Source organism: Prionailurus bengalensis, chromosome D4 (genome assembly GCF_016509475.1).
Source record: "Prionailurus bengalensis isolate Pbe53 chromosome D4, Fcat_Pben_1.1_paternal_pri, whole genome shotgun sequence".
Taxonomy (NCBI): domain Eukaryota; kingdom Metazoa; phylum Chordata; class Mammalia; order Carnivora; family Felidae; genus Prionailurus; species Prionailurus bengalensis.
In genome coordinates this window covers 63,610,487-63,898,844 of record NC_057359.1, presented here as the reverse complement: position 1 = coordinate 63,898,844, position 288,358 = coordinate 63,610,487, and the positions used below count along the sequence as shown (strand labels likewise).

The 288,358-nt window shown below is 40.2% G+C and overlaps 3 protein-coding genes and 1 pseudogene across 3 annotated transcripts; 2 read left to right on the top strand and 2 right to left on the bottom strand.

The window, feature by feature from the left end:
- Positions 1 to 77,304: 77,304 nt before the first annotated feature.
- GRIN3A (glutamate ionotropic receptor NMDA type subunit 3A) lies at positions 77,305 to 248,526 on the top strand. Its single transcript, XM_043566532.1, has 9 exons — positions 77,305 to 78,758; positions 131,660 to 132,264; positions 148,399 to 149,446; positions 191,028 to 191,173; positions 196,713 to 196,828; positions 204,811 to 204,962; positions 237,964 to 238,128; positions 239,665 to 239,741; positions 244,410 to 248,526. Exons 1-9 carry the CDS (start codon positions 78,060 to 78,062, stop codon positions 244,750 to 244,752), a joined length of 3,351 nt encoding a protein of 1,116 aa, XP_043422467.1. The 5' UTR covers positions 77,305 to 78,059; the 3' UTR covers positions 244,753 to 248,526.
- On the top strand, positions 220,633 to 221,717 carry PPP3R2 (protein phosphatase 3 regulatory subunit B, beta). The gene is made up of 2 exons (XM_043566534.1): positions 220,633 to 221,293; positions 221,325 to 221,717. Exon 1 carries the CDS (start codon positions 220,718 to 220,720, stop codon positions 221,228 to 221,230), a length of 513 nt encoding a protein of 170 aa, XP_043422469.1. The 5' UTR covers positions 220,633 to 220,717; the 3' UTR covers positions 221,231 to 221,293; positions 221,325 to 221,717.
- A 3,997-nt stretch (positions 248,527 to 252,523) lies between the features above and the next one.
- Positions 252,524 to 280,214, bottom strand: RNF20 (ring finger protein 20). Its single transcript, XM_043566533.1, has 20 exons — positions 280,025 to 280,214; positions 278,800 to 278,954; positions 273,610 to 273,777; positions 273,343 to 273,490; positions 273,010 to 273,192; positions 268,784 to 268,902; positions 265,786 to 265,932; positions 265,310 to 265,387; positions 264,997 to 265,116; positions 263,731 to 263,910; positions 262,678 to 262,813; positions 262,233 to 262,354; positions 261,744 to 262,114; positions 260,457 to 260,574; positions 259,742 to 259,891; positions 256,127 to 256,339; positions 255,172 to 255,297; positions 254,875 to 255,015; positions 254,102 to 254,203; positions 252,524 to 253,628 (listed from the first exon to the last, which is right to left on the bottom strand). Exons 2-20 carry the CDS (start codon positions 278,926 to 278,928, stop codon positions 253,452 to 253,454), a joined length of 2,928 nt encoding a protein of 975 aa, XP_043422468.1. The 5' UTR covers positions 278,929 to 278,954; positions 280,025 to 280,214; the 3' UTR covers positions 252,524 to 253,451.
- Positions 280,215 to 281,083: 869 nt separating this feature from the next.
- LOC122475008 lies at positions 281,084 to 286,902 on the bottom strand (annotated as a pseudogene).
- Positions 286,903 to 288,358: the final 1,456 nt, after the last annotated feature.

Sequence of the window (288,358 nt, the reverse complement as noted above, 5' to 3'; positions counted from 1 at the left end):
AACTGTAAGACAGAATGCCGAGTATGACAGAGCATCAGAAAAAAAGAGGAGGAACTGAGATTCCTAAAGACTCTCAAGCCACCGTACCAGCCCTGAACTTTTCAACCAGTCTATGTCAGTATAGCCATGCTAAGCATGCAGTTATGAAATTCTTTTATATGGGTTACGTGGATAAACTCCACCTAAAAATGTTGTTCAGCAACAGCAGAGGCAGGAAATTGAACCTGTGAATCTTGCTAGTACCAACATGGGCAACACCTGGTGGATGTTGAGTAGACAAAGCTGGTTGAAGCAACAGTGCAGTGTCATGTTCTTAGGCCCACCTGCTGTCTGGAGGGAGCCCAACATTTGCAGAAGCAAGTTGGCAGAGCAGCTGGTAGCACTTGTGGCAACATTATCCCGACTGGTTGAAATTCAGGCTCTCCTCACATATAGGGAGGGCAGCCAGCTGCCTTCAAAATGCTAAAAGTACAAGTACCAGGAATGTATTCACTATCCGTTTAATGAAGAAGTCACTGAAATAGCGTATGTGCTTCCCAAAATCAAATCATGACTCAGCCAGGAGAAACATTTAGTCTGTGACATGACAGATAAAAGATCATGCTCTCAAATTTCTAAACAAATCAACAACTGATTTGAAAAGTATTAAATTGGATGAATGATTTATGTCAGTAGGTAAATAGTTATATGGTTTTAGACATATACGTGGATATTTAACTTAGAGGATAAAAGGAGCGTGGCAGTTGTTTCATATTTTGAATATCATCCCTGATCATTCTCAGATAGGAACAAGTCTTATTAAGTTAGAATTTTGTAAGAAGAGCTGCTTTTCTACTTTTCATACTCTAGACATCAAATTACTGATGCCATTCAAGACCTACCCACTGATAACTTGCCCATTTATAAAAATAGCTGAGTGATAGTTTACTTTGGGACTTCATTTTTTTAGAAAAAAAGCAATTATGATGAAATGACATCATTAAGTGAGAACAATAAAACACCTGCAATGAGAAAAGAACTATAAAGATGTCACAATAAACATAAACTACAAAACACTGTGAACTAACATTAACTCACAATCCATCTCTAGTCGCAACTGGTGAAACCATCGGCCAGGTGTTGATAAGGGAAATGTGTCTCTTCTACTTTACTTTATCTTCTATTTTTATTTCACCATAATGATTCACCGATCCTCTTTTACCATGTTTCAAACTCTAAAATTTTGGAGGTTGTTCAACTTCTTGTGTCAAGAACTTGCATAATAATTGCAGAGAATTCTATCTCCTCTCAATTGCTCTTTTCTCAGACTTAATTAAAATATAGAGTCTTTATCAACTATGTCTTTTAAGATTTTTCTTTTTCTCAGTTATGATCTTCATAATTGTTATCCCCAGTTACCAAAAGCAGTGGTTCTCGAATACTAATGTTTTGGCCCTGTGCATCAGAATCAATTGGAGAATTTGTTAAATATTCGTATTTCCATAAAATATTCTAGGTGAACCTACAAAACTGTACTTTAGCAAGATCTCCAGCCCTGAAGTCAAAAGCACAGCCATATTTGAGAAATTACTAGTCAGAGAAAGACTGTCCTCGCTACCCAGTGAGGCTAAAGCACTGCTCTGACTTTTTGCCACTCCTACCAAGTTCTTTAGGGTCTTCCCCTTACTACATCCATTGGGTGAGGAATAGGAAAGGGTCTGAATTGTGTTAAATAGTGTACTTCCCAGATTCAAACACGGTATGGACTCAACATGGAGAAAAGTTCAATCTCTAAGAGGCAGAAATTTTTATTATGTTTTTATTGCTCATAAACATCATCCCAGACCTCCTGTTGTTGCAGTCACCTTGGATTTTACTGTATATTGAACATTCATCCTCAGGTAACCAACTTAGATAACTTTGGAATAGAGCAATGAAGAATTATTAGGAAAACTGTAGAATAACCAAATGAAAGCGTGAAGTCAGGCCCAAGCATTGAAGAGGGTAGCAATCATCAGACAGAAGCAAAATGAGAAGTTTTGAATTCTAACCAGAGTTGAACAAATATGAATCTGAAGTCAGGAGAGGCGGCCAGCCAGGAATCCAAGATGTCCTGCAAACTGGGACTCATAAAACAGAAATCTGAAGTCAGCAGAGAGCAAGAAGGGGTAAAGTCCACAGTTTGAGGAAAGACTGGAGATATCAATAGAATCTTGAAGGTCACAGCAGGTTCAGAATCCCAACAGCTTCAAGAATCTGAAGCAGTAGCATTCATGAGTAGAAACAGTAAAGAGGCTCTGGGCCCAAGGCAGTGAGTGGTATTCTCTGCTCATGTTGTTCTCTCCCTCCTGTTGGATATGTGTGGCCCCCAAGACCACAAATGTGTAATCACTGACAGGATGATTAGAGACTAAAAGGAACCCTGTGTACCTGACTGAAGTAAGGGCAGAAGTGTGACAATTACTGGAAGCTCTTCAATATTAAAAGTGTCCAGCAGACAATTCATTCCTCCTTGTTTATTAATCCCTTCCCTGTACCTCACAATGTACAAAGGCAAGTCCTGGTCCCTGCCTGCTATATGTTTATAATATATGAAAGACCTGGGAAGATCTTTCATCTCGAGGCTCTCAGGCAGCTTAATTCTTCATTAGCTTTCATAAAGGCCAATTCAGTAGGTCAAACTCTGTTCTGTTGTAGAAATTAAAATATTCTAGCCAATGAAAGTTTTCAGCATCCACTTGAATAAGAAAATGGAAGTTCTTAGTGGGAAGTATGGGGTGCTCAGCCTTCACCGTAATGTATGTTCAAAAAATAAATAAACTGTGATCTTTAACAAGTCATTTAATGTCTCTAGGCATCAGTGTCCTCCATTGTAAAATCTAAAGGATAGCATTTGCCCAGAATGTTTCATGAGACTGTGATGAAGTCAAAATAACTTCACATATAACAAAACACTTGAGAAGAAAATCACTATTAATATCATCATTAATTATATTCATTATATTTCTTTGGCCAGTATTTTATTTTACTTGGATATATCTACATGAATATGTTATTGCCAATTATCACATTTCAATAACACAAAGAGAGCAAAACGTTCACAAAATGGACAAAAAAGCCAATAGCTATGTAATAAGAAAATACAAAAGAAGAAAATAAGAAAATCCCATACCAGAGAAGGAGAAAATATAATCAAAATTTAACAGTGTTTCTTATTGTAATATGTGTTTTCTTCTTCCTTTTGATTGCACAAAAACATCAAACAAAATTATAAGTAGTGTTTAATGAGATGCCAATTGATATCTACAACTAGGTAGATGGTTGGTTCTGCTTTTGACAAGAAAATTCCCATGGAATATATGGACATAGAGGCAGGAGGCACTCTATTGTGTTTTGAGGCCATTTCCAGAGGGGAAAAATTATTATTTTATTACATTTCACTGCTTGACCACCTGCTGCCTACAGTGACTCAGCCATGTAGATCCTGGACTTTGTAAACAGTGACACCAAGATATAGTTGCTAGATGGAAGATTGCTACATCATGTCCAGTAGTCTCCCACGGAAGAAGAACTTAGCATTAGTTATACCTGTCAGGTGGACAGGCTATCACTTTAATTAGAAAGTAAATAACATATTTTGAAAAATGTATGCTCCATGCCAGTTTCTATCAGAATTGTCATGAATTCTAAACTGAGAATCTACAAATTTATTAAGTTGTATAATAATGCTAATTTTCTGTACATACCATACAAAGAGAAATAATGTTGAGGGAGAAAATATGAGGAGAAGCAACATACATTTCTTTGAATTAATAAATTGAGGCATTTCGTTCCAACTTTTTTTGGCATGGTTGTTCATATGTCCTGACTCCTAGAGCCACCACAAAGGTCTGGTGCAGGTTTTCCAAGCTTTCTTTCTTGTCCTCTCCATCCAAACAGAGGATTTGCATCCAACTTGATTCTTGCCTTTGATAGGACAAAAGCCAATTTAATTCAGCAAGGCCCACCTTTAAGCAGCTTCCAGAAGCAGAATATGTACTCCATAAGGAGTCATGGACATCACTAAAGCCTCTTCAATGGCAAGAGCAATGGAAAAAAAGAGCATCCAGATGGCTATGCTGGAAGTCTTTTCTCTCTTCTGGATCTACCCAGGGATGGATTCTGATCAGATGAATGCTACTGGACTCCTTTCAAGGCATTAAATGTAATTAGCTGTTAATTGTTATCGTTAAAGGACTCTGCTGAGTGGCTATCAGGGCACCATCTGGACAACTCATCACATTCACTGGGGAAACCCTGAAATCTCTATCCAAAAATGTGTGTGTCACTTGAAGACATTTACAATACCTGTCAAAAACCTTTGTATCCAGTGAGAAACTTGTTTGCAAATGGTTGATATTTAGAACAGAAATGCTCTTTTGTGGGTCAAAATTTCACTTTATTTGCTCTTTAAAGCAATCCGTTTTGAGTGAGGATAAAGAGTGATATGTTTTCTTACAATTTTAGCAACACCATCTATATCACCTGGGCATTTGGTTGCAAACAAAACAAAATGACACATATAGTCTGAAGCAAAAAGAATTTATTGGAATGATATCAAAAGACTGGAGGACCAGGCTTGTAAACTTGACAGGTACCAAGTGAGTTCTAGAGAACTATGCGGAAGAAAACCAGGGAAGGTCACACAACTCTAACAGTCTCACTGAATTGTGCCATCACTGTCTCAAGATTGGAAGTCCTACCAGATAACACCTGTTGGCCAAGTGCATGTCATAGCTTTACTGTCTGATTTTACTGGGATAAAAAGAGAAAGGGGACATATCTCCTTCAGTTCATACAGTAGAAGGTAACCACTGCCTTCAAGGAAGGGTCTCTGAATTAATATAAGAGTACAACTACGAAGCATGCTGGAAGCCAAACATCCCCCAAATGGCAAAAATTTTCTTTATTTTACCATAAATCAAACCCCTATATGACAGCCAGAAAAAAACTGTCTTCCAGTTGTATTTGGAAAATCATTCCTGACCCAATCATGACCTAAATTCATATTTTGTTAAGAAGGTATTATAGGGAAACCCTGGGAATTGTAGATTTATTCCTTACTTTTTGAGATCAACCTCATAAAAAGGAAAAAACATGGTGTTCTCCAAGATAGACTACTGATCTCAGTGACCCATTTTCATGACACGTAATGTTATTTTAGAGGTTTCATTTATTCTTTTTCATTTATTTATGCCATATGTATCTGTTAAGTTTTTATGTGTACTTTTGTAAGGTGGTGGTGGATGGACACAAAATAGCATTTAACACTGTCTCAACTTAGTCTAATCGGGAAAATAAGATACATCTACCTCCAAACAATTAGTGGGTACTATAATACAAATCATATGCTTTGATTAAAGTCAATTAAAATTCTGAATATCCTGATGCTTTCTTAGTATTCAGTTCCCAACAAGTCTTTCTGGGCTAGGAAAATAGATATGGCAGGAAAGCTCATTTTATTTTCTACTTTCCCGTCTGCTAGGTAATAATATGCCAAAATGTTCCCATTTTCTCCTTTTACCCAGATATTTAGGTACATCTTATCTAGTTCCAGGAACCTATCTGCTCCTCCCTTCTCATCCTGTTAACTCCAGTTCATCCTTCAAGATTCATTTCAGATGTGCCTTCTGTAGGAAGAATTTCTTGATACATACTCTATGGATTAGGTATCCTTAATCTATGTTCTGGACATCCTGATTCATGTCTTCTTTTTTTTTTTTCTAATGTTAATGTGTGTGTGTGTGTGTGTGTGTGTGAAAGAGAGAGCCCACAAGCAGGGGAGGGACAGAGAGAAAGGGAGACACAGAATCTGAAGCAGGCTCCAGGCTCTGAGCTGTCAGCAAAGAGCCCAATGTGGGGCTTGAAGTCACAAACTATGATATCATGACCTGAGCCGAAGTCGGATGCTTAACTGACTGAGCCACCCAGGCGCCCCCCTGATTCATGTCTTCTTAATGGCACCATACTCTAATCCCCCAGAAAATTCATCCTCACCCCTGCTCCTGACTTCACTTCACCCATCCCTTAAAAAGAAGAAAGAGTACCAATCAGCGTACCAATCAAGGACAAAATGGAATTCTCAGGGACATATGCGTAAAGCAGAACACCATGGGATAACGTTTACAGTTGGGGGTGGGGGTGGGGGATGAAAGGATTATAAAGAGAATTTGAGGAGAGAAAATGCTTGCCCATGGAGATTTGGCAGGGCCCAGAAGTTCTAAACAAGTTAAATAATGACCTCTCTGCAGAATCCAACATGTTTCCCTTTTTTAGCATGCTTAGCTGATTGTCAGCTGTGCTATGGCAAGACCTGTGGATCGACATTATTATTGTATCTCTGTGTGGAATAGATAGAGGGTTTCAGACTATGCACTCCCATGGTGAAATCAAAGTAGCACTGGGGCTACTGTAAATAGTCCTGCAAAGTACATGTATCAGTCACGGTCACATTTATCAGTGACTTTAATAGATACTTAATATAAAGAATTAATGAAAGACAAAAAAAATAGTGAGGTATTACAGAAATGGTAAATGCAACAAGCAAGTACGGCCCTAGGGAGCTAAGAACTTAGAAGTGTGGAAGAAAGGTCCTAAAGAACTTGGCACTCATCTCTAAGAAAGAGGTACCAGTGCTAGCACTGGTACCTCAGGAGTTCAGAAGAGGACCTGTGCAGAGCTGAGACTCAGACTTACAGGGAGGGACACAGCTGGTGAGTGTTAGTGATCTGGAAAGATTCAATGAGGCTGGTGCAGGAAATAGAAAAAAGAAAACCTGGAGCCACCTGCTACTACTGGTAGGGCCATTAGGGGGACCCTGATGGGATCAGGAGACAAAAAAGTAGGAGCAGTCTCCTTTTCCATCCTCAGCCTTCCCAATTCTCTCTAGTTCCCCATCTTAATAGTGTCCACTAGGAGCCAGCTGACAAAAAGGAACTGTAGCCTGCCACATCCCGACCACTGTATTACCAAGCCAAAGCTGGGAGATATGCACTTCATAGTTGGCAGGGAAGGCCAGTAGACAGGGAAGGAATCTCTACTGTTAAAGTTAGGTGTCAATTCCTCTCCTTTTTAGATTTTCGACTCTCTTAAGGTTAAGTTTTCTAGACTTCTAATGGAGGCCATCCCAAAGACACTACCACAGCCTCGCAATTACACTTTTTATCAGACTTCTGACATGAACCAACTTGTCCATACATTAAAGGCTGCCTCTAAGTTGCCTCTAAAGTGCCAACTTGTCCATTCTTTAAGTTGCATTGCTGATTTTTTTTTAAGTTTCCAGGGGGCGCCTGGGTGGCTCAGTCAGTTAAGCATTCGACTCTTGATTTCAGCTCAAGTCATGATCTCACGGTTCATGAGATCAAGCCCCACATTGGGCTCTGTGCTGACAGCACAGAGCCTGCTTGGGATTCTCTGTCTCCCTGTGTATCTCTCTCTCAAAAAAAGTTCCTAGAAAGTGACTAATTCCTTGCTTCTTCTTTCATCACTGTAATTACTGATCCAATTAGAAAAACTTAAAAATGCAAATTTCCCTTTAAGTTCCTGGGAACAGGACTTTCTTTATCTTGTCTGCAAATGTAGGGACCCATTTCTACTCTGAAAACTTCTGACCTTCTAGATACAGAAAGAATTACTACACTGTACAGAGAATAATGAGTCAGTCTGTTCTCTAGGCAGCAATGAGCTGTCAATCACATTTTGTTTTCATCACATTTATCAACTTTTGTTCTTAAAAAGTGTTTGTAATCTCTGCATGCCCTTCTCTAAACACTATTAACCAATACAGACAAAAATGAAAAGTAAGTTCTCCATGAGCCTCATAAGACTGTTGAGCACTGAGCACAATTTTATCAGTAAATTAATGATGAATGTTTTTTTTCATACCTAAACATAACATTGAGTTAAAATCGACACTACATGAGTCTCTTTTAAAACTCTTCTGGGGGCGCCTGGGTGGCGCAGTCGGTTAAGCGTCCGACTTCAGCCAGGTCACGATCTCACGGTCCGTGAGTTCGAGCCCCGCGTCAGGCTCTGGGCTGATGGCTCAGAGCCTGGAGCCTGTTTCCGATTCTGTGTCTCCCTCTCTCTCTGCCCCTGCCCCGTTCATGCTCTGTCTCTCTCTGTCCCAAAAATAAATAAACGTTGAAAAAAAAAAAAAAATTTAAAAAAAACTCTTCTGAAAGTTCTACCCTGGAGCTTGGCCTTAAGCCTGTCTTGTCTTTATGGGCTCTCAGATTTGTTCAGGAATCTCCAACAAGCAGCAGCCCTCAGTACCTGCAGCTTAGAGGTTCATGATGGAGGAAACATTCTTTCCTGGCTTTGAATCTACTAAAGCAATTTCTCCCCCACTGATTTTATAGCTGGTGTCCAGTTGGTCAGTCAAGCATATCTGCAATGAAAGGAAAATAGCTCTGGGTAGTAACATGAACTGCTTAGAGTAAAACAATCAACATAGGAAAGGTCCTACATAGTTTATTCTCTCTCAACTTTTAGAAAACATCTTTCACACTTCCCCTCAGAAATTAAGCAATGTAAAATCATTGTTCAATTCGACAAATTAACTTTTACAATGACAGCCTTAGAACTATTAGAAATAGTAAACCAGTGTCTTAAAATTCAAAGATTTTTTACAGTCTAGTATGAATAACATATTTTTTTCACTAAACACTTAAAAAAATTTTAATGTTTATTTATTTTTGAGAGAGAGAGACAGAGTGTGAGTAGGGCAGAGACCAAGAGAGACAGAGACAGAGAATCCAAAGCAGGCTCCAAGGCTCTGAGCTGTCAGCACAGGGCCCTACGCAGGGCTCAAACTCACAAACGGTGAGATCATGACCTGAGCCAAAGTTGGTCACTTAACCAACTCAGCCACCCAGGTACCCCTTTCATTCAACATTTTAATTTAACCATGGATAATGGGGATCTATGACCCTTCCTGTGTGCACTCTGTGATTGTTTTAATGAACAGAATACTGCAGAATGCACCTGTTTCTCAGCCCAAGACTTATGAAACTGACAGAACATTCACTCTTTTTGTAAAAATATAATTTACAGGGGCCCTTGGGTGGCTCAGTTGGTTAAGCGTCTGACTTCAGCTCAGGTCATGATCTCACAGTTTGTGAGTTCAAGCCCTGTGTCAGGCTCTGTTCTGATGGCTCAGAGCTAGGAGCTACTTTGTATTCTGTGTCTTCATCTCTCTCTGCCCCTCACCCACTTGCACTCTGTCTCTCTCTCTCTCTGTCTCTTTCTCTCTCTGTCTCTCTGTCTCTCTCTCTCATAAATAATAAAGCATTAAATTTTTTAAATATATATATGTATACATATATACATATATATACATATATGTGTGTGTATATATATATATATATATATATAATATTTACATATACCAAGGCATAAGTTTAAAGCGTACAACATATTGATTTGATACATGGCTATATTGCAATATGATTACCACCATAGCATTAGCTAACATCTCTATCACATCCCTTAATGATTATTTCTTCTTTGCAATGAGAACGTTTAATAGTCAACAGGCACCCACTATCCAGGGTTCTGTCGCCTCACAGGAGATAACCTTCTTAAGACATTTTGAGATTTTTAGTCTAGCACACTAGTAATCCCCTTTATTTTCACCCCCAGCATACACATATTTCCCACCTTAGAGAAATGTATACTCTGAAAGAGGGAAAAAATGTTGACATACAAATATATGATAAGATAGAAAATTCTAAGTTCCATGTCCTGTGATTTACCTTGATGTGAGCAGCATCTCAGGAAAGAGGATTAGTGGCCTTTGCCTCTTATTTCCCTCTCATCTTTCTTCCACTTCTCCCTCAGCCATTGTGTCCTCCTCACTCATTCCCATCTCATCTCTATTTTTTTATCTCAACAAATCCAGAATGAAAACTCTGGCCACAGAGAATAGAACAGGAAAAGAGGTGTCAAACCACCCAAAATAATCCTCCATCAGCCACAAAGCATGGTTTTTGGTTTGGAGTTTGGTTTTGTTTTGGTTTTCTTTTCTTTGTCTGTGTTCACAACTCCTGGTACATTTCTTCAACCACTGCAATGAAAACCACCTATTAAAATTGCAGCCGTACCAATGCACTCCATGTCCCTCTTCCTGATTTGTTTTTCTCCATAGAACTTACTGCCAGATGCTATACTATATATTTAGTTATGTGTCTTTTTGTCCCCCCTAATATAATGTAAGTTCCAAGAAAAGAGGAATATTTGCCTGTTTTATGCACTAATATATCTCTATCCCCTAGAATAGAGCCAGCCCCATGGAAGATTCCCAATGAATATTTGCTAAATAATTACTATTAAATGGGGTAGGTTACCCTCAGAACATATCATTGTTGATATTAGAAAAATGTGCTCCAAAATCCAAAGGGCCTATTTTTGAATACTATCTTTAAAGCAGTCTACTCAGAAATAGAGAGTTCATTTTTTTAGTTATCTTTATAGCATCTAATTTTTTAAAAAATTCAGCAGTGTAAAAATATTCCATGAGTTAGTGTTAAATAATATCAAATGCATAATTTTCTTCTTGGATTTTTCTCAGCCTTGACCTTGATCAAGCCAAACTATTAATAACTTCCTAAGGAAGAAAATCTTTCCTGCTCACTAATGAAAATTTTCAATACTTAAACCATTTCAGTGAACACAATCTGGTCACCTTCTTCCCTATCTAGTTTTTAGCATTGGATTTATCTCTACTGTTTCTTTTTTTAAAATAATGATTTATAAATGTTAAGAACTTCTAAGCCATCTGTACAGATAAATAGGTGACCACAATAAATATATATCATTTTGAACAATAAAAAAATTGACATAATAACTTGAATCCTTGGGTAAATGCTAGAAATAAGTAAAATCTGTGTCTTGTCACTCTTCTGTGTCTTCATCTCCAATAACCCACATCTTAAGGATTTTTAACTCATATTTGTATATTACTTCACACTTTGCAAAACTCATTCATGCACTGTCTTATCTAATTCCCACAGTAACAATGAAGTATTTTTATCAGTTAGCTACTGCTGTGTAACAAACCATCACAAAAGCTGAGTTGCATAAATCATTTATCTTTGCTCATGAGTTGGTGGCATTTGCTGCACAGTTCAGCTGAGTTCAAAGAGGGCTCATGTATGCATCTGAAATTAGTTGCAGGTCACGTTGACAGTTTTGATGACCTTAGCTCGGTTCTCCCACATGCCTCGGGCCCTAGCTGGTCAAAGTGGGCTGTCTTGACTGGTTCACATTTCCTCATCCCCTAGTTTTGTCATGTTCTCATGATAAAGACAGCAGAGCAAGAGAAAAAGCAATTCTTTTTCAAGCCTCAGATGGCATTATTTACTACTGAATCATTGGCCAAAGGAAGTCACATGCCTGACCCCAGAGTTACAGTGTAAGGGAAAAGATGTTGCTACAGAAATGCCATTAATTGTGGTCATGAATGAAATCAACCTACCACAAGTATGTACTGTTATTTTCATTATTTGATATGTAAGGAGACCAAGACTTGAGAAGTTTAGATAATTGCCCAAAGGGAATCAGCCATGTGAATGAGCCAGAAGCTCAGGTCTTCTGACTCCAAATATGTTCTTTCCAGTAACATGTCTGGCCTATTCATTCATAGTCATAGAAGCTGAATTTTTTTTTCCTCTGGAAATACAGAACGATTTCGAATTACTATGATACTTCAGGTATTCCAAAAACAAAAGTTAGGATGTCGATCAGATTACTTACTCCTTTGTTTAGCTAGATAAATGCAAATCCTAAATTCTTCACACTGAGATTAGTTCACATTAATCTCCATTGTTTTTAATTATTGAATTATTATTGAACTTCTGATGTATATTGTTTGTCCCTCCAGCTATATCATCCAGATGGAAACTCCTTATTCTACATGTTCTATGCCTTTGTATTTCTCCTAGTGCCTGACACAGTGCTCATGCAGATAGTAGTGTACTCCTTGATTAACAAAGCTTAAAGAACATGCGGTCAGCTTAACAAAGTTCTCTGTTAAAGAAATTAAGATGAAAAGGGGAAATAAAAATTGATCTGGGATTGAATGAAAGGTAAGAGATAATTTCCAACTATGCTTTCTTAAGAAAAGAAAAAAAAGAAATACATTTATTTTTTATTTTCAAACTCTTCACTCCAGCTAATATATATGAATATTTTCCTTATATTTATTTGCTCTGCCCTCAGAGTTGAAAATCAACTAGAGTGAACTGCCAACAGCTAATTGGTGAACTAATTCCTTCATTCAGTGTAATAGCCAACACAAATGTTGGGTTCAATGAGGTAATCACTTTTCCATCAACAAATACAGATTTTCTTCACTATACTCAGAGATAACTGGGTTGATGTCATCTCTCTGTCCTCTATAGCTTTTTAATTCAAAAACTATATCAGACCTAGGAAGGGTAACTGTTCTAAGGAATGTAAGGTTTTGTAAACATTTTTGTTTATGACTAAGTCAGGTTGCCCCCTTTCCCATGTCTGGGTCACCCTCCAGAAATGGAAGAAGGGAAGAAAAAAGTAAAGTAATAATTTCCTGTGAAAACTCCAAACATGCCATTCTCTTTTAGCAGTGTTTGAGTTTTAGAAGGAAGCACCAGATGATCCATGTTGTTAAGTTCCCATTGACAACACTCTCTATAGAGAAAGGTAATGGAAAAACTCTACAGTGCTAAAATATATGGTCATCAACTTCCACATTTCAGTAAAAACTGAAATTCTTTCTTTAATATTGAGTTTTCGATCTTCAGTTGGGAGCAACTCAAAGCCACATCAAAGTATACTGGCACCTCAGAATCCTTGAAAGGGGGAACTTATCTTCCTCGTAAATAAGCCTCTCAAAAGGATCCAGTTTATAGTCAAGGCTAACTTCACTATTAAAGCAACAATTAAGTAGCTATAAATGTGAAGAATGCTTCGCATCACCTTTAAACAGGTCTATACTTTTTGAAACACATTGCAGTAATGCCTGAGGATAATGCTGTTTCCTTCTGACTTAGAATGACATTGGTTGAATTGTTACAGATATGGAAACATTGATTGATAGTGACAGGCAAACCAAACTGCTATACAAAATGTGAGATAAGGGTGGATTCAATGGTAGATTATTTTTCAACAATAGGACAACATAGACACTAGAATTTTGAGTTCAGAGTTAAACTCAAGCCATGTCAGTTTCTGAAAATAAAAAACGTAACCACTATGATGGTTGATTTTACGTGTCAACTTGAGTGGGCTAAGAGATGCCCAGATACTGGTAAAACACTGTCCCTGGGTGTGTCTGTGAAGGTATTTCTGGAAAGATTAGCATTTGAATCAGTAGATTGAGTAAGTAGATCTGCTCTCACCATTGTGGGCTGGCATCATCCAATCTACTGAGAAACCAAATAAAACAAAAAAGTGTAGGAAAGGCAAATTTTGTTTTCTTAAACTGGGATGTCCATCTTCTCCTGCTCTTGGACATCAGAGCTCCTGGCTCTTGGCTTTAAGATTCCAGTACTGAATTATACCACTGGCTTTCCTAGTTCTCTAGCTTGCAGATGTCAGATCATGGGACTTTTTGGCTCCCATAGCCATGTGAACCAATTCCCACATTAAATCTCCTCTTTAATATCTATATGTATACTCTCGGTTCTGTTTCTCTGGAGAACCCTGACTAATACAACCACTAAGAAGAATCTTTTCCTATGTGCAAAATGGCAATAGACAATTCATCCCTCTCTCCAATAATAGCATTCGCATAAAATGAGCCAGCAGGAGCAGCTACACTGTAGAATAACATGGGCAACAGCATGACCCTAAGATGTTTTCCATCAAGACTCTTCATTAATTGTAATAACAAGCATTCACGTATATTAAAATCAGACAAGGCCTAAAGGAAACAAGATTTCCTCTAAGAATTTTTATAATGTAGAATAATGAAGTATATTTTTTAAGAGACAGCAGTTCATTATCACCAGATACATTTCATGGTAATAATGATGAGGTTGAAAAAGATGCCAAAAATTTAGTGGAATAATGATTACAACCAGCATGATTACAACAGTTAATAAGCTATCTTAAGACTGATGTTAGAAGGGGCACCTGGGTGGCTCAGTAGGTTAAGCAGCCGACTTCAGCTCAGGTCATAATCTTGTAGTCTGTGGGTTCCAGCCCCATGACAGGCTCTGTGCTGACAGCTCAGAGCCTGGGAGCCTGCTTCTAATTCTGTGTCTCCTTCTCTCTCTGCTCCTCCCCTTCTTGCTCTCTCTCTCTCTCTCTCTCTCAAAAATAATAAACATTAAAAAAATTTTTTTAAAGACTGGAGGTTAGAAGAAATGGGTGCTGCAAGCTTATGTGCCACCAACAAGCCTTAGGAAGGTCATTTAAACTCTCCTTATGGTTTTCTCTCCAACGCAGTAGGAGATCGGATTATGTGATTCCTTCTACCATTGTGACTCACTGACCTTTCTCTCTCTGGATTTTGGGAAGCCATACAGTGAACCTCATTATTACCTTTTCTAATTTTCATTATGTTTTAATTTATTCTCTATGATAATTTTTATAAGTTATTTAATACAAGGGAATAATACCTCTTGTTTGATTCACAATGATGATGTAGTTGTTAAGTGTCTAGCATTTATTTTAATTTCTTGGAAGAGAGAAATAGAAAAAGAACATTTTATACTTTAAATACCATTCTATAATGATTGTAATTTTTTATAAAGTCACAATTCTTATGAAGAAAAATTACCCTTATTAATAATGAAATATTAAAAATTTTTCAAATGATATTTTATGGCTGAAGATTATCTAACAAAAGTTGTACTTTCATAAAGTGTTAGTGAATGATGTAGATTAGTACAAGGCTAGTAGAATGAAATTTAATGGCCTGATCAAGAGTGAGGAAAATGTCAGTATTTTATTTCAGTGTTGGCTATAGAATTCAAGTAATTCAGTGCTACAGAAATAAGCAACTTAGAGCTCAAATCTGATTACTATATATTTTTAAAATGTATTGAGGGGCACCCAGGTGGCTCAGTTGGTTAAGCGTCCAACTTCGGCTCAGGTCATAATCTTGCTTTCCATGAGTTCAAGCCTCACATCAGGCTCTGTGCTGACAGCTTAGAGCCTGGAGCCTGCTTCTGATTCTGTGTCTCCCTCTCCCTCTGCCCCTCCCCTGCTCCTGCTCTGTCTCTCTCTCTCTCAAAAATAAATAAACCTTAAAAAAAATTTAATGTATTGAGAAGACAAAATGGGATCAAGCAGGAAATACCAAAATCAGAACTTTAGCTCATGGATCTTAAAAGATGTTTCCAGAGGGGCGCCTGGGTGGCGCAGTCGGTTAAGCGTCCGACTTCAGCCAGGTCACGATCTCGCGGTCCGTGAGTTCGAGCCCCGCATCAGGCTCTGGGCTGATGGCTCAGAGCCTGGAGCCTGTTTCCGATTCTGTGTCTCCCTCTCTCTCTGACCCTCCCCCGTTCATGCTCTGTCTCTCTCTGTCCCAAAAATAAATAAACGTTGAAAAAAAAAAAATTTAAAAAAAAAAAAAGATGTTTCCAGAGATTTCAAATCCAGAAGCTCAGATTGTTTCAACTGTTCTATTCAAAACAAAAGTGACTACTCCTGAAGCCCAGCTCCAGAAGTAGGAAGAAAAGGAAGAAACAGGAACAAATCAATACATGGAAAAGCATGTCTATTATTGCCTAAGTCTAAAGAGGTTAAGATACCAATTTATTCACAGTAAAACTCATTTGATTACATCAACAAATAATGGCTTCTATCCTTATATTTTTGTCATCATCATCATCATTGTTGTTGATGTCCAAGGGAGAGTTTGCCAAAAAATGATCGTAGCCAGTGGCAGGAAGGCAAGCTGCTGCGAGTAGCTCAGTGCTTGAGAATAAGATAGCAGGTGCTCATCTAGTCCACCAGGTGCCATCTCTGAATGAAGAAGTAGGCCTGTAGGTACTTTTTAAGACTGCAAAAAATGTGTATTTTCTTCACATGTGTTACTCTTTTATTTTCCCTTTTCCTGTATAATCAGCAGCTAAGACATTAAAACCAGCCATTTTGAGTTGTCATCCTGGTATGTGACAGGAAAGGAAGTTGAATGGATAGGACTACTAGGAAGCCTAGGGAGACAGTTCCACTTCACAGCCATATCCTGGGAGAGCATATAACCAAGGTGTGGAGTGGAGGATAACCCAAATTTCAAAGAAAAGAAAGGAGATACAGTCCAGATCTGAAAAACAGGAAGATTCAGTTGGAGAAAAGTTGGGAGAAAGGGATGTGTAGGGGAGTACAGGCAGCCCAAGAGTGACCATAGCAATTTTAGAAATTAATTTGAGATAAGTCCAGAAAATCAGTTTTCTAGAAAAGTGAAGCAGTTGCTTTTCTGCCAAGGTTTACAACTCTATTATTTTCATGCATCTATATTAAAATCCTTACATTACCATGTTCCCTCCAGGGACTCCCCATTGTATCATACCTCTAGCACACGCTGGATTTCACCTCAAATGAAAGTGTTCACAGTTTGAATTTATAAAGCACTGATACTAATTGCCTATAAGGCACCAACCACCTATTGAGAGGTAAGAAACTTCATATTGTTTAAATTTCTGAAGTCCATATAGCAAATATGGCATATATACATTCATATGCATTTATATACGTGCTTATACTATATACATATACATACGTGCGCATATATATTCATGCATAAATATACAAAATATATACAGATACACATGCTGGAAAATGTTAAGGAAGTGACCGAATCAAGAAGTTTGCTGTATTTTCCTAGGACACTTATCCTATTTCCTAGGACACTTATCCTATTTCTTGGTACCAAGAATTTCTTGGTAGAATTTCTTGGCACTCCATCCTACAGGGAACTGAAAACTAGAGGAAAATAGTCTGGAAGCTCCATTTTAGGTAGTTTTCAAGGCAAAACAATTTAATTATGACCTAAACATTGCACTAGCCACAAATATTGGAAAAGCAATACTGTCTATGTATACTGCTACACAGTCAGGCATTGCTCACTTCGTTTAACAGCCTCTTGGATGTGGTTGACAAGCATATTCCGAGTTGAGAGAGAGAGAGAGAGGAAACCACAGTTATGAAAATAGAGCCTACTAGAGCATGAAATGCTGTAAGATGGTATTCCCTGAGTAGACCCTCCTGGTATGATTCACTTGGGAGAGGGACTCACTAGATTAACACAACATAAACTAGAAAGCCGACACTAATCTAATCTATGTGTAATATTGAAAACCCATATCTCTTCCTTTTTTTTTTTTTTTTTTTTTTTTTTACCGGCAACTCAGAAGAATTTCTTGCTACCAGATTAAATAACTTAGCGAAAGGCACCAAAAAAGTGCATATTCTTAAAAACATCCAGTTTCCCTTAATTATATCATTTTTTGATATTTTGTTAAATGTCATCTGTTCTTTTACCACTGTGTAACTTGTGTCCTGTGTCAATGCCCTTGGCCAAGAGTGTGAAAACAGAACAATCCAGTTCTGGTTCTCTTGAAGTCATGCACCCTGGGGAGGGGTTCCCTCTGCAAGAAGGAGAGGGCAGTACTTTTTGCCTAATTCACTTACAGGCGTCCTGGCACTAACATCTTGTCTGCTCCGGTCTCCTACAATGACACCTAAACCTCCATTCTCTCCCTTCTTTCTTTTCTGTTTTTCTATCTGCTTCCAAAATCCTCTTCTTTTCTAAGGCAATCCCTTTTGGTTGTCACCTATTTTCGTGACCCCTTGTGACCCATTTTCTCAGGGTCTGACTTTACCCAGAAGTTCCTTATTTTGGTGTTGGCCGTTGTCACAATATATTTTAACCCCATTATTTTTGCTTCTGCTTCTGTGACACCGTGGCTTATTAGCCACAGCTCCTGCAGCAATGGGGCACAGAGCTGCCTGCAGTGAAGGCTGATACATGCAGCGAGCAGAAGATTGCTTTCTCAGGGCAGGAAGTAGTGCCAGAGACATCAGGCAGGGGTAACTGTAGGATCCACATTGATGGGCATCCCCAGAAGTGCAACACTTCCTTCATGGGCATCAGCATCCTTAGGAGTGCAACACCCTCCAGGGACTTCCAGAAATAGTGGCAAGAGACTTAAAATGCAGTGCAAGAAAACCTTAAAATATAGATATGACCGTATTTGAGAACCTAGTTTGATCTGGAAAACATAATTTGTTTTTGTAGCAAGTTTATATCTTTATATCTGAAATATCTCAAAAGCTTAAGTTCAGAATATTTACTTAGGCATTAATTTGTGTGACCAGTGTAGAAATGAGACTGTATAACTATATCTAGTGCTAGAATATGGAACATCAAGGCTTAAAACATACAATATGGAAAATAGAAGGTAGACATAATAGCCTACAGAAAGAGAGGGACTAGTTATAAAGTACAGTGATTGCATATTCAAGGGATGGAGACTATAGGCCAGTAGATTCAATAGGTATCTATCCTCTAAAGGGTAAAACTATCTTTATAGTCTTCATTTAGTCTCTCCTTAATTTAAGAGAGGCACTCCCTAAAATTAAACAAATCTATTTTCATCAAATGAGACTTCTGATTAAATGTTGTAGCCTTTGTCTGTTGCCTACAGGGAAAGAAAATGCTGATCTGCTAACAAGAGTAATTCAATCCTAGCTACAGTTATATTTTTCATTACAAGTGAGTAAATTGATATTCTAGTTTATACATCTCTCTCTCTTTATTGAAATGAAGCAATTTCCTAGGGTCTAATTGTCTCAGAGTTCTGACAAGATCAAATTTCTGGCCTTGCAAGGCTGAAGACTAGACCCTGGAACGTGATAAGTCAACCACTGGACCGAATCTCTAAATGGGTCTCCTAAGCTGCACCCACAATCCCTGGTGGATGTTGCACTGCCATGAACCTGGGAAATCAACACACCTTGCTCACTGAATTGCATATGAATTTCATTTGTTTGCTTTCTTAATACTTTCATTTGGTATATTTACTAAAAGATGCTCACCACATTAGCAGTTAGGGGATATATGTAGTTTATACATAGTGAGTAATGTAAATTTAATAATTTAAGAAAGAAGTCATTTTTTACAAGTGCATAATTTAAGTTAAATGCCAATATTTCTAAATTTTTCTTTAACGATTTGTTTTTTGAGAGACAGACAGAGCACAAGTAGGGGAGGGGCAGAGGGAGAGGGAGACACAGAATCAGAAGCAGGATCCAGGCTCTGAGCTGTCAGCACAGGGCCCAACGCAGGGCTTGAACCCACAAACACTAGATCATGACCTAAGCCGAAGTCAGCTCAACCGGCTGAGCCACACAGGCACCCCTAAATGCCAGTGTTTCTAAGGCTGGAGGTGATATTTAATAACATAAAATAGGAAGGAATATGAAGCCAATATCTTTTGCATCATATGCAAAACATTCTCCATTACTCAACCTAGAAGCCATTGTCATTCAATCAAAAGCTATCATGGCCTGTAAAGTCCTGTTAAACCACAACAGAAGAGACAGAAACCATTCTGGACCAAAGATAGCTTCAACAAGAATGTTTCAAAGCTTGTATCACAGGAAAATTAAACTCCTCAACTTCTAATTAAAAGAGATAAGGGGTTAAATAAAGAATTGATGAGGAGTGCACTTAAAATTTTATAGTTGGAAATTACATCTAAAGACTGGGAATTCTCTGCAATTCGTACAATATTAAAGATCTAATAGTCCACCCCACTCCTGTGCCGCAAATAAAAGCCTATTGCAATACTGTGATTTATAAGAGAAATATGTATTTGGTCTTCATCCCCGTGTCTGGTGCAAAACTCTGAAAGCCTTGGAATTTCCTAAGTGATTAGAGGGATAAAAATGTCTTTTGTTGTGTTACTGAGGTGACTTTTGGAAAGTACCTAAGGCTGGAGGCCAGTTGCCAGGGGACCAAACCAAATGGATCAATCACCAATGGCTAGGGATTAATCAATCACACCTATGTAAGAAGCCTCCATAAAAATGCAAAAGGACTGAGTTCAGATGTATTCTAAGTTGGTGAACACATGGAGATTTGGAGAAATGGTTCTCTTCGAGAGGACATGAAAGCCACAAATCATTTCCCCATACCTTGCCCTATACATCTCTTCATTCTGGCTATTCCTGGATTATATCCTTTTATAATAAACTGGTGATCCAGTAAGTAAAATATATCTCTGAGTTGAGCCTCTCTATTAAATTAATCAAACCCATGGAAGGAGTCATGAAACCTCTAATTTATAACAAACGGGTTAGAAATTCAGGTAAGAACCTAGTTGCTGCTGGCATCTGAAGTGGATGTGAGAGGAGGGACTGGTCTTGTGGAACTGAACCATTTATCTGATGCTCTCAGCTGGGTACATAGTGTCACAATTGAGATAAATTGTAGGACACCCATCTGGTGTCTGAGAATTGTTTGTTGGCATAAAAAAGCCCCCACTGCCCACTCCTAATACACACACACACACACACACACACACACACACACACAAACACACACATTGGTATTGGGTTCAGGAACCCAAAGACCTATGCTCAGGTAGGTCAGCAAATCTTGTGTAGAGGTTCTAAATAAGTGGGTGTGCCACATGTTTACACACTTACAATTTTCACATAGACCATTAGACAAAATGCCTAATATTCCTTTCTAACGACAAGGAATTCATCTCTCTATCTAAAATAATTAAACTGTAAAAGCTTTTAGACAAGTTTGCAGAATTATCTTTAGGTATATGTACATAGCATATTATAGAAGAAGGGATGAATAAAAGGCTACCACTGACTTCTGGCTTTGTTTCAGTAAAGAGATCATATAATGTCCCTGTGTTCCCATATGTGAAATGAAAATAATCAAACCAAATGATCTTTCCTTCCATTTCTGACTGTCCAAGATTCTCTAAGACACCAAAAGTGGGAGGTTTTGAGGAACAGTTGAAGAATAACCATAGTGCCCTGCAAAACAACAACATATTGAAAAGGTATTAGCCAGTTATGGCCAGTAAGATTCTCAACTGATGGTTCTTCACCAATTTTGACACAGTGTTTTCACTAAACATCTTCAAATTACCATCACTATGTCTCATAGCTTTATTTTTTTATTGATTTGTTTATTTTGAGAGAGAGAGAAAGAGAGTGTGTGTGTGTGTGTGCATGCACACGCGTGTGTGCATGCACATGTGCATGCAAGTGGGAGGCAGAGAGAGAAGGAGAGAGAGTGGGAGAGAGAGAGAGAGAGAGCAAGAAACCCAAGCAGGCTCTGTGCTGTTAGCCTGGAGCCCATCACAGGGTTTGAACTCTCAAACCATGAGATCATGATCTGAGCTGAAGTCAAGAGTCAGATAATTAATTGACTGAGCCACCCAGGTGCCATTCTCATAAGTTTATTTTTAAACTCAAAGGTTTTATTTGAAAGACACATGCCTTTTTTGTTTGGTACGATTTCCTGGCTTTCTATGTATATAAGTAATATGTTTATATTTTACTAAATTTAGAAAATATAGCAAAATAAAAATTATATGCAATTTCTCCGATGACTCTTACAAAGATCAAAGATATTCACTAATAATATCTTTCAGTCTTTTTTTCCATAAAAGGAATAGAAAGTTGTTATTTAAAATTGGGCATCTTTAATTTTATAACTAACATTTTCCATGTAACAATGTATCTTAAGAACTTAAATATGTTATTAAATATCATTAAACGTGACTTTGATAATTGTACAATATTTCATTCAACTCTTTATGGGAAGACATTGAGTCTGTTTTGAATATTTCAATATTATAAATCATGCCTCAACAAAGATTCCTGTATATAAATCCTTTGGTGGATCTCTTTAGATGTTCTAAGAATATATTTCTAGAGGACAAATTACCCAGTCATAAAGTGCAAGCATGGGGGGCACCTGGGTGGCTCAGTCAATTAAGCATCCAACTCTTGATTCTGGCTCAGGTAATGATCTTGTGGTTCGTGAGTTCGAGCCCCACTTCAGGCTCTGTGCTGACAGCATGGAGCCTGTTTGGGATTCTCTCTCTCCCTCCTCACTGTCTCTCTCTGCCCCTCCCTTGCTCATTCTCTCTCTCTCTCTCTCTCTCTCTCTCTCTCTCTCTCTCTCTGTCTCTCAAAAATAAATAAATAATGACACATTTTTTAAGTGCAAAGCTCCTCTCTGGCATACTGCGACATTTCCCTCCAGGGTAGTCATAATTGCACCCTAGCCCAAACTAGGCATTACCATTTTTCAAAGCATGCAAATTTCAAAATGTAAAACTGGTAACATGTTTCTACTTATTTTACTTTGGTTATTCTTGGAATAGAATATTTTTTCCATATTTTATTGGCTAGCTTCCTTCTTGTGAATTATTTGCTCATGTTTTTGACCTGTTTCTCTATTGGGGTATTTGTAGTTCTTGTATTGATTTCTATCACTGTTTTTTATATGAAAGATATTAAACTCTCTTTCACAAACTGTCCAAGAGACTTAACACCAGTTTGCCATGTGAACTTTAGTAGGCATATATATTTATTGTTCAGATATTTTTAGTAAAATCCATTATAATGCTTTTTTCTTTGATTTTATGTTTGGAGAATACTTTCCTACCCTAAAATTAGAAGCATATTCAACATTATTTTCTTCCATATTTCTATAGTTTCATTTTTTCTCTTTATTCATACTGAGTTTATTCTGATATGGAATCTGAAACAGAGAACTTACTTCATCTTATTTCCAAAGTCTTTATCAATTGTTAAAATAGTATTTGTTTAATAATCCTACTTATTTGAAAAGCTAGCAATTCATCCATTCAACAGATGTTATTGGATGACTATTATGTTTACTTTTCTGTCATACAACACATTTTTTACATATTCTGTGATCTGTACCTAGGCTTCATTTGGATCCATTGACCTATCTGATTATCCTCAGGCCAATACCATACTTTTTAAATTATTATAGCTTTGTATGTTACTTAAATAATTTCTCTACAACTGTTCTTATTATAAGTTGTCTTTAGCCATCACTTGATTTTAATTCTGGCCCAATGCTTATTGAGAATGTCTTTTTTTTTTCATTTCCCACATAGATAGGTTTGGATTTGTATAGAGGATATATGAACTTTCATTAATTTCAAATTTTACACATTTCGATCAAGGCATATGGCCTTACTTTTCCTAGTTTGGAAGATTAATTCACGCTTTTTGTAGCTTAATTTAAGAATATTTTTGCACAGGGGCATCTGGGTGGCTCAGTTGGTTCAGGATCTGACTTCGGCTCAGATTATGCTCTCACGGTTTGTGGGTTTGAGCCCCGCATCAGGCTTTGCTCTGACAGCATAGAGCCTGCTTCACATTCTGTCTCCTCACTCTCTGTCCCTCCCCTACTCACACTTTCTTTCTCAAAAGTAAACATTAAAAAAAAATTTTTTAAGACTATTTTTGTACATGTTGTATGGAATTTTAAAAAGAAAGTATATTCTCTGTGGCACACAAAGTTTGCTAGCTGTCTATTAGGAATGTTTTTTCTTTAATAATTTTCAAATAGCTAGTTTTTCTAAGTTATTCCTTTTTCTTCAACAAATGATTATTGAATTCTGAAAGGCACTGGGTAAAAATGTGAGCAGAAAGCTCCATGGTTCTTACCTTCAAATATGAAACTTAGGTATGTTGATGTTTATCTGAATGACTTACATATTCTAGTTTGAACTTTGTTTCCTCTCCTCTCCTCTCATGGCATTGGTTCTCATTGTTGTTACTTTTTCTTCATGTCTGCCTTGGATAGAGTGTCTCTGTTTTATCCAGCCATCACTGATGTGATTTTTTTCATATTGTTTTTCTTGGTTTTCCTGTCAATAACTAATTTTAGTTTGTTTTTTTATTTTTTAGGTTTTTTTTTTAATGCTTATTTGTTTTTTGAGAGAGAGACAGAGTGGGAGTGGGAGGGGCAGAGAGAGAGACACATACAGAATCCGAAGCAGGCTTCAGCCCCCGCACTATCAGCCCAGAGCCCCACGCAGGGCTCGAACCCACAAACTGTGAAACCATGACCTGAGCCAAAGTCAGACGCTTAACCGACTAAGTCATCCAGGCACTCCTGCCTTTTTTTTAATAATGCATTTTAGTTTTAAATCCAAGATAAACATTTCTTATTTCCTCAATCTCCATTTTTATCTAAACTTGTTTTCCAATTATGACTTCCTTTTTTTCTCGACCATGTATTCTTGCATCATATTGAAAACACCAAACAATCATCTGTGTCCCACAGAATGAATTTTCAGGAGTATACCTTTTGACTGAGTCTTCAGAATGTTGTTCCCTTTCTATTGTTCTGCTTTATTTATTCAATAGGTTTATATTTTTCTCTTTAGTCATCTTCAAACAAGGTAAAATTAGTTCAGTTCAATTCTTGTCATTAGAGAGGGTTTGCATTTTGCTTTCAGCTTTCATCACTTTATTATTTGCATGGCAGTTGAGTTCTATTCTCAAAATCTACAGCTAGAAGGCAGACTAGCAATTTTCAACCCAATTTCCTAGAAGGTATATATTTATAATAAATATATATACACACACATATATAGATAATTATAATATATATATTATATATAATATATATATTATAATTATATATCTGATTTTTTTGTTTTTGTGTTATAAGAGTTCTTGGTGTGTTTGGATATTAACTCCTTATCAGATATATATGTAAATATTTTCTCCCACTCTGTAGGTTGCTTTTTCACTCTGTTGATGAGTCCTGTGATGCACAAAAGTTTTTAAGATTGATGTAGTCCCAGTTGTCAACTTTCGCTTTTGCTGCCAGTGGTGACATTTTTAATAGTATCCCCAGACACTTGGTCAACAACACACCTTATAATCTCCAAATGACCAGATTAATTTGTTTAAAAAGTATATTAGTAGAGCTACAAATCCTAAAGGGTCATTGTGAACAGTTGTTATCTAAGCATTCCGTGTGAAGTTTCCAAATTTTCTCAATTCACAACACCCTTAGTGTCTTGTGAAATAATGGCACCCCGCCCCCCCAAGTCAAAAGAAACATCTAAGAGTTCTGGTTATTAAGTAGTTTGGTACTAATAGGGCCTAGAGCAAGTCTGCTAACAAGATGGTGTCTTATATACTGTAACAATCAGAGGCATGATATCCCATTACCTTTGTCGTATTTGTTAGTGAGAGGCAAGTTACAGATCCACCCACATTCAAGGGGCAGGAATCACACAAGGACCCCCAAATCACACAAACACAAGGACCCCCAAAAGTTGGGGGTCATGGAGGCTTCCTTGAAGTCTGTCCACCACAATTGTTAATATGAAAGTAAGTATACACTTCATTAGTATTAATATTTTATATTCAGTGATATAAGTGTGCTAAAAAAAAAAAAAAAAAACTTGGAAAATCCAAATCATGTCTACTATCTTAATGAGCATTAGTTGCTATTGCATTTATTTCAATGTCAGTTTTGACAAAAACATAACAGCAACTCACAGTCAATTTCAGAATACTGAAAGTGTTGTTAGCAATAATTTGGTCCTACATCAGCACTTAGCAGTGATGATCATGACTCTTTTCTTGGAGGCATCATCTTATCTTCAGTTAATGACATGTCATAAGTATATTACCTATTAGAAGGTGTTAAGCTATAAATGGGAAAATCATACCAAACAAGGTATACAGCTAGATAGATTTATGAAAGAGTACTATGGTATGGTTTCTAAGAGTTCTCCTGTTTATTTATTCAGCAAATATTTATTGTTCATTTACTACATGCCAGTTACTGTGCTAGTTATTAAAGATACAACAAAAATAGGTAGTTACAATAGATCTGTCTTCATATTAATTCCTACATATTTCCTTAGGAACTTATCTGATTTGCTTAAGGTCCAGATTTCTTACAAATTGCATTTTTATTAATGGTTTGGCAACATCTTCATTACTCTCTAATCAGCCACATTTATTTTCTTTCCTTTTCGTATTGATGAGCAATGGACTCATTATTGCCTTCATTTCAGAGTCATTAATTTTACACTCTTCATTTCTTAGAGTAATAGAATAGAGTGACAGAAAGGAACTTCAAATGTCATTGTCATGTAAAACTCCATCTGATCCTTGAATCCTGTGTACAACATCTTGGCCTGCAGTATTTCCAGTTCATATTGAATACCTTCCATCATGGGTAACTCCCTCCCTCCAAAGGCAACCTATTCAGTGCATTTGCCCAGCAAATCAGTACAATACCTACCATCAGTATTATATTAGACGCTGGGTATAAAATGGGGGAGTAAAACACACATGGCCCTTGCCCCCACAAGAGAACACAGACAATAAGCAAGAGTGAAATAAGTGATTGCATAATGGGAAGTAGTTATGGGTGTTCAAAAAGGAGTGAGACTGCTGCTGTGACAGAGAATGGCAGAGGATTGTCAGAAAGGGACTCTCTTAGGAAGTTAACAGTTAAGATCTAATTTGGGATGATGAAAATACAACCTGAAACTTCTTGGTGGTCTTCAGAAACTGAAAGGGAACCAGTGTGGCTCTGGCATGGCAGACAGAGAGGGAGAGTGGCATGAGACAAGGCTAGAGAAGAAAGTTCTCATTTTAAACTGAAATCAGTCTCCCTTTCATTCCTACTCATTAGCCCCTATTTTTCTCCCTCTGGACCATTCAGAGCAGATGGACCTGCTCTGCCTCTGAGAGCATTTACTTGAAGCATCTCTCTTGGACATCTGTGGCTTCCCTGTACCCAGTGAAGCCTCTCCATCCCTCCACTCCTTCCTATGACTAACAGGCCTCACTTTCAGAGTCTGGTCTGGGTTTCAAAGGATGTTCTTAGTGGTAAAACACAATCATTACAAATTGCCTTCTAACCAAGTAGGAAATACTTCCTGCTTAATCCCTGGTTTTGAGTCTTTTAAAATATCCTCTTTAGACCTGGGGATTTCCCAATGCTCTCCCTGCTAGACTTCCCCACATTGTCCTAACTTCTGTAAGGAGTACCACCTTATCCCTGGCTTCCAAAACTCTCCTGATTTTGTATTCTCTCACACCCTTCTCTGCACCACTTCAAATCACCTCTGGTCTGTGACTCTCTGCTGCCCTCTTTTGGCCATAATGAGTGTGAGCTGATGACAAACCCTCTGCACCACACATCCCCCTAGATACTGAAGACAGAAAAACTCCACCCTAAAGTAGGGCACCTCCCCTGAGCACAGGTACATCAGTTCCTCAGACAAAAGGTACAAAACCCACAGAATATACCAGCCGTGAATAGGTAAATATTTCACTCGCTAAGCCAAGTTTCTGGAGATACATCAGGAGGTCAGAAATTCCTTGTCCTTTAAAGAGTATGGCCTAATGGGGGATATAGCTATATAAATTGCCAATAATATATTTTGGCCAGTGCTATGATCAGGAAATTATCTAATGCTATAGGAGCATTTAAAAGGAGGAATAGAACTATGATTTGGGGACAAAAGAGACTTCAGGTCTCAAATTATGATCGGAAAATGGGGGTTAAGAGTATTTCATATAGAACAAAGCTTAGTTAGCACATAGAACCCAATATGCTTGGCCACTCTACAGAAAATTCGGTCACTCAAATAACACATGCCATCAAACCAGACCTTGGCTAGCTTATTCTGCCTCAAGATCTACTCATCCATCAGAAGCTAGAGTCATCTTTTGGCCAATGATGACTTCCAAGACCTGACAGTTAAACCCACCTACCTCAAATCTCTGCTATCTCTATAAACACCTAAAGAAGTCCTTCTGTTTGCTATCTTTAACCATATCACCAGCCCATAATACCCTATGCTCCCCTTAATACAGCAGCCACCATTGCTCCCCTCAGTCCCAAACCTTTCCACTGTGTCCTCTGGAATCCTGAGTTATAAAATCCCTCTCTCTCTGCAGCCTTTTCACTATTGCCTTCATTCCTCTTATGCCATAAGTTAAACTTTTTGTTTCAGCCATTTCAGGCTGCTATAACAGATTCCTATAGACTGGATGGCTTGTAAACAATAGAAATCTATTTCTCACCATTTTGGAGGCTAAGTCCAAGATCAAAGTGTCGACAATTCTCCTGCAAGGACTGCTTCCTGATTCATAGATGGTGTCTGTCAGTATGTTCACATGAAAGAAGTGAGGGAGCCCTCTGGTGTGTCCTTAATAAGGGCCCTAATTGCATTCATGACACTCCACCCTCATGACCTAATCACCACCCAAAGGGCCCACCTCCTAATACTGTCACATTGGGGATTAAGTTTCAGCATTTGAATTCTGGGGAACCCAAACATTCAGTCTGTAAGCATTCCCCTCAAAACCTTGAGGAGGAGAGGAACCTTTCCTTTGAGGAACCTTCCTTCTATCCGCAACTCTGTTCCTAACCCCCATGAAGGATATGCCATCCTGTCATCCAGTCACACTCTCCCCTCCTAGTCACCATCAGTTACATCATCTACTCTCACCTGATCCTTCTCCCTCATGAAAGACCTTGGCAGTAACTGTCTTCATCTCCACTCCTCTCTTGTTCTGGGAAACTTCAGGATCCACAAAGATAATAGAAGCTATAATGGGTCCATCACTTTTGGATGTGGTTTTCTTCTTACTCTCTGGCAACTCCATCTCCGTGTCATTTCCAGGATCGTATTCTTTGCATATCCCTGTAGTAGTAAGCCACAGTATTGTCTCTCTTTTCTTCTCATTCCACACTTTCCCCCTGGTAAATAAGTGCTAATAAATACTAAAGCTTTACTTCCATCCAAGTATTTCTCTTGAGCTCCAGAGACACATACCTAACTATTAAAACAGGTAATATTTTTTGATGGCCCACAGGTAGTGAAATTCAGTATATCCACAGATGAATTCATTATCTTTTTCCCAAATGAGCTGCTTGTCCTCAGAATGACATGTAAGTGCTCAAACCAGAAATATGGGTTTCATCTTTTGTTGTTCCCTCTCCAGTTCCCCTGCCTACCCCACCTCGAGACTATTTCCATTGCCATTTTTCTCATCCCAGGTCACCACCCTCCCTCAAGTAGATTGTCCTGGATCTCATCCTGCCATACTGCCAGTCCTTTCTTTACGCTGCATCCATAGTGATTCTCCACATATGCAAATGTGATTATACCATTCTCCTCATTTTAAATAAATAGATAGATAGATAGATAGATAGATAAATGCAAGCACTTCAACAGAGCCCTTCTGCCCTCAGGATAAAGTTCAGACTCCTCAGTGTAGAATCTCTTCTGATCTGGCTCCCCGTTACCTCCCCAGCCTCATCTTCCATTCTGCTAGTACCACCCACCCCCACATGCCCCAACCATGCTGAACTACTAAACCTAAAACCCTTCTCAGAACAATCACAACTCTGTTTACATCTAAGACTAGAAGACTTCCTTATTAATCGTCTGAGGGTGTAAGACAGGTTTCTAATGAGCCCATGTCAATGAATCCCCTGATTTGTGAATAAATACAGCTGGTTACACATAGATTTGGTTTCTACAGAGAATTCTGGTAAGTCCTGAGGAGGCCATTAGAGAAGGGGGGGGGGGGAACACCATTAGCAAGAAAATTTTAGCTCCACCGGGCTCCTTAAATTATGACAATGCTTACACATGATTGGCCCAGAATTCAGGCTGCAGTGAACCATCCCTAATGACTCAGTTCCAAGGCTAATAGACCCAAGCAACTCCTGGAAGATCCTCTGTGTCCTCTCATTTTTAAGTCTCCAGATGCTAGTACATAATCAGTCCTTCACTATGTGTTGAAGATCCCTTTTAGAGATTGTAGCCATGTAACCTAGATCCTGCAGCCCAATTATAAGCTCAAATATTCCTCTCTGTAAACCATGGAAATGTTACATAAATTACAGCTTTTATGAAAATAATCATGGAGAGGATCAAGTAAGTAAGCACTGCAATAAAACTATACATGCTTAAAGATGAAGAATGGAAAAGTTTTGAGAGATCAGAAGCCAGGGAAGTACTGTGATATATCATGACAATAATGCATACTAACCCATGTCACACATGTCTTGGTATATAATGCTAAATGTGTACACAAATAGATCACATAAAAATAAACCACATTAAGGCAACATTCTGCAAGGATGTAATTTTCCTAGTTGGCACAATTTGAGTATCAGAATTGAAATGAAGAGCAAGAAGGCTTATTGCCTTCTTTTCTTTTTTTCCTTTAACAATTCTTGGGACTTCATAAAGAAATTATATTTTTATTTTATTTTTTATTTAAAAAATCTATCTCTTGTGGTTTGTTTCCCTCTCTTCTATTCCCACCCCCCTTCCCATATGTTCATCTGTTTTGTTTCTTAAATTCCACATATGAGTCAAATAATATGGTATTCATCTTTTCTGATTGACTTATTTCACTTACCATAATACATTCTAGCACCATCCATGTGGTTGCAAATGGCAAGATTTTATTCTTTTTGATGGCTGAGTAATATTCCATTGTGTATATATACCACATGTTCTTTATTTATTCATCAGTCGATAGACATTTGGGCTCTCTCCATACTTTGGCTATAATTGATAAGGCTGCTATGAACATTGAGGTGCATGTACCCCTTCAAATCTGTATTTTTGTATCCTTTGGGTATATACCTAATAGTGCAATTGCTTGATTGTAGGGCAGTTCTATTTTTAGTTTTTTGAGGAACCTTATACTGTTCTCCAGAGTGGCTGCACCAGTTTGCATTCCCACCATCAGTGCAAGAGCATCAGTGCAAGAGGGTTTCCCTTTCTTGATGAAGTCCCAATAGTTCATGCTTGCTTTTGTTTAAAACCCTTGCCTTCAGCAATATGTCTAATAAGGAGTTGCTCTGACTGAGGTCAAAGATGCCGATGCCTGCTTTCTCCTCTAGGATTGTGATTGCTTCCTGTCTCACATTTAGGTCTTTCAGCCATTTTGAATTTATTTTTGTGTATGGTGTAGGAAAGTGGTCCAGTTTCATTCTTCTACAGGTAGCTGTCCAGTCTTCCCAACACCATTTGCTGAAGAGACTGTCTTTTTTCCATTGGATATTCTTTCCCACTTTATCAAAGATTAGTTGACCATATGGTTGTGGGTCCATTTCTGGGTTTTCTATTCTGTTCTCTTGATCTATGTATCTGTTTTTGTGCCATTACAATACTTTCTTGATGGCTACAGCTTTGTAATGTAGTTTGAAATCCAGAATTGTGATATTTCCAGTTTTGCTTTTCTTTTTTAGGATTGCTTTGGCTATTATGAGTCTTTTGTGGTTCCACGCAAATTTTAGGATTGTTCTAGCTCTGTGAAGAATGAAGAAATTACTTGAGAAAACAGAAAAATCTGAGTCAATTATATAAAAACAATATACATTTTACAATGGAGTTAGGTCCATTATAACAATTTATAATCACTTTGACCACAGTTTTGAGAGACTCTCATAGCCTCATTTATTCACTCACTTAATACCAATCATCTGCTATGTGTCAGGTACTGTTCTAGCTACTCAGGATATGACCCCAATGAGTAAAACAAAGAGGTGCCTGCCTTCAAGAGGCTTACATCTTAGCAGTAGAGAGACAGTATCAATAAGTGTGTAAATTAGTATGTTAAGAGATGATAAACTCTATGGAAAAAAAAAGTGTAGGACACAGGGATTGGGAGCACCAGTGATGGGTGTGGGGTGGCGGCTGTAATATTAACAGGGTGATCGAGAAGGGCTTCATTTGGAAGACAAGATTTGAGCAACCACTTGAAAAGGGTGAAAGAGGGAAACGTGTTCCTGGGCAGAGGGGACTGCAGAACTGGAAGCCCCATAATGGGAGGACTTTTCACAGTTGTGATTTTACATTTATATTTGGATTATTTTCTTTTTTTTCTTTTATTTATTTATTTTGAGAGGGGCAGGGGTAGAGAGAGGAGAAGAGAGAGAATCCCAAGCAGGCTCCATGCTGTCAACACACAGCCCAACACTGGACTCAATCTCATAAACTGCGAGATCATGACCTGAGCCAAAATCAAGAGTCAGACCCTCAACAGACTGAATCACCCAGACACCCTATTTTGATTATTTTCACAATCTTCCTTCTTCGTTTTCCTATAATCTACAAAAAGGCAAGGCCCATATCTACTTTGTTCAATTTCTCTCCAGCATGTAGTCCAGGGGCTGGCACAGAGTAGGTGCTCAGAAAATATTTGGTGAGTGATTAAATAAATGAAGCTGATTGCCTTGTACATTTTACCTAATGAACTGGGGAGACTCTTAACCTGTTTGACTAAGACTACATTGTCTAATCTTTCCTACTCTGGATTTTGCTCCTTCACTCATTTTTGGCTGGTTCTGGTCTTACCCCATTACTGACCCAACCTAGTCTGTAATGGGATGATTGTTTCCTTGTATCCAATACCTATTACTAATTGCAGAAAATCGTCAGCCTCATTGTCTATCTGATAACTTTAAGTATGAGAATTCTTATGAACCTTCCAATACCTTCTAATAAATGTCTGCAACCAATTACTTTTCTTCAGAGGAATTATTTCTGCTTTCACTTGCATAGCTGAACAGATCTTTTCTCTGTTTCTTCATTTTCTGGCTAGCTTCCTATGTTCTGCAGAATCAGTATTCTGCTCTACTATGTGATGGACAGGGGGCTATCCCACTTCTTTTTGGCAGGAAGAAGATCTTCAAATTTGGCTCTGAGTTGAAGATGGGTAACACATTAAGAAATAAGGTCACCACTATTCTTCCTGTATAACTCATTATTCAACATTTTATTTGCATGAATTAGCTCCAGAATTTTGCTGTTTAACTATTTGGGCCTCAATACCATAAAAGATATAAAGATGCATTAGACTGACTGAGCTGCATGAATTCCACAGCACAGTTGGAAATCTGTGCAACTGTGGCTGAGAGAAAAACAAAATGACGTTCTTGTAGTTCAAATTTGTATGAAATATGTTTGGAAATACTTCACTGTTTATTTTATCATTCAAATAAAAACAAAGCAAATCAAACAAAACACACAAGGGAAGTGTCCAGATGAAAGGATAAAGAAATTGTGAGATATAGATAGATAGATATAGATATAGATATGTATATATTGATATATATGATACATATGTGATATATACATATATAATGTGTATATAATATACAATAGAATATCATTCAGCCTTGAAAAAAGAAGGAGATCCTGCCACTTGCATCAACATGGATGAACATGAAGGATATATGCTAAGTGAAATAAGCCAGGCACAAAAATACAATAATTGAATAATCTCTTATATGTGAAATATAAAAAAGTGAAGTACATAAAAGCAGAGAATAGAATGGTGGTAAGGAGAGGTGGAGAAGTAGGAGAAATAGGAAGTTAGTCAAAGGGTACAAAGTTGTAGTTATATAGGATGAATACAATCTACTGTAACCTAGAGATCTAATATAGAACATGTTTACTACAGTTGATAATACTATATTGAATACTGGAAATTTTCTAAGAGAATAGATTTCAGATGGCCTTATCACCAAAAAATAAATTGAAAAGGTACAGAACCTTGGTGAGAAGATATGTCAATTAGCTTGACTACAGTAATCGTTTCAATGTGTATATGTCTCAAATAATCATGTTGTACGCATCAAGCGTATTTAATTTTTATTAATGAAATTAAATACACAAGAGAAATCTTTCAGTACAATATTTAAAAAGGAATACTTCTCCTAAATGGACCATTTACTCATAATATTTGGTGTTATAATGGAAATAACGTTTATAGAACACCTACTATGTTTTAAGATTAAATAATATACATGTAAAATGTGTCTGCTCATAATAGACACATAATGAATGTAATATATTTTCTCAGCATGAGTTCACCTTTACGCTGCATTCATCCATGGGTTAAGTACAGAATAATCCTTAAATAAGCTTTATGTGTAGAAGAATCTAATCTCACTTAACAAATTTAATCTAAGAAATACCAGTCATCCCTCAAATGTGTAATATACAGAGATTCAACAAAAATGTCAAATAGAGTTTGTATCAAAGGAGGAGATAATTCTATATTGTAATGTTTACAATTATGAGTTTAGCATATTGATTGAGTATACTTTCTAGAGGCAGCCTCCCTGAGTTGAATATGTTCTGCTATTTATTAGCCTTGTGTCTAGGAGCAAGTTATCTAATCTTAAATCCATAGCTTTTTTCATCAATAAAGTGAGGCTAAATTCCACTTTATTTCATATTGTATTGTCTTTCTTTGTCCAATTTATTTCACTTAGCACAATACCCTCTAGGTCCATCCATGTTGCCACAAAGGCAAGGTCTTATTCTTTTTTATGGTTGATTAATATTCCATTCTATATATATGCCACATCTTCTTTATCCATTTATCCATCAATGGATGCTTGTATTGCATAGGGAATATAGATTGTATATTACAATAAGATTGTAATAATATTTGGTGACAGATGGTAAACATGATGAGCACTGTGTAATGTATAGAATTGTTGAATCAATTGTTGTATACCTGAAAGTAGTATAACACTGTCTGTTAATTATACTTCAATAAAAAAAAATTAGGGGGGCACCTGGATGAGCACTGGACTCTTGGTTTGAGCTCAGGTCATGATCTAATGGTTTTGTGAGTTCAAGCCCCACGTCAGGCTCTGTGCTGCCAGCTCGCTCCCCTGCCCCCTCTCTTCCCCCTCCCCCACTCACACTGTCTCTGTCTCTCTCAAAATAAATAAATAAACTTGAAAAAATAAGATAAATTAGGCTAAAAATATTATCCACCTGTGATGGTTAATTTTATGTGTAAACTTAGCTACACTGTGGTACCTACTTATTTGTTCATATATCAGTCTAGATTTCACTGTGAAGTATTTTTAAGAAATGATTAACACAAACTTTGAGTCAAGCAGATTACCCTTCATAATATGGGTGGGCCTTATACAGTCAGTTGTAAGCCTTAAAATAAACAATAGATCTCCTAAGAAGAAAGGAATTCAGCCTCCTATTTTCAGACTCAAGACTACAACACCAATTTTCCCTTCAGTCTCCAGCTTGCCAGCCTATCTACAGATTTTGGAATTGCCAGCCCTCACAATTATATCAGCAATTCATAAGAAGAAATCTCTTTTAGATGATAGATAGATAGATAGATAGATAGATTTATTTTACATCTTATTGTTTCTGTTCCTCTGGAGAACCCTACTACACTACCCTCCCTCATAGTAGTGTTGTAAAAATATTTGTTCTGAAATTTACTTTGACTTGACATTAATGTAGTCACTTCACCTTCCTTGTGGTTATTGTCTGCTTGTTTCTCATTTTCTATCTTTTTACTTTTAATCCATTTGTACATTTAATATAGGTAACATATAGTTGGGTTTTGCTTTTTTATCCTGATAATTTCCGCCCTTAACTGGGGTGTTTAAAATATTCCTTTGTTTAGCTTCACACTTACATTTGGTATAGTAGAATAGTCTTTTTTCTTTGAAAGATATTTATACTGGGTATAGAATTCTAGGTTGGCAAGTTTTTTTTTTTTTTCCTGTCAGACCATTGAGGATGTTACTCCACTGTCTTCTCACTTGCATCACTTCCAGTGTGAAATCTGCTGCCATCCTTATCTGTGTTTCTCAATACATAATGTGTCTTGTTTTCTGGCAGCTCTTAAGATTTTCTCTTTGTCATTGGTTTTGGGAAATGTATTTGTGACATATTTTTGTATAATTCTCTTCACATTTCTTGTGCTTGAGATTCACTGAGCTTCTTACATTTGTGGGATCATCCAATTGGAAACTTTTCAGCCTTTATTTCTTCAAATATTTGCCTGCCTCTCTCATCTTAGGAACTCTGATTACACACATAGTAGGTCATTTACAGTAGTCACACAGTTCACTAATGCATTCTTAATTTATCATCATCATCATCATCATCATTACTTATTCCTTTTTCCCCTTTGTGCTTCATTTTGGATATTTTCTACCTCTATGTCTTGAAATTCACTAGTGTTTTTTACCCGCAGTGTCTACTCTATCATTAATTCCATCCAGTGGACTTTCATCTCAGGCATTGTAGTTTCTATCTATAGAATTTCAATCTGGATCTTTAAAAATATATTTCACATCTCTACTTAACACGTTCAATCTTTCATTTAGTTTCTGAACATATAAAATGCAGTAACAATAACTGTTTAAACATCAATGTCTGCTAATTCTAACATCTGAGGGCAGTTCCTAGCCAGTTTTTCTGGCTTTTTTGATTTTTCTCCTTATTATGAATTGTACTTTCATGCTATGTTCCTGATAGTGTTTTTTTGGATGTCAGAGTTTGTGAATTTTATCTCATCTGGTGTTGGATTTCTTTATGTCAATAAATACTCTTGAACTTTGTTCCAGAATGCACTTAAAAGCAGTTTAATCCTTTTGGACATTGCTTTTAACATTTGTCAGGCAGAACCAGAGCAGAATTTAGTCTAGGGTTAATGACTCTCCATTACTGGGGAAAGACCCTTCTGAACACTCTAATGCTCGTGAATTATGAGGCTTCAAGCCTGGATAACAGGAACAGGCACTATTTCTGGCCCTGTGTGAGTGCTAGGTACTGTTCCCTCCAATCCATTCGGATTTTTCTTTCCCCCATGCCTCAGTGGTTTCTTCATATGCATATGCTGATCGCTACTCTGCTGAATACCTGGGGTGAGGTTGGGGGGGGGGTACTCTGCAGATCTCAAGTTCTCTGTAACTCCCCCTCCTGTCTAATACTCTGTCCCATGAATTCCAGCTACCTTGATCTCTTCAGACTTTCATCTTTGTCTTCAAGAAGTCCCCTGGGGTAGATCTGGATTTCCCCTTCCCTATACCATGGCATGGAAATACTCTCAAGTCAGTAAACTAGGAAAACTGTAGAGCTCACCTCTATTGTTTCCCATCTCTCAGGGATATCTCTCCTCCATTGCTTCATGTACAGTGTCTTGAAAACTGTTCATATACTGTGTGATATTTTTTAGTTATTTCAGACAGAAGAGAAAATCATGTTCTTGCTAGCCCATTTTAGCCAGAAGAAGTCTGATGTTATAGAAAATTTAATAAGATAATGAAAGAAAAGTGCTTGGAAAGAGTTCAGTGAATGTTAGCTATTTTATTATTATTATTATTATTATTATTGTCATCATCATCATCATTGGCATCAGAATTTTAAGCCATTTAGATTATACTTTTAGGCAAATCTCATTGTATGAATTAAGTTTTCATAAATATGGGGAAAGTGTGGAACAATGAAAATATTAATAGCAATAATAATCGAGCACTAAGTGCTTTAAATTAATTGTCCATTTAATTTCAGTTCAACACTATAAAGTAAGGTAATATTATCAGCATTTTATAGATGAAGAATCTCAGGTTCAGAAAGGTTAAATAAATTGTTCAAGGTTAAATGGCCCTCAAGTGGTAAGTAGAGAACAGAGCCAACGTGTGTCTAATCCCAAAGCCCGATCTCTTAACCTTCATACATCACAGCCAGATCACTTCTAAGCAACTGTGGAAAAATTCTTGTTTCATAGACCCAAAGACTTTGGAAAAGAATTGATAAAACTGTGTCTTAATGTTACCATGGGCTTTTCCTACTGTGAATATCAGGAAGCCATTTCCATAGATATAAAGTATCTTATAAAAGCATGGGTTCCAGTGTGACATTCTTGAGCTTGAAGTCCTGCCACACGGGCCAAATAACAAATTTAATGATGATGTTTACTCATCTCGGAGCAAAGCAAATTTGCTGATAAGATGGCTAGCACATCAATGGATAACATGAACTCCAGCTTCAGTAGTGCAAAACATAAAGGTAATAAGAATAATTTAATGAAGCTGTCAGTTAACTGAAAATGAACAAGATTAAGACTAAGGGGCAGGGGCCAGGTGTGCAATCACTGTGCCAAATAACTCATCAAATGTTTCTCTAGTTGATATGGTAGTTTTTATAAAATACTCTATTGTTTCCATAGATACACCATACAAAGAATTAAACTTAAGACGTTCTATGGATTCATCCAAGTAAAGTTCAGACAGGTTTTTTTCACATGCAAATGTAAGATTTTTAAAGCCTGTGCTTAATCCTAGAACAATATCAATATTTAATAGTTATTTTAATACAGAAAATTTTAAAGAAAAAACATCCCCATAAAAAAAATATATGTGGGCAAAAAATTCAAGCAATAAAGAAATGTTTAAAAAATTAAGCATTTCTGGGGCACCTGGGTGGCTCAGTTGGTTGAGTGTCTGACTTGAGCTCAGGTCATGATCTCATGGTTCGTGGGTTCAAGCCCCACGATGGGCTCTGTGCTGACAGCTCAGAGCCTGCAGCCTGCTTCAGATTCTGCCTTGGGCTCTCTCTGCCCCTCCCCCACTTGTGCTCTGTCTTTCTGTCTCTAAAATAAATTAAAATTAATTTTTTTTAATTAAGCATTTCTCCTCTGTTCCTCTCATCCAAAACCACCCTTCCCCTTTAGTTCTTCTCCTCAAAGGTAATTATGATTAATTTTTGTTATGTTCACTTTTTGAAAAAAATTGAGAAAGATGTGTAGATATGTAGAAATTTTCCTTTTTAAAAACCTATTGAAATTACTTTCATTATTTTTAAGATATTTTTAAGAGATTATACCACCACATATACTCTAGTTTCTATCACTAATTGAATCTATTTTAATTATTTCCCATGGTATTATTTTCAAAATGTCCAGGCAGAGTGTATCAAAACAAATACAAATACCTGAGCTTACACTGAAATTTAGACTGCCAGTAAAAGTGAGAAAATTGAGGATGCCCAGTTCAATGGTAATCACTACAGTTGGACCAAGTCAAGGAGGTGCAGATTGGATTGGTGCAAACTGATTGGATTGTCCAGATCATTGAAAAGAAATACTGCACCATCTTATCAGTTTTCCTGATTGTAGTTAATAGAAGAGGAGAGAGAGAATCTATGAAAACCTGGCATATTTTCTCTTTTCTCTTCATTTTATTTTTTTATCTGCTTGCTTCTTTGCAGTTTCTGGCAAGTTGTTCTCATTTGGGGTTTGTTTGGGGATTTTTGTGAGACTTTTTAGATGTCTTGCTTTTTGTTTGTGATATCCAATTAATAAACTCTAATCATAGTGGGATATGATTATCAGTTTGAGAGTTACTCTCTCTTTACACAATATCTTGATTTATTCTTAAGACTTAGATTAATTGGATCAATGATCTGAACTTAGTCTCCCACCTGCTAAGTCTGCCTTTTGCAAAAATTAAGAAAAAGTGTGACTTTGATTGGGCATGAATTCTGTTCTTAACTGCTGTGATTTCATACTTATTCTCTCCTTTGAAAACCAACAAGAAATTTTGTGGAAAGGAGAAATGGGGGGAAATTGGGAAGTTCTCACCCTTCTCAAGAAAAAAACTTTATAAGAATGTGGATCTGGGGGATTTCCACTAAACAAACCAAAAAATAAGTAAAAAAAAAAGAAAAAAGAAAAAGAAAAGAAAAGAAAAAAGAAAAAGACTATGAAAAACTTAATATCTGTTAATATCTAAAGTCAATAACTGATAAATGGATGTAATTTTGAAATGTCTTTAATTCCCATATTTATTTCCATTTTTCTCTGCATAGGATCCTGTGGTGATCAGCAGTACAACATCCAAACAAAAAGTATCCACATACCTGTTTAAAGGGGACTTAGGGATACAACCTAATAGGCAAATAGTTTTCTAACACAGTTTTCTCACTCTGGTGTTTGCTTGGGTTCAAATTCTGACTCTGTAATTTAGCACTTGTCCTCACAAAGGTTATTTAATTCCCCTAAGGCTTGGTTTCCTCGAGTGTAAAATAAAGTAATAATACTTAACTCACACAACTGTTGCAAGTATTAAATGAGAAAAATGTACCTAGAACGGTCAGTACTTAATAAAAAGGAAAAAGAGAGGAATCTAATTCCTCTAATATCAGAGGAATCTGATATTGTATGTCAACTCTTGCCAGACATTTATGCAATGTATTGCATGGTTTCTAATTCTCACACATAGCAGCCATGATGTTTGATCTAAAAATAAGGTATCACAGGCTCAAAATGAGTAAACAACCCAAGAGCAAACATTTAGCAATTGATGCACTTGGGATTCAAATCTAGTTCTAACTTAAAAGATTTCCTTCCCATTATACCACAGTGTCTTCCAAGCAGAACATACTGGTTTAAATATGGACATAGTTCTTAGCAGGAGATGGTATTATTCTCCATGGAATTACTTGTGAATGTTTTAAAAAGATAAAATATACTAAGGGTTTGGGCCAGTAGATGGCACTTACTCTTCATCATTATGATGATGTTCCATTTTGCTTCCTAAAACCCTTGTGGGGTGTGGGATTTTGTCTTCCATCCCCATATTGATCAGTCTCTGCTGTACTTTCTTTTTGAAGTATATCAGAATTGATCCATTGATTCATGGGTTAGATAACTAGAAATTCTTGTTCTGTATTAATACCGCACATATATATAACACTATAAATAAAATAGAATGCTTGATGTTAAATTTAATATTAATTTTTCCCAAATATACATACCCCGACCTACCCTGTTGCTTCAAATGATCAAAGCCTGGGGTGCCTGAGTGGCTCAGTCAGTTAAGCGTCCTACTTCAGCTCAAGTCATGATCTCACAGTTCCTGGGATCAAGCCCTGAATTAGGCTCTCTGCTGTCAGTGCAGAGCCTGCTTGAAATCCTCTGTCTCTCCCATTCTCTGCCCCTCTCTCACTCTCTGCACCTCCCTTGCATGCTCTCTCTCTCAAAAAAATAAACATTTAAAAATTTAAAAAGAAAACAAATAAGTCAAGTCTAGGGATATCTTCAAGTCAAGGAGCCATCTTTGTGGGTACAAATTAATATAAAAATATGAAGAGAAAGTTCAGGCCCCCTACTATCCATAGTATTCAATGTATCTGAATTTTAAAAAAATTTTCCAGCTTTGTTGAGGTGCAATTGACATATAAAATTGTGTAAATTCAAGATGTACAATGTGATGATTTGATACACATATATATAGCAAAATGATTGCCAATATAAGGTTAGTTAATACTCTATCACTTCACATAATTGCCACCTGTGTGTGTTAAGAACATTTACGATCTAATCTCTGCAAGTTTCAAGTATTTAATATAGTATTATTAACTATAGTCACTATGCTGTACATCAGATCCCCAGAAAGTATTCATCTTATAGCTAGAAGTTTGTACCCTTTGACCATTATCTCTACATTTCCCCCTACCCTCCAGCGACTGGAAACCACTATTTTACTCTCTGTTCCTGTATGTTTGGCTTTTTTAGATATCACATATAAGTGATACTATATGGTCTTTGTGTTTCTCTAACTTATTTCACTTAGTATAATGCCCTCAAAGTTCATCCATGTTGTTTTGCAAATGGCAGGATTTTTTTCTTTCTCATGACTGAATAATACTCCACTGCATATATACCACATTTCCTTTACCCATTCATCCACTGATGAATATTTAGGTTGTTTCTGTGTCTTGGCTATTGTGAATAATGCTGCAATGAATATGGGAGTGCAATATCTCTTCTAGACACGGATTTCATTTCCTTATTGCTGGATCATATGGTAGTTCCTTTTTCTTTTTTTTTCTTTTTTTTTTTTTTTTTTTTTTTTTGGAAACTCCATGCTGTTTTCCATGGTGCCTGCACCAATTTTCAATGGAACTGGATTTATTGAAATATTTTATTTAAGGTATCACATCTTCCATAAAGGAATTGCAAGGCAGGTCAGAGCACCTATCTCATTATTCCTGGTTTCCTTTGATCTACATCAGTGGTTCTCAAGTGGAGGCAATTTTGCCCCCGCCCCCAAGGGGAATTTGCTGATGCTTGGACAGATTTTCAGTTGCCACAACTTGATGCGCAAAAGAGTGTTACAGGCATCTAATGATTACAGGCGAGGGATGCTGTTGAACACCCTAAGATGCACAGGACAGCCCCTACTGCCCCCACAGCAAAGAATTACCAGCCGAAAATGAATAGTACTGAGATTGAATTAGATAAATTACCTAGGGAGCTTTTTTAAATGACGATATTGCCTGGGCCTCCCCCCAACCAAAAATGTGGACCTAAGTGTCCTGGGGTAGACACTGGTTATATATGTATGCCAGTTCCACAAGTGATGTGCAGGTTGCCATTCAATCAGAATTATGAACCACTCGTCTAGATGTGGCTAACTAGTTTGCATAAAGAAATGGAAAAGACAGTTACAACGTGAGAAAATTCTTATTGGGATTTTGCCAGATGGATTCCTGCCCCCCCTTCTCCCTCTCCGGTTGTGCCAGGAGAGTCCTAACTTTTTGCCAGAGATCTCATTAGAATTTGCTCTTTATTACAGCATTTCCCCAAATAGTGTGTTCATTAGTGGGAATAAATCTCATTTAAATTAGACAGACTCAAAAAACTCAAAATATTCACCACAGCCAACACCATATATGTGGCTTTTACCTAAACTTCCTGTGAACATCTATGTGGTTATTTTTTTTCTTTGTCCCCAAAATACCTTTGTTTACCTCTCTTAACTTGAATCTGCAGTGTTGCTATCCTTCCTGCAAATTCATCCTGTCCTTGGCTCCTCCTTCATATGCTCTCTTTGCTCCACTGCTTAATTACTTCTAACTCATCCCCGAAACAAACCTCTTCCAGCCAGATTTTCTCATGTGATCCTAAGTCAAAGTGCAGAAGAATGTGGAGTCCCCATTAAACATCAGTGATTCAGAATCCCTCCAGGGTCTCTTCTCTGTACCAGAGTAGCTTATTAAATTACTGCTGTTATTGTTTAATGGGAAGTCAAAATAAGTGGGGAAAAAAGAGGTTACTTAATTTCTCTAATTTAAGTTTCCCCACACAGATTGACTTAGAAAGCTCACTAGGCTGAGTGAAAGATTTTAAAATATACTATGGAAAATGATTTTGGGCACATTTGCAACAGGGCTGATGATTGTGAATGTTACACAATAAATGTACAGATCATTCCCTCCTCCAGATAACAGTTTTACCATCAGCTGCTGGAAGTCCAATTTCTGCCAAAGGAGCAAGGTTATTTTAAGTTATTTGACAAAATGGTTTTAACTCCCAGAAATAAAGCAAGTTGCTCTAATGCATATCAGCTATAGACTTTATTTCCTCCTCATGTGACATGCTTCTGCAGAGTAAATGGAGAAATACAGAATATGGAACTTGGACATATTCTGCCTTTAAAAAATGACAAATGAAAATGAGAGAAGCAACATAGTTAGAAATTTCTGAGCTCTGATGGTTGCCATATGGCAAAGGTAATCCAGTAACATATACCAAGAAGGGCAGAGCATTAAAAATAATGTGATTTGTATCATGGAAATATTGATCATCAGTGCCAAAGAGAATCTGAGGTGTGTTTGAACAAGAAATAATGGTGGGGCCATAAAAAAGGATGAGATCTTGCCATTTGCAACAACAAAGGTGGACCAAGAGGGTATTATGCTAAGTGAAACAAGTCAGACAGAGAAAGACAAATACTGTATGATTTCACTCATATGTGGAATTAAAAAAGAAAGAAAACCAAAGAATAAGCAAACAAAAAGCAAAACCAGACCTATAAATCCAGAGAACAAATTGATGATTACCAGCAGAAAGAGGGGGTAGAAAGGATGGGCAAAATGGGTAAAGGAGAGTGGGAGATACAGGCTTCCAGTTATGGAATGAATAACTCACAGTACTAAAAGGCACAGCATTGGGAATATGCTCAATGATATTGGAATAGCACTGCATGGTGACAGATGGTAACTGTACTTATGGTGAGCATAGTAAACATATAGAGAAGTTAAATCACTATGTTGTACACCTGAAACCAATGTAACAATGCATGTCAACTATACTCAAATTTAAAAATTATTTTAAAAAAGAAGTAACTTGGGAAAAATAAACACGTATGCTCATGAATTACAAAGGAACTATTATTCCTTCCTTAGCAATTTTACTCCTTAGCTCCCTGTATTGAGTAAACCCAAAAGGTGTTGCTTTACAGCTGCGGTCTATAATTTTTTTTTTTCACAAAAGACCAAATAGTAAATATTTTAGGCTGTGGGGGCCATACTGTACCTGTCTCAATAACTCAATTGTGCCACTGTGGTGTTAAAGCAGCTATAGACAACCCAAAAACAAATGGGCTTGGATGTATTCCAAAAAAACTTCACTTACGGATGCCGAAATTTGAATTTCATGAAATTTTCACATCACAAAATAATATTCTGCCTTTTTTTATGCTTGTAAAGTATTAAAATTATTCTTAGCTCATAGGCCATTTGAAAGAGGCAGTGTACTCGATTTGGCCCATGACCCCTAGCTTGTAGAGAACCCTGCCTTACAGTATTAGTATTTCTCTTCTATTGTTGAAATTCAAGGAACTGAGAGGCCAAGAATGTTGGATGGATTTTCTATGTTGATACTGAAATCAGTAACATTTAGGATGGGAATTGTTAGAGTGACAGTGAACCAAGAGTTAAACTTTCTAAAAATGAAGGATAATGATCTAGAGGATGTTAGATGACTGCCTCATAGAGATAGTGGATGTTAGGTGGGGCGCCTGAGTGGCTCAGTCAGTTTAGCTTCTGACTCTTGATTTCAGCTCAGGTCATGATCTCACAGTTCTCATGAGTTCAAGCCCCATGTCGAGCTCCACGCTGAGAGTGTGGATCCTGCTTGGGATTCTCCTTCTCTCCCTGTCTCTCTGCTTCTCCCCACTCACATTCTCTCTATCTTTCAAAATAAATAAACTTTGTTTTTTTTTTAATTTTTTTTTCAACGTTTATTTATTTTTGGGACAGAGAGAGACAGAGCATGAACGGGGGAGGGGCAGAGAGAGAGGGAGACACAGAATCGGAAACAGGCTCCAGGCTCTGAGCCATCAGCCCAGAGCCTGACGCGGGGCTCGAACTCACAGACCGCGAGATTGTGACCTGGCTGAAGTCGGACGCTTAACCGACTGCGCCACCCAGGCGCCCCCAAAATAAATAAACTTTAAAAAAATGTTTAAAAAAGAGATGAGGGTGTTAGAGATAGATAGCAATAGTTCCAAAGCCAAGTTTTAGTGAGGAAGGGTGGAGAATAGTCTGGATGCATTGGTGAAGGCTGTCCTGTATATTGTAAAATGTTAGAAGAACTCTTGTCCTCTATCACCCAGTTGCCAGTAGTACCCGTGGCCCCATTTCTGGCAATTAAAAATATCTCCAGACATTACCAAATTTCCCCTCAGGAGAATTGCCCCAATTGATAACCATTGCTCTACCGCAAAACTTCACACCAAATTCTCCATTCTATTCAATTCCTTTCCTCCTGTTTTTTCATGGCTTTCCTGTCTGGCGTTCACCTCCACCACCCCACTAAAGGGGCTTTTATTAAGATCACTAGTAACTTCCCCATTACTAAATTCAGTGTTCAATGTTTGGTCTCCCTTATGTTCCTCTTCACATTTGACAGAGTTGATCTCTCCCTCCTCCTTCAAACATTTTCTTCATTTGGGTAATAGGACACCTCACTCACCTGATTTTCATATTCTCTTATGAGCTGCTCCTTCTCACTTTCTTTCCAATCTCTGATCTTGGTGAAGTGGCCTAAGATTCGGTTTTTGAGCCTCTTTTCTCTCCCCATTTTTTCTATTGGCACTCATCCAATCCTACAGATGTAAATACCATCTGTGTATTCATGACTCTTAGTCTCGTGTCTCCATCCAAGTCATCTTCATTGCACTGAGACTTACGTAGCCAGTTACTGTATGACATATTCACTTCCATATCTAATTGGCATCTGAAATTATATCAAAAATGGATAATCCAATATTTCCTGTAAACCTGTCCTGCCCACAGCCTTTCTCATTTTGGTTGATGGCAACTTCTTTCCTCAGTGACTGTGGTCAAACATTTTGAGTAATCTTTACTCCTATTTCTCCCATGTCACCTCCAGTCCATTGGAATATCCTGTTGTCTTTACAACTTCAAAACGTCCAGAATATAATCACTTTCCATTCCTTTGGTCCTACTCAAATCCAAAACATCAGCTTCTGGCATCTGAATTATTTTAGTAATAATAGGAGGACATGGTTTTCCAGCTAGTCCCCCTCTTCCCACCCCTGCCCCCTACAGTCCATTCTAAAGGCACCATCCAAACCAATCCTTTTAAAAGCTAATTTGGATCATGTCACTTCTTGGCTCAAAACCCTCCTATGGCTTCCCATCTCCCTCAGAGTAAAAGCCAAATATGTCACAGAGACCTGCATTATTTTGTTCCTTGTCATTTCCTATATTGGGTTGTATAGTATTCCCCCAAAATTCATTGTCTACCTGGAACCTCAGAATCTGACCTTATTTGGAAATAAAGTCTTTGCAGACATAGTTAGGAGAAGGTCATACTGGATTAGGGTGAGCCCTAATCAATGACTGATGTCCTCAGGAAGAGAAACAGAGATAGAGACACAAAAGGGGTAGGAAGAGAAGAGAGAAAGGCATGGGAGGCAGAGACTGGAGTGGTACATCTACAAACCAAGAAATGTCAAGAATTGCTGGCAACCACCAGAAGTTAGGAAAGAGGCATAAAACAGAAGCTCCAGAAGGAATCAACCTGCCAGCCCTTATATTTCAGACTTCTAGTCTCCAGAACCATGAGAGAATACATTTATGTTGTTTTAAGCCACCCTTAAAACAACTTGGTGGTACTTTGGTATGGCAGCCCTGGGAAATGAATACACTTCTTTCATCCCCTTCTGCTCTTTCCCTTCCCCTTCTCCTCCAGCTACAACCGACTTGCTATCCTCAAAATTATCCAATCCTTCTTTTTCTTTATTCTGTCTTTTTCAGAACAAAGTTCAAAGTTCCTAACACCGCATACTTCCCTAATTATCCAGTGTCTATCTACCTCTCAGCTTTATTTTCTGAAACTCCTACTATCTTTCAACTTTACGAAAATACCCATTTCTTCATTCTTTACTTAGCCATTCACTAAGCATTTGTGTAGCACCTACCCACGTGTGAAAATTCTGTCTTAACAAGAAATTTAATGAAGCCAGATCATTGTCCCTATTCTCATGGTGCTTATTATATTTCTTTATTGAGATAGTAAGTGGCAAAATTAATATACTCAAAGAGAGATAAATGCTATGAATAAGATAAATCAGAAACTGTTACAGAGTAACTAGATTGGAAAGGTGGGCAGGAAAGGCCTGAATAATAAGAAGTCAACTTTTGAGCATTTGGAGAGAATTTTCTAGGAGAGGGAACAAAGACAAAGACTGAGGGGAAAGGAGGTCAGCAGGTTCAAGAAACAGAAAGAAGGCTGGTGTCTTTGAAGAGCCTCGGGCAGGGATAGAGTCTACTGGGACAAATAAGAGATTTGGCATTGTAAAGCCAAAAGAGGGTACCAAGCAAGGGAGTGATATAACAGATTTTTGTTTTAAAAGGGGCACTTTGGGTGCTGGGTAAGGAGTGAATTATAGGGAACAAAGGGAGGAGCAGAATTTGTAGGTTCCTGAGCATACCACGCTTGCCCACACATCTCTATTTTACAACTTCAGCAAACTTTTCTCATCCTTTAGATCTCAGCTAAAATATTGGCACCTCTGTGAAACCTCTTGTCATTTACCCAGGAAGATCTGAGTACTTTTTCCTCCAGAAATCCCATTGCATCCGAGGGAATCAGAGCACATTGTTAAGGCCCACAGTCCTTTGGAAGGATCAGAGAATAATGTATGTTTCTGGTGTCTGTGTTATTTTTCTTTATATACTAGAGAAAATGTTGCTACTGTCACTCTGTCTCAATTTACTCCAGCTTCCCATGTTGAAGCTGGATGAAAGAATCAGTTGCACTTTTAAAGAGGTCATAGTCATTTCTATATAAAGCCAACATGCTAGAGCAAATTTATCCTAAAATTCAGTACATACAAGTTAAAAGGAGAGCTTTAAAATATCAAGTGCTAAAAGAAAGGGCTATATATAATAAATGTTTTTATGTTTGGTTTTTGTTTGTTGCCTCCAATGCTGATCTCAATGCTATGTAATAGACACTACCCTGGACAGCTACCGATGTCTTCTTAAACTTAACCAATAGTCTTGAGAGAGAAGTCTCCCCACTATAATCATTACCCTGTGGATTTCTTTCAAGTACATCACTATCTTGCATATTTATAAAGTTCATGCTGCTCAACTTTCAAATTCAGTCTTCATTTCAGCAAGAAGTGAAGTATACGTTTGACGGTTTCTGGTAGAAGAAATATATTTTTCTCTGACTTACCTAACAAGTTTTTGATTTCTCTCTTTTGTCCTCAGAATACTCCCTTGGGGGTTTCTCATCCTCAAGCTACTGTCAAACTCTAATACTTCTTACAGGCACCGATATCTAGATACTGAACCCACAGATGACAAGCAATTTCCTCCTGAAGTTCCCTGATGAGAGTCACAGTGGACTCGCAAGAAGCCACATTGGGAAATATTATGGAAACTTAGAAGGAATTACACCCTTTCCTCTAAGCCTTCAGGCTGTCTGAAAACAAATCAACACATGCTGAGTGCCCAAGTACCCTTCTGCCAGCTAGTTTAGGTGAGGTTAAACCTCTGCAACCCTCTCCTATAAAAAACAAGTGAAAAGCTGCACTGAAGCTCTAAAAGTCTGTTTAAACATGCACTGCAGTGGAAGCACAGGTTTCTTGATTAACATGATCCTCCCCCTTCACCTTTCTCCTAATGAATGGGCCATCCGTTGCCTCGTTGTCCAATCATGCAACTTTGAGTTGCCACAAATGAGAAGGCCTTTGCATGAACATAGTTCCCTACATGGAAAAAGCAGCCCCAGCTCACTAAGTTGTTCAGGGCCAGCTGTCAAATCAGAGATGAAAGGACTGATTTTTTAGGAGTTCACAGAGCAGATGAGGAAAACACTTTTAAAGTGCTGTCAAGGTGCGGCTGTCCTTGAAGAAATGGCTTCCTGACAGCTGCTGGTACATTCCTTCCTGCCAATGTTTAATTTCTCTCAGATAGGCAAGGCTTTAATTAGGTTCCTAGGGCAGCTAGCTCTGTATCTTTGACCTTATCAAGGATGCAGGATTTCAAAGCACAAGCTTAGCTAGGTCTTCCTTCATTACTGATCAAAAGTCTCCCCAGGAACACTCCTGGGCTCAGACTTCAGTTCCTCAAAAACCAAAGCTGCCTTTTCATGCTTCCTTCTAATGGGTAGTCTCATACTAGCATCCCTGTCATTGCCAGGTTCTTCAAGGGAGCAGGGAGTGTTCAGGAGACAGAAATTAGATGCAATTCGTATAAGAAAAATTTCACGTCTGAAGCTACTTACATACTTCGCTACAAAGGCCTTCTAATATTTGGGAGAAGTTTGCATCTGGTTTATTGACTTGATTTTCAAATGTATAACATTCTGAGTGGAAAAAAAATTCCTGTAATTGAATACTAGGGCTTAGTTTCAACCTGGTTGAGAGTGAGTAACTCCTCTAAAAAGACAGATGTTGAATTTTAATAATAGAATTTTTTTGGCATGTAAAATTAAGCATAGAGCATCTGCTTTTTACAATGCCAACATCTGTTTCTTTGACATCCCTGTCTTCCCTTCTGCTAGATCCAACTGTGAATTTGCTACAGAATCTGATATGAAAAACAGATAAAATTGTTCTTGACATGCTGAATTCTACAGGGCCAGCATAAACTAGACTATCAGAATTAAACGCACATTCTAAAAGAAGAAAAACTTCTGAGTCACTCCTGCTCATGATACTCAGTCTCCAACTGAAATCAGGAAATGTAGAATTTTTCAAGGAAAGGGTGACATTATTTACAAATGACATTGTATGTTATAGGAAGCTTTTTGGAAAAATTATTTAAAACACAACTTTTAAGTCTGTCATTAATAGAATCATGCAGTAGATGTCAGTCACCAAGAAAATTCACCCAAGAAAAGACATTACTTTGATTAGGAGCTTTAAAAAAGGTATTCAGAGAGACTAAAATCACTAAAAATGCAATACAGTTTTGTAGTAAGAATAAAATTTTCATTAGGTGACCATAATGATCTTGTATTGAACGAAAGTAAATAAGTAGTTCAATAATGGACTGTTCAGCTATTCCTATATCACTTTAATTCCCACATATTTATTTATTCATTCATCAGATATTATTAAAGATTAATTCTGTGCCAGTAGGGTTAGGTGTTAAGGATACATACATTACTATGGCAAACATAGTCCCTACCTTTGTGAAATGTAACGTCTAGAAGGAAAACATACATTTAACATATAAACATGCAAATAAAGATTACAAATTTTGTTAAGGGCTCTAAGATAAAGTAGAGATGTGGTGTATTGGGGAATTATTAGTAAAGGAAGGCATTCAGAGGAAGGAAATATTAACTCAGTACCTAAAAAATGAGTAGACACTAGTAATGAGGAGAAAATAAGATCTTTGGGGGGAAAATTGGGCAAAACTTGCTGAAAAAGGCCAATATGGCTAGAAAGTATAATGAGTCAGGGCAGAGGATGAAGTGAGACAGGAGAGATAACAACTGGATCCATGTCAATTCCTGCAACCATCTCAGTATTGCCCTAGGTTCAGAAGCCACTATTGTTCCTGGCTTGGAAGAAAAAGGATGCCCCAGAACAGAGACTCACTGGTCCACTGACAGGTAGTATGATCTCACTGCTGGCATACCCATGGTCACAAGTTCAACCCTATATCTCCATTTGAGTAATGAGTCACCTGCCATTTTATTCTTTGCCTGAGTCCTATACTGAGGACTTCCATCAGTGTTTCTGGTTCTGCTGGGCCTGAGGTCAGCCTGGCACTGGCAGTGCCTCTGAGCTGACCATCAAACCTCTGCACCATGCTTAAGCACTGTATTGTACTACACTCTAGGGTTATAAAGAACAGCAATTCATCCAAGTTCCTGCAGGCAATAGGAGTGGCTTTTAAAATGTGGACATCTAGGTCTCAGGAACCAAAGAAACTAGAGACTTGTGTTCAGTTCATGGCAGCTCTAGGAACATTATGCCTCTCCCCTCAAAAGCTCATCCATTTATATAACATGGCTACTCTCTCCATGCTTTTATCTCCCAGCTTCTTTACCAGCTGTGCCATTGTGTCTAATACCCATAGCTTCTCCCTTGTAAATTTTGTTCTGTGTGATTCTGCCATGTTTTCTCAGTATTCTCTAGAGATAGAATCTGATAGGCTCAATTTGTCTTTTTGCATCAGACCAGCTTATTGATTACTTGAACTTGGATGAGTATCATCCTTTAATCCCATCAGCTATGTCCAGAAAGCATGGAATCTGATGTCAAAAATATTGCTGCCCTTCGTGATTTCAAACTATACTACAAAGCTATGGTAATTAAAACAGTATGGTACTGGCATAAAAATAGACACAGGCTAATGGAACCAAATCAGGAGCCCAGAAATAAACCTTCCGATGTAAAATCAAATAATATTTAACAAGGAAGCCAAGAATACTCCATGGAAAAAGGATAGTTTCTTTAATAACTAACATTGGGGAAACTGGATAATCACATGCAGAAGATTGAAATTGTACCCCTATCATACTTCACTCCCAAAAGTGAACTCAAAATGGAATAAGGACTTAAACATAGGTCCTGAAACCATAAAACTCCTAGAAGAAAACATAGAGAAAAAAACTGCTTGGCAATGGTGTTGGCAATGATTTTTAAAATATGGCACCCAAAGTGCAAGCAATAAAAGCAAAAACTAAATATGTTAGAGTGCATCAAACTAAGAAGCTTCTACACAGCAAAGGAAACAATCAACAAAATGAAAAGGCAACCTATGGATTGGGAATAAATATGTGCAAATTATATATCTGATAAGGGTTAAAGGATATCACCTCACAACTGTTAGAATGGCTATCATCAAAAATACAGGAGATTACAAACATTGGCAAGGATGTGAAGAAAAAGGACTATTGGTGGGAATGTTAATTGGTATAACCATGTTCCTCAAAAAATTAAAAATGGAGCTACCATATCATTCAGCTATCCCAATTTTCTGCATATATCCAAAGGAAATGAAATCAGAATCTCAAAGAGATATGCACACTTCATGTTCCACTTCTTGTTCCATTGAAGCATTATTCACAATAGCCAAGAGAGACAAATGACTTAAGTGTCTATCTACAGATGAATGGATAAAGGAAATGTGATAGATAGATAGATAGATAGATAGATACACAACTGTGTATATACACACACACAATAGAATACTATTCAGTCATGAGAAGAAAAAAATCCTTCCATTTAGGACAACATGGATAGACATTGAGGGCATTAAGCTAAGTGAAATCAGTCAGACAGAGAAAAACAAATGTTGTATGATCTTGCTTATATGTGGAATGTAAAAAAGCCAAGCTGAGACAGAAAAGAATGGTAACTATGAGGGGTTGGGGAGTGCAGGGAAGATGTTGGTCAAAAGGTATAAACTTCCAGTTAAGATGAATAAGTTCTGGAAATATAATGTGCTGCATGGAAACGATAATTAACAATACTGTGTTATATACTCAAAAGTACCTGACAGAGTAGATCTTAAACTTTCTCACCACAAAAAAAAAAGAAATGGTAATTATGTGAGGTGGAAAGGAATTACCTCTTCCTACTGTAGTAATAATTTCACAATATATAAGTCTATTAAATCAACATGTTGTACATCTTAAACTTACATAATGTTATAGATGTCAAGTGTATTAAATAAAGCTTGGAAAAAAATAAAATAAAAATGAAAGAACATTGCTCCCTCAATTTCCTCATTTACAAATGAGGGCAAGGCCCCCTTTACTTCCTTCCGAAAAATTATGATTATAATATGAGACGTGGGTTCTGAAATCACGTAAAAAAGTTAAAAGTCACATATTATGATTCGGGTATTATTATACCCTAAATACTATTACCATCATCAAATTTAAGATATAACAACAGAATTCCACCATATTGCTATCATATTTCAGAGAGAAGGATAATACTGTGGTCTTCAAACATCATCTTTCAGCATCATCTCTCCTTCTTGTTCCTGTACCATTTATTATTATGTTTATATCTCTATTTCTTCCACTAGACCATCAATTCAATAAATATTTTTTGAGCCAAGCACTATGCTAGGAATCTGATATGCAACACTGGGCAACATAGAATGGTCTCTGAACTCAAGAAGTTTATTGTCTAACAAGAAAGACAGACAACTAAAAATCTATGCCTATAAGCTGTGATAAGCATGCGATAGCTTTCTATGTCCTACTTAATATGCAGCATCTAAGTAAGTATTCACAAGGCAGTGACCATGTGTAATTGTTATCGTCATGCCTCCCAGTAGATAACCGGAGTGTTTGCTGGAGGATCTGGGACCCATCCAGGAAAAAGATATAATTTAGTCTGAAACTGAGAGGAAGAATTCTCAGGAAGAGAGTCTTTGTCAAGTTAGAGAGGCCAGTACCAAAAAGTCAGTTGCTATGTGTATGTGTATATATATAATTATTATATTATATTATATTATATTATATATGTATATATACATACATATTCCATCAGTGAAAGTAATAAGCATATAGTAAGCACTCAATAAATGTTAGCTGCCATTATTTCTTTAATTTTAATTGTCTCTGGGCTAAAAATATGCCACTATAATGAAGAACCAAGCCAAGCATTTAGAGGCTTTTCACGTTGTGTTTTAAAAGCTGCAACAGAAATTATGTACAAAGAGCAAATTATTTGACTCACATTATAATTGAATCAGGGCTAAAATTAGGTGTCTCCTAGTGGGGGCTTCAAAATCATTTTTATTCCCTTGATTGTCTTTGAAAATGATCCTGTTAATATATGATAGGAACAATAACATAGAGGAAATGATCAAACAAGGTATAGTTTGGGGAGAACAATGAGTGTTGTGTTTAAATTTCTAGGAACGTGATGCACTTCATAACTGTTGTTCACTCTCATTGCATTCCATTAAATCTGGAAGATTATTGGTTGGTTATGCTGAGTGCTTCTTTTCATTATCCTTAGAGCACAAATAATAAGTTGATTTTCAAGCTGCAAATGCTTTCTTTTTAATCAAGCTTTTGCCAGAGTGGAACTTAAGTTCAAGAGTTGTTATTACTTTAAAAATCTGTATTAACAACACAAATCACCATGGTTTCTAAGCACTCTATTGCCTCCAAATCGTGTTAACACGTGCACCCAGAGACTTGGGTGTTGGGCCAAATCTTATCAATCTAAATGAGAAAGAAAACAAAGTTCAATGACTATAGATAGGAAAACAAATACTGTAAATGCCCTGGGTTTGAACACATTGGGTTATTTTAAAGCTTATACAGAAAAAAAATGTGAATACATTGTCTACGTATTTGTTGTCAAATTACTGCTTCTGAAAAGTACAAAGAATGTCTTTATTGGGTACCTGCATGTATACCAATTTAAAGAAAAAAATCTTTACAACAACAGGATCTTCACAATTGGGAAGATGTGCTATGAATAAACAACTCTACTGAATTTATTCAGGAGCATTTAGGGTAATAGTCCAGTCAATTAAATAATAAGCCCAGGGGCCACTACCTAAATTAATGGTAGAATATCTATTGTATTGCTTTTTCCAAAAATTCAAAATATACTACACTGTATTTCGTAACTCCATATAATGTTTGACTAATACTGAGAATTTGATCATTCTAAATCCTGGGATTGCAGGGTTTCTTGTAGTACCACCCCACTATCATTTAAGTCCACCTGCCTTGAAAGTGATGTACAAACACCAGGAAGCCTTTGTCGTTAATCTGCCTTGATGGTAGAATAGCCTCTTCTGAGAATATAGAAAAAGATCAAAGAATAGCCCTCATCTGTAGCCATCATTTAAAAAGCAAATAAAACAGGGAAGGATAGCATGAAAGACACAAATTCGCTCTACAAAGACATACTATACATTTATTTTATTTTTAAAATTTACACACACACAAAGCCATGAATGTTTTTGTGTATGTAGGTATAAAAACTTCAAAGAATAGTGTCTCCACTTTCCAGATGCTTTCTCCAAGACAGCTGCTACTCTATTTGGTTTCAAAGCATATGGCACACGTGTTCATGTAGAGATATGTAATTTTACATTTCCTTTTTAGGTTAACTGGTGACTTTATTTATTTTTCTAAAAGTTTCTTTTTGGCCTAATAATATATCCTAGAGCTTTTCAAATGTCAGTACATATATATCTACCTGATTCTTCAGAATTGCCACAGACATGGTGTTCTATGAATGTGAGCACCACCACATATTCAACTAATTACCAATTGATGGATTTTGTTCTTACCAATAATGCTGTGGTAAACATACTTCTATTTACCAAACCCACATCTGAATAGTTGTCTAAGGTACATACCTAAAAGTGGGATTGCTACCTTGAAGATTACACATATTTAAATCTTTATGAGATGCTGCCAAACTACCATCCAAAAAGGCTATATACCAATTTATATACCCAGCAGCACAGCAGAAATGGAACTTCCCAGTCCCTTATACCCCGTGATTATCATGATTAAAATTTGCCAACGTGTGGGGTGAAAATATCTTATTATTTGTATCTGTATTTTCCTGATTCCTAGTGAGGCTGAGTATCCTTTCATGTGTTTATGGGGCATTTGCACGTCTTCGAAATCCCATTACTTGTTACTATACGTCTTCTATTAGGACTGTTTTCTCCTGATAAGACAATTCAAAGAGCTGAGCTTTGAGGGAAAGGTACTTTAATAGGGAAATGAGAAACCCTGGACAAACATATCTCATATTATTACTGAATGTTTTAACCCAGAACCACTTGTGGATAAACAGAATTAATGACTATTAATTGAGTGGATTTAATGTACTAACATAAAATAACATAAATTCTAAAATTCAGAATCCTGTGTAAGTTTTACTTAATGGTATTTCAGTAACCTTTGACAAATTACTTAACTTCTCTACAGCTTAGTTATCTCATCTGTAAAATGGAGAAATCTTACCTACCTGATAGATTGGTTTTTTTAAATTTTTTAATGTTTATTTATTTAATGTTTAATTAATTTAATGTTTATTTATTTATTTTTTAATGTTTATTTATTGAGACAGAGAGAGACAGAGCATGAACAGGGGAGGGGCAGAGAGAGAGGGAGACACAGAATCTGAAACGGGCTCCAGGCTCTGAGCTGTCAGCACAGAGCCCGACGCGGGGCTCGAACTCACGGACCATGAGATCATGACCTGAGCCGAAGTCAGATGCTTAACCGACTGAGCCACCCAGGCGCCCCCCCGGATAGATTGTTTTGAGGATTATGTGAATTTGATGTATATAAAGTGCTTGGAATAGTGCCTGGTCTATAGTAATTGCTCCAAGAAGAAGATTGTGCAAATAACTCATTGCACATGTACAGTTGAATAGAATGTGTGTGGAAAATGGTGATTTGAAGAGCAATTCAAGAGTTACATTATACATATATATTTACATATGCATAATGAGAATTTCTCATTATGTGAGTGGGGAATCGGGTGGTAAGCAATAATTATGAAATCTTCCAAGAGAGGAAGAGGCATCTGAGAAGGCTACCTGATGCTGCCATCTGGCTATTTTGGTTATAATTCTCTTCCTGAAGTGCAGGTAGGTGCATGTGTCAGGAGCAAAAAGCCAACTAGGACAGGGTGTCCTATTGGAGGACATTCAAAGCAGGGAGCACTAGTAAAACATCCAAGTCGAAATCTTTAAGAATGACATGAAAGTTAGGAGCTCCTCAGACACAATGTGAAGAGTGGAAAGGACTCAGCCCAGTCCCAGAAACTGGACAGGAATTGAGTCGGAATGAGAGCAGGGAGGAATTAAAGAGGAAATGAGACAATTACTTCACTCTTGCTTGAACTATATGCCTCACTTTTATGAGTCAGTGGATGTTAGACAGGCTCACACACATAGGACAAAAAGATTCAGCACTGAAACCAGATGAACAATTACCATGATCTAGGTTAACTAGACTAAAACCACCATGATCTTGAGTGTGTATATTGTTGTTTTGTGCCATAGACGTGATATGCAGCAAGCATATCACACTGAGGATCTGCTCATCAAACTGCAGTCAAAGACATAAATCAGTTTTATATAGTATCTAACCAACATACATCCAACATTAACTCCACTCCCCATTGATAATCTTAAAATTAAAATGGATTTTAAAAATGTAAAGAGGCTTCTATAACTAGCAAAAAAAATGACATTAATGAGAGAGCAAGAGATTATATTTGCTTTCCTAAACCATGAAGTTGAAATCATGGAGAATTCTTCCTAAACTAAGACAACTGCAATGAAGGGTTTGCTTCCATGCTCTTCTCCTGCAGATTTTAGTCTATGCTTTGTATTTGCAGAAAGGTATCTTTCATTTTCTTCTTAAAATTCTGTCTGAATATTTAAGTTTGACATATCCTCTGAGTTATTTCTGGAGACTCATTCTTGTATGGTGACCATTCACAGTTTGACATATATGTATGTTATTGAAACCTTGCAGAGATTTCCATGAGTGATTTTAGTGATAGTATTAATTTTGAGCATCAGGTGTGTGCTATTATAAAATTATATCAACAGCATACATTGTAACAGCATCTTGCCCATATTTTGTTGGGGAGGGGAGAGTGAGGTGTGAGGGGGGCAAGGGGAGTGGGAGGAGGGAAGCAGGTTGTGGAAAAGGCCCTGTAACTGGAGTCAAAACTCTGTGACTGAGACAAGTATCACCACTTCCCACCTAGGCAAATCATTAAACTTCCTTTCTTACATTTGTACAATAAATAACTGTGGGGATTAAAAAGCTAATATGTGTAAAAATTTTCCGTAATAATAACAGCTAACACTTTGGAGTGCATACTATGTGCCAAGAACTCAGCTAAGTGCATTATATGGATCATTTCATTTAATCCTTCCAACAACCCTGCGAGTTGGGAATTATTAGTTGCATCATTTTACAGATGAACAGCTTGGAGAAATCAAATAACTTGCCCAAAGCTACAATGCTTGTAAGTGTAGTAAGTGGGGTTTCAAGCTCAGCACTAACTCCAAAATTAAACTTAATCACTGCTTTATACACTACTTTCTTCCATGTTTCATTGGCTCCTGCTAAACATATCAGCACAAAATAACTTTCCGCTGTTGTGCCAACTCTGCCTCTCAAGAACTCTCTCTTTGACAAGGATTTTTCTTAATAGACCACTATTGCTCAATAAAACATTGTGCTGTTTCAGATGTTTTCACTTACTCCTCATAACAATCCTATATTATAGAGTTATCCCCATTTTACAGAGGAGGAAAATGAAACAGAGAAGTTAATTGAATTCCCCAATATCACACAGTTAGGTATGTGGAAACCATCCTTGGAATTCAAATTCACCAGCCTCCAGAGTCCATTTGCTTAAAGACAGTGCTATACAGAGTCACATCTTATTCAGGGATTAAGTTCTAACGTCAGCCTATAAGGCAAAAATTGCATATAATCAAAGCTACCACTAAAAGTTCCTTTAATCACAGATCAAGTACCATATATGGACATAGTCTATACTACTATGGGGACCCATAAATGCAACACCAGAAATTTTTCCTCCAGGACTGGAACAGATTGCTGTTTCTTCATTTGAGCACAGATGAAATAGTTAGTTTATGTTTAGAGGCCATGTTTTTGAAAAGTAAGTGTCTTTAACATAAGAATCATGCCCAGCTCAATAAAGTGTTCATATTATAAGAAGTAAATGGAAACTGAAGCCAACTGACTGAATAGCAAAGTAATGCTTCCCATTTCATGCTCTCTCCAGGCATATAGCCATTGAATGCAATGGCTCACCTGTGCTACTAAATTTTTACATTTTTTTTCTTTTGAACACATGTAATGTGCTTCTACTACATGACGTGAGGCTACATCAAGGGTTGGGGGAAATAGCATAGTCATTAATGATTCATGTAGGGTATAATGATATGGGTAGCAGTTTTTGCCATAACTGTACTAAGTACTTAAATATTAACTAAATCTGAAGCTTTCTCTCTCATATCCACAGTTTATATTTATGTTTTATAATATTTAACACACTTATTTGACTGTAAGTCCCCAAGGGCAGGGACAATGACTGTCCTACTAATGACTTTACCCGAGAATCCAGCAGAATAGCTGAAACAATGGCCCAGCTCAAAACAATATTGTTGAATAATGAGTGAATAAACAAATAAATGATTATGTTCTCTTTAAAGTTAGAATCTTTCTGCAATGTCTGGAGAACCCATATTATTTTGTGAAGTTAACCTTCACTTGGTTTGACCCTCTCATCCAGAAGGCATGGAGAACATAATCTATTAGATTTCCTGGACCTCTACCTGTCAAGTATGCTTAGTAGTTCATTACACAAAATGTTCAATAAAGGTAGGAGAATGGATGCAGTAGTCAAGTTGCCTGAGCTCATGTGCCTGGGCATTTACTCTCCAAGCCTCAGCTTCTTCATCTGTAAAATGGATAAGACAATAGTTCTAAGTAACCTTTCTTCAGTATAAATTATATGACAGGCACTGTTCTAAATGCTTTATACAGTTAAGTTCACTTAACATTCCCAGACACCCTGTGAGATAGCATCTACGAACTTAAGGATCTTGCTCTGGTCTGTGCAGCTGGGAAGCAGCTTTGCAAATACTGCAAAGCCTGTATTTGTAACCAGTGCTGTATATTGCCTCACAGCATGGTCATGCTTAAAGTGGCCAGCTTCATGAAGCATTAAGCACAGTGTCCAATACATAAAGACGTCTCAATAAATGCTAGGTCTAATCAATAATAACATAACAATTGCATGCTGTGCATTCAACAGAGCATGGTAACCACAGGGAATGCTGTGGTTAGGCTGCCTAATCCCCCTTCAGAACAAAGACCTCATGAACCCAGCTACGAGGAATGTCGATGGCTGATAACTCATGACCCAGTCTAAAGAAACCTCACCGAGATTCACACCCTTTCAGAGCAGTTCTCTTTCAATGTCTGGTTGATAAGGGAAGGGAGGGGGAGAGGGAACAAAGGCTCTGTCCCCTTGCCTCAATTTGGGACAAACCTGAAAGACTAGCCATGCTCCAGAGCTTCCTGTGGCATCTCCTGAGACTTCTGTCACAACTGCATCACCTCCCTCTGCACAATCTTGCTTCCCTCATCCCCTTTGGGGCAGTTCCTGAGCACATACTCCAATATTTCTTGCAGATCTTTCAGATCAGTATTTCAGATCTCCATGTGAGAGTCTGTTTCCAGAAAACCTAGCCTAAAACAATAAAAGACTCCCAGTACCTCACAGCTTCCTGAAGCCATGGGATGCTCCATGAGTGCTTGGTTTCACACAGAGAATTGTATCCCAGATCTCTTATAGACCCAGGAGAGTGGAACTCTCCCGTGATGGACCCACTCTTTCTGGAATCATCTTTGTTACATTCCTACCCAAACACTTTTCCTGATACATACTTTTCTCTACCCACCTGTTTCCATATTGAATTTGTCATAAACTCTTGTTGACAAGCTGATGATAAAGGTATATAAAATTACTTAACAAGTACGGAGTCAATTTATCCATTATAATAAAAACATTAAAACATGCCAAAACTAGTTTTCAAGGAAGTGTAAACTTGAATCCAATTTAAAATGTCCTTACATTCATCTCTTAATTTTGGTGCCTAAATAGGAGCATCATCCTCAAAGTAATCTCAATTTAGGTTATGCACAAGGAAATATTAATTCTTATGTTTGTAGCTTAAAAAACTCAAGTTATTAATACAAAGTTTATAATAATCTTGCAATTTCCCTCAATCATACTGTAAAAACAGAGTCTCCATCTCACTTTACCCCTTGCTGGAGCCCAAGTGAGGCTACAATTTTATATGCTCTGGATTGGCTGAGTTGAGATTTTCTCTTTCTTTCTTTCTTTCTTTCTTAATATAATTTATTGTCACATTGGCTTACATACAACATCCAGTGCTCATCCCAACAAGTAAGCGCCCTGTGAGTTGAGCTTTTCTGACCTGGGCCAAACAGTCTCCAACCTCGACAAGTTATGCAAAGAGTTATGTATAGGTTAATGGAATTAACCAAGGGAAAAAATGGGAAAAAGAAATGCTCATGATTCTTCAATGCCTGAGCATAAGGATACAAACATTCACTCCTAGTTCTTGCAACAGAATTATGTGGTTCACTTGCCATGCTCCAGGAAGTGGTATTATTTCACCTAACAATTGATCAAGTCTGACTGGAATATCAACTTTTGAGTGAGCTTGGATTGACGTTATTTTGAAAATAAAAAGCCTGTATGTGTATGTGTATCTTATCTATATCCAAACACTTGCTCATATGACAATAAGGCAATTTTACACTAATTGGCTAACTGAACATGTGATGTGCTGAAGTGATACTAACAAAGCGCAAACATAAGAGAAAGAAAAGAGCAAACACAAGCTGTCATTCCAAGACTACAGTCCTCGGAGGAAATGCGGCAGACATTTGCCCATGAAGAAATTGATGCCCATGGTCCTCCATATGTGGGTATCGCTCAGGCTATTTTTGGTACTGGTATACATTTAAATGGAGAAACAGAAGGACCGTTTTGCAGAGGGTTTGCTAAGGTTGAATGTTTGTGTATCCTCACCCCCCAGATTTATATGTTGAAATCCTCACCCCCAAAGGTGATGTTATTAGTAGGAGGAACTTTTGGGAGGTGATTCGGTCATGAGGGTGGAGGTCTCATGAATGGGATGGGTGCCCTTATAAAAGAGACCTCACAGGGCTCCTTAGACTCTTCCACCATGTAAAGATACAAGGGGAAATCTGCCACCCAGAAGAGGGTCCTCACCTAACCACCAGGCTGTTCTTGAACTTCCAGCCTCCAGAACCATGAGAAATAAATCTCTGTTGTACACAAACTATCCAGTCTGTGGTATCTTGTCACAGCAGCACATTGGACTAAGACAGTTTCTCACATCTAAAGATAACTTCTCTAAGTATCCACAGACACTCTCCCCCACAGAAGGAGTACTTTCAGTTTACCCAAAATAAATAAGTGAAACCTTTTTCCCTTTCCTTATCAGGGAAAGGGAATGTCACAACCATCTACACATGACCTTTAGAAGGAAGTGTTTCCACAAAACAGTGCCTGGGAAGAGGCTCACTGAATCCAGAAAGTGGATGATTCCAAGGGCAGGATTCTACCCCAGCAAACTACAGAAGCTTCTTCTCTCAGTATGGTCCAGCAACCCCAGCTGTGATGACTGCCCATTCCTACACAGAACCAGCCAGAACTAGCAGTTTTATTTTCATTGGCAGCTCCTTTTATGATTCAGATGTTCCCAATTCCTCAGTTAATTTGTCCAGAGCTGCTAAACAATCTTTCCATATTATCTTCAAGTTGACAGGGTGTTAGGGAGGTGGGATGTAGTTAACTGACTGTATTCTCTACAGCTTCCGTTATTCTTTACAGCTAAGGGTATACAGGCCCCTGCGTTTGGGATTAACTATTTACCAAGTTTCTAAATTTTTAAAATATACTACATTTTAAGCTCAGGACAAAATGTAAATAATGATAAAATAAATTGCTTTACCTTTTCTTTTTCCAGATCTTAGAAAAGTTTACAAAGACACAAATTAGACACTGTTTTTAAATAGCAGATAACTCTTACCTACAGCATTCAGATGCATAGAAGTAATTTAGAAACAGGTGGTTGGAATGAACCTTAGGATATTTTTATAAATATATAAATTATGAGAAAAATAAAAAGGGATCAAGATACTTTCTCTTTTAGTTAAAAGTATCCAATGTGCTGCAATGTGCATTATCGGTATTGAGCATTTCGCCTTAATTTAAATGAGTGTATTTTTAAAATGTTTGGTTATCACAGAGTTTTTACATGGAAGAATTATACACTAAGCATTAAAAAATCTTCAGAAACAAACCAAGAAACAGATTATTAACTATAGAGAAGAAACTGATGGTGACCAGAGGGGTGGGGGGAGGGGATGGGTTAAACAGGTGATGGGGATTAAGGAGTGCACTTGCGACGAGTACTGGGTGATGTGTGGGATTATTGAATCACTATGTTGTACACCTGAAACTAACACAACACTGCGTGTTAATTATAATGGACTTAAAAATAAAAACATAATAAAAATAAATAAATAAAAACACTATTAAAAATCTTTAGAATATATGGCCTCAACAAGAATGCAAAAGCTGAGAGTGAAATTATAAAGAGATGACCTCTGAAGTGCTCTCATTTATAAGAGTCTAACATCTAGAAGTTCTTTGTTTGCATTCGGGTTGAGTGTTTCCCTTATCAAATGTAATAAATTTAGATAAATGCATAATGTGTCATTTGCACCCTTCTCTCTAAATTCAAACAGAATACAGAGAACATGTTGGGATTGATTCATTGATTCATTGATTGGATGATTGAATTTTTATCTATTTTTTCACACAAAGGATTTGAGACAACTGGCAAGCAAAAACCATGAAATGCAACTGTGGGATATAAATGGATGTCAAACGCAAAATCATGAAATTAAAACAAAAAAGGCGGGGTCCCTGGGTGGCTCGGTTGGTTATGGGTCGGACTTTGATTCAGGTCACCATCTCCCAGTTCCAGCCACACATTGGGCTCTGTGCTGACAGCGTAGAGCCTGGAGCCTGCTTAGGATTCTGTGTCTCCCTGTCTCTCTGCCCCTACCCTGCTCACACTCTGTCTCTCTGTCTCTCTCTGTCTCTGTCTCTCTGTCTCTCTCTCTCAAAATAAACATTTTTCTGAAAAGGCAAAAAAAAATAATAATAATGTCAGTATGCTTGCTTTACCTGAATCTCTAAATCAGTACTGAGCCTTCTGGTAAAGACAGTGAAAGGGGTAATTAGAACCAATTAATTTTCTTATTTCTAGAAAGGGGGAAATAATGACAGTTCTTAAAGGGAAACCAAGATTTTTCTATAAATTATTTCTAAAAGAGTTACTCACAGGTAATTTTATATAAGCACAACTAAATTAGATAGTAGAGAAAATCTTCAACCTTATTTCCAGCAAATGCTTTAGCAAATTTTGTTGTAACAAGAAAAGACAAGTGCATAATATTAAATATAATTTATTATATGCAATTCTTAAAGGGAAACAGCCAACGCAATCCAAATGTATAGATATGTGGTGATTGAATCTAATTGAGAATAAAGTGATCTGTGCCTCCCTATTGCACTCAATTGCAATGCAGAGATGCTTTCAAAGACTTTTGAGTTAAGTAACAACCGTTTGCATATATACTGAAGCCCTACACTTTTCAGAGTTTTGGTGGTGGTGAGTTTTTATGGTATACAATGCAGAAGTTCAGAAAGGTTACTCCACTCAAAATTTGAGACTTCTTTCCTACTCAGATGTTAGGTCCTGGGGCTGATGATTGACCAATTCACATCACTCTGTGCACCACTAGGGTTAACTTTCTCTTTATGAATTTTCCAAAATCACCAGAAACACTTCTCATCACCTCCCATTTGTGTTAAGATGGACACTTATGTCATCTTAACACAAAGAAATATGTACTAGAACATTTCAACCTAAGATTAGTTCCCGGCTGTGGCTGAGTCTATTTGGCCACAGACATAAGCTCATATGTGTATAAGGATTGGCATTTTCTTTCTTTCTTTCTTTCTTTCTTAGGATTGGCATTTTATTTAAAAAATTTTTTTTTAACGTTTATTTATTTTTGAGACACAGAGAGACAAAACATGAATGGGGGAGGGTCAGAAAAAGGGAGACACAGAATCTGAAACAGGCTCCAGGCTCTGAGCTGTCAGCACAGAGCCTGACGCGGGGCTTGAACTCACGGACCGCGAGATCATGACCTGAGCCGAAGTCGGCCGCTTAACCGACTGAGCCACCCAGGCGCCCCAGGATTGGCATTTTAGAGAGATTGTCTACGTTTGTAGGTCCTGCTTCCAGCAGCTTCTAGCAGGTGCTTCTTTGTCTTGTTTGTTTGTGGGTGAGGATTTTTGTTTTGCTGTCATTCTACTGTTTTGTTTTTGTTATGAATCACTTTTATCCTCTTGCAGACCAGGGGTGGAGGGTGTGAAGAACCAAAGCTGAAAACCTCTAGTAACCCCTACCAATTTTTTATGCATCAGTCCATGTATGTGATACATCTATACTTGCTAGAAAGCAAGTAAAATGTGGGAAATACAGCTAGTACCTGGTGTACTAGAGGTAGGAAAGTCTGCCACCTGTTATTGCACATTTATTTGGTATCATAAGCAAGTTGGGGGAGAGACCAAAGAGTTAAGTTCGTATATATCATCCAAGGAAGTGTGGATTCCATTACCTTTTTGTACAATCAAACCTATTTTCCTGGGTGCAAAGTTTCACTTACTAAAACAAAGGCATGCCAAAAATGCAATGCAATGCATTTAAGAATATAAATGCCAGTGCTATGTGGGGTGTGTGTGTGTGTGTGTGTTGAAAAATTACCAGCACCAAAACTGTTTCCCCGACCAGTCCTTTTATGGGTTCAAATGAATCTAGAAAATATCAATTCATTTGGCCAAAGGACTTCAGAAAATATTAAGTACCTCATAAAGCCAAAAGACAACATGAGAAAGGATAACATGATGCCTCAAGCTCACTTCAAAGGAGTATCATTTGAATCAGGTTTCCATAGATCACGGAAGTCTTTGCTTATGGTGGAAGCTTTTAATGTCCATTTATTCAGGACCTTGCCTTCTTTCTCCAACCCATGAAATAAAGCAGCACCAAGTAGAATTCTACATATTTCCATTCATTAAGATGTTCTGGAATGAAAATTGGCACCTGTATATGAAAAAGCTCAGTGTTCCTAATTTTTTTAATTCCATGATTAGAATGAATACCATGAAGGCCAAGAGAGGTGTGAAGATTCAGAAGCACGGGCATGTTCTAAAAGAAGAGAAACCAACATCTGTACAATTGTATGACCCTTGAAGATATTTCACCTTAAAATAATGCCAAATCCCAAAATGGATACACAGTAATCTGTCTATTCAGTTAATTCCGTACTGTGTCCTAACTTTACATGCTTACTGTGGGCATTTAAAATTTTCCATACCACTAGCTGGACACTCTACCAAGCACTTCACCTGGCTCTTCTCACTTAATCATCATAAAAACCTTATAAATGCTTTCCCCATTTTACAAATGAAGACGCTGAAGCTTAAAATTGTCACAAAGCAGATAAATCAGGAGACTTACTTCAATCTGAGTGATGAGGACGCTGCTATGCTGACATTCCAAGGTGGCAGATGATCAGATGTCACTTCACACAATTGCAGGACAGAGGATGCAGTGAAGGAAAGAGATATAGGAATTTCAGTTTAGGACACCTGAGCTTAAGTCATGTGCTCATGGACAGACACGTGCTCGTCTATAAGATGGACACAATGAAAAAATAGTATCTCAAAGTTTTTGTATAGATCAAATGAACTGCATGTGAATGCATTTTATCAATAGCATGAAATACTGTGTGGCTCTTATTATTATCATTAATTTCCTGAGATTTGTTCCCTGGCTTCTGATTATCTCTTCAAATCTGCACTGGTATAGGAATCAGGCTCATTAGAATGCTTTCAGGAAAAGTTGGAAGTGTTTCTCTATAAATAAAATGTGTGAACTTCAAGAGCATCCGCGCTCCAATATTTTTTGGTTTTTGTTTTTTGGCTCCTTAGAAATGTACTTGCCTATTTTCTGGTTCCCAAATATGTTTCAAATATGAGAGGTTACTGGGTAATTACTTGCTAAATTAGTTATAACTTTAATTTGCATATCACTTTACATTAAAGTGTGTAAATGAGGTGCTGCTAATTTTTAAAAAATGATAACCATTATTTTCTATTAATAATTCTTTCCAATGTGGAAATGGAGGTTCTATATACAAAATTATAATTCAAGTGTGTATAATCCTTACTTGATTTTTTTTCATATTTGTAGGTAATTTACCAAATGCTAAAATTTTATGTTCATCATTTTTACTGACTAAATGAAATAACATAGAATTAACATGCCTTAAAAAACATATTCAGGGGTGCCTGGGTGGCTCAGTTGGTTAAGTGTCCGACTTCGGCTCAGGTCATGATCTCGCAGTCCGTGAGTTTGAGCCCCACGTCAGGCTCTGTGCTGACAGCTCAGAGCCTGGAGCCTGCTTCAGATTCTGTGTCTCCCTCTCTCTCTGACCCTCCCCTGTTCATGCTCGGTCTCTCTCTGTCTCAAAAATAAATAAACGTTAAAAAATTAAAAAAAAAACATATTCATTCCCCTATTGTTAAATATTTATGTTGCTTTCCAGGTTTCCACAATGTTTCAGTTGTGCTGCAAAATACCTTTCTACTTATACTTCTGGTTTTTCTTCCTTTTTTCCTTCCTTCTGTGTTTTTTCTCTTGTTTGTTTTTTTTTGGTCTTAATTTCCATAAAGCAGATCGTCTTATCAAAAAGAATGAAAAGTTGTGTGATTCCCCCATATGTGTTGACAACCTGATGTTGCAACCAGCATAAAAGTATTCCTGTTTCTTCAAAGCATCAACAACATGGCCTTAAGTACTTTGATCTATATATTTTAATTTTCCCATGTGATTATACTTAGCTCTTTAACTGACGTACATCAGGTAAAGAGTGAGTTTTCTCAACGTTAATATGCAAGGTTCCAAGAAGCAGTCGCTTAATAATAGCATTGCCCACAGTTTTTTACACCTATGGAAAAGAATTATATTTTGATATATTTTTTCTTCTTGATAATTAATTTTCCTTAAATTGGCCAATTTAAGTTTTTCACCATCAGTAGAAATGTAACTTTGAAAGTTAAATTAAATTTTATTTATACAGAAGTAAAGTGACATTTTTACAACCCAAGATGCCACCTCTTTGGAAACGATAAAATTTGGAAACGCCTATAGTTAGTATGACAAATACAAAATATAGATTTATATGTGTGTATACATCAGTTAGCCTAATATTTAGGCTTTATTATATCCTATTAGTTTGGCCTCATGATTTCTGGCATATATTATATTTTCTTTTATCTGTCATTCTTCTGTTGATTCCTTATGTTTGATGTCCTTACAAAGAACCCAACTGCAACTCAAGAAATATCTTCCATTTCAAGCTTTATTCCTCAAATGGTTTTAACTCTTTGTTGGAATGACAAAATTTTCCAACACTACTGAGATCCCAAAGCAGGGACCTTTTCATTTGTTTCTGCATTCTATAGTATCATGTCCCTAGCACAGAGAGAGCCATGACATGTGATGTGTCAACAGTTATTAAACTATGAGCATTAGGCTTTAACTAACTCTGGCTACTGAGTAAGATTCTGGTTTGAACTCTTCAGTCACCTGACAACTGGATTAGGCCTGGTTCTTTTGGGGTTTGTTATGCAGAATGAGGAAGAAAGCTAGAGGCGGAGAAACATGCTAGCACTGAGGAAATCTTCAAATAAAGAAAGGCTGGCAGATTTTAGGGACAATTTAGGATGAAAGAAATGTGGAAGCACTTACAGTGAAGAAAGGAAATGAATGAGAAAGATGAAGAAAAATGTAAAACATTACGCAGTATATGTATATCTTCATGCTATTTGAAAAAAATGCAAATAAAATATTTGTTATTTTAAGATGATTTTGTGACTGGATGTGTTCATTTTAACCTCGATGCCACTTATACTAGGCACTATATGAATACGTGGAATGTTTTTTTATAAGGACATGCTGAGTATGTTCAATTTCATGATGGCTTAAGACCTTTGTTGTGTTGGATCATGCAAAAAGGTGAATTTTCACCACGTGAGAATGTAGAAATAAATATAAGTGCTTAGACTGAATGTGAACTATCCTCAGAATCTACTCTGGAGACACTTGAGGGTTTTTTTCTTCTTAACCCATAAATCTCTGCTTTACCTTGGGATATTTCTCTTAAAAGCAAACAAGATGCATCTAATTAAAGTGTTTCCCACAGATTTATACATACGTGTCAGTCACTTTGCTGCAAAACAGATACCAAGAAAATCTCAGCAATGCAGAACATAGCATGTATTTGTCACTCACCAGACTCTTGTCCACTGGGGTTCAGCTGACCTAGGCTGAGGTCAGTTGGACTTGGCTTCCACCTGCAGCTGGGCCTGGGTCTGTTTTACAAACCTCTCATGGTCTTTGGAACAGCAGCCATCCAAAGAATGTTCTTCTATGGGCTAAAGGTAGGAGCCCAAGAAAACAAGTTCAGCTGGGCAAGCACATTTCAAGCCTTTGTTTGCATCCTGTCCACTAAACTTCCACTGATCCATTGATCAAAGCAATGAGTTATCCAAGCCCTAAGTCAAAGCCTAGGTAAATGTACTCCTCCCTAGAATGAGGCCATACTACTACTATAGGGAAAGACAGAATTGAGACTAATGACTTAACTTGTACATCTTGCTAAATTATATTTTTATTATACATATGTTACATTTTACATTATATTATATGTGAATGCATTGCTAAAGCCTTTCCTGCTGTACTCATAGGATTCAGTGTAATCTCACTATCATCATATTTTCTGATCTTGTGATAAATATAGTCAAAGATTTTATCAGCTAGTTTCATTTCCTTAAGCCATATCCCTTGACCATGTAGGCAAAGACTTGCTGGCATTAGCAGAAGCAGAATGAAATAATGCATGGCAACCTATAGACATTGTAGTCAACTGAAAACTGGATGCCAAAGGGAACAAGCTATAGGCAACCTCCGCTAGCCATCCCATACACATACAGAGGCCAGCAGCACTAACCGTGGATGCTGCCAGGAAGAGGTTTCTGGCCACCCACTTCTGGAATGAGGATGATGTATTTTGGCACTGGGGAAGATACCAGTAAAAAAAAAAAAAAAAAAATCTGTAATAGCAAATTTAAACCCCATGATGGAGAGGCTGATAAACCAGGAAACTCACTGCTTGATTTAGAAAGCAGCAGGGAGCTAGTAGGGAGACTTAAAGAGGAAGATTGAATAGCTGGTACAATAGAAAAGAAGATTGCTTTTGCTGAAAACCATTTCGAAACTCCACAGAAACATGACTGTGCCACCAGCCAGATGAAGGACTTTAGGAAGAAGCCATACTAAGGTGGGAGGAAACTGCAAATCTCCCAGTTAAACATGAATGAAGATTAAGGCAGATATGGCCATTATAAACAAATGGGCTGCAAGTGCTTTCATTATCAGAAAAGCTGAGCCCTCACCTTAATGGCATCAAACGTCAGAACCGAGCAGAGGTCTTTCTGCCCAGGAGCAGATTAGAGGACAAACACCAGCTTACACAGCACCAGCTCCACCATCTGTGGTCATAGTAGTATATGCTGCCTCCGCATTTTGATTACTGCAAAAGAAATGGGGTTTTAGTTCTATGTCTGCCTTAAGCTGTGGAACCTTGGGCTATCATTTATTGACTCTCCGCCTCAGGCATCAGCTATTCATAATTGATTTAAAACTATATAAATATATTAATATGTCTACTCTCTTCTACTTGAGAGAGAATTAAAAGAAAAATTCTGCAAGAAAGCATTAAGCTCTTCAAACAAAGAGGTGTCATCCCATTCCAGAGTACAGTAGTTATTATTTTTATCCTGCCTCATCCTAATCAGTGTCATTGTACCAGCATTCTTAATGAATGTAATGTTTTCCCATTGAGTTCTTGGTAGGGTTCCATGTGATCACGAGCTAATCATTGCTGCTATTGTCTCAGTCTTGCTCAGTCTGCTTTCCATAGTGTACCCTGCAGCGATAGTACTGTTGGGGGTAGGGGCCAACTGACTTTCTTTTGGAACACCAAAAGAAAAGGTACAGTGTATACTGAGGGGATTTCAAATTCTGGAAGAGAATAACAATTTCTAGATGATTAGCCCTCATTTCAAAGAGAGGTTCAGTTCTCATAAGGTTCTCCTTCAGCATAATCATGAGATTTTTTTTCGGTCTGCATCAATTCTAACACCTAGAAATGGCATGGAGAACCGTTCTGTTTAGCAAAAGGTCACACGTCACAATATTAAGTATATTCAAACTCATTTTTGAGTGATCTGCCTTATACCATGCAAAGTCTTCAATCCTTTGAGCAAGATAGAAGTCTTGCCAATTACAGTATGTGAAGAGGATGCTCCCATCTGCCTTAGAGAGAATAAAGGTTCCCTGTGAATTGAACTTCTCCCAATGAGGACATTCCAGAAGCGCCATCTCACATCACATAGATTTTCATATATTAACATATTCCTTGAGATCCTGAGTGTAGGCTGCTAAAAAGAGATCCTAAGGAAGATGATTAATTATAAGATAATATTTTCAATGACATTTAAAACTGTAGCCAAGGTAAAAGTCATTTCACATATGAAATAGACAAAAACAAAACAAAACAAAACAAAGCATCTGCTGGAAAGTTTGTGGCCAATAAGAAAATGGAAAATCATAATGATTCATGCCTGTTTATGTGTAGTATTAAACAGTAAGGAAACCATTTCCTAAGATCTCCTTAAGGATTAAGACTTCTAGAGTTTGCACTAATATACTCAGACAGTGAGAGTCAAGTAACTTTATGATTATGTTCATCCTTGTACATTAGCTAGATAGTGATCCCAGAGTCAGCCAGGCCTGATCATTATGCTTCCATTCACACTTGGAAATGGCAATGAAGAGTATGGACTTCGGAGTCAGAAGATCAAATCTGATTTTGCTTCCCAGTTCTTAGCAAATGACTCAACTTCACCAAGTACAAGTTTCATCATCTATAAAATAAGGATAATACCATCTATTTACATATTTAGGAGATCATGTAATCAACGTGTCCGGCATGTAGAAGTCACTCAAGATAATAAGCTCTAGGATGATAAAGATTTCATAATTCTTATCTTCTTGTGAAAAGCCTTCCTGAAAGCCTCTTTCTAAAGAAACAAAAACTGTTTTTTCTTAAACAAAATGCTTTTACAGACACAAAGCATAAGAAGTATGAAGGAAGTAGCCTTTACAAAAGTTCCTAATTCTTTGGCTACAGCTGTAAAATTTGTGTAGCAATGGGGCACCAAAAAAGGCCCTTAAAAATGTTGCAGTCGGTGATGGGCCAAGTTTTATTCCAAAACTCATTTGGATAAACACTAACTTGGGATGATTATTACAAAAAGAGAGAGAGAGAGTGACCGAGAGAGAGAGAGAGAGAGAGAGAGACTGAGAGAGCTTGCCATATTGGCCTTTCCAAGTCCTCTTTGAGTTTCCTGTAGTGTGTCCTTTAGGAGAAGAATCAGAAAATCCAAACACTCAGCTAATAATCCTGGTGGATGTTGAAAAGGCCACACACTTGTCACAACTGATAACTTACTCCCCTGACAATAACTAGACTCAAGACACCACAGTGTTCTTTTTCATAGCTGAAAGCCAAACAACTATTGGAAGTACATAATTTACAGATAGGTAATAGTCCTGGCCTGAATTTGGTTTCCTGGGTGTAGGTGATCATGTGGTACAAGAGAGGAGACATTCCCCTTTATATTTTCCAGTGTCATGGCAATGCCTGAGCACTGCTTGAAAGAGATAAGACAAACTAATTTTTTGCTTCCTTTTCTTCACCCCATTTTCCTAGCTCCTGATGCTTTTTTTCCCTCTTATTCCAGTTCCTTGGGTTGCCTAAAAATCCTACCTGGTCCTTTCTTATGTCCCCAAATCCCCTTATAATGTGAAATGAACTCCTCCTCCCTCATCAAAAAAAAAAATTCCCAACAGGATATTCATTTTGCAACAATCAGGGTAAAATAATTTATCCTAATAATCCCATAATGATGAGGGGATCCCATACTTACATTTTTTGAAGAGGATGACTATTGCCAAAATTAATGCCTAGTTAGTAGAATAGAGAACAGTGTTACAAGGTACCAAGTGAATATAGCCTTTTTTTAAATTGGGGGAACATAAAAAAAAGAATAATTAGGCTTTAAGTAGATGAGCCGTTAAGATCTGCCTCTTCTAAAAATTGGAACTTGATCCAATTTTTTCATGATTCATTCCCTCCTCAAATTCTGTTACCATCACTTCTCTACCAACTCCACACATATCTTTTAAATTTTTATTATTAAGTATAGTTGATATACAATGTTTTATTAGTTTCGGGTGCACAACATGGTGATTCCACAGTATTCTATACATTACACAATACTCACCACAAGTGTAGCTACCATCTGTCACCACACAATGTTGTTATGGTGTTGTTGCCTATATTCCCAATGCTGTACTTTTCATCCCTGTGACTTATTTATTTTATAAACAGACTGGAAGTTTGCGCCTCTTCATCCCCTTCATTTATTTTGCCTATCCCCCCAGCCCCCTCCCTTCTGGCAACGACCACTTCATTCTCTATATTTATGATTCTGTTTCTGGTTTGGGTATGTTTATTCATTTGTTTTGTTTGCTTGTTTTTACCCAGAAGGATGCTCATAACAACAGGGTCCCTGGCGATAGAGACAAAGAAGTTGATGTGGGAGAGGGCCACAATTTGGGCTTAGGGGTATTATTAGCTAGAGGTGAGCATGTTTTTCATCTGAATATTGATTTTTTAAAAACCCCTACAATTGCTAATATTGCATACAAGGCTGACCCAGAGATAGGAACATGTCATTTGATATTATTTCCATCCATAAAAACAAAGCTAAATATGGGTAGAACTTGAAAATTTGTCAGGGTATAGGCAAAAAGAAAGAAAAAAAGGTCATTTTCCAAACCTTTATAAAAATGTGACTGAACTGAAAGCCCTACAAAAAGCCGCCCACTCCCATGGAACTTCAAAGGGTTCACAGGAGTCCACACGCTGCCATGTAGACAACGCCAAGAGCTGTCACCACAGCCCCAGTACAAAGGAGGAATCTACGCTTCAGGAGGTTAAATGTCACACCCATAGGGAAACGGTGCTGAAAATAGAATCCAAGTTTCTGACTCCCACAGCATCCTTCACCACAGCCTTTCCTGGGCTACTTCCAGAATATCTCCGCTTTTAGTTTACCCGTTGCTGGTACCAGAAAGCACAGATGTGCACAAAAGCACATTTTAAATTGTGAGCATTTGGATTTGTTTTTGTTTAGTTGACTCTCCAACATGGGTTCTTAGATCAGTAGTTCTCATTTAGAATCTGGTAATAAAAAGAGCTTCATCTTCTCTGGGTGAGCCAATTTTGAAATTTGGCTGATTCTTGCTACCAATAATGCAGCTGGGGTGAACTTAGAATCTTGAATCCATGCTGCCACTCACTATGCACTGACTTTGTGCAAGTAATTCAATTTTTCTCAAATACAATTTCCTGTTCTATAGGATGGGAATAATAACACTAATCTGGTAAGATGGTTTTCTGATTTGACAGTAATGTTATCTCTCATACGCATTATTGCCAACAGCCTTATATCTGGTCTCCTGACTTCTACTCTTGCCCACGTTTCATCTATTATCAAAAGAGCAGCTAGAGTAGTCCTGTTAAAACATAAGTCCTGTCACCCTTCTGCTTAACACCTGCCCCCATACCTTCTCATCCCCTTGAGAATAGAAACCAAAATTCTTCACTGGCTTGTATTATCTGCCACCTTCTCATTGCCTCTCTGGCCTGACCTGTCACCACTCTTAACCCCGGAGCATGTTGCTCCAACAATTCTGGGCTCCTTGCTATTCCTCACACATACCAGAAATACTCCTTCCTCAGGGTCTTTGCACTTGCTGGTTCCTCTACTTGGAAATTCTTGTCTTGAATGTTTATATGAATCATCCCCTCACCTCCTTTAACCTCACCTCCTTTAAGTTTTTATTCAAAAGTTATCTTCTCAGAGGGGTTTACCCTGGTTCCCCTATCTAAAATTAAAGCCCATTCTCCTCTTCATTTTTCCTCTTTGCTGGTTTACTTTTCTCCTTTGCATCAAATGACATATCCCACATTTACTTCTTTATATGTTTTACTGTCTGTCTCTCCCACTAGACTATAAATTCAATGTCAGCATTTTGTTCGCTCATTAAATATGTGACTTTGAGGGGGGAAAACCCTCAACTTCTCTGATCTAGAGTTTATTCATCTACCTCCGGCAGAGTTCTGCAGCAATGTCTGGCACAGAGTAGGAGCTTAATAAATGGTTGTTTGAACTGATGATTGACTCTAGAAGAGCTTTCAACATTATGACCATTGAACCATGAAAAAAGAGGAGAAGGAAAAGAAAAAAGGGAAATGTGAGGAAAGGAGAGAAAAGAATCATGCCATAGATGTTCAGATTATAGTGATATGGATAAAAAGAACCAAGCAGCAGGCCTGGGTGGCTCAGTCTGTTGAGCAGCCAACTCCTAATTCGGCACAGGCCGTGGTCTCATGGTTCATGAGATGGAGCCCCCCATGGGGCTTTGTGCTCTCTCCCTCCCTCTCTCTCTCGGCCCTTCCCCTGCTTGCATGCACACACACTCTCTCTCAAAATAAATAAACTTTTTAAAAAAGTTTTTAAAAATACTAATAAGAAAAGAACCAAGCAGCAAAAGAAAATAGAAAGGGAACCAGTGTATCATCATTGAAAAGCCCAGAAAGAAACAAAAAAAGAAGCCCTGGAAGGAAGGGCTATTCTTCACTGTTCACTCCGTATTTGCAAGATGTAGCTGTGGTTTATCCTGAGCTGGTACCGCTCTTTCCTGGGAGCCTTGGGAATCTTCCCTTCTTCTGTGAACAAGCAGTTCATCTGTTCCCTCAAGGTGGTCATGGACTTGAGAGGCCTAAAGAATGCCAGTGACTCTTAAGATCAAATTAACAATCAGACCCATCTATTCTTCACCATCTAAACATGTATGTAATGCGAAGTACATACTAAGGTAACCACTTTAGCGCACGGTCTGTTACACTCCTCAGTGAACATATACACAAACACATCTTCTCACTACACAACTAAGAGATTCCCAATTTCCCGCAGTGCACGGGGCAGGAAATTCTATACTTTTCTTATTCAGATCCCAACTGATGGACTCTGCTGAAACAAGAAAGAGTCTCCAGGACCCACCCACGGGACGCACTCTAGGGCCTCAGGAGGGCCACTGTCCCTTGTGGTTCATCCTTTATGATGACTCTCACTCTTTTCTTCTCTGGCACCCCAGCCTTGCAGCAGCCATTTTGGTTATCAGATAGGTTTTGCACTGAGATGCCTTTAAAGGTCTGTTTTGAGGGAAACGGCATGCACTTTTTATCCTTGTTGGGAATTTTATTTAGCTAGAGCCTCTTCGTCCCAAGGATTTAAAGCCTGATGGAAACTTTAGCTCATGAATCAAAACAGCCCTCCAGAGCTAAAAGCTAGCTGTATTTGCATAACAATTTAGCAGCTCCAAACAGCAGGGCAAGGTGAGGTGAAATAAATTGCCAAGGTCATGGTTCTCTTGAAGTGGTATTGAAATTCAGAACTGTTGGTCCCCAGCCTTGCTCCCCCGCCCAAGGATGTGTCTCCTACCCTCCTTCTAAAGGATACCAAGGCATAAAATAAATTTACTGTACGCGTGGAAACCACAGTCCTGCCCTTACCCCTCTCTTTTGCTTCTAATTTCAGATGATTCAGATCCTGGAGGAAGAGACCAAATCATAACCCACTGACTCCACTGTATTACCATACAAATGAAAGAACTTACTAGAAACGGTGATCTGGATGGGCTCTTGGTCTAAACTAGAAACTACTGTTGACTGTGCTTGAAACTCTAAAAGTATTTTGAATCTCTTTAATTTCTGGATCAAATCATTGCTTCCAATTCACTTTTTAATTCCGAGAACCCCAAAACGTAGGGAACCCTTCAAAACCGCAAAGGCCCACGTGCCCGAGAGAAGGAAGCGGAGATTCAATGTGTAAATGATTCTGGCTTTCGTGCCCTTACTAGAAAAATCTTTAAAGCGACACATCGAAGAGAAGAAGCTCGTTCAAGTTGCAGCTTCTCAGAACCTATCCCAGCGAACCACTGGATTTCGGATTCCTCAGGCACAACTCCGAATTCGGAATTCTCCGCGGCTCCGAGACCTCGCCCTCTGGGGTCGCAAGGAATTTCGCAAACCGAGACGCGTCGCGGTTGCGGGGAGCGGACTTTCCGGGGGCGCGGGAAGCGCCACCCGGGAATCTCCCCATCAGCGGGCGTTTGGCGCAGCCAAGCGACAGGCTGGCGCCAGGGCTCAGCAACAGGGAGGCGCCGGCTGAGGCGGGGAGAACTTTGCGCTCCGAGCAGAACCACCCTTTGCTGGCCAGTCGCGTCGCTCCGCCGAGGAAGCAGGCGGCGGCGGCCACTGGGCGGAAAAGGGAGCGGAGCAAGGAAGGGAGGAAGTAGCGAGACAGGAAGAAAGATGAAGCCAGCGCTGGGGGGCCCCGCCGGAGGGTGGCCGACGGCGGAGCAAGGACGATTTGGCTTGTTTTTCGCACCCCGGGCGTGAACGCCTTCTCCTGAGCGACCCCAAGGAAATAAGGGGGTCTCGCCCGGGCAGAAAAGGGAAAGAAAAGAATCCAAGTGAGCGCATCGCCTCCTGGGTCGCGTTGGCCCCTAGGAACTCGGGCCGCCTCTCAGCCCAACCTCCCCGCGTGGCCGGACGCAGTGCCCGAGCCGCCCTGCAGATGGGGCGGGCAGAGAACGGGCGTCCAAGCCGCGGGTGACCGGCGCCGGCCCGCCCGCCTGCCTGGCTCCGCGCAGGGACCGGGCGGGCGGAGGATGCGCGGCGGAGGGACCTGGGCGCGCTAGGCTCCAACTTGGATGGCCCCGGGACCGCTTCGGCTCCTGGGAGCGCTTCGCCGCGAGGAGTGAGCCGCCGGCGGGACCTGGGGGCGGAGACGTGAGGCAGCGGCTGCAGGGGGGCGAGCCGGGCGCACGAGGGGGCGCGCTTTCTCCCTGCGGGTCTCAGTAATGAGGAGACTGAGTTTGTGGTGGCTGCTGAGCAGGGTCTGTCTGCTGCTGCCGCCGCCCTGCGCTCTGGTGCTGGCCGGGGTGCCCGGATCCTCCTCGCACCCGCAGCCCTGCCAGATCCTCAAGCGCATCGGGCACGCGGTGAGGGTGGGCGCGGTGCACTTGCAGCCCTGGACCACGGCCCCCCGCGCCGCCAGCCGCGCTCTGGACGGCAGCCGAGCAGGCGCCCAGCGGGATGAGCCCGAGCCAGGGACTTGGCGACCCCCGGCGCCCTCGCCGGGCGCACGCTGGTTGGGGAGCGCCCTGCACGGCCGGGGCCCGCCGCGCGCCCGGAAGCCGGGGGAGGGCGCCGCGGCGGAGACCCTGTGGCCTCGGGACGCCCTCCTCTTCGCCGTGGACAACCTGAATCGCGTGGAAGGGCTGCTGCCCTACAACCTGTCTTTGGAAGTAGTGATGGCCATCGAGGCGGGCCTGGGCGATCTGCCGCTCTTGCCCTTCTCCTCCCCAAGCTCGCCGTGGAGCAGTGACCCTTTCTCCTTTCTGCAGAGCGTGTGCCACACCGTGGTCGTGCAAGGGGTGTCGGCGCTGCTCGCCTTCCCCCAGAGCCAGGGCGAGATGATGGAGCTCGACTTGGTCAGCTCTGTCCTGCACATTCCAGTGATTAGCATCGTGCGCCACGAGTTTCCGCGGGAGAGTCAGGTGAGAGGAGTGGGGACGCCGTTTGGGGGCCGGGACCTTGTGGAGGGGAGGGGGGACTTGGGGCTTTACAACTTTGATAATGTTATAGGGGTCGGACCATATCTGTAGATGGTTGGTAGAAGAACCTCAGTAAAAGTAAAATAAGACAGTTCAAGTGCGGATGGAAAGAAAATGAGAGGTAGGGGTAGCAGATGGAAGAAAGGAAGTGGGGGGAATAAGCGAAAAAAATCCTCCTGTTTTGACCAGCTGAGCAACCCTAGTGGATGCTGGAGGGAAGTTAGAACTCAAAGTTCTGGATCGTGGAGAGCAATAGAGGTTCTAAAGACTAGCGCGGGGGTGGGGGGTGGGGTGGGGATGGAAGATCTCCGGCAAAGCGAGAGCCTTTCATTCCCTAGAGGAATTGAGAGCACGTGGCGGGAAACGCAGCATCTGCTCCGATTCCTGTAGAAGGTGTGCCTGAGGCTTGGGCGGGGGTGGAAGGAAGAAAACATCCCTCAGAATTCCTTTGAGTCAGTCAATAGAAAATCTGCAACTACTACGGAAGCAAGCGGTAAAGATGTGTGGTTAATTAGGCTTAGGCATTGGAATGCATTAGAAATATCTGAATGGATGGGAGGAACGCATTTGGGATTGGTGGTTTTTGGTTTGTTTGTTTGTTTGTTTTCCCCTATCTTCTTTCTGTGTGATGTGGGCTCAGAGACTGGTTGTATGCAGTTGCTGTGTTGAGCCCATTTCTGTCTCAATTATCTAGTAATAAAAAAAAAATCTAATGATTCCATTTCTTAGGGGTTAAAAAATTGAATATATTTTCAAGAAAAGAAGCTATTTGTGAACTTACTGTTGAAGATAGTGATATTGAGGACCTGAGGGCAGAGTCCTTTGAGCAATAGGAGTTTTCTGCATTTTGCTCATTATTTTTATGAAAATATCAAGCTAAATTTAGCCTTGCACAAAGTATTTATGAAACAAGTAGGTAATTGTTGTTGGCCTCATGTTAAAGATTGAGAAACTAAGGAAAGTTTTGGTCAGTGTGTTGATAAAAGAGTTCAGACACTGGAGAATTTCTGACTATATATCATTTTACTATCCCTTTGGCTGAAAAAAAATTCTAATCTCTGTTCCTCCACTTTTGATATATATATATATATATACAGAGATAAAAGCTCAAATGAGTAAGGCCAAATACAAGTGAAAAGTTTGATAGAATCTATGCATAAAATATCAAGAGAGCACTAAAGGTTTCTTTTTCTAGAAAAATGGATCTTACATTTTTAATCTTAGGAAGGCCGGGCACCCGTTACTTTCAGCAGTTGCCCAGAATATTGCTATTTAATGCTGAACTATAGAGATTTGATCTGCAGAGTGCAGGCTAATTAACTTTTATCTAAAACATTTCCGTCACCTGAATCTGAATGACTATAGGCAGCAGATGGGAAGGCATGGAAAACACAGGTGCACCAGGCTGCCAATGGCCAAAGTGTTATAAACATGAAGTTGCATCCATAGGGTGCATCATTATTAATATATATGCAGAATCAGATTGAACGAAATGCGAGAGTCAGCATCGCTTGCTTCTCATCATTGCTTCTTTATTAATACTTCATAAGTTGCCAATAGTGTTCAGTCTCCAGACTCCATTCCATTTGTAGATTGTTTGGCAAATCATAAATAGCAAGAATTTTCCCCAAATTAGTGGTTGTCAGTTAGGAAGGAGATTGTGTCCATGATGGGTTTGTGCAGATATAGCACAGTACAAGGGGACCAGAGAAACCATGAAGCAGCGTCTAGAATTGGACAACTTCAAAGCTTTAGGACCACTGTGGGAACAGTCTTCCAGGGACAACCCTTACAAGCTGACAATAAAATGAACACTCTGCCAAGCACATTTACTTCTGTATTTCAAATCAGAAATGTATTTTAAATCACATTTGTCACTGTTATTTTCATGGTACACATCTTGAAAGGGAGAGATTATTCTATTAACTCAGATCTTGTTTGCCCAAGTGACGTTTTCTTTCATTTGTCTTTGTATTTTATATTCAAACATATCTAACTTGTCTTGCTTTTAGTATATCATTTAAATGTCATTCTACAATGTTCTATATTAAGAATGTCCAACTCAATGCCAAGTCACTATAATATGTAATTTTAGGAGAGGACCATAATCTGCTTTCAGCAAAAATAAACTGATCTTTCTTTCCCTTGCTTCTCCTAAAAAGTAGACCCATACACACACTTGTGTGTGATTTAAACACACACACACACAAGACAACTTTCAAAATATAAAACAGTGTCAGAGTCCTTTTAGGCATTAAATAAAATGGACTTAATTTAGCCACCATTCTCAGTGAATTCTACTGCCCAGTGACCTAATACATTGATTGGGCCAGTGACTGAATAAAGGATGCTAGCAGAAAGTGGAATTGTCTACACAACCAAGTAGAATAAAATTGTGTCTCTTATTCAGACAAGTCAGAATTGCTTGGAGCAATCGCAGCAGTATTTCTCTCACTTTCTTTTGTACTGCTAGTTTCCTTCATATGAAACCTTTAATTAATAAATAATAGTTTTGATAGTATTCTACCACAGCTCATGAATGGAAAGAGATACCCCTGAAATGATTAAAACCCTGAGAAAAGCATAATAGTTTTATTTCAATTAACTATTTATGGAAACAAACACATTAGATCATCAGCTTGTAAGGAACCAACTTTATTCAGTGTGGGAAATCCATTATGAGTAAGATAATAAACTAGCCACTTTGGAAGCCATAAATCATCACCGCATAAATAAAAGCTTCAGACAGCATTACACATAGGATAGGGTCAAAACACGTTTCCATCCAAAAAATTGACTTTACTACACACTCAAATCTCCACTTGAGGCTAATTCCTTATATTAAAATGATAATTTCTTCTAAATTCTGTTCCCATGACCTTCAAATAATGTTGCATATGGATCCAGTTACGTTTACATTTAAGTTATATATAAAGTTCCTATAATTGTTCTTTCTTTCTCTTCATCCCCAAACTACTTTTTCTTTTAGGGTTTTTGTATAGTTTCTCCAAAGTTAACTTCTTGAAATTCACCTGCTCAGGTAGTGACAGATACATATTTCTTTCTAAAATGTTTATCTCCTGTTAATTCCATATTGGTTCCCTTAGGTAGGGTTAATGGAGTGATATAATTTGCTTAGATCCAAACTCTCATGCAATTAAAAAGTGACTGGGTCACTATTTTCAACTCCAGTTGAACATACCAACTGCAGTTTGCCTGTCTCATGAGTCATACATGGTGTAATCAGTCATATATGCTGTTTAGTCCCATGGAAATATAAGTATTTCAGATGTTCCCCTTTCTCTGACAACACAGTGCTAAGTACAGAAGCTTATTTATTAGAATTTGGCTAGCATAGTGCCACTTTTGTATGATACAGAGACCAGAACAATGATACCACTAAGGTGCAGGTTTTCCCTCTATCTGAAAGTATACTTTACTATCTGAAAGTAAAACATTCCTATGAATCCTTTTGTAAGCCAAAATGGCATAAAGTGAAGAGTATTCTCCACTTTCCAAAAGTTCATGTAATGTCACTTCGCTTTAAGGAAAGACCTACATTAGCACCTGTTTTCCATAATGGAAAAAAAATCAGAAGAGGATTTTCACTTTTATGAAAACAAAGTGGCATAATGTAGAGTTTCAGAAAGTGAGAGATACCTGTAGTGCCCCTTTACCCAAGGTTTTGCTTTCCACTGTCAATCATGGTCTGGAAGCAGATCTCTCCTCCCCTGACTTAGTGTCCAAAGGTCAATAGTAGCCTCACTGCATCACAACGCCTATGTCTTTCTCCTCACTTCATATTATTACATAGGCATTTTATCATTTCACATCATCACAAGAAAAAAGTGAATTTAGTACAATAAGATGTTTTGAGAGAGAGACCACATTCACTTAACTTTTATTATAGCATACTGTTATAATTGTTTTATTATTAGCTATTGTTAATCTCTTTTTTTAATTTTTTTTTTTTAATGTTTATTTATTTTTTGAGAGAGACAGAGACACAGCAGGAGCAGGGGAGGGGCACAGAGAGGGGGAGACAGAATCCGAAACAGGCTCCAGGCTCTGAGCTGTCAGCACAGAGCCTGACGCGGGGCTCGAACTCACAAACCGTGAGATCATGACCTGAGCCGAAGTCGGACGCCCAACCGACTGAGCCACCCAGGCGCCCCTATTGTTAATCTCTTAATGTGCCTAATTTATAAATTAAATTTTATCATAGGTATGTATGTACAGGAAAAACCACAGTATTCATAGTATAGGTACTACCCCTGGTTTCAGATATTCACTGGGGCTCTTGCAATGTATGCCCCACAGATAAGGGAGGGGCACTACTATATATAACTTAGGTGCATTATTAGGGGACAAGTAAAGGACATTTATTTTTAACAGATTTTCTCTCAACTGTATTGGTTTTCCTTGACTTGCTTCATGCAAAGCACTGCTGTCTGTCCTCTGAGGGAAATATATTCTTCTGCAATTCATGATGAATGGCTGATAGTAGCACCTAATTGTTGCTGACTTGAAGATAAATGATTTCAAATTAAATGTCAAGTGATACAAAACTTTTCTTAGAAGTGATCTTTTACAGATTCCTCTTGAGGAACAGAGACTTGGGACTAATTTGGAAGTTTTTATTTTTAATTTGGGGATTTTTTAAATAGTACTTAAAATTTTTTTCCAGATAAATAGATCAGAACAGACTAGCAGATACATTCATTGGGCAATTAATCTGTCTCACCCACTTTTCTTTGTGCCTTCCTCAGTATAATCATAGAGAATATTTGGTTTTGACCTTCTTTGACTCATCTTGGAGTTAATTTATGATGAATCAACTGAACTGAGTATCTGAATCATCTGAAGACCAATTTCAATATCCCTTAATGTTTTATCTTTTGGTGTTGTGCAATCCACCATGGATTTTGTGCCATTAGATCTTATTTCATGAATACCTCCAGTCAAATTCCAATAATGTTGGTTAAAAGGGCACAATATAATGGAAGGTATATTAAATAATAGTCAAGACTCTCAGTCTACTTCTGCCTTTTACTGGCCATGTAATCTTGGGCAAGTGCCCAAGTTCTATATACCCATTCAAATGAAAATGAAAATGTGTTGCTGAGCTCCATGCTTATCAGTCAAAAGAAGGTACTTACCAATCTGACACAGTTGTTTTATAAATCAAATAAGAAAATGAAGTACTTTGGGAAAATTTATAGTATTAGCCCAATGACTGGTAGAGAGGTGTTGGTTATGATCTGATAAGAATCATCCAAGTCTTAATTCTTCACTAATTCTCATTAGTAGTTACTGATCAAATTGGGATGTGATTCACAATAACGTGTCTTCATTCTCCACCTTACTATCTACTCCCTCATTTTCTTCCTCTTTAGAGAAAAAAAATAGTAAGTAGGTTTAGTCCTCCCCCAAAAAGGGGGAAAAGAAAAAACTTTTAAGTATGTTGCACACTTGCCCCAAGATAGAGGACATGCCATAGGTACTATTTCTATACTGACGGCAAATTTTTACCTTTCGCACATCTAACACAGTTTCTAGAGCCTTACGTATTGCCTTAGGTAGAAGCCTCAATAAGATGCTCAAGGTTTTTCAGAAATGTTGGTCTCTCACGTTGGTCGTAAGTTTTTCCTGTGAGCCAACTTACAATAATAGATTGTTTATGAGACTATGGCCATATAGTTAACCCACTCCACCTACTGTATCAGTAACCACACTGGTTGGCTCATCTGACATTATTTTCACAGCAAGTCTTTCTTGATGAGAACAGCAGTGTGTTGGTCCATTCTGGCACAAGCTCCTTATCTCATCATGGATAGATTACAAAGAGTTTGCAAACCAGCTACTTTGAGTACCACGGCCCTAGACAATTATGTGGGGCTCTCATAGCAAGGTATTGCTCAATTTGGTGGCATCACTAAATGTAGAGATGAGCACCTCATCGTCTCTTCTCCTGCCTACCCTAGCTTCTGCCACTCACATACACAGAAAATTAGAGGAAGTGTAGAGCACCAGAAATGAGACGCTACATCTATAAAAGTAGGCAAGAAGGAGGAAAGAACATCTCAGCATCTGCCATGTTACTTTTGGAGAGAGTGCATGAATAACAAACTAATGGAAATCTTTAAGCCACTGATTTGTCTTTCTCAGATCTTTTCTTTATGGGGTAGTGGGAGAAAAGAGCAATGGGGAAAAGGTGAGCAAAGAGTAAGCTAGCTATCTGCCCTCACTCTTGCCTCTTCCCTCCCCTTCGCCTAACCTAACACCTCAGCCAGATTTTCAGGTCTCCTTCTGAATGGGCATGATTCAGTCACTTTCAGAGGACACTGTGATCTTCTGCATTGAGGGAGCAGGTTGATCACACGGACCTGGACTGGTATTGCGTCAACTGGAGTGAATACTGATACTGAAAGGCTAGTATCTGGTTTAGCCAGCAATGGTCTACTGGTAGAGATGAGCCTTCAGAAGTTCAAGTAGTAAAGAATTAAGCAGGATGACTTCATTTTTAGTCAGGCTGAATTATGCCCAATTGTTAGTCTTTGAGTCATACATTTAGGAACAAACTAAATCATACATATTTTTGTAGCATTTATGCTTTTCAAGTCTTCACAAATGTGCTCACAGAATCCTCCTAACAGCCTTGTGAAGTAGAGAACAATGTATAGAAAACATATAGGGTACTAGAGAAAGCTATGCATTATAGGAAGTGAGGAGTCACCAAGAAGAAAAACAGACTAATAGCTTCTTCTACATTCAGTGTATTTGTTAGCCTACAATCCAAGAACAGACTGGATCCATCACTGCTTTTGAATTACCTCAGAAAGTGGATAAAAGAGAGCAATATATGCTTCAGGTTTGATTGTTAAAAGCATATTTCACACTAAATAACCAATAATGGGAATTGAATTAAATGAATCATGATACAGTTTTACAGTGGAGTTCTATATACCCATTCAAATGAAAATATATTGACATATATAGAGAAAAAATTTTATAATGTGTGTAAAGTGTGACCTTGATCCTGTAAACGATGAAGTCTAGAATTTTATTTATAAAAATGATAAATGTGATTGTAACTGGATGATCTATGCTTCCCTATCTGTGCTCCAGTTTTTTTTAAAGTATGTATTACCTACATGATTAAAAATATTAAGAGGAAAAAAAGACAAGTTACCTTCACCTTTCCTCATCAATGCTTTCAATACTTCAATATGAAAATATAGATTTTAGGAAAAAGTAAATTGTAGAGCATGTTTACATTTATCAAAGTCCTTTCCCATCTTTTTTTTTTTTTCATTTTATTCTCACAATTACTTTGTAAGGTAAGCAGGACAAATAGTGTACCTTTGTTTTGCAAGTGAGACAATAATAACATAAATGAAAGAAATACAAAGTAAGCGTTAAGGGAAAAGGTTTCTGAGAAGCACAGACCTATGTCTGAATCTTAGCTTTACAACTTTCTAGACATTTTACCTTGGGAAATATGCCTCAATTTCTTGATCCACGAAATACGACTATCTCAGAAAGTTACGGTGAAGACAACACCATGTATGCGAAGTTCTAAGCACGGTACCTAGAGCACTGTGTGTTCTTACTATGTCAGTGATCATTCTTTTAATACAAAGGGTTGGCATGGCAAGTTTAATAAAAACTAAAACTATCAGAGTAAGTCCTCAAATATCCTGGGTTGCTCTCCAGAGTACCTCCGAATGCATTTTCAGTATGCACATGATAGTCAAGCTTAGGAGATCCAGTTCCAGTGGACCAACCCTAAGCAAAGCAAAGAAATATGCTGTTTTGAAACCCCACTTAGGGGTCCAATTCACTGAAGTGCATTCTCAGCTTAGGTATATGTAAAGTTGGTCAGCAATGAGGTGAACTTCGAGGTCTAGTTTCAACTAGTTGCTCCTTTGTATTGGTTCTCAATGACTGGATCTTTGGACTGGTTATGTCAGAGGTAAAAAATAATGCTCTATTTCTATTAGTCGGTGTAAGTGAGAAATTCATAACTCTTGCCTTTATCTACTAACCTAATTTCTCATAGGAGGCTCCCAGAAATTAAACTTAAGAAATAGTAGAACCATGAGCCAATTGATATTTTAGACTTCTAGAGGAAAATGAGGTTGTTAGAAAGGGCAGAGTCTCACTTGACATGGATTGAAGGTTCAGAAGTTTCCCATTTCATACAGGATTTATCTGTACTAAAGTAACTGATTTGTGGCATATATTAGCTCAAAAGTTTAGGGACAATAGCACTATTATATACTAAGGCTTACCCAAAAAAGATACCCATAAGGCAAACTGTGGTTTATTGAATGCTGACGATATCAAAACTGATGCATACAGCTTTGAGGGACTTTTTAACCAACTGAGCCACCCAGGCACCCCTTTGAGGGACTTTTTAAATGCATATTGCTGTTCTGATTATAAAAGTCATGCATACATGTGCACTGCTTCGCATGGGTGTCCACAGATGACCTTGAGTAACATTTTGATATATTTTATTCTCTCAAGGCTAATGGTTTAAAAATTTTATAAACCATTGGGTACAGTTAAAGCCTTACTGTCAGTCCAAATGGGCTGGACAAAAGGACAGGAGAGGGGAAAAATTTTTTTTTGTTAACTTTCCAAAAAGTCAGAGTTGATAGGGCCTTTTGAAACTTGGGCACTCTGAATTGATGGTATTTCTATATTAAAAGGTGGTATTTTCCTTTGTATGTGCAACCTAGCTTTATATTTTCAACATTCTACAAGTGGCTGTGTCTGTACGGTTCCAAACAATGGCTTGGTCTGGATCTTTCAGTGCCATTCCTAAGAATGACTTGGAAATGGGTTGCCACTACTCTCTTCTCAGTTTGGGATGGTCATTAGCAGAACTTCCAGTGTCAAGCACTTTCAGGGCCACACAACCTACATGCGGTCTCTTGCTGTTTTTTGTATTGAAGGCCCCAACCCAAAGCCAAACAAAAGTGGGGTTAATACTCTCCAGATTAAAAATAAAGAAATTTTATCTTATAAACAAAGTGAGCTGCTCAGCATGTCTTCATCTAACAGAATCACAATCTGCCTGTTGCAGAATTCCATTTGTTCAGTCCCAACTGGAGGTATTTAAATAGGGATTCCATTAAACAAAGAATTTGCTTCTATATATTATGAATTTAATAGGTTCAGACAGAGAGCTGTTATTGTTTTGATACTATACAAGAAATTCATTTGAGTCACGTCACACACTGTGTTATACACACAAAGAAAAGCTTCAGTATATACCTGAAAATGAATGATAAATCCATGCCTGAATCAATCCAGTGTGCCTTCATCTGGTTACAGGCACAGAGAGCCATCTAGTGTTCCCTAAAATACAGCTTTTAGGTAAAGCATCCTAGATATCCAACCTGACAAGGCAGGAAAAGGATTCCAAAGAGCTTTTAGTCCATGTCCCAGCCTTTTAAGTCTGTGGGAAATCTAGGTAAATCCACCACAGAAAGGACCTTCTTTTGCCTTCTAAGCAGATCCAACAATCTCTGTTCTTTGGCCACCGTACCTATAGTTGCAGTTATAAACCTTAAAGTAAGACTATCTGAAAGTGTATGTTTCGAGGGGTTGGGAGGCAAATGTCAATGGCTTTTACCAACTGTAGGAAGGCAGTGGCTAATTGTTGTAGTAACTGTATTTACTATCACTTTCGTTTATAAAGCAACTTGAAAAGATGTAGCCATTTTATTGTGTTAAGCATATCATTTGCTCCTTTATGTCCAACTATAAAAACTTTATGTCCTTTGTGGATAATTCCAAAAATAAAAAAATACCAAAGAATAAAATAAAAATCACCCATAAACCCACAACCCAGAGATTTAGACATATGTATGTGTGGTAAAATTGGGATCCATGCTATTTTATGATTTTTATTTTATTTATTTATTTTTTTTTTTTAAATTTTTTTAACGTTTATTTATTTTTGAGACAGAGAGAGACAGAGCATGAACAGGGTAGGGTCAGAGAGAGGGAGACACAGAATCTGAAACAGGCTCCAGGCTCCGAGCTGTCAGCACAGAGCCGGACGCGGGGCTCGAACTCACGGACCGTGAGATCATGACCTGAGCCTAAGTCGGCCGCCTAACCGACTGAGCCACCCAGTCGCCCCTATTTTATGATTTTTAAAATGTATATTATAAACATCTTTCTGTGTCATTAATATTTTTTTCATTATTTTTAATGGCTATATAATTTGCCTTGGAATAGATTGTTTCATTTGTTTGACCGCTGTTGTTTGAATCCAGGTATTTCCCCCCAAAAAATCAGTAACACTTTAACTAATGAGACTTTACCAGCCTGGTCCTTCTTGTAGTTTTTGGTGCTATGGAACATCCACTACTTGAGTTCTAGGACATCATCATGGTTGGGGTTTATTGTGTGTGTCTTTTTTTTTTCCGGCTCTTTCATTATCTTTCACTGATTTTACTTGCTGTCTTTGACCACTTGTAGTAACAATCCTAAGGCTGTGCTAAAATGATAGCTACTAGCTCTGTATGAAAACATTTAAATACATTTAAATTAATTAAAATGATATAAAATTTAGAACTATCTCAGATGCTCTCACCCCATTTCAAGTGCTCAGTGGCCACATGTGGGTAGTGGCTACTGTATTTGACAGCACGGGTACACAACATTTTCTGTCTTCATAGAAAGTTCCCATTGGACATTCTATTGCTGTCAAAGGGCATGCAGTTGTAAGAAGCAGAAACTCATTCTGTGGAGCTCAAAAGTGAGGAGTTTATGCTGAAAACTGCAGGAAAATGACAAGGAAGAAAATTGCAGGAGCTGCTGGAAAGTGGTAGGGCAGCTACTCTCTGCCTGTCTTCTGGGGCCCAAAAGCTCTTCTTCTCTTGGCTCCTTTCTTCACATCTGCTCCATTCTTCTCTCTGGATACCAGCTTCTTCCTCTGCCCTGCCATGACTTCTGCATGAATGTGGTTCTGATTTACTATGATGATTAAATGTAGCCTGAACTCAGTAGGATTTACAGCTCTACTCATCTGAGCAGGGTAAGGAATTAGAGAATGACTATGGTTCGTCACCAAGGCCTATCTGAAGAGGTGACATCTGAACATAGAATGAAGTAAGAAGTGAATCACGCAAGTTTCTAAGGGAAGAGCATTGTAAGCAGAGAGAACAAAAGTACAAAGCTCCTGAGGTAGGAATGAGCAGAGCAAGAAATGTTTGTTGAATAAATGAAAAAATGGGCTATCCTTAGGTACTATCCTTTATGACATTTGTGAGTGGGCACAGTTTCAAAGAAGGTATATAACTAGTGAGGCAGTACCCAGATCTGGGGTACTCATATACATGGGTATTTCCCAAGGTTTGGACCCCTGAATTTGTGTCCTGGCATAGGGCAATACCAGGAATTTCTAACTGGAATTTCCAGTTCTATCTCATTCTCACCTTAAACTCAAAATATCTAAAGATATCCTAAGGTTGTGCCCCCTCTTACCTATAAACAAGAATTCTCATACCATCTTGGACCTCTCCCTTCTTCTCATCAGGTTCTGTTGCCTTCCTTTGAATACTTTCCATACCTTCATCCTTCCTTCTTTTCACAAGACATTAGCTGCTCCCATCAATATTCTTGAGTAGCCTCTAGATCTCTAGTTTCTTTCCCCCAAGCCATTCTACAATCTTCTGAAAGCAAAGCAACTTCCATTCATTTATTCATTCTTTATTTAAAATTTTTTTAAGTTTATTTATTTTTGAGAGAGAGAGAGAGTGTGTGTGTGTGTGTGTGTGTGTGTGTGTGTGTGTGTGTGTGTCTGTGAGAGCAAGTGAGGGAGGGGCAGAGAGAGAGAGAGAGAGAGAGAGAGAGAGAGAGAGAGAATCCCAACCAGACTCTGCACTGTCAGTATGGGCCTGTTGCGGGGCTCGAACTCACAACCCATGAGATCACGACCTGAGCCAAAATTAAGAGTCGGGCGCTCAACCAACTGAGCCACCCAGGTGCCTCTTCATTCTTCATTTTTTATTCAAGTATAACACACTAAGCTTCATGCCAACTCCCTGCTCAATGGCCATCTTACTATTGCAATATCATCATCCTTTTTCCATGTCCCAACACTCCTGAGGGATGAAACACACACCTAATCACAATGATGCACTACAAGAGTAATTCACAGAATTGGAGCAGGGTACACTGAGCTTAAGAGAATCTATCAGATTCTCCAAGCTTTGTTAGTATAGTTCAAGAGTATTCCATCCCTCATTCTCAAGATTCTGACATGCCTCCCCTGAAGCCAGAGAAACACAGGTTAATGATGAGCAAACTTACAGAATCTGGTCCTCAAGACCTTTCACAAACACATGCAAATAACTCTTTCCAATTCATGACATTCTTTTGAGATTCAGGTGCCCAGAAAGCATAAAATCTCTAGGAATAGAAATGTGTGTGTGACATAAAAAAAAAAATCAATAGATGTAAATTATTATATTAAAAAGCATTTCTCCATTATATATCTATATAGAAAGACAGGTATATACCCAAGTTGTCATGATTTGCAGATGAATTAAGCTCCTATTCAGAATTGATTTTTCCATTGAAACAATGTTATCTGTGGCTGTTAAGACCTCAGGCCAGGCCACAAAAGCCTGTTTGACCCATGCTATAAGAGAATTCTGGTAATAGTGTTTCTGCAGATGCTGAACACTATCTGTTACAGGCTCTTTTTGTTTGAGACCAAGGGGATATGGAGTGAGGAGGCCAACCAGAAGAACTGACTTTAAATTATCATTCCAGAGTCATCTGTACAGTCTTGGAAAATGTCTTCTGAGTCTCAGTTTTTTAATATTATAAATTATAAATAAATAGTCCCTCATTAAGCAGGTATTGGTTGTGTACTTACTATACTGTTTTAAAGAATCGATATGGGTTGCAGCAAATCAGGATACATAAAAACACTTTGTAAATTCAAATTTAAAAAACAGATGAGAAGCATTCTTACTGAAGCATCTGTTTCATCACGAAGACACTTGTAGTTCCGCTTTTGGAAAGCCAGGACATATCTTCTCCAGTGCTAATTTGGCCATGGGAATAGCCCACCCTTGTCCTGCCCTCCTACGCTGAACCACAGTAATCCCACTGTAACTTCAATGGTCACCAGCAGCTGGAAAGGGAGGAAAGGAGGGCAGGGTGGTTTCACACTTTCCAAATGGAGACTCTAAAAAGTGCTCAGGGCATCTGGGTGGCTCAGTCAGTTAAGCATCCGATTTCGGCTCAGGTCACCGTCTCACGGTTCATGGGCTCAAGCCTTGTGCTGGGATTCTCTCTCTCCTGTTCTCTCTGACCTTCCCTCAGTCACTGTCTCTCCTCTCTCTCTCTGTCTCTCTCTCTCTGTCTCTCTCAATAAATAAATAAACAAAAAAGTGCTCATCCTAGCTGCTCGTCTCAGGCCTGAGGAGGGGAAGAAAGGGCTTTGAGGATCTGACAGGATAGGAAAGCTACAGCCAGGACACAGGTTGGAATGAGAGACACTTTGGAAATCAAATATTAAAGCTCAGATTGCCTGCTAATATTCATAAAAACACATTAGTTCAGATTTAAGGTTTCATCAGTTTCTAAATAATATTTCATAATGGAGTGGGATCCTGGAAAATAATCAAACCTCATTCTAGCGTTCATTCCAAGTCTGCCTTTAGCACTTGCTGGACAGCAGCCACTTAAAAATCTTTTCCTTTCCTTAGGTCAGAACCAGTTCTGGATTCACCGCCCCACGCCCACCCCAGGCCAGGAGAGCCCTTAGGATCCTCTTTATGCAAAGTAATGCTGGGAAAGGTCAGGAATAAACCAGCCGGCTTACCCTTAGCCACACCATCCATGCCTACAGTATTTCACTGTCCTCCTAGCTGACTTCTCTGCCTCCAGTTTTGGCTCTTCAGTTACATTCTCCAAGCGACTGTCAGAAAAAGAAACAGTTCACTGGCCTGCTTAAACCTGGTCGCTCCTCCCTAAAAACTACAGCCTGGTTTCCCATTTCAGGGATTGTGTACTGCCTTCATAAGTTTTGCCATATCTCTGCATCACCTGTTGCCATTAATTTTTTTTTAATTTTTTTTTTCAACGTTTATTTATTTTTGGGACAGAGAGAGACAGAGCATGAACGGGGGAGGGGCAGAGAGAGAGGGAGACACAGAATCGGAAACAGGCTCCAGGCTCTGAGCCATCAGCCCAGAGCCCGACGCGGGGCTCGAACTCACGGACCGCGAGATCGTGACCTGGCTGAAGTCGGACGCCTAACCGACTGCGCCACCCAGGCGCCCCAGCCATTAATTTTTAAAATCACTCTTTTTACTTAAATAAGTGTATTAAAAAACATTTTTTTATCATCACATTAGTGAAAAACCAGTCCCCCTTTCCATAAATAGAAATAAGTACACAAAAGGGACACATGGGTGGCTCAGTTGGTTAAGCGTCCCACTTCAACTCAGGTCATGATCTCACAGTTCAGGAATCCGAGCCCCGCATTGGGCTCTCTGCTATCAGTGCAGAGCCCGCTTTCAGTCCTCTGTCTCCCTCTTTCTTTGCCCATCCCTAGCTTGTGCTCTCTCTTTCTCTCTCAAAAATAAACATTAAAAAAAAAAAAAGATTCTTAAGAAATAAGTACACAATGAAGTAAGTACAGCATGAAAATAAAATCGTTCTAGCTGGGTAGGTAGCTGTGCCTGAGCCCTTCTTCAAAAGGGAAAATTTCCAGGTGTTAGGGAAGTGTTGAAGGCATATTGACACCAAATGGAGGCTTTCTCCTAGATTTAGCAGACGGATTAAACACTAATTGAGAAGGGATTAACATTCTCACTGTGTGATTCAGTGTTACTTAATGTCAAGTCCCTGATCAAGATCCTCTCATGAACCGCCTACACTCTGCCAGCCTCTCACCTATAGGTTGAATTCTAAGCAGCTTAGTGTGGCATTCAAGACCCTTCATTATCTGAGCCTTGATTAGCTTCTTTTTTAAAAAATTTTTTCAAATGTTTCTTTATTTTTGAGAGAGAGACAGAGTGCGAGCAGGGAAGGCGGCAGAGAGAGAGAGGGACACAGAATCTGGGGAAGGGGCAGAGAGAGAGAGAGGCACACAGAGTCCGAAGCAGGCTCCAGGCTCTGTGTTATCATCACAGAGCCTGACATGGGGCTCCAACTCACAAACTGTGAGATCATGACCTGAGCTGAAACCAAGTGTCAGATATTTAACCAACTGAGCCACCCCGGTGCCCCTCTTCTCATTTCTTCTTGATACTAACCCTCTGCCCTTGCACTCTGCTCAACAGTGCCTAAATGCACAATGCTGTTCCAAGCCTTGGCACATGCTACTCTCACTCTTTGGAATGATCTTTCCCCTTGTGTCTGCCTGAAACTCCTATTCAACCTTCAAACCTTTGCTCAAATATCACATATGCCCCGTTGACTGCCCATCCTCTCCCTGCCACAGTTAGCCAATTCCACTTTTGTGGGACATCCTTCTTTTCTAGATCTATCAAACAGCAGGGTAATTATTTACTAACATGTGTCTCCGTCCTCCATTGAATTAAATCCTAAGCTTCTAATATAGTGCATGGCTCATAATAGATGTTCAGTGACTGTTGACTAAAGTGAATGAATGGTACATATCCATCCCTTCCAGTGTAACAGAACTAAGTACAGTAATCCCTATGGGAAACCCACTGACTGTTCAGATGGGATGATGTGAACCTAAGAAAGTGTACCACCTTATGAAAAAGGATGCTCATTCACTGTGGTGGATAGAGTTCATGACCACCCAGAATTTACTGTTATGTAGAACAAAGCTGGAGGAGTAAGGCCTTGGGGAAATTGATTTTGTAAGAAGTAGAAAACCTGTTTCTACCACCCTATTAAATTTTTTATATATCTTTCATTGTCCCCAAATCGGTTTTCAATTTCCTAGAGACCACAAGTGACAGGAAAATGACATTGTTCTCATTTCTGTGAGCCACTGCTTTCCCAAATTTTAATCCCCCCTTCAGCCAATTTCACTATATTGTATAGACAAAAGATTCTTGACATATAAAATTAAAGAAAGTCAGAGCTGATGAAAAGTAAAGTTACTGGAAATAATCACCAGTTAAGAAGAGAAAACTCTAGAATTGTATTTCATCCTGTCATCCCTTGTCAAACAAAATAATCAGGAAATCAGACAAGAGTTCAGTTCTAAGACTAACCAGTTCTATTCCTGGCTCAGTTTCTTTCATTAAGTATAACTCCTTAGGCTTTCAGACCTCTGGAGTGGTGGCCATCTGTGTGTTAGCAATACCCAGATAACTTTTCAAAATGTAGATTCCCAAACTTATGAAAGCCCAACTTATTCCCCTGGGTTTGGAGCACAGAAATCTGTCTAAAAACCAACAACTTCACAGGTGATTGTGTCCACAGGTGATTCAGAGTATCATATTTTGGGACACCATTATCCTAAGAGTCCCCCCACTAAAGTGATTTTCACATTGTGACCAGGCACCACCTGAAACAAAAGCCCAAGGAAATTTTTTCTTACTTTCCATAATTTATTTATTTTTTATAATTTACATCCAAGTTAGTTAGCATATGCTCCAACAATGATTTCAGGAGTAGATTCCTTAATGCCCCTTACCCATTTAGCCCATACCCCTTCCCACAACCCCTTCAGCAACCCTCTGTTTATTCTCTATATTTAAGAGTCTCTTATGTTTTGTTTCCCTCCCTGTTTTTATATTATTTTTGCTTCCCTTCCCTTATGTTCATCTGTTTTGTATCTTAAAGTCCTCATATGAGTGAAGTCATACGATATTTGTCTTTCTCTCACTGACTAACTTCGCTTAGCATAATACCCTCTAGTTCCATCCATGTAGTTGCAAATGGCAGGATTTCATTCTTTTTGATTGCCGAGTAATACCCCATTGTATATATATACCACATCCTCTTTATCCATTCATCCATCGATGGACATTTGGGCTCTTTCCATACTTTGGCTATTGTTGATAGCACTGCTGTAAACATTGGGGTGCATGTGTCCCTTCAAATAAGCATGCTATGTCTCCCTTGGATAAATACCTAGTAGTGCAATTGTGGGGTCGTAGGGTAGTTCTATTTATAATTTTTTGAGGAACCTCCATACTGTTTCCCAGAGTGGCTGCACCAGTTTGCGTTCCCACCAGCAGTGCAAAAGAGATCCTCTTTCTCCACATCCTCGCCAACATCTGTTGTTGCCTGAATCGTTAATGTTAGCCATTCTGACAGGTGTGAGGTGGTATCTCAATGTGGTTTTGATTTGTATTTCCCTGATGATGAATGATGTTGAGCATTTTTTCATTTGTGTGTTTGCCGTCTGGATGTCTTTGGAGAAGTGTCTATTCATCTCTTTTACCCATTTCTTCACTGGATTATTTGTTTTTTGGGTGTTGAGTTTGATAAGTTCTCTGTAGATTTTGGATTCTAACCCTTTATCTGATATTTCGTTTGCAAATATCTTCTCCCATTCCGTTGGTTGCCTTTTACTGTTGCTGATTGTTTCCTTCGCTGTGCAAAAGCTTTTTATTTTGATGAGGTCCCAATAGTTCATTTTTGCTTTGGTTTCCTTTGCCTCCAGAGACATGTTGAGTAAGAAGTTGCTGCATGCGGGGTCAAAGAGGCTTATGCCTGCTTTCTCCTCGAGCATTCTGATGGCTTCCTGTCTTACATTTAGGTCTTTCATCCATTTTGAGTTTATTTTTGTGAATGGTGAAAGAAAGTGGTCCAGGTTCATTTTCTTGTATGTCACTGTCCAGTTTTCCCAACACCATTTGCTGAAGAGACTGTCTTTATTCTGTTGGATAGTCTTCCCTGCTTTATCAAAGATTAGTTGGCCATAGTTTGTGGGTCCATTTCTGGGTTCTCTATTCTGTTCCATTGATCTGAGTGTCTGTTCTTGTGCCAGTACCATACTGTCTTGATGATTACAGCTTGTAGTATAGCTTGAAGAGTGGGATTGTGATGCCTCCTGGTTTGGTTTTCTTTTTCAAGATTGCTTTGGCTATTGGGGGTCTTTTCTGGTTCCATACAAATTTTAGGATTATTTGTTCTAGCTCTGTGAAGAATGCTGGTGTTATTTTGATAGGGATTGTGTTGAATATGTAGATTGTTTTGGGTAGTATCGACATTTTAACAATATTTGTTCTTCCTATCCAGGAGCATGGAATCATGCTCATGTATTTCTTTTTCCATTCTTTTGTGTCTTCTTCAATTTCTTTCTTAAAGTTTCTATAGTTTTCAGTGTATAGATTTTTCACCTCTTTGGTTAGATTTATTCCTACATATTTTATGGGTTTTGGTGCAATTGATTTCTCTTTCTGTTGCTTCATTATTGGTGTATAGGAATGCAACCAATTTCTGTGCATTGATTTTTATTTCCTGCAACTTTGCTGAATTCATGGATCAGTTCTAGCAGTATTTTGGTGGAATCTTTGGGGTTTTCCATATAGAGTATCATGTCATCTGTGAAGACTGAAAGTTTGACCTCCTCCTGGACACTTTGCATGCCTTTCATTTCTTTATGTTGCCTGATTGCAGAGGCTAAGACTTCCAATACTATGTTGAATAACAGTGGCAAGAGTGGACATCCCTGTCTGGTTCCTGACCTTAGGGGGAAAGCTCTCAGTTTTTCCCCATTGAGGATGATATTAGCGGTGGGTCTTTCATATATGACTTTTATGATCTTGAGGTATGATCCTTCTGTCCCTACTTTCTTGAGGGTTTTTACCAAGAAAGGATGCTGTATTTTGTTAAATGCTTTCTCTGCACCTACTGAGAGGATCATATGGTTCTTGTCCTTCCTTTTATTGATGTGTTATATTACATTGATTGTTTTGTGTCCCTGCCTCCCAGGTATAAATTCCACTTAGTCTTGATAGATACTTTTTTTGATGTATTGTTGGGTCCGGTGGGCTAGTGTCTTGTTGAGGATTTTTGCATCTGTGTTCATCAGGGAAATTGGTCTATAATTCTCCTTTTTAGTGGGTGTTTGTCTGGTTTTGGAATCAAGGTAATGCTGGCTTCATGGAAAGAGTTTGGAAGTTTTCCTTCCATTTCTATTTTTTGGAACACTTTCAAGAGAATAGGTGTTAAATCTTCCTTAAATGTTTGGTAGAATTCCCTGGAAAGCCATCTGGCCCCAGACTCTTGTTTTTTTGGAGATTTTTGATTACTAATTACTAATTCTTTACCCGTTATGGGTCTATTCAAATTTTATATTGCTTCCTGTTTCAGTTTTGGTAGTTTATATGTTTCTAGGAATTTGTCCATTTCTTCCAGATTGCCCATTTTATTGGTGTATAATTGCTCATAATATTCTTATTATTGTTTTTATTTCTGCTGTGTGGGTTGTGGTCTCTCCTCTTTCATTCTTGATTTTATTTATTTGGTCCTTTCCTTTTTCTTTTTGATCAAACTGGCTAGTGGTTTATCAATTTTGTTAATTCTTTCAAAGAACCAGCTTCTGGTTTCCTTGATCTGTTCTACTGTTTTTTTGGTTTCGATAGCATTGATTTCTGCTCTAATCTTTATTATTTCCTGTCTTCTGCTGGTTTGAGGTTTTATTTGCTGTTCTTTTTCCAGGTCTTTAAGGTGTAAGGTTAGGTTGTATATCTGTGACCTTTCTTCCTTCTTTAGGAAGGCCTGGATTACTATACACTTCCCTCTTCTGACAGCCCTTGCTGCATCCCAGAGGTTTTCGGCTGTAGTGTTATCATTTTCATTGACTTCTATGTACTTTTTAATTTCCTTTTTAACTTCTTGGTTAGCCCATTCATTCTTTAGTAGGATGTTCTTTAGTCTCCAAGTATTTGTTGTCATTCCACTTTTTTTCTTGTGGTTGAATTTGAGTTTCATAGTGTTGTGGTCTGAAAATATGCCCAGTATGATCTCAATCTTTTTGTACTTGTTGAGGGATGATTTGTGTGCCAGTATGTGATCTATTCTGGAGAACGTTCCGTGTGCACTCGAGAAGAATGTGTATTCCAGTGCCTTAGGATGAAATGTTCTGAATATATCTGTTAAGTCTGTCGGGTCCAGTGTGTCATTCAAAGCCATTGTTTCCATGTTGATTTTCTGTTTAGATCATCTGTCCATTGCTGTAAATGGGGTGTTGAAGTCCCATACTATTATGGTATTATTATCAATGAGTTTTTTTTTATGTTTGTGATTAATTGATTTATATATTTGGATGTTTCCACATTTAAAAAAAAAATTTTTTTAACATTTATTCATTTTTGAAAGGCAGAGAGAGACCGCAAATGGGGGAGGGGCAGAGACAGAGGGAGGCACAGAAACAGAAGCAGGCTCCAGGCTCCGAGCTGTCAGCACAGAGCCCGACGCGGGGCCCGAACTCACGGACCGTGAGATCACGACCTGAGCCGAAGTCAGCCGCTTAACCAACTGAGCCACCCAGGCGCCCCTGGATGTTTCCACATTTGAAGCCTAAGTGTTTACAATTGTTAGATCTGTTTGGTGGATAGACCCCTTAATTATGATATAATGCCCTTCTTTCTGTCTTGTTACAGTTTTTATTTTAAAGTCTAGATTGTCTAATATAAGTATAGCTACTCTGGCTTTCTTTTGGTGACCATTAACATGTTAGATGGTTCTCCATCCCCTTACTTTCAATCTGAAGGCGTCTTTAGGTCTAAAATGGGTTTCTTATAAACAACATATAGAGGGATCTTGTTTTTCTTATCCATTCTGTTACCCTGTGTCTTTTGATTAGACCACTGAGTCCATTGATGTTTAGAGTGAGTACTGAAAGAAATGAATTTATTGCCATTATGTTGCCTGTAGAGTTGGAGTTTCTGGTTGTGTTCTCTTGTCCTCTCTAGTTTTTCTTGCTTTTGGTCTTTTTTTTTTTTTTTTTTGTCTTTTCTCCCCTCTGAGAGTCCCCCTTAAAATTTCTTGCAGGGCTGGTGTAGTGATCACGAACTCCTTTAATTTTTGTTTGACTGGGAAACTTTTAAGCTCTCCTATTTTGAATGACAGCCTTGCTGGATAAAGAATTCTTGGCTGCCTATTTTTCCAATTCAGCACATTGAATATATCCTGCCACTCCTTTCTTGCCTGCCAAGTTTCTGTGGATAGGTCTGCTGCAAACCTGATCTGTCTTCCCTTGTAGGTTAAGGATTTTTTTTTCCCTTGCTGCTTTCATAATTCTTTCCTTGCCTGAATATTTTGTGAATTTGACTATGATATGCCTTGTTGATGTTCGGTTTTTGTTGAATCTAATGGGAGTCCTCTGTGCTTCCTGGATTTTGATGTCTGTGTCTTTCCCCAGGTTAGGAAAGTTTTCTGCTATGATTTGCTCACATAACCCTTCTACCTCTTTTCTCTCTTCATCTTCTGGAACCCCTATGATTCTGATGTTGTTCCTTTTCAATGAGTCACTGATTTCTCTAATTCTTAAATCGTGCTCTTTTGCCTTAGTCTCCATCTTTTTTCTGCTTCATTGTTCTCCATAAGCTTGTCCTCTATATTGCTGATTTGTTGTTCTGCCTCATCCATGCTTGCTGCAGTGGCATCTGTTCGAGATTGCAGCTCAGTTACAACATTTTTTATTTCATCCTGACTATCTTTTATCTCCACAGAAAGGGATTCTAATGTGTTTTCAACCCCAGCTAGTATTCTTATTATCGTGATTCTAAATTCTGGTTCAGCAACTTGCTTGTATCTGTGTTGGTTAAGTCCTTGGCTGTCATTTCTTCCTGTTCTTTCTTTGGGGTGAATTCCTTCGTTTCATCATTTTGAAGGGAGAAAAGGAATTAATAAGGTAAAAAAATTAAAAAATTAAAAACCAAACAAAAAAATCAAATAAAGGATGCTAGATCCTAGGTGTGTTCTGGTCTGGTTGTTGAAAGTAGCTTGATAGATTAGAGAAAAAAGGAGAAGTTAGAAAAGAGAAGAAAAGAAAAGAAAGAAAAATGATAATTTGAAAAAATAAATACAATGAAATGGAATAAAAAATGATGGAAGTAAAAAAATAGGATTTGAAAAATTTACAAAAAAGTAAAAAATATAGTAGAAAAAAATAAAAATATTTTTAATAGATATGGAAAATAAAAGTAAATTTTTTCTCTTTCTGTATTCAATAATAAGAAAAAAAATGGAGCAGTAAACAGACTGAAGTATGATTGAAATTACGTCGGTTTCCCCTAGAAGTCAAACTATGAAGCACTTTATAGTCTGTAAACTAAGCAGGTGGAGAGACTTGTGTTGTTCCCGAAGAGCAAGGTTGGCCCAGTTGGGCAGGGCTTAGTATAACAGCACCGTTCTACACTCAGTGGTGCTACTTAGCGCCTGGATTGTTGTGGTACCTGTAGGTGTGTATGCGCATGGGTGGGAGGGGTTAAAATGGCGCCCCCCTGCTACCCAGTGTCTAGTATCAGAACTCTGTGCTCTCCCCGACCAGCAATCGCACACCTCTCCTTTGTCTCCAGCTCTCGTCCACTCCCTGCTTTTACACTGTCCATGACCAAGCCATCAGGTTGCCAGGCGGCACCTCCCTCCTGAGTTTTATCTCAGATGCAGCTGTGTTTCCCAACCCCTCACTTCTGAGTGGCTTTGACCCACTTAGACCTTCTGGGGGAGGGTCTCACTGAGCAATGGACGGGTGCTGGCCCACCTCCAGGAATGTTCGAGAGACCACGCTGCTGCCAATGCCCAGAGACTGCTGCAGGGTGCCAGCCCACCCCAGAAAAAGTTCACATGATCATGTAGCAGCAGCGTTTCAGGGATTATGGAAAATCACAACACACATCTAGCGCCAGGCTTCCCTGTAATGCCTGAAGTTCCGAAACCTCCCACAAAAGTCCACCAGAGTCGTAAGTCAAAGCCAAGCGGCAAGGGTCGTTTATTGCAGGTTCGAACCTGGTCCTCTGCGCACTCGTCGCCGGTGACGCAAGAGGCCACGATCAGGGTTGGTACAGCGTTTTTATAGACAGAGACAAATAGCACAGGGGAGGTTTCAAATTATGAGGGGCCTGGTTAGTTGATTTTAAAGTAAGGACATTTGTTGTTCTCTGATTGGGCGTCCTTTGTCTGTCCTTTGGCGGGAAGGCTTTGTCCGTTACTTGTGGCGGAAGAAAAAAAAGGGGGGGGAAGGGGGAAGGGGGTAGGCTAGGTGAGGAATGTGCTAAGCAAGCAGGTTTACAGAAGCGAGAAATGCCGGTTAGTTTATGTACAATCACTCATTCCATCACATATCAGACTACATTTAGGAAGGTTTACAACCCATTCTACTACACAGCAGGTTACATTCAGGAAAGGCCTCACAATGCTCGTAGCAAACAGCAAGCAAAACAGACTTCTCAGCAATTGTATTTCTTATCAAAGATCCATAATAAGCAGAAAAGAGAACTTTAGCTTTAAACTAAGGCAGGGCTGTCATTTGGATTTAAAGCTGTTCTTTTCATCCCCCTTAATGTCCTTGTTCCAGCACCAGTGAATGTGGTTGTTCTCTGGGGTCCACTGGGACCTTTGCCTGCGAGGTGGCCTCACAGCCTTTACCAAATGTCCTCCCAACAGGGAACCGCCTCTCCCCATGTGGCCCGAGGACCCTGAGGACCTTGCTCTCTACTCCTGGGGATTCACCCTTCCCAACAGGGTACCACCAGGTGTCAAGCTGCGGAGTTTAGACTCTGCACTCCCCCTGTGTATAGAGTCTTAATGGAATTTAAGCCTGCTCCTTTCTCCTTTCTCCCTTTTTTGTTCAGTCCCTTGTGTACTCTTTATTTTCTCTCCAGCTGCTTTCAGGTGGGGAGGGGGGCGATGCTTTCCGTACTCTCCCCCTGTCTCCATCTTCCCTCCTCAAGCAAAAACCCCTCCTTGCCCTCCATGGCTTTTTCCCCCAATTCACCTCTCCATACCACATACCTGCTGAGTTCTCTGGTTCAGGTTGTGCAGATTGTTGTGTTAATCCTCAAATCAGTTTTCTAGATGTGCAGGATGGTTTAGTGTTGATCTGGATGTATTTCAGGGATGAGAGATGCAAAACAACTTCCATGCTCTTCCACCATCTTGCCCCCTGCCCAAGCCCAAGGTAATTTTTAAAGTGTAGATCTGAAGTGTAGATCGACCTCACTGAGCTCCACTAAATTATATGCTATGGCCTCATATATGCTGTGGGTTTGTTTGTTTGTTTGTTTTTGTTTTTGTTTTAAAGAAACTCCCCCTGGGTGATTCATTTATTTATAGTACAGTTTGAGAATCAATGACCTGGGGCAGAGGTCTCAAGCTCAGATGCCTTATAGGGGCCAGGAAGGTAATGGAAATGTGAAAAATAATCCCAGATAATACAGTAGGGAATAGTAAAAACTGTAGGCAACTGAAGAGTGACCTTTCTAAAGGAGGCAGCTACCATCACTCAGCTGCAACCAGCTATTCACCCATGGGGATGTTGCCAGATACTTGGAATTTTCAAAGGAAGCCAGGCTGTGATTTTTTGTTAATATAAACATTTCCTTAAATGTTGACAAGGAACTCATCTTTTTTTCAGCTTTACTGAGGTGTAATTGACAATAAAATTGTAAGATATTGAAAGCATACATCATGATGATTTGATAGATGTATACATTGTGAAAGGATTCCTCCCATCAAATATATTAAGTAACTCACATTTTAAAATATAATCCGCAGGCCCACTAGGGCTGGAGGGTCACCTGTTTGACACTTCTGGACTGGGAAATGTCAAGGCATTTGTCATAGACAAGTATTAACCAGAAATCTTCAATGACTGGCTAAGCAATAGGAGGTGACATAGGCCTGTCACTGTAAGTAGTGTAGCTTTAAGGTGCAGCTAGAAAGAACTAAAATAAAACACATATCATAAAGGAGAGGTGGCTAACCTCATTTAAAAGCAAGAGAACAAGAGAGAAAAAAAGGCACTAAAAGATAATGAATGTAATCAATTCCAGGTGTGGTCATAAATGAACTCTTAGAAACCTCACTCATAAAATAGAGATAATGAGATAATGATAACTACTCATAGTGTCTGAGGTATTGATTAGGAAGAATAGTTTATATCAAGTGGGTTAGCAATATCATCTGAAACAAAGTAGGCACCCAATTAAAAAAAAAAAAAGAATATGCTACTGCTCTTATTTTCCTGTTCCTTAAGCCACTCTTCCCTCCCATTAAAATTCAACAGACACTAAAGAAAAGCAAGCTCATGGCAAAAAGCTGACAAATTCCCTTGGTATTCTTGTTTTTGTTTTAGAGATAACTGATAATACTTCTGTAATGAGATAATTAACAAAGTAGTGATGACAAAGTGATTCCAGTCCCTCATAAGAAATGTCATTTCAGAATGCAGATATGCCCTTGCGTCTCATCCCTGGGATTCTTCCCTCTACCATGGGTTCAGTGATTCTAAATCCTGTGGAAAGGAAATTACTAAACGAATGGCCTGAAGAATTGTGGGTAATTCTGAGAGAGCTGATAACACTGTGGTCTAGGAAGATTGCCTTCACTTTATAGCACTCTGTTATTTGTTGACTTTAAAAAATAATAATAATAGGGGCGCCTGGGTGGCGCAGTCGGTTAAGCGTCCGACTTCAGCCAGGTCACGATCTCGCGGTCCGTGAGTTCGAGCCCCGCGTCAGGCTCTGGGCTGATGGCTCGGAGCCTGGAGCCTGTTTCCGATTCTGTGTCTCCCTCTCTCTCTCTCTGCCCCTCCCCCGTTCATGCTTTGTCTCTCTCTGTCCCAAAAATAAATAAAAAACGTTGAAAAAAAAATTAAAAAAAAAATAAATAAATAAAAAATAATAATAATAATTTTTAAAAATAATAATTTGAGTGACGCCTGGGTGGCTTAGTCAGTTAACTGTCCGACTTGGGTCAGGTCATGATCTCATGGTTTGTGGGTTCGAGTCCCACATCAGGCTCCACACAGTGTGACAGTGTGTGACAATGTGACAATGTAACAGTGTGGAATCCCTTGGGATTCTCTCTCTTCCTCTCTCTCTGCCCCTTCTCTGCTCACACTTTCTTTCTCAGAATAAAGACATGTTTAAAAAAATAAAGAACATTTTAATATGAAAACAGTGTAATGGTAATGTTAAAAAAAATGTATTCACAGTTTTAAAGACTAATAAATTCATCACCTTTACATCTATTTCCTTCCAGTTTTTATCCTCTTGTGTACATTTTTATCTCTGTGAGGTCAGTGTTTTCTGTTTTACTTGCCATTACCATCCAAGGGCCTATTGAAGTCCTTTGCACATTGTAGTCACTTAAATATTTATTTAAGGAAAGAATTAATGCACTTCTGAATGATAAATGTACAATCCATTTTGTATTCTCACTCCCATTAAGTCATGAATCTTAAGTCTCCACAAACTTCAAACAAGTCATATTTCTCTACCTGTTTTATTGATTTTCTTCTAATTATAAAATCAAGAAAATATGAAAGCCTAGGAAAAACCATCTTAATCTTGCTATCCAGAGACACTCACTTTTAATTTGCTGAGATGTTTCTCCTAGTTTTGTGACATAAAACTTTTGCTTTAAACATGGAGAATTTCTTTTCAGATTCTTTCATTTGATGTGACATTCCTAGTGTTTCCTCATATCATGGGAAATCCATGGTCACTATTAATTATTTCATTAACTGCATATTATCCTATGCTTTTGGATATGTCTAGAATCTTGACATTTAGGTTTTTTCCAATTTTTGTCATAAAATTTTCCACATTAAAAATCTTAGTTCACGGGCGTCTGGGTGGCTCAGTCAGTTAAGCTTCCAACTTCGGCTCAGGTCATGATCTCGTGGTTCATGGATTTGAGCCCCATGTCAGACTCTGTGCTGATAGCTCAGAGCCTGGAGCCTGCTTCATATTCTGTGTCTTCGTCTGTCTCTGGCCCTCCCCCGCTCATGCTCTGTTTCTCTCTGTCTCTCAAAAATGAGTAGATGTTGAAAAAAAATGAAAAAATAAAAATATCTTAGTTCATAGACTTTTTGTCCACATTGTAGCATTGATTCCTAGAAGAGGAAAATAAAGGCTACTTAGTTGGGGTATATGAATGGCATATTTTCTACACACCTATATATCTCAGCATGTCTTTGTTATTTCTCTTACGCATAAAAGACCGGGTAACAAGACATAAAATTCCCAAACAAATTCAGTTAGATATCCTTTTATTGTCTTTGAGCATTTACTGTAGCAAAAACGAGAAACCCATGATATTTATAATTCTTTGGAAGGCTACTTTTTTCCCTTTTCTTTCCTCCTGTGTGCTTGATAGTTTTTTTAATTAAAACCCTTTGGCAGCTATGTCTAATTCATTTTTATTAATTATGCCAAGAATGAAGTAAATCCATCAGATCAAGATTTATTTTTTTTAAGCAGAAAATTTTTCTTCAGGTAAGTCTTTGATTAGTCCTTCGGGTCTTGTGGTTATGGTTTCTTTCTTAGGTAAACCATAATTCTTAGGTTTATCCCTCATATTTAGGTGACCAAATAGCTTATATTCAAACCAGGACAGTTTTGAAAGTGAAAGGGGTTAATAATTTCACAGGACAATAGGGATAAATCAGGAACTGAGACATAGCCTCCCTGCCATTTTTTTCATTTTATAGTTCTTGATCCTTTTCTGTATCCTGATTTTCTATATTTTGTGTTCCATATCACTAATTCAGTCCTTCACAATATTTATTTTACCTTTTATACTTCCAAAGCATATTTGAAATCTTGGATTTTGTTGTTGGACTTTTAGTTTCCCTGTTTCTTTACATATAACACTGTTCTTTTTCATTCCATCCTATTATTCATCTCAACATGTCCTCTCTTGTGAATTACTCATGTTTCATAAAAGTCCTGTTATCTTGCTAATGTTTAAAGGTTGGATTTTGTGTTTGTTTTTCTAATTTTTCATTTTTTTTTAATAAACATCCTTTTCTTTGCCTATTCTATAGCATTTGCATAGGGTCCATGTTGTTTTTGTGTTTTTGTTGGGTAGGAGAGTTCTTACTGTAGAACAATAAGAAATCTATCTATACCCTCTGTTTGCCAATAGACTAGCTGCTTAGATTGCTAAATGCCTTACTTTGAATTCAGTTATGGTCTGGCTGCATCTCTGTCTAATAAATACAGGTGGATGTGAAGTTGCTGTGTATAACATGTAAGACAAATCCCAGTTTTTAGCAGCCATTAGCATGTGGTCTGACTCTGCTGAACCAGCTGGAATCTGCTTGTCCCCTGCTGAGTTGCTTTTTGATGATATGAACCAATGGCTCTTAATCAATTCCTCAACCTAGGCAGCCTTTTCAAAATTCACACTTAGGCTCCATCCTAGATCTCCTGGCTCAAAACCTTAGGAAACATAGGCTTGTGAATGTTAAAAAAAAAAAAAAAAAAAAAAATCCCAGCTGTTTCCAGGTGCCCACCCACTAATCAGAGGAAGGAAATGATTGAATTTCATTCTGACTACCTCAAAACGCAAGACATACAGTAGAGGGGCCATCGTGACTCTTCTAATTGAACTATGTGGTAGAAGAAAAGATATTATAGTCAGTGTACCAGTTAAGAGCTAGAGGGCCCAGATTACCCAAATTTGAATCCCATCCTGCTGCTTACATTAGCTAAATGCAACTAGGCAAGTCACTTAACCTCTCCATGCTTTAGTTTCCTCATTTTTGAGATAAGGATAATAAGATCTTTCCCACTGAGTTTTAAAAAGATTAAATGAAATAACCTATAGAAAGTGTTAAGAAATGCCTAGTAATAATAAATGTTCAAGAAATATTATCTACTATTATTTAGAGACATAATACCCATTTAATATTTTTTCTGGTTCCACCAGCTTGCAGTTTGTGCAACATCCTTTTCTAGCAATAAGTTAATTGCTAATTGAAGTTTTTAGAGCTGTGAGCTTTCATATTTTTATGTCTTATTTGACATTTTAGTGTAAAGTTGAGAAATGCTGCATCAGATCAGTTTGTGCATTTAATTGGAATTTTATGAGTAAGTTCTAGAATGGTTATCCATCACTGTGGTTTTGGCTTGAACAGACAATCAATCATTTTATTTCTATCCATGCCTTCATGCCATTTCCTACTGGTGCCTTGTCTACCTCATTTCTTCTTCTACCTAGTTCTGTGACTTTGGAGCAGTAACCTGGTTTGAAACATGCCAACACTGGATGAGCTAGTGACATTCAGGAAGAAAGTTGTCCTGTGAGGTTCAAAAGGCCCCCGTGGGTGCTAGTCACAAGGAGGAAAGTTTAGCTCAAAAGCGAGATCTTTCAAAGCTGTCCAAGTGATTAAATAAATTGTAATAGAACTGAGTGTATCAGTGAGGGCCACTCAGTACATAGAAACCACAAGTATTCAAAGAGAAATTTTAATATAACGAATAATGAAGTAGGCACAAAGTTGTTAGATAACTGGAAGGATAATAAGAGAACTCCATGGTCTGAAGATAGCAAATCTTGGAGTGTTACCATCCCAAAGCTAAGGAAACAATAGGGGGAGGCTGCAGATACTAACACTAAAATATTAGAGGAAAAGACCTGTGAAGCTGAAACTCAGATACCTGAGAAAAGTGGGACTATTCAGTTGGTGATGGTATGTATCTCTGAACTCTAACTAGGGACCTAAGGGGCCCAGATCCAAACCGCAAACTGGCCTGTTGGTGCTGGTATCTCTGAGGGTGCAGGATAAGGTGTTTCTGCAAGTGTTAGAAAAGCTGCACTAGATTTAATGCTGCCCTGAAAAGGAACTGCTGCAGGGATGCTGAAAAGAATCAGAAGCAGACAAAAAATCCCCAGGAAGTAAAGAGAGAACAGACAGGAGTAAGCAAGTCCCTGGTCATGGCAGAGCCTACCAGGACCCTCCTGGCAAAGCAGAAGTGTGATATGTACTAGAGTACTAGCTCTCCCATCCCAACGCAGAGAAGGGAGAGGTGGGTTTAGAGAGACAATAGCCATAGGCACACAGTGGGTCATTCAAAGTATCAAAGAAATAGGGGCGCCTGGGTGGCGCAGTTGGTTAAGCGTCCGGCTTCAGCCAGGTCACGATCTTGCAGTCCGTGAGTTTGAGCCCCGCGTCAGGCTCTGGGCTGATGGCTCAGAGCCTGGAGCCTGTTTCCAATTCTGTGTCTCCCTCTCTCTCTGCCCCTCCCCCATTCATGCTCTGTCTCTCTCTGTCCCAAAAATAAATAAACGTTATAAAAAAAAAATTAAAAACAAAACAAAACAAAGTATCAAAGAAATAGTAGTATTGATTGCCAGCATTCATTGCACCATTACTACGTACTAGGCATCATGCATTTTCATATTTAATTCTTACTAAATCTTCTCAGGTAACCACTATTTTTCGCCCCCATGTTATTGGTGAAGAAATTAGGAGTTACTCAGTTAAGGTCACTTATTTAAGGACCTTACTTGCTCAAGGTCACTCAACTCGAAAGCCATAGCTAGGAGTCAGGTTTGTTCTTTGTAGCTCCAAAGTTTCTGTGCAGCTCTGCCTTCTGTTGTGTATGGCATTGATGCTATGATTTCTTCCAACTCTGAGATGTGTTTGCGAGTAATTAATGTCTCTTTGCTCAACATCGTTTGATTTTGTTTTATTCTCAATAAAATTATTATTTCACAACATTTAACTTATTATTTAACTTGTTATGTTAGGCATGTGTGCCTAACTGCTGAGAGCTGTGGAGACTGGGCAATTTTCCAATTCATCTGAACTAAACAGATAGTTGAATCAGACAATACGAAGTTTAGGAAAATATATTAATGTGAATTATTTGCTTTGGCCATGTACTTTGTCTTTCAGATTGCCTGGAACAATGCCTGGTTGCCAATTGACTTTATGCCTTGTAATGTCACTGTAATTACTTGGCAAAATTCCTCTCTCGGGTACCTCATCACCAACGGTTGACTGTCCTCAGTAGCCTCTCCATTAGAAAAGCAAGTTGGATAAACTGATTATACATTTTTGCCATAAATAGAAATCTCTGAGTTATAATATGGATCTATGGAACAGGGTAGAAATTGGAAAGAATTAACCTATTATAGATCTCTAGACTAGTAGAGATCTCTTTTTAGATAATAAATTACTGCTTTTGAGAATAGACTTAGGACATCAGTCACCTTCAAACCTTAATATACCCACTAATATCTGCAAAAGATTGCTAATATTTGCACATATTTTGGCATTCTCCATGCAACAATAAATGAATATTTATCTTAATTTGTATTTCTGTTTGAGACTCAAAAAAAATAAGAAGCATTCTCTGACATAGGAAATTTGGTAGGAATACAAAGTCACTATTATCTGTTATTCAAGATTTTTTGGCAGTTGGGATTTAGATCCTTAAATATGTTAGCTCCCTAGTTTCCACTCACTCACCCCTACTCTGCCCAGACTCCCAGTTTTTGTCTACCTATGAATACTTCTCCAGTTTTTCTTTTTGTTTTTTTAATGTTTATGTATTTTTGAGAGAAAGAGAGACAGACAGAGCATGAGTTGGGGAGGGACAGAGAAAGAGGGAGACACAGAATCTAAAGCAGGCTTCAGGCTCTGAGCTGTCAGCACAGAGCCTCTTGCGGGCCTTGAATTCACGAACCACGAGATCATGACCTGTGCCAAAGTCCAACATCTAACCGACTGAGCCAACCAGGCACCCCAATATTTCTCCAGTTTTTAAAGACCGGACTAATACTGCCAATACTTCAAATCTCTTTATAGCTCTTCTTCTGGCCTCCCAAATTACTGGAATTCATTCAGAATCCTCTAAAATAAAGGATTTTCATGAAAAACAATTTAAAGGAATAATAGTAAAATTGTGTATAGAGTAAGTTTAAGTTAGGGATATGCAAGTAACACTTTTTCAAAGGTCCTTTCTTTACATCATCATATTGATAGATTATAGAAGTACCATTCCTATATTTTCTCTTAGACTCTATCATAACTGAAAGAAGTATTTTAATAAGTGCAATGTGAATTTAGGGTAGAGTGGCTCATTCCCCTTAGGTCTTGGGTACAGGGCATGGACCTTTTTTGGTTTGTGTATAATAAGACAAACACTCTCATTTCATGAGGATTTTACAATTTACAAAGTAATTTCAGTACACATAACCTCATGTACACATAACAGCCTACAACAATTCTGGGAGGAAAGAGTTACTCCCCCAAATTACAAATAAAGTTATTAAGATACCGAACCTCAGGTAGTTTTAAAACGCAAGTATTAAAAAGAAATTTGCTGATTTTAAGTCCAGTCCTCTGTCCTCTAAATCACTGTGGATTAAGAGAGTCTGCTTCTGAGAGCATAGTAATGAGTGTATGAGCTACTATGGCACCAACTTCAAAATCCAAAGTCCCGACTCCTCTCTTGAGACTAATCACCAGTCTCTGCTCTCTCACCAAAACCAGGGATATTCCACCAAAGATCCTATAAGCAGAAAGGTGTACTCTGTTTCAATAAATGCTATATTCTTTAAAACTGCCTTTAGATGACCCCTTTGGCATCTTAAAATGTTATTTACTATCACCTGAAGCTGCTGAGATGGATAAATAATCTTATTTCTTTCTGGAAAAGATTGTTTGAATTTTCTGAGACCTATTTGACCTTGAGTACATGCTAACATATTTATCATTAGCTTCCCTTATTCGTGTTCAGCTTCTAGGTATCTTAAGCAACCCATCTTCTCAGGAAAAATCAGTTTCAAAAGAGAAAAAAAATACTTAAAGAGTTGCAACACAGGTTGTGACTGGGAAAATAAGAACATACAGTTAAAAGTATAGATCCATTGCCAAGGGTCAGTGGAGCATTTTGGAATTGCCTGTGTTTTATGGTCATTTTGAGTTTTTTTCAAAGGTTTATGAAAACATTTACAAGTTAAAATTTTAATCTTGAGCTTTCTACTATTATATGGGATTCATAAAATACGTTCTATGACATATTCATATGTTGGAGATTTACTGCAAAATTTTATGTGAGAGTCTGCAAAGTTACTTTGAGGACTTTTAATAAGCATTTGGGAGACATTGGTGTAGACCTTATAATTTTGGAGCTGGATGCTCACTCATCTGGTATAAAAATGTCAGGTTAGCCATAGAAGTGCATAAGACAAATCATTATCCCATTATTTCTGAAGATTTATGCTTTAAGCAGATGATAAATTCTGGATCTCTAAATCAAAATTGCTCACTCATTATTAACTATAATTATATAAGTAGAACCCTATCATAGTAGGTATCACATAGATAATTCCTAGGCCTTATTAATATCTTGACCTTGAGCTAATTGGGGGCTAACACCCCCATACCCCATCTCTCCTTTCGTACAGAGCATTCTACTCCCACACTGTGGCTCAGCAATACTATCACATAGATCCCCATTGTCAGTGGAGCAAAATACGCTTTAATCAGTTCTATCCATAAAGCCATCACAAAAACCATATTATCTTGTTTGAAAAGATATTTAAAGGGCATATAATGCCCGTCTCCCCCAACCATTGGACAACCCATTGCCCATAGTAAGTAATGTTAACTCTGCAAATCATAAAATCCAATTAGCTATTTCAAGTCTTAGAATGCGATTGCATTAGTCACTTAGTGATCTATTGACTACTCTTAGCACTCAATCACTGACATGGCCTCAGGACCCTTTAGAATGAAAAATATTTTATCCTCATTAGCGAACTCATTTTACACTCTTCATCCAAATGGCCGGGTTGTTCTCATTCTCTTTTTATCTAAATCTATTACATATTCAGTACCTCTCAGCACCACCCCCACCCCAACCTTTTGCATTGAGAAACTGCCTCTTTTCTTCACCAGATATTCAGCAAGATACAATTGGTGACATTAAAGGGAAGGTCTTGCCAAAGAACTATCAAAAGAGCAACATCTTACTTCATGCTCCTTTCCACTGTCCTCCTCTGCAGAAATATTCAACTTGAGAAGAGTAGAACATCACCCTTGGCTGGATACCTAGCATTCCGAGAGAGGAATAAAAGTTCACTGTCTACTAATCTAAAATCCTTAGGATAGATTATCTGCTAGAGTTAAGAATAAGAACAATTGCACTGATATTATCTTAAAACTGTAGGCATATTATGCAATATTCAAAATGTCTCTGTTAGTACTGGGAGCATCTGTAGAAATCTAAAAACAACAACAATGCTTACTTAACCTAGACAGGAAAGTGTATTAATAATTAGTCTATTTTTAAAATAATATGAACTCCATTTATACCTATATCTTATATCTGAGAAGCTGCCAATCTGGGATATTTTAAAACACATATGAAGAAGGCATCACAAGGGCAACCAAAAGGGAGGCCTCTGTACTGTGCCCAAGATATGCAGGATCTCACAGTAAACCAGCCATAAAGAGGAGTGGTCAGATGGGTATATATGGGATTTGGATTGAGTTCTGTTGTTTAACCTTATTAAATGTAGACAGTTATTGGTGATAATAAATTAGGCTAGCAAGCATGTTCCCAGTTCAGTTCATTAACTATTAGCATGGACAGAGAAACAGAGGTTTCTGCTGATGTAGCTACAACCCTGGGGCTACTTATGGACTATTGTGCAAGATGCTACACTCCATAAGACAAAATATACTGCTGGGAAATTTTCCACTGCATTTTTAACATACTATTTCCACAGTTGACATTTCAACATCATGATTGTTTGTTCTCCTGGGAGATACTGGCATCTTTTGCAAATTTCAGTGGCTGTTGAATAATTGCTGTTGGGATGTTTCTTGCTTCTCATTTGCTGATTTAGTTTCACCATCTCATTACAAGTCTGTGATTTCTTTTCTGAAATCTGTAAATTTCATCTGCAAGTGGAAAAAAAAAAGGAGATCAATCCTCTCAGACTTGAGAGACTATAAAATTTGGTCATTTGGCAACACATTCATTCTTGTTCTTTCTCTTGGTCTCCCTTGTGTGCAACGTTCTACATTTTTAGATAAGTGCTGGGCTGAAGAATGAAATTTGTGTCCAAGGAACAAATTGAAGCTTCCTGGCCTATCTGGGAATTAAATGAGCTGTTGCTTAAAAAGAACGTGTGATGACCTCCTCTGGCAGCACATTCTAGTGTTCTGCCACATGGACAGTGAGGAGTGTTTTCCTAATGACCTGCATTAAAAGGAGAGGCTCCATTTCCCTGAAATGGGTTACTACATAATGTGTCATGAATTAAATGCAATAATGTCAGTCCTTCCAGCTCCCTGATTGCATAATCTGATTGTGTTGTTCTTAAATAATTCCTCTCCAAACTGTAGCTTTATTTACAACTGGCTAGAATGGGTTACAAAAGAATCATAGTTAATATTATTTACCTCTTAGGGTTATTATTGAAGGTATCACATTCATCCTGAATTCATATTCATCCTGAGACAGACCATGGCCACCCAGGGAGTTTTTACATGCATCTGACCCATATTCATTTGTTCTGACTTTGCATTATGTTAAGCAACAGCAGAGATTGATTATTTTGCAGGAAGTGGAAAGGTCAGAAGGATGAAGTAGCTACCAAATTGTCAACGAGCAGCCTCTGTAATCCTTTGAAAAGGAGGTTCTAGTAGGATTAGGTTGGGCAGAACTGAGTTGAAGGGAATTAAATATAAATTAATTCAATCCTTCCCATCTCAATTCTAACACCTTTTCTCTAAGAAAATCTTGCCTGATTCCCCAGACTAGGTCACTCTAGAATATTTCTCCATACTCTTTACTTTAGATTCATGGAATTTATCATTATAATTATAAATTTACTTGGAATGAATCTCACCTCTCATTTTTTTTTAACAAGTCACACCAGGCAGTGCAATGTATTTTAAAAGGATGACTTCTAGAGACTCATTCTGAATCCCTTCTTGACTTCTTACCGGTTGTATGTCCTAAGTTTCTTTCTCTCTAAAATGGTCACATTAGTAGTTCCTACATCATAGAATTGTTTTAAGGATTGAATGAATTAATAGTTGTTAAACACTTAGGGGCACCTGGGTGGCTTAGTTGGTTAAGCGTCTGACTTGGGCTCAGATCATGATCTCACCATTGGTGGGTTTAAGCCCTGTGTCGGGCTCTGTGCTGACACCTCGGAGTCTGGAGCCTGCTTCAGATTCTGTGTCTCCCTCCCTCTCTGCCCCTTCCCAACTCACACTCTGTCTCTCTCTCTCTCAAAAATAAATAAACATTAAAAAAGTTTTTTAAAGAAGTTGTAAAACCCTTAGAACACTGCCTGGCACACAGTAAACATTCATCTACTAAATATACCTATTAGCATTTTTTATTATTCTTAAACTATTTATTTATTTATTTATTTATTTATTTATTTATTTAATTTTGAGAGAGAGAGGGAGAGAGAGAGAGAATCCCACGCAGGCACTATGAGCACAGAGCCCAAAGTGGGGCTCGAGCTTACCTGGTGGGGGGCTCAAACTCATGAACCCTGAGATCATGACCTGAGCTGAAGTTGGATGCTTAACCAACTGAGTCACCCAGGTGCCCATGTTTTATTTTATTAATATCTGCCTCCCCCTAAGACTCTAAGCTCCGTAAAGACAGAGGGCATGTATGTTTTGTTCATTCCCATTACATTTCCAACTTATGTTACAGTGCCTGGCACATAGTAGCGATTTTCAACAAATATTTTCTGAATAAATATGTATCTAAGGGGCTCCTGGATGGTTCAGTCAGTCAAGCATCCGACTCTTGGTTTCTGCTCAGGTCATGATCTCACAGCTCATGAGTTCGAGCCCCAGATAGAGCTCCACCATGACAGTGCATAGCCTGCATAAGTTTCTCTCTCTCCCTCTCTCTCTGCCTTGTCCCTGCTTGCACTCTCTCTCTGAATATATGTGTGTGTGTGTGTGTGTGTGTGTGTGTACGCACATATATAGTGTAGAAATATGAGATTCTCTGGAAGTGAATATGACCTCAAACACCAAAGGATTAAATTTTGCCTCCATAACATTACATTAACGTAGTGAATGAATGAGCCATATTTTATCAGCAAATACTGTATGAGAATATTTTAGGAAACATGATTTCATCCACAGTTAACCAATTTTGCAGTAAAGAGCTATGCCATAATGAGTTTTTAAAAATAATATCTAAAAGGTCTCATCTTTTTAGGACAATAGCCAAAGCAGCAAACTGTTTGAATACGATGATAATTGTTTCCAATGTTCAGTAAATACAGTCACTTCCCATTAGGATGCTCCTTTTAAAGAAAGGCCTTTCCCTGTGTTTAAACGAGAGAAAACTAGAGATAGGGCCACAAAGGAGGTAAATGTTAAGATCAAGAAAGTTAGAGAGAAGATAGAGATCAAGATCAACAACAGAGACAGGGTTGGAGGTGGACGTGGTGGCAAAGGGAGCACCAGATGGGCTTGGATGGAGACAGAGGTAGCAAAGAAAGACAGATTTCTATAGGTCACCCACCTCAAATTAATTCCACAGGGACAATTTCTAGGATATGTCTTACCAGTCAAAAAATCAGCTTTTGAAGGTTTTTAGTAGAAAGACAAGTTTTAGGGGTGCCTGGGTTGCTCAGTCAGTTAAGCGACCAACTCTTGATATTGGCTCAGGTCATGATCTCACAGTTGGTGAGTTCTAGTCCCATGTTGGGCTCTCTGCTGACAGTGCAGAGACTACTTAGGATTCTGTATCTCCCAGTTTCTTTGCCCCTCCCCTACACTCACTCTCACTCTCTTTCAAAAGAGAGAGAGAGTGTCTTTCAAAAAACAAAAATAAATAAATACATTTTTTTAAAGACAGATTTTAATATGTGATAAGGAGACGTCTTGAGTCAGCATCAGTCAGCCAACAAATGCCATTAAACATTATTCTACGCCCTGAGATGTAGTGTCTGGATTCTCTAGAAACTTTCAGTTTCATGGTGAGTGAATGTTCAACAAACACATCAACAAATAACATAATTTCCATCACTGACCAGTGCTCAAGAAGAGGAAGGTAGTGGATTTGATGGTGGGCAATACAGTGGGAAGGCTGCTAATGTTAAATAGAAAGCCTAGAAATTTGAGCCTGAATGTTGAGAAGGAATCAGCCATCTGGGGGAAGTGCTCTCACTTTGCATAAAAAAGGAGCAGCAAGAATTGTACTGTAATTTGGTTGTCCACTTTCCCCTCTCTCCATCCTCTATGCCATGTATAGCTGTGTCTCTGAATTCAAGTAAATAGAAGCCTGATTACTTGCTTTTTTATGCTAAATACTAAGATATTTTCAGTTGTGCATAGTAATAGGTATGTTATTTTAAGTTTCAAAATCCTGATAAAACTTCTGTCATCTTCCTTTATCTGTCCTCTTCTTTTCCTTAGTCTTCTTTATTTACTATCCTTTCCATTTACTTTGTTAGAGTACCATTCTCAGTTGGTCACATTCTCAGTTAATCACTGAGATTTCAGAGTCATTTCTGCAGTTCTGTTACGGTACTTCACTTTAAATAACAGATGAGTAACCGAACAATTGCCTCCATACTGATACCTTTGTATATTCAACTCTGTTTTAAATGCATCGGTGTTGAACATTTAAACAAAGTCAATCATGAATAATTTATAAAGCACAGTAAATATGTCCCTGCAACCATCTTTAGTGTAAAGAATATGAGTGACACACATTCAGTTTGCACATGTCATGATGCACTTGTATTTCTAAACAGTGCCTTGGGCACATAAGCACTTGAGCAATTCTGTCAATCCTATCAGCATTCAGGTGCCAGTTTTGTGATTGACATCAGAGGAAATTTGTGTCACCTGGAAGGATAAGATTTTATGGGAAGGCAGACCATAATTACTCTTGCCTCTAGAGAGAAACCCTATTAGTCAAATAGGAAGGAAAATGACTCATAGAAAATAGACCCACATCTCAGCCAAAGGTCAGGTATCTCTGTCTAAATCTAAACTACACATCAGTATTTATTCATTCAACCAACACATCTTCACTGTGAATGTCTTATTTTCTGGGCACTGTTGCTCAGGATTTTACTACAAGAGACAACATATCTAGCCCCCTCCAGGGAAGGAGAGAGATGAGGAAAGGAATATTAACTATGCCATGTAATAAATGATTGGGGGGATGTACACAGTGTGGGAGGGAAGCATATAAAAGTTAGACAAGTAATACCACTTGAGTATGAGGCAAGTTAGCAATGTTTAACTGCAGGAAAGCTGGCTGTAAGTTTGTGAAGCCAAAAGAGAAGTAAAGAGTGTTCTGGGCAGAGAGAATGACCCACCCATGCATGTGGAGGCAACACAGCTGGAGCACTTGGTGGTTTCCAAGTTTTGGGGGATGGGCTTCCAAGGTAAAAGGAAACTGATATGTTTAGACAATTGAATAAGCAGGACAAGATGACACCACTGTTGTGCTTCAGAGGAGATAAGCATGAGGGCTAGAACACATAGAGATGTCACTGTCTGCTCTGATAGATCCTGTGTAATCTGGGAAGGGAGGCAAGAGATAGGATATTAGAGCTCTCCAGGATCATCCAGGACACACACAGAAAGAGAAAATCATCAACATTGTGAATTTAGCATTTTGAGTGCTGGTCTATATTATAAAGCCACAGTTATCAATTCCCTTTTTTCTGGAAAAAATAAGGGCCTCTCATGGTCCCTGTTCTCTTTTTGGGTCTGTGCTACACGTCTGACTTAGAAAACAATGATGGGCTTTGGAGGTTCTTCCCATTTTAAAGCCTAAAAGCTTTTGGTGTGGCATGCAAGAGTTTCAAAGAAAATAATGCCAATAGAGGCTAAAAAAATGTTAATGGAATTACAATATAGGGACAGTAAATAGTTCCAGAAAGACACAATTCCAGGGCTCATATAGTAAATCAGTTGGAAACCCAGAAAATTAATTGCATTTGATTTGATTCTTTTTAGCACTAAATATATTAGTAATTAATGTTTCTGTGCTCTCAAGATACGATGTGATTATATATGTTTGTCACAGTGGGGAAGAAAAATTATTGAATTCATAAATCAATGCACTCTATACCTCTCTTATAAAGGGCAGTTATTTGTGGGTTGAGGACTACAGAGAGAAATTAGAGTGTGAAAGTTTGGACTGAGCCTAAATGTTTCCTTTACAATTCAAGAATAAAATTAAACACAAGCAGGTATTCATAAATATTAAAATGTAGTCATATTCATTTAAGATCACAAGGAAGACAGACCACGTCAATTAAACAAACTAGTAAATTTCTAATTTGAGAAATGACTTTAACTCATTCTTACCTCTCAATTCATGGCATTCTTTAAACTGTACAGGCGTTTGGGTCAGGTAAACTTTAGGTCCTTTCTAAACAAGATGATAAAATCATAAGTACACTAATTGGCTTTTGGTAGTTCATTCAAACTTAATAGTCCTGTCCTATCTGATTATTAATGGGCTTGAATGAATACTGACAATAATTTGACGAGTGAGTTCACAAAGGGACAGAGGCAATCCAAATCTTAAATTTGATGACTAACCAACTAGGTCTTTTTTCATTTCGTAATCATCGACTATGCTCACATGGACCATCCTGAAAGAACATAGACCCATTCATTCAGGATTCATTGACCTGGACCTGAGGTCACCAGAACTGCTTAAAGAGCCCCTGAATTTGATCACTAATTCATAAGAAGGTACTGCCTCTGTGACTAGGGACTTTATGAACTAAAATCAATATTCCCAATGCCTTCTTACTTTGAACCAGGATTTGAAAGGTATGAAGAATTAATTATGCTAATGTGTGCCTAGCAATGCAAGTGAAATAAAATGTCATTGCAGCAAAGCTTAATCATAATTAGTGGATCACAGGTTTTGAAATAAGGTACTAAAATGGGAACACTGAGATACTGCTTCATGGCCTGCTAATACTCTTTATAGTGTTAAACCGATCAGAGTCTGGTAGCAGCAATGAATGTGAGGCTGTACAAATTTTTTAAATTTCCATATGAAATGAGAAGCTGTTGTGTGCAAGTAAACTGATTTTATAATTATGAAATTAATCCAGGATGCTAAACCAGTATATATAAAAGCCATATTACATCACAATTAGCTGAACCATAGTTTAAATGTGTAAAACATATACTTGTATCAGTTAAAAAAAAAAAAAAAAGACTGGCTGAAGGAACTGAGAAAAAAAGCTTATGCCAACTGTGGTGTCAGTCCTGGAGGGTGTTTAAAAATAGAAATAATCAACATTTAGCTGAGTTTTCATTCTTACTGTAATGAAGCAAATTAGCATGTGACATAAGCCATCTCTTAATAATAGTTTCAAGCTGCATTGACATAAAGTAATCAAATTTCCATAGGAAATTTAACTTGCATGCTAGACAGTTTAATTATCTGGTGCACATTTCAATAGTTCCCATTATAAGAAAATATGCCAGAGTTTGTCACTGAGAGTGTCTATAACAATAGTTTGAACACTTCAATAAATTTTAATTATCTTATAAATCATCTGCCTGCTGATACATATAAATGTGTACATTCATTCAAATATTACTTAATTTGACCAAAACTGGGTGGTGAAACAGTAACTAAAATTAGTCTTAAATTAACATCTTTATTCCATAAGTTCTTAAAGTATAACAAATAATCTTGTCGTTTTATAATATGAACTTTAAAAAATTGGCATAGAATATGACAATTAAATCTAGCTTTAATATCTTATTCCAGAGATCACACAGAATTACTCAAAGCTCAGTCTCTGGAAGGCTTCCCACTTCCTGTTATGGTAAATATGTTATATTAATGTCTGTATAGTTGAAGACATGAAAACAAACCAACAAAAAATATTCTACTCCAGAAATGCTTCCTTTACCTCTCTCTAGGTTATAAGATCCTGCCACCTCCTACTGTCCAGGAAACAGATATGCAAACACATCGTGTCTTCTATTTTCATAGTGCTGCATAAAAGCACCTTCACATACATAACATCATGAGGCCCCCGCTGCCCTGAAGTAGTTGGTTGACTGTTAGTCTCTTGTTACACTTGAAGAAATGGAAACCACAATCCCCAGCACAGTCTTGATCTCAAAACAGTCCACAGCCTCTTCAATACTGCTAAAGCTGATCCATTTTGCTTATAGCATGGTATTGATATATTTTATATTCTTATTTTAGATAAAATTGTGACATGAGAGCTATCCTCTTTTTCTCTGTCAAAGTATCAGAAAGGGGGCTGCAAGAAGTTGATGAAGACGGGCACACCGACACAGTGAAAAGGGATAATAGATAGCCTTACACTGTGGCAGGAAAGAGAGAAAATACACTTTCTGAAAAGACTCAAGAGTTCCTGCATTGCCGTAAGCTCAGCTCCTGTGGTTCAGTCAACATGGACACCCACTGATGCCATAGCCCCCAAACACATCATGGTCCTGTAGCCTGGTACAATGACTAGTGCTGACATCAGAATGTGTGAGTCATCAAGGAAGGATTAACTACGCCAGCTCAAGGAAGTGTGCTAATTTTATTCACAATGCTAATAATAATAATAATAATAATTAATAATAATAAGGCTGATATTTACCAGATATTTCCTACACATTAGGCTTGTGGTAAAGCCTCCCTAATCATCATGTTCTGTGTCATTCTAGCCTCCCTCCTCTTCTCTTCCCATTCATCCATGGTCCCTTGACTCCATCTATAGACTTGGTCTTTCCCCAGTGTCCAGGCCTTGTCCAAAATGCAGGCAAGAAAGCCGTGATGATATTTGCCTCACAATTTAAAACTCAAAAACCAAGTCACCGTTCTTCTTAGTCTGGCTTAAACTTTGGGACCTATTTCTCATCTCATCTCCTGCTTTGTTTCAAACTATCAGTTTGTGTCCTGGTGGTGATGATAGTACCTGGTAGACTTTAAAGTTCATGAAAGAAAAGACAATATTGGTCTTATTCAGCACTGTAGTCTCAATAGTCAGCACCCAATTACTGGCATGAAATAGGTATTCAATTGTTTGTTAAATAAACCAAATTTACCACCAGTCTAGCTGGCCCTTATACTTAGATTCTCTTAGTGTAATGTTCCTAATGCTGCAGCAGCAGCATTATTATAAACTATCACTTATTATTTACTGTGTGCTGATGCTTTATATATATTATGTTATTTAATCCTCACGAACTTTGCAAGGTAGGTATTATCATTTTAATCACACAGAAAGGAAAATGAAGCTCCATGAGGCTAATTGATTTTCACAAAGTCTGTCAGACACAAATGGTAAGTGAACCACAGTTCAAAGATCTGAGTTACGGCAAATAGAGCCACCATGTTCTCCTCTGGACTGTCCTGGGAATTGCAGTGACCTTCTGAACCTCAGACCAAGGCTTTGGACCTTGTTGCTTGCTGATAGTCTTTCCTGATGTCAGATGCCCACATTTCCAATGTCTACCTGTCCTTGGTTCACCCTTTCCTGCGTTGGGACATTCCTGAGCACCATATGACTATGTATCTTCCGTAGCCACATCCTTTTGATTGAAGCCCTCCCTTCCCCAAGTATACCAAGTGACAGTTTTAAGCACCAGAGGTTGCACCTGGGGAGGGTAAACTTACGCGAGCAGTCTAGGAGAGCAGGGCTCAGAGAGTGAGTGGGAGCCAAAGGCTTTCAAGATTACAAAGGGTCAGGTGAGAGAAACAAATTATAATCATCTAGGACAAAAGGCATAAATGGGGTGGAACCTGGATGAACAAATTGGGTATCAATAATTAAATGGAACTAGAATGAGAAAAACATGTGTGATCAAAAGCCCAGTGTAGGAAATTTGAGTGGCCACCACAAACCAACCTGCTATGCCCCTGACTTCCATTTTTGGAAAACGGTGTGGGATGAAGAAGGATTGAATTGGTTCAAAGGGTATAACATGCATACTTCCAGTGTTTCTTCTGCTTGAAGACATATATCACTCTGTCAGTGGCCTGGCACATGATAGGCTTTCAATGTGTATTGTTGGATGAATAAATCAGCCAGTTGTTTTTGAAGACAATGTTACACATACCAACACTTCCTCCTACGACCAAGTCAGCCTACCAGTGTCATCTCTATTCCAGGAGGTGAATTCTAGTCTTCCCCATACTGCTGCAGTGAAATAGACCGCACCTAGCCTGATGGGCAATAAATATTATGCCAACTGCACCATACATCCAAAATCCTGCTTTCCGAAGCATTCATTGTATTTTACTACTTTGTTATATATTGTTTTATATGTCACTCAAAAATCCTGAGGGATGTGTTCCAAGATCATTACTGACATCCCCATACATGATAGTTGACCACCATTATAGATTATAGTTTCAACCATGAAATTCAGTAGACTCTAAATGAAAAATTTGTTAGGCTTTCCAAACTTTTCTTATTCTACCAAACACAAAACTGATGTCACTAATTATATAACTAGCTTGTTAAATTTCTGTTAATGAAGAAATACAAGTGTTGTCATCTCACAAGAGTTGCTACAAATGGAAGGATGGATGAAGAAAACTGCTAGGAAGCCATGTGTGTGCGGGACAGCAGGCCAGCACCCCCACTGGCATCCAAGTGCCTGCCACACAGGACACGTCATTCTAACCCATGCCATGACACATCTTAAAAGTGACTTGATTCCTTGAGCCTTTAGGATTACTTGCAAACAAACAGAACTATAAATATTAGATCCATAAATGTCAGTGCTCTTCTTCATATGATATTCTTCTCAAGTGGAAGAAGCAGTATAGAAAAGCCAAAAGCACAGGCTTTCCCATCCTACAAAGTTGGGTTTTGGATCCAGGTTTCTATTTCTTAGTAACTGCGCAACCTTGGAAAAATTACTCTTTCTGAGCCTCATTTTTGTAGTTTATTTAAAAAGGCTAATCATCGTATTCACCTCATGAGGCCGTTGTGAGGATAAAATGAGATAATCTGCATACAGCACTATGGCCATTGGTAGAGATTAGCTCTTCATTTGTATTATTAGATTACAATTTCTGGGCAGGAACTATGCCTTTTGTTTGCCTGAATCCCTAATGCAACAGTAAAAAAAAAAACAGTTAATTTATTTAAAAGCCTGGGCTTCTAAAGGAATAAGCTTTAATTTTCAGAAAAAAAAAAAAAAAACCCTTCTGTATAATATAGGTCAAATGAGGTGTGAGATAATGAGAAACCACAAACCTCCAGCAGCCTCTTTGGCTGCAGAGAAACGAGAGCAGGGGGGAACGCCAGTTCTGAGCCCCTTGAACACTTTCAGTCATCAACAGACTTACGAAAGGAAGGGAATTTCATCTCTGTTAAAAGTAGTCGAAGTATTATGCTCATTTGAGATTTCCGAGCTTTGGCCTAGAAGGCAAAACTAAATGGTTTGCTTGCCCAGGAAAGAGCTGAGAGAATTTCACCCTTTCTTCACTCTCAAAGCAAACCTGGCTTCGTTTCCTCTTTTCTTCTGTCAGGGAACGTCTCAAAGCAGCTGGCAAGCTCTTTACTGCAGCCAATGCTGTTTTTGAAACTTTTACTGATCCAGAAAATAGCTGAATCTGTGCTCTCGGGAAGAACAAAGATTGATGGGGGATTTCCAGCAGTTGGTGCCAAAAATTCCTTAACCTGTAGAAGTGACACTAGCACCAGTACCAAAGAAAGAAGGGTTGGGGGGAGGGGGAGAGGCCGGTACTCTGCTGTGAACATAATGTCTCCCAAATAAATAGCCTCCTCCAGCCTGAGACAGAGCTGCTGTTTTCCCGCTAGCGAGTTAGTGTAATTGGTGTTTGCAAAAGATACCTATTGCAGGGGCTGTTGTGTGTAAGTAGATGAAAGGGAAAAGAACAATAGCAAAGACAAAAATTACATTGCAGTCACTTTAAAAAAAAGCACGTCCATCACAATGACTTCACTCTAAGCAAATTGCAACAGCTCTCACTTACTAGGCCCTTGCTCTGTGCCAGGCACTTTGCATGCATTATCACCTTCTCACATTTAATTCTCCCAATGAATCTGTAAGGGAAGAGGTAAAATGATCTTCGTTTTAGAGATGAGGAATTTATGACTCAGAAACACTAAGTGACTTGCAGAAGGCCACTTGGCTCATAAATGATGGAGCCAGAATTTAAGAGTAGTTTGGTTTTTTTTTAACCGTACTTTTGTTTTGTTTGTTTTGTTTTTAATTTCCTTAAGTAATCTCTATACCCAGCATGGGGCTTGAACTCACAACCCTGAGATCAAGAGGTGCATGCTCTATCAACTGAGCCAGCCAGGCAGCCCAAAAGTAGTTTACCAGGATTACTAAACCCTAACTGTTATACTTATTGCCTCAGAAAAGGAGAGAAAAGCTCAGTTGACTGAAGAAGGCAGTAGCCAAGCCAGCAAGGAGTGTTTAATGATGAAGTTTTGGGGTGATGGTCGGGTGGTCCAGAGCCAACTACCAAGAAAGAATTCTTGAAGACGTCTTTGGTGCAAAAAGGTGATTTTATTAAAGCATGGGGACAGGACACATGGGCAGGAGGAACTGCACTGGGGTCCAAATGGGTGACTTATTATATGCCCTCAGGTTGAGAGGGGGTCAGGGATGGAGTAAGTCTCTAAGGAATTTTGGAAGCGAGGTTTCCAGGACCTTGAGGGGCTAGCTGTTGCTAGGGGAAATGCCATTTATTACCATTTAATAAAACCTCAGTCATGAGACCCTTTAAATGTATATCAGAGAGCTATAAACTTGGAGTATGATTGCCAGCATATGTCTTGGGGCAGTTGAGATAAAGGAAGTAGACTTACAGGATTCTGGAGGTTGGGATACTGTTAAGCTAAGGTACTCTTTTGCCCCTAGCAAAGTGTCATCATCTAGGCAGCTGAGCTCCTAGAGAGAGGTCACTCTGCCAGTTTCAAGGACTTGTCAATGGGCTGTAGGCAGTAAGGGAATTTAATTTTTCATTTGCCTTAGTTACCCACATTACCATGGCAAGCACTGTTAAACCCCTTTCCCTTGTTCTCGAGTATCTGGGAGTGTCCAAGGACACACATAGATCCCACTTGGGGTGGGGGTGGGATGCTAGCTTGTGCTGTTTTTGCCCCTCAGCCTGCCTCATGCTCCCTCATCATGTAGGACTTAAGGGAAAATATTGCAGACACTACAAAACAGGAGAGTAAAGAATCAGAGGGAACACAGAAGCTTGTGATGGCTCCAACCATTTATCTGGGACTAGAGAGATAGTACCTAGTTGAAGGAGAACGGATGGTCAAAATGAGGCCACAATTTTAGTTAAATGTCTGTGTTTTTATAAATCATTATATATGTTTACCTATATATAGTGATTATTCATTTTATATACGTTCCTTATTTTTGCTAAATTCCCAATTGCAGAGTGCTTGTATAGTATAGATACTTGCGTCCACCTACCCTATGAATCATGATTAGTACACTTTTCTTCGGACCCTCTTCCCCCTTTCCCACTCTTGCCACTCCCTCCTAGTTTCATCTACAGTAATTTTGATCATTTATAACTAGTGTTTATTTGTCTACATACCTATGTATAGTCTATCCCTCACCCCCTACGCAGACAATGGGAAATTTCTTGCAGGGGCATGGCTCACAGTAGAAGCTTAAAACTGTTTTCCTTGATTGAATGAGTGCTCAGTTGAGGATTCTATTTCCTGATGGATCAGTAAATGTTCTTCATATTTTGTAACCATTAACTCTTTGTCTATTCAGATTTGTTGCACATATTCTCTTATTTCTTATGTTCCCTTTGGGTTTTTTTGTTTGTTTATGATAGGTATTTAATGCTAGAAATAAGATATATTGTAATGTTCAGTTTACTGTATTTTTTCATCATTATGATTTCTGAAACCTATGTACCAACTAGGTCTATCTTTTAATGATTTCTCATTGTACTTTTAAATGGTCTGGAGTTGATTTTTAATATATGGTGGAATTAGGAATTTAAATGAAAGTATTTCCAGTAGTGATCTATTTTCTCAACTCCTAATCTCGTATATATTTCTTACATATTCCTTTATGATTTGCAATCTATAATATACTAATATAGTCTATTAAATTAATGTAGTTCTTTACATACATCACATCTGTTCTACTTATTTACCTGTTAATCCTTTTGTTTGTACTTCCTTGTTTTAATTATTGTTTTATAAAAATTGTACTTTCTGGTGTATTCCAATATCTTTTAAGGCAAGACTGCTCTATCATTTTTCTGTTTCCAAATTTTCTTACCATTCTTGCCTGATTTTACTTTCTGTGGAATTTTAATATTTTACTTATTTTACTATTTACTATTTAATGACTTTAATATTTAAATCGAGTCTGATCATAGCCAATGAAGCAATCTTTCCTTACACCATTGAATGATTCCTGGACATTCTTGCAGTCCTCTGACACAGGCAACTGCATTGCCATCTTGGCAACTCCTCTCTCCCTCCAGCTCTGCACTTGTTGAGATTTCATTCCATGAGTGCATTTCAACATGACCATTTTTGCCTTATACTTTTGGGAATTTAAGCTTCCAAAATAATGTAGAAACAGATTATGATGGGAATAAAATTTTAAAAATCAATGGAGCGAAGTGGCATGTCATCGTAGGTAGAATAAAGATTCAATTCAACATGTAGGAAAATTATATTTGAAAGCCCCTTAAATTATCTGTTTAGTTTGGCATATAGGGTTTTGTGTACACAACTATGGGCAATAACATACATATATTACAATGTGTAATGATATCTATAATGTCGTATATAATAAAGAGTACACTCATTTAGGGGAGTCAGAATTATCAGTACTATTTAACATATTTTCTCTCTTCCTACCTTCCCCTATTGAGTCTCTGTTTTAAAAATTTATATAAATTAAATGCATTTAAGAGGCTGCTTCACTCTGTCTGCATGGTTGAGAGATGCTTCCTAATTCTTAGGCTGTTTTGTTATTGAACCTCCGATTTAGGAGGTAAGCAATGCAGAAATTATTTTTTTTTAAGTATATCTTCTTGGGGCGCCTGGGTGGCTCATTTGGTTGGGTGACCAGCTTCGGCTCAGGTCATGATCTCATGGTTTGTGAGTTCAAGCCCCGTGTCGGGCTCTGTGCTGACAGCTCAGAGCCTGGAGCCTACTTCAGATTCTGTGTCTCCCCCTCTCTCTACCCCTCCCCTGCTCACGCTCTGTGTCTCTCTGTCTCTCAATAATAAATAAACATTAAAAAAATAAATAAAATCATTAAAAAAGTGTATCTTCTTTCAGGTCATGGGTTTGCTCTTTTGCAAACAGCAAACTATAGGTAAGACATAGACTTTGATTCTCAATTTGGTTTGATGAGTCTTTTTTATATTTTGTCCAGGATTTTGATGGAAGTTTTATGATTAGGCTTGAATTTTAGTGTCCTAAGTTTTCATATCTGTGTGTGTGTGTGTGTGTGTGTGTGTGTGTGTGTGCGCGCGCGCATGCGCACTTGCATGCACCTGTGCTTTTATTATTATTTGGAGAGAAATTGGGAGATGCTGCATCTGAGGTGGCTAGATAAAGATAATATCACAAGATGTTTCCACACTATTATTTCATAAATATTTGTTTGAAGCATGGTGTTCCTCAAGTCTGTTAAAAGATTAACTTCAACAACTGGAATTTCTTAATAGAATTGTTTGTAGAGATGAGTGTGATTATATGGATTAATAATTATCCAAGGTGGGGTGGGGAGGTTGTCCTTCATTTTATTACCATGTCCTTCTCATGCCAAATGCATTTGTTTGTGTCTGGTGCTAAATGCTCAATATGATTAGCTAATTTCACTTCCATCCCTGCCTCCATTAAAGCTTGCTCCTTAACGTACCAATGTAATGAATCCCTCATGAGGAAGTGTATGGATGGGACTTTGTTCCAACTAGGGGTAATATTAGTTCTTGAAATTCTGCTAGAAATGGCCTTTTTCTTAGTCTTTCAGTGCAGAGATTATGACCATAGTCTAGGAATTGAGGTGAGCAAAAGAAAACCACGGTTGACAAATACTATCTCTGATTAACCAAGAGCCATGTGATAAGAGATGGCTGCGATTTGTTCCTTATCCTAAAGAAGCTTCCAGTCTAGTGTGGGAGATAAACAGTTAATCAAATAACTATGTTATGGTGTGAAGAGTTCTGTATTAGAAGGATGACCAAAATTAGACCATTACACAGACATGAGATGATTACTTCTGCTTGGTCAGGAGTTAGAGGAACAATCAAATGAACAAAATCTCAATTCACCATTACAGGAAATCAACATGCCAAAATATTGTGGAAAAAAAAAAGATCAGCAGTTTTGTCGACTATACTTCAATTTTTAATTTTTTTTAAATACAAAAAAAATTTGAAGTTTAGCAGCAGCAGAAACAGTAGTAAATGCTACATGAACTAGTTTCTGGAAATCTGCATGGAAGAGCTGAGTTTTGAAGGATGAATATGAATACAGACGAAAACATCCTGGAGATGTTGAAAGATCAGCATACCCAATTTGTGTAGGTGTGAAAATGCCTACTCTGATACAAGAAAAATAAATTGTCCACTATGACTCATCTTGGTGTGCATGTTTGGAGTGTTGAAGGTGAAGTTAAAGACTAGGATTGGGCTCGTAAGCCATACTACTGATTTTGAAATTTGTTCTCTGGGTGACTCAGAGGTTATGGTGCAGAAGAATGATATGGTCATATTTATGTTTTAGAAAGAAAGCTGGCAACAGAGTAGGGAGCCAATGCCAAGAAGATAGTTGGGAAGAATTTGTTCCTGCCAGCTAAATGTAGAGTTTGCCTTCCATTCCTCTTTGCTTCTGGAAGAGGGTTAAAATGGAGGAGGAAATAGGAAGAAAACCAGAAGAAGACAAGAAAAACTCTCTGGAGGAATTTATTTTAATCAGTAGTAGGAGTGAGGAATCTTCCATTGTTCTCATCTCAAGATCTTGTATGGCATCTCAAGCCTGGAAACCTGGAGCTACCTACTGGATATTGTCTCCCGGTTTCTAACACCTCTCCCTTTTTTGCCTGTCACATCTGATTTTGTCACTAAATTTTAATTAAAAAAAAAAAAAAAGCAACACGTTTTCTCATGCCCTTCTTACCATTACCAACACTGGCTTCCAGTTTAAACACTTAGCAGCTAACCAAGATCCTGAGGGGCTTATTTTCTCTCTCACTGTTGAGTGTTGCTCATAGATGATCCTCTAAAAGTTCTGCTTTTATCATTACAAACCCTGCTTAAAAGCTTAATTTGAAGGACAGAAGTTAAATTCATAGACTAAATTTTAAAATTTCATCCTACCTACCAGCATGATTGTTCTCATTTAGAGCCTTTGGCCATAGTATTCCTCCCATAGTCCACTCCTTAGTCCATTCATATCAAAATTCTTTCGGTCCCTCATAGAATTAAAACTTCAGCTCAAATTCTGTTTCTCGTGACATGTTTTTTAGGTGGGTAAGGGGAGGCCACACGTCCCTTTTGTTCAGCGTTTGATGCTTTATTGAGAAAGCCCTCCTCATTTCTCTACATATATTATTTGCCTGAATCTTTGCCAAGTTCTCAGAAATAGTCCAGTAGTCTAATAGTTTCCAGTGGGAACGTGTTGAGTTCAATTCAGCCAATATTTATTGCGTACCTAATATGTGTAAGGTATTGTGCTAAACATTCTCAGGATGCCAATGTTGAAGGATAAGTAAGTCAAATGTCTGCTCTCAGGAAGAACAATTAAATTTATTCAGTGGAGAGCTATTTCCACTTCACCTGTAATATTAATTTGTGACTTTTCAAATAAGATACTCTTCCTTCATTGATTTGGTGAGTTTCATAAGTAAGTGAAATCATGATGGAAGTTGCATAAATGTGTTTAAATGGCACACATTTCACATTTCACAGCCAAAGTGCAGTCTCAGTAGACACAAATGTAATCAAGCCTTCAGTACAACTATCCAATGTATATATGGCTAATTATACCAAATGTCTTAATCCATCCGGGCTGCTATAACAAAATACCACAGAGTGGGTGGCTTGTAAGCAACAGAAATTGATTTCTTACAGTTCTAGAGATTGGAAGTCTGATATCAGGGTGCCAGTATGATCGAGTAAGGGCCCTCTTCTAGGTCACAGCCTGCCAACTTCTCACTGTGTACTCACACGTAGAAGGGGCCAATGAACTCTCTCAAGCATCTTGGGCATTAATCTCATTCATGATGATTCTGCCCTCATGACTTCATCACTTCCTATAGGCCCCATGTCCTCACCTCCTCATACCATCACATTGAGCACTAGCATTTCAACATGACTTTGGGGGGAACACAAACATTCAGACTATAACACCATATATATTGAAAAATGCCATCCTCAGAGGCTAAAAGTTTAGGAAAAGGATGTATCCATTTTCCACACCACCTTTATACAAGTGCCTGCACTGTTTTGAGATTTCCCTCCTATTCGTTTTAAAGGAAAGCAAACATAATTTCTTATTTCTTATTATTTAAAGTAATTAAATTTCACTTGAGAGGAGAATTTAACCAATAAGTTAATAACAGCCATAGTTAGAAATGGAGTACATGAAGGGGACAAACTATAAGGAGGTAGGCAAGCCTGATAAAAATGTAAGACCGGTTGCATCAGCCCTGACATTTACATCAGAAATCATTTACCCTCTGGTACCCTTAGCAAGGAAATCAGTTGTCAGGAATCAATAATTCCATTAGATAGGAAACATAATTTTCCAGATGATGGGAATTTTATCCCAGAAGCATTTGAATATCTCAGGGAAAAATAAAGGATTAAGCCTCTTAAGAAAGCAAACGTACCCTATGTTATCATCTTTGGCCAATGCTTTCTAATTCTTCTTTTTCATATCTTTAAATACAGAATCCCCTTCACCTACAGCTGAGTTTAGAAAATTCATTAAGTTCTGACGCTGATGTCACTGTCTCAGTCCTGACCATGAACAACTGGTACAATTTTAGCTTGTTGCTGTGCCAGGAAGACTGGAACATCACCGACTTCCTCATCCTTACCCAGAATAATTCCAAGTTCCACCTCGGGTCTATCATCAACATCACCACCAACCTCTCCTCCACTGAGGACCTCTTGAGCTTCCTGCAGGTCCAGCTTGAGAGTATTAAGAACACCACGCCCACAATGGTGATGTTTGGCTGTGACATGGAAAGTATCCGACGGATTTTTGAAATTACCACCCAGTTTGGAGTAATTCCCCCTGAGCTTCGTTGGGTGCTAGGGGATTCTCAAAACGTCGAGGAACTGAGGACAGAAGGTCTGCCCCTAGGGCTCATTGCTCATGGAAAAACAACACAGTCCATCTTTGAGTACTATGTACAAGATGCCATGGAGCTGGTCGCAAGAGCTGTAGCCACAGCCACCATGATCCAGCCAGAACTTGCTCTTATTCCCAGCACGATGAACTGCATGGATGTGGAAACTGCAAATCTCACTTCAGGACAATATTTATCAAGGTAGGATGCGAGGCCTGTGTTATATTCCCATTCATAGGGTTTTGACAAGAAGCAGAATTTCCCTATCTATCTCCTTTGTAGAAATCTCGATTTTGAGTAGCTTTAAACTCTAATAATATTTCTGAGAGGCTTTCTGGTTACATAGGCTACTATCCCATGATCTGTCATCTGGAATTTGATCTGTAGATTTGAAAGCACGTGGTGTACAATAGGGAACACACAGTCCTGCTTTTAAACCCTGGCTTAGTTGCTTACTAGCTATTTGTTCTTGGCAAGTTATTTTAAAACTCTGACCCTCAGTTTTCTAATTAATAAGCTAGGATTATATTGAATAGCTTGACCTATGATCATTAAGATATGAAACTATATATGAAAAGTACCTAACACTGCTTGGCTCATAGCAGAAACACAACAAATGTTTCTGTCCCTGCCCACTCTTTCTCATATCAACAGACTTGGACAAATCTCTCTGAATCTATATAGAGAAAAAAAATTAGTCAAGCAAGCAATGGATTTTTCATTTTCCTCCCAGGCTGTGATACTTAAGGCAGTATAGAGTAGTAGTTAAAGACATGGACCCTGGAGCCAGACACTCTGAGCTTGAAATTTGGCTGTGCCACTTACTGTTTGTGTGACTTGGTCAAGTTACTTAACTTCTCTGAGGCTTAGTTTCCTGTCTTATATCCATTTATGTAAAATGGGCATAACAATAGATCCTACTATCCATGGGGTCCTTGTGATAGATAGATAGATAGATAGATAGATAGATAGATAGATAGATAGATAGAGTCAGCACTAGGGTTCCACAAGGGTTTTCTTTAAATACATATATGCACGCGCACACACCACACACACACACACACATTCTTTTTAATTAGGTACCTTTCTTCTCCAGTTTCTCAATCTGGTTCGAAGATAGAATGAAAAAGTCCATTTAATTTAAAGAATAACCCATCATTTGGAACTGGTTTTCATGATACTTGGGAAAAGGAGAATATCCTTAGAAGATATTTTATAGGGACCTAGATTTTTTTTCCTGAAAAGGACCACCTGTGATCAGAGAGACCAAATCAGAGAATTTTTGGCTATTTTGGAGGTGAGGTCTTAGCTCTAGGCTGGTCCCATTTTTAAAGTTTATTTACTTTTAGTAATGTCAACACCCAATGTGGGGCTTGAACTCACAACCCTGAGATCAAGAGTCGCATGCTCTTCTGACTGAGCAGGCAGACCTTGGAACAAGGACATCTTACTATATTGAGAAACAGAAGACCATTGTATAGTGTCTTGCCTTTTAAGAAGACATGACTATATGATAAGATGTGAGGAGGTCGTAAGCATTTTACACTGAATCCTATATATATGGACTGAGCACCTATTAGGTACAAGGCAACATGCCAAATGCCATGTATTGGCAGTTTACCCACAGCCTATACACTCCCTACAGAATGTTGTTAAAACAATAAAATAATTCAAAAGTCATTTATTAGGAATCTACTGATGATAAAATTATGTATTCTGTCATCACCTGAACTTTCTGTTTTCCCCATGTTGTATTTTAATTTACACAAGATTAAAGTCTTTGCATATTTTATTTTGCAGCCACTATTAAGATTTAATCTACTATTTTTGAACTAACACATAATTGAGGCCCAGGATTTTAACTGGGATAAGAAAATTCTCCTTCATAACAAAATGTAAGCAAAACCTTTATTTATAATTTTGAATAGTCATCATTTTGGAAAGATAATCATAAACAGCAGATAAGAAAAAAACCCTATGAAACCTACATTAAGTTATTTAGTGTCTTTCTGTCTCATGTGCAATGGAGAGCACAAGGAAAATGATTCTGTTTGGATCTTAAAAACGTTTACAAACTACAAGGAGAAATATTTGGTGACTTGGGTTGTATATACCCTAGGGGTTCATTTTATCAAGATCAAACTGGTCTTTCTGGCTCCTCAAGGTTTAATTTATATTAAAGTTATATGCCTCCTTTCACAAGGATCCCATGGCACTTTGTACATGAAATTAGATGATGGTACTTAGCCCATTCCATCATCATTATTTGTCCATGTGCCTGACTTCTGAGCTAAAGTAGAAATTCTGTTGAGACACTATTATTCAGCGTAGTTTAATGCCTAGCACATAGCAGCCACTTAATAGACATTTATTGGAACAGAAAGAAGGAAAGGAAATTTCTTATTATATTTACATCCTACGTTATCTGCTGCTGTAGAAGAAAAATAGGTGCTGGTAGACAAATAAAATTTTGTCTAAATTAAAAACATGGTTTTGTTTTTTGTTTTTTGTTTTACCTTTTTGATGAAATGTGAGGGTCTTGGATAACTTTTGCCCTTGTGGCTGTTTCTACATGTTTATCCCACAAAATTTGAAAGTTTAAGAGAAGAATGTAAAGTTTGGTGCCTGGCAGCAATTCACAATGTATGAGGGTCAGTGGCGGTATTTTCACGTCCATGGATGTGTTTGAGAGCAAACTCCATGAACTTCAGGATATAGGCCTAGGACTTCTTAGACTCCCTGAGGAGTACAGTCAAAGAGAAAGTTTCAAAGTGTTCAGGAAAGGTTCAAGAGAAGTGGGCTAATCTCTGGAAGGAGTCTTTATAATGCATAACTGAAAAGCTGCCTGAAGCCATAAAACATCTGTGGAATTTCCATCAGTCTTATTTATTTTGTTGAATACAGTCTTTTAGGAAGTTCGTTATTCTCAGTCCATAAGTCACATCTGCATATAGTAATTTTCTTAATTGTTCCTAAATTTTGTGAGGCTGACCCCACTTCTTCACGGCATAATGAAAAGTCCCAAGGATAATGAGCCATGAATAGCGAGTGTCAGTTATGCAAGCTCTCATTTCTCACACAGCCATTTTTAGTTTGGGCTGACAGAATTGTTAGCGTTTTAAAATGTTAATGAAATCACCCAAAAACATGGACTTTTGAGCATAGGCTTTTAGACTAGAAAAAACAGTTCTCAAGACAGAGTACATAGATGTAATTACAGGTGTAAGGGATTTTATTCTTCCAGGGTCCCCACATGCCAGAGCAAATGCCCATCATAACTAAATGTAGGGGCGCCTGGTGGCTCAGTCAGCAGATTGTCTGACTCTTGATTTTTGGCTCGTGTCAAGGATCCCAGGATCATGGGATCGAGCCCCGCATCAGGCTCCTTGCTGAGTGTGGAGCCTGAACCTGCTTGAGATTCTCCCACTCTCCCTCCACCCCTCTACCCTGCTCACAGTGTGCTTTCTTTCTCTCTCTCTCTCTCTCTCTCTCTCTCTCTCTCATAAAATGATAATAATAATAATATGTAAATGTAGACAAAACCACTTGGGGACTAAGTTCATAGTGTAATCTTTAACAATTTATTTGCAAGTTGTTTTATTAAATGTTAATTATTTGAAGTGATGGTATCTAGTATATTATTCAGTAATAACTTCCTAAGTGCATATGTGTCGATGTTTTTGTGCAGCCAATAACTCTTTGTTAAACTAGGGTGAGGTAGACAGAATGAAGACATGCATCCTGCCATTTTCAAGCTGACAGCCTAGTGCATGACGTTGAAAAGTAGGGAAATGATTGTAAAACAAAAGGATACGTGATTCTTAAAAATAGAGATGTGTCCATATAGACAAAGACTGAGGGAGAAACACTGGAATCGGATCTTACGATAAACAAGTCATTTTCCGGTTTGGAACAAATTCATAAGCATAGGAAATGGCATATGTAAATGAACCAAGACCTAAAAGAGAAATTTGGTACTGTTGGAGCATACATTGAATATGAAAGGGATTCAACATGGTTGTGCAAAAGTAGTTAATTTGATAGCATGCCACACAGGGCTTTTATGCCAAGCTAAGAAGTTTGCACTTTGTATGCATACTGGATGTCACCTGAATGGCAGAACACTAGCCATGATGTATTTCCAAATTAACCAATTAACCAAACTGTAACAAATTAACCAAATAAAGTAATACAGCATAAAAACCTAGAAAGCAATTTTTTAGACCATTACAATAACACAATTGTTTTTATTTCTCAAAATTGGTTTTAGCCTTGCCCACCTTTACTCCTTATTGCACTGTAAACACCAGACTCTAGTGAAAGTGAGTAGTTTGACCTGCTGTTCCTAGGGTTAGGCTTTTGCCCATGCTTCTCTTTGGGCCCTGCATGCTAATGAATCTATTGTTGTTAGAGAAAGAGCTCCCTTGGGTTAGTCTTAGCATGAACAAAGACTGTTACTGGGTCTTGAAGAATTCCAAGAGTCTAGTCACTGACAGACCCCTCATTCTCTTGGCCCAAGAAGTCCCTGACCCTTTGGCTTACTAATTACAGTCCTGATAGTTAGTCTAGCTTCTAAACAGGCCATAGAATCTTGCCTTTATTCTTTGAACAGCTTCTGCAGGTCAGTTCTCTATCAGGTAGCCATGATTAATTCATTTGTACATTCAAAAACATTTGTTGTGAATATCAGGCGAGGCCCTTGGCTAATGCTGGAGACATAAAGAGTAGAAAACCGGGACCTTGATCTCAGGAAGCTTACAACCCCCCTTCTGTTCTCTCACTAAGAGAGGATATGCTCCTCTAATTATCCGTATTTTTTGTAAGTTTGTTCATTTATTTTTGAGAGAAACAGAGAGCGCACTAGCAGGGGAGGGACAGAGAGAGAGGGAGAGAGAATCCCAAGCAGGCTCTGCACTGTCAGCACACAGCCCGACACAGGCCTCGATCCCACGAACTGTGAGATCCTGACCTGAGCCAAAATCAGTAGTCGGATGCTGAATCAACTGAGCCATCCAGGTCCCCGCCCCCCCCCCCCATGTATTTTTTAATCCACTTTCTTTGACTGAGCTGCTTATCATTCGTGAGATAACACCCATTCTACTAGTGATTATTCTCTTGCATTAGCTGGCATTGTTAGGCCCTCTCTTCATTTGTCCTTAAAGAATGGTCCAGCATGCTAGAGACTCGTCCAAGCTGTGTTCATCTTTATACTTGCATAGTCAAGCAATACCAAGACAATACCAAGATTCACTAGGCTTTCATTAATAACAAATGTTGCTTTACTTATTGATTCTGCACATATTGTGTACAGCCTACTATGTGCCAGGTATTGTGAGGCACTAGGAAACTTCAGAAAAAAAAGGCTAAAACAATCTCTATTAAAAAATCCCAAGATATAAATTGACGGGCCCCATTTTACTCTTGGATGTTAAAAGAAGTCCAGAAGAATTTGAGGCTGCAGGATAGAATTCTAATTTTGCATATTCTTACCCATGTTTACAATAATTTGCTGGCACCATGACCCTAGCGAAGTTATTTAATCTTTGGAAACTTTAATTTCCATAACAATAAGGATTCCCACCTTGAAAAGTCAAGTGGTATACCTACGGTCATTCAGCTAGTACTTTATAAGGGAAGGTTTAAACCAGTTCATCTAAATCCAAATTCTCAATTCAGAATTGATATAAACCTTCCTTAATTGGGATTCCATTACTTTGTAATTCATATTCTTTCAGTCAAAAGCTACATAAATCAGGAGGCGTGACTACTCTTGTATAAGCATTCTTGTCCGAAGGACCCTACTGAGCCAAACTAGTTAGCCTGTATGTTTCACTTGTACTTAGAGAAGATGCAGTTGCTTTCAGCATAGGAGCCAGGGGTTGGATGCTGGTAACTCTGGTTCCTTGTATCTTCAAGCAGAATCCATTGCTGTGTGGTGACCTAGTGTGTCCAACTGTTACTCCTAAGTTAGCCCTGTCTGCTAGGGCATCCAAGGTGTCAGTACTTCTAGAAAGCACATGCCTTGGTGTCATGAATCTTAGGGACCTACGCTTAGGGTCTGTGTTTCCAGATGTTTCCAGTAGGAACCCCTGCCACTGAACTAACTTCACTGAAATCCTTTGAACTTGCTGCTCTCTCTGTGTCACTTAAATCATGCCAAGAGCTGAGTCTGAAATTTTCACTAAGTCATGGAAGCCTCAAATAAGGAACATTAGAAAAGAGGTATTCCCTCAGGACCCTATTTTGATAAAAACAACTCAAATTTGCTTAGTTCAGCATCCAGCAAGTTTTAAACTATGGAATTTTTCCAAATGAGGAGAGCTTCCAAGCTTTTATTTGCCAAAGAGGATATTGTGCTCTTTGTTGACTTTTTCCTTTGTATGCATCTACTATAAAATTTGGAAATATGTCAAGAAGAGGTATGAAAGTATAGAGGGCAATACTGCAGCTCCACTCTGAATTCCAGATCTATCTCTCAGGCCACTTCAGCCTCCAAATCTTCAATCTCTGGATGGATGAATGACTGGTAAATACTGCATGATGTGCCAATGCAAGGGCTATGCTATTACTGAAGGGATATCAACACCTGGGTTAGTGCTGGAGCCAGATCCGGAGAGCTAGAATGAATTCATTTGGGGTATTACACAAAGCAACCAGGAGCAATCCAAGGGCTGGGCACAGACCACAATTGTGGAGAAGAGTCAAGGTCCATACCAAAATGCAGAAGGAAAGGAAAACAGCTTACGAGGATGGAACAGCTCTAACACAAATGTGAGAGAAAAACACAGAAAGCAAAAGGCGCCAGCCTGTCGCTTGTGGCTCACGAAAGCAAGAAAAGGGAGAGTTATATCCATGTGTCTGATTTTTTGAGGTGTACTATTCACACCAATAGTAACACAGCCCAGAATGTATATTAACACAATCACATAGGTTACTGTTTTCCTCCTCTTGGGCAAAAAGCCAAGAAGGACAGGAACTGTCCTTCCACTCTGCAGTTTCACTTGTAAGTAACTGAGTTTTGCTGATGTTGGCAAAGCATAGACCCACATGATTCATGTTGGTACATACGTATATTTAATATGTTATTAAATTCCTGTTGCTCTTGTCCCTTAACTGATAGAAATTTATTTTAAAAGGTGAGCTTTGTAAGTTGATGTGATCAATGATTAAAATATGTGGGGCTCTCTGTTCAAAGGAAATTTAGCAATTTCTAATTCCTTTTAAATTCCTTATCCTCAGAGAGGTTTCCCATTGAACCAATTTCTATTTTTGATACTGTCCATCATTCGGGGGAAAATGTATTAGAATTTTAATTCTTTGAACAATTTGTAAATTGCAGATACAAATACTTGCTGGCTGGCTGAGCCCTATTCTTTTGGCAAAGTGATGAAGAGCTCTCATGTCCGATCCAAGCAGAAGACATGGGTCTAATTGCATTTACCCCACAAACATTACTAAGCAGTAACTCTGGCCAGGCAGATTCAAAGATGACTCAGTACTCTGGGTGCTTAGATGAACGCTGAAGTCTCTTTCAGCTTGACAGCCTGCAGTGTTAGGAAGCAGAGCAGTAGGAAGAAAGGATTTATTTATTCCTACCAGTCACTCTGTGGAAGAGACTGCTTTCTGGAATGCGGAGAATGTCAAAATCCACACCCTCACAGGCTTAGGGTTAGAAAAGTCAAAGATGGAGGTAATCATCTGCCAAATACTTGCACTTTAGGATCACTAAGAAGGATTAGAAAGAACAGTTAAGGCATCTTTCACATACAGCTCAAGAAATTGTCTACATTTAATGTTTAGTTTGGAGTGCTGTCCCATGCACGGAGAACAAAATGAAAGCAATGTCCTTTGATAGAATTGTACCTTGGGTAACTCTGTGGCTAAGGTGACAAATTCATGTCATCAGGCAAGGGTCTGCTGCAATGAAAGAGGCCACAAAGTGAAACTGAACTAATAATAGCTGGCCATACAAATAGGAAACGGGTCTCCGGCGTTATTGAAAAAAAATGGGGATGGGGGGAGGGGTGGCTAGATGGTAAAAGAAACATTGAAAATAATAAAGGGAAGTAAATTGATGGATTTCAGAGGGAATGGGAGGGGGCCTAGAGTGGCAACAACAGCAACAACAAAATAGTAATTAACTATTACTGTTAACTCATTGATTAACTGAGGATGGTCAAGAGCTCATTGAACATAAGATCTCCTTTTAACATGACAAAATATTGACAATTCTGTTATACAAAGTCCACCGACAGGAAGAGAGGGAAAGAGAGAAAGAAGAGAAAATTCAGAAAAAAAAAAGAGAGAGAAAGGGGCGCTTGGGTGGCTCAGTCGGTTGAGCGTCCGACTTCGGCTCAGGTCGTGATCTCACAGCTCATGAGTTTAAGCCCCGCATCAGGCTCTGTGCTGACAGCTCGGAGCCTGGAGCCTGCTTTGGATTCTATGCATCCCTCTCTCTCTGCCCCAACCCACTCACATTCTGTCTCTGTCTCTCTCAAAAATAAATAAACATTAAAAAAAATTTTTTTTAAATAATAAGAGAAAGAACAAAAAGAAATAATGAGATAACCATGGATTAACCCACGTGCCAGAAACTAAGAAACATGGAGGAAGGGGAAACCATCTAGATCCCGGGGAAGAGACACAAAATGAAGATAATTTAGAGAATAAGGAGGAATAGAAGAAAGTCTTGAAGAATTATGAAAAATCACACACATGGATTAAAATAGAAACATCAAATATAAATAGCCAATAATTCAGACAACTGGATCTCTATAGTGGTTGTAAAAGATCAGAACTGGGTGTAAATTCTCTAAAAGACATAAGACTATCCAAAGAAAGAATAGTTTGGGGCCCTCCAATGATAAAGAACAGGGAAAAAAAAACTGTGAGTACGAATTTGTGACAAATGTCAAAGTCTGGAACTTTGGAGAATGTGAGTTTTGGTTGGCAGTTAACATGATTGTAGATAATGAGTCACATGGAGAAAAGATGGGATTTCTGAACATTAGTAGATCTCTTCCCAACTCTCCTTTTTTCCCCCACCCCCAGTAAAAGAAGAACAGAAACTTTAAGAATATTCATTTGTGGGGCACCTGGGTGGCTCAGTTGTTAAGCCTCCAACTTCAGCTCAGGTCATGATCTCACAGTTTGTGAGTTCAAGCCCCACATCAGGTTCTCTGCTGTTAGATGGAGCCCGCTTTGGATCCTCTGTCCTCCCCCACTTTCTCTGCTCCTCCCCGCTCTTGTGCGTGCTCTCTCTCAAAAATAAATAAATATAAAAAGAAGTATTCCCTTCTTTCATACTCAAAGGGCTTTATTGAGCTTCTGGTGTAGTCAGTAGCTCTGGAGCTAAATTAAAAGTGACCACAAAATAAATATTTAGATTCACTGCATAGGAACAAGTCAACCTGACAAGAATTAGGTGGTGTTGGTGGGAGGGAAGTTGGAGAGAATATCACCAACAGTAATACAGGCAAAGGCAAAAAGTCAAAATGAAGTTCTCACAGGCTAAAAAATGTTATGAAGCTTTGTGGAGGATGAACAAATCTCTCATTCCTCAGGGGCGGAATATTAAATATGATGAGATGATCATGGAAAAAGAGATTCAGCTCATTTTTCAAGACATACGAGAATGAGGATACAGATTTTTTTAATGATACAAAGAAAGTTCCCAAAGGGAAAAATAAATTTTATGGCTCTACAGAGCAAAATAGATTTCCTCATGTACAAATAAGATTAATGGAAGGTGGCAATGTGGGGGAGGAAGAAAGATAAGAGGACAATTTAAAAAGAAATAAAAAACAGGGGTACCTGGGTGGCTCAGTCGGTTAAGCATCCAACTTCGGCTCAGGTCACGATCTTGCGGTCTGAGTTTGAGCCCCACGTCAGGCTCTGTGCTGACAGCTCAGAGCCTGGAGCCTGCTTCAGATTCTGTGTCTCCCTCTCTCTTCCCCCCCACCCCCCCTCCACTCACACTCTGTCTCTCTCTCCTTCAAAAATAAATAAACATTTTTTTTAATTTAAAAAAGAAATACAAAACAAAGGAGGGCAGTAGATATACAAAGATAAGTTGAGTGAAGAAAAGATCAAAGCAGAAATAAACATATGACCTATAAACAACTGGGCCAAGGAAGAAGACACAGGAGGAGGAAGATGTATTTAAACAATGGTTTGGTTCCTATGGGGTGAAAATGAAGACTGGAAACAATGGGGTTATTTCAGGACTAGTTCAAAAGCAAGAAAAGATCCAGATTTATGATAAATATAAAAACATATTACTGGTAAAACTACATGCTATGAATGAGAAGTCAGGGGGCAGCAGATCTTAAAATCTCTAAGAACATGACATTATTTTTGGTGAGAGATTTTTCTTTAACTTCGGTAAATTTTAGAACAACTTTTTAAAAAGTAAAAATAGTACGTGAATGATGTAATTAGATAAACACTGCAGTTAACATTCTATTATTAAGGAATGTAGAAGCATTTGACACACTTGATCACTGCCCCTTCTTGAAACATCTTTTTTGCTTGGCTTCAAGCACCCAAAACAGCCTGCTCTTCTCTTATTTCTCTGGTTACTTCTCAGTTCCCTTTGCTAGTCCTTCCTCAACGGCACCACCTTCGAGTGTTAGAGAGCCCCAGATTTACTCCTCGGACTTCTCATCTGCAAAAATATCGTGTCCAGAGGGAAGGCTTCCAATTTTGTAGCTCCAGTCCCACCTCATTCCTGAGCTCCACACCATCTCTAACCACCTACCTGACATCTACACTTCAATTTCTGTAAGTTATCTCTAACTTAACCTGAGCAAACTGAACTGGTGGTTCTCACCTACCTCAAACCTGGTTCTCCTGACAGTTTTCTCTCAGTGGAAACTCCAGGCCTCCACTTGTTTGGGGCAAAAACTTTGGTGTCATCCTTTCCTCTCCTTTTCCTAGCAACCATATCTGAGCCATCAGCAAATCCTGTCATCCCTTCCCCCCCCCCTCCACCTTCAAAAATCTGACTAATTCTTCACACCTTCACTGCTACCACCTCCGGCTAAGCCATCATCACCTTTTGTATGGGTGTTGGAAACAGCCCCTTAACTGGTCCTTCTGCTGCTGCTCTTGTCTTTTTTCAGTTCTTTGTCAACACAGCACTGTGGTGATCCTGTTAAAATGGAAGTCATGTCATATTGCTTCTCAGCTCAAAACCCACCACTGGCTTTCTGTCTCATGCAGAGAAGAAACAAAGTCCTTACAGTGACCCACAACATGTGTTTTCCCCAGCTCTCACTACCCATAAATTTTCTCTGACTTTGTCTTAAACTTTCATGCCCCCTCACTCCCCTCTGTGTTTCTCACACATCAGATACGACCCCACTTCAAGAAAGCTGAACCTGATGCTCGCTCTACAGGGAATGCTCTACCCGGATCTTCTCCTCCCGGTTAGCTCCTTCCCTTTCTTTACTCTTTACTTCTTTACTCAAATACTTCTTTCTCTGAGAGGCCTTTGTTGGCCTCTCTCATTTAAAATTTCACCCCACTATGGCCACCCCAGGCACATCTTCTCTCCTTACTCTGCTTTATTTTTCCTCCTTTGCCCTTAGCAGCTCTAATATCCCATACACAGTACCTACTTATCACATTTATTCTGTCTCTTTCAGTAGACTATAAGCTACATAGATTTGCATCTGTTTTGCTCACTACTATATTCCCTACCTAGCACCTAGCACAGTGCCTGGCACATAGTACTGTTGAATGAATCAATGAGTGAATGGGGGACGTGTTATTTTTAGTATCTTTGTTCATTTGTTTTCATGAATAAGAAAATCCTTTAATTAGCATGTCAAGTCTTGTGTGCAAATGTGGCTTCTAAAATGTATCTTAAATGTAGTTGACACTGATCTTGCCATCACCGTGAACTGTCTCAAAAACAGTTTTTACATAATTTGCAAAGTACACATTTTATCTCGGTTCCTGTACAACTCAACACATATTCTTAATTAGTGAGATAATTGGGAGCTTTTACTAAAGTGATAAGTTACCTCAATGCAAATTAACTAATGAGCTTCATTCTTTCAAGCAGAGTGGTATCTTGGGAGGTGTACTGATAAAAAAACATGGATACCTGACTGCTTTGTTAAACAGCCCACACGAAAGGCATGGTGCTAAACTAGGTTCTTACTCAGAGTGAGATCCAAGCCCTTACCATACATGACAAAGCTATTGTAATATTCTTCTAAGTGGTCTCCTGGTCACCATCTCTTCCTTTCTATATGCACAGTGTACCTGTCTCTAGATCAATATTAACAATGCAGACCTCTGGTTATATCCATTACTCTGCTCAGAAGTCTTCACGGGTCCCCTTTTCCTATTAAATAAAATCCAATCTCATAAAATGGACATGGAAAACCTCTACAGTCTAGTTGCAGTCTGCTTTTCCTACCATTATTTTCTCATATTTTTCTACCCTGGTCTCTAATTCGATTGTTCTGCCTTCTACCCCTTGTTATATTTGCCACCTCCCTACCTTTCCTCAGAACATTCTGGAAGCCGGAAGTTTTATTTAGAATTCATTTCTAGGCTAGAGCAGTAGTGTGATCAACACAGAGTGTGGTGATATTATTGGTCCCTGTGACTCAGGCTCTAAATTTCTGTTGAAAGAATTTAAGATCACATTTCTCTTTTTTAATACCCACATTGCTATATGGGCTTACACTGAGCTGGTATTCAGCTAAATACTCCAGGACTTATATATGTGACCTTCCATCAAACTGAGTTTCACACATTCTTGGTGTGGTTTGTGTGCTAAATGCAATGCTATACATTTGGTGCCTTAAAATCACTACTTTTCTTTTTGAAGAATATATGTCTCCTGCCTCTGCCATCTTTTCTCCACTTACACTGCTATTACCTTAGCTTTTGCCACCTTAAGCCCCTTATGAAGCTAGCAGAGAGAGAAGCAAGAGAAAGGGAAGGAGCATTATTCCCACATAATGAAAGTGTGCTCAGCCCTTTCCTTCTTATAGATCATTGCCTATATAGCTGACTGGGAAAAAAACAACTTTTTAAAATCAAATCTGATGGTCATGCCCTTCCCCAGATAAAATCTCTGCAATGGCTCCCCATTACCTTCATCATAACCTCAGACCTTTTGAAATTCATTTCCCACCTTCATCTCCAACCTTATTTCACACCACTTATCATCACGCAGCTTGCACTCTGTGGCTTTTGCACACACGTATCCCTGAGTGAATAGCATCAGTCCCCAGCTTCTCTTCCTGGCTAACTATTCATTCTTACAGACTCAACTCTGGCACCTCCTCCTCTAAGATTTCCTATCATCTCTACAGTAGAATGTGCAAGTGCCTTTGCTCTCTGTTCCAATGGCACCCAGATTTACCTCTAACATGACACTCATTATACTGGTTGAGCATTGCCTGTTTGCTTTTCTTTCTCCCCATCGGTAGACTTTAAGGTCCTTGAGAATGAGTGTGCCTTTCATCTCTGTAACTCTAATGTTAAGAACAGTGCTTTTATCAGTTTTTCTTGCCAATAAAGTTATTCCCGATTTTTCTTTTTCTTGTTCATCCAAGAAGAATGTAGGGCAGAATAAAAAGGAACATGATAGAAACTGATTTAAGCAAGAGTAAGATTTCACCCTTTTAATTTTTTTAACTAGTATAGGGAGGCACTGAAACTTTGCTACACACTCTTATTACATTACAAAGAATACATAGTGAGGGTGACTATAACTAAAAGCTATCAGTGAGATTATTTTAATTTGCCTTCTCCATTAAACGGAAATAAAATAGATGATCTGTAAATGGGGATTCTCTGAGACCCAATTTCTTGGTGTCAATTGCATAATGAAGCAGGCACTGGGTTTTCTGGCCTGGGAAAATTGAAGACATTTAGATGCAGATTGATTAGTCTTTCTGTGAGAAATGAATGCCTCGGAGACAACTGAGCATTGCCCTTCAGTTACGGCCATATTGAATGTGACTTAACATATTGATGAAACATACTTTTTACTGGAACGAGAGAGTTACATAATCTCTGAAAGATTTCTTTTCGGAGATGATTTAAGTATGTATTTTTTCAGTGGCAGTCCTTCAAGGGTCCATCCAGCTAAAAATCTATACTCATTAAGCCCCAGATATTCTTAAAATAGTAAAGGGCGTCTCCTACAACTCCAGATTTACTTTCCTGATCAACAAATTGACCAGATGAAATTAACCTATTTACTACAAACCATTTTGTTCCCTAGGCTGTCAGCGTGTATGTGTGTGTGCGCGTGAACACAGCTAATAGTAGATTGCTCATTAAAAACACAATTGTAGTCACCCTTTATAGTACCTAGGTAATTATCGATTGATTGATTGATTTGTATATTTTAATGATTTGGTTCCTACTTGTCTAAAGAAACATAAAACTATGTTAAAATCTAAGATAACTGAGACTTCATTACTTGTTGCAAAATAGAATTTATTCTAACTGGTAGAGTCCCACTGGGGAGTGCTAACATGAATAATTAACCATTACATGCAGTCTACCAAAATGAGCAGTTTCATTGCATTTAGTGATAGTAGCAATCTTCAAATGTGATTTACATTTATATCTCTAATGGAAATTAGTACATTATTCACACTTTCTGATTTTTCTATGCCCCTTCTGTGGCAGCATAACTTCTTAATACTTGTGTATGCATTTGTCAATTACTGAGTAATGCTGGTGGCAGGTAATGGATGAATGTGTTTTGCCGAGAACCTAGACTTGTATCCGCTGATTCCTCAAAAAAACCTCTATGTTATATTCCACGTTTCATTGTAATTCCTTTTAGTTTAACATAGGTCTTGGGTAACCTCTATGAGTTTCTCATAATGCAGTACTTTGTGTCTCCAACAAGAGAAATCCTATTAGATGATAGGGAAAAGTGACCTGGGGACAGCCTTGATTGAAACAACTTGAATGACATTAAATAATAGCTACCATATCCAAAACATTCGCCCTGTGTAAAAAGGTGTGGTATATATTTTACATGCATTATTTCCAACTCTTGTAGTGGAGGAAGTACTATTTTCCCCATTTTGCTGAAGACAAAACTGAATCTTAAGAGTTTAGTAAATTGGTCTCCAAGGACAATGCTAGAAGGTGGCTGGACCAAAATTCAAACAGAGATTATGTGTCTGACGTTAAAGTCTAGGCTTTTCTTCTGTCACAGGCCATAATTAAGAGTACAAAAGTGCCCAAGCTTGTATGTTACCTTGTAGTGCCTTATCTTCCCAGACTGTGACCAAGCATTTTCCTGTCTTGCCCATATCAGAACATACTTGACAGTGTCTGGTTTCAGGGTTAAGAATCAGGATATCATTCACTTGGTAATTTTCCTTTCTTTGACTTGGGCAGAGAAGCTCTCTCCAGAGCCAGAGCCAATTGTTTTTGTCTAATGATTTTAGAGGGAGGGCAGCCTGAGGCTATCCTGAGATCTGCAAGTCTATTTATCATCTTTCACTTTGTTCCATGGATGATACCCAACATGCCTGCTGCTTTGACTGGCCTCATGGGGACAAATGTGTTCCACTCTGAAAAGAGAAGTATTGAAAGTAAAATTTGGCTGTTTTCTGGAATTACGGATGCAATTTTTAAGTAATTAAAAAAGTATAAGCATACTTATTAAAACTCATTCCTGCACCAAAAAAAATTTGGTGAGCTGATTTCATTGCAACAGAATATAGTGAAGAGTAGAAATGAAACATGTTAAAGATGCTGAGAACCTCCATAGCTTAGAAAGTTGTAAGAATATAGAATAAACAGTTTACAACGGGAAACAACACATCCCTTAACTGAGAAGAAAGGTATCTGGAGTAAGACCAAGAGCCAAGCACCTAACCCAGATGTTAGAACCTGAGGGTGAGATCTCATTTGCTCAGTGAAATAGGACTCTTTTCTTAGAAGGAGTCCAATTTATTAATTCCAGAAGGAGTTACAGGCAATGCCTTTAAAAAATTTAGAGTTTCGGGGCGCCTGGGTGGCGCAGTCGGTTAAGCGGCCGACTTCAGCCAGGTCACGATCTCGCGGTCCGGGAGTTCGAGCCCCGCGTCGGGCTCTGGGCTGATGGCTCAGAGCCCGGAGCCTGTTTCCGATTCTGTGTCTCCCTCTCTCTCTGCCCCTCCCCTGTTCATGCTCTGTCTCTCTCTGTCCCAAAAATAAATAAACGTTAAAAAAAAAAATTAAAAAAAAAAAAATTTAGAGTTTCTTTTTATTAAGATAGGGAAGCAAAGATGAGCAGTTTCCTGTCTTTGGCCTCACCTCTCTTCCTTACTTTTTGCCTTTGCTCCTCTTTGCCAGGTTTCTAGCTAACACCACTTTCAGAGGCCTCAGTGGTTCCATCAGAGTAAAAGGTTCCACTATCATCAGCTCAGAAAACAACTTTTTCATCTGGAATCTGCAACATGACCCCATGGGAAAGCCAATGTGGACCCGCCTGGGCAGATGGCAAGGGGGGAAGATTGTCATGGACTATGGAATATGGCCAGAGCAGGCCCAGAGGCACAAAACCCACTTCCAACATCCAAGTAAACTACACCTGAGAGTGGTTACCCTGATCGAGCATCCATTTGTCTTCACGCGGGAGGTAGATGATGAAGGCTTGTGTCCTGCTGGCCAACTCTGTCTAAACCCCTTGACTAATGACTCTTCTGTATTGGACGGCCTTTTTAGCAGCCTCCATAGCAGTAATGATACAGTGCCCATCAAATTCAAGAAGTGCTGCTATGGATATTGCATTGATCTGCTGGAAAAGCTAGCGGAAGACATGAACTTTGACTTTGACCTCTATATTGTTGGTGATGGCAAGTATGGAGCCTGGAAAAATGGGCACTGGACTGGGCTGGTGGGTGATCTTCTGAGTGGGTCAGCCCACCTGGCAGTCACTTCCTTCAGCATCAATACTGCACGAAGCCAGGTGATCGATTTTACCAGCCCTTTCTTTTCCACCAGCTTGGGCATCTTAGTGAGGACCCGAGACACAGCGGCTCCCATTGGAGCCTTCATGTGGCCACTGCACTGGACAATGTGGCTGGGGATTTTTGTGGCTCTGCACATCACTGCCATCTTCCTCACTCTGTATGAATGGAAGAGCCCCTTTGGTATGACTCCCAAGGGGCGAAATAGAAGTAAAGTCTTCTCCTTCTCTTCAGCCTTGAATGTCTGTTATGCCCTCTTGTTTGGTAGAACAGCAGCCATCAAACCCCCCAAATGCTGGACTGGAAGGTTTCTAATGAACCTTTGGGCCATTTTCTGTATGTTTTGCCTCTCTACATACACGGCGAACTTGGCTGCTGTCATGGTAGGCGAGAAGATCTATGAAGAGCTTTCTGGAATACATGATCCTAAGGTAATACTCCTTTTTACTCTAGCTTTCTTTATCACCCATTATAACTCCATATATTGTGTCTTAAGCTGTGGTATGTCTGTGTTCTTTCATCTAACACAAGAATATTCTCTCAGCCATCTATAGAGACTAAGAACTAAATTAAATATTTTATTGTTTTATTGAATGAGACAAAAAAAGTGAGGGGGTTCTGGGGTGTTTGTGCTACAGAAGGTCTTTTTGTAAGAGCGTCTATTAGTAAGTTTCTCTTGTGTTATTTGTGCATCTGACAGAATGTCCATCAAAGAATAGACTTACAAAGTATTTTTACCCAATGCAGACCGCAAAAACTGATTTATTACTTCTCTTGGGAATTAATGAAAATAAATAGTAGGATCTGTGTTTTAAATTGTAAAGAAGAGTTAGAATTAAAGAGAGTTAAAATTAAAGAACTAACATTTAGTCAGACACGACAGAACTCAATGGGCATAGAATAAGGACTACTAAACTAACTGAAGTGGCAAGATTAGTTATGAACAGGGTGTCTTTACACAATACGGAAAGCTGTACAGCTGGCCACCTTGGCTGAGGGGATGATGCCAACAGTCACATTATAATGTCCAAGGACATTCAAAGAAGTATATCTATTCTAGGCTGCCTTTGATATCCTAGATATCTACCTGACCCTAAGGGTTGAAGGGAGGAGATGGATGGAGTTCGGGCAAATAGGTAAAGCAGTGGTGATACTCAAGGAGAGCCATATTTGTGTTCTCTCTGGATTAAAACAGGACCCCTTCCAGTGACTAGGAGTATGGAGAACCTAGTCCAACCTGACTCGTAGCGAGGAGGTGGTTGTCAGGGTTCAAGGAAATTGGAGTAAGACCCAAGGGAGCACTACATTCCTGACAAGGAACAGAATTCAGATCCAGGACAAGAGTGTTCCAATGTGCACGACCCACCTAGGAGAGAGATTAGAGAAAGTTGTAATTCAGTGGGTGTTCCTGGGATACACTGTGTTTAAAACAACTTGAGCTCAGCTGAGCATTTCAAATTGGGAAATACTGATGCCTTTTCAAATACTCCTTTCACACCAAGTCTCAAGGTATTGAACCTTTACTATAAATTTATATTAAACATTTATTTTTTTAGTTTTTTTAGTGTTTTATTTATTTTTGAGGGAGAGTTGGAGTGTGAGTGGGGCAGGGGCAGAGAGAGATGGAGACACAGAATCCAAAGCAGGCTATGGGCAGGGAGAAGGGCACTTGTTGGGATGAGCACTGGGTGTTGTAGGGAAACCAATCTGACAATAAATTATATTTAAAAAATAAAAAATAAAATCAGAGAGAAATTTAAAAAAACAAAGCAGGCTCCAGGCTAAGCTGTCAGCACAGAGCCCAACGCAGGGCTCGAACTCATGAACCGTGAGATCATGACCTGAGCCAAATCAGATGCTTAAGCGACTGAGCCACCCAGGCGCCCCTCCATTAAACATTTAAAATTAATTTCATAGATCACCAACATATAAGACATTTGTAACTGTCTTTATCAAATGATGGAGTGGCCCAGAGGGCTGGTGGCAGCTTTAGAGAATTCTCATAAATGGTTTGTACTAAGATATATGATCTGTTCTGCAAACAAATGTATATGAGAAACTTGACCCATACACTGCAAACCTCCTGGTAAGTGACATGAACCTCATGAGAAGGTTCAACAAACAATGGCTTACTGATTAGGCGAGGAACTCCATTGCCTTTTAATTCACACTCAGGGTTTTAGGTTAGGAGCTGGAATTTAGTGAACACCAGTAAGTCTGTAGCATAAGTAAATGTGTCACCCTTAAGAGAGATTTTCATGATGCTTCAGCATTTGTGCTTTGCAGTGGTATTAGCAGCCTCTGTTTATTCTTTGCCTGACTAGACCTGTAGACCTTCCAAAGATTCATTGTCTTGTTAGAGGCTTACCTAGATTTTTTACATGAATCTTGCCAATACGATGCTTAAATTACAAACTCAGAGTGGGAACCATTCAATGCAATCTAGTACAAAAAACAAACTAATATATGGCTGTCGTGAAGATTCCAGACCATTATCTAACGTAAAAAGGTGAATACAATACTGACTAAAGTTTCATTAATCAAAACCAAGGATTATCAGAATGAAGTCACGGATCCTGTGTGCGAGAAGCCTGAAGCAATGATGATTTTAGGGGATTAAATAAAAAAACATGAAGATAAACTGTACACAGCAGTAAAACAATTTCTTTAAGCAAAAAGAGACACTCATTCCATCCCCAACTCCACCAGAATAAAAGGTGAAGTTTTTATAAATCTAACCCCACCCCCAAGACAAAGTGAGCAGAACTAGACAAAGCCGACTATGTGTTATAGCTAGTAAGTTCTTAATGCAGTGGGACAAGCCTAAATCTAAAATGCTTTCAATTTGAGATAATAAATGAATTTCCACTAAAGTTCCCCCCAGTAATATGTGTTTCTTCCCTAGTGTTGTTTCTATGTTGCAAAGTCTCTCATTTATAGGTTTTGGTCACATAAAGATTACCCAGGTTATTTGACTAAGAAGTACTTGACATTCTGGACTTTGGGCGAATGACATTAGTGACAGAATTGTTCAGTTTTCATCCAGATATGTGGTATTATGCAAATGATAGAATGTATTCACCCTCCCACAGAGAGATATGATTAAAATCATTTTCATGCCCTTTCAGTCATCAGTATTCATTCTTAAGTGTATTGCAGTTACTCACGGGCACTTTTCGTCCTACCGATGCTAAGCTCTTTAGGGGACTTATCTTTTTCTTGTACTAAATGATGTCACGAAATTCAGAAGTAAATAAGACCGGTATAGGAGAAAACAACTTAGAAAGTTGTAAACATGCTGAAGTTTAAAAACATGAAGTACTGTCAAAGTTCAAGGAAAGGGTGATCACCTTCCACTTTAGTATACCAAAGGAAAGCTTAATTAACAAGATAAAAATGTGTGCTTATTCTTGAAAAACACTTGGAAGTTGGACATGTATGTGTGTCAAGGACATAGGAATGGTCATTCCAAGCAAAGCAACAGAATGAACTACTTTGAGGTGGAAAGTACAAGGCACAATCAGGATATATTGAGTTCAATTTAGCCATAGCATATGTTCCACGAAACGAAGGAGGTGAAGTCCTTGTCTAAAAGTTAAGTTCAGTGGCGCCTGAGTGGCTCAGTCAGTTGAGCGTCCAACTTCGGCTCAGGTAGTGATCTCACGGTTTATGAGTTCAAGCCCTGCCTGCATCGGGTTCATTGCTGTCAGTGTGGAGCCCACTTCGGATCCTCTGCCCCCATCTCTTTCTGCCCCTCCCCCCTCAAATAAAATAAACATTAAAAAATAATAATAAAATAATAAAAATTAAGTCCACTTGAGATAACAGAAGATCTCTGACATCAAGCTAAGACAGGTGAACTTCACCTCACAGTAGAGATCTACTGACATTTAAAAAAAATTTTTTTTAATGTTTGTTTATATTTGAGAGAGAGAGACAGTGAGCAAGCAGGGGAGGGGCAGAGAAAGAGAGACATAATCTGAAGCAGATCTCAGAGCCCAACGCAGGGCTCTAACTCCCAAGCTGTGAGATCATGAATGACCTGAGCCAAAGTCGGACGCTCAACCAAATGAGCCACCCAGGCTCCCCATTCACTGACGTTCTTGAACAATAGAATAGCAGAGTGGAACGGTACCATTTAGGAGGATGGTTGCTCTGGCAGCAGCATGTAAATAAGATTAGAAGAGAAAGACAATGAATAGAGTTGAAGTTGTAGCTATAGTCACTGATAGAAGACAGATGCAAGAAATATGGTGGTGATCAAGTCACTAGGACTTGACAGTTAACTGAGTGTGAGAGGCAACAGAGCCTCCTTCAAAGTTGCAGGTCTGAGTGTCTGCCATGGCAGTACCATTCAAGGAAGCAGAAAAGGCAAGTCGTGGACTAGAAAATACAGTGATCAGTTCGGTTTCATACCTGGCATTTTAAAATCTGTTTTGGACATTCAGGCAACATGCAGCAGGCATTTGGAAGCCCGAGTTCAGGAATGAGATTGAAAGCTGGTGGGACTCCTGGCCAGAAGGTGATCCTGTGTATTAAAGCCATAAGAGAGTATGAGATTCCCAAGGGGGAAGGTGGTAGGGAGAAAAATTGCTACTTGAAGGAAAGCAACAGGCATAAAGGAGTCCCAAGCTGTTGGAGAAGAGGATTTGAGGAGAGACAAGGTAGAAAATAAGGAGATAAGGTGCCCTGTAATGAAGTCACACAGACCCCTCTTTCTGTAGCTTGAATTTTTACTTTTTTGAGGTAAAGATTGATATTATCCTACCTGCCATGTCTAGTTTCTTGCTAGTGTTATCAGAGAGGACAAGGGCTGACCAGCGCCCAGTCCAAACCGTGAGAATTATTAGTGTGTGCGTGGGTGTGTTTTATGTCTGATGAAACTGGGTTTATATGGTTTGCTTTTTCCTAGTATTTTTCCAGACTCCATTTTCACTTTTCCAATACACTTGGTGGCATTTTAGTTCAGATAAGTGAAAACATGTCATTTACAAAGAAGTCTGTAGTTTTCTTGGGACATTTGTGTGTCTGCTGGATGGTGTATTGGTCACCCTCTGAAGATTCTTCCACCCCCAACTCACTATCTTATTTCTTTTCATCTCCTTTTGTGCTCCTCATTTGCTAGGTGTTAGGACAGCCCACATTATACCTTGCTGCCATTTTCATCCCGATTGCAATCTTCTGGCTCAGTTAATTCACCTCAGACAGATTTCAGTGTGCCTCCACATGAATGCTCTTTTCCTTCTCCAACTCTTCTTTAGTTACCTCAGGATAATCTCCCCATGCCTCCCTGTTATAGTTGTGTGCCTGAACACTTTGAGAATTCTACCTCTCAGACTCTTCTAGAAGCACCTTAGGAAGAAACATGCTCCTAGGAATAGATGTCTTCAGCTCTTAGAGGCCGTGTAAGCCCCCCGATCTGAAAAAGGGACTCCCCAAAGTTCCATCTCTTCTTTCCTTTTCCTCTTACCATTCCCTTGCATTATAATGTTTTAAATTATAATAATAGTGGTGTTTTGTAAATGGTTTCTATTTCTCACCCCAAATTTTGACTACATCTTTTTTTTTAAACAAAAAAAATGTCCATCTTGGAATCCAAACACCACTTATAAAAGTGTTTGGATGAAAACCTATTGACTTAAAAAGTGAGATTTGTGATCTGTATTTATACACAACCCATCAGTAAATTGAGCCCTGGCCACATAAGTATTCCATGATACTAGATAACTTAGAGCGAATGTAATGATATTAGATAACTTAGAGCGAATGTAATGGCACCATATTTCTTCGTGATCATAATTGTTTAGCATGCTGGCTATACATTTATCACAATTAATAAAACTGTTAAGAGCGTGAATATTTTATCACCATCTCAGAATTGAGATTCACTGGCTTCAACGAACTATTTGAATCAAGTAAAATTAAAAGCAAAATGCTGGGCAGAACAGACCAGTTTATGATTCACTACATGTTACAGTAGCCGGGGCAGGTTAGAATACTTCTTTTTTTTTCTGACTGGGGTTGGAGGGAAGAAATCATCTTGTTGCTGGTTGCTCCCATAGCTAACCCCAAGGAAGAGGGACTGAACTGCTGTGCAAATGAAATTCAAAAGGATGGTTCTATCTTCACTTAACTGTTTTTGCCAGAATAATTTATTTTACACTAAAAGTAATATATGTAGCTTCTCCCAGCCTCCCACCGACTCTTCTGGGAAGCAAGCTCCATGCTTCAAAGCGGGTGGGCTCTTGAAGCATGGGACCATGAAAGCAAGAATTTATGAGTGATATATTTAATAGAGCTTACATGGGTATTTCTCCGACATAAAACTAGCACTATTCATTATAGGCAATGCAGAAAGTAGAGTAAAGCAGACAGATGGAAGCAAATACCCATTGCCTCATCATCCAGAGTTATTTCCTCTTAGCATTTTGCGATGATTGACAGGTGGATAGAAACCACAGTATTATTTTTATCCAGCAAAGTCTTCATCTGGGCCTATGATGTAAGGTGCAGAATTGGACGTTCTTAGAACCTTCCAGCCATTGACATTCGATCTGCAGAGATATGGGACAAGATGAGAAAATCCCTTCACAAATCACAAAGCACACTAAAAAATGAAGCCCCACCTCCCCTCATCAAGTTGAATTGGCCCAGTTGAAAGGATACGTAAGCATTTGAAATGAACTATTTGCTGATTTTAATGGACCTTCTAGCTCTTTTCCAGCTTCTCACATACAATGCCCCCTTAACTCCGTGTGTCTTAAAAAAAAAAAAAAACAAAAAGTCAGCTCCATAGAGGGAATAAGAGGCTAGTGTCATTTTTGTACAGGCAGATGATGGTGCTGCTTAGGAAATACAGTCCTGGCCTGGTGAACATTCAAGTAAATATTAATAATTAAATAGACCTGCTGTGAAGGCAAGAGCAAACTTTAACCAGAAATATTAAAGTAAAGGACACTCTCGAAGTCCTAGTAGGAAATGATGAGCATTTCCCAAAATAATAAAAACCACCTTTATTGATCTTCATATAACAGCATGTGCCTGCCCAATAAAACATATGAATTCATGTAATAAAGGCTGGCCTTGAACAAAGGAGGGATGCCAGAACTCCAAGGCAAACAAGACCGAAAATGGAATTTGAGAGGACGGGAAAGAAAACTGAGCCACACCAAACCATTCATTCGTTCTTTCTGTAATTCAGCCAGTAACAGTAACTTCTGTTCCAGGCACCAGGCTAGGTGGCTGGGAATTTAGCAGCGAGAAAACAGATGCTGCCTTTGCAACATGGAGTTTAGTGGGAAAGAAAGACATCAATCAAGGGAGCACATAAATCAGCTAGTGTTGTAAACCGTGTTAAGTTACTGCAAAATAAAATACAATAGAATCTGAGAGCCTCACAGGAGACCTGATCTGAATGGGGAATCTCAGCCTCCAGTCTGGCTGAGATCTGAAGGATGTAAATGAGCTAACAAGGAGCCGGAGAGGGTATTAGGAGAAGAGCACCTCAGGGTGACATGGCAGCGTGTGGAGAAGCCCCAAGATCAGAGGGAGAGAACCACAGGCATGACTACTTCGTCATGAGCTACGAGATTGGAAAGCCAGGAAAAGGGGGACAAGAGTAGGACAAGAAATAGGTAGAGGGGACCGTCCTTCTAGAGAGAAAACCTCTTAAAAGAAGAAAATTCTGAGAACGCTATAGTCTGAGAAGAGCTGCACTTCCCATGGGTTCCATGTACTTCCAGCTAGAAAACATAATAGGAGACACATCCCATTCACTCTGGCAGCAGAAACCCTAATAGATCAGGGAAGTGTTCTCTGTGAGAACTGCATTAAAACACTTTCTTTTTTTTAAAAAAATTTTTTTCAACGTTTATTTATTTTTGGGACAGAGAGAGACAGAGCATGAACGGGGGAGGGGCAGAGAGAGAGGGAGACACAGAATCGGAAACAGGCTCCAGGCTCTGAGCCATCAGCCCAGAGCCCGACGCGGGGCTCGAACTCTCGGACCGCGAGATCGTGACCTGGCTGAAGTCGGACGCTTAACCGACTGCACCACCCAGGCGCCCCAAAACACTTTCTAATGTACAAAACACAACATGGTTTGGATAAAAAATAGAACGTGCTGATGGTTGCACCTATCTTGCACATACTAAAACCTATCCAATTATACACTCTAAATGGGTGAATTGTATGGTATGTGAATTGTATCTCAGTAAGGTCGTTTTAATAAATTATAAATTAATAAGCAAACTGCCATGTTACTGAATTGGAAGACTGAATATTTAGAGATGGTAAATTTCTGCTTGATTAGTTAATAGGTTGTAAAGCAAATCCAATTAAAATCCCCAAAAGACATTTTTGTTGACTTGTTTGTTGCTGCATCTTCTAAAATATATATTGTTAGGGTGGCCAGTGACATGCATGACAAAGAGTAGAACAACAAGCAGGGCAGAGTTTATTCCCTCTCCAAGGGAGGAGAGGAGCCAGGCATCTAGAGAAATGTTGCCCCAAGTTTCTGTGAGACTGGGCCTTTTTTTTTAAAGAGAGTGTGTTCCTGTACACCCGCCAGTGGTGGGGGGGGCAGAGAAAGAGGGAGAGAGAGAATCCCAAGCAGACTCCACTCCCAGTGTGGAGCCCCACTGGGGACTCAATCTCACAACCGTGAGATCATTACCTGAGCCGAAATCAAGAGTCGGCCCCTTGAAGCACCTGGGTGGCTCAGTCGGTTAAGCGTCCGACTTCGGCTCAGGTCATGATCTTGCGGTTCATGAGTTCGAGCCCTGCATCAGGCTCTGTTGCTGACAGCGCAGAACCTGGAGCCTGCTTCGGATTCTGTGTCTCTCTCCCTCTCTGTCTCTCTCAAAGATGAATAATCGTTTTAAAAAGAAAAACAAGAGTGCCCCCAGGCTGGGCCTTTTAAGGGGGTGTGAAGTCTGTGAGAGGGTTAGAGCTTGTCCATGTAGGGAGGGGGGCAGCTCTTGGCCAGGTGGAGCAGGAGGTGGTGGGGTTCTCAAAAGGCTCCATCCAGGGACTGGTCCAGGATGTGGGCTGTGGTCAGGCTAGAGAAGATTATGTTTTGTATTTGGGTTCTATTTTCTGAGAATGAAGGGCACCATGACCTAGGAAAACAAAGAGTTAGGGCCAAGTACAGACACCTGTGAGTTTTGTCTTGTCTGGAAGGAGTGGAGGGGTCCGGACTTTGAATAGATTTCTTTTATATATATTGAATTTAATCTAAAAAAAGAAGATTCAAGGGATTTGTTCTTCTAGATATTGAAATACTTAATCTTAGTAATAATAACAGAAAATTTAATACTCATTGACCACTCTGATATGCCAGGCACTATTGTAAACGACATTAATCCAGCACCCGCTCCCACTGAGTAGTCATGAAAATTAAAATAATCCAAGTAAAACAAGTCGCATTGTGTCTGACAACTAGGAGGCACAAAATAAGAATAGTTAAAAGTTTTGTCAGATTTTAATACGAATATTAATTACATTTATCTTGAACAATTAGTTCTCTGTCTCTCTCTTTCTCATTCACTGTGAACTGGGTAAATGGCAAGGTTCTCTTTCTGAGCTAACTTCTGGAAGGTTTGGAGGCAATTGCTTGCCCACTAATAGCAGATTTACTTACATTGCATTATGCATCTTAAAAAGCATCATTCCTGGCTTCATATTGTTTTTTTTTTCCCCTACTTCATCCTATTTTAATTTATGCTGTCTTGTATTTTGTGTGACCTTTAAGCCGCTTTAAATCTTTTCAGGAAGAGAGCAAGGTATACATTAAGTAATGTCAAAATCAGATAATAAATAAGAGTATTAACAGCAATTCAGGGGTGCCTGGCTGGCTCAGTTGTTTACACGTCCAACTCTTGATCTCATCTCAGGTCTTGATGTCACGGTCGTGAGTTCAGGCCCCACCAAAAAAAAAAAAAAAAAAAAGAAAGAATGTTAACAGCAATTCAAAAAAGAAATACAATGACCAACAAATATAAAAAAAGTTAAATATTACTTATAATCGAAGAAATGATCACTGAAACAATAACGAGATGATATTTTTATCTATCATATTAGGAATCTTTCACTGATAATTTTCAGTTTTGGTTGAAATACATTAAGACGAGCACCAGCACATACTGCTGTTGGGAGGGTAGGTTGGTACAATAGGCTCATAAATCACCTTGGCCATTTGTATCAAGAGCCTTAAAAGGGTTTATGCCCCTTCACCCTTCACTTCCTTCCACTTCTAGGAATCCATCCAAAGGAAGTAACTTAATATATGGACAGTAATTTATTACAAAGATTCACTGCACTCTTACCCCAAATAGCAAAAACTAGGAAACCATGTAAATGTCTAACAATAACACAAGGAATACATTATAATATTCCTATGTGCTATAAAAATGTAGCCGGTAGAGATGATTCTGAAGAGCTTTTAGAATGTTAGACAATCGTACACCTGAAACTAATATAATAATATATGTCAACCATACTTCAACTAAAAAAAATTACAATAATTAAATGTGAAAAAATCAAAATATGAGTAAGTGAAAAGCTGGGATATAAAACCATATACTATATTTCTAATTTTTTAATATGCATACATAAAACTATAAAGAGAAGTGACCAGAAGGGAATATAATACAGTATTAACAGCACTGATATCTGAGCAGTGTAATTACAGGAAATATTTTAGTATTTCCCTCCATATTTTCTACAGTGTTCATGGCTTATTTATGTAATGAGAAAGTACATAATAAGCCAAGAATGAGAATAATTTAGACATGAGACCATACTCACAGCAGCGATGTTTGATTCACATTCACTGCTGCTGTCTGCAGACTTTTGAATCCAGGCAGAGTGAGGTCCTCAATCAGTGGCACTCGTGTAGTAAAATGTTTACATTTTAAAGATGCTGGGGCACCTGGGTGGCTCAGTTGGTTAAGTGCCCAACTCTTGATTTCAGCATAGGTCACAATCTCACGGTTGGGTTAGTGAGATCGAGCCCTGCATCAGACTCTGCACTGACAGCCTGCTTGGGATTCTCTCTCTCTCTCTCTCTCTCTCTCTCTCTATCTCTCTTTCTCTCTCTCTCTTTTTCTCTCTTTCTCTTTCTCTCTGCCCCTACCCTGCTCTTTCTGTCTCTCTAAAAAATAAATAAACATAACAACTATAAAGATGCTGTGCTTTCCACAGAGACTTTCTGAAGCAAATTTTTATTCCCACTCAGTTTATTCACAGGACTTGGCACAATCTGAAACTGTCATGTCATCTATTTGTTTACTTGTTAATTGTCCTATTGTGTCTTGCTTACCACTGGATTCTCACCATATATTCAGTAAATGTTGTTCGATTAATAAATGAATGGAAAATGTCAGCATCATTGGAATAGGGCTATAGCCTTCTGTAGGGAGAAGCATCATTCAAAAAGACCATTCAAAACCATTCTCCTGGGTTGCCACGGTGGCTCAGTCGGCTGAATCTGACTCTTGATTTCAGCTCAGGTCATGGTCCCAGGGTCGTGGGATTGAGCCCCTCATTGGACTTCACACTGAGCATGGAGCCTGCTTAAGATTCTCTCTGTCTCTCTCTCCCTCCCTCCCTCTCCCCTTCCCTCTCTCTGCCTCTCTCCCCCACTTGTGCTCTCTCCCTGTCTAAAATAAAATTTAAAATTTTTAAATAAAACCATTCTCCTACTAGATGCTATGGAACAAATAGAAGGAAAGCCACAGTAAGTGGCAATGTACCATATGACCCACAGGGCAAAATTCTAGTGTTGGACAGATCCAGGTTTGAAGTATGCCTCAATCATAGGTTAGCTGCGTGAAGTTCGGCAAGTCACTTGCCATGGCCTCTGCGACCTCATTTGGAAAAATTACAAGAGAAAACGGATGTGAAATATGTAGCCGAAGTTCTGATTCCATCTACCACTAAGTTATAAACTCCATCAGAGTGGTGACCAGATCTATATAAAATAAAGCACCTATGGAAACCAATTTGACAATAAACTTCATATATTGGAAAAAATAAATAAATAATAAAATAAAATAAAGCACCTATATCCTTAGAGTCTAAGTCTATAGCAGTCACTCATTAAGTGTTGGGTAAATCATGGACTTGTTATGAGGCCAAGCAGAAGTGATCAACATGTGTCCAGGAGAATAGAGAGGCAGAAGGTAGGAGGACCTCTCACTTGCAATTAGAAAGTATACCCAAGTGAACTCCAAGTTGTATCCAAGAGTGACCTGGAGTGTTTGAGCCATGAGATTGGTTTAATCAGATCATCAAAGCAAAGAAAACCTAAGACCATGATGCCTGTACTGGAGCCAAGGATCAGGGATGTTGGATCCTCGAATGAGAGCATGAGCCAGGCCAGGTCACATGGCCCTCCCCTGGGTGGTTCTGGGTCCCTGGTGGCAGATTATGGAGTTGGGTTAGAAACATTTAGTGTTCCAGTAAAGATCAGACACACGGTACCTGACACCTATTCAGAGTTGAAAATTGGGTTATTTCCCTTCCCTTCCTGTTCTTCAATACAAAAAACTTTGGAACACCAAAAAGATTTTACTAATTCAGATTGATAAATAGAAAACTGAACAAATGAGCATGTCATCTGTTTATTTCCTCACCTACTTCCAAAATATTTTTGACAAAGCCTCTTTATAGAATTTTTAAAAATAATTGCAGCTTTGTTACTTTCAAATAGATACAGTAACTCATACTAACAGCAGCAAAGTGTCTTCAACTAGACACCCTGCTGGGTTTGCATTCATGAATGTCTAAGATCACTTCCTTCATTTGAATACAGAGAATGTGCCAAATTTTTACAAACGTTTCTCTTAAATTAGGCGAAAATTGGCTTATAACTTTGTTTACATTATTAGCCTGCCTAGCAAGCACTATCTGTATGCATAGACACTTCTGTACCAATAAATATATCATAGGATATCTATGACTATTCACATCTTAATTATAAACAATTGGTACAGATATCTACCAACTCTGTGTTCATACACATATATTTACATTAAACACATATTAAATGGACACATAACATTTGTAATTAGGGAGAGCTAAGTCACTCCAAGTCATTTTTGGATATAATGTGGACATCTTGTGGCTACACCCTCCAAATGCAGGTGAGAGGGGCTCCCACCCTCTGCCTCTGTCTTGCTGGACATGTCTTGGCCACATCTTGGTCTTAGAAGCACTTGAACCACTCTCATATTAGATGCTATGGAATGAATAAAAGGAAAGCCCCAATAGGAGGTAATGTAGGATGATTCAGAGGACAAAGTACTGGTGTTGGATAGATAAAAGTTCGATGCATCTTAGGTTTGAGGGTTTGCCCTGTGAAGAATCTCATTTTCATGCTTAATAAATATCTCTGTGTGTCCTAAGAAGTTGCAGGCAACCCCTGAGGGGCTTCTTTTATGTCTAAAATACACATTTTAGCTCCTCACAGTGTGAATTAAGATGAAGGCTGTGTTTTTATGATTTAGCATCAATTTCACATTTTGATTCTTAATCAGATCAGGAGCTAGCATGATCTAACCACCCTTGGTATCCATCCAGTGGCATGTCAGGAGGCTTAACTGTGAGCTCAGCTCCATTGTGAACTCTGGGAAATTCAGCCAAGTTAGGGTTCACTTTCCCAACTGCAACTGCGTACAAGCCTGCTCCAGCCAAATGCACAGATACGTGTGTGTGTGTGTGTGTGTGTGTGTGTGTACACACACATATAAAATATGTTGTATATTACATATACTGTGTATATAATGTATGTATGTATATATTAGGTGTGTATATGTGCAATGTATACATCATATATAATGTATATAACATAAATGATGTTATTTATAGCTTGAGTTCAGAAAGATGTTTTGTTTCTCAGAATCCATTAATATTTTTCAAACTCAAGAACTGCACTTACCATGGCATTTTATTAGGAAGCTCCTGCTTAAAAAATGCCAAATGACAGAAAATTCTCATCCAGCCAAAACAAGACCTGTCAACGTCTCCTTAAATTATGTTTGAATTAGAGGTTTTTTCATGTGTGATCTGAAGATATAAAATTAATGGAGGTGAATCTATTGGCAAATAAGAATATAAGTGAATATATGCATATAAATATATGTATCTCCCATGATTTACGTATTTAAAGTGATGATCAACCCTGAGGGTCATACATATGAACTTTCATATGTATGTACATGTTAGCTTCATAATAAGACCACTGATATAGTTTCAGGGACAGGAACTGAAAACAATATCAATAAGTAATAATGATAATAACATTTATTGGATACCAGCCATGTTCCAGGGACTGTGCTAACTGCTTTACATGGATTTTTCTCATTTAAATTTTACTGCATCCATACAGATGAGGAAATGGGGCTAAAAGAAATTAGGAAACGTGTCCAAGGCCATACAGCCAATGAATGGTAGAGGCAGGATTCATACCCAACAAAATCTGACTGATTACTCCTACTCAGTATTTCATTTACACGTGTAGTAAGAATGTTCTTTCCAACCTGGTGTATTTGAAGTAGCCCTTTCCCCACCCCTGGACTTAGTCTGGGAAAGCTGCTCACACACAAAGGTGATTCAAAGGCAGAGACCCCTGCTGAGGCTGTGACATTTGAATTTGTGCGCACAGTATGTATGGGATGAAGAAGTGAGAGACACAGATCCAGGAAAGATTAACTTCCACCCCACCCTCCCCATCATCATCACTAACACCCTACCCAGGGAAGTGTTGCAGCAGGAATATGCCCTTCCGGGCACCTCATAGACTAAGGAGGGGTTATTTATCTGCAGAGTATCTTCTCCCCAGCACCACCGTGGCACACTGTCACAGTCGCAGATGCCGCCCTTCTCCCCTGCCACCACTCCTATAAAATGGCACTTTCTCTCCTCTTGGCTACAGTTCAGAGTCTCCAAACGAAGCTATAGTGTCCAGGTATGAACCCTGGTGCTAATTAATCTCTGGGAAACCTCTCAAACTGTTACTCCACTCTCCCTGAGCACTACTCAACTCACATAAATTTTGTTCAGAGAGAAGAGAGACTAAATCAGTCTCTGTTCATCAAGATATTGTTTATATTACTGAGGGGCGCCTTGCTGACTCAGTCAGTGGAGCGTGAGACTCTTGATCTGGGGGTCGTGGGTTCAAGCCCCACATTGGGTCTATGTAGAGATTACTTAAAAAAATAAAATCTTTTTTTTAAGCTTATTTATGTATTTATTTTGAAAGAAAGAGAGAACATGAGAGAGAGGCAGAGAGAGGAGAGAGAGAACCCTAAGCAGGCTTTGCAATGATAGCGCAGAGCCCAATGCCAGGCCCGAACTCATAAAACATAAGAATATGAGCTGAACCAAAATCAACAGTCAGACACTTAACTGACCGAACCACCCAGGTGCCCCTAAAAAAATAAAATCTTAAAAAAAAAAAAACGGATATTGTTTATACTATTGAAAGTCTAGAAATCATTTCTAGCCATTAACAGATTGGCTAAAGCAGGGTACATTCTTTCCCTGAAATATAATGTTGCTGTATAGAAAACAAAATGAGCTAGATACATAGTCAAGTAAAAAAAAGTAGATTATACAAAACAAGCATATAAAATGAAATACTCCTGGGATGCATGGGTGGTTCAGTCAGTTGACCGTCCGACTTCAGCTCAGGTCGTGATCTCACGGCTCGCTGATTCAGGCCCCATGTCGGGCTATGTGCTGCCAGCTCAGAGCCTGGAGCCTGCTTCGGATTTTGTGTCTCCCTCTCTCTCTTCCCCTCCTCTGCTTGCTCTCTGTCTCTCTCAAAAATAAGTAAACATTAAAAAATCAAATAAAACAGTCCATCTGTAAAAACTAACATTTTTAGTTTTACTGAATTGGCATCTATGTACAAGGGTTGCTGGCCACTAGAATACAGTGGTATCAGGGACGCCTCAACTCTTTCTTCCTGGCACAGGTCCTGAAATTCTTCCAACAGCCATTTCTTTGTATTAGGAAATTTTCCTCCAGGTAGCTCCTATATATACTGCATACATTTCAAGATAAGACGAAGGGGAGACTTCTGTTAGTTTCCTGTATGGGTTATTAATTTAGACTAGATAGTTCTGCTTACATAAACAGCAAGGAAAATATGTAGCATTGGACCACTTGATGAATTTTAGGGAGAAGACACCAACCATCAAATCTGTGCAAGAGCCCAAAGGAGGAGGCAGCCAGCATAGCTTGCCCCCAAGATCCAGCTCCCCCTCGCTCTCGACTTCTCAGAGTTGAGGACACTTTTGCCTCATGTTCAGACACAGGCTTCTTCCTTACTTTGGCCCCTGAAGCTCAGAAACCAATCTCATTCTCATTCAGGGAGAATTTAAGATGTCCTGTCTAGATCCTTTCTCCTCAGAAGTGGGGTCCAAGGACCAGCAGTTTTAGTATCTCCAGGGACTTGTTAGAAATGCAGAATTTCAGGCTGGATCTCAGGCCCTACACTAGTCCTACTGAACCAGAATCTGCATATTAATGAGACCCTGGCTGTTTCATTTCTGTAGGACAATTGGAGAAGCATCGCCAAGTCAGTTCCCACTTGCCCCAGCATCCGGTTACTTTGCTGGTGGTTCCACTCTTACCTTTCACCTCCAGCAGTGACATGTTCCAGGACTAAGCTCCACAGGCATCTTATAATTAGCATCATGCCTTATTGACAGTTTCAGAGTTCCAGTGATTTCTAGCTCCAGTCCTCTCCCAACACCTGAGAGATGCTTTCACTTAGAAGCCCAGCTCACCAACTACAACTTTAGCCCGGCTGGTAAACATCTTGGATAGTGGACCTATACCATTCTGTCCATCATCCACCTGCATCACCATCAAACGGATCTATACTACTTTGTGCCTTCTAGGCAAACCAGCAACACAGCAGTCCACCACCTAAAGAATTTCAGAGAAGGGGCGCCTGGGTGGCTCAGTCGGTTGGGCGTCCGACTTCAGCTCAGGTCATGATCTCGTGGTCTGTGAGTTCGAGCCCCGCGTCGGGCTCTGGGCTGATGGCTCAGAGCCTGGAGCCTGCTTCCGATTCTGTGTCTCCCTCTCTGTCTGCCCCTCCCCCGTTCATGCTCTGTCTCTCTTTGTCTCAAAAAATAAGTAAACGTTAAAAAAATTAAAAAAAAAAATTTCAGAGAAGAATCCCTGGTCTCTGTCACCACTCTACCCTCAGTGCGAAGTTCTTCATGTTGCTTCTTAAGCCTTTTTACTCTTGCTCTTTCCTCTTTGGAGATAGGAACCAGTCAGTCAGCTTCTTCTTTGAACCATTATTAAACCATTTCTCACCCTGCGCTTCACATCTTGTGAATCACTTGACAAGCCATGGTTTCCAGCCCATCAGGAGGAATGAAGGGTGCTGGCCCTGTTTTTGCATCATGTTAACTGCAGGCAGGTAACAGGTTCTTGGCTACAACTGAGTACTGAGAGAAGAAGTATTACATGTAGGAAATTCAAGCTTTTATCCTGATCCAGCATTTTTCTTTTCACTTTTACACACTGTTAGAAAATGACCATTTTGTTTCACTAATATGACAGATAAGAACGACGTGAACCATTTGTAAAGCAATCCATTGCTTCCCAGATGCTGCAGTCCAGCACCTCAGTTTATCTCCTGCATCTCTGCAGCAGAAAAGACATTTAAATGGAGAAAAGACCAGGGCACCTGAGTGGCTCAGTCGGTTAAATGTCCGACTTTGGCTCAGGTCACAATCTTGTGGTTTGTGGGTTCGAGCCCTGCATCGGGCTCTGTGCTGACAGCTTGGAGCCTGGAGCCTGCTTTGGATTCTGTGTCTCCTTCTCTCTCTCTCTGCCCCTCCCCTGCTTGCTCTCTGTCTCTGTCTCTCTCTCTCAAAAATGAATAAACATTAAAGCAAGAAATTAGTAAATAAGTAAAACAGGGAGAGGACCAAGGCTCAGAAAAGTTAAGTGACTTGTTTCCAAAGTTCAAGCTGCTACCTAAACCCAAGCCCCCTAATTTCAGACCCGTCATCATTTCAGTACAATGTGCTACCTCATATAAGCCATATTCAAAAACTTATTAAGCATACAAGGGAAGGAATACTCACAGCTCCCAAAGGTTTGCTTTGCAATTTGAGGAAAGTAATTATCAGAACAAATAAGAAATTCATAATATATTTATTTACCACTTGATATAGATCTAGTACTTGTGAATTACCTTAGGTTTTCAGATGGTTTAAACTTTCAGGAAGCTGAATATTTTACAGGTCAAATATAAAATCAAGCAGCCAATATACTGAGAGGCAACCTGAAGTCCAAGAATGCACAATATATTTTGCTTTGTGTCATGTACCAAATGACTAATAGGCAGCAGGGGCTTTCAGGGTTATAATTTTAGCCCAAGGTTCTGGTAACTACATGAAATCCTTGAGTGGTTTATGATATCATAAGGTGAAATTATAGCTCCCCATGGGCAAGAGTTGTTGAAATGCTTTCAGCCATTGAGTACCATAACTAGCCTGTTCTCTATAGCAATTATAGGAAAAACTATATTAAATGCCTAGTCATATTGACTAATGACTTCAAATATAGAAATTATTTTTTAAAATGAGAATGTTGGGCAGGCAATTCATTCATCCATCCATTCCATAAATATGTATAAGTCACCATATGTCTGCCACTCTAACACAAGGGCTGGGGTTACAGCAAGTGACAAGTCTGATCCCTAATCCTGCCCTCAAAGCGCTTTCATTTTAGCAGGGGAATCAGACATTAAATAACCATAACTGCGGGGCGCCTGGGTGGCGCAGTCGGTTAAGCGTCCGACTTCAGCCAGGTCACGATCTCGCGGCCCGTGAGTTCGAGCCCCGCGTCAGGCTCTGGGCTGATGGCTCAGAGCCTGGAGCCTGTTTCTGATTCTGTGTCTCCCTCTCTCTCTGCCCCTCCCCCGTTCATACTCTGTCTCTCTCTGTCCCAAAAATAAATAAACGTTGAAAAAAAAAATTTAAAAATAAATAAATAAATAAATAAATAACCATAACTGAGATAAATGTTATAATAATGAGGGGCGCCTGGGTGGCTCAGTCGGTTGAGCGTCCAACTTTGGCTCAGGTCATGATCTGGTGGTTTGTGAGTTTGAGCCCTGCATCGGGTTTGCTGAGGTCAGTGTGGAGCCCACCTTGGATCCCCTGTCCCCCTCCCCACTCCTCTCTCTCTATCTCTGTCTCTCTCAAAAATAAATCATTAAATTTTTTTTAATGTTATAATGATGAATAGAATGTTATGCCAATGTATTAACAGGAGCCTGACCAACTGGGGTAAGAGGGGCACTGTCAGAGAAGGCCTCCTTCAGGAAGTAAGCAGAACTAAACTCTGTATGATGAGTCAGAATTTTAAAGGGTAGGAAGATGGGGAAGCTTTAACAAGCAAATATTGAGAGTAAGATACAGTGATCTGACCTCCCTCCAAATGGTAGGAACAACTAGGTGGATATGCTAGAGGAAAAAGTGAAATGGAATCAGAAAATAATACCTTCAGCACATTGTGCTAATTGAGATAAGTCAGGAGAGAAAGACAAGTACTGAATGATATCACTTATATGTGGTATCTAAAAAGTCAAGCTTGTAAAAAACAGACTAAAATGGTAGTTACTAGAGGAGAGGGATCTAGGGGGATAAAATTGATGTTGTTCAAGCATGCCAACTTGCAACAAGCAATAAATAAGCCATAGAGATCTAATGCACAGTATAATGGTATAGTTAACAATATTGTACTATAACTATGCAATGTGATAAAAATCACTACAACTGGCACTCATTACAATATATAAATGTATCAAAGTAAGACGTTGTGCACCTTAAATTTACACAATGTTATATGTTACATATATTTGCTAAAAAAAGAAAATACAGTATAGTAAAATGTATATACACGTTTCTGAGAATATACACACCTATTACAAATATTATGTGGATATACTGTGTAATGTAATAACATGTGTATGTGATATATGTGTATATGAGAAGTATACAGTAGATATAATATAGCATATATTATGTACATTTTATATGTGTGTATGGATGTATATATGTACAGGCTTGTGCACCAGAGCAGAATTTGCAATGAGAAAACACTAGGCCACTTTAAAAAAAAAAATTTAATGTTTATTTTTGAGAGAGAGAGAGACAGATCATGAGCAGGGGAGGAGCAGAGAGAGAGAGGGAGACACAGAATCAGAAGCAGGCTCCAGGCTCTGAGCTGTCAGCATAGACCGCGATGTGGGGCTTAAACTCACGAACAGCGAGATCATGACCGGAGCCGAAGCAGATGCTTAACCAACTGAGCCACCCAGGCGCCCCAACACCAGGCCATTTTTTATAAAATGCCTCATTTCCAGTCACAAAAGGAAAGAATAAGATGCAAAGACTAGGGAGACAATATTCAATGGGTAAGTAATTAGGATGACAAAATCAGATAAGATCATAAAATCTGTATTGCCTGAAACTAATATAACACTGTATGTTAACTACATTGGAATTGGAATTTAAAAATAAATAAATAAAAGGTTGTGTTGAAAGGAACAATAAGTACCAGATTCTAAGAGAGACGACCAAGAGGTCATTTAATGTGAAACAGTTACCTAGTGAAGATGTCACGTGTGATTCACTTGGAGAATATAAAGATCGCCACCAAACGGGAAAGGCCCAAGACTTACTGACTGCACAGGTCACCTCTCAGTAGTATTTCAGTATCATTTCAAACAATTAAATTCTATTATTATTTTCAGTGATAATATAATTTGCATTTGTTATCACACTTTATGTATACATGTTTCCTCATCTTGTGAGGAGGTACACTGACAGTAAAGTTTTAGCATGGTTAAATATAAACAAGTGATCTAAAGTCATACACATTTAAATGAAAAGTAGAGGGGTGCCTGGGTGGCTCAGTCGGTTGAGCGTCCGACTTCAGCCCAGGTCACGATCTCGCGGTCTGTGAGTTTGAGCCCCGCATCAGGCTCTGGGCTGATGGCTCAGAGCCCGGAGCCTGCTTCCGATTCTGTGTCTCCCTCTCTCTCTGCCCCTCCCCCATTCATGCTCTGTCTCTCTCTGTCTCAAGAATAAATAAACGTTAAAAAAAAAAAATTAAAAAAAAAATAAATGAAAAGTAGACACAATGAAGATTATGTTTCAGAATATCAAATAATAGGTGGAAGGAAAACACAAATTAAAGACACAAACCAACAGGACAAAATACTTAAACACATGCCCCACGCTCTAAGTAGATATCCTTAGATATAGGAAGAACTGGTTTGGGTTTTATGGTAACTATTGGTAATTCTCCCTGAAAGTTGGTTTCACTAAGAAAGTGACATTTTTAGAAAAAGTCTCAACAATGTGACATTTACAAGAAGCACCCTTAAAACAGACCTGGGCTAAAAAATTGGAAGCTTGATTAATATAATTCAAGAAGCATAAAAATTATTTTAAATGTATTTTGTTACTTTAGAGTTCTTCATAAATTAAAAAATAGTGAAAGTAACCTAAATATTTATTTCCTCTCTGAACAGCTGTGTGTCAACCAAGCATTACAATAAAACTCTGAAAACAAATATTTTAACCATTTTGCAGTAAATGGTATAATATAGTTTTATAAAGAATCTAGCCGACATCCAAGACAAGTGTCATATAATGACTGAAGTTTTAATAGCCATTCATACTTGGAATTTTTTATGCATTAATAATACTTGGAGTAAAAATGAACAGCATTTTCCAAATACAATAACTCAAGAATAAATGGAAACGTTTGTACAAATGTTTCATTTTTTAAAATCACCTTGGGCTGAGTCAAACCATGGAAAATTTTAGCTCAAAGGAAAATTCTTCCTCCCCCCTAAGAAATCACAAGGATGTGAAAACGGGATTATAATGGAAGCTGTCTTGCAACATTAACTGCAATGTTCATTCCCCTAAAAGCCATAATTCATGGCTGTTCTACAGTTTTTTCTTTCAGCAATTATGCATATTAGAAGAAAGTTTGAATGCATAAAAACTAAATACTGATAGAAAATCAAGCCTCAGTTAAAGACACGTTTACTTGACTAGTTTGCAGTGAAGGGAAATATGAAAGCTAACCAACCTTCTTCCCAAACCCCAAGTGCCCTGGTCCAAGGAAGTTGGAGGAAAAAACATTCCAGCCCCTGGGCATTGTAGAGCATTTACTACCTGGCGTCCATAATCAACGCACCAGTGGTCAATTCCATCACTAAGGGACAGTGCCTTGAGTGGGAGAAGAAACGTTGGCATCTATTGGCTCTCCGGGGAATTCAGTGCAAAAGTTGCTCTTCTAAATAGACAAACTGCTACAGAGAATACCTCAAACCCATTCCTGTTTCTTTTGGTTTCTCTTTTCTGAGGGTCATAGGGTGACATAAAAGTATCTGATGAAAAGGGCGCCTGGGTGGCGCAGTCGGTTGAGCGTCCGACTTCAGCCAGGTCACGGTCTCGCGGTCCAGGAGTTCGAGCCCCGAGTCAGGCTCTGGGCTGATGGCTCAGAGCCTGGAGCCTGTTTCCGATTCTGTGTCTCCCTCTCTCTCTGCCCCTCCCCCGTTCATGCTCTGTCTCTCTCTGTCCCCAAAATAAATAAACGTTGAAAAAAAAAATAAAAAAAAAAATATCTGATGACAATTGTCCCATGCCATTTTGATTATCTATGTATTTCCAGTGCAGAGTGTGGCACTTGATAAACGTTTGCTTTAAAAAAAAAAAAAAAGTGAAAAATCTCTAAATTCTGTTTCAAGTCAGAAAATGTGCGTTTAAACCTTATCTCTGCTGTGTAACTGGGCTTTGTGATCCTAGGCCAGGTACTTAAAGTCTAAGCCTCAAATTCCTTACCTAAGGAATAGAAATGAAAATAATTCCTACTCACAGCACTGTCCTTAGGCAGTTATGAGATAATGCATATAAATCCCTGAACACAATGCTGGCCTCTGAAAATGTTCTGTGATAATTTGTTAAATCTAAATTCTCCAGAGCTATAGATGACCATAATCCCAGAGTTGTAAATGACCAGGTGAATGAAGGACAAATTATATCTAACATAAAGGCTGAGGATCCACTCTAGTACTTTTCTCAGACATCTAACAACGGGCCAAGACCAAATGCATCCTTGACTTTTCCAGGCAGAATTACAGCCAACATTCATGGCCTCAAGATTTATGCTTTGACATACATCTTTAAAGCAAAGCCAGTGACCATTTTTAAATAGAAAATCTCAGAAGAAGCCAGAAGTATTACCAAGGAATATGAAATTTATTTGTAGAATTTACTGACTTATAATAACCCTCCAAGCAAATAGCATAAATTTTAAAATCTGAAAGGAACACACACGCGCGTGCACGCAGACGATGAACTTATTGTGCCCTCTCGTTATCAGATTAATAAATCAGCCAGCAAGTTATTCTCCATGCCTAGAGTAAAACATAAAGAACAGTGCACATAATTTTTGTCCTCAGAAAATGTGTAATCAAGTCGAGATTAAAACACTGCAGTAAGGGGCACCTGGGTAGCTCAGTCGGTTACATGTCAGGCTCGATGTCTTCTCAGGTCGTGATCTCACAGTTGGAGAGTTCAAGCCCCGCATTGGGCTCTGCACTGACAATGTGGAGCCTGCTTGGGATTCTCCTCCGTCCTTCTCGCTCTGCCCTTCCCGTACTCGCTTGCTTGCTTGTTCTCTGTCAAAATAAATAAATAAACTTAAAAAAACAACAACACTGTATTAAATTAGGGAAGGGAATGTGTTCACCATCAAGTACCCAGTGAGGATATCCCCTTTCTCTGACCGCCCTATGAGAAGTGGCCTCCCCACCTGACTTTCTATCTCATTATACCATTTTTTCTCTTGTTCTCTTCAATTTATCACTAATCTGTAATTATCTGGTTTGCTTTTTGTTATTTTTTTTTCTATAGGAGTAGAGACATTTTCTATGTTATTCATGGTGATCATCAACTGGTACACAGTATATATGATATAAATGTGCTGAATCAAAGAATTCCTTGTTCACCTGACCCAGGGGCCCTAACTCAGATGGTAGGAAAGACTAAATCAGAAATATGCTAGAAAGCCTTAATTTTTTTTTTATTTTTTAGTGTTTATTATTTATTTTTGAAAGAGAGAGAGAGAGACAGAGCGCGAGTGGGAGAGAAGCAGAGAGAGAGGGAGACACAGGACCCAAAGCAGGCTCCAGGCTCTGAGCTGTTAGCCCAGAACCTGATGAGGGGCTCTGAAGTCACGAACTGTGAGATCATGACCTGAGCTGAAATTGGACCCTTAACTGACTGAGCCACCCAGGCGTCCCTATTTTTGAAAGCTTTTAGCAGGAAATCATTTGGGGTGGGGGTGCCTGGGTGGCTCAGTCAGTTGAGCATCCAACTTGGGCTCAGGTCATGATCTTACGATTCATGGGTTCGAGTCCCACATTAGGCTCTGTGATGATGGCTCAGTGCCTGGAGCCCACTTCAGATTCTGTGTGTGTCTCTCTCTCTGCCCCTCCCCTTCTCACGCTCTCTGTCTCTCCAAAATAAACATTAAAAAATTTAAAAAAAAAAATCATTTGAGGTGCCTGGGTGGCTCAGTCTGTTGAGCATCCAACTCTTGGTTTGGGCTCTGCTCATGATCCCAGGGTTGTGAGATCACATTAACATGGAGATTCTCTCTCTCTCTTTCCCTCTGCCCCTCTCCCCCACTCACAGACACACTATCTCCCTCTCTAAAATAAAAATATTAAAAATTTTAAAAAAAGAAATCGTTCATTTCTTCTTACATGTTCTTTCTACCAACTAATAGAATTCCTGAAATGATAATGAGGCACTATGGTTGTCCTAAAGAAGTTCAAGGAAACTCATATTCCCTTAAGAAATACATTCAAGTAAGGGCACCTGGGGGACTCAGTCGGTTCAGCATCTGACTCTTGAATTCAGCTCAGGGCATGATCTTACAGTTTGTGGGATAGAGCCCATGTTGGGCTCTGCACTGACAGCGCAGAGCCTGCTTGGGATTCTCTATCTCTGCCCCTCCCCCACTCACATGCTCTGGCACACATGCACTCTCCCTCTCTCAAAATAAGTAAATAAAACACTTTTAAAAAAGAAATACATTTAAGTAAACAACTAGTGCCACACTGTGATTAGTAAAATAATAAAAATATGTCGAAGGGAAAAGTGGCTCCCACGAGGATAGTTGACTCTTTCTTAGGAAGATCAGAGAGGCTTTTAAAAGATGTGCCTAATCTGGATTTTCTAGGAAGACCAGGAGGAATGGAATTCCAGGCAGAAGTAATGTGTGCAAAGGCACAAAGGCAAAATTGGCCCAGATAACATGAGCACTAGGCGTAGAGACAGAAGATCTTAAATTTCTGGATTCTCATTTGTAGTTGTTACCACTCTATCAGTTACCTATTGCTATGATAATACCATATAATAAACCACAAAACATCAGTGGCATAGAACAAGAAGCATTTATGCGGCTCTCAAGTTTGCCAGGTTTAGCAGACCTAGTCTGGGCTCACTTACGTATTTAGAGGTCAGCTGGCTGTGGGCTGATCTGGGGTTGCTTCAGGTAGGTTACTTGGCTCTGCTGCACGTGTCTTATCCTCCAGCAGGCTAACCCAAGTATGTCCTGCTCATGGCGACAGCAGATGGCTACAGCACAAAGCAGAAGGTCCGAGCACTTACCAACACTGTGCTTACATCATTTCTGCTAACATTTCAGTGACCAAAATTAAGTTCTTTGGCCGGAACCAAAGTCAAAGAGGGAGGGCACTCACGGTGACGTGGCAGAGGGAAGAATTGGAGCCATTAATAAAATTAGTAGACTATACACATATAATGTCTTTAGAGTTTGGTTTCCTATTCAGTAAATGGAGAACACAACAGCTCCTCCCTCCTGACATCCCAGGGTTTGGGGGAGGATATGTACAGAAGGTGTTTTTGAAGTTCTTTGGCTGAGAATAAATAGACAAAGTTACTGTGGAAATCTAAGAGATTCGTGTCTCTGTGGTTCACATACCAGCTAGCCACACCTTTAAACTGGAATTTCTATTTCATTTTCCTTAAACAAAACAATGGTCTCAAACAAAGCTTATAAATTTTCTAGGCTGTAATCAAAAAAAGACATCTAGAGGCGCCTGGGTGGCTCAGTCAGTTAAGCGTCCGACTTCCACTCAGGTCATGATCTCACAGTTTGTGAGTTCGAGCCCCGTGTCGAGCTCTGTGCTGATAGCTCAGAGCCTGGAGCCTGCTTTGGATTCTGTGTCTCCTTCTCTCTCTGCCCCTCCCCCACTTGTGCTCTTTCTCTATTAAAAATAAATAAAATATTTAAAAAGTTAAAAAAAAAAGACATCTAAATACCAAATTCAGCCCCTTAGAGCTCAAGGTAAGCACAAGAATACTCATGATAACCACTAAAATATCAGTAACAGCTACTTCTAGAGGAGGCAATAGAATCAGGGAGGAAAAAGAGATGATACTATAATGTTTTATGCTATGAAAGTTCTGTTTGCATTTTACAGTGAGAATAGATTCATGTATTACTTTTAGCATTAAACCAATGAATATGTGTTTGAAATTTTTTCATAAAGTGAAACTAGTTAAGTATTTCCATAATATCCATTTCAACAGTTTAAACATTAATCCAGATATCCAGGGTTGTTTCTATTCACTTTTCATTCTGAAATATCTGTGTATGCACACTTTATTTTTATTTGTATGACTCATGGATTCTCAAGAGTCCAGGAAACTTGGTTCTTCTCAACTTTGCCATAGTCAAGTCTGTGGTCTTGGATTATTCATTTAACTGTGGTCAACTCTAGTCTCTTCATCTGCAAATTAAGGATTATGAATCAAATGGTTCTAATATAACCTTAGATCTAGCATTCTATAATTCTGGAAAGAAATGGTCCATTTGCAAATAAGCCCGCTCATCTGAATATTACCAGCCAGTATATGAACCAAAAAAAAATTTTTTTTAAAGAGGAAGTATTAATTCAGGGTTTGATAAGTAAACAGTTTTTTTAAATCAGTATTTTTAGCTACAAATAGTTCATTAGTTTTTAATGTATACTGATGTAACAGATGATGATTTTCAAATAATCAAATAGCTTCCACTTACAATTACTTTTTTTTTTTATTTTTTTTTAACATTTACACATTTTTGAAAGAGAGCACAAACGGCAGAGAGCTAGAGAGAGAGGCAGACCCAGAATCCGAAGCAGTCTCCATGCTCCAAGCTGTCAGCTCAGAGCCTGATGTGGGGCTCGAGCTTATGGACCACGAGATCATGACCTGAGCTGAAGTCGGCTCCTTAACCGACTGAGCCATCCTGGCACCCCTTCACTTACAATTACTTTTAAACTGATGAGACATATTTAACTTGTTTTAGAATGTATGCTTTTATTTTTACTTAAAAAAAATTTTTTTTAACATTTATTTTTAAGAGAGAGAGAGAGACAGAGCATGAGCAGCAGAGGAGCAGAGAGAGAGGGAGACACAGAATCCAAAGCAGCCTCCAGGTCTGAGCTATCAGCACAGAGCCTGATGTGGGGCTCAAACCCACGAACTGCGATATCATGACCTGAACCTAAGTCAGATCCCTAACCGACTGAGCCACCCAGGCACACCCATATGCTTATTTTCTGTAAAAAGTTTATTTATTTTGAGAGAGAGCAGCATGAGTAGGGGAGGGGCAGAGAGAGGAGAGGGAGAATCCAAAGCAGACTGCTTGCTGTCAGCACAGAGCCTGATGTGGGGCTCCATATCTCCTGAACCTCAAGGTTGTGATCTGAGCCTAAATCAAGAGTCAGATGCTTAACCGACTGAGCCACACAGGTGCCCCCAGAATGTATGTTTTTTAAACCCAGTGTAGATTAATTATCATAAGTTTATTTTCAGTTCTGAGTCAGCTTTTGTTTTTTCATTCTCTGCACTATGGGTATATTAATTCATCACTTACTAAGCATTTACTTCTACTGTCTAGTCACTAGAGACACTTCACGGATCTGTTCTTCCAGTTTGCACCAAGCCAGTTTCTGCCTATGAATTATAAATTCATTTCATTCTCCTAATTTGTTTGCTGTGAGGATTACTTAAAGTAGTGGAATCAGAGCCTACATTCAGGTTCAATTCCAGAGGCACCACACAAGTTTACTGTGTTAAATGCGTGTATGACATAACTCCACCTAGCTGTTCATACTCTTGGCCAAATTGCTTAATCTTGCTGATCCTCATTTTTCTCAACTGCAAACTTTATGAATCGTTGCATGTGGTTTTTTTTTTTTTTTTTTTGGTATTTTTTTGTTTTTGTTTTTTTTTTACTGCTACATGAAAATTTTCTCAAATTTGCAGAAGAAGGAAAAAGAAAATGCCTTTTTATCTCAGCTGACTGCTGCCCTCTGATGCTTAGCTCAAAAAGCAAAACACTACTTTGTGATTCATTTAACAGGAGCAAATGTGCTGAACAGAAAAGAAAGATAAGCAAACACCAGCTCAGTCATAAACTGGAAGTTGGTCTCAAGTGGAAAGAAAAGCTGGGAGCCATGGTATAGGGAAGCCGCCCTGGTGGGAGGAGAGGCATCTTCTCCTGGATACATTTAGTCAGAATAGATGCTTGCATCTTTGAGGGCCCCTCCATCGTAAGGGCTCAATCCCTGACTCCCTTGAGCTCCAGAGCAAAGACGGATTGCCTATTCAACCATGGCAAATAAAATTATTGGATACAGCCCAAGTCATCCCCGAGAACTAGCCTAGGAAAAAAAAAAAAAAATGAAGCAAAAGGAAAGGATTTCTCTTTTTACTGTTACTCAGAGCGTGTCTTTTTGTTTGATGTTTTCCTTTGGCAGCTTCTCCAAGAGGCTGGTTTCCTGCGGTCCATGCTGTGGGATTACTGACCTTTCCACTAAACCTCCTACTGTAGTTTTACACCCAACCCCCCCCGAATGAAGACCAAATTGGACATACTTTAATATTTCAATCTTCTGAATTTTATAATTAAATAAAAACTGGCATTAAAACAAGTTCCTATGCACAAGGATTTGGGTGGAGTTGTGCCAAAAAGCTTACATCACATAGCCTGGAGATAAATTCATTGCTGTTTTCATTCATTTGCATTTAATCAGCCCAGAATTGCTGACTCCAGGTTCAGCAAGGACCTGCCTGCCTGCTCAGTCTGCAGGGTACAGTACTGGTGATGGGCAATGACTCAAGTGAGAAGTTTGAGTTCCACAGTCCAAAGGTCATTTTTCACCTTGAAGGTTGGCTGGATAGCCACTCAATTACATAAACAAAAAGCCAGGGTTATTCTGATGCCACGGGCTTAAAGAAATCCTCCCCTTTTCCGTCAGAGACGTTGGTTCTGGCCTCGGCCCACCCAGTTCATGCCCCAGTTCTGCCACTTACAGTAGAATCACATCTTTGGAGGAATTATGGTTCTAGACTTAGTGCATTATGATCATATTTACCTTTGAAAATCCCATTAAGACAATATCTTACATGTAGTTGGGTTCTAGTGTCAGCTGATCAGTATGCATACCAACCGACTCTAGCACTATGGGCTGAAGAAAGTGATTTCATAGCTCTGAGCTTCCTTCTCCATCCATGAACTGGAGTTATTAACAGAAGCTACCTCGTAGGGGTATAGGAAGGCTGAAATGAGATGATGCATGTGGGCATATATATATATATATATATATATATATATATATATAATCAGCACAGTAAATGATAGCTATGGGTATTAGCAGATTGTTAAGAGCTAATTAAGCTCCCATAATCAGCTGTTGAGCTCTGTGTACAATGGCTGAACTCTTTCAGTTAACCATTTTGCAGATAAGGGAACTGAGTCACAGCAGTTAAGGGGATAGCTGGTAAAACCACAGTGGTCAAGAGCGTAAATGGAGCCACACAGACCACCCACCTGTGTCATTCATTCGCTCCATAAGCACAGACAAGTCAGTGGCTCTGTGCTTCAGGATTCTCTTCTATAAAATGGACAGATTGAAAGAATCAGTCTCTTAGGACTGGTGTAAAGATTTAAAAAGTTGGTATGTCTAAAGTGTTGAAATAATGCCCGGCACTTGGTGAGCTATATCATCATTGTCATTGTCATCATCATCACCGCCATCGTGTTTATGATTATTCCATGCTTCTTCATTTGAAACACCACTAGTGTGGTAGTACCAGTAGTGAAATCATTCATCTGGCATATGAGGGAGAAATGGACTTAGCTCCACAAGATCACTGAGTGTAAAATGGGGTTTGAAGGGGATTTTGAATAAGACAATCAGAAGGATCTCAGTGAACTGAGTAGGATAGGCTGGGATGCATGAAATGGGTGATGGGTATTAAGGAGGGCACTTGTGATGAGTACTGGGTGTTATATGTAAGTGATGAATCGCTAAATTGTGCTCCTGAAACTAGTATTATTACACTATATGTTAACTAATTGGAATTTATTTTGTTTATAATATTTATTTATTTACTTACTTATTCTTCTTTTGAGAGAGAGAGCGCAATCAGAGTAGGGGCAGAGAGAGAGGGAGACACAGAATCTGAAGCAAGTTCCAGGCTCTGATCTGTCAGCACAGAGCCTGATGCGGGGCTTAAACTCACGGACCACGAGATCATGACCTGAGCAGAAGTCGGATGCTTAACCGACTAAGCCACTGAGGCGCCCCCTAACTGGAATTTCAATAAAAATGTGAAAGTATTAAAAAAAAAAAAAAAAGTGGTGAAAATAAATGAAATAAATCAACTAATGTCAAAACAAAACACACACACAAAACAAACAAAAAAATAGGATAGGCAGTTCCAGATGAATACATAAGACATTGAGACCAGGGCCAGAAAAGACCAACAAAGTGACTCATGAAGGAAAGGGAACAGGAAACAAAACACATAGGTAGAACATTTGTAGCACAACAGCAATAATTCCCCTATAGAAATCCTATTATTCTTTGGGTTACTTTCTCTAGTGTTTAAAGGCTGGATACTATAAAAGCCATGATAATAGGCCCTCCCTTGTCTTACTGTACATGACTCAGAAATATACCACAGACTTCCAGAGGCCTAGTAAATGAGTACTGCAATGCCATTTCATGCGTGTTGCTGAACAAATTTAATTGTTTAAAGAAGGAAATAAAGTCTGGGAACTTACAGTTTCATAAATAGTAGATGGGGAAGTGTTACTGAACATGACACACCAAAAAGAAGAAATAACAATTACTTTTATCAGCCATATTCATTTGGGAAGGGATTATTTATTTAACAGGATTATATTTGAGCCTGAGTTAGGGTTTTTCAAGCTTACCTTTACCTTATTTGTGGGACCTGGAGCAAGTCCCTTCATTTTCTCATTTTGAGCCTAAATCTTCCTATGGTACAGATCAGGAATGTTTAAATACAAAGACTCTGGACTCTAACTAAGTTCAGAATCCTCCTGTATGCTTATTGGCTGAGTGATCTTGGACAATTTATTTAAATGCAAGTCTTAGGTTCTTGTATGAAAGTTGGAGATGAGAATAAATACCTCATAGGGTTGTTATGAGGCTTAAAATATATAAAGTTTTAGCATAATGCTTGACATACAGAGAGTGCATAATAAATAGAAGCTACCTATATTGTTAGCTATAAAAATAAGTAAATGGACTAAATGATCTGTAGCATGTCCTCCAGCCTGGACTCCATAGTTTTATAGCCTTCCCGACTTTGGCGTCTCTTTCCAAGTTCAGTCCCTAGGCCCCACCTGTAACTCACGTTACAGTGACAGGAGCATTAAGATGGCCGCTGTGGCAGCAGAGGTGTGTGTGAAGATGTGGGGACGCTGGCAAGCAGGGGAAGGATCAGGGCTCGGTCCTTCTACAGCCACCCCAAGACTGCTAGATATTGAGCACAAGCATTTGGGCCCCGTGGGATACAGGATGAATGTGCTTGTTTTTGGGAGCTTGGCCAAACCATCTAGCTTATTTTTTGCCTTTTGTGAATAGAACACAGAAATATCATACTGCTTGCACCTTGTGAATGGGATAATATGCATGAATGAGTTTTGTAAACAGCATAGTTCAAATGTTGCTGTTTTTTCTGCTGTTGTTATGACCGTGATAAATACCTTGTTTAAAAACCCAAAGCGTATAGGCTCTCGGTCTTATGTCTTTAAACTGGCACTTGTTCACATTAAACTGAACAAGTCTTGAGGAGTGCCTATCATATCTATAGTTTCTCAGAGAAGACGAATCTTTCCTGAAGGCAGTATAAACTAGAGATTAAGAGCACAGGTTCTCTGGATTCAGTTCCTTGGTCTGCCATTTTCTGGTTATATGGCCTGGGGCAAGTTGCTAAACTGCTTTAAATTTCAGTCTCCACCCATCCTCCCACTCCCCCACCCCCTCCCTCATCTTTAAAATGGGGATAATGATTCTATGTAGCACAAAAAGACACTGTGAGGATTACATGAGGTGATGAATTTAAGATTTTGGCACAATGCCTGGAATGAAGGAAATACCCAATAAGGGTCAGCTGTTACCATTATTAAAATAATGAAGGGAATAATATAGAACTCATAAATACCTGCAGCTTTGATGAAACAGCAGCTACATGAAGTCTTCATCAAAAGGATGAGGACTGGAGGCACGTGGCAAAGAAGAGAATGAAATGAAGGAAACCTCTCCGCTAGAGTGATCGGGTGTGTCACTGGCCAATTCTCACAACTTCAGGCCTGTGCAGACGGCTTCAATGGCACCTGCCCTGGAATTTAAGATTTAATTCAGAATTAGTCCCAGCATCATACGAATGCTTCAATTTGAAATTCTGTGACCAGAGCTTTTCGATTACTGGCCCTAAAAAGACACAGAGGACTTGTAGTTGCCGGGAACATCCTGTTGGGACATTGATACTCCAAGCAGCTCGAAGTGAGATGTGCTGTTCAACTAAAGCCTAAATCTGTGCAGCGCCAGGAAGCCTGCAGAGATTTATCAGCCCCACTTCTGTTCATTCACCTGTGAATGTGGCATCCCTTAAATGATCGATGGGGTTTTAGAATGGAGTAAAGTTTCAAGTACGGGAATCAATGAAATAGATCAATATTATCTATACCCTGGGCTGGCAAACATTTTCTGTTTGGGCCAGATAGTAATATGTGAGGCTTTGTGAAACCATAGTCTCTTTCACACCTACTCAACTCCACTGTTGTAGAACAAGAGTAGCTATAGACAATATGTAAATGAAGGGCACGGCTTTTGTTCCAATAAAACTTGATTTACGAAAGCAAGTAGCAGGCCGGAATTAGGCCATGCAGCATAGTTTGCTAACCTCTAGTTAGGGTTTGGATGCAATGACTCAGGTTGTCAGAAGGATCTGGACTAAACCTCATATAAATTAAACATGATGTCAGAGAATGATGTTGACTAGAGATTAGCTGACCTAACATAGATGGCTTCAGACTAAAAATCAAGAGAGGAAGTAAAATCCTTACATTTAAATGGAGAGCCCAGCTTTCGTAGAAGAAAATAGGATTAACATGGAAAAAAAGAATTACAACATAAAGTGTGCTCAGTAATTCACATTAGAGAGAGACTGAGCGGGGCTCAGGAACATTGTTTCCAGCCTCAGTTTTCTGTATTCTGATGTTCTGAGCATGAGTAATAACTCCGTGAACACATATCCCTGTTTGCTGGGAGGAGTCTTGGTGGGTGTGCTCTTCCTTTGTAATAATCAGTAGCGACCCCTTTTGAAGAAGTGTCCAGTTTGCAATATACATTATATGGCCACACCTATAATAACCAAAATGATTTTGAAATTGTAGCATGTGTTATTTAAAGTTAAGCTTTAACTCCATGTGTTATTTAAAATTAAAACTTGGACAATAACACAAGTCTATAAAAGCAGAATGTAGTACTAGACAGGGTGAGAGCTGCAAGTCATACAGAGTCAGATTCAAATCTTAATTTATCACTTTCTGCTGGTCTTACACAATATGCAGAATCTCCCTGAATCTTAACCTTTCAGAGGTAATAATAAATAATAAAAGTAACAATCTCATTACATTTAAATGTATTAGCATACAGTAAGTATATGAAAATATTCACTGTTATTATTATTATTATTATTATTATTATATTCGAATGGGTAGATTGATTAGGTGGGGCATAGAGTCATCTCTCCTATACAGAAGATAGGCTTCAAGAGGAGTGATTTCCTTTTCTCTGAAAACTTCCAAGCAGAGACTTAATAGGCACTTAATAGTGATGTTATAAATAAAGCCTTGCTACTCCAACTGTGGTCCATGAACCAAGGGTCAGCATCAACTGGGATCTTGTTAGAAATGCAGACTCTTGGGTGCCTGGGTGGCTCAGTTGGTTAAGCGTCTGACTCTTGATCACAGCTCAGGCCATGATCTCATGACTTCTCAAAATTACCTTGAAGGGTAGGGGTACCTAGGTGGCTCAGTCAGTTAAGCGTCTGACTTCGGCTCAGGTCATGATCTCATAGTTTGTGAGTTCAAGCCCCGTGTCAGGCTCTGTGCTGACAGCTCGGAGCCTGGAGCCTGCTTTGGATTCTGTCTCTCTCTCTGCCCTTCCCCCGCTCGTGTGTGTGTGTGTGTGTGTGTGTGTGTGTGTACGCGTGCGCGCATACTCTCCCTCTCTCAAAAATAAATAAATGTTAAAAAAAATTAAAAAAAGAAAAAGAAATGCAAACTCTCATGCTCCAACCTAGACATAGTGAATCAAAATCTACATCTTAAAGTAATTCCAGGTGGTGTGCTTAGCTTTGCTATAAAGGATTCAGAAATCAATGGATGATTACAGTAGGTGACTTTTAAAGCCCCTCTGAACTCTGAGATCACTCCATATTATAGAGGCCACAGGTTTTAAGTGGATGGAATTATGGCATGGGGAGGAGCTATGGTCTCAATAACTAGTTTATTCCATTCCACCGGGCAGGTTAAGAATTCCCCTCTCCACTCAATTCCAAAGGACATTAAACCAAGTCTAGTGACTACCTGCCATTTATTAAAGTACAATCTCAGAAGAATACCAATGTAGACCTTAAATGAAAATACCCACCATGAAGACTGTTTTTTCAATCTAAAGCATCATATCTTCTTGAACATAGCCCCTTGATTATTCCTTGAGTTCGCTTCCATTTTGTTTTGAGCCCTTCTCTGCTTTCTCCAAAACGCGTATCTGATTATTCTCCATGCAGGTGCTCTGCATAGAGTTCCATTAATGCTGAATAGGTCACATACAGATGGATAGTTTAACCTTTGATATTTCCCCAAGGCCTGAAGAGGTTGAAACAAGTATAAACAGAACTGGAAGAGCTGGCAAGATATTTAGCTGGAACTTTAAAGAAATTTTTCTCTCTCTGGGACTTCCCGGTGATGGCTGTAACACAGCTCAGCTGCTCCAGCTCTTTGTATACTTCTATCTTCCCTCCTTGATGCAGGCTTTCTGACATCCCTGGCTGTTTGAATTACACACCACATGGACACACAGGATGGACTGTGCTGGCCCATCGGTTGCATCCATTCTTAGATCCCTTTTCTGATTCCGTTATTCTGTGACTGCTGAATAGCCCATTGCGTTTTCCCCTTAGAATCGCACACGGAGAAATTTAAAAAGAATATATTGTTTCAGAAGAATTAAGATAAGAATTAAAAGGAAAAAAAATAATTTTTATGGGGAAAGACAACATGAAATGTGACAAAAGTATCAAGTTTGTAATGTGTCTAACCTAAGAGAATGTTAGATTAATAATGGTGATTTATGACACCATTCTTTGTCAGGCATCTGCTGTGTGCCAAGCACTATGTTTGTTGCATAACCATGATGATGATAATGATAATGATGATGACAGTAATAGTAGCTAACATTTGTTGACGACTTGTGACCATACAAATGAGATAGGCATGGGCCCTGCCCTTGTGGGAACTTACAAGCTAATAGGAAAAGCAGACATGAACAAATAATTCCAAGTGTTATCAGTACTATGGCAGGGTATAGTGGGAGAGTGTCACAGGTGGCCTAATCTAGACTAAGGGTCAGTGAAAGCTTCTGTGGGGAAGCAATGTTTAAGAGTTAGCTACACAAAGGAACGGTTGAGGAGAAAGAGCATTCCGGGCAGAGTGAAGACTATGGACAAGAGCTCTGATCAAGCAAAAAGTATATGTTGGAAGAACCGAGAGAACTGACTAAAGCTTAGAGGACCAGGAAGAGAGTGAGGACATGAAACTGGAGAAGAGAAGGCAGAGAAAGGTTATGCAGAATCTCGGAGTTCTCATGAGGAGGCCAGTTTATCCCAAGGGCAATGGGGAGCCACTGATAGGTGTTAATAAGCAAGTGAGTAATATGATCAGCTTTGGGCTCTAAGATTACTCTGACTGGACTGCAGGGGAAGAGAGGAAGTATGCAGGGGGCAGAAATGATGGTGGCTTGGCCCAGAGAGGTGGCAGTATTTGTAAAACATCTCCAAAGTAGAGTAGGGCCTCTGTTGGGCTAATAAAATGCTTCCTCCCATTGGAGTCTGGTTATTTGTGTTAGTGTTGAAGGAACTTTCCCTTCATAGGCATTAGAGGCCCGTGAGGCAGATTCGGGAGCCCATTAGCAAAAGGCAACCCAAAGGCATGGAAAAGAAGAAACACAAAGGGCTAGTTCTCCGCTGGAATATGAGCTTGGATCTGCTGGTTTGTGACTCTTTCCCACAACATGGGAAGGAAAGAAGCACTGATGCGCTCAGTTTGTCTGGAAACAGTTTGTAGGCCATAAAAGTATTGTCACACGGAGTGATGTGCGAAAATGAACTTCTGAAAGGGATTCTTTTCATATATAAGACAAAAGTATTGAATTACTGACCTAACATCCCTTTACCTTAAAAGGAGGGTTCATTTTGAAAGCTGGAGTTGTAAGCTAGATTGTTAGCCCCTCTTGTGCTAAGTAGGACGACAAAGCCCTCGCTTCACTCTGGGTTCAAAGAAGAGTTATCAATCATTGGTCAAGCATTTTAATTGAGCAACTATACAATGAAAGTCATTGGAATACAGTGGTTAATCACATATTTATCACACACAGCTTCCAGTCCAGTGAAGAAGCTGAAAGTCTAGACACTAAACTGTCACGCAATTTAAGAAGTGATCTACTGTGATAGATTCTAGCAAAGAAAATTCTGTGTGCTGTGAGGGCTTACAGAAGGAGGGTGTGGTGCATGCAGCAAGTTAGGGAAGTGAATGAACTTCCCTAGTTAGGGAAGTGAATGAACTGAGATGTCAGGCAGGTGGAGAGAAATAGAGAAGTGATAGAGCAAGTTAATTTGACAAACGTATAGCACACCTGTTGGGTGCCAAGTGTCATATAAGTCACCATGATATGCAAATGAATGAAACTCAGTCTGCACGTGGGGGGGGGGGGGGGAAGAACATGGGCTGAGTCATGCTAATTGCTAGCTGTGAGAATTAGATTGTCACTTTAACTGCCCAAACCTCAGCATCTTAATCTGTAAAACAAGAAAATCACATCAATCTTGCAGGATTATTGCGAGAATTAAAAATATTTAGAGCCAGGCACTTAAGTCACAAGTTTTGTAATGACCACACTCTTGCCACACAAGAGTCAGTATGACATAGTATCAGAAGCAGTGTTCACATTGTTCAAAAAGTCACTGTTTTCCATCAGACTGCCTACGTTCAAATCCATGTCTGAAATTTACTAGCTCTATGACCTTGGGCAAATGACAAACTATCTAATCAGTAGTGTCTTCATCTATAAAAGGAAGAAAATAAAAATGCCTCATAAGTTTCTTGGGAGAACCAAAGGAAGTAATGCACAAGAAGAGTGGAAGATGGTTAAATAAACAGGTAGACTACATATTATATACATGCAAGGTGCTATACCAGCACAGATAAAGAGTAAACTGTTTATGGTTTTGTTCTAGATAGGACGGTGAAGCTAGTTAAGACCAAAGATTTCAGATAGAAAGACTTGGTCTGGGCCTTAAAAAATGAGTAGGTGTTGAGCAGACAGAATGCTGTTAGCTTTGCCTTGCTCAAGCTACAGGGCTGCAATTTGCAACTGTGAGAATGCCAAGAGAGGCCTAAGGCTTAAGGAGAATATTTTAAATGTGTATTGATTTATTTTGAGAAAGAGAGCATGCATGCAAGTGGGGGAGGTGCAGGGAGAGAGAAAATACCAAGCAGGCTCCGTGCTGTCAGCTAGGAGCCCGACATGGGGTTTAAACTCACAAAGTGTGAGATTATGACCTGAGCCGAAATCAAGAGTCAGATGCTTAGGTGCCCTGAGAATATTTTAAAAGACTAGTGAGTTTATTGTAATAAGCATCTTCTCTCCAGTTGCTGCCATGAGCCACAAGGCAGGTTAACAATAGCATGGGCTTCAGCAGTCGGTTAAGCGTCCGACTTCGGCTCAGGTCATGATCTCGCGGTCCATGGGTTCGAGCCCAGCGTCGGGCTCTGTGCTGACAGCTCAGAGCCTGGAGCCTGTTTCAGATTCTGTGTCTTCCTCTCTCTCTGACCCTCCCTGTTCATGCTCTGTCTCTCTCTGTCTCAAAAATAAATAAATATTAAAAAAAATTTTTTTAAAGGGGGGGAGGGCGCCTGGGTGGCTCAGTCGGTTAAGCATGGGCTTCGGAATCAGACAGGCTTGGGTTCTAACTCAGTCCCTTCCGCTTATAACTGTGTGATCTTATGCCAGTTACTTTGCTTCTCTAAGCTTCATATCACTGATCTTTAAAAAGGAGGTAATAGGGGCGCCTTGGTGGCTCAGTTGGTTAAGCATCCAACTTCAGCACAGGTCATGATCTCACGGTTTGTGAGTTTGAGTCCTGAGTCAGGCTCTGTGCTGACAGCTCAGAGAACTGGGCTTCAGATTCTATTGTCTCCCTCTCTCTGCCCCTCCTCCACTCTCTCTCTCTCTCTCTAAAAAATGAATAAATGTTAAAAAAAAATTTTTTTTAAGGAAGTAATAATAGTGCCCCCTTCATGAAGCTGCTATGAGGAATAAACAAGATAATGCATGTAAAACATGTTTGGCACATAATAAATATTCAGTAAATATTAGCTACTGTTATTATTGTTGGTGCCTCATTAAGGTTATGCTGGCAGAGAACATTAGAATTTGTTTAGTGTATGGACAGTTACATTAAACACATGCCTTATGCTTTATCACCTACTCAACAGTGGGATCTGCAAAATATAACATAAACCACCACATTCCCCTATGTGGGAATGATTGCAGGTTTCTACCTCTGTGGCCCCAATAACTTTGAAAGTCATACAAAGTAGGCCCTCAATAAATGTTGAATAAATTAGTGAGGAATTTGTTTCACTGATCATAAAATAAACTTTTCTCTAGTTATAGACATGAGGCATACTTCTGTAAGTCTATAAATAAATAAGTACCCCTGTAATTTCACCAGCAATGGGACGACCATTGTTAGTATCTTGATACATTTTCTTCCAAAGTGTGTGTGTGTCTGTGTGTGTCTGTGTGTATGTGTGTGTGTAACATATATGATATATGTTGAGGATCACAACATTTAAAGTAACTATATAGATATTTAATTTGATCATACCATACAAAAGCTTTTTCTCCATTTGTCATATGAGCATTTGTATTGTTTTATTAAATATGCTTCAAGGGCATCTGGGTGGTTCAAGGGCAATTCAGTCGGTTGAACATCCAGCTCTTGATTTTGGCTCAGCTCATGATCCCAGGGTCATTGGATTGAGCCCCATGTCAAACTCCGTGAGCATGGAGCCTGCTTAAGATATTCTCTCTCTCTCTCTCTCTCTCTCTCTCTCTCTCTCTTTCTCTTTCCTTCTTAATCTCGATCTCAATCTCTGTCTCTCCCTCTGCCCCTCTCCCAGCTCATGATCTCTCTCTCCAATAATATATATATATATATATATATATATATATATATATATGCTTTAAAACATGATTATACATTGCATAATATCCTATAAGGATGGCCATGTAATTTATTTATTATTTATTTTATTGCCATATTGTTAGATTTTTATCATGTTACAAAACTAATTCATCTTAAATATAAGTTACCATATTTAGTGAGTCCTTAACCTTTTGGCATTATTGACAACTTGAAAACCTAATTTATTAAAAAATAAATAAAACTGTAAAAAAAAAAAAAAGAGGGGTGCCTGGGTGGCTCAGTTGGTTAACTGTCCAACTCTTTAATTCGGCTCAAGTCATGATCTCATGGTTCATGAGTTCAAGCCCCGTGTGGGCCTCTGTACTGACAATGTGGAGCCTGCTTGGGATTCTCTCTCTCTACCCCTTCCCTGCTTGTGTTCTCTCTCTTTCTCTTTCTCTGGCTCTCTCAAAATAAACTTAAAAAAAAAAAAAAAAGAAACTGTATTATTTTCATCATCAAAGAAAATTACCTATTTAAATAAAATGCTGCCTGGGGCACCTGGGTGGTTCAGTCAGTAAAGCAATCAACTCTGGTTCAGGTCATGATCTCACGGCTCATGGGTTCGAGCCCCATGTTGGGCTCTGTGCTGACAGCTCAGAGCCCAGATCCTGCTTCAGATTCTGTGTCTCCCTCTCTCTCTGCCCCTCGCCCACTAGTGCTTTGTCTCTCTGTTTCTCAAAGATAAATAAACATTAAAAAAATTATTAAAAAAAATAAAATAAAATGCTGCCTACAATTTCAGGAGTTTTATAAACTTCATGAAGCCCAACCATGGATTCCTGTCCCAGGACTTCATGTCAGAATCAATAATATCAAATATGTTAACATGAAGCAGAACACAAAGTACGGGAACTATAATTTAACAGTTGTGGAGAAGTGTCATCTCTAAAATACTGCTGACTACAGGATATTCAACTATTTTTATAACGTGGCCCAATCCCAGTTCAATCTTATATTGGAAATAATCTTAAATTTAGATGCCACATTAATACTTCTGTACAACTTTCATGAAAAATAGTGTTGCATGTGCTGTATCTTTATTATCCTTGGTGACAGAAAGCCTCTGCAGAGCTCCCAGGGTGCTACTTCTCCCCACTGCAAGGTTGTGCACTATATTAGTGTGAGAACTATTAATAGTGTGTCTACCCCTGCTCCCCTTCTCCTCTGTGGCTCCCAACTGTCCCACATCCCATTCCATTTGAGCAAGTATACAGCATGATTCAGCACTGAAAAATACAGTTATCTAAAGGAAAGAGATAATTTCATAATTATACCAAATATAAATTCAACAAACCTAAAATATAGCATAAAACAGATAAACAGATGTATTCACTGCTTTGGATTGGGCATATTTCAATCTCAAGATCCAAGGGTTTGTTGTTGTTGTTGTTAAAAATGTTTTTAACATTTATTTATTTTTGAGAGAGAGAGCGTGAGCAGGAGATGGCCAGAGAGAGAGGGAGACACAGAATCCGAAGCATCCTCTGGGCTCTGAGCTGCCAGCACGGAGCCCAACGCAGGGCTTGAACCCACGAACCGTGAGGTCTTGACCTGAGCCAAAGTCAGACGCTTAACCAACTGAGCCACCCAGGCACCCCTCAAGATGCAAGGTTTTATCTTGGCCTTTGTGTAGTTCTAACCAAGGAGCACAACCTTTAATTTATTATCTTTATACCTTTGTCTGATATGCAATTTATAATAGGCTGACTCCACATGCCAGTTTATACAGTGTCTGAAGAATTTTGATAGGTTCTCAACATAAAGTAAAAAATTGTTTTATGTCCGTTGTTTCCATACATTTGCTTCTGAAGTTGGAACAATTACTTATGTGAAAGCTAGGATATGAAAGAGCAGGTACGTATCTGCACATTTCTATGTACATGTTAATGACGGTGTGTGTTTGGAAAATTCTAAATCACTATTAGGTCCCAAAGAATGATGGAAGAAGAAAATTTTGAAAACAATTCTAAGAATAATTTATATTAAATATCCTTTTTTTTCCCTTCCCTCATAGCTACATCATCCCTCTCAAGGCTTCCGCTTTGGAACTGTCCGGGAAAGCAGTGCTGAAGATTATGTGAGGCAAAGCTTCCCAGAGATGCATGAGTATATGAGAAGGTACAACGTCCCAGCTACCCCTGATGGAGTGGAGTTTTTGAAGTGAGTGTCAACCTCTTGGGTTCAAAAAGTTCTCACTGAAAGAGAAGTCTTAGCTACCAATATATATAGTATGTGTTGGTTTTTTAAAATGACAGCTAAATATACCCACTTTGTGTTCAGTAATGCCTCACACTGTGTGAGATTGAGAAGGCAGTATGGAATGGTGTGCATTTAATTATGTGACCTAGATTACTAGTTACCTGCATAGTCCCCAGTTGGCAGTAGCTTTGCTCAAAGTGCCAGTGGGGTCATTAGCGTAGCAGATGGTGGGGGAAGTAAATGTTGGCTTGACATCACCGAGGAAACAATGGTGCTGAAATGATCAAACAGTCAGGGAATGTGGCCAGAGGATAAAGTGTCCCAAGGCAACCCTTCCCTGCACGGTGAATCTCTAAGCCCATGGACTGTCTCCTTTGGCCATAAGGAAATGGAATTTATCTTAGAGATTTCCTGTAGAAAGGAAATAAGATAAAAGGCAATGATTCCCATGCCTGCATTCTTCTCATCAGAATTTATGAGAAGCAATCAAGAGCAATCACATTGCCATGGCAGATTATCAGAGCCTGTAATTCAACGAAGCTGAATGCAAAGGAGGATGGTGCAGTTAGGGATTCGCTCATGTAGTCTGCCTGGGAGAAGGGGATGAATGGCTCCTGATAGGCACCACAGCATGAGGGTGAGCAGTCCCATCTCCCTTGTGCCTGATGGTCTCAGGACAATGACATACATTCAAGCCTCCGACCCCTAAAATTGTGCTGCCCAGGAAACTGGTTTATCTATGGTCAACCACAGTAATCCTCCCAATGGATGAAGGGACTTGCCACTTCAAATTCTCTTTTAAGGAAGAAGGGAAATAGGGGCACCTGGGTGGCTCAGTCAGTTAAGCATCTGACTTCAGCTCAGGTCATGATCTTAGAGTTTGTGAGTTCAATCCCCACATCAGGCTTTCTGCTGTCAGTGCAGAGCCCACCTCAGATCCTCTGCCCCTCCCCTGCTCATTCTCTCTCTTTCTGTCTCTCCCCCCCCAGAATAAATTAATTTTATAAAAAAATAAGAGAAATAAATAAATAGCTTCATGGGACATAAGGGCTTTATGTTTCTCAAGAACTCTGGTGACAGGCCCCTAAAACTAGTTACAGACTTTTTACAGAGTCTAGAGAGGAAGCCTTGGGTTCTCAGATTTATAACATTCTGTAGGGTGTGTAGCACTAGGAAATGGCACTATCAGTTTTGCAAGAACACTAAAATGTTAGAGTCCATCTGTAACACAGAGTGTAGTGCTCCTTTGCCTTCCAGCCCTTCTTCAGTACTCTTCTGTACTTCAAGCAAATTCATGGCTGAGAGAGAGAGTAAGATGTCAGGGAGATGGCAGTGGCTCCCAGCTAGATAGTAATCTGACAAACTGGGCTCTTTTGGCAGTGTGAAAGAGCAAGATGAGCCACTACTGTGGCAGTCCCCAGGTCCACTTGACTCAAGCTATTCATTTATTCTGGAAGCTTCACCTGAGAAGGCCCTGGTGCTCAGGGTCGTCTCCACTCTAGTCTGGAGAGATGAACTCGTTAGAAAAGCAGGTACACAACTGACACATGAAAAAATGCTCAACATCACTCATCATCACGGAAATACAAATCGAAACCTCAATGAGATGCCACCTCACACCTGTCAAAATGGCTAACGTTAACAACTCAGGCAACAACAGATGTTGCAAGAATGTGGAGAAAGAGGCTCTCTTTTGCACTGCTGGTGGGAATGAAAGCTGGTACGGCCACTCTGGAAAACAGTATGGAGGTTTCTCAAAAAAATAAAAATAGAACTACCCTACGACCCCACAGTTGCACTACTAGGTATTTATCCAAGGGATACAGGTGCTGTTTCGAAGGGGCACATGCACCCCAATGTTTATAGCAGCACTGTCAACAATATCCAAAGTATGGAAAGAGACCAAATGTCCATCAATGGATGAATGGATAAAGAAGATGTGGTATATATATACAATGGAGTATTACTTGGCGATCAAAAAGAATGAAATCTTGGGGCGCCTGGGTGGCTCAGTCAGTTGAGCATCCGACTTCAGCTCAGGTCATGATCTCACAGTTTGTGGGTTCGAGCCCCATGTTGGGCTCTGTGCTGACAGCATAGAGCCTAGAGCCTGCTCCTAATTCTGTGTCTCCCTCTCTCTCTGCTCCTCCCCTACTCATGCTCTGTCTCTCTCTCTCTCTCCTTCAAAAAATAAATAAAAATACATTAAAAAAATTAAAAAAAGAATGAAATCTTGCCATTTGCAACTACATGGATGGAACTAGAGGGTATTATGCTAAGTGAAATTAGTCAATCAGAGGAAGATAAATATCATATGACTTCACTCATATGAGGACTTTAAGATACAAAACAGATGAACATAAAGGAAGCAAAAATAATATAAAAACAGGGAGGGGGACAGAACATAAGAGACTGTTAAATAGAGCACAAACAGAGGGTTACTGGTGGGGGTGGGTGGGGATGGGCTAAATGGGTAAGGGGCATTAAGGAATCTACTCATAGATTATATATAGCTATATATATAATAATCTATATATAATATATCTATATTATATATAGATATTATGTATAATTATATATAATATCTATATATATAGATTATATATAGCAAATCATTGTTGCACTATATGCTAACTGATTTGGGTGTTAAATAAATAAATAAATAAATAAATAAATAAATAAATAAATAAAAAGAAAAGCAGGCACAGATGAAGACACTGAGACCTTAAAGAAGCAACTTGTCCATGGTAATCTAACTAGCAAGTGGCAGAGTCTGGATTAGAACCAGGTGCCTAGAATCCAATCACTGCTGCAGGCCAGTCTAGGAACCATAACAGAAAAGCAGGTCCTTGATATTCAAAGAATAGTCCATGTTCCAGCAACATCCATGTTCCAGTTAGCACTTGGGAGTTTGTGAGAAATGCAGACAGTCAGATCCCATCTCAGAAACTGCATTTTAATAAGCTCCCCAGGTGGTTCACTGATGGAGGTAGGTGAAATTGTTATACAGGCAGAATTTACCATTAATGCCCTCTGACTCCTTATCTTTGGGCTTCTCTCTCCACTTTTGGCCCAGTCACTGGGTATGCTCTCGGCCATGACTCCAAGAAACCACAGTCCTTGTATTACCGCCCTTGCCCCAATATCCCAGAGCCCTGACCTGAAGAACACAACCTCTAGAGTCACCTATAGTATATGTATTATTGTCGTGTATGTATTATTTTGTGGTGTGGGTATTATTAAGTGAACTCTCAAAAAGACAGCAGGATTCTATAATGGGAAAAACAACCAGGGGCCCTGCCAACTGTAAGGATGATTCAGCCAGTCTAGAAGCTGCTTATACCTGGATCACACCCAGCCACATCCTCACAGTGATTCAGGGCCCCATGGGAGTCTGTGAGCTAATTGCTTCTTGCCTTCCTGTGCCATAGACACCTGTCATAACTAACTCCACTTTGCAGTCCAAAATCAAGAGTAATTATTTAAGGATACCACTGAGACTGGACCTCAGCAATTACTGGTTAGAAAAACTGAACCCCAATTTTTTTCTATTGTTATTGCTACCTCAAATATTTGCAGAGTGTTGGTAAATGGTAACTTGTTGCTGTGTAGCTCCCAAGGTACATTCTGTTTCTGTGGCAGTAAAACTTTTATTGGAGAAACATCTTTCAGCTTGATTTTTATTTTATTGCCAAGATTACATTAAGGTTCCTCATCATCAGCTCCTAGGAGACAGTTCACATCCTCAACCCTTTCTGAAGCTTCCCACAGCTGTGGAGCTGAGAGATGTTTTTTTATTTTGGTTAACGTTAAAGACAGTCCTCATTGCGACTTAAATCCAATACCCCTGGAAAAGGGAATGCATTTTGAATAAGCTGTTCACTTCCTGGAAGAGTAAATCCTGGAAGAGTAAAAAGAGGAAGCAGCATTAAGAAGGGAAGTTTATCTGTTTACTCTGTGTCCATGTAAATATGTACTTCCTTCCCACTGATGCATCTTAGAGGGGTCTATGGATGTCTTTTGCTTTTAGATTTTTGATGGGCCCTAGCCATGTTCTATTCTGAGTTTGAGGCCACTCCACTGTACCGAATTCCAATAGACTCATCTTTGGCTCTAAGAGAGGAATGACTGAGCCCAGATGGAATAGAGAAGGGTTGTTCTCTTTGCCAAAATGGTTGGACAGCCCTGAGGGTCGGAAAGCCTTTCTCAAATGGATGTATGTCCTACAACTTTCCAAAAAGGATTTGAGGTGGCTGAAAACAAGAGTCATTGCATACACTGTAAATAGTTACTTTGGAAACTCCTCCTTCCTTGCCTCCTTTCTAAATGGGAACTCATCCAATGCTCAAACATCTTCTTCTTCCTCTGCACCATCTCTGTGCCTACATTCAAAAAATGAGGAGAACACATGAAGAACGCACAAGGCATATGTTGGCATCTTGAGCCCAGTCCACGTCTGATTCACTGATACAGGCCAGGGACACCTACCTTAAATGATTCTTGCCTGAACCACCTCCTAGGATGGGAGTGAAACGTGATTCTCTGGAGATATATTAATAAAGCAGATCACTGAGATCTATTACCTGTGCTTCCCCTCCCTATTTATTGAATGCTAGCTCATGGGCTTTAAAGAGACCTCAACCATCTTTTCCCTAGGGGTGCCAGATCTCATATTTGTATTTCCTTAATATGTATTCCTAAATATGAAATGATGTCTGATCTCTGAACAATATGATAGTGATCATAACAGAAAGAAATAAAATTTTCCATATATTGATTAATGAGACCACCTGGTTCCAACACTTACTAGCTATGTAACCTGGATCAACCTGCATGCAACCTGTACTTTGACTCTCTGAGCCTTGTCATCTGCTAGAATGGGATAATACCAACCACTTCAGAGTCATTATGAGTGATATAGGGTGCAGAGAATAATAAATACCATGTCTCGCACAAAAGAGTCATTCAATTAATGTAAGAGAAATGAACCGTGGGGCACCTAGGTGGTCAGTCAGTTAAGAGTCCAGCTCTTAGTTTTGGCTCAGCTCATGGTCTCAAGGTTCATGAGTTCGAGTCCTGTGTAAGGCTCCACACTAACAGTGCAGAGCCTGCTAGGGATTCTTTCTCCCTCTTTCTCTCTCTTCCCCCCCACCCTGCTTGTGCTCTCTTTCTCAAAGTAAATAAATTAATTTTAAAAAGAGAGAGAAATGAACCTTTCCCTTTAATTCACAGTTACTCTGGCTTTGTTGTTGGATTTAGTAGTAATAAAAGGAAATGGTAGATAAACAATTGGAAAGATGTCATGCTGTCTTAGAAGAGTATCTGTTTCCCCTGCTCTGTTCTCTACGGGTCAGGGAGTTGTCAACAGGCTGAGTCAGCAGCTACCTAGATTGGGCTGCCCTTTGTGTCCAGGTTTCTGTCCCCTAAACAAAAACCAGCTGTCAACCTTTCTGTCCATTAATGAATCATTTTTCTTTTCTTCTCTTGGTCTTAAATATAGGAATGATCCAGAGAAACTAGACGCCTTCATCATGGACAAAGCCCTTCTGGATTATGAAGTGTCAATAGATGCTGACTGCAAACTTTTAACAGTGGGGAAGCCATTTGCTATAGAAGGTATTAGCCAGTCACTGTCGATTCCCTTTAACACAGGATGTGCTCAGTTTGCCAACCTCGCAAGTCAGAAACGCAAAAGTCAGAGGCAAAATGCTGTTCATCTTCCCCTGTTTTCATTTTCAACTCATAAGCACTTAGCTATTAAGTTGCTGAACTTAGGAATTTATTTTTCACCTACCCCACAAAAATTTATTTGTCCAATTACTAAAAAAACAACAACAAAAACATTGTTGTTACCCAAATGATGTTGCTTCAGATTATCTGAGAGGGGTGGCAAGCTGACAGTGTAACAATTTTCATTTAACCTGTTTTTTCTTATGACCAAAATCCTTTAATGAATCCGGCACAAAACTAGAATGATTGCATTCTACAACTGGAAGGACCTCAGTGTTGATTTACTCCAATCTACTTGTTTTATCCACAAGAAAATCCAGGGACATTACATCATTTTTACATAATCACACAATTAGATGATTATCCTGGAATAATCGTCTAAACCTCCTGGTTCCTAAACACATGCTTTTCCACTAGCTGGGAAAACAATAGAAAAAGAAATCTCCTTCTATACCTTAGGAACCTTTAAGAGTCCTAAACAAAACCTTGTTTGGGACCTCAGGTTTGCCTTTCTCCCCACTGGCAGCAAATTTTGGCTCACAACGTGATCAACCAATCAGTCAAACTTCAGAAGCAAAGAAGGATTGCTTTGTCAGTCTCTCCTTTCATTCTGGACAGCAGTTGATACATGGAGCTGATAGTTTGAACCAGCAAATTTCACATCTCCCAATTCCCAGCTTCCCTTCTCTGACAGTACATGCTGGCTCTCAAGACAGCCATGCTCACTTGTCAGAAAACACTTTGACTTGAAACAGTCCCATGGGGGTGTACAAGCCCTATTTCCAGAAAACTCTTCTTTCCTATATGTTAACTAGTGTATCAAAACTATTCTGATTCCAATTTCCCAGCCACAGTTGGTTTCTGTCTTCCCTAAACGTATCAGCAAATTTTTTACTTCAGTCTTTGTTTTTGTGATGAATGAGAATGTAAGAGCTGATGCTGTTTCTTCAAGCTTCTCCTAAGAGAAATCAATCTTTTCTCCAAGCAAAATGACCTCCACCTGAACCAGGGATAGAACTCAAGAAGAGAGATTTAGTGGTAGTTGTCTTCTCTTAAAACTACAATCTGAAATAGCAAAGTCTGAAAAAAAAAAGAAAAGAAAAAGAGAAGCAAGAAACCAAAAACATTTATTATATAAACCCATTTTGATGTAACAATGGAAAAAAATCCCATTTTTTTTGTGGCATCTGGGGATATGGAAGAGATGTTAGATTTTTTTTTCTGTCCTAGATGCACTGGGTAATTGAGGTCCCTTCTGCCTTTAGCAGCTACTAACAATGAATCATTTGTAGCGGGCATAAGAATGAGGGACTCCATTCTCCACCTTTGTCTTCAGGGTGCAACCCTATCTTGTCAAAAGACAGTGGTGAGATGGCTTTTTGCCTCTGCTAGACCCCAGTGCCAGATGCCACACAATTAACTCCCCACTGGTTTCCTGTTTACATTTCCATCTGTGCTCCTGAGACTTAGTGTCTTACAGTTCCCATCATCTCCACATACCACATTGTTTTCAAAGGGGATGAGGACAAAATGGCGCATGAAGAGCTCTCTCTGCAAGAGAACAGAAAGACTACAAATTTGAATAGAAAACATTCTCATCATTGTTGGTTTATTTTAAAAGGAAAAAAAAAAACATTGCTGGTTTAGTCTGGATAAGGTGCAAATCAGAAAATTTAATTCAGTACTGCCCCTGCCAACAAGTTCACAGCTTACAAACAGAACTTGGTAAAACACAAAGGGAGGAAGGATACTTACGAGTTACAAAAAATGGTGTGATCGAGATACTAGTAAAAGTCTTGATTGGTGCTTTAAAAAAAAAATTAATCTCCTAACTTTTTAGGGAATATTTCTCTCAATGCAATTTTAAAAAATATTATATGCTTTAAGAACATATATGTTTCTTGAACTTTTAAAGATGTGGACTTATTAATTAATCAGACCTTATAGTTATATAAAAATGTCATGAAAGCAATTTATGACCAATTCTTACCCTTTTAGCTTACAGAAATGTTTTATATATATGTATCTGTATCAACTGTGTTATAGCAGGTATGTAATAGGCGATGTATTACCTATGATGTAACTCATTAGGTTAAATCTGAAATAAGTACTTAATTCACTTACTGATGTAGTTCGTCAAAGGATCCTGAGAGTCTGCACCTACTTTCCCAAGTGCTTAAATGGCTTTGAGAACTTAAGAGGGAAAACAGTCCTTGGATTGCTTCATGTTGAATGTACCTTCACTTTATATAGTATTGATATCACACCAACTGCTTGTGACTACTGATTCCCCCTCCCAGCTTCACCATTCTGCATTTATTTAGGCTTAAAAGGTAAAACTGAGGCAAATGTGAGCCAGTGGCTTCACTTTGATTTTGAAACCTTTTCCTGAGGACTCAGCACAGCAAACCAAAACTATTAAGAATTCAGAAGCATGTGGAAAGCCTTTCGTCATATTAAATACCACACATCAGGGACACAAAGACATATAGGGTGCTCTGGAAAAGAAGAAAGTGTTGAGATAAATGAATACATGTCCCAAATTTATGCATTGGAGTTAGCTGACAATAAAGGTCAAATGAGAAGAAAGAGTAATGGAACTGCACAGTAATGATTTGTGACCTTTCTGCCAAAGACCTTTGCCTGTTTTTGAGTTTGTTCCTTTACTTGCTTTCCGCTGATACGTAATATAGTGCCAGAGTCTGAGCGCTTGGGTTAGAACAGAGCTGCTGTTACTAACTGTGCCCCATTGGTCTGGTCATTTCATCTGTTCTCCAGGCTCCTCATCTGCATGATGGGTTTATGAATAGTACATCTAGAGTGGAGCTATTGTGAAGGTTAAGTAAAATAATACAGGTAAAGCATGGACAAGCAAATAGTGCCCAATAAATTATTATCATCCGGTATATTGAATTCATAGATTGAGACCAATTCCCTATAAAATTATTCCGGATAGATAGCCTTCACATATCTCAACTTCTCCCACACACTTCTCTCTCCACTTTGATGTTCTGGGGGTAAGAGAAACCTATTTTTAATGTCTTCCTTATACCTGGGGCTATTACAATGTGTTCTCAATGGCCATTGCCCCAGCGTAGCTAAATACAGTATTCTAAGGACAGACAGCAAAAATGAATTAACCTTTCTTCCTGAAGTCTTTTTAACCCTATCTAAGATCTCATTTTCAAAATATCTATTTCCCAACTATATTTCAGGAAGATTCTTTTAGTCTATGAATTTCTAACTATACATTTCCTAGCCAAAATATATTTCTACTACTCTTAGCTGAGTAAAGCTGATTTATCCATGGGGAAAAGATCAGGATTCTGTTCTGAAAATTGTTCTCTTGGGCTATTAAGCTGTATCCAATTTCCAGGGTGCCTGATGCCTTCTTCTTTAGGGTTGAAGGATTCCATTTTGCTTCATCCATCAACCACAAAATAGTCAACCTCGTCTTTATTGCGAAGCCACGTTTCTAATGATAATGAAAGCAACTCAGGCTGCTAGGTTGAGTCAGCAATTTAAAAATCAGAATTCTTTGACCAATGAACACAATCAAATTTGAAAAGCAACTGATAAAAAGGACAGAAATGAAACCTTCAAGGTTTTACTATTTTATGTTTCTGAATAAAGTGGATTTTTATGTCTTTTAACAAATACCTCTTCTAATCACCACTAACTTTTTTCCTATTTCTCCCTTTGTTCTGTATGCATAGTTTGTTTTAAGTGGTTCGTAATTATTATTAATGCCAATAATCATTTAAATGCCAATACTCAATATACATATTAAAATAGAAAATTAAAAAGGACAGTAATCTATTTTTAGCAGTCAGTTGCAAATTGACATGATGGAATAGGGTGATTTAATATTTATTATTTCCTATGTGATAATTTTTTATAAATGTCTCTCTGCAAATTCAACATAGCTTTTTCCCCAAGGCGTTTTTAATACTTCTGTTGTAGTGCCAAAAAACTATTCTTAAAATATGTAGATTCATTGTAAGTATTAATTTCAGCTTTTTAAATTTTACATCATGTATTTTGTTTCATCTACCCCAAATGCCACTATCAATAATCAGTCTAAGATGCCTCCTCTTACCCTTCTCATCTGGTAGCAAGATCGCATTCCTCTGAACTCCATAGAGTTTCATCCATCCTCCTCATCGCATCTGGTTTTTATATTTTACCTTGTTGAATTTATGCATCATCTACCTTGTCTTCCAGAAAAGTCCTATAACTTTCTACCACATTATGTACTTATTTATGTCTGTCTCCTCTCCCCCTTACCACCATGAGCTTCATGAGGATAGAATTAGTGTCTGACTTAACTTGGAAGTCTCCACAGCCCTTGGCAGAATATCCGGCACAGAATAAGCATTCAACACATTTGTGGAATTAATGAACAGATGAATAGGTGTGCAACAAATGCTTATCAAATGAGAACTGAAAACAGTTCTGCCATTATTACACTAACCTAGGCTGCAGTTGTTGGCTTTGAGAAGATTTTTAGGAGAAACAATATAGTCAGGGAGTGTCCTTGCTAATTAATTCCCTCATATAGGTACAATCACATACCTATTAGGGCTGTGCTTATGCTACATTTACACAATTTATTGAAAAGTTTATAAAAAAAATCTGCTTATGAATAATATATACTCGTGTCTGCTAAAAACAAACCACCAGTTTAGATGATTGTGTTTTTTTACTGAATTGCCTGGTTTGGGGAGTTGACATCAATATGACTGTAGTGATAGGGCCTGTGTTGAAGAGGAAATAAGCCATGTATTCTCTTGTCTTGCTCACATGCTGTCCTGGACACAATGGAAAGAGCATTGGTTTTGGACTCAAACAGACCTACTTTCAAATGCTAGCTTTGACAACTATGAGCTCTGTCACCTCGGGCAGTTTACTTACTCAATCTTTAAGTCTCTAATACGTATTGTGCCGTAAGTTCATATAAGGGCTAGACACATATGGAATATTATCTGGTACACAGTAGGGCTTAATATGTTCTAGTTCTTGTTATTAAATTCCAGAGTGATTTAACTGAACTGTATACCATAGTCTACAGTATTCATCTAGTGCATGAAATGCAAAATGGGGTAAGGTACGTAAAAAGTTTATTAGAGAACATGGTATATAGTCATCTCTCAATTCACATTAGAAATTGTCATGGAAAATTACTGCCTCAGGGAAAATACAGTAATATTCAGCAAACCTGGCCTACTTACCCTGACCATCAAGCCATTTCTACCAGACAGTTCCAATTCCTCCTGCTATATGTTGTATATGCCCCAGTTCTCTCTCATGGCATTTATCTCACTTGTAATGGTATAATCATTACATGGTGCAGTGAAAACTATCTCCCTGTTAAGGTACATACTCAATGACCGCAGGGACTATATCTGCCTTGCTCACTGCTAAATCCTGACCACTGAACACAGTGCTTATTCACTCAAATATTTGTTCAGTGAATGAATGATTGCATGAGCCAGTCAGTCATTGAATGTTATTAGACACTTGACCGTTATTGTGTCTGACATGTAAATAAGGGCTGAATGAGTGAATGTACAACTGAGTTGTCAATAGCATTCATTATAATAAAAGTTTCTAAAGAAAACTGCTTACTTCCTTATAGTTACCTATTATAAAAAATGTTATTTAATGATAACATCAGCAGAAGAACAGGCTGCCTATTTAAAGTCTTTTCTTGTCAGTCTTGCTTTTCAAACCTAAACTACTAGGCACAAAGTAGGCACTCAAAATAGCTTTTTTTGGATGGAAAGTTCTAATCATGCTCTTGACATTGTCATCATTTCCTTGACTTGCCATTGTTAGGGAACAAACAAAATTATCAAGGGAAAAACACCATACAGCTCTTTAAAACTCAAATTTTTTCTGCATTATTTTTTTTTGTCTTTTATTGGTTATAAACGTATCTCAAGCCTCATTTTTTAAAAAAAGGATTTGTGTATCCACAATAAAAAAACAACAACAAAAGCTAATGTCCTTGGAAATAAATTGTAGGATGGAATAATTATAGCGAGCGTTTGTTTTCATGAAGCATCTTTGAATTCTTGACAGCATTTTAGTGTTTATCGGTGAAAAAAAGAGCTAGCTGTACCTTTAATTTATCTTCCTCAATCATCCTGAGGGCAAAGCATCTTTTTTTGACCATGCTGTCCAATAGTTAAAGACAAAATGTAGTTAATTAGCTTTTTCACATGGTTCATCAAAGAAAAGAACAGTGAATTAATAGCTTGGAAGGGAAGTAAAGCCGCACAGAGTGAGAATACAGAGTCCATGCTGATAAATAAAACTCTGACAACACATTACATCCACCTTTTTGCTCCTCGTTAGTCTTCCCCCCTGCCTCTCTTGCCTTAAATAACCACTGTCCTGGATATTTGGCTTATCATTTCCTTGATTTTCTTTTAACTATACTTTTGCCACATACATACGAATTCCTAAAAATAGACTGTTTTGTTGTGAATGTGTTTACATTTACACAATGGAATCATGCTGGAATCTTCTGGGACTGATCTTTCTTATTCATTATTGCTAGAAATCATCCATATTATCCCATGTAGTTCTAGTTTATATGTTTCACACTGTATAATACTACAATTGTGTAAACATTCCACAATTTATTTACTCATTCTCTTGTCAAAGAAAATTTGGGGGGCACCTGAGTGGCTCAGTTGGTTAGGTGTCTGACTTCCCTTCAGGTCATGATCTCACTGTTTGTGAGTTGGAGCCCGACATCTATCCTCTGGCTCCCTCTGGCTCTCTGCTCCTCTCCCCCTCTTGAGCATTCTGCCTCTGTCTCAAAAATAAATAAATATTTTTAAAAAACATTTGGGTTGTTTTCAGTTTTTGCTATTACATACAGTGCCTCTAGGAACATTCTGGTACATATTCCCATGTGGTTGTGGAGGAGCTTTTAGGAATGTACTTAAAATTGCTCATGTTAGAGCATGTAAATGTTTAACTATACAAAATAATAGCAAACTATTTTCCAAAATGGTTATATCAGGCACTTTTAGGTTCACAGAACTGTTAGTTCACAGAAGCAACATGTAAGTGACCTACATCTTACTGACCTACATCTTCTCCAACACTTGGTATTACCAGACTCTCTCTCTCTTTTTTTTTTTTGACATGTTTTTGTGGGTGTTTCAATGCTCATGCTATATTCTATGCTTACATGGTCTCATTATTAATAAACTAACAAAAGTGACCAATGATAAGAAAATGCCATAAACAAGAGATAGTAATTAATCCAATTTTGTGTGTTCAAGGTTCAGAGGAGGGGTTTAGGAGAGGTGGATAGGGAATCCTAGCCCTGGTAAAGGCCTCAAAGATAGCTTCTCAAAATTACCTTGAAGAGTAGGGGTGCCTGGGTGGCTCAGTCAGTTAAATGTCTGACTTCGTCTCAGGTCATGATCTCACAGTTCATGAGTTCGAGCCCCACGTCAGGCTCTGTGCTGACAGCTCAGAGCCTGGATCCTGCTTTGGATTCTGTGTCTCCCTCTCTCTTTGCCCCTCTCCTGTTCTCTCTCTCAAAAATAAATAAACATTAAAAAAAATTACCTTGAAGGCAGGGGCAGAAGGCCTTGGAATACAATGTGCCGCTAGAACACAGTGTGCAGCCCATTCCTCTCCTTTCCAGACTCCTCTCCTTCTCAGAAAGGCAGCAGATCCAAGGTAATCATACCTTGGACATCTCTGAGTCCTTTGAAGGAAAGATAGTGAAAGCTCACCCTACCCTTGTTACCAGGTCTGATGGCAACATCACACAATTGTGGTGGCAACCTCTTAGGTACCTCTCAGGCGAAAAGCTGATCTCAGATTATATTTTCTTCTAGGATATGGCATTGGTCTTCCACCCAACTCTCCACTGACCTCCAATATATCCGAGCTAATCAGTCAGTACAAGTCTCATGGGTTCATGGATGTGCTGCATGACAAGTGGTACAAGGTGGTTCCCTGTGGAAAGAGAAGCTTTGCTGTCACTGAGGTAAGGGAAAAAGTGCTGATAATGTTGATGCTTCGTAAAGCCTTACTTTGAAGGATGTGACGAAATGCACTGTTACATGTGTCTTGTGGTACAAACCAGGCCATACCTCTACTAGAACTCACCATGATATTTGAATGACTCCTACCTTCACTTGAAGAGTGCCCATTCCTATAGGAATTTGCAATAACACAAGTTTGTCTTATATTTAAATGTGATGCTATTTTGATGAGTAAATGTCTGAATTTCCATTTTCTTCTATATGCAATATTCTCAAGTGCAGAAGAAATGCTGTTCAAATTACAGCAATAGTATCTGAGATTCTCATTAACTATGTTTGGTTTAGGGGCATCTGGGTGGCTCAGTCAGTTGAGCGTCCGACTTCGGCTCAGGTCATGATCTCGCGGTCCGTGAGTTCGTGCCCTGCATCAGGCTCTGTGCTGACAGCTCAGAGCCTGGAGCCTGTTTCAGATTCTGTGTCTCCCTCTCTCTCTGTCCCTCCCCCATTCTCACTCTCTCTCTCTCTCTCAAAAGTAAATATAAAAAAAACAAAACAGTGTTCAGTTTAAGTGTTAATTGCTGGTCACGAGGTGGACTTCAGACTATCCTTCAAGATCCAATCAAAGCTATTTTCCCGATAGTCCAAATATGAATCCTTTGTGGGTTTACAAAAATAGACACACTTTACCCAGTAATTCTTCATTACTGGATCATAGATTTTTTAAACTGAAAACAGCCAATACCTTTCTTTTACAGATGGAAACTAATACCCAAAGGTCCTAAGTGATTTGCCCAAGGCAAACAAATAGTCAGAATCTACATCTTTCTATTGCAGTGCTCTGCTTTTACAATGTAATGGGGAAGAAACCATCAAAGTGGATAATTAAGATAGGAGACTAAAAGATATAACAAGAACCATGGGTTCAGGTATTTAAAAGAGAAGCCAAATAAATTGGTACAAGGTCAGCCAGACATTTCCAAAAAAAAAAAAAAACTATAGCCAACAACAATAATGGCTTCATATAGCCTCTATTTGTCAACACCTCCCAAATTTGTATTTCTACACAGACTCTTCTGAGCTCTAGAACCATATGTCTACCTTCCCGTTTGACATCCCCACTTGGATATCCTACAGGCATCTCACATTTAACTTGTCAAAAACTGAACCCTTGATCTTCTCTCCTAAATCTGCTTTTCCTCCTGTGCTTCACGTCTTGGGTAATGGCGCCTCTGTCCATTCCAGAAACTGCCAAGGATCCTTAATGCCTCCCACATCTCACCTTCCGTATCCATCAACAAGCCATATTTTTTCCTTCTATAAAATATGTCTCAAGTATGCCCGTTTATTGCCATCTTTGCTGTCATGGCTCTAGTTCAAGCCATCATCCCTCATCTGGGCCACTGCAAAAGCCTCCTAACTGCTGTCTGTTTTCATGTCTGCCTTTCTCCAATTTATTCTCCATGTGGCAGATCACTCTTCAACTTAGAAGCCTGCATTGGCTTCCCGTGTTAATTAGGGAACAATCTGAAATGCAGAACATGGCCTACAGTGCCCTGTGGGACTTGATCCTGCCTACAGCTTCAGCCTCGTCTCATGCCACTTTCCCCTGGCTCATTACAGCCCCACCACAGTGGCCATTTGAGATAGAGATACGCCAGTGGCTTCTGTGCGTTGGCATCTCAGCACATGCTATTACATCCTCCTTCCCCAAAAGTCTTACGCCTGGCATTTACCAGCTAATGCCTTCTCATTATAAATTCCCAGCTGAAATCTTGCTTCTCCAGAGCCTGCCTATAATCCCTGTGCCAATCTGAGTCATATCTTCCTTTTTAACCTCATATTATATCTCACTGAGAAGATAGTCATAGAACAAAGATTTAAAGGAAGCAAAGAGGAAAATGGGGAACTAGGGAACTAGCATGTTCTGGTTTTTTACTATGTGACAAAAGCTGTACTGGGGACATTAATTCATTGGTTCTCACTACAACCCTGTTAGGCAGGCATTTTTATCGTTATTTGGAGAGGTTTGCATGGCATTTTCTAAATGAAGTAAAATTGGGCTGATACTGGTAGCTGAATTAAGTCAGCCGAGAAAGGAAAAAAAACCAGTTGCTTAAATTGTGCAAAGCAGCAGTTCACTTGGTGTTTTCTACCATTTGCTGTGACCGTGGTTAACTCATGCCAAAACTTCCAAGTGATTCAAAGTTGACAAAAAAGACCTTAGACAAGGCAAAAGGAGCCTCTCAGTCATGTCCCCAAAGCCAGCCATATGGAATGATCTGAACCTGCTTGATCACATGAACACCTCTAGGCTGTTGCCATTTCAGAGGACCATCAGACTGAGATACCAGCTGGAGGGACCATCTGACTGCACTGGACAAACCTCCACTGGAGGTACAGGACTCTGCAGACTCAGAACCTAACTCCACCAGGCACATAGAGGGAAACATCCTTCTGGAGACTAACATAAATCTATTTATTCCAGTATGAAAAGAGCTACCACAAAGCATGATAAATTTGAAGCCATATATTTCTGGACTTGTATCCTGACTCTACCAATTAACAACTGAATGACTTAGCTGCTATTAAGTCTCAGTTTCCTCATCCATGAATGAATATGATAACACCTGCCTTGCTATTTTGTTCTGAGAAGAGGAGATCATTTATGGAAAGACACCTGACACAAGGGCACCTGGGTGGCTCGGTCAGTTCAGCATCCAACTCTTGATTTCAGCTCAGGTCACGATCACGGTTCCTGAGTTCAAGCCCCATGTCAGGCTCTGTACTGGCATTGCAGAACCTGCTTAAGATTCTCTCTCTCTCTCTCTCTCTCTCTCTCTCTCTCTCTCTCTCCCCCCCCTTCCCCTGCTCTCTTCTCTCTCTCAAAATAAATAAATAAATAAACTAACTAAAAAAAAAAAAAGAAACCTGACACAAGTAGCAAATGATGGAAATATTAATATACAATCAGTGCAGGGAGAATGAAATCATCATGATGGATTAGACCAACCATGACTCATCCCCTAGGACTGATGATGGGACGGCTTCCCTTGAAATACATGGTCACATAGAGAAGACCTAAACAAAAGCAGCATTCCCTTAGGAAGAGGGACACGGGAGAATGGATGTCAAATAAGCAATCACTCACCTATTCCATACCCACTCCATAAATAGAAAAGTTGCTTCCTCTCTCGTCCCAACCACTTCTTATCTGTACAATGAGGTGTTTGGGTTTTATCATCTGCAAGAGCACTCCTAGCTTTTATCCAGTGGATCATCCTGAGATAATATTAATATTCTTTACAGTACAGCATAATGGTTCAAAACATGGGCTTCAGAGACCGTTCTGGATTTGAACCCTATTGGCTATGTGATACAGGACATGTTAGTTGGCCATTCTGAGCCTCAGCTTCTGCAAATTGGGGATGATAATATCTACTTTATAGGATTATGGTGAAAATTAAGGTAGATAGTGCTTGTAAAATACTGAACTATGCCCAGATATGGTAGCCACAAGATCACTTATGTTGTTAAGGATTTTGAGGTTTCACTATAAATGTTCCAGGATTTTTATGAATTTAGCAGCAATTTTGAACAAAACCAAATTACATGTGGACAAGTAAGAAGATAAGTTTTGAATAACAAATAATCATTAGAAGCCATAAACTGTTCAGGTCATGCATACAAAATACACTAAATTTTTTTTTTCTAACCATGGTTTTTAGCAGGTCAAATTCAGGAGAGAAGCATTTGGGAAATTCTGGATGTAGTGAATTAGAAGCAGTTGGATAAGAGACTGACATCAGGATCAAGTTATAGTTAAGACCACCCTGGGCCCTCTCTCCTGGTCAGCTGAATTTGGAAGGGGGAGAGAGGTAGGACTGAGGAGAATGGAAGGGAAGTGTATCATTAATTGGAACCTCAGACAAGAAAAAAAAAAAATTCTGTGTGTGTAGAGGTAAGCAGGCCGCCCCCAGCCTCGGGGAATCTTCTGAACACGCATGGAGCTGTTCTTTCTCAGGAACGGTGCTCTGCAGTATGGTGCATCCTGGTCTGTGCAGTAGCAAACTGCCATATGATGATGCTCACCTGTGTGCATTTAAACAGCAGTGCGTATCCTTGTACACCAGCCGGCACATTTGTCTTGAACAACCTATGACAGAATTTCAGGATGTCTCCCTCACCGGACCCAAAGGCAGAATATAATTAAATGAAACCAGTCTTTATCTCATTGGCTGAGCTTGGGCTCCTCTGTGAAGGCCCTCTGCCTGCTGGATTTCCCTTGGCTCAATACATGAATTTCCACCTGCTTTTTTTTTTCCCCAAGCTTTCAGAAAAGGTCAGAAGAAGGAAGCATTTACGTAAGTGCTTTGCTTCCCATACCTTTTGCCTCAAATGCCGTACATTGCTGGGCTGTGATAGTGTGGAAACCAGGACCAGCCCTGAAATCGGACAAGCCAGATTAGAAGCCTGCATCTACCATCAGCTTGCTTAGGGCAAATCACTAACTCAGCTCAATCTTAGCTTCTTCATCTCTTCAGGGGCTTCTTGGGTGGAGTAAATAAAATAGCGGTTTAATGAACGTGTCCCACCTCCTACACCACCCAGGGGGAGGAGTTCTGCACGGTACCTCTCCGGACGGGTGCCCTTGAGGAGGATATTCCTTCGTTTATCTCTGGCCCGACTCTCCATTTTCCATGTCCAGTCCTAGTCTACATATGTTGCCACAGAGTAATTAAACACCCTTTCACTCCGAAAAAATAACCTACTTTGGCTAGTAAGCGATATGGTCACCTAGTAACACTATATGAAAGCTGCGTTTTCTTCCTATCTGGTAATTGGACATTAGTATTTCATCCCCTGTGAGGACTTTGATCTATTCACCTCCCATCTCTTGGCAACCCCAGAGCTGTCTAGCTGCAGTCTCTCTGGAGGATAAACTCATTTTTTTTGAACTTCAGGGCTTTATCTGGTCCCCCAGAGTCACCTAGAAAATCTCACGTCCAATTCTGCCGACCAGACTCCGGCAATTCTCAAAGGAACTTTAAATGACCTCAGATGTTTCTTCACGATGCTCCTAGCACCGTTGTGCCTACGCTCACAGTAAACTTATTGTCCATCAGTTCCACTGGGGAAAACGTATGGCAGACTTTAAATTCCTCCGTTTTCCTTTGACTCAGGAAAAAAATGTAATTTTTTGGTAAAGTCACTGAGTGAACTTAAAGTTCCAGGGCAACAGTTTTGTAAAATCTGTTATTTGCAAACTAGGAAAAGGAAGTCAGCAGATCACAGTTTAGCAAACTCCCAAAATTCTCCAAGAAATTATTAAGGTGTATAATGATACCTTTTTTTCTTTTGAGATTCAGCGGGGGAAGAGCAGAGAGAGAGGGGGACAGAAGATCCAAAGTGGATTCTCACAGAACCTGATGTGGGGCTCAAACTCATGAACCACGAAATCATGACCTGAGCCAAAGTCAGATGCTTACCTGAGACTCAGGCGCCCAATGATACCTTTTTATTTAAAAAAAAAAAAAGTCTCTTTTATTAAAAAAAAAATGTTTTTTTTAATGTGTATTTATTTTTGAGAGAGACAGAGACAGAATGTGAGTGGGTTAGGGGCAGAGAGAGAGGGAGACACAGAATCCAAAGCAGGCTCCAGGCTCTGAGCTGTCAGCACAGAGCCCGACGCGGGGCTCCAACTCACAAGCTGCTGTGAGATCATGACCTGAGCCGAAGTCGGACGCTCAACCAACTGAGCCACCCAGGTGCCCTCCCCAAAGAAGTCTCTTTTAAATAATGGATTGAGTAAATAATTGGTTTTACCTTTTAACCAACTGGAAACAGTAAAGAAGGAAGAGGAAATAGTGATCTTGGCAGAGAATGGATAGCACTCTCAAACAATCCGAGAAAAGTTTTTAAGAAGACATTTGCAAATGTATGGGTTAAGGAAACCAACAGAAATAGTAGTGTCCCAGAGCAGGTGAAGTGAAGGAGTCATTACCACATCTAGGCTCAAGGGAAAAAATGGAGAGAGCCATTCCTAGAACTCAGGAGTAAGGGATCAAAGGGGGTTTTCTAACAGGAGCTATAGCCTTTGGTGAGGGACATAGCCAACCAATGGTGACCTGGCTGGAAGATGGCCAGAGAATAAATAAATACCTGACCTTAGTTTCCTCCCACCTTCTCATTTTCCACCACTGCCTTAGGTCAAGGGAGCCTGTCAATGTGGTCCACAGAGGACCTCCTCAGGGCACAAAGCCCAGTGGGAAAAGGTGGAGAGTGTTCTGGAAGGCCAAAAGAATGTACGGCACAGCCCCTGGTAGCAGACAAAGATGGGGATGGAATAGCTAGGGGAAAGTGCCTGCAGCCTGACCATCTGAGAATGTGTAGCTTCTGTACCAGAACACAGAGGTCCAGCCTGCAGGCAGACAGCTCATGCCTTGCCCTGGTCAGAAAGGAGAGAGTACAACCAGGTCCACTGGAACAACACTGGTCTTGGGAGCCAGACCATCTTAGCTCTGCCATTACTACAAGGAAACAGCTTTATGTCTGGAAAAGTTACTTAACGTGTCTCAACCTCAGTCGAAGCCCTATCTTCCCGGATTGTTATAAGGTTTTCTGTCTCTGAATCCAGGTGTCTCCTTGTGTTGTTATATGTGGGAAACAAATACATACTAAGCAGGAAGTTGGACATTGCCATGAAAGGAGTTCCATCTCAGGAATTCAGAGGCCTTGAACACATGGTATAAGGAAAAGGAGAAGTAAATTTTGGAGCAGTCTAAAAGCAAATCATTGTACTTTTCGGTGTTTCTGAATACCAAGGAAAGTGCACCAAAAGAAACTTGCCACCATTCCATCCTGAGCTCATCCTCAACTTGACTTTCACTACATCCCTGAAATTTCTCCATCCATGGCCTTCCCAATCCTGAACGTCATCTAATAAGGAAATCACTTAGGTTCTCTTAAGCTTGTTTCCTCATCTTAAGATTGAGCTGCGTAGCTTGTGCAGCTTAGAGAATGCTGTGCTTCTCAAGCTGATACATTTAGAGGGATCCTGACTTAACTAGCTGAAGAGATGGGTCCTGGAAGAAGGACAGGGAACTGACTGGCCTCCAGTCTGGGCTCTCTATCTCTGACCACTACCCCAGACCACCAAAACGTGCATCCCATGTAAAACTTTCTAATACTGTTAACGGAGAAAACAGTTTTCTCATGATAGATACATTCTTCCCTCTATTAATTTTGGGGGTGGGGGAAGAGGAAAGGGTTAGTCAACTAGAACACTGAAACCCAAAAAAATCGCATGGGTCACATCAAGAAGCTTCAATGCCGGGGTACCTGGGTGGCTCGGTCAGTTAAGCATCCCAACTCTTTTTTTTTTTATTATTTGTTTATGTTTATTTATTTATTTCGAGAGAGACAGAGAAAGTGAGAAGGCGAGAGGCAGAGAGAGGGGGAGAGAGATTCCCAAGCAGGCTCCACAGTGTCAGTGTGGAGCCCGATGTGGGGCTTGAACTCACGAACCGTGAGATCACAACCTGAGCTGAAACCAAGAGTCCGAGATGCTTAACCAACTGAGCCACCCAGGCACCCCAAATGTCCCAACTCTTGATTCAGCTCAGGTCATGATCTCATGGTCACACACACATCAATCAGGCTCTGTGCTGACAGTGCAGAGCCTGCTTGGGATTCTCTCTCTCCATCTCTCTCTGCCCCTCCCCTGGTCACGCTCTCTCTCTCTCTCTCTCTGTGTCTCTCTCTCTCTCTCTCTCTCTCTCTGTCAAAATAAATAAACATTAAAAAGAAGAAAAAGAAGCTTTAATACTGGTCAATTTTCTTTCCAGTTTATCTTTAAAAACCCAAAGGAAATAGTATGGGGGTGGGGGAGGGGTGAGTTTCCATGCAGTCTGTTCTGCTCTTGACAACTAGGTCACATCTCAACAGCCTCCTGCCCCTCTCATCCCTACCCCTTCCTTTTTCAATTTAAAATGTCACTGCTATTCAACCTGATGAAAGTTATGGTGAGGCAAGGAGAGTTAATGACTGTAGATTGCTTTAAATTGAAAACCCGTGTATGTCGGGAGCCACCTTGACAGCTGAGTGCTTCCCTTGGAATAGCCTAAGTAATTAAGTTTAATATTTAAGCCAAGCATAAGGTCAGATGGAACCTATCCAGGTAGTGCTTTCTGGAAACCTGAAGAAGCACAAAGCTCTACGTGTGTCCTTTTATGATGTGGAGTGGGATTGCACATGAAGAAAGGGAGGCCAGTCTCCGAAAGGCCTCACTTTCTTTTACTCTGCTACCAGAACGAATTCATTCATCCAGCCAGCCAGCCAGCCATTCATCAGCAAACATGTACTGAACTCCTGTGTGCCAGCCCTGCACGAGGTGCAGCTGATGCAGAGATGAATACAGAAGCCAGAGGCAGGGAGACAGATCTGCGAACAAACCCCCTACCCGACACCGTCACAGGGGCGGCAGCAGCAGGAGATATAAGAGAGAGAGGTAGCACAGGCAAGCCTGTGAATCACTCATGGAAGAGGAAGAAGGAATCTGAGAAGGCTTCCTGGAGGAGGTAACCCTTGTAGCAGGAGGAACCTTCCAGTCTGAGCATGAGCAAGGCACTGAGGCCTGGGAAAGCAATGCAGTTTGGCCCCATCCTCCAGAGACACTGCACCCAATCATGCTGGATGGACACGACTTTATGCCCTTTTAGTGGTGCCCTCCTCTGGGATTCTGAAATCACAGATGGCCACCTTTCCTTGTGTTCTGCCTCATAGCCCCCCTGCTACCCCCGGGAGAGCACGGGCATCTTTTAAAATCTCCATATGGAAGGCAGTCTGAAATAACTAAAAGACTTTCAGCTCCAAAAGTAGACATACTGAGGTTTGATGCCCTGCTCCATCACTGTGTATCCATGCAAGCCATGCGACTTCTAAAACTTCAGATCCTTACCCCCAAACTGGGGATAGATAGTAGTAGAATCTATTATAAGTAGTGAAATATATTTAATGAGCTATTTTCAGAAGAATACTTAGCTTAATAAATGTTCGCTCCTCTTTCCCTAAGTATAGAGCTACGTGTGCAGAAGAAAAAATATGTGGTAAATAACAAGCACATGCAAGAAATTCCAGTTGGTGCACCCTCCCTTTTGGACCCATCTCCAAAAAAGCAGTGTCAGGAAGTATAAGCATCTTATAATTACAAGCATCTTACAATCCCAACATAAAGACTCTTATGTATTAGTTACATACGTTATAAAACTGAAGACTGTTTTACTGGAGGACTTGAGAAAGACATGATTCTGGAATTTTCTACCTTGTAAGTGCTGGATTAACCAGCTATTATATCATAGTATTCCTTTCTTCAAAACCAGCTTCTAGACTTGAGTGGGGAAACCTGAAGGTAGTTTATGCAGATCATTAAGATGCACTGAAATCAGATGTTTAAACCAACAGCAGGAACTCTTTTTCTTTAAATGTGGTCAGTGGTTTTTCAAAGTGCGGTTGCTGGGCGGACAGGCTGGAGACCTACCATTCTCCCGTGTTGTTTTCCTCTCATGCTACATCTTCACAAAGGTAGGGCTGTTTCTCTGTTGCTCTCTGCTTACAATATATGACAAAAGTTTTGAATTTTACTACAAGGAAAAACTAATTCTAGCGAGTGCCCTCTTCACCCTTGCTAATGACCAAGTAAACAGAGCTCTTAGAATAAGGGTCTCCTCCTTTATATACCAGAGATGCTTGGGCATAAATTATAGCTGGGACCAAATACCGTTAACAGTTTTTGCTTTTCCCCTGGTTATGTTCCGTAGACTCATGAATATTTATGAATAGTTATTTACTATGCAACCAAAAGATATGAATAGTGCTCAAACTGGTTAAGACTACTGTGAGAGAGTCTTCCTTCCACTTTTTAAGATTTCCACACACTGAAATCTATAGGCGAATCACATGAAATGAGACTCCTCCCTAATTATTCCCTGTGCTAATAAGTATTTGCTTCCACGCTCTAAAGATTCTGGCTTGGAAAAAAAACAGAAAGCTTGGAAATGTGTGAAGATTGCCATCTAGTGGCTATGATGTGAAGTGTCACCAACTATCAGAAAAGCCATCTTTTTTGTTCCTCACCTTTGTTCCCAAGTCTAACAATGTGACAAATTGCCTTCACATTTCCTCTGTCATATCCAACGCCTCTGAAGACACTTTATCCCCATACAGCTGTAGGAATTGGTGGGATTTCAGGACATGCTAGATGACAAGGCAGCATCATTGGGGAGCCCAGGGACTCATAAATGTGCCCCTCTTATCACACATTATAGATGGCTTCCTGCAACATCTTAGCACAGGACTAGTCAGCCAGAGAAGCCCATACAATCACATCTGGAGCCTCGCCTCTGCTCCCTCCTTTCATCCTTCTATCTAGTAAGACTTCAGGCCTGGTGATATGGGTTGAATTGTGTCCCCCAAAAAGACACGTTGAGGTCTTAAAGAACTAATCCCCTGGTACCTCAGAACAAGTCCTGGTTTGGAAATAGGGTCACTGCAGACACGGTTAGTTAAATTGAGATGTGGTCATACTGTAGAAGCATGGCTCCTTAATCCAGCATGACCCATGTCCTTATAAGAAGACAGTTCCTCTGTAGAGATAGACACAGCGAGAACACCATGACCGTGAGGCAGAATTGGATTTATGCAGCTGCAAACCAAGGGATGCCAAAGATTGCCATTAAAATGGCAGATGCTCGGAATAAGCAAAGGAGGAGTCCTCTATGGCTCTCAGAGGGAACATAGTCCTGCTGACATCTTGACTTCAGACTTCTAGTCTCCAGAACTGGGCGACCATCAACTTCTGCTTAAGCCCCCGGTTTGTGATACTTTGCTGTGACAGCCGAGCAGACAAATACACCTCTCCTTTCATCTCCAGCGCCTCTTTCAGCCTAGCTGTTGAGCTGTTGAGCCGAGAGCCTAGCACAAGCTCTCATTTTCCAGACAAGCACATGTAGTGGTCCTTGGTTGCTAGCTGCTCTCCCAGCTGTCGGTCTCTCCCCTGTTCAGCTCACCATTCACAGTGCCATATTAATCTTTCTAAAACAAAATTCTGATTCAGTCATTCTTCTGTGCTTTCAGCTACCCTTTCTGCGTCCTATAGAAACCAGATGTCTTGGCCAAACGTTCAGAACTCTTGTTGATCTGGTTCTGTCCATTTCACTTTCATATTTTATTCAAGTACTTCAGCCACACTGCACAGGTTGCTACTAACTCCACTCCTCCCTTTCCCACTCGTGTGGTTAGGGTACCTTTCCCCCTTGCCTTCATCAGAATCAAACAATACTTCTTACAAAGAAAAGTCTTCCTCCATTTGTTCCCAGCAAGGATGCTAGGAATTTCCCAACAATTTCTCAATTCTCTGAATTCTTACAGCTCTTGGCTCTTATACCTCTGATGACATCTTTTCCATCTTGTGTTATAATTAAGTATAACTCTAATGCCTCAGTTCACTCAGCAGTCAGTAAGCTTTGAGTAGGGACCATCCCTGAATGCTCTCAATGCTCTACATGTTGAAGAAACATGATTGGATACATGATGCCCTATAAGGAATGATTGAATAAATGTTGCACTTTCTTCAGTGTCTAGGGAATAGTCAGACATTTCTTCACTTCATCTAATACCATGCTCTCCTTTGACCTCCCTGTTCTGGCCACAGTGGCCTTTTTTAAGGTCTCCTACTTGATATGCTCCCCTGCCCCAGGGCCTTTGTACATGTAGTTCCTTCTTCCTGGAACACTCATCCCTGCCTAGAACATCCAGTTAATTTCTTCTAATCCTTGACATTTCAGCTCGACCATCACTTCCCCAATAAAGGTTTAGTTTATCTTTCTGACCAGATCAAATTCCCGTTGTGTAAACTCCTGTGGCACCACAAATTCCTACTGTGTTACCTCTTACCTGCAACACTCACTGCAGGCACCCCTTTAACATTTCTGGTCATGGTAATTTGGTTAATGTCCATATTCCCTGCAAAACTACAAGCTCTATGGGGACAGAGACAGTTGGAAAATTATCTGCTTTAGATCACTATTGTATGCCTGTCCTATAGTAGGTGTTCAATAAACATTCATGGAGAAAACAAATGATGAGTATAGCTGCATTTACATTTGTGCAAATAATCTATTAAAATTTTCCAGTCAAACCTAATGCAGGCAATAATTATAGCACCTATAATTTTTGTACCTACTGTATGCTAGACCTTGAGCCTAATTCTTTATGTGCTCTATCTCATTGAATCCTGAAAATGACGCTATGAGTTAGCAATCATTGTCCTTGTTTTAGAGATGGGCAGTGATTCAAATAAGTAATTCTGCCCAAGATCACAGAGTTGTTAAATAGCAAAACGGTGATTGAAAACCATTGCCCATATTAAAACCATGCCAGAATTACAAAAGAAAATCAAACAATATCCTTGATCCTTTTGAATACACATGATAAACATAAAAGACTGACCAGATAGTGCTACATCCTTGCAGTCACATTATTTATTAAAGTGTAGGTTTCTCAGTAGCAAAGCTGTATATTTCTCAAGGGACTGTATCTTGTTTACCAACTAAAGACCCATTAGCTGGCACAGGGCCTGCACACAGTAGGTGTTCGATACATACTTGAAAAAAGGTTTGTCACATCCTTGTGAAAAATAAACACATATAGCCAGGGCCAAACATCTGCTTTGGAGAAAGCAAATAAAGAAGGAAGAAAGGGAAAAGAAAGGAGATAGGGTACAAAAGGTATTGAGCACCTACTGTGTTTTGGTGTGCTAATGTAGATGGCTTTATTATTGTAGATGTTCTCTCACCTAAACCTAAAATAACACCGTGACACCATTATATTATTCCTGCTTTTTGCAGATGAGAAATCTGATGCTTAGAAAAGGTTTTAACCTCAGGGCTGAGTGGTTCCACAGTCTGTAAGGATGGGCCAGTATGGTGATTGGCAACATCACAGATAGGTGAAGGCTTCCAGGTCAAGGTCAACAACCACCTGTGAAGCTCCCAGAATGGCTGTGTGATACTGCTCAGAAACCCATTCTCCTGACTAACTTGGAAGATGAAGGTTTAAGTGAGCCACAGGACTCCTCACTTCCATTTCTGTTGGTTTTACTTCCCAATGTCCATTATTTTTGCATACAACCATCTCATAGTTCTTTACCTGAACGGTGAGGGGGGGGGGGGGGAATGGCTTGCTGAAATGGAAGTGCCATCAGGCTCCTGATTTCTTCCAAAATAATCAGTCAACCCTTTTAATTTACTTACTGCAATGAATGTCTGACAGTCCAGATCCCTCCACAGTAATAAACAGAAAGAGTAACAGTGAAAATGACTGAGGATAACAGCCAGAGAAAATTGAAACCATGGCACCGAGCCCCATAATAATGCTCGAGGACAGTGGCGCAGTGGGGAACTCAACTGCACATTGACTAACACCTAAGATCAGCATGAGGTTACATCCTCTGCAAGGCAGGAGTAGGGCACTTCTTGGGTGCACACTGAATTAGTGAAGTGGTACCATCTTCCTGATACCGTCTATTTGACCATTAGGTAACTCTTGTGACAATACTTCTCTTATGTAACATTTCTACATGCATTCCGTCATCTTCCTCTCAGAATAACCACATGCAATGGAGAAGGCAGTTACAATTACTATCACCGTTGTACAGTTTAGGACACGGAGGCTGGGACAGTAATGGCTCCTCTAAGGGCTCACAGCTAATGGGGGCAGAATAAAGACTGGAACTTGGTCTATTGAATTCTTATGCTCTCTCCACGACCCCTCACTACTTCCTAATAAGACACATAGAGGAATACGCTTACTAAAAGTTTCCCACACGAATAACTCCTTTCCAAGTGATGCCCACCAGGGGAAAGTTGGTGAGGGCTCTGTAAGGGTGCTTGATGGGCCAGTGAGGTCGGTCGCTGTGTTCCTCTAGCCTGCGATAGGAGGTCTACAGGCAGTCCTCAAGGAGTATGCTGAACCAGGGAAGCCAAAGTTGCTGCTGATAAAGTGTGAGAGCAGTGAGTAGCATACTGTAAAAGGCGCACAAGGGTGCTCATCAAATGACATCCATACACATGAGTGCCCAGGCCGCCGCTGTTCTTTAAGACCTTATCTCTACCTGCAGGCTAAATAGTACTGAAATTAGTAATAATAATAATAATAATAATAACAACAACGATAATGTTTTATAATTTTGGGTAATATCAGCTTTAATCCTCATCCAGCTGTACAAAATGTATTATTAGCCCCATTTTACAGATGGGAAAACTGATGTTTTTCAAGGTGTAAGGATTTACTGCTACTAAGTGGGCAGTTTTCAGATCTGATGCTGCTTGGTTCTTAGATTTTTTTTTTTCCACCCTATCATGTTTCTTTCAGATGTCGTTAATTCAATCAGTTGGGATAATAATTTAGTAAGTTAAATATTTTAGCCTACAGATCTTTTCTTTCTTTTCCTTAAGCTGTCTAGATCTTGTGGTGAGGTATTCATCCCATGGCTTTGTTTGTGCCAGTTTAAGCATGCTTGCCTTTAGAGTGTTATTTTGGCTTTACTTAAAGCACAAAGGAGGTGCTAACATTTTTTAAGTGAATGTTTGCCCCCTTCAGTTTGATTTAGTGGCCTGGGGTTCCCCCTAGTCCCTTTGAATCAAATTTGCTCTGGAATCATGTTTATTTCTTATGTATATGGGACAACTGATGTGCTCCTAAAGGAAAAAGGAATATGGGGAGGGAGGGGCAGCGTGTGAGATTAATCTTTAACAGAAAGGACAAATCCAGTTTAAGCAAAGGGAAAAGAGACAGTGTAAGGGCCACTGTCACTCTCAAAACCTGCAAAAGGCTTCTCTGGGCACATTACAGCCATTCCCAAAGCAGGAGAGCCACCAGGCACCAGTTCAACAAAGATGAAGGCCAAGATGACGGATTCCAAGTAATAGAACGACCAAGGCTGTATTCTTGGGAACTGTGTCTTCTTGAAAAATGCCCTGAGTTCAGCATTGTGTGTACTCCTCAGGAATATGTTACTGCCTATAAGTGATCCATGTGAGAAATTATGTGTGACATCCGGGTGGTCTCTTACAAAGACCCTGAACCCCATGTCCTGAAATAGGTCAGTGACCACCGTAGGAAGGATGTCAATTGTGGCTTCCCCTCCCCTGGAGAATTTAGGAAGTATGTATAACCACCAAGACTTTGATGTATCATCTCATTTAGACCTTACACGAGGCTTGCATAAAGAGCCCTTGACTGCTGCTCACTCAGTTATTTGATATGTATGTTTATTAAGTACATACTGCATGTCAGGCCCTGTGCTGGGGATACTGCCCCGTTGGAATTTACTTTCTAAGGAAAAGAGAGAAAGTGAGAAGATAAAATACTAGCAAGGGGGCTAGGGAGAAAACCACCAGTGGCAGAGGGAAGGAAGGAGGGCGTGGCATCCTCTCAGCCTTGCTGTGCTGGGCATCCATCCACCACCACCACCCCCAAACCCCCACACCTATCCCCACCCCGCTCCACCCTCCACTCTCTCCTACCCATCCTCCTGGTTTCTCCCCCTCCGCTCCGTGTTCCCTCCCCGCTCCCTCCCTGTTCCGTCTGGTCGTGGGTGTCCCGCGAGCCCTCCAAGCCAGCCTCGCCCTCCCACCGCGCAACTGTCCAGCCTGAACCCGCCCGCGCCCACCGCCCCTGCGAACGGGTGCCTGCATCCACGATGGGAAATGAAGCTAGTTACCCGACGGAGATGTGCTCCCACTTCAACCACGATGAAATTAAAAGGCTGAGCAAGAGATTTAAGAAGCTGGACTTGGACTGTTCGGGCTCTCTGAGCGTGGACGAGTTCTTGTCCCTGCCCGAGCTGCGGCAGAACCCGTTGGTGCAGCGAGTGATCGACGTCTTCGACACCGACGGCAATGGAGAGGTGGACTTTGAGGAGTTCGTCGTGGGGACCTCCCAGTTCAGCGTCAGGGGGGACGAGGAGCAGAAGTTGAGGTTTGCCTTCAGCATCTACGACATGGATAAAGACGGCTACATTTCCAACGGGGAGCTGTTCCAGGTGCTGAAGATGATGGTGGGGAACAACCTGCAAGACTGGCAGTTACAGCAGATCGTGGACAAAACCATCATCATCCTGGACAGGGATGGCGACGGGAGAATATCCTTCGAGGAATTCAGTGCGGTGGTCGGAAACCTGGAGGTCCACAAGAAGTTGGTGGTAATTGTGTGAGGCTTTTTTTTTAAGAGCACCACCCACCAACTCTCACTTAACCTGTCTCTTTCAAGATCAGCTCCAGGCAGCCCAGCACCTGTCTCTCTTGACTTATTTGGAAGTGTTTCTCTTTGTGAAGCCACATTGTCTAACGTGAACCTCATGACCAGCTCAGTGTTATTAATTCCTCTCTCAGTGATTCAGGGTAACACTCTAGAGGAGCGTGGTGGGGAAAGAAAAACAAATGGCTTTTATAAACGTCTTTTTCTTTGCTTTGATCCAGAAACCAAACTATAAAGAGTCAAGAAGAAGTTGAAAACTTCAAAAATAAGAATATATACACTTCTTTGCCTCTACTTCTCATGCTTGTACATGGAGAAAACTGCACAATTTCAGTCAGGTGTTAGGTGAACTACTTTCATTTATCTGTGGTATCCAGGTATTTTTTGACAGGTTGTTAACTTCCTATTGTGGCAACAGGAATAAATATATTTCTCTTGGCTGAGCACCTTTTAAGCAGCTCTCTCTGGATAGGGAAAGCCCATCCTTCCCTTTCCCAGGCTGCAGCCCCCTTCCCATCTTCATCCAGAAATCCCTGAGCATGTCTGAAGGGCTCCTCCTCTCTCATTGTTCCAGCTCCTGCCCAGAGGCTGGTCTCAGGGCTCTTGCAAGAAATACTAAGCCTGGACTGAATGCCCAGCCCAACTATCAGCCTCAGTGGTGGTCAGTCTTTCAGGATGGACTACCCGCCCCCAATATTAAGTTTGGTTAAGGTTGCTTCCAGACAGACAGGGCAGGGACCTTCTTAGAAAGCTCTCACCTCCAAAACTCACCGCCACCCGCCAACCCCCAATTAAAGGGAAGGGGACAGATTCAGAGTCCTTCTTCCCACAAGGCAGAGTCAGTGAAGATCTCAGCTGCAGCGGGCTTCCCCTGGGATGCTGAAGTGGTGTTGCTCCTGGTACTCAAAAGATGAAGAGATGGGCAAACATATCTCGGCAGCAGGCAGGGGGAATGCTGTCTGCACTGACTAAAACTTAGCTTTAAACATAAGACCTGGGGCCTGGCAGGGAAACTGAGAGAAGGGAGGACTTTTCATTCCTCACACCCTAACAAATCTGCAGCCAAAGGGTGTACCAGAGCCTGTTCACACTGGACCAGTGTGTATGCATCTCTTCCTACCCCTGTGTTCAGTGATGTCATGTCGATAGTTTGAAATTGGTTGTGGTGGAACTAGTATATCACAGAAAGGAGCAAAAGGTTTTTGTTTTGTTCTGTTGGAGAACCATCGTACCAGTAAATCTACCAGATGTTACCAGCTCTCCAAGGCCCCACTTACTGTCAGTTCTCAGAAAACAAGCTGTCCTTGGTCCCAGCATCTGCCACTTCCCACCAATCCTCTTCCTCAGAGTGGACACTCCCCCTGGTCTCAAAACACCAGGACAATGAGACATACTCTCCCTACACTGGACAAAACTCAGGTGACGTTGCTCAGGATGAGGAAGATCTATTTGAAAGATATTATTATTCCTATGTTTTGAAGAAGAGAGTAGCTAGTCTTGAAAAAACAAAAGTAAGAAAAATAAGTCCACAATTTTAATTACTGTCAGGGCACCCATCTGCCAAAGGCTCCCCTACTTTTTATTTAGTAGATTATCTTGGAACCACAAAAGATAGGATTCTTTGTCCCCTTAATTCCTATGCGGTCCTAATGTATTAATGATTAGTAAATGGTACCAACCCTGTAGTGTTATGAGTCATACCCCTATTGCAGGATAACATCATTCAAAGGTTCAGACACAACTGGGTTTGGATTCATTTACAACTGGGTTTTTATGACAGTCACTTATTAGCTGTGTGAGCATGAGCAAGTTACTTAACCTCTCAGTGTCCTTTCTCCTAATTAAAACAAGGATCCCTCCTATCGTTATTTAGAGGATTCGAAAAGATAAAACATGGTTGTCTCGGTCAGTAGACCATACGATTCTTGATCTAGGCGTTGTGAGTAGGTGTAGAGCCTACTAAAAAAATAAAAATAAATAAAACATGTAAAGTGCCTAGAACACAATGGGTTCATTCTAATTCCCTTCCATTCCATTCATATATATATATATGAAACAGGAGGCCTATTGGTTCTTTTTGAACCCTTACTTAGTACTCAGCCACACCACTCTAAAATTAACTGAACATTTGGGTAATCCTAATCCAGAAAGGAAGCAATGTCATAGTCCTTCCCACCCTCTCATTTGCAGAAGGAACAAAGACTTCTTGACTGGAGAAAGTTAAAATGAAAGACCCTCATTCTGATAAAAAGATCAGGTCAGAGGTTGCCAGAAGCCCCGAAGGAGAGGAAGATGGACGGGTGGAGCACAGGGCATATTTAGGAGTGCAAAACTGTTCTGGATGATACTCTAATGATGAATATATGACATTGCCCATTTTGGAAGACTCCATAAAAGGCACGACACAAAGAGTGGGCCTAATGTAAATGACGCAATTTAGTTAACAATAAACCTATCAAGTTGGTCCATCACTTGAAAGAAATGCACCCCTTGAAGAAGTTACTAACTGAAGCTGTGTAGGCAAGAAGGGATATATGCAAACGTTTTATACTTTCTACACATTTCTGTAAACCTGTTCTTCAAATAGTCTATTAAAATGTTTTTTAAAAAATAAAAGATTCTCATTCAAGCCCAACCTATTTGATTTTTGTGGAGGAAACTTTGCATGAGGAAAGCGAGCATGGTAGTGTTAGCCAAGAAGGCCTCTCGGAGACATTATTTATGTACTCTGCAATGTGCACATTAAAATACAGAAATTTTAAATTATGACCAAGGGTTTGAAACATGTTGGGTTACATGTTTAAATTTAACAAGAAGAGGAAAAATATTTCAGCTTTTGGACTGGCTAGAATTAACAAGCTAATTGCTCAATCAGTCAGGGCTTTATGGCAATGACCTTGAACTGAGAGCCTGTTCCTAGCTTCAGCAATTGGAAAGATCTGACTGTATAGGTGTTTGGTTGTATGGATAGTTGGGAAGAAAGATCACATTCATTTCTAAGTTAGAATACTCTGATTTTTCTGTTAATTGTCAGTTGCCAACAAATCTAGTTCTGTACAGCTTCTTGGGGTGATAATGGTAGTTAACACTTACTGAACACCTGTCCCAGGTATTATTACATTTGTTATATCATTTAGTCATAACAACACTGTGAAGTAGGTGCCATCATTCAGTTTAACAGATGATGCTGTAGAGAGATCTAGAATCTTCTCCAAGGTCTCCCAGCTGGTGAACGGCAAAGCAAGAACCTAAACCAGGCTTTCTGACCCCAAACACTGAGCTTTTTCCACCTCACCGCATTGCCACCTATTTTTTATAGTTCTTGTATTTACCCACTTCAGATATATTTACCCACTTCAGATTATTTCTGATAGTCTTTTTTTGTTTTTGATTTTTTTTTTAACATTTATTTATCTTTGAGAGACAGAGAGCAAGTGGGGGAGGGACAGAGAGAGGGAGAAACAGAATCTGAAGCAGGCTCCAGGCTCTGAGCTGTCAACACAGAGCCCGATGCAGGGCTCGAACCCACGAACAACAAGGTCATGACCTGAGCCAAAGTCGGACACTTAACCGACTGCCCCAAGCAGTCGGACACTTAACCCAGGCGCCCCTCTGATAGTCTTATTAATGTAATCAAGCCTCAGTTTTCACCAAAGGTATGAACTGTTAAGAAGCAAGCAGCCCCCTCCACTTTCATTCTGCACATTGTGGGCGGCGGGTGGGAAGAGTTAGGCAAGGCAGTCCTTTTTCTTTCTTTTTTTTTTTTTTTTTTAGAAAAGATTAAAAAAGTTTTTTAATTTATTGTTCAATTTACATCCAAGTTAGCACATGGTGCAACAATGATTTCAGGAGTAGATTCCTTAGTGCCCCTTCCCCATTTAGCCCATCCCCCCTCCCACAACCCCTCCAGCAACCCTCTTTATTCTCTACATTTAGGAGTCTTTTAGGTTTTATCCCCCTGTTTTTATATTATTTTTGTTTCCCTTCCCTTATGTCCATCTGTTTTCTCTCTTAAAGTCCTCATATGAGTGAAGTCATATGATATTTGTCTTTCTCTGACTAATTTCGCTTAGCATAATACCCTCCAGTTCCATCTATATAGTTGCAAATGGCAAGATTTCATCCTTTTTGATTGTCAAGTAATACTCCATTTTGTGCGTGTAAGTGTGTGTGTGTGTGTATACATATATACTACATCTTTATCCGTTCATCTGCCGATGGACATTATGGGCTCTTTCCATACTCTGGCTATTGTCAGTAGTGCTGCTATAAACATTGGGGTGCATGTGCCCCTTCAAAACAGCACACCTGTATCCCTTGGATATATACCTAGTAGTGCAATTGCTGGGTGTAGGGTAGTTCTATTTTTAATCTTTTGAGGAACCTCCATACTATTTTCCAGAGTGGCTGCACCAGTTTGCATTCCCACCAGCAGTGCAAAAGAGATCCTCTTTCTCCCCATCCTCGCCAACATCTGTTGTTGCTTGAGTTGTTAATGTTTGCCATTCTGACAGCTGTGAGGTGGTATCTCATTGTGGTTTTGATTTGTATTTCCCTGATGATGAGTGATGTGGAGCATTTTTTCATGTGTCAGCCATCTAGATGTCTTCTTTGGAGAAGTGTCTATTCATGTCTTTTGCCCATTTCTTCACTGGATTATTCATTTTTTGGGTGTTGAGTTTGAGAAGTTCTTTCTAGATTTTGGATACTAGCCCTTTATCTGACATGTCATTTAAGCAAGACAGTCTTAAGTTATCTTCTACCTTCATCTCATTTTGAAAAATCAGTGACAGTATTTAGATTAAACTGATAACAGCAACCAATATACTCCGCAGCTGTACAGATCAGTAACAATATGTTGTTAGAAATCCTATATTAATGAATTGTCTCTGCTCTCTACCATATGTTGTAATCCCAAACCACTAAACACCTCTTTTTTTTAAACACAGGAGAAAATACAGCCTTAGCACTGTTGGTTTATCCTCTTAAGTCTATCATGCTTTAGATACATTCTCAGGGAAAACGCTCAGGAAATTTTTGCGTTGTTTAGTTACAAATTCTATTCTTCACTTCTCTATGCTATTGATTCTCTCTGTTAGCATGTAGGAGGCCATTGGTACAGCTACTGTGTTTTGTCTATTTTGTATGCCTCAAAAAGGAAGAGGTTTGGGTGTTTTTAAGGACAAGGTGACATCATAAAAGTCAGGCCACTAGACTGAGAATCAGAACTGGACCCCTCTCCTTTCATATTTGCTACTGTAGCTATCCCAAAGCCTGGGGACTGTGTGAAGAGCAGCAAATCATGTGTCAGCTTTAAAGGCATTAGCTGATTCACAATGAAAAAACAGAACACTGAAGGGACACCAGCAGCCAGAAAGCTGCATACAACCTGACAGTTCAGAGGCTTACTCTGACCCACCAGTGAATTTTTTGTTGTTCACTTTACATGATGTTTGTCCTCACAAATTTTTAATGTTTGTTTATTTATTTTGAGAGAGAGACAGAGAGCTCACAGGCATGCGAGCAGGAGGGAGGCAGAGAAAGAGGGAAAGAGAGAATCCCAAACAGGCTCCACATTGTTAGCACAGAGGCTGACGTGGGGCTCGATCTCACGAGCCATGAGATCATGACCTGAGCCAAAATCAAGACTTGGACACTTAACTGACTGAGCCACCCATGCGTCCCCGTCCTCACGATTTTTTTATTTTCCAATATTTTTAAAATCTGAAAATTTTAAATCAAAGCCCATATCATAAAGGAATGCATGCCACCCCGAGATGAGTGTGAGCTTTCATTGGCTAAGGCACCTCTGAAGCAAGGAGCTGAAATGCAAAGTCTCAACAAAGAGAAAATAACGTGTTCCACTCTTTAGTACAAAAGCTCAGGATGGATTAAAGTGCTTGTTATTTTTCAGAAATACAGCAACTGCTCATAAAACATGTATCCCAACTGATACTCTTGTAACAACAGAAACAATAGAAGAATTTATAATAGTCAAAATAAATGTACCATATAAAATTTCAAACTTCTGTATAATAAAATCTCACGAAACAAAGCTAACGGTAAAACTTAAAAATTAGAGAAACATAAGTAACATGTTTGGAAAGAGGTTAATAGCTTTTTCTAGTAAAAAGCCTCACCTTGTCTGAAATCTATAATTGGCAAAGGATACAAATACAGTATTCATACAAAAGGAGATAGGAAAAACAAACATCAAAAAATAGTTAGCCTCACTAAATAAATACAAATCAGAACATTTAAAACAGGAAAAAATGATTAATTATGAAACAGGCTTGGGGCGCCTGGGTGGCTCAGTCGGTTGAGCATCCAATTTCAGCTCAGCTCTTGATCTCGCAGTCTGTGGGTTCGAGCCCCACATCAGGCTCTATGCTGACAGCTCAGAGCCTGGAGCCTGCTTCGGATTGTCTCCCTTTTCCTGCCCCTCCCCCACTCACACTCTGTCTCTCTCTCACTCTCAAAAATAAATAAACTTAAAAAAAAAAAAAGAAAGAAAGAAACAGGCTTGGCAAGAATGTGAGCAATCTGTGCATTGTGGCAGCCCTGGGAATGATTTTCTTCACATTTTGTGAGGGCTGTTTCACACACTACAAGGCATCAGAATGGTTATACTCTCTAACCTGTTAATATCACCCATTGCAATGTGTATGTCAGAGAAGCACAACAATTTTTAAATGCTATACACAAATTATTTTTTGTTGCAGCAATATTTATCGTGTATGTATAATGAGTAATATTAAAGAAAATCAAACACTTGACAGTTTGAGATTAGTTAAGTCAATTATGATAAATAATAGGTGATAATATAGAGTCATTAAAATTAATAAAACAACTAAACTCACATTTTTTAAAAATTGTATTGTTTTTTAAAAAGGATGATTGTTATATGTTGTGGTTACATAACTCTGGAAAATACATATGTGTATGGTTCATACGCAGTTCAGAAGAGAAAATGAAGAATTGAAAGAAAGTATTTGTAAGGTCGTCTGGCTGGCTCAGTTGGTAGAGCATGAGACTCTTGACCTTGGGTTTGTGAGTTTGAGCCCTGTGAGAAGGAAGGGAGATGATTCATTTTCAGAAAAAGCAAACAAAAGCTGTGCTGTCTAACTAACAGTAGGTTTACAACCTATTGGAAATATATATATATGAAGCTCTCCCTCCCCCATAATGGAGTCCCAAACCCTTGAGCCCTTCACTTCCTGGTTCTTCTTCCCATCTCTGCTTCACCAGGCTTATTTTCATGGCCTTTGCAATAAGCATGAACCAAAGAACAAAGGGGAGAGGGACCAAAAGTCTCTGCATCACCTCAGGGAATGTACATTTGTTCCAATCAGACTACTTTTTGCCTTAGTAGGCATAGGACATAGGTGATGTCTGCATAAGGCTGTAACCTCTGTAGTACTCAGCCAATGAGGAGCCAGGGGAGGGACTTGCAAGCTAGGAGATGGATTGTCTGCTGTAACTGCCCCAAGTGTGCCTGCCCATCAGACACACTCTTGCAAGAATGTTGATTAAAGCCTCACTTCACTGTGCTCCTAGTATCCGTGTCCCTCCTTTGATTGGGTCAGTGGCTTATTTCTCACAAGCCCCATGTTGGGTGTAGAGATTACTGAAAAATTAAAAAAAAAAAAATTTGTATTTATTTTTGGGAGAGTGCAAGAGGCAGAGGGATAGAGAGAGGGGGACAGAGGGCCCAAAGCAGTGCACTTCACTGACAGGCTGATAGCAGTGAGCCTGATGTGGGGCTTGAACTCACTAACTGAGAGATCATGACCTGACTGGAAGTCAGACACTCAACCCACTGGGCCACCCAGGTGCCCCTAAAATATTTTTTTTTAACAAGAAAGTATTTGTATAGGAAAAGGATTATGGTTAATCATCTCTAAGTTAGAAATATTTTTCTGAGTTGTTTTAATAATAAATTTAGATTTTCAAAAGACTGCACAATGGAGCTAATGTGGCAAATTGAGCACCAGGTCCAAAGCTGAAAAATGGTTGTCAAAGCCTAGAAGGAACAGGCGCTTGGGAAATGTAAGCAACAGAGAGAGAATTTCTTCAGCAGCATGGGCAGTGCCATGGTGACAGAGCCATTAAGCAGATTCCAGGTTAAAGAAGACAGAGGTAGGGGTTCCTGGGTGGCTCAGTCAGTTAAGCAGCCCAGTTGGGCTCAGGTCATGATCTTGCGGTCTGTGGGTTTGAGCCCCGTGTCAGGCTTTGTGCTGACAGCTCAGACTACCCTCAGAGGTAGTATGTATAGACGCAACAATGAATCTGCCAAATTTATTGAGCTGCTGTTCTTCTGGTCAAAAGAGTGGGTGGCAAATATATATATATATATATATATATATATATATATATATATATATATAAATCAGGTTTTCTAAATTAGAAACAGCATTTGCTTCCTACTCATCTTGCTTCCAAGTATCTAGGAGTCATCCATATTTCAGAAGCTCCACAGCCTTTCTTTTCTTTACCTCTCACTAAAACCATTATCCCCCCACCTACTCCTGTTCTTTTTTTTTTTTTTAATGTTTATTTTTGAGAGAGTGTGAGTGGGGAGGGGCAGAGAGAGAGGGAAACACAGAATCTGAAGCAGGCTCCACTGTCAGCACAGAGCCTGACACGGGGCTCAAATCCACGAGCCGTGAGATCATAACCTGAGCTGAAGTCAGACATTTAACCGACTGAGCCACCCAGGCACCCCTTTTGTTTTTCTTTAATAAGAACAGGAGTAGGGGCTGTTCTTATGAAAGAAAATCGAAAGGGGCACTTGAGTGGCTCAGTCTGTTAAGCGTCCAACTCTTGATTTCAGCTTAGGTCATGATCTCATGGTTTGCGAATTCAAGCCCCACATCTAGGCTAGCTCTGTGCTGACAGTGTGGAGCCTGCTTGGGATTCTCGCTCTCCCTCCTCTGCTTGCTCTCTCTGTCTCTCTCTCAAAAAAAAAAAAAAAAATTTTTTTTTAAGAACAACGAAAATTATTGTGAACACCAGGATTGGGTTTTGCAGACTCAAAGAGGAGACCATGCAAAGTTTAAAGCACTAAATCACTGAAATATGAAATGATCTCCCCTGGTTCTTGTAGTTATTTTGCTCTGAGAGAAGCATATTTACAAGGTGTTGGAAATCATGAGAGTAATTATAACTAAGTTTCTTTTCAGATATATACTGTATTTAATAAGCTATTTATTGAGCACCTACTATACACAGCTTTTGGAGGCAGAGAAAAGCAAAGCCTCGCCCTGTCAGAGAAATCTGCCTAGAACAGGCTTACCCATTCATTTCAGCGTTCTGCATGAGAAATAAAGTCTATATCAAGAGAGATAGTATTTGTACCTCAGAGCTAGAGGAGCTTAATCCTTTAAGCAGTCTGTCAGCTCAGATTCTTTGGTTGCAAGCAACAGATTAATTTAAGCAAGGGGAAAAGAAGAGATTATCAAAAGAATAGCGGGGAACTCGACGTTTTGGAGTAAGAAAGAGAGTAACTGATGAGAGGGGATTCAAGGGATGTTAGTGGCAGGATATAGGGGCCTATGCCTTTGAGGCACTGACATTGGAAATGACTCAGCCTCACCCACTTTCGATGCCAAAAGTCTCTGCTTCAAATGCAAATTGGTTTTACCTTGGGTCACATGCTTGGCATTAGGGGACCAAAGAACAGGGAATCTGTGATTGGTAGACCCACCAAACTACATGAAGGGAATAAAATCAGTGCAATATACACAAGCCAGCTAAAATCATTACATTCTGTCTCCAATTTTTTACTTTTTTAATTGTAAATATATTTCCCCCCAGTGAGGTCCCCAGAGTGATGAATGATGAACACTGGCATTAGAAGTCAGGATGGCAAGTTCTCCAAGGTCTCCGGGCCTGTTTTCTTATCTGTCAATTGAGAATATCCATCTCTGTCTTTCCCTTCACAGAATTATTCTAAAAATCTCCTGAGATATACGAAAGTGTTTGGGGTAAAATTTTGTGTACATTTACGTTATTAAAAAAAAAAAAAAGATTCCAGTTTTCATACACTTTCCTCCATTCATTCAAAAAATATTAATTGAACACCTAGCAAATGCTAGGCACTGCTCTAGGCAATTAGTGTATGCTCAGAACAAAATGGGCAAAATCCCTGGCCTCTTAGAGCTTACATTCTACTTGAGGAGCAAAATAGGCAATAAACTAATATATATTATCTCAGTAGGGAAAAAGAACAGCGAGGGGGATAGGTTGTATCCAGGAAAGAAAGGGAGAAGGGCAGGATTTGTCTTTTTAAAAAATAAAAATTTTTAATATTTATTCATTTTTGAGAGACAGAGTGTGAGCAGGGGAGGGGCAGAGAGGGAGAGAGAGACACAGAATCCGCAGCAGGCTCAAGGCTTGGAGCTGTCAGCAGAGAGCCCGACGCAAGGCTCCAACTCACGAACCTCGAGATCATTACCTGAGCTGAAGTCAGATGCTTAACCGGCTGAGCCACCCAGAGGCCCCAAGATTTGCCTTTTTAACCACACGGTTAGGGTAGACTTTACTGATAAATAACATTTAAATAGAGACTTGCAGAAAATGTGGGGAAGGAAGAGTATTGATTACTGGCTAAAGAGTTATAGGCAGAGAGAACAGAAAACGAAGACCCTCACCTGCTCTGTAGACTTAAAGAAGCATGAGGAAGCCCAAGTAGCTAAGCAGAATGAACAAGTGAGAGAAGGAAATGAAGTCAGGAAGTGTGGGCCTAAATCATGGAAGGTCGTGTAGACCATTGTAAGGACTCTGATGTTTACTCTATATGAGATGGAATACTGTCACCAGTCATTGAATGACATGGTATTTTGAGGAGGTTAAGCTGAATCCTGTGCAGAAGACAGATTGAGGGGGTCAGGGAATCAAATAGAAGGCTATTTCATTAGGCTAGGTAAGAGAGGATGGTGGCATAGACCAGAGTGGCCGGTGGAGGTGGTGGAAAGCCATCAGACTCTGGGTAAACTTTGAAGGTAGGGTCCACCATATTTGCAGCCACCCTAGGTATGGAAGACTAAAGAAAGAGGAGTCAAAGATGACTCTAAGGTTTTTGGCCTGAGCAATTTCAAGGATGGAGATTCTTTGATGAGAAAGACTATGAGAAGCAGTTTCCAGTGTGTGTGCGTCGGCGGGGGGGGGGGGGGGGGGAGTTAGCTTATTTCAACGTGTTAAGTTTGAGATGTCCATTAGATATCCAAGTAGAGAGACTGAATAGAGAGTTGGGGAAGATGTAAATGTACAAGTCATTGACATATAGGTAGTATTTAAAGCCAAGAGTCTGGATAGGAAAGTGAACGTAGCCAAAGAATCAAAGGCATGCCAATGTTTATGACCAGAAAGGTGGGGAGGGACCAGTAAACAAGACTGAAGTAGAATAAAGGTATCCTTGAAACAGTGAAGAAAATATGTGAAAGAGGATGAAATAATCAGTGGTGTCCAACCTGATACATGAATAAGGTGAAAACTGATCTGGCCTTGGCAATGTGGAGGTTATTGATGGCTTCGACAGGAATCATCGAGGTTATAGGTTGGGACAAAAAGCCTGATTGGAGTGAATCCAAAAGAGAATGAGGACAGAGGACTTGAAAACAAGTATAGACAACTCCTTAGAGGATACAGAAAGTGGTAGTTGTCGTGTGTTGAGAGATGTGCACTGGGGGCTCGGGACTTAGTCACATCTAAGGCAAATGGTGCATGAAATACTTTCAGTGCATTTCCTGCTGGAGGTTTCAGAACTAGTCAGTTATCTAACCAGCTGTCAGATGTTTCAAATGTCCACATCTGAGCAAGATGCAAAGCACAGTTTAGGCAGCAACGAAATTGGTGGTCTTGGCCTCTGTGTATCACTGGGAGCACTGATGGTGTGGGCAGAGACCACTCAGGACATTTGACAGTACAGGCATCTCCCTTTATCTGATTCTAGTCCATTCCTAGAAATATGTTGGCTAGTGAATTTCCAGATGGTGGGAGTCCTTTCCATTGTTTTAAGTGAAAAATGAAAAACAAAAACAAAAAAGGACACAAAGCATTCCCACCTCACCCAAAACCCCAGTCAATTTCTTTATTGTCTAAAGCGGTCTTAGACACATGTAAATGTTTAATAGCTTAGACATGATGCATGGATTGTTATAAATGACAATCCATCAACGATTTCTGCATAATCTAAAGCATTTATAATACCGCTTCTTGAAAGCATAATTAGTGGATATTCACAGGTGCGGTATGCGGAGTATGTTTTCCCTCCACAATGCAATGAATTTATACTAACGTAAATACTAAAATAAAATGTTAAAAAAGCATAACAAATACAAATAATATTTAGTAAAATAAAATAAGCAAGCAAGGCAAATTTTTGAGTGGTTACTTATTGATTAAAGAGGTAGCTCAGTGACATCAGATGGCCTAGAACGAGCATGTGAAGGACTAGGTGAAGCCACGAATGCGTGAGATTTGCCCATGGCTAAATCCTAGGACAGTCTTCTCTCTTTGGCACTGGAGCCCCCAGATGTGTGTGGCTGCAAGCTATCAAATGAAGCTTCAGAAGAAGCAATGGGATGAGGAAAACACGAACCTCATGTCTGTTGGCATTGCCTTGCCGTCACTTATGCAGCTCTTGACAACACACCCCTGGGCCCTGACTGCACTTCTGAGTGATGTCCATACTCCCGTCACTTGCAACCGCCATCATTTTGTCTGCATTGCTTAAATTTATTGTCAAGATTTGACGTTGAATATCCACTGCTTCTCTTCTTCTTCCTCTGGCCAATGTTAAATGTGAAGTTGAGCAAGTTCCACTTTATTAGAAAGAAATTTTTCGCGTGATATGTGGAGCAGATGCACATAGCTAATGCACAGCACATTCATTCAACATGATCCTGGGAGAAGAACAGCTGAATATCCTGGGAGAAGAACAGCGAGACATCTTATCACTCAGACTCAGGCCCAATTTAAACACATTCAGTGATGCTCACAGGAAGATTATAGTGGATTTTCAATTCAGATGGTGGATTTCAAATTAAAATATCTGCAAGTTCTAGGGAATAAATATTAAGAGTTCAGATCACAAGGGATACCTGTAAATAGTGTTCACTTGAAAAGCAGCACAGGCTTTAGCATCAAACAGTCCTGGATCCATAGCCAGACTCCTTCGTTTATTAGCTTGTAAGATCTTGAGTAAGGTAGTTAATCTCTATGAGACTCAGTTTCCTTGAATGTGAAATGGGGATAATAATACTAATAGGGTTATCATAAGATCATAATATGCACGTATGATGTCTGGCACACACATTAGACGCCCAATAGATGGTAACTATCTGTTAGTCTATTAAATGTATGTGGGGGTAAACAACAGAAATCGAAAGAAAAATGTGTAAAATAAACTGAATATAGCCTATTTGTTATTGAGGCAATAAGAGGAAAATGAGACCAGTTCTTGTCATGCACAAGAGGGGGAAGCCACGCGTGCAAAGGCAAGATGTGATGTTTCGCCATAAGTTACGTTTGTCACCCTCATCTTGGCAGCAACTTATAAGAAAGCAGTGCCAGTATGTTAAGTGTTTTGCTGAATGTTTGACGATGTTAGTGTTAAAGTTGGAAATGAATTCCGCCATTTTATTCTTCTACCGTAGTAGTAACAACTCATTGAATCCTTATATAATAGCCATACCATACACATTACGACAGGTCTAGCCCAAGGACTATTTTCAGACACATTCATAATCTACTTTCTGGGGGTCAGCATTATATGGGTGGTCACCACTGGTACAGAGATGTCCCAGGAGAATCCATGGGACCTGTGTAGCTCTCGGGACCTGATACACCTCTTGCCTTTCCTAGACCAGCATTCTTTTATTCCCTATGGCTGGGCATCTGCCTCAATCTCAGGTGGTCTCCCTAGTCCTGCCTTGTGCTCAAGCTCCTATACGTGGGGCATGCTCTGTGCCCTGGCTCACCTAGAGCCATTACTTCTCCAGGGATCCCAGAAGCTGTCATTGATACAGAGCCATTGCTGCAGGTGCTGTCATGGAAGAAAAGAGACTCCACTGGAGTCTGAAATCCCCAAGCTCTACCTCTGCTGCCCTCAGATGGACTTCCCGGTATACCCAGGAGGCAGACCCATGCCTGAATCACATCTGGCTAGCTATTTCTTCAGGATTGGAGGTAGAAGTGGAGAGAATTCAAGAAAGGAAAACCCCTGAAGAGAATGGGAGGGAAAAAAAAGGGGCGCCTGGGTGGCTCAGTCGGTTAAGCATCTGACTCTTGATTTGGGCTCAGGTCATGATTTCATTGTCATGGGATCGAGCCCTGCATTGGGCTCCATGCTGGGCGTGGAGCCTACTTAGGATTCTCTGTCTCCCTCTTCCTCTGCCCCTCCCCAACTCACATGCTGTCTCTCAAAAAAAAAAAAAAAAAAAGAAAAAGAAAATGGGAGGACACTGACATCAGTCAAGTGAGGTGGTTAACAGTATAGGCTCTGGAGCCAGACTGCCTGGGTTTGAACCCCAGCTCTAACCTTTGCTAGTTATGTGACCTTGGACAAGTATATTGGACCTTGGACAATAGCTAAGCTATTTTGTTCCTAAGTACCTACCTCATAGGTTGTTATGAATAGTAAGCAAGCTGCTACAGTGATAAAGTGTTCAGAGCTACACCTTCCACAATTAACTGCTAAATAATTATTGATGATGACAATGATGGTGATCAAAAGCCCTCAGCAGAGGGATGACACCAGGCTCCTTAGCACTGACATGCTAAGTGGGCCCTGTTTCTCCCTCACGACACACGCCTGCTGCACTCTCCCCCTCAGCCATATTGGTCTGTTTCACAACCTCTTCCACCACTGCACCAGAGGTCACTTCTTTCCCTCTGTTTCTTCCGCCTTCAGAGTGCTTACTTTCTCACCAAGCCTCCATGTTCTACCTCTCTTACTTTAAATCTTATCTCACAAGCCACCTCCTCTACAAAACTGAGGAGACCTGGATCAGCGTACATATCATGGGATATAAATGTTTGCTTCCTCCCTAGACTCAAGCTGATTAAAGGCAGGGACGTGGGGCGCCTGGGTGGCTCAGTCGGTTAAGCGTCTGACTTCGGCTCAGGTCATGATCTCAGGGTCCGTGAGTTCGAGCCCTGCGTCGGGCTCTGTGCTGACAGCTCAGAGCCTGGAGCCTGTTTCAGATTCTGTGTCTCCCTCTCTCCCTGACCCTCCCCCATTCATGCTCTGTCTCTCTCTGTCTCAAAAATAAATAAACGTTAAAAAAAACAAACAGGGACATAACCCTCCTGTCTTCATCCCATGGTACTTCAAGAGTGCCTGACACGTAGTAGGCACTCGGTGTGTCAGTCTTTCTTTCTGCAGGATTGGCTGTCATCATTGATGTCTGTGACCGAGTAATACCCATTTCATAGAGAATTTGTGAGGATTTTGTTAGATCTCATATGTAAATCACTTAGCACAGTGCCTGCCCCATATAGTCGTTGTAACTATTGTTATGTAACTGCTGCTGTTTGGGTTGTACAGCAGAAAGAACCCAGTCTTTGCAGCTAAACAAACATGGAATTATAGAATAGCTCTGCCACTTAAAACCTGAAAGGACTTAAGTCTCTTCAACTGTGAATTGTGGTTTCAATGCCTATCTCAGTGCAAAAAAGTAAGCAATCGGTAAATATTAGGTCCTTCCTTTTTCTCCTCTGTGGCTGTCTAATTTTGTGACCTGCCTGATTTTACTTCACTTCCCTGGTCCCAGGTCCCTCATCTGTAAAATGAGGACATTGAGGGGCGCCTGGGTGGCTCAGTCGTTGAAGTGACCGACTTTGGCTCAGGTCATGATCTCACAGCTTGTGAGTTCAAGCCTCGCATCAGGTGTGTGCTGACAGCTCAGCCTGGAGCCTGCTTTGGATTCTGTGTCTCCCTCTCTCTGCCCTTCCCCTGTGCGTGCTCGCTCTCTCTCTCTCTCTCTCTCAAAAATAAACATTAAAAACAATAAATTAAAAAAATAAAAAATGAGGACATTGAACTAGATGATCTCTATGTTCCTGCAGATCTAAATGTCAAAATTATCGAATTCATCATCTCTTCCCTTAAACCTTCTCATTCTGTGTCCCTGAGAAAGGTTCTTTCCTTGATAACTGTTCAGTGCTTTAGTTTGTTAAATTGTCTCAATTCTTGGTCTCTCCTGCTCTCTCAGTCTCTCTGTAGTGACTGTGGGGCCTTCCAGACGCAGGAACCATTCATAAAATAGAACTATGTGTGTGCAGCTCCCTGGAAAGTGTGCTGCTCAGGAGCCCTTGGTCCTGGCTGGGTTCCTCTCACAACGTGTAGTATGGTGAAGGCTGCCGAGCTCGCAGGGAGGGATGCTCTCCTACTCTGCTTGGGTCCAAGGAAAAAGTATCTGCATCTAAAAACAACCCTAGGGGTGCCTGGTGGCTCAGTCAGTTGAGCGTCCAACTTCAGCTCAGGTCATGATCTCATAGTTCGTGAGTTCGAGCCCCGCGTCGGGCTCTGTGCTGACAGCTGTCCCTCTCTCTCTGCCCCTCCCCTGCTCACGGTCTGTCTCTGTCTCATACATAAATAAAGATTAAAAGAAATTTTTTTTTAAACAAGCCTGGGGCCAGGAGGAGAATCACACTCATGGCCTTTCCTTTCCTGTTCTGCCACAGACTTTGCAAATGGGCATCAAACACTTCTCTGGACTCTTCGTGCTGCTGTGCGTTGGATTTGGTCTGTCCATCTTGACCACCATTGGTGAGCACATAGTGTACAGGCTGCTGCTTCCACGAATCAAGAACAAATCTAGGCTGCAGTACTGGCTCCACACCAGCCAGGTGAGTGCCGCAGGTGTCCTGCTCCAATATTCTTAACTGTCAGAATTCCCAGTGGTGGGAGAGTCCAGAGCCCCAAGTCAGAATGACAGGTGACAAGTTCCCAAGAGACCTAGGGTGGTCTAGACAGTGTAGAAGATGGAGTTCTTCTATCCCATTAATTCACTTTCCCCTTGAATTAGCCTATCCCACAACAACCTGTCCTTTCCTATAAACTTCCACTGTTGCTCACATTGGAAGCAACAGAATTGTTTTTAACCTGATTTCACTTAATAGCGACAATCTGAAGAGATAGTGTGAAAGATTTATTTCCTACAGACTCCATTCTAGCTAAAATTGAAACTCATTAAATGAGCTTCGAGTCCCTGTTTCCCTTTAGATGAACCCACTGAGCTCTATTCTGTCCCCATTTTCAATAGTCCCAAAGGGCCAAGTCCACTGGTGCCAAGGCAGAGCCACACAGGATCGAAGGCCGGCCGGGTAAGGCAGACACCAGCACGCTCATTCACGGGAGGACTGAAACCGCCAGGCCAACCAGCCCTTCAGGCACATTCCCTTGCACAGTGCCCCCTGAAGGCAGCTGGCACGGAGGGCCAAAGTAGAAGAATCCAAAGGGTACTGAGAATCAGAAGGGGAGAGGTCTGGCAGCAGCATCAGCTGACCCCGCTGAGGCAGAGGCCCACGGTGCCATCTTGATCTCCTGACAAGGGCTCCCTCGGGGCTCCCTCCAGCCTCCTGGGCCTCATTGGGCTGTCAGGCCAGATGCCAACCTCTCCGTTGTGTTAATACCATCCCCTCCCCTCCCCCTTTTTTTTGATAAGTCACTGTCATTGGTTTCCTCACTTGGAACCCTGTTCTTCCTGCTTCATCCTGCAAAGTATTTGGTCTCCTCAGGAGAACTCCACAGACAAGTTACCTTCATTGTGTGCTAATGTGACAGGCTTCATTCATTCTGAATGCTTGCCTGCTTTGTTTTGGCTGGCAAGAAGTTCAGACTTAAGTTTCTGACTCACCTTTAGCAGTTCCACAAGACCTTTTGCCACACACGTTGTGACAGCTCTTCTTTCTGTCACATACCTTTTTACAACCCAGAGCGTTTTTTTTTTTTAATTTTTTTAAATCTTTATTATTATTTTTGAGAGAGAGAGAATGAGCAGGGGAGGGGCAGAGAGAGAGGGAGACAGAATCCGAAGCAGGCGCCAGGCTCTGAGCTGGTAGCACAGGGCCCGATGCAGGGCTCAAACTCACAAACCGTGAGATCAGGACCTGAGCTGAAGTCAGATACTCAACCGACTGAGCCACCCTGGTGCCCCCAACCCACCTATCAAATTACTTTTTTCCCTCCAGGTAGAATAACAACTCAGAATTTGGTTCTTTTGAGATTTAGGGCTGAAGGTTGTTGATCTGTTTTGGGGCATCCCTGGAAATGTGTTTAAAGAGGCTAAAATATTAGTAACAACAAGATACACTGTTGAATCTCAGGAGGTACTTTGTCCCAGACTGTGTGTTTCTAATGCGTGAATCTGTTCTTTCTGCCAGAGATTACATAGAGCACTCAACACATCATTTGTAGAGGAAAAGCAGCAGCGTTTCAAGACTAAACGTGTGGAAAAAAGGTAAGAGACCAGCGCCAGGTGTCTTTATGTTGGTTAAAATAAAAGTGGAGAGATGTTGGGGTGTCTGGGTGGCTCAGTAGGTGAAGCATCCGACTTTGGCTCAAGTCATGATCTCATGGTTCGTGAGCTTGAGCCACATGTCAGGATCTGTGCTGAGAGTAAGGAGCTTGGAGTCCGCTTCGTACTCTGTATCTCCCTCCCTGTCTCTCTGCCCCTCTCCCACTTGTGTGCTTGCTCTCTCTCTCTGTCTCTCTCAAACATTTAAAAAAATTTCTAAAAGATAATACAAGTGGAGAGGTGTAACTGAGACTCCCTGCTCCAAGGGGAAATAATGTATAAATAATTCAGATCAAATCAGGACCAAGTTAATGATAGCACCCTCAGTAAAAGTATATGTGATTTCAAACAGAAATAGAACAGAGAATAAAAAATATATCTGTACGTACATGGACACTGAAATGCAGTATAGGCAATATATGTCATGGTTAGCAATGAGGCTGTGGTCTCTAAAGTCAAGCATCTGGATCCAAATCCTGTCACAGACACTTGCTATACATGTGGCCTTGAGCAAGTTACTTATTTAACCTCTTTGTGCCTCAGTGTCCTCATTTGTGATTGTGATAAAAGCAGTACCTACTTCCTAGAGATGCTGTCAGGATTAAATGAGATAATACATGTAAAGCCCTGAAAACAAAGCCATTTTAGCTCTTGTTATCATGCACAGAGTACACATAAGACTTAATTCATGAGTACTGCAGGCAATTCGTTTCACACAGTATTGCCTTTCTGGCATGTTTCTGCTCCCTACTCCTTTCCAGCACTCCTAGGAATATTTGAAATATGCAACAGACGTGTTCTGCTTAATCCATTTCCTGGCACTCTTCCTACAAACTCCCTAGAAAAAGCGTCTCGTTAATAGGAAGTAAAAAGCATTAAATGCATAGATGACATCTGAAAACCGAAGCTTCACACCTTCCCCACATCCAGCCTGGGAATGGCTGTTGTGGCTGAAGATGCCGGTAACATTTGGCCCAGCTCCTGGCTGGCCTCTGCTGCTTGCTGCCTGGGGCCGCCCACCTCCTTCTTTCTCAGGCCCAGAGGCCTCAGTTCAGGGCACCCCCTCCAGGCAGCTCTGGGGCAGAGCTTCAGCTCAAAGTTCAGCTTTCTGGGTAATTTTGAAATCTGCCACTCACGCTTCTCATAATAGCAGAGAAGGAAAAAGGGGTGAAAAAGCATGATTTTTTTTTTCATCGTTTGTACCTCCTCTGGGACTGCTGCCATCCCATTGTCTCCAGTTTGCATCTAGCTTGTCAGAATCCTTTCCGTTATCTCTCGGAGCCCCTCTTTCCAGTCAGTGAGCACCTCCCACCCTCTCAGTCTGTGGTATTCCTGGATCATATTGCAGCCCTGTCAGCGACAAGCTGTAGACTAATCAGGTCACAGCTGTTCTATGTCATGTTACATAGGCTTTTTTTTCTGTAATTATTTTTAACACAAATTTTTTAACCAGAGGAACACAAGAAGACATAGCAGCACAGACATTATCTCATAACAAAGCATTTGTTTACCAGCCACAATAGAAACAGGAAGCCCAGTGATCCCATTTCCAACCGTGATGTGATCCCTAGTCACCTCTCTCTCACCTCAGTTGAGAGCCAAATGTGTCTTCCACTCAATGGATCCATTTTTCTTGGCAGATTCTGTTTTGGAGCCCCTTATTTTGAGGAGCTAAGACAAAACATGCCCTCGTGGCCTATCCTGGGCCCACGCTCACTGTGCCACCTCCCTACACCCGGCTGTACGTAACCTTTCAGATGCCGTGAGTGTTTGAGGTTCCCCCAGCTGTCACATCTCCTCGGAATAGTCTCATGGAGTACTGAACTTCAGTGTTGGATAATTGGTCTGTGGAAGCTCGTTTTGCTCATTTTTAGTGTCAAATGCAGTTCACCCACAGGTCACATTACACTGTAAGGCTGAGGAAGGTTCAGTACAAAACATAACCTAAACCCTGTAGAGGCTTCCAATTAGACACCAGTATCTGTCATCTTCTATTCATAGGGAGCCCAGAGCCCCATGTCGATTACCAGGGCACTTGTAAATGCTGGCAACCAGCCTTTGTCATGGAAGCCAGCTTTTGCTTATTCTTCCGTATTATATATACTCCCAGATATCTGTACAAAGCTCTGGAGAAAGCCACATGGGCTATCTCCACTTACCTGATTTCTGTGGTTGCCCAGACATACCAGGAGAATTTGCAGACACCCTTCTCCTAGGTTTTCCTTAGGAATCATTCTGTGGTCCCAGAGTTAGGTCTGTTGGGTTGAAAACTTTTTCCCTCTTTTCTTGGAAGAATATCTATGCAAATGCCTATGTCTGCTACACCTTGGCGTCCTTCCAGTGTGCCCCATATTTATTGAATAAAACAATAAATTAGTGGGTGAATGCAGATGAGTGTGGCCCCGAGGACCGGGGATGGTGGATTGTGTGTGTACCTGCTGGAGAATAAAGATTTCTTTGAGTTAAAAAAGAAAGATAGGTGAACGAATTACTAACATGTGGATTTGAGGAAAGGCTTAAAGTCGATGTTGTTCCTTTTCTATTTAAAGCAGAGAAAAAAAGTAGATATTGCAAGAGACTATGCCTAGTCTTTGGTTTATTGAACCTGGGATTTCATGTAAGTTTTGGTTTATACTTCCCCCCACTGGGTCTCCAATACACCCCCATTTCCCCTTTCTCCTCACCCCCAGATACACAAAAACTGTAAACCAGATGAGACGGTCTTGAAATTTCTCAAATTCAATTGGAAAAGATTTGAAGGAAAAATTCAAGGGATCCGTAGGGCTGGAAGTAAAATTGTAACTGCACGTCTGATCTAGGTGTAAAGCCAGTGGAGCTGTTTCACAGCCCAGGACCCATGAAAGCTAAACTCTGGTGCCACCTGCTCATTGACATGAGACTTAGATGAGAAATGTAAAGGAACCGCAGGGTAGTTTGGAATGTATTTTAATGGCTTGGGGCATGTATCTCTTAGTTTTTGCTGTGTAAGAAAATGATATAACTTTTTTACAACAACAGCAAGTTGCTTAGTAATCTGTGGGTCAGCTGTGCAGTTTCCTGATCTGGGCCAGACTGGGCTGAGCTTGGCTACATTTGCTCATATGGCTGCAGCCAGCTCGTGGGGAGGGGAAAAGCAGCTAAGCTGGCTGGTCTATGGCCTCGGCTGGGTCAACTGGGAAGACTGGGGACTCTCTGCACATGATCTGTTATATCAGCAGACTAGTCTGGACTGGTTCCCACTGTAGCAGCAGGGTCTGAGAGGGACCCTCAGTGAAGGTGCACGAGGCTTCTTAAAAGTTTAGGCTTGGAACTGCCACGTGCCATTTCTGCTCTTTTCTGTTGCCAAAACAAGTCATGAAACCACAAGGGGGAGGGAAAGCCAGACTTCCCACCTGCCCTTGAATCCCCCTTGATAAAGATGAGCTGCAAAGTCACATTAGAGAGGGACATGGATGGAAAGGAGGAACAAAGGATTGTGACTATTTTTGCAGTCTACCACAGGGCAAGATGAAGCAGAATCATCCTATTAAGCCCTTGTGTTTCTGTTCTCATCCATGTAACTGAATCAAGAGTTTATTACCCCTCTCTGTTCCCCTGCCTCTGGAGGTCCTCCCCTTCTTCTGGAAAGTAAGAATCCAGAAATAAAGTCTTGATTCAGTTACACGGATGGGAACAAAAACACAAGGACTTTATAATAGCGTGTTTCTACTTAGGTTTGCCCTGTGGTAGATTGCAAAAGTGGTCATAACCCTCCTCCTCCCTGCCGCCATCCTCCTCCCCGGCTAGAAGAAAGCAGAAGCTATCCTGCTTAGGGCTCCAGTCTGTTCTTGAAGCAAGAAACTCTTCTCATTGCATCTGGCAGTGGATTTCAGGCACCAAATCCCCCTCCTCTTGTGCCTGTCCGACAGTCACTCTTCCTGTCTACAGCCATCTCTCTGAGATGGGGTTGGTAGTTGCTTTGATGGAAGCCTAAAGGAGGATTGTGAATCTATTTCTATTGACTTTCTTTATTCCAGCAAGAATTTGAGGCTTTCTTGGGGTTTCTTTTTAAGCTTCAGACACGAGCTGTCATTCTCAGCCCATGTAAAGTCATCCCTACAATGGAAAACTTTTTGCTGAAACCTGCAGCTTGTATGTTTTTATTCCCCTCAAACTCAAGTAGTAAACATCAGAGTAGTCCTGTGGGACTAAGGATGAGCCGTTTTATAGTATCGCTGCTTCGAGGCCAACAGATTCTCCCTTTTCCTAAAGCACCATCTTTATGGCCAGAGAATGTTTCAAGGCACTGCTGCTCTCTGAGCCTCACCCGCAGGAAGGGAATGGAAAGACATCCAAGGTACTTCATTAAATATGCCACACCCTGGTCCATCAGCCCTCCAGATGACACACCCATTCCGATTTGGTAAGACCTTGAACTGCAGTTGAAAAAGAACTGTATTGACTCTTTTTGTCCCTGTGCCACTCCAGCAGGAGTCTGTCCCTGGCTTTGTGGCTTCACCTCTGAATGTATAACCAACTCCACGGCTGCAGTTTGAAATGGCCAACAGTCGGGGGACAGCACTCTAAGAGCTGCAGAATGGAAGGTAAATCTGATGTGTCTTTGTTTCCTAGGTCCAATGTGGGACCCCGTCAGCATTCCAGTGTGTGGAATACTTCCAGTCTGAGTCATGACAACCGACGGAAATACATCTTTAGTGACGAAGGAGGACAAAACCAGCTGGGCATCCAGGCCCACCAGGACATCCCACTCCCTCCGAGAAGAAGAGAGCTCCCTGCCTCGCTGACCACCAATGGAAAGGCGGACTCCCTAAATGGAGCTCGGAACTCAGTGATGCAGGAACTCTCAGAGCTCGAGAAGCAGATTCAGGTGATCCGGCAGGAGCTGCAGCTGGCTGTGAGCAGGAAAACGGAGCTGGAAGAGTATCAAAGGACAAACCGGACTTGTGAGTCCTAGGTGACCATGCTGCTCCCCTTCTCAGTTCCTGGCATTCCTCTGAGCCCTTGAGACACTTTGTAATGCTCTTTTGTAACTACTGACACAAGTGTGGGGAAGGTGAGGTCTAAGTCTTCTTAGAGGTCAAGTCTGCTCATCCCATAGCCTAAAACGCAACCACAGCTCTTCAGAAGCTCTCTAGCTCTCCAGGGTAGGGGTATTTCAAGAGCAGGGATCGTAAATTAGTCAGGAGTAAACTGCGTGGTAAAGGGTCTGTAAATGACCAGGCAACCCCAGCTCCTGAAAATCTTTTCATCAGGTGCCACACACATAGTTCTGGGTTTTAGCCCTTTCTCTGCCCTAACACCAACAGGAGATAAAACTGTTCCTCATACCTGGTTTTAATCTTAGTATAGAACAGGATTATCCAGGGTTGGGGCTTTTGATACAAGTCTCCCATCTGCATTTGTTCCTGCATTCTGAATGTAGAGCCAGATAAGGGCCAGAGAAACTTAGGGCAGTGAGGCGGGTATGTAAAACATTAAGTGAACTCATTAGCATCACAGCAGACCAAGGACTGACTGGATCAGGCAACAGCCATGTTTTTGAGAGGGTCCTGGATCTCCGACACCATCCTGACCCACATTTAGTAGGACTATGAAAGGGGAGAGGGATGTGGTGAGTGAGTGGGAACAGGACAGAAGAGGTGAGTACATTAAAAATGTACACCATGCTGAAGAACAAAAGCTCCAGGCCAGAAAAGCTCTTTGGCTAAGGAATGAATAGGACTGTACTTCCAATCTAAGCATCTCCACTAGAGTGTGCCTTTTATAAAGAAAAGCAAAGCACGGATGTGGCCTTAGGATGATACTGGAATATCCCTGCTTATTGCCTGTATGGGACATGTGAGCTGGCACTGTGGGTGAAGTGAAAATGCTCTGCAAACCACATTCCAGGCCATTTTCAAATCAGCACTTGCCTCAGCTCTAGGAATCCCAAAATCAAACCTCCCCTGCAAACACCAAGCTTTAACATTTGGGACTGTCCCCTGTTGTCCAGAGCTATATTGGTCACTACCAAGTCCATCTCCCAGCCCCATACCCACTCATGCCTGAGGGGCTGTGACCAGGTGTGGTCCCTCCCTTCTCCCCCAGGCCCCACCCAATGCCCTGAGAAAGTGATACCAGTACCCTGGCTTCCCCTCTGTGCCGGCATCCTTGTCCTGGTTGCCATGATGTGGACATGCGTGCAGGAAGGGAAAGTCCTGGCCAACTATGGAACATCAGTTCCCAGGGCTAGTGTAGGTAGGAAGCATCTAGGAACCCATTAGAACGTGATTGCCAGGGCCTTCCCCAGCAGATGGGGTGAGCTGGGGAGTCTGGAGGGGAGCTCAGAAACCTACTTCTTAAACTCTCCCAGGTGATTGACAGGTGTGATCCAACAATTACTTTTCAACAAACACTTCAAGAAGTATGGCTGCTCCAGGCCTGGGGAGAAGTAAGAGCCTTTTTGAGTTTATGTTGTAGCACACAGCTGCTGACTGACCTTCCATACAGCCACTTCCACCCCAGGGCACCATTCAGGACTAGACTGCTTTACTTACCAGTTATTTTGCTCCGCCCTCATATCAAATGGAACGCCCACAATGAATTCACAGCACTGTCCCAAAGCACTGTGCTCTAACAGCTGCACATCATTGGAAAGTCTCCTCAATCACAAAATTTCTCCTGTGTTTCTGCCAAGCACTACCCCGTCCCCAGGGAAAGATAATTCCTTAAGCTGTAATTAGATAACACTTTAGTTAATTGTCCGAGAAAGCCCTGGGGTGGATGTAGGCACAGAGATACTGATGAGAGGTGGGAAGGGTCTAGTTGGACTTCAGCCTCACAGATGAAACAGAATGGGGAGCCCTGGAAACAGGACAATTCTGCCTTGAAATGCCCTATCCTCCCATGTTCTCGCCCCAGGCCCAGAAATAGGTTTGCAACTGTCTTTGGAAAATTATGCCTGGTAGCCATCCCTACCCATCTGCAACAGCTGATGATGCTGTAGACTCTTGCCATCATGCTCTGCGCTCCCCAAACCTCTGCGCGGCCTGGAAGGCTGATGTACAGGTGTACCTCAACTCACATAACAGCCATGCTCCTAATGTACATAGACATTTTTATAACTCAGCTCATATTCTGACTGTACTTGAGAAGCTGGCTATTTAAAGGAACCCAGAGGTGAATTCTTTTGTAAAAAATCCTTTTGTAATGCAATTATCCCCTAACGTATCTGTTTTGTAAGTTTGGATTTTTGTATAACGGGTTTACCTTAAGCTTCTCTCCTGGGGCGTTCTGAGCAGTGGTAACATGCCAGACGGCCCTGCCTATCCACAAAGTAGATGGCCAGTGCACAGCTTCTCGAATATCTTCTGAGGAACTTCTTGGCCAAAATGGTGGCCAGGATGCGGCAAGCAGCAGCAGGGGCTGAAAGCAGACTTACTGCTGTCAGCATTGCTTAAAATGCTTCCATTTTCTGGATAAAAAGAAACAGCGTAATTGCTTGTGGTGAGATGAAGCTGTCTTAAGTAGCAATGATTGTTTTTATCGGTAGTAATTGAACAGTGTTTTGCAATGTGTGAAACAGTGTTGTGTTTTATAGAGTTCATGAAATGGAGGGTCCTTTGAAAACCCTCCTTTCTGTTCTCCACCTCTGTTCTTTCAGCTCCCCTTAGGCTCAAAAACCACAAAGATCAAAATCTTCAGGTGGAGGGTGGTATTTTAATAAGGAAAAAAGATCAGGTATGCTACCTTGCCTCCTCTTCTGGGCTTCTGTTTCATGAGATCAGGAAGGCCCGTTCTTTTCCAATCCAAGCTCTGGTGTGGTGAAACCTGGAACGTGACAGCCTGATTGTGTTACACACCCCATCCCGTGTCCCAAGGGGAAATTCCTCTGGCACAGGAAGCACACAGTCAAGTACGATGGGATGATCAGGGGTGATCAGGAACTGGGGTGATCAGGAACTGATAGGGCTACACTTTGGTTCCTGTCAATAAGGGCCCCAGGGTGTGGATGCCTCGAGGTGGAGAGGCAAGGGGATCCTTCCAGCCATTAAAGAGGAGTTGGAAGAATGGGAAGACAAGTGAGGCAGCCACAGGGATACAACCAGTTGAGCTCTTCAACATGCCTGGAGGGGACTCTCCATTATTCATGGATCCTGCTGTTGCACAAGCCCTATCTGGGAGCTTCCGCTTCTGTGCCAACCAGAGCAGCCACCAAGTAAAACTGAGCCGTGTCTTCCAGGCTGGGGGCTTCCAGTGTTGGTGCTGGGTCCAACATACGCACGTCCTAGGTGTGGATAAAGAATGAAGGGGAAAGAAAGTACTTTAGAGCCTCTCTTCCTCCCAACTCATTTTTGATAGGCAAACCAGAAAATCCAGTAGTCACGGAAAGAACCGCTTCACGACCTGCTCTGTTGAGTTGTTCCTTTCTTCACCAACACCACCCATCTAATCCAGGACTCCTTCACTTTTTCAGTTTAGTCCCCAATCGTTTTATGAAAATAACGTATTTAGAAGTATTTTCTTAAGGTTTGTAAAGAGTGTTTGCATTGTGTCTTCATTGTACTGTGTGTGCGCAATCGCTCCGCTCCAGGAAGAATTGAAATGCTGTCTCGTGAGCATGAAGTGAACAGGCTGTTTTGCTCCAGCCACTTTTCTTGTACAATCATGTGGATGGACTAGATGTCCTCAGGTCTTTTCCATCTTCAGTTTCTATGACTGTGGAATAAATGTTCAGATAGAAACTTCATTTTCCAATGTACTGCTGGCATTATCTTTGGGGATTCAAATACAGGCATGGTACCAGCCCCTTCCTCATAGGAGACCCAATCATGCTGTGATTTATACATTTACCTAGTTGAGATAACATGGTCCCAAAACATACTGAGAAAATTCGAGCCCAGGCATCACAAAGTAGAATCGAAGTGACTTCGTCTGAAAGACATTCTAGGAAAATCCACAACATTGAGAGATCTCTAAAAAATTCTCCCCGGACCACCCTCATGTGGTAATTCAACAGCCTTCTGCTTGTTAAACAGCCAAGTGCTAGAGACACAGCAGTGAAGATGGGCATGCTCTCTAAGCTCGAAGACCTTCTCATAGTCTGCCCTTTTCCCTACCTATGAACAGACAATACTGTCATAGCTAACATTTACTGAGCACTTATTTAATCTTCGTTAGAACCCCATGGCACAGGTTCTCTAGACCTGGTCTAAAGTAGATAAACTCCATGGGGCCCCTGGGTGGCTCAGTTGGTTAAGCACCTGACTTCGGCTCAGGTCATGATCTCACAGTTCATGGGTTCAAGCCCTGCATCGGGCTCTCTGCACCTCTCCCACTCATGCTCTGTTTCTGTCTCAAAAATAAACGTTAAAAAACTTAAACTCCATTTTACAGATGGCAAAACTACAACTCAGGGCATTATGGAAGTTGCCCAAGGTCACACAGCTAGTGAGAGTAGTGGCAGGATGAGACTGACACACAGGTGGTACAATTCCAGAACAGCCATTGTCCATTGCCAGGATTCTGATCATTGCCTTACAACTCCTCTCCTTCCTCCAACCCCCCTTCAGTCTGCCACAGCTCCCCCAGCCCCTGCCTCAGCCTGGTCCCCAGCTCCACAGAAAAGGAAGCCAATGCACTAACTGCACCACTGAACTCAACACTGTAGCCCCCGAGGCTCACAGAAACAGCTGTTTTAGGCATCTCTGGCTTTCTGGCCCAACCAAGAACTGGTACAAATACAGCTGAAAATCAGGCAGCAGTCCCACAGTCTCAGGCACTCTGCAGTTTGTGACACACCCCGCACTTTTCGTGGCTGGCAACCTTGCCATCATGAACCTGCTAGCAGGATGCATTCTTCACACACATTCTTTGGGAATATAACCAAGTTGAATATCATACAAATACAAATCTATGGCAATCTAATTCAACCACCAGCTTACCCAAGGTTGTTTTGCATCATTCAGTCATTCATTGGATGCGTATTTTGAGCCAGATGTTGTGCTAGCTGCTGGAAAGAGAAAGACAAACAGCAGATTCTGACCCCACAGAGCTCAGTCCAGTGGGGAGATACAAACTGGCAAAACAATGTGGCATGTATTCTGATAAATGCACATCAGGTACTATGGAGACAAAAACACTTACCGTGTGTGTGTGTGTGTGTGTGTGTGTGTGCGCGCGCACGCGCGCGCACATGCGTGTGTGTAAAGCAGAGAGGAAGCAAGCACTCTCCCATCTCTTCTTGTTAGGGCACTAATCCCAGCATGAGAGTTCAACACTAAAACCTAATTACCTCCCCCAAACCCCATATCCAGATACCATCACGTTGAGGATTAGGGTTTTAATACACGAATTTTGGGGGTACACATTCAGTCCACAGCAGAGACCTAGCTAAGACTTTTTTAATGTTAGCATATTTAAAACTTTGTCTTCCTTGGGGCACCTGGGTGGTTGTCAGCTAAGCGTCCGACTCTTGATTTCAGTTCAGGTCATGATCTCATGGTTTATGGGATCAAGCCCCACACTGGACTCTGCTGTGAGCATGGGATTCTCTCTCCCTCTCTCTCTCTCTGCTGTTTCCCCACTTGTGCACACTCTCGCTCTCTCAAAATAAACTTAAAAAAAAAAAAAAAGATAAATATACTAGGTTCGTGTGTGTCTTCAAAAAGACTAAGACGACTCAAAGTATTTTAATTTATTATCTTCCTGATAACATGCACTCTTATTTGTACAGGTCTCCACTTAGGGTAAAAGAAAACAGAGGTCTGATTGCCACATTTTGATTCTGCTGTTACTACTAAACTGGCCCTGGGACCGCTTTCCTCCTCTTTAAAATAAGGACATGGTTTATTTAAAGTTCCTTTCAGCTCCCACATCCTATCTTTCCAATCATTCTACTCCATAGAGTTTAGTAACCTGGAATCCTCAGAGCATAGCATTTTATTAATGCAAATGTACTGCTTCCAACTTTATCTATAATTTCCCTCAAAACAAGACTAAACCTACAGAAGACACCCTAGCTATCATGGGTTGCCTTGAACAGAGGTAGTAGTTTTAGAATTCATAATAATTCCTTTTGTTATCACTACAAAAGGAAATTTAAAATATAGTAATATATTTTAGGAAAATCAAATTTGAAGAGTAACTTCAATATATATGAGGAAAAATTATTTCCACTTGGACGGTGAAAAAACGTGAGTAGGGTTTCAATTACACATTGGTCCAATTCAGCAGACTTCAGAGGACCTGTTAGCAGAAGCAAGGAGCTGAATTAACCTACCACGTGGACCTTCCTGGAGTGCTGTGTGCCAGGCCCTCTGCTGGGGACTGGGAACTACGTTAAGACACTGTTCTTTCCGTGTCCTTATTTTAGTATCTGTGAAGTATGCTACAAATAAGACCTTGATATCTAGTATTAGGAAGAGACCAAACTTGAACAGAAACCTCCAGAAAGTAAAGCTCAATTTTTCTTTGTGGTGGGACGATGACAGATCCAGGAAATGTTGAGGTTATTTCTACACCAGGGGTTTCCTACTGTGTAAACCAATCCAACATGCACCCCACCCACCAGTGTCTACATCCTCTCAATGTAGCTGTCTTATTGTCTCAAGTCAGGTTTCATGGTTAACAAGTAGTCGAAATTTTTCTGCAAACTCACTGGTACTTGGCTTTATCTATCAATCGACAGTCCTCAACAAAATTAGTAACCAAAGCGTAAAGGCATTCCACACCAGCAAACGACCATGAAACTGATGAGAGCAGCACACAGCTTCCTTCAAGAAGTGAGCATCACCATCCCAGTTAGTTCTAAAAGAAGCCCGATGACCACTTCTCTATTGTCCAGAAGCTCCCCCTGAATCGCCACAAGATCAAATCACATTCATTACTCAAGTGACACGCATAGAGTACTACGTGCACAGAACGGCCCTCAAAGGAAAAATATGCCTTTGGATCTGGATTGAGATTAAGAAAATAAATAAGGAATCCCAATGGAAATTCATGTACGAATGCCACAACTAGCAGAAATGGCTGAGCACCTTTGAAAAAGATCCCTACAGAAGTTAGAGGGTAAGATGTAAAGACACATGCCTTAAAGCAGATCAACCCAGACTTTGGTCCAAATTACCAAGACAATTTCCAAGATAACAAAGGAAAGTCAAGAAAAAAAGAGACCATCCCCCATAAGACCTGAAAAAAGAAAAAGAGAAGACTCCAGTACTTTTCCAATAATCTTTGAAATTGGCATTCTATTTAGGCATTAAAGAAATTGTCTAAAAAGTTCCTTATGGATCTACAGCAGTAAGTCTGAACTTCTTTGGGATTTGTGAAGTTTCAAAATTCCTTTGAGAATCTGAAAAAAGCTATGAATAATGTACATACAACACAAACAAAATTTTGTATACAATTTATGGGTATCCCTGAAGTCCATTCATTGGCTTTGTCTGTAAAAAGAAGCCAGACTGTCCAAAAACCACCACCATTTTTGATAATTATCTCAAAATGACTATAAGAGCTCTCCATGTTGCCAGGACTTCAAACTAGTTGGGACTAGGCACTCCCTGCTCTTCCCAGCTAAAGGACCTTCCCCTAAACCCAGCTTCCCATGGGACTAGTGGTTTCCTCCACAATGTTCCACAGGCTGCAGCCCCCCAATCCTGGGCGGCCAGCTTTCCTAGCCGAGTGTCATAAACAGTCAATATCCAAACCCAAACCACCTACTGCCCAAGAAAAACACAAACACTAAAGCAAATTGAATCCTGCTTTAATTGAAGCTTATGGAGTATAAAGTCCTACAGAAACATTACAGAGAATCTTCTGGGGAGCAGGGATCACAAGAATCCCTGTAGAGAGGCAGATGAGAGTAATTCATGGCTCACCAAGACCTCCCTGTAATCAAGTTCCCAGAATACCCAGAAGATCTCTTCACCATCTCAGTCCTGTTCCCCATCCTCTCCAATCTTGATTTCATTATAAGATAAAAGGGGCGATTGCATTTGAAATTATTCTGGCCTCAAGAAATTTAAAGACCTTTCAAACATTCAAAACTTAAATAACTTCAACATGGAAACCAGCTGACCTTAACAAGTTACTTTGTTAGTGAATAGGAAATGAACTGAATCATCCTGGACATAATTTCATTAAGGCTTCAAACCATCCAGGAAAAAGCACAATTATACCATTTTATAATCCGAGTCTACAAAAAGTTTACTACCCAAATCAAGAAATGTTTGTGCCCATGGATAGCTTATTTCTAAAAGATCGCCCTCACTCCCCAAAATAGCCATGTGTCTCCACTCTTCTTTGTTCCCTTCTCCATGTCAAGAGTACCAACTTGCTTCTTCAGGAGGAATGAACAATCCACGATTATTTATGCAGTTAAGCCTGAAGAAGAAAATGCTGAAAAATCTAAAAGCAGGAAAGAAACAAGCTGGTGGGGAAGACAAATAAGAGGTTTCTAATTCATTCTAAAACCCAAGACTTGCCTTTACCAGTCCTTTTCCCTGAAGTCATGTAGCTATTAGGGAGGAGAACCTGGACGTAAAGTCTGCAAAGAAAAGGTAGTTGACAGATAAACTGCCCCATAGGTGACAGTCAAGGTGAGAAGAGGTAGAGGTTTAATGGTTACTGAATAGGTGCCTGTCTAGCCATTCCCTCTTCTTCTCTTGGCTTGGCTCAACCAATGTAGATGCGATGGAAATCATTGGCACCAAATGCAGCGTTACACTTGGGACATTTGCGCTGACGGGTGTCATAGCGTGTCTTCACACACTCAAAGCAAAACACGTGAAAACACTTGGTAAGTACGGCATCCTTTTTACGCATGTTGCAACATGGACAGGTCAGGCGTGCCTAAAAAAAAAGAAGCCAGAATCTGATCAACTATAAAAGTTTAAATGGCTGTCATATGTAAGCAAACAACCAACCAGGAAACCCACTAACCACTGCCAAGAGTGCCACTTCCCCACACACGTACAGTAAACCATCCTTGGAGCGCCTGGGTGGCTCAGTCGGTTGAGTGTCCAACCCTTGATTTCAGCTCAGGTCATGATCTCATTGTTCATGAGACTGAGCCCCATGTTGGGCTCTGTGCTTACAGCACAGGGCATGCTTGGGATTCTTCCTCTCCCTCTTTCTGCACCCACCCCCCCCAATCTCTCTCTCAAAATAAATAAACTTTAAAATAAACTTTAAAATAAGTAAATAAAATAAACCATCCTCTGGTTACCTTCATGTAAAGACCAGTATTTATTCTCCCACTCTATTAGCAGGCCACTTCAGGCCTGGACAAAACACAGAGAAATCACTGAGGCAGTTTTCCTAACCTTGTAATCCTTAATCTCCTCCATCAGGATCTCATCACATTTGGGTACATTGTCTGGTTTCTTTGTGGTCTCCAGCTTCCTTCGAAGTCTAGAGATGTCCTCCTGTGGTAAGACAGCATACCCATTAGACACACTCCCCAAGACCTGCCAATTTTGAGAGAAAATTGCTTCAACTTGAACTTTCTGCGTGGGAAGAAAGGATTTTCTGTCCTTTTATGTCCAATTATCTTATAGGTATGCAGAGAACTGAACCTAGAACACAAAACCATCATCTTTTGTTCCAGAGCCCAAAACCATAATCTATTAGCCAACCTGAGTTGCACCTATTATCAATTCAGTTCCATAAAAATACAGTCTAAGAATTAAAAAAAAATTAATAACTTGGTAAGTCAATTTTAAGGTAATTAGTTTCAAGCTGAAGGTAGACTGGATTAAAATAATTACAGATATATGGATAAGGATAGGAAGTCATCATTAGAATCATTTGACATGCCAAATATAGAAAAATTATAGAATTTAAAAATGCTCTAATTTGATACACTGCTACTTTACAAATTCACCAATTCATTCATTTAATAAATATTTATTTCATCCCACCATGACAGGCTCTGGGGATATGACAGTGAAGAAAACAGACTTGGTCTCTTCACTCAAGGAACTTACAATCAAGTAGGAAACAACACACATTAGACCAATGACTCTTCATAACATGGGTCATTTCAGAGCTCAGGAAACACCTTAAAAGGTGAAATGTAAAGTATACTCACTCTTACCTGGGCTCGTTTGAAATTGAACATGTCCTTTTCTTTGGTGACACTGTTCTCCACAATCTCATCCTGAAAATCATGTAGCTTCTTCTGAGCCAATTCCAGTTGTGTTTTGAGGTCATCTGCAAGCTGGGCTGCCTCCATCGCCTAGGCAGGACGTACAAATCACATCACTTTATTGCTAGTGAGGCAAAACATTAACCCAGTCCAAGGAAGAAAGTGAACCTGTAATTTCATCAGTGTCCTACTTATTTGCTCCTGAGACCAATCATCACTTTAGATTACAGAGTAAAGCAATCATACCTTGCGTTTATTCATCTCTAAGGCTTGAGTCCTAAGACCCAGTTCCTTCTCCCCTGTGCCAATGTTGCTTTGTAACAGATGCTCCTTCTCTTCTAATTTCCTTACTACCTGTAACTGAGCATCAACCTTTGAAGGAAAAAAAAAAAAAATCATATTTTTAACAAATACGAAAAAAAAAATTAACTAAGTGCCGTTAGGCCTACGAAAAGAGTTTGTTAGAAATCTCAAGCCATCACTGTCTTTACCCATGAACCCTTCAAAAAACATGAAAGACTACAATAATCAAAAGCTTCACTTTTCATGCAAAAAACCAAAAACCAAAAAAAATGCTGTTGATGATTCAAGCAAGAGTCTAAGAAACCACTGAAAATATCCCTCTCCAAATTGCCAAGAACAAAGGAAATTACATTTCTAGATATTCATCTCCTTCGGCCATACTAACTCTCCGTGCCTGGCGATTCATATCAGAACACATAAACTACAGCTCAAACAAAAGCCCAGGTGTATCGTTTTCAGAATGGCTAGAAGTTCTAAAGTAGTCTTTCTCTTGAAATTCACACACAAAATAGAATAAACACCAAAGGGTAAAAAGTAAAATCACACACCCGCGAACCCTCATCCCAACATCCAGAGGTCGTCAGGTAACCAGTGATAGTTCCTCACACAGCCTTCCAGAAAATTTATCAAATACACAGTACATACAAAGATGTACACACTTTTAACACAAAAGGAAAGGAAAATAAAACAAATCAACAACATTTTCCATATTAGCAGATCCACATCTGTTTTAACAGCTATACTGTACTCCTTTGCAGGGATGTATAATTTATTTACCAGAATGCTAACAAAGTACATTAAGTTGGGTTTTTTCTTATTAAAAAAATGCCACAATAATCATTCTTTAATGCATGTAGCAAGTGCCCTACTTCAACAGAATTCAGGAAAGCTGAGTTACCTGAGTCTTTAGAGTCAAAACCTGGTCAGCCAGCTCCTCCTTCTCTTCTTTAAGTAACTTGTGGATCTGATTGGACTTAATACGTTCTGACATGAGCTTGAAATTTGCATCATCCTTCTCCCGCAACTGCTGCATTAAACGGATATTCTGCTCCTGCATGTCTTCAAAGGCCTGGCCTGTAACATCCATCTCAGAGAGGAGAGCCTCTTCCTCCTAAAATATGGAGAAAGAGGAGTGCCTGGATGGCTCAGTCAGTTAAGCATCAGACTCTTGATTTCAGCTCAGGTCACATTCTCAAGGTCCTGAGATCGAGCCCTGTGTTGGGCTGTGCACTGACAGCATGGAGCCTCCTTGGGATTCTCTCTCTCTCCCTCTCTCCTTGTCCCTCCCCCACTCACACGCTCTCAAAATAAGCAAATAAAAACTTTAAAAAATTGAATAAATAAGGGGCACCTGGGTGGCTCAGTCCGTTAAGCTTCTGACTTCAGCTGAGGTCATAATCTTGCAATTCATGAGTTCAAGCCCTACATTGGGCTCTCAACTGTCAGCACAAAGCCCACTTCGGATCCTCTGCCCACCCCTGTCTGCCCCTCCCCCCACTCAAAAATAAACTCTCTAAATAAATAAATACATACATACATAAAACACAGAGAAAGAACCCTTATGTTAATACAATCTTTTAACTCCAAAGAAATGAGCACCGGAAACTAAACTTTCCCAGTATTCGTTAAGAAATAAATTCACCTAGAGGCACCTGGCTGTCTCAGTCGGTATGGTGTGTGACTCTTGATCTCAGGGTTGTGAGTCTGAGCCCCACGTTGGGTGCAGAGATTACTTAAAAATAAAATCTTCAGGGGTACCTGGGTGGCTCATGTGGTTGGGCCACCAGCTCCTGATCTCAGCTCAGGTCTTTATCTCATGGTTTGTGAGATCGACCCCTGCATCGGGCTCTGTGTTGACAACATGAAGCCTGCTTAGGATCATCTCTCTCTTTCTCTCTCTCTCTCTGCCCCCCCCCCCAGCTTATGCTCACTCACTCTCTCAAAATACATAAACTTAAGAAAAAAAGGTAGACAAAAACTATACATACTACAATCTAGCAAACTGATCAAGTAGCAGTTGGTTACAAGAACTTCTCTCATGATGAAACCTCACATTTTCTCATAGTTTTCCACCACTGTTATCGATTTTAACTACAGAGACTTTCCAGTAGTACCACATAACAATCTGACAGGTGAATAACAGTCTCTAAAAATATTTTTCACTTGAATTTGTTATTATAAAATTTTTTTAATGTTTATTTATTTTTGAGACAGAGGGAGACAGAGCACGAGTAGGGGAGGGGCAGAGAGGGAGACACAGAATCTGAAACAGGCTCCAGGCTCTGAGCTGTCAGTACAGAGCCCGACACGGGGCTCGAACTCACAACCCGCGAGATCGTGACCTGAGCCGAAGTCGGACGCTTAACCGACTGAGCCACCGAGGTGTCCCTAATTTGTTATTATAAATGAGACTGGACATCTTTTCAGATGTTGAAGAACTATTTGTATTCTTTTCTCTGAACTAGCCAGATCTTTTGCCTATTCTTCCACTAGGGTGTTGGGTTTTCTTCTCTATCATTTTTGGAGACTTTTCTATATAGTAGAAAGATAGCACAAAAGAGCTTAAGAATCAAATATATTTTCTCTGTTTATCATATATCTGTTGGCTTTAATAGTGGTTTCTGCCACGTAAAAGTTTCATGGGTTTTCATAAGTCAAAATTATCAATTTTTTTCATATTTTTGACTTTTATTAATAGTTAAAAAGGTCTCTTCCATTCCAAATTTATAAAGGAATTTGTTTTGTTTTAACTCTTATGGATTAATTTCTTTGATATTTTATCTGTGATCCATCAGGAAATTACCGCAGTATACAGTGTTCAAGTATATATCCAACTTTTTCCCAGTATTATTTTGCTTCTTTCTGCCCTGCCACATTTAGTAGTCTTTCTTTTCCCCCACTGACATAAAACTGTATCTTTGGCACATTTTTATGAAATAGCCATGTTACTCTGGTCTATTTCTGGACTTTCTATTCAGTTCGAACAGTCTATTAGTCTCAAGGTACTTTATCTACTGAAACTTCCTATTTTTACATCTGATAGAGATAGGAACTGCCACCCATCAACCCCACTGCTTTTCCTGACCTTTCTTGTTTACTTTTCCACACTTTTAAATCACTGTTTAGGGGCGCCTGGGTGGCGCAGTCGGTTAAGCGTCCGACTTCAGCCAGGTCACGATCTCGCGGTCCGGGAGTTCGAGCCCCGCGTCGGGCTCTGGGCTGATGGCTCAGAGCCTGGAGCCTGTTTCTGATTCTGTGTCTCCCTCTCTCTCTGCCCCTCCCCCGTTCATGCTCTCTCTCTGTCCCAAAAATAAAAATAAAACGTTGAAAAAAAAAAATTTTTAAATCACTGTTTAAAAAAATAATAAACAAACATATATAATCTGTCTAATACCAAAATAAAACCAAAAACACTGAAACAAAACCAAAAATTTAGTATTTTTATTGGGATATTAAATTTACAGATTAACTTAGACACGATTAACATTTTTAAGATAAGGTATTCTATATAAAACACAGTATGCCTCTCCACTTGTACTAGAACCTATACCAGTACAATTTCCTGATAGCTTTTTTCTTAAAAAAGAACAATGGAGACAAATTGGCAATCAACGGATTTATTAAAAGCCAAAACCCCACTTTTTATAGAAGAAATGCATATGGGGAGGCGCCTGGGTGGCTCAGTCAATTGAGCATCCAACTTCAGCTCAGGTCATGATCTCACGGTTCGTGGGTTTGAGCCCCACATCAGGCTCTGCTGTCAGAGCAGAGCCCACTTTGGATCCTCTGTCCCTCTCTCTCTGCCCCTCCCCCACTCACATTCACTCTCTCTCAAAAATAAACATTACAAAAATTTTGTAATGCATATATGTTCTAATAAAGTTCATCTTCTCAAGGTACTTAATCAAGTCACCACTAAAACCACTTCACTTTGTCATTTTGCTATTTCTTAGAAACAGTGAAGCTGTTCCTTACAGTGAACATACATTTTTTCCATCTTTGGTTATCTTTATTACTCAAAGTTAATATAATTCCCTGAGACTTAAAAATAAATATACGTTCATGGTGAGTAGGGGAAAAGTCTCTCCAGTTCTAGGGCCCAGAGGACAACCACAGTTAACATACTGGTTACTTATTTATAACCTATTTGGGGGCATGTTTTTCTTAGTTTCAGATATTTGTAATCATAATGCATATAAAAATTTATATTTTTTTTCATTAATACTCACTATATCCCTGATTCCAGATCAGCAGAGGAAGGACAGATGCCCCAATAAACCATGTCTGAACAACTGGCTATCCATTTGAAAATAACAGGAAATTTCCTGCCTCACAAATATGTAAAACAAAATAACTGAAGAATGAAAGACTTCAATGTAAAAACAAACATATGTATAGGGTAAAAGACATTCACAGAAAGAAAAGACTAGAATGAAAGCGCAAATTTCACTGTCAATAACTTAGCTGTCAAGCAACATTTACTGAAAAACCTAACTCAAGAGAGTGCACCTACCTGCTTGGCCATGGCCAGCTTCTTCTGCAGGTACTCTATCTGCTCCTCCACTGCCCGGATCTTCCTCAAGGCATCCTCATCAGCCATTTTCTTATTCTCCTTTTTCTCCTTATCCTCTAGATCCCGGAGTCTTTGCCTCAGGTCTTCCAACTAGAGAAAGTAAGGAATCACACACACAAAAAGAAGAGGCTATGATACAATGTCAAAGTCCAGTTAATCCTGTGCACAGATGGAGGGCCCCAAACCAGGAAAACCTTGGCCAAACCGGGAAGAGACAAAGGGTATCCTAGTGCACCCATCACACTTCACACACTTGTACACGCACCTTTGGTGAGGAGCGCACATGCACCTTCCTTCGGGATGGTGGCTCTCACCATTTGTTTTTAAGGCCCCCAAATTTTAAGAGAATAAGACACTCTTCCCAAAAATAACCAGAAAAGAGACTCACCGTAACAATGATTTATATGGGAAAGAGGTACTAAAAAAGTCTGAAAAGGTTACTCCTATTCCCAGAAATTGTGATATACCTTACCACCTAGTGGAGAGTACAGAAATCTATTTTATTTTAGATGGTCCCTGAAAGGGAAGAAAATCCTGAGTTTTAAACACTAACTTTAAAGATGAAGAAAGAAAACTATATCCTTCAGAAATGTGAAGGAAAATCCCACAAATGAAGATTTTAACCAGAATGACAGGTAATGGCAGACTAGATTACCTCTGCCTTAGACTTCTTCTCAGCTGCCATTAGCTGAACTTTGTCTCTCTGTTCCTTTGGGGCAGAGCGGTACATATCTAGCAATAGTTTCATCTCCTTTTGGCTCTCCTGTGCCTTCCTATGATGAGGGTGATAGAGGGAGGGGGATGGTGCAATGAGAAAACAAAGGACATCAGAGCAAGGGAATTTTGAATTGAGCAAAATATTTTACAACAGTTCCATGTACACCTTATGTCACAGATCTAAAAGAAAACTTTCACACAGACCATCAGGATAATGGAGTCATTTCTCCCTTCACACCACGTTCTCCAACATAAAGTTATAAAATACATGCCGTGGCCCTAATTAAATAGGCAAAATTCTGGTGCCCCACTCTTAGAAACTGAGATTCAGTGGGTCTGTGATGGGGTCCAGGAACATATTTTAAAAAGAAGTCATCCAGGTGATTCCGATACCACACTTGAAAAAAAAAAAATATTTGCCTTAAAGCAATTAAGAGGAAGGAAGAAAAAAAAGGGGAGAAAACTAGATTTGATAGTGGAGTCATCAGCCATCAGCTAAAGGCTGAAACTTCCATCTCTTACTAAAATATCAGACCTCTTACCTATACTTTTATATACCAAAGAAGTTCAAATGTTTTGAGCACAGTTGTCCTTCAAATCCAAGTATCAATAAAGGCACAACCACGACCATTGGGAGGCAAGAAATAACCAGATCTACCACAGAAAGTATTGGTTATGCAGGAAGAGAAGGAGCAGTATGTGACATTACGTTGGGTGTTTCATTAACCACAAGGTTCGTCTTACCATTTCAATGCCTGCAGGAGTAAACCTCCTAAGAAATCTCTTAAATGACCTGATACATACACAAACCAGCTAACTGCCAGGCAAACAGATCAATATTGCTCAAGTTACAGTGATACAAACTCAACCCAGTATAATTAAATTAAAATTCATGCCAGCAGGCTGCCAGTAATTAGTTTCAATAATTCTCATGAGTATTACTTAAGTCATGACACACTGCCCCTTAATTTGGAATCATGAAGAATGAGGCTACAGCTGCAGTGTTTACGGAGACCCGACCACTGAACCAGACTACACGGTAGCCCATGCAAGCCATCTGGGCTGCACACTTGATCAAGAACTGAGATCATAATTAACTGTGCATTTAGTTACACCCAAAATATTACAATGATCTGTAAGCCAGGCCATCAACCCAACATTTCATGCGTGATGTCCTAACCTTAGCTTCTGAGTCAGAAACAGATACTTTAAATTCTGTTCTTACTTGAGTTCAATCTTCAATTGTTTGATAACTTCTGCTTCCTTTTTCCTTCCATCATCATGTTTCCCTTTCTCTTTGTCCTTAGCAGAGTCTCTTTCTTTTTCTGACTCTTTCAGTTTCTGCTTCTCTCGTTCTCTCTCCTTTTCCTTCTCCCGCTCTCTTTCTCGCTCCCTCTCTTTCTCCCTCCTTTCTCGTTCTCGCTCTTCCTCATCCCGTTTGGACTTAATTTCGTTGACTTCCTCCTGAGATGCCTTCGATGCAGAGGACTGGGCAGATAAGTCCTCAGGATCTTGCTTCAGCTCCGTAGGCTCGTCCTTCGCGTCCTCAGTACTAGACTGAGACTGCAGGAGGGCACTGCCGCTGCGCAGGCGCGTCTGGGGGACAGAGGCAGAAAGCAGCACATCACCTGTGGCAGCCACACTCTTCTCCTCACTCAAAACCAGCTCTCCAAACTCAACAGCAAATCACACTCATTCTGCACTTCCTGGTTACCTTGTTCAGGTCAGACTGGGCTTCTCTCAACTTCCGCTTATACCTTAGGACCTCCCCTTTCAGCTGGTGATTGTGATTCTGGAGGCTACTGATGAGGTGGCGCATCTCCCGGTTTATGGGGCCTTAGATACAGCAACAGCAATGTTAGGAAGAACTCTGATAAGGAAAAAGGCACAAGGATAGAAAGCGCAGTACCCATCAGGGACCTCTGAGAAACTGGGAAAATTACCAAAAGCAAGATTCCTTCTCAGAAGAGGAAAACAAAACTGGCCAATCTTAAAAAACAAACACCCAGGCTGTGAGCCAAAATGAATTACAGTGATTTGATTTAAGGTTCTTTGGGACACCCGAGCTCCATTCATACCAACAAATCCAGGGAACCACAATGTGTTTTTGAAGGAAGGCGCTTGCAGCAAACCGCAGGATGGAGCGAGAATAATTATACCTGCTTGTTCGTTGGCAGCAAGGGTCTGCTCAAACTCTATCCTCAGCATTTCATACTCCTTGCGGACCTGGGCCAGAGTATCTTCCAGCTGGATCACTTCGGTCCTCAGCTTCTTATGAAGACTAACCTCATCTCGCTACACCCAGAAAAAGGACCCAATCAAAAATTCTTATCAAAATGTGAAGACATCATATCCTGTTACTAGGTTTCTTAATTTTGACCGATCTAAGAAGAAAAGGATCTACTAGAAGGGATTACTCTGAAAAGTTCCAATTCAGTCGATATTTAATGAGCACCAGGCAGCTACGAAGACTGATTTGCAGACTGGCAGGATATTAAAGAAATAAAGGACATGCCTCCTCACTCTGAGAACATAGTCATTTACTTGGAGTACTAAACAATAAAACAGTACATAAACATATGTAAGGTAAGACATATTAAATTCGATTCTTTTGGCAAACAGAGTAAAAGACCAACTACTACAAACATTGCCTTAACAACTGTGGAAGATACAGAAGCGAACACGTGAATAAGCTGCCTTAAAAAAAAGCATTCACATTTGCCCTTGCATGTCGTAACGGCTTGTACGTTGGCCCTTGCATGCTATAAGGGCTTGTAAAGTGAGGCAGCTTCCACCCACTTCTCTCTCCCATGCACATAAAGCTCTAGCCATTCTACACTATTTTTAAATCTGCTCTTTTCACTGCTGGAAATGCCCTTCTCCTATTTTTTTCTCATCAGCAAACTTAAGATTCACACTTCACTTTGGCAAGTGGAATCAGGAAGTCTCCACAGTCAAATGAGATGCTCTGTCTCCTTAATCACTGCCTCTCCTGGCCATGCCTCTGTTGTACCTGCATTCTAATGGACTATACTCTCCCCACCAGGCTGTATGATCTCTCATGGCAGGATGCCCACCATCTAGCAGAGTAAAGACCTATGGCCCGTCTATACATGTTTGCTGGAGGAGCAGTAATTGCTTGCAAGGGGGAAAAATTATAAAATTTATGAGGCGGGAAAGCTGATGCGCAAAAGACAAAGCTGGGCTGCTACCTCGATGAGCTCAACTTGGCGCTGGTGGGTCCCCCTGGTGCCATGCAGCAGAGTCCGGGCCTCGTCCAAGTGTGCTTTCAACTGTAGGCTCTCGTTGTACAGGACGGAGAACTGTGACTGCATACAGCGGTATTCCGGAGTCTCCTTAACCGCCTCTTCCACCGCACTCCGCAATTCCACCTGAGGGGCCCGAAGACAAGTCAGAAGCACAATCTAGCGTCTGTGCCCCACACACTAGACAGGAAACAAAACCTTATAGTGATGTCCTGTGCGATGGAGACAAGCTTTATGAAGATTCTGGAGTATATCTCCACTCTTCTAGTTCTGTAAAATCTGCATCAAATTAAACCAGGGACCTCTAGTCTCCACCCAAGAATTGTTTTAATTGATATGTGTTCTACACTGTGTGTCAGCCTACACCCAAGGACACTAGAAGAGCTCTCTGAAATCTGTCAGATGTAGAGACATGGAAAACCCAGGATGTTTGTTTTTAACACATAATTGAGAATTTCTGTCATTAACTTGTTCTCTGTATTAACAGTCTCTGAGAGATATATTTTGACATTGTATCAAAAATAGTTAGGCTTCTCTTAAGCAATGGTTTGCTTGAATTACCCAAACACTTCAATTAATTTAAGTCAGGTTGTTTTTTTTCTGTTTGTTTTTTCACTTCAAACATCTTTATTCATATATTTACCTAAAAACAAATCAAATTGTAAAAGACACGTGGCTATGACTGAAAGAGGGGTAGGAAGACTCTTAGAATTCACTTTCTTTCCCCAAGAACCTGGGGAGAGAAAATTTTAACAGGCATGTTCAAAAACCAACAGAATCGGTCACTGATCGTTTCTCTGCTCTGGCAGCTAGAAACTGCACAGGCAAACCGTGTGACCCACATTTGGCAATTCCTAACACGTGAGCAGCCTACCCTACTACAGTATGTACATGCTCCTTGCATATATCTTGTATACAAGCCCCATTTTGTAAACTCCATTTTGGATCATCACCTTAGTTTACCCTACTCCTCTTTTTTCTCAACAATTCCTAAGTTAGAGCACTCTGATTCAGTCTATGCATCTTTGTAAGTTGCTTGAAATCCTTTGCAGACCAAGGGGGGGGGGGCCCAAATAGTAAGTAAATAAGTAGACACACCAACAAAACTTACATCTTCCTCTTCCCTCATAAATTATGAGAGCTCACTAGTACGTATGTGAATTGACCAGCAAAACGTTTCATGGTACTGCCTTTCAGAGACGCGTCTCCTACCTTCAGCTTTTCATTTTGTGTAGTGACCTCCTCGAAGTCTTGCCGAAGTTTCTCCAGCTCACAGTGACGGTTCTGAGCCAACTCTTTGTTCTCCTCAAGCTCTGCATTCATTTCCTCAAACTGGAGAAAAGAGGAAAATCACAAAATAAGCATAAAAAAGAAAGAATTTTTAGATCCTTCCCATTCCTAAGCTTCCACCTTCACTGATCCATTCTTCTAGCAAAACCCCATTGCCTCTTGTAAACTCCTAAGTACCTCGCACAACACCTGACACTAGGTAGGAAATGTGACCTGAGTGAGTCATTGATTTTACCTTCCGGGCATTGATAGTGATTGTGCCACCATAGAGACTGCTCCCCGCTCCATAGACCTTATAACCTTTCGAATTCACCTATAGGAAGGACAAAGATTCTTTAGTGAGAGACCCTAAGATTTTAGTCTGATAATCAAAGCACTTTCAAAAGAGTCCATTGTGTCCCCAGGTACTACTACCCAAGTCCATCAACCCCCCTTTTTTTTTTTTAACATTCCTTTTTGAGAGAGACAGAGTACAAGCAGGGGAGGGGCAGAGGGAGACAGAGATACAGAAGTCGAAGCAGGCTCCAGGACCTGAGTTGTCAGCACAAAGCCCGACGCACAGCTCGGACCCACCAGATGTGAGATCATGACCTGAGCTGAAGTCGGACACTTAGCCAACTGAGCCACCCAGGTACCCCGAAGTCCATCCTTTCTCAGTAGACTCCTTAAAAATGATTCTAGTCTCTAAACTATGACTGAAAGAGCACTTGCCCGTTCTAGGACTTCTGCTAAGTGTCGGTTGAGTCGCTGTTCCCTCTTTCGGATTTTGTCAATATCCCACTGCAGGTCATCGATCATGGACTCCAGGACAGAAACTCGTGACTCAGCTGTCTCCACTTTACTCTGCAACTTGGAGAACTACATCCCAAAGACAGGCATTCAGAAAAATAAAGCCAAAAAAAGACCAAGTTAGGAAAGGAATGCCTTACATCACTACTGTACATCCCTGCTTATGTATCATTATAGACAAAACTGAACCCCTGCTTATGTATCATTATAGACAAAACTGAAATAGAGGATGTTTTACCCTCTTTCCAATGCATGAGTATAAAAATCATAGATTCCTTTAACCATTCCGGGTCAGTTACAATCATGAAAACTGTAAAGGTCTCTAAGAACTCTCACTCTCATAAGAGAAAGACCACTTGGGATGCAACAATTTTTCTACTTCTGAGAAGCACCAGTTCCTTCTATAGACCACAAACCATCAGAAAATATGTTATCTTTAAAAAAGCAAATAGTGACTTCTTTGATTTTACCAAATATTTTCAGAGATAAAAATTCAAATATATATTCAGAAGACAGCTATCTTTGCTCCCAACTTTTCCTTTCCACATTCCCACAAATGATAAACCAAAGGGAATGAAAGGAAAATGTCCATTCTCTTTAAGCTGACCCCAAGGAAATCTTGAACCAGACACTCTAAAGATACAAAAACCTGTTTTTCTTTATTTGGGCACTTTGCACCAGCTAATGCTATTTTTATTAATTTTATTTTTTTAATTTACATCCAAATTAGTTAGCATATAGTGCAACAATGATTTCAGGAGTAGATTCCTTAATGCCCCTACCCATTTAGCCCATCCCCCCTCCCCAAACCCTCCAGTAACCCTGTTTGTTCTACATGTTTATGAGTCTCTTATGCTTTGTCCCCGTCCCTGTTTTTATATTATTTTTGTTTCCCTTCCCTTATGTTCATCTGTTTTGTCTCTTTAAGTTCTCATATGAGTGAAGTCATATGATATTTGTCTTTCTCTCACTAATTTCACTTAGCATAATACCCTCCAGTTCCATCCACATAGTTGCAAATGGCAAGATTTCATTCTTTTTGATTGCCGAGCAATACTGCATTGTGTATATATATATATATATATACACAGACATATATATATATACACACACACACACACACACACATCTTTATCCATTCACCCATCGATGGACATTTGGGCTCTTTCCATGCTTTGGCTATTTTGATAGTGCTGCTATAAACATTGGGGGTGCATGTGTCCCTTCAAAAGAGCACACCTGTATCCCCTGGATAAATACCTAGCAGTGCAATTGCTGGGTCATAGGGTAGTTCTATTTTTAGTTTTTTGAGGAATCTTCATACTGTTTTCCAGAGTGGCTGCACCAGCTTGCATTCCCACAGCTAACGCTATTTAATACTTTAATTACAATGCTATCACATGCTCACGTTAATCTACACATAACCTTTGTACTAGTTGAAAAATACGTCCCCCAAAATCTTTGATATTCCTCCCATCAAGAGGTGGTGGCACTGTCTCCTCCCCCTGAATCTGGGTCAACTTTAGTGACCCAATGAAAATGATGCAGAGGCTACATCTGAAAGGCCATGCAGGTTCTGCTTTATGTTCTTGGGACATTCATTCTCTGGAAGAAGACAGCTGCCATGTAAGAAGACCCACTACCCTGAAACTGCCACGTGGGAGAGGCAACATGCAGATGTTCCAGTGAAGAGCCTAAGGTGGGGTCCCACCCAGCTGGCAGGTAATAGCAGCCAGCCACAAGAGCCACTGTGGACATCAGCTCAGTTGAGCAAAGCACTGTCTCTCTCTAGCTTAGTAATGCTAAAGGAGATTGGTCAAGGGCCAGAAGAGGTGGACCTTCTCGTTTTGGTTGTACCTAGTTTATACCTTAAACATGACAGAAAGTTATTCTATTTCTCCACTACACTCCAATCTAATTTATAAGCACTGCTATACTCTAACCCTTTTGAAGGCTGATGAGGATCTACATGTATCGATAAACTTCCCAGACGATTCTCATACAAGCAGCCAGCACGGACCCTGGCAATGGAGTTTACAAAACAAGGGTATAATAAAGAACATGGGCTCTGAAGTAAAACAGACCTACATCCGAATCACAGTTCAATTACTTTGTCTGTGTGCTCAGAACAGTTACCAACCTCCTTGAATTTGTTCCCTGAAGAGCAAGATAGGAGTTGTCTGACCATCAGAGATAATACTCATCAAGTGCTTAAGTGCTAGTCACTAAGGAGATGGTAACTACTAACCTACCGACAAGCGAAAGAATTGGGTGGTCAAACTAAAGTAGGTCAAATTTCAGCAGAATATCCTTTGAACTAAACCAAAATGATAATCAGGACTGGAAGAAAAATCTTTTAAGGCCTTTTATCACTTTACCTCAATCACTGTGTGTGTGTGTGTGTGTGTGTGTGTGTGTGTGTGTGTGTGTGTACGCACACGCACACACACACAAATACCCAAATCTTGACACCGTTTGGTCGTGGCACTACGCGTACCCAAGTTTGGCTGGAAAATCCACATTTCTCAAGCTCCCAGGATACCATCAATATAGTAGTTCGTACTGTCCATTCTCAGATGAATTTCTACCAACCCATTCCTCAGTAACATTGTACATGATCTTTTTTATTTGGGAATTTGGTGCATTGTTTCACAAAACCTCATATGATGGTATTTCTTCTTAAAAACGAACACTGTAGTATCTGTTTAACAGAGGCACAATCGAGAAGTATTCAATTGTTTTTTCCCCTTAATCTTTCCTCTTGATTTCTCAGAACTGGTTGCTTTGGCCTGCCCTTCATGCTCTTCAATATAAAAATAGGCTTTCTAGAGTCAGATGAACCTTTGAAGCATTCAAAATTCCGAGTCAATGTGTGCCACAGGCCACTAGAAACTACCATCTGTCCTTTCTGGTCAAGTACCTCCTGAGACATGGTGCGATGCTTCTCCTGAAGGAGGTCTGTCAATTCCTGTAGCCTCATATTCTCTTGAGCAAGGAAGGAATTCAGCTCCTGCACCGCTTCCTCCACTATCAGATTATCTGAGGGAAAAGAACTGCCCTTTAGTTTAGCATCTATAGTGTCCAATTTTAAAACTGTGCATCCCACCAAAATATGAACACGCTCCCTCACTTTATTTTCCCGAAAACCTTTAAGAAGTAGGCTGGTTTTTATTATCTTTACATGACTAAGAACCCAGAGGTTAGATGACTTGCTTAAGGAAATGAGCTAAAGCTGTGCTTCAGTAGAGGATGACACACAGCCAAGATTACCTAACTCCCATCCTTTCTGTAAAGTCAAATGTACTGAGAGAAGAAATGGAAGGATTCTGTAACTCTATTCAGATAAGACAATCACTAAAAAAATGCATTTTAGAATTGTAGACAAGATAGAGGTATCTGTAATCAGTGTCAGACTTAACAGCCATAAAATTCTATCTCATAAGGCTATCACAAATTCCTATTAGTGAACACCAACATGAAGCATCTCTGTTGGGAGGAAGAAGGGGGCAGAAAGTAGCAATTTCCTTGTTCAAATGAGTACCTATAGAATCATGAAAAATAAAGATAAGAGCCTAGAATTACTTACCATGTTCTGGAATACTATGCTAGGGGCACTCCTAAAGCTCAAAAGCCAAAAGGTACACTACAATTTACCAAGAAAGTAGATAAATTTATAGAACTTATTATACCAATTAACATGTTTGGAGACAGTTAACAGGAGGAAAAATTGTGCTTTCTCCTACTCCCTACCCCTTGGCATCACTCAGAAACACCATACAGAACAGGCTGGTCATGTGGTGGGTTTTGTGGTTTTCAACCAAGACTGCCTGTAGAATCACCTGTGGAACTTTAATTTTTTGTTTTTTAACGTTTATTTTTGAGACAGAGAGAGACAGAGCATGAACGGGGGAGGGGTAGAGAGAGAGGGAGACACAGAATCGGGAGCAGGCTCCAGGTTCTGAGCCATCAGCCCAGAGCCTGACGCGGGGCTTGAACTCACGGACCGCGAGATCGTGACCTGAGCCGAAGTCGGACGCTTAACCGACTGAGCCACCCAGGTGCCCCATAATGATTTTGGGAACTTTAAAGATTAGACACTTCACTAAGGCCCATCCATCCCACACATAGTAAATAAGAATACCCATGGGCAGGGCCAAAAAAAAAAAAGAAAAAAGTATGCTCCAAAAGCTCTCAAAGTGAACTGATTCATAACCGAAGTTAAGAACTAGAGGCTGAAATTTACTCTTCTTAATATCCTAACATACTGGGGCGCCTGGGTGGCGCAGTCGGTTAAGCGTCCGACTTCAGCCAGGTCACGATCTCGCGGTCCGTGAGTTCGAGCCCCGCGTCGGGCTCTGGGCTGATGGCTCGGAGCCTGGAGCCTGTTTCTGATTCTGTGTCTCCCTCTCTCTCTGCCCCTCCCCCGTTCATGCTCTGTCTCTCTCTGTCCCAAAAATAAATAAACGTTGAAAAAAAAAAATTAAAAAAAAAAAAAAATATCCTAACATACTTAGAACAAGGCCTAGAATACAGTAAGAGCTAGATAAACACTTACTGAATTAACAAGCTGACAATTGCAATTCCTTTGAATCAAGGATAAAATAAACATGGGGAGAAATGAACTGACAAAAAGGTATAGTTCATGCTACAATTCATACTTTATGGATCTTTATCATTAGAAAGTTCAGCTTATCAATGGCAATTACTTTTTATAATATAAATAGCTCAGTAATTTGTAATTTATAATTAATGTTTTTTCAAAATTTATTTTGAGAGAGACAGAGCATGAGCAAGGGAGGGGCAGAGAGAATCCTAAGCAGGCTCTCTACCACCAGTGTGAATCCCGATGCAAGACTCAAACTCAAGAACTGTGAGATCATGGGGTGCCTGGGTGGCGCAGTCGGTTAAGCGTCCGACTTCAGCCAGGTCACGATCTCGCGGTCCGGGAGTTCGAGCCCCGCGTCGGGCTCTGGGCTGATGGCTCGGAGTCTGGAGCCAGTTTCTGATTCTGTGTCTCCCTCTCTCTCGCCCCTCCCCCGTTCATGCTCTGTCTCTCTCTGTCCCAAAAATAAATAAACGTTGAAAAAAAAAAAAAAAAAAAGAACTGTGAGATCATGACCTGAGCCAAAACCAGGAGTTGGATGCTTAACCAACTGAGTCACCCAGGCAGCCCACTTACAATTAATTTTTTTTTAACTTAAACTCTACCTTAAAATGCATGCCAACAAAAATAATTTTAAAGTACTGCTTAATATACTACTCATTTTAGTTCCTTTTTAAATACAGCAATTATTTTACTTGACATTCATTCACAAAGTCAAGTTTAACACTGGCATAAGCTCTCCATATGGCATATTATCTGCATGTAACACGCATATGGTATGCACCATCATGCATATATATATGGTTTACCGGTGTGGCCTATTAGGATTCAATCATACCATCCAACTACTCAACTACAGCCAAGGGAGAAAAAACTAGCACCCAGCTCAGTTTATATTAGGTATGTAACCAATACCAGATACAGTGCCAGACAGACACTGGAGAAACAAAGAAGAGTAAGCCAAAGCACTGCACCAAGAGACAAAGTCTAGCTGGAATATAGCTAAAGTAGATGGAATATATGAATACAAAAGTCTGGGAGGACATGAACCACATTGTTTACAATGGTTACCTTTAAGAAGGGAGATAGGAAGACTTCTATAATTTCTGATTTGTGTATTCTAAAACTGTTACCCAAATAATAAAATACATAATACATACACAGACTTATGGGAAAGTAAAAGAAACCCTTTCCCAAATTTTCACAAGTCTTTTACATGCCTCCTCTTTTAATTGTTGGTAACTTAGCCCAAGTGTCCTTAAAAATTACAAAGTAATAAAATTCTTATTTGCCTGCCCAATCGCTCAGCATCCACTACATTCAACACATTACTTTCAGAAATGAAACACTATACACCTTTAATAATAATCAATGAATTAGAAGTGCCTGGGTGTCTCAGTCAGTTAAACATCGGGCTCTTAATTTCAGCTCAGGTCATGATCTCACAGTTCATGGGTTTGAGCCCCATGTTGGGCTCCACACTGGCAGTGTGGGATATGCTTGGGATTCTCCCTCTCACTCTCTCTCTTCCCCTCCCCCACTTGCATGCTCTGTCTCTCTCTCAAAAATAAACATTAAAAAAAGGAAATAAAATAAAGCAAAATAATAATCAGATAAATTAAGGTATTACAACTAGACCAAGATTATTACTGAAAATGTAAAATCAGGGCACTTAAGAAGATGCAACCTAGCTACACAAATACTTTACTATACTGTACAAGTCTCTGCATTAACACTGACTAGTAACATAATTATTTCAAAATGGACCCTTTTCCAACAATATTCTCTTTTTTCTTTTTAAACACAGATCATCTAACAACTCTAAAACCTAAGCCAACTCTTTTTGAAAATATTAGAGATAACAGAAAAAAAACAAAAAGAATGTATTAAAACTGACTCTTTGAAGTGAAACTTCACTATCTAGGGGCGCCTGGGTAACTCAGTTGGTTAAGCATCCGACTTCAGCTCAGGTCATGATCTCACAGTTCATGCGTTCGAGCTCCACATCAGACTCTGTGCTGACAGCTCGGAACCTGGAGCCTGCTTCAGATTCTGTGTCTCCCTCTCTCTCTGCCTCTCCCCCATTTGCACTCTGACTCTCTCCCTCTCTCAAAAATAAATAAACATTAAAAAAATTTTTTTTAATTCAATATCTAAAACAAAAGTTTTTTAAATATAATTACCAATATTTAAAGTATTTAAACTAAATTACTATCAGTTATAAATCAATAGCCAGAAACAGAGCTACTCCTTAAAAATCAAATTAATTCTACTACTTTTAAGTGTTTTATTAATAGAAAGCATCAGAATGAAGCTTTCCTCAGCTTCTTACAGGACTATCACACGGCTCAAAATATGAAACACTTGTAAAATACTAACTTGCCACAGCAATGGCATTACTGGTATTACTGGTAATACTGGAGATTAGATTCCAAGGAATTTAATTAAAATTAAATACATAAGTTTGCAAACTACAAAGGAGCATGCAAAGTTGAGCTCTTATTCCTCCCACCCTGTCCCCAGTCTCCTGATTCTTGCCTCACCTCCGCTGTTTAGCTTCCGCGACAGGAGCTCTACTTTTTCCTGTAATTTATCATAGACCGTCACAATCTGGGACACGGCTCGGCGGGAGGACTCCACACGCTCCTGCAGCTGAGATTCCATTTCTTCACTGGAACTGCTGGCCAAGGTAGCGAGGAAAGAGAAAGCTGGCTCTTGCCCTTCCCCTGAGGATACAGGGGGGAAAAAAAGCAGCCGTCAGCATTATAAAAGTGGAAGTATCAAAATCCTTTTTTCCTCAAATGGAAAGCCTGAAAGCCAAGATCTATTTTAAAACCCCAGAGCATGCAGTGGTAGAATCCACCACAAACACTCGCCTCTCTCTCGGTCATCTTTCCGTTCCTGATTGCTATCGGAGTCTGGTTCTGGTTCCGGCACGACAAGGGCTTTTCTTTCTGTGAGGAGATCTCCCAAACCTTGCTCCAGATCGTAACGTTTAAGGATGATACGGATGTTTTCATCAAACTGAAGAAGGGGAGGTACAGTCATGAGAAAACAGAAGAACACAACTTTGGAAGTGAAGAGAATGCAAAGGAGAACTAAAATGCTCCAAAGAAAATCTGAGTAAACAAACAAGTAGCTACCTGACTCCAGTACCGGTTGACAATCAGCAGTGAGGCATCATCAGTGGCCTGTCTTCGTTCCAGTTTTTCAATGTGCTCACGGAGTTCATCTTCAATGGCCTGCCGTTGATCCAGCATCTCTGCCAGCTTGCGATTTTTGGTTTGCAGTGTTCGAATGTCTAGCTCCTCCTGCCCCACAAAACCAATCTTATTAGTCTCCACAAAGAAATTAGGCAAACCAGCTGTTAAACTCTACCAGGTCATATTTCCTCTGACCAAAGCTATTCATTTCTTAAATCTTACAACAAGTAATTGGATAAAAAGTAGGAACAGAAGAAATAAAGAGTCTATGATGACGATGGGAAGGAAGAATGACACTAATATGCTAGAACTTGGACCTCACCCACCTCATTGTTCTCTTCACATGGATATCCACAAAGTACTGTAAGGCTCCACTGTCCAGCTTCTGCCCGGATCAACACTGCCATCTATCTCCTCAGCACTGCCCCTCACTCATTCAAGATCTTGGCACCTGGGTTGTTCTCTGTCCCAGTCCCTGCCACTATGTCCAGTGACAATACACACACGGACATGTAAACATGCGGACAAACCATCTAATCCTCCAGCATCCAGGCTGCATTCTGAATCCCTTAACTCTGGTGATTATCTCACTCCCTGTGCTTCAGCCACCCATTTCAAAAGCCGCATCTTGGACTTCTGTCATTATCCGGAACTGTGCCACAACTGAAATCTTAAATTCCTCAAATGAAACCCTATCTTTCCAGGTACCTCATATCCTTATCCCCATATACCAGTTTTCATCTGGATCTCCCAGAATTTTAAATTCTCTCCATTTTCCTCGTTGGTCCCTTATCTCCACTATCTTCCACACCCTGACCTCAACTTGCGCTCAGGATCCCATTCTCTTCTGTTTCCGCAAAAATAGAACTCCGTCAACAGTTCCACACCCCTCTCAGGATCTTTAATTTCTCTCCCTAGCTCCTTCCCTAGGACAAGTTGGAGTCTGGAAGTGGGGGTGGTGGAGGGTGGGGGAGGACCCCAGGCAAAGAAACAGGATTGGAGAGGATTACATTTTTATCTTACCTAGGAATTAATGAGTATTTCAAAAAGTAAGAACTGTTTATGAGAACACCAATTTCTTGTTTTGCTTTTATTTTCTCTTGTATTTTGATTAAAATATTCTTGACACGCCCAAAGAGTCAACAGTTTCCCAACTGTACCAGTTCATTAATACTATTAATAAATGAAATCCTCGATCTCTTCACTGAACACTCCTTTCCTCTTCTTGCTCTGATAGCGGGATGAGAATACTGTTTCCCTGCAGTTTCTCCAGTACCACTCTGGGCCTAGAGGCAGGTAGGTACCCCCTCGCTCTCCACTGCCACTTTCAACCCATTATCCCACCTTCCCCCCTAAAACCTCCTAGCTCTGCAGCTCGTGCCACTGGTCTGCCCTACCTGCCACCCTGCCTTGCTGCACTTGTCTAGAAATGCCCAGGTCACTTCCCCACGTTTCCTGAAGATTTAGCACCTAGATTATCACTCTCCAATGTTACTCCTGTCATAGTCCTCACTGATTTCCAATTCCCATATAGATGATCCTTCCTGTATCTCAAATCAAGTCACTGACCTCCTCTCCTCCAATGATCTTGTCTTCTACCTCCCTTGGCCACCAAACTCCCAGTTATTCTTATTCTTCGCCTGATCTGTATGTGTATGCTCTCTGTAAACTCAATTTCTCCACAATTACCACCTACTTTTCTAGCTCATGCTCTCTAGTTTCCTGACTCCCACAATTCTTCACCTCCCCCAGGATCTACAATCCATTGCCCCATAACTTTCCTGTCCTTCACTCCTCTCACTTCCTCACTCCCTTCTTTATTGGCATTGAATTCCACAATCAGTCAATATCATGTCTTCCATAACCTCCTCCTTCCTCACCCTTGCCTAGGAAAAGCCCCACCCCTGGTAACATCCAACTCTCCACTACTCCAGGCCTACATCCATGCAGCTGAACATGAATAGAAAACAAAGCACCATGCTGCCTGGGCTGACTTTAAACTCATGATCACAGAGTCAAGTAAGTCCTCAGCAACAATACTGCCCAGCAACAATACTCTATCTTTCTAGTCCGTTCCCTCTTCAAGATGACTACTTCATACCTTCTCCTGTCTCTTCAAACCTTCAACACTTCCTCCCCCATCCTCACTCTCAGATGAGGCGCTTCTGATTTCACTGAAAAAAAAATAGAAGCAATCAGAAGAGAATGTCCACATCTATCTCCCACAACTGCAGCTACCAACCTACCTACATCTGAACTCTTTGCCTTCCTCTTTGTTGCTACGGATCAACTGCCCCTGCTCCTAGTTAAGGCCAGCCCTCCTGTTGTGCATTATATCACATGCTCTCTCCCCTATTGGTGGAAATCGCACCAGCAACAGTCTCCTCTGCTACCCCATCAGCTTAATCCGCTCTACCAAATCATTTCAATCAACATGCTCTAATAGCTCCTATTTTAAAATCAAAACAAGCTTCCCTCAATCCCACATTTCCCTCTAGCTAATGCCCCATTTCTTTGTCTTGTTTTCTATCAACACTCCTGCAAATCATTGGCTCTGTCCCCTTTTCCCTAATTCCTCTCCTCTCCTATTCTCTTAAGCTCACTGCATTCAGGCTTCTAGCACCATCATTCCACCAACAAGATTCTCACTGAGGCTCCTGAGAACCTTCTACTGCTAAACCTAATGACTCAGTCCTCCCTTTACCCAGTGCTCCCCTTACTCAAGCCATCAGCAGCACCTGAGTAACTCCTTCCTGAAATACTTTTCTTCATTTGGCTTCTGGGCCCTCACTCTCTTGTTCTCCTCCTACTTCATTTTCTGTCTCTTTGGTTAGTCTCTTCTCATCTCCCTGACATGAAAATATCAGTGTTCCAGGGCTCTGCTTTCAGAGCCTAGAGCCTCTAGTCTCATGGATTTAAATACCTCCTACATGGGGTGCCTGGGTGGCTCAGTCAGTTAAGCATCTGATTTCAGCTCAGGTCATGATCTCATGGCTTGTGAGTTTGAGCCCCGCATCAGGCTCAGACACTTCGGAGTCTGGGGCCTGCTTTGGATTCTGTGTCTCCCTCTCTCTCTCTGCCCCTTCCCCACTCATGTTGTCTCTCTCTCTCTCAAAAATACATAAACACGAAAATACATACATACATACGTCCTACAAAATGATGACTCCCAAATGCTTTAGCCCAGACCTCTCCCTAGACTACAGATGACTGTATCCAACCACCTACCCACTCAGAGGTCTATTAAGTATCCCAAACTTGCAGGTCCAAAATCAAACTCCTAATTCATCCTCTGCAGCCTCCCAAAAACTATGCTTCTCTCATACTACTTCCTAGCTCACTATCTGAACAGTCTGTACTTCCAAAATTCTGGGATCTCATAAACTTCATCCAATCCATCAGTAAATCCTGTCAATACTACCTCTACACTACAGTGACCCTAGGCACCATGATCCCTCAGCAAAATGACTGCAACAGCCTTCTATAGTGGACACTTTTTTGTCTCATGTCATGTCCTGTCAGCCTGCCAGACTTCAGCACAGCCGTGGTGGACAGCTCCATTAGCACCACCAGTGTTCCGACTTAAAGCACACCTGGAGTCTTCATTTTTTGTTCCACACGATCTCAGCTGGCTCACTACAGCAACCTTGAAGTGCAGAGGAAGAGTTATTGCCTTTAAGGGCAACCTTCAACCAACTGGGGCAGGAATCAGTGGAGACAAGCCCCAGTTCCCCACACTTAGAGAGATGAAATGGGAAGAAGAGGGAGAAGCAACAAGGGAACAATTCTGCTAACTGAACTTCTAGCCCTTGCTCCTCTACAATCTGTTCTCCAAGCTAAGTCAGAGCATGTTACTCTCCCACTTAAGACCTTCCAATGACTCCTGAATGCCTTGTGGATAAAGTCCAAACTAGGATGTATCCTCTCAGCTTCCCTTGGAGCATGTGGCTATTTATCCCTATGAACAGCACATATCCCACTCATAAATACTAGAACACTGTTCTCTGGTCTGTGCCACTTTACAAACTGAAGCCCAACAGCTGTCCTCAGGGTAACGCATAGTGTCTGGCAAATCACAGATACACAACAAATACTTATATTTATTGAATTAACTAATGTCCTTGGGATGCATGATGTGAGACAGTGCTTAGACAAAATCACCTCTTGGCAGCAGTATGGAGTACCTGAATCGCTGACAGACTCAGAAATGACACTTCATCAACAATTTACTCTGAATGTTCCCATTATTCTATCCTGAGCCTGAATTCAAAAAAGTAAGATGTGGTTTTATAAGCTATGCAAATGCAAAGCATTTTAACACCATACCCCCATTGCTGAGTTCCAGAATAGACTCCTGATCTAGATCCAAACCTATTATAGTGAGCTTCTGATGTCTAATGGACATATAACATTACTATAAGCTTCTGATGTATAACAATCTAATGAAACGGTCAACTCCCTAAGAGCAAGAACAGTGTCTTACTTTATTCACCGTTATATTCATAATATCTAGCCCAATAATTATTAATAGCTCATATATAGAATACTTACTAAAGTAGAGGTAATGTTTTAACTCTTAGCAGAGACTCTTTCATTTTATCCTCTCAACAACCCAATAGGTGGGCACTAGAATTACATTTACAGACATGGAGAAGAGGCACAGGGAGGATAACAAAAGGCCATGCAGCTAGGAAGTGGTGAAGCTGAGTCAATTCCAGGTAGTCTGGCCTCAGACTCCTATCCTTCACCACCCTTCAGTGATTTTACTACACTGCCTCTTAGTAACTAGCACCGAACTTTTCAGTGAATGAAGAATGAATGTACAGTTTTCCCGCTGATAAATGCATATAATCAATTTGTATCAAGCACCACACTCTCCAGAGATTAGAAGCACACCTCTGAAAATAAACATCAAATGTTAATATATCTCTTTTCAGAACTGACCACCATAGCACGTCACCTACTTCTGGCTCTTTTATTTCCCTCTTTTCGAATAAATTTCTCTTCCATAAATTTCTCTTCCGTAAGTTTTCTCTTCCATAAAATGCCTTCCAGAAAGCTTCCATAAATTATTACTTTCAGGTTGCAACTCAGAAAAAAGCACACTCTCAAAGCCCTGTTTCCACATACCGTTGAAGAGACACCCCCGAGCTTAATTGTCTCCACTGTGGTCCCTGAATCTTCAACAGCTGTCTTCTTCTCCGGAGGCATGGATGTGCCAGGCTCTCCAGCTGCTCTTTTATTTCCAATTCCGGACATCTTGGCGCCAGATGACAGCAGTTTTCCTGGAGAGGGGGAAAACAAACAAACAAACAAACCAACAGAAACTTAGGTAAGATATACAAGAAGAATAACAATAAAGAGACCATCTATAATGTAAAACCTAGCAATTTTCCAGCCAGCCTTTTTAAACCTAAATCCATTCATTTCATACCAAGCAATACAATCCCCAAACTCCTCTTGGAAAGAAAAAAGTAAATTGTAGAGTAAGAGTCAGGGCTGAATTTACACAACTACCAATTTCTAAACAGAATACTAACAAATAAGACAATGGGCAAAGGATGAAGAGACCAGGGAAAATGCCAGAAATTTCACTTCATGAAATGCCAGAATCAGAAAAATAGTTTGATCAGGACAGGACCTAATTCTATTGTGCTGGAAAAAATCACAGAGCTGAAAGGCACTTGGGAAATATCCGCTAAATCATTAATATTGAATAAGTCATGTATCATCTCTGAGACCCAATTTCCTACACCAGGAATTACTGTGCCTCTTACAAGGAATTAATACGTCTAGAAAGAACTTACCATAATGCCTGACACGAAGAACTCAAATACTAGCTCTCTTTTTCATATTTTGTTTCTCCCCTATTTCCAAATGTTCTCCTCGTGATTTTGTGCAACGCTACAGAACCTAGATCTGAGTGTGAATCACAATTCTACCTCTTAGGGAGCCTTGTGTTGCCCTCAAGGAATTCTCCAAGAGCCTCAGTTTCCTCATATGTACAGTGGAGGCAAACAAATATTCTGTCTACCTAAACTGCTTCCAAGGGTTTCAGAGCTCAACGGAGGAGAAATGAACGCTAAGGCACTTTGCTACTTTAGAAAGCAGCCCTGCCATCACCAAGAGTACACGCTACTCTGCTTCCAATTCACACTCCAGGAGAAAGGGTATCGGTGGCAGTAACCTGAGTCGGACCTCACCTAGAGAGAGAGGAGACTAAGGAGCAAGACAAGGACCCCAGCCTCCCGCGGCGCCCAACTGCAGGCCCAGGAGAGAGAAACCCCAGAGCCAGAGACGGCGGAGATTCCCGAGGACCCGCACAGTCCCGCAGCGCCGTTAGCCGAGATCTCACCTAGGTTCTTCCAACTCGCGCCGCCGGGAAGTGGAACTCAGGGAAGTTATTCACCAGGGTCCGTTCTGCAGCACTACTTCTCACCCCTAACCCGCAGGCGAGGACCCATAGAAGCTTCCGGGGGGCGGGGCCAGGTAAAGGAAGAAGGGAAAGAAAAGAGGATGTCGCTTCGACCCGGCCGGGCGGAAGTGACGCACCGCGAGGGCGCCGAGCGCCCGGAAGTAAGAATAGCGTCTGTAGCAACGCGAGGCGGCTGGGACCTCCGGGTGTACACCACTCTCTCCAGTCCCTGGCCCCCGGCCCTCCGCGCTGTCGCTGGCGAGAGTGTCCCTTTTTCGGCTTGTTGGCCTCTATTACTACGATCTAGTGTTTCTACTGAAAAAAAGTGCATTGCTCTGTTGCCTCTTACTGGCACCGTCGAGACTCGTTAAGACTGCCGATTGGCTGACGGTCCCGTCAATCTCCCCGCGAAAGCATTAGCCTCAGGCACTTCAGGAAAATGTTACTCCGCGCCTATTAATGCAGAAGTAAAGCGTTCTGGAGAAAATCCAAACTATTTGATGGGTTTCGGGGCTTAGTAGTTTTTCTTACAGGGAATTATATACAGCCCTCCCTACACATTAGAATTACTTGGGACTTTGGTCCCTCTAGGTTAGGGCCTGCATTGGGCAATTTTTAAAGCGTTCCTCTATCCCTTTTCCACCTCCATGATTCTGAGGTGCAACAGGGTTGACAGCTACTGCTTTTTCGCTTCTTTGGAACAAGACATTGACCAGAGAAAAGATAAGAAACATAAATCAGTAAGTAGTTTCTGATCAACATTAGTCTAGTTTAAGCTAGTTAGACATTGATTTTTTTTATTCAATAACAAATTATTTCACGTTCAATTAAACTAAATGCTTATCTTTTTAATGATGGAAAAGTAATCAATCTAACTTGCCAATAAAAAGCTGTATGCCTCACACAACTATGAACTACCCAATGACATCAGATAGGGGTCCAGAGATCAAGAACGATTACTGTATCTGCTGCATCCACACGACTCCTGAAACAGAATGCTACGGGCACCAGAGACATTCAGTTTATTGCAATGAGAGGCAAGGCAAACCGATCGATCAGGACCGACACTCTTGACCAGAGTGCAGTCTCAAACAGCCAGGGTACATTGTTTTTATAGCCAACCACAACGTATTATTATCACCTGGGAACATAACAAAGGAATAGTTCCCAGGTGGAAACAGTTCAAACAGGCCCTTGCCCCACTCCAATCAAGCGCTAATCCATCCCTTGATTGATAGGATAAGGCTGTTTTCTCTTAACCTATAGTGTTAAAACAATAGACGTTATCTCTTAAGGCTACAGGTTAGCCCTATCCTTACATTTCCCTTTTCTTGTCCGAGAATCAATCCCTTGATTCATCATTAGGAACTAAGCCAACATAGTGAGACCTAATCATAAATTTTTATTTCACCAACTCACCTCTTGACATACTGTACTAACCAATTGATAGTGCATGGGCCGATAGTTAACCCGAGAAGTAACAATAGCAGTGGCCCAGCTATGGTGGTGAGCAGCGATGTGAGCCAGGCAGACCAAGAGTGATACTAATTATTGCTGGCCTCCCTGGCATGTTCCCTGGCTCTAAGATTGTTCCTTACTAAACTCAGTGTCTCGAATTACTCTGGAATTGTTGGCATGAGACACTATGCACCAACCCTGCCCTTGGAGGTCCCCATAGGGTTAAAATTGGTCGTGAACCCCAAGGGCACAATGACATCATACATTCGGAGGCCCCAAGTGTGCCCAGTATCTCAGAATGATGAGAAAATAGATGAGCTGGTGTTGGGTTACATTTTCCTTGGGCCACACATTGGGGGTTCGGGGTTCTAAGGAGAGTAATTAGGGGGTCAAGGTCCCGTCCTGTTAACCAAGGGGCTAGCATCTCACAACCCCATTTGGCACCGTGGTATTAACCCTCTCCTTCCCATTTTTTCTATCTGCATCTTAGCCAAATTTCGCTCTAGTGCCCTATTTCCTCATCCACAATTGTTCTCCCCAATGTTCCTGAGAGCTCTTGCCTAGGTTTGCAACCCCCATTCTTCTTCTACCAGGTCACACAGGTCGAACAAGAAACAAAGCATAGTACTCGAGGCTTTAGATGTTACCACCTTCCCTGTGACAGTGTCACAGGTATGGCCAATAAGACAAGGGGTGCAGTTCTGCACAGTCTCCCAAGCTTATTATACAAACCCAGACAACTGTTATTCCCGCATCAGTCTTATCTTTAAAGGATCCTCTGGGTGCTTTTTGACCTTCCGTCACTGTTCGTTCTCTGGTCCCGTATCAGTCCTGGGTGTTTCCGCCTCCATGCAGTTTTTCTTAACCTGAAAGTGATGAATCCAGGTTCGGACACTGTCTATCTTCACAGCCGTTGGTGTAGTCAGGATCACGGTGTGCGGTCCTTTCCAGCGCAGCTCCAGGGTTTTAGGTTCATGCCTCTTCACCCAAACTAAGTCTCCTGGTTGAAAGGGTAGGGAAGTACAGGAGGATGGGCAAAGGCTTCTTTCAGGGCCTTGGTTATTTCCTTTTGTACAAGATGCAGGGCCAGGAGTGAAGCCAACAAGTGGTCCTGTTCTAGCTGTTCCTTTATGTCGTCCCCTAGCCTCGGCAAGATAGGTGGAGGTCTGCCAAATAAGATTTGGTAAGGGGACAATCCCTTGAGAAATGGAGTACAACGCGCTCGCAAAAGGGCAAAAGGTAGAACATTTTGCCAATTTTCGCCAGTCTCAAGGGACAATTTGGTTAAGGTCTCCTTTAGAGTCTGATTCATCCTTTCGACTTGACCCGAGCTCTGGGGTCTATAATGCACAATGTAATTTCCAATTTATTCCCAATGCTCTGGCTAGACCTGTGATACCTGTGCCCTGAAGGCTGGGCCATTGTCCAATCCTATGCTCAGAGGCAGCCTGAATCTAGGAATTAGTTCATTTAATAATTTTTTTTTTTTAACTGTCACCTGAGCCATTTCTGATTTAGTGGGGAACGCCTCAACCCACCCGGAAAAGGTGTCCACAAAAACGAGCAGATATTTGTCTCTGTATTTCCCTGGTTTAATTTCAGTAAAATCCACTTCCCAAAACCGGCCTGGCTCAGTTCCTCTATCTTTTAGCTTCTGAAACCTTATTTGCACCCTGATTTACTTGGGCACAACTTACACATCTTTCAACCGTCTTCTCAATCTCTTTTCCCAGCCCTTGCACCCTGAACTTTTTCCGCACCAATTCTGCCATCTTTGCTTTTCCCAGATGAGTCCCTTGGTGGAGCAGACACACCATGCATCGCCCAAGTACAACAGGTAAGAGTATCTTACCTTCAGGATCCTGAACCCACTTTCGTCCCAGTATCCTACTTCCTGAATGATCAGGAGTCTCGCAGGTTCCCAGATGGCTGTTAGAAGGTGTAGAATTTCGGCTTTATTTTTGAGGTCCTTGCCCTCCACTGTGAGGAGGCCGCACTCTTGATAGATGGATCGTGTACATGCACAGTTGCAAAGTCATTAACTGACTTTTTTTTACCCAAGTTTCAGGGCTTTAGTTAGCACGATGAGCTCTGCGAGCTAGGCTGAGGTTCCCAGGGGAAGGGTCTGTTGCCATAGAACCTTGTGGTCTGTGATAACTGCAGCACCAGCATGCCTTTGCCCTTGAAACACAAAACTACTGCCATCTGAAAACATGTTGATATCAGGATCCTGTAGGGGAACGTCTGTGAGATCAGAGCAGAGAGACGAAACTGTCGCTAAGTCTCTGGGCAAGAATGTAGAGGGGGACCTAGTCCTTCGGGCAGCAAAGTAGCTGGGTTTAAGGCTGCAGGGGCACAAAAATGTATCCGGGGCTGGTCAAGCAGCAATGCCTGATACCAGGTAATCTGAGCATTTGATAGCCACAGTTCTGGGGGAGCCTGCAGTAAGGCCTCCACTTCATGGGGCCCCGTAACAGACAACATCTGTCCCAGGGTTAGTTTATCTGCGTCTTTTAATAGTAGCACGGTGGCAGCAATCTGTTGAACGCACGTGGGCAACCGGGAAGCAACTGGGTCTAGCCTTTTGGCTAAATAGTGCCTGGGACCTTGGCGCCAACCAGTGGCCTGAGTCAGAACTCCCTTGGCTACCCCCCTTTCTTGGCTACAAACAAATGGAATGGCTTAGTGGGATCTGGCAGGGCCAAGGCCGGTGGGGTCATGAGAGTCTCTCAAAGCTTGGAAGGCTTTAGTTTGAGTCTCCCCCCATGTGAGGGACTCCGGAGACCCCTTGAGAGTGGCATACAAAGGGGCTGCCAGTTCAGCAAAGCCAGGTATCTATCCATAGTCTGCAGTAGCCTGCTGCCTCCAGGAACTCACGAACTTGTTTGCAAGTTTTAGTATGAGAAATAGAGTCACCGAGATAGCACTTACCTTTTTAATGTTGTAACCTAAATGAGTGACCGCAGTGAGACAGATCTGCGTTCTGGCTGATACTCAGTATCCCAGTTTTTGCAGAAGACTCAAGAGTTCCTTGGTGGGACTCAGGCATTCTGAACTAGAGGGGGCCACCAGCAAGATCTCATCAACATACTGCAACAGAGTTACCTGCGGTTTGGAGATTTGTAATGGTTCTAAATCCTGGTGCAGGGCTTCATTAAGAAGAGTAGGGGAGTTTGAATCCCTGGGGAAGTCGCCTCCAGGTGAACTGTCCGGCTTTTCCCTCTTCAGGATTGGTCCATTCAAATGCAAACAGTGGCTGGCTCTGTGGGGCCAGCAGGATGGCAAAAAAGGAGTTTTTTAAGTCCAGAACTGTATAATACACCTGAGAAGGGGGAAGCAGACTAAGGAGAGTATACAGGTTGGGTACAGTGGGATGAATATCCACTACTCTGGAGTTTACTGATCTCAGGTCATGGACTGGCCGAAAATGGGATGAGTTAGACAGGGAGAAGTGAAGTATTCCATGATGACTTGCATGGGGTCAGAATGCCCGAGGTGTGCAAACGCTAGGTGTGAGATTCCCCGTCTAGCCTCCCAGAACATAGGATATTGTTTCAGTCTTACCGGAAGCACAGACGACTTAAGTTCCACAATTATCGGGGCTTGATGAATCACTAGTCCAGGTGGATTGATCTCGGCCCATACCTGGGGAAAGTCTGCCTGGAGACTTTCAAGCAGGGGATCGACTGTGTGAACATTTTCATTGGGCACCGGGGTAAATAGGCCCTCTTCCCCAAGTGGCACAGTCACCATTACTATTGTTGGGCCATCCTGGCCGAATTTAACATGCATACCCCCTTCAGTGAATCTCAAAGAGGCAGTTAGTTTATATAATAGGTCTCTACCCAGTAATCCAGGGTAGGGGCATTCAGGCATGATTAGGAAAGAATGTGTAACTGTTTTACGGCCTAAATCTACTTGTCGTTCAGTGGTTCATTTACAAGTTTGGGACCCAGTCACTCCTTGCACTAGGATTGCTCCTCGCCTGGTGGGGCCAGGATCTTGTTTTAGAACGGAAAAGTTTGCCCCAGTGTCCACCAAGAAGGTCTTCGGCTGGTCCCCTATATTAACAGTAACCAACGGCTCAGAAGGGGCTACCAAGCCGCGGCCATGTCAGTCGGAATCAGCTTCCATTACAGACACCTGGGGTGGCCGAGTTTTACGTGAGGCTATTGGGGCAATCCTTTTTCCAGTGTCCCTCTCGCTTGCAACATGCACATCGGTTTTTTCCTAGTGGCACTCTAACCCTGTGTCTTTTTTCTTTTTCCCAGACCAGAATTCTTTGGGTGTTTGGGGTCCCCTTCCCTCGCGGGCATCCAGGACGGCCGCTACCACCCGAGTCAACTTTTTTGTCCGTCTCTTCCCGAGAATCCCTATTGTTAAAAACTTTTTGGGCTATTTCAACTAACTCAGATAAATTTTTCCCTTCAAACCCATCTAATCTTTGCAATTTCTTCCGAATGTCTGGGGCTGCCTATGAGACAAAGGCCAGGTTTAATGCCCTTCTATTTTCAGGTGCCTCAGGGTCAATAGGGGTAAAGGTACGGTACGCTTCCATGAGCCTTTCTAAGAAGGCTGAGGGGCTCTCCTCAGTCCCTTGAACTACTTCAGTTACCTTAGACTTGTTTGTGGGCCGGCGGGCGGCCGCTCGGAGACCTCCCAGTAGAGTCTGGCGAAATAGGGTCAATGATTGCCTACCGCGAGGAGTGTTTGGATCCCAATCTTCAGGGTGTGAGGAAAGAAAGACTTCCTTGAGTAAGGCGGGATTCTCGGTGGGATGCCCGTTTGGCCCCATCACCAATTTCCAGGCCTCACGTACGGATCTTATCCCATTCCTCGGTAGTGAAGAGAGCCTGCAAGAGCTGGCAGTCATCCCAGGTTGGCTGATGGGTCACAAATATCGTTTCAAGGAGAGAAGTTAATGCTTGGGGTTTTCCTGAGAACGGGGCGGGGTGGGGGGGTTGAAGCTTCCAGTTATAAAGGCCACTAGTGGAAAAGGATACATAAATCATAAAGGGTCGGACATCACCCTGCAGGGGTGGCCCTGGCCGAAGCAGTAAGGCAGCGAGAGGGGGATGGAAGGAGGTTCCTGACTGGGTGTGAGACAGGCTCAGGGGAGTGTCCCAACTTGGGCTTGCCTCGTATTCTCTGCGCGAGAACTATAGGGCCATTTACAAGTTTCTTCTTCTTCCTCTGGTGCAGATGGTAAAGGGGGCGGCCGCTTAGTCCGGTCAAAATTCTTATCAGGTGGACGGCCTTTAAGTGGCAAAACCTGTGCTTTAGGGAGGTGAGGGGGAAGGAAAGGTTTTAGCCAATCTGGAGGGTTTTCAGTGAGGGTTCTCCATGCCTCAATGTATGGGATTTGATCTTTTCGTGCCTAGAATAGACAATAGCATGAACCTTATGTGCCAGAGTAAGGTCAAAGGACCCCTGAGGAGGCCATTCAACCTGAAAGCTGGTCCATTCCACCTCGCAGAGAGTTCGAAGGACTGGCTTCTTGACATGGAAGCCAAGAATTGAGGCAGCTTTCCATAGTCCTGGAAATGGGCTAGTATGAGACTCTGAGAGGTGGGGGTACTCTGATTTTGACCCATGACAAAGATAGGCAGAACCAAGAAGGATGCCCAGACAATCAACAGAAAGAAAACAATTAGGCAAAACCAAGTAGGATGCACAATCAACAGAAAGAAAATAATTAAGACATGAACAGAACACATGTTCGAGATCTCAAAGCCAGTGGGCCGCGGCAGCCACATAAAAATAGGATCTTTTCTAACAAAAACCAAGCCAAATGGGATCCACCGGCATCCCTGTAGGAACCCTGACTCTGGGTCTATAGCCGTGTCCAGCAGACCCTTCTTGAGTCATTCAAATGGTGCGCCCCAATCCTTACCTCTCCCAATCCCGAGCCTCCTTCCAGGGGTCAGTGGAGCAATCCGAGGAAAGGGCCCTCTTTCAGACCTTTAACTTTCCTGGCCAATGCACCAAATGTTGTATCCACACGACTCCTGAAACAGAATGCTACGGGCACCAGTGACAGTCACAACAAAGTTTATTACAATGAAAGGCAAGGCAAACCGATCGATCAGGACGACACTCTTGACCAGAGTGCGGTCTCGAACAGCCAGGGTACATTGTTTTTATAGCCGACCACATCGTATTATTATCACCTGGGAACAGAACAAAGGACTAGTTCCCAGGTGGAAACAGTTCAAACAGGCCCTTGCCCCAATCCAATCAAGCGCTAATCCATCCCTTGATTGATAGGATAAGGCTGTTATCTCTTAACCTATAGTGTTAAAACAAAGATGTTATCTCTTAAGGCTACAGTTAGCCCTATCCTTACAGTATCTTTAAAAAATAAGAAAGGAAGGAAGGAAGGGAAAAAGACCCAGTGGAATTTAGGCAGCTTTGAAAAAAGGATCAAACCTAGTCCATGTTGGATTTCTAGTAGTATGAAGACTTTGGTCCCTGTACCCACGGGGTCTTACCTGTGCACGAAGTGAGAAAGTAAACAAGTGTTTGTGGTTTGGGTTATTAGAATAGTTTGCCTGGTCAGGAAAGGAGTAACTGGCTCCAATAGAATTCAGATTTTACTAGGTGAAGCAGAAGGCTAAGGACTGTGTTTGGGGGCCTGAGATAAGGAAACTGAAGGACTCCATAAAAATCTGCTTTTTGCTTATTTTCTGCTTCTATTCTTGTTAGGACCTGCATCCCATCCCATTTTACATATGCTTTGTAATGCAAATAGCATATGTACTCCTTGTAAGGGACTAGGAGTTAAGGATTTCTCTAGTATAGATAACTACTAAGGAA

Coding starts and splice junctions, on each gene's coding strand:
- GRIN3A (XM_043566532.1), top strand. CDS start 78,060: ATGAGGAGACTGAGTTTGTGGTGGCTGCTGAGCAGGGTCTGTCTGCTG. Junction 238,129..239,664: donor ACTGGCTCCACACCAGCCAG/GTGAGTGCCGCA, acceptor TCTTTCTGCCAG/AGATTACATAGAGCACTCAA. Junction 239,742..244,409: donor ACTAAACGTGTGGAAAAAAG/GTAAGAGACCAG, acceptor TTTGTTTCCTAG/GTCCAATGTGGGACCCCGTC.
- PPP3R2 (XM_043566534.1), top strand. CDS start 220,718: ATGGGAAATGAAGCTAGTTACCCGACGGAGATGTGCTCCCACTTCAAC.
- RNF20 (XM_043566533.1), bottom strand. CDS start 278,928: ATGTCCGGAATTGGAAATAAAAGAGCAGCTGGAGAGCCTGGCACATCC. Junction 273,778..278,799: donor TCGGGGGTGTCTCTTCAACG/GTATGTGGAAAC, acceptor TTTGTGGGGCAG/GAGGAGCTAGACATTCGAAC. Junction 265,117..265,309: donor TCACTATCAATGCCCGGAAG/GTAAAATCAATG, acceptor TCTTTTCTCCAG/TTTGAGGAAATGAATGCAGA.